Here is a 288,358-nt window from a genome sequence, read left to right on the forward strand (position 1 = left end):
GTTTTGCAAATGTGGAATATATCTTCCTCTTTAATTCTCCAAGTCTGCCAAGAATTTCATAGATACTAGCTTTGGTGTGTTATCCCCAGGGTATCTACCAACAGTGGAAGAGGCAGAGAACAGCTGTGAGTGTGAAGGTGAGGGCAGGGGCTGTGCTTTTGGGTCTGTTCAGAGCTGATGTTTGGCACATAGCAGAGTGTCGCTTGGGTGGCTGGGAGAATGGGTGGAGTCACCAGGCCGGAGGATATCTAAGGGAGAGATCTCAGAGCAGGTTTGGCAGAGTATGAGGGGAAGCGAGATGCTGGCGTTCCTCTTTATGTGGACAAGAAATGCCTTCGCCCAGTGGCTTCCCCTGAATTGACAAGCTGCTCACCACAGTTCCACTGTTAACCCCTAGAGCCCATCCTTCACACAGAGCTAAAGTGATCTCTTTATTGAAAACATAAACCAGACCATGAGACTCCCGAGCCAACTCTCCAATGCATATACAATATGCCATGTACATCCTGTGCTGTAGCCTGCAGGATCCCGTGTGAAGTGGCCTTACCACCCCTCCCCTCCTACTATTCTGCACCTCAGTTTCTGTGCTGAACTGCTCTCCCCCTAATCCCCCCATCCACACCCCCGCCCAGAGTGAGTAAGCAGACCTGAGCTGCTGACTGGATCATGTCTGCCCCCTCGATCTGTTCTTTTTTTCTGGCTTTATTGGAATATTATTAACATATAACATATGTAAGTTTAAGGTGTGCAACATGATGACTAGATACACGTATATATCGTGGAATGATTGCCACAGTAAGGCTAGTTAACACCTCTATCCCTTTACATAATGGATCTTGTGTGTATATATATTTAAAATCTACTCTCTTGTGGCACCTGGGTGGTTCAGTCAGTTGAGCGTCTGACTCCTGATTTTGGCTCTGGTTGTGATCTTGTGGTCATGGGATCAAGCCCCGTGTCAGGTGCTCCCTCGCTCTCTCTCTCTCTCTCTCTCTCTCTGCCCTTCTCCTGCTCATGCATGTGCTCTCTCTCTCTCCATAAAACAACAACAATTAAAAAAAATAAAATGAAATCTCTAACTTTTTTTTAAGTTTATTTATTTTGAGAGAGGGGGGCAGAGAAAGAGGGAGAGAGAGAGAGAATCCCAAGCAGGCTCTGTACTGTCAGCACAGACTGATGTGGAACTCAAACCCATGAACCATGAGATCGTGACTTGAGCCAAAGTTGGATGCTTAACCAACTGAGCCACCCAGGTGCCCCACAACTTTTCAGTATATAATACAGTATTGTTAATTATAGTCACCACACTGCACATTAGATTCCCAGAATTTATTTATCTTATAGCTAGGAGTTTGTACCCTTTGAATCAACATCTCCCTATTTCCCCCACCTCCAGCTTCTGGCACCTACTATTCTGGTCTCTATTTCTAATGAGCTCAACTTTTTTAGATTCTGCATATAAATGAGATCATACAGTATTTGTCTTTCTCTGATTCCTTTCATTAGCATAATGGCCTCAAGTCTCATCCATGTTGAAAATGGCAGGATTTCCTTCTTTTTTATGGCTGAATCATATTCCATTGTACAGATACCACATGTGGTTTATCCATTTATCCATCGGTAGACACTTGGCATGCTACCATCTCTGGACTATTGGGAATAATACTGCAGCGCAGAGTGGAAACTATCCATCTCCATGGGAGTGCGGATATCTATTTGAGATAGTGTTTTTATTTCCTTTGGATACACATCTGGAAGAGAGAATGCAAATTCAAATGGTAATTCTATTTTAAGTGTTTTGAAGGTCCCCTCAGACTGTGTTACATAGTGGCTGCACCAGCTGACATTCGCAGGGAGGCTTCCCTGGCTTCCACATCCTCACCAATGCTTGTTATCTCTTGTCGTCTTGGTGACCAGCCATTCTGACAGGTGTGAGGTGGACTCTCATTTGTGGTTTTGATTTGCATTTCCCTAATGATGAGTGATGTTGAGCCTCTTTTCATTTCCTGTGGGCCTTCTGTATGCCTTCTGTGGGAAAATGTCTATTCAGGTCCTCTGCCCATTTCTAGATTGGTGGGGGTTTTATTTTGTTTTGCTGCTTGAGTTGCAGGAGTTCCTTGTATATTTTGGATACTAACCCCCTGTCAGAGAGATTGTTTATAACAATTTCTCCCATTTGGGGGAGGTTGCCTTTTTATTTTGCTGATTTTCTTTTGCAGAAGCCCCTCGATCTTTTCCAACCCCCTCCTTCTGAGCAAAGGGACCTGACTTTGGGGATGTCCAGTTCTCCACTATTCTCTGACTAGGTTTGACCAAACTCCCACTCAATTCCTCCTAGCATCTAGAAGTTCTTAAAGGGGCTCACCCAGCTCAACCTCTGTCATGATGCAGTGAGTATTTGAGCCCTAGAGGGGGAAAGTGAATCGGCCAAGGTTAGGGAGAGGCAAGGCTGCACCTCTCTCTGGCTGCCACCTGGAGGGCAGTGCCCCCTGCTGCCCCCTGGGCTTTGGGGCCTGAGCTGCAGGATCTTGGAGAATGGCTCCTCATCATTCCTCTGGCCCCCTGACAGGCTTTGACCCTGCAAGGGTTGCAGTCTAGCCTCTGCATGCCCTGGTCACTACCCAACTCCCTCCTGGCTGAACCTGAGCCCCTGCTGACACCTGGGGCCTCTGGAAGCATCTCAAGTCAGCCCCAAGGAAGATGGTCTTATTGTTCTAGGAGCAAGAGGGGAGCAGGAAGGAAGCTGAGGAGGATGATAGAGAGGGGAGGGCATCTAAGCTCACTGTGAGGAGGGAGAGAAAGATGGTTCCAGAGGGAGCATTTCAAGAGAAGAGAGGGTGCCGGGGTAGAGGGTGAAGACAGGGGATGTGGCAACAGAATGGAAGCTTGCAGGTAGCATCACTGTTTGTAGCCAACTAGTCCAGAAAGCAGGGGCTGAAAGCATAGGCCCGGAGCCAAATCTGCCAACCCTTCCAACCTCGGCTAGTAACTCAGGAACCTTGGCCAAGTCACTTAACCCCTCTGAACTGAGTTTCCACACCTGTAAAGTAAGCACAACAATGGTTCCTATCTGCAGTAGACCATTATTTGGTGGACCATGCTCCTACCCTGGTGAAACCCCCTTCCACACTGACTCTTGGGGTGATTCTGTGAGGAGCTTTGTCCAAAGGGTCTTCCATAAGGGTGATGCAAATGGAGGTTTGCTGAGCTCTCACACACTGGAACTTCTCCTCTTGGAACATTTCTCCTTAGAGGCCACCCACCATGCTGTGAGAGAGCACAGGCAGGCTTACAGACAGGCCCACATGGAAGAGAGTCAAGACCCTGGCCAACAACCCCACTGAGCTCCCAGCCAGTAGCCAGCACTATCTGCCAGTCATGTGACTGAGGCCATTGTAGACCTTCCAGTGGTTCCAGAGCCCCAGTGAACACCAGGCAAGATGGAAGAAATGCACACACCATCTCATGCAGTTATGGCAAGGACAGCAAGTGTGAGGCAAGCACTCCATCAATGCAGCTGTTATTTGTACTGTGGCCTCTGATAATCATAACAAGCCACGAAATGTTAACCCTTGCTGCTCTCCACACACACGTACTTATAAGTAACAGGCATAATAGTTTGCAGTTTGCAAAGCACTTCCTCAGATTTGATCCACATTATGACAGCATGAGCCCCAATGGGATTAAGGGCCATGCCCAAGGTGACTCGGCTCCTAAATGGCTGAGCGGGGGCAGAAACTCAGTCTCCATATTCCAAATCCAGTGCCATTTGACACAAGAACTTCCTCACAGGCAGCAACAACAGGTCTTGGAAAGAAATGCAACAGTGTAGAGACTTAGCGGTTCCCTAGAAAAAGTGGACTCAGGGACCACATCCTAACCATGTGGTCTTAAGCAAAATACTTAAAGCAAGCTTGGGGGCCACATCTGGGAGATGGAGGTAATGCCCATGGCCTGGCTTCCTTCCATTAAGGAATGCCATGAGATTCAAATAGAAGAATGCGTGAGAAGGGGTAATGGGTTTTCAGCAGTTTCTGTAAAATTCTTGGACAAGTTCTGGCCTCTTCTCATCCCCATGGTGGTCATGCATCTCTCGCAGGACAGTTTGGGGTGCCCAGAAGGCCTATATGCCCTGCCCTCTGAGCGCTTGGAGTCTGGGAACATCTGACCGCTGCCAGGGGCTGGGCAAGAGTGCTGTTGGCCTGAGTCACTGAGCAGGGCTGGCTCTGGCCCTGGGCCCTGAGCAGGAAGGTAGAAGCTACCCTAGTGGGTAGAAGCTGTCCTTTGTTCTACCTAACAATACCCCATTTGGACATCTGCAGGCCCCACTCAAGGCTACCACCCCTTGACCTTCTTTTCATCCAGCCAAGAAAGATGACACACTAGCCCAGCCTCTCCCACCCTTGATATTTTCCTTCCCGGTCTCAATAGGAAGATTGTGGGGATGTTTCCTGCAAAGTGAATGGGGAGCACATGGCTCAGTTGAATGACATTCTCCCACCGCGGAAAGCTGATGACATCTGAGACCTCAGCATGTTTGAGTAAAGACCAGAAGGGAATGAAAAAACAAGCCATGTGGCTATCTGGGAAAAGAGCTAGCCTGGCGAAGGAAACCACACGGGCATGGAATCTTGAGGCAGGAGTGTATGTACTTCCTCTGGCTCCCCCAAATCTTACCATCTCACATAACCAGAGCACAGTCATCAAACCCAGTAAATGGACATGGGTGGAATGATATTAACTGAGTCATGGAGCATATTCACATTTTGTCAGGATCTCATCCATGACCTCCCTTCGCGTTCAGTTGTCTTGTCTCCTTAGTCTCTCCACTTCCCCAATCTGCTATACCTTCAGTCTTTGTCTTCCCTCACCTCAATGCTGCCCAGTTAGCTTGCAAAATGTCTCTCAACTGTCTGAGGTCTGCTCATGATTAGATTAAGGTTGTGCATTTGGGGCAAAAATGATGCTGTGCCCTTCGCAGGAGCTGTGTGATGTCAGTATGTCTTAGGCCTTGTGATGGTGATCTGGATCACCTGGTTAAGGTGCATTTTCTGGACTTCTCTGCTACAAAGTCACTATTTTTCCCTGTGTCATTAGTGTCTTGTGGGGAGATCCGTGAGGCTCTCTAGATTTCCTGTTTCTCATCACGTACTTTTTGCTCACTAAATGTAGCATTCATCCATCATTCTTGGCTGCACCGATTATTACAGAGGTGTTTGCCAAGTGGTGATTTGCCCTTCCCATCATTTCTTCCACATTTACTAATTGGAATGCTACTGTAAGGGAGCAATGCCTTCTCTCCCATTTGTGTATGTATTCAATTACTTATTTGTATCAGGATGAACTTGTGACTCTAACTCTACTCAGTGGGTTATCACCCATTTCTATGTGTTTCTTTGTTGCTCGAACTGCTCCAGCTTTGACGTTTGGGTGTTCTGTAGCCTTGGTTCCTGCGTGTTTGTATCTGCCACGTGGAAGCTTCTATATCTGGACCCCCAAGGTAGCCATCCTGGTGTAATTGATGTGGAGTGGGGCCTGGCTTTCTGACTTTCTAGCTGCTCCCCAGGCCGTTCTGTGCAGCCTGGGTTGAGATCCACTGATGGAGTGCAAGGCCTCATTCACAGATGAGGAAGCCAAGGCTCAGAGAGGGGAAAGCATTTGCTCAGAGTTGAGCCGTTGAGTCGGGGGGCACCTGGGACCAGGGCCTTCTCTCCGGATTTCCAGGCCCGTGTCTTCCCACTCCTCCCTGGCTGCCAAATCACATGCCAGAGCAAACAGACATTCTGGACAGTGGTGTGTAAGATTTTCTTATGTTTTTTATTTTTGAGACAGAGCTACAGCATGAGTGGGGGAGGGGCGGAGAGAGGGGGAGACACAGAATCCGAAACAGGCTCCAGGCTCTGAGCTGTCAGCACAGAGCCGCACGGTGGGGCTCAAACCCATGAACCACGAGATCATGACCTGAGCTGAAGTTAGACACTTAACCGACTGAGCCACACAGGCACCCCAATAAGTAAATGTTTAAATACAACAGTGTTTCTTCCAATGGAATGGTAGATAGCCATTTAAAAGTTCACATTTCTAAATTAGGTAGAGACATAAAAAAGCTTTTTTTTTTACATTTTTAAAATGTTTATTTATTTTTGATATCAAGAGACAGAGCATGAGCAGGGAGGAGCAGAGAGAGAGGGAGACACAGAATCCGAAGCAGGCTCCAGGCTCTGAGCTGTCAGCACAGAGCCGGACGGTGAGGCTCAAACCCATGAACCGTGAGATCATGACCCGAGCTGAAGTCGGATGCTTAACCGACTAAGCCACCCAGGAGCCTGGACAGGGGTGTTTATATCTGGGGACCCCTGCAAGTCATTTTAGAGAGTCCATCAGGTCAAAGCCTGTGTGCCCTGCCCTCTGATCGGGTGCCACCTTGGAATAACGCTGAGATAATATTTGCCTTTTTCACTCCCACTCTTGTTCACACACGCAAGTGTACAATGTAGTTTTCCAGAGACTATATGACAGGTGATATTCAACAGATTGACTCCAGAAGCAGATCTGGAAATTCAGTCTTCTGTTAAGCCAGACGTTAAAGAGATTGGAAAAATAAAACGACACCGTGTTTCTCACTAATTTCTTTTTTGGAAAATACAGTTATCTGTCATAAGAAATGCATTATTCAGGTTTATTATTTTAATGAATTAATGAACATCTTAAGTATTTGTCCCAGTAAGTGTTGATAGAACCCATACCAAGTGCTTGGGACTTCTCAATAAGTTTTAAGAGTGCAAAGAGGTCTCAGTACCAAAATGGTGTTCTAGAATATTCTGGAAACCTGTTTTTCTAGAATATTCCTGCCAAATGAGGTATAACAATTTAAAAAAGAAACCTACACTCTACCACCTTCGAATTCTCTAAGCACTGGTGGAATCTGAGAAGGGTTTTCTCGTTTGCTGCCTCGCCACAGTGCCAGGGACATAGGCTCCTTCTCTGCCTTCCACAGAAATAAACATAGAACTTCCCAGAACACACATGAACAAAGGGCAGTGTGGCTCACACATCGTGAAAATAATTTCCAAAATAAATGACAATATGATAAGTTTATGAAAAATACCAGGATAATTAAAACATCTGCCAAGCAGATATTTTCTAGTTTCGAAGGGGCCGCGATACAGATGGAATTCTTGAGTTGTAGGTGGGCACCAGGGACAGTGGGGAAATCCCGCAGAGGCCTGAGTCCCTCTGTCACCCTGTCCTCGGGCGGGTCGAAGCAGCTTGTCCTGGGGTGTCTGTGGTGTTTCAGCCCCAAGGTCTCAAGAGGCAATGAAACTGGTGTAGATCGCACGTGGGGTTTTAGTGTAAAGGATTTGGATGGGTGGGGGGGGAATGTTTTTTGAGCACTGGCTGTGTGTTGGTTCCAGGATTAATGAGATCCATCCAGTCTCTGCCCCAGGGAATGGGAGCCCGGGAGCTTCTGCGCAGCCTGGCTGCACGTGAAAACTGCCCTGGGGGGTGGGGGGGGGTTGACACAACACTGATGCCCGTGCCATCCCCATTCTGGGGAGGGCTGGCTGCCTGCAGTTTTAAAGAGCATCTGGTGATTTCCATGAGCAGCAGGGCTGAGGGCGATGATTCTAAATTAGACTTTCCTGGGTCTGCTACGGCCTCCAGCAAGGACTGGCCATGCAATTCGTGGGGCCTTGTGCAAGGGGAAAATGTGAGGCCCCTTGTTCAGAAAACTATTAAGAGCTTCCGGACAGTGAGAGCAGAGCGTTGAACCAAGTGTGGGGCCCTTCTGAGCCCAGGGATTCGGTGCGGCTGCCCAGGATGCCCACTAAGCCAGACCTGCCCCTGCCTACTATTTCCCCAGCCACATCCTCACAAGGACCCATAGCCAACTTTGCATCCTCAGTGGCTCTCCCAGGTAGAGTCATGGGCTGGTTCTTCAAGGTGGCCGGCCCTCTGGTCCCATGTACCTGAGGACAAATGAAGTCATCTCCAAAGCAGGAGGCAGGCGAGGGAGAGCTGGGCCCTTTGTTTGCCCAACTCTCCTTCTCCAAACGACCTCATTCTTCCTCAAGGTCCCCTGCGCACTGGCTTCTGGCTGCAGGCCCAGCCCTGCATCTCTCACTGTGCCCTCACGCCCTCTGAGCAGTCAGGCCCCTTCCCTGGCCCACTCCCTGGACCCAGAGGGACCGACCAGGGGACGAGGCTGCTACTAGACTCCCTGGCAAGTGCCGGTCACTAATGGCCATTTCCTGTTGGAGCGGAGCCCTTATGGAGTGAAGAGGTTAAGAGATGACAGACCCTCTCCAGCCAGCCCAGGGGATGGGAAGTTCCCACTGTGGGTTGTGGTTACTTGTCGTCTTACCAAAGTTTCTGGAAATCGTGCTGCTGGCTGCTGTGCAGATCGCCTGCTTAGCCCTATAGGGCGGACAAAGCGGTCACCGGGCTGGTGCCTTTTGTTTGCCAGGTGCATTCAGGGAGTCTCCGGTCCTGTCTGTGGCCAGACTTTGGCACCAGGTACAGGGCTATGCCGCGGCCAGGATGCCTTCTCTTATTTACCCTCTTCCTTTCTGTCTGGTTGGCTTCACACCTGGAAGGTGGAGCTTCATAAACAGTGGTTTTGGGGGAAAGAAAAAAAGCAAGCGTGTATGTGGGCAGGAAGGGCAAAGCATAAAGCTTATTTGTCTTGGCTCCCTTCCCAGTCCTAAGCCTGGGCCTTACTTACATCCAGTAAGTAGTTAATAAATATTTACTGAATTAAATCACCTCACAAATCATCCCAGATTTCCAGAACATCTCAGACCAAAGGCTCATTTTATGGGCAGGGGCATGGGGACCTAAAGAGTGGACCCCCTCACTCTGAGCTCTAAGAAGGTGGACACCTTATTAGAGTCACCTGGGGAGCCTCAACGGCTCCTAATGCCCAGGCCGCACACCTGAGCAATTAAATCAGCATCTCAGGGAGTGGGACGTGGGTGCAGTTATCATAGCAGGTGGCCCACCTGAGCTGGTTGGAGAGTCCTGACCTCAGAGGGAGGCAGAGGCAGAGCTTACGCCTGGGGACCAGGCCAGAGGGAGCACTGTCCGGGTGCCTGCTTGCTCGCACGAGCCGCGGTGCCCATGAGGTCCCTGCAAGGGGACCCCCAGGGAGAGATTGCAGGCGGGCATCTCTTAGGAAGAAGAGCTGGGTGGATTCGTGCAAGCTCGTGTCTACCTGGCCGGATGGCCCAGGACAGGATGAGGGGCAGCAGCTTGCCCTGGGACAGGCCCCCAGCCCTGGCTCAGGGAGAATAAGGGATTCGGTCAGAGCCCCACTGCTGTGAAGAAACTCGTACTAGATGCGGCCCCTGCAGCCCCCACACACCCTGCTCTCTTCTTTAGACTCGCCCTGCCTTCTTCTAATCAGCCAGGGGAGCTGAGACACGCATGGAGCTCTTGAGGTCGATTATTTAGCAACAGTTTCTTTGAACAGCTTATTATCCAAAGTGGACACGGTTTAGAGAGACCAGAATGATGCAGGCTCGCACACCCACCATGAGCTGCACGACCACCCCCCAGGGCTCTGCTTATCCATTCGTCGTCGATTCGTTCTGATCATTTTCAGTTCAAATTTAGAATTATGGGGATTTGGGTTAACTTAAAAAAATTTTTATATAAAATGTTTTTCCTTTAACAATGGAACTCTTGGTTCCTAGCAATGACATCATAATCCCTCACAGGATTTATCTGAAAATAAACGCAATAATTTCAGAAAATAGCTATCATTACTAAGAGTATGATGACAAAAACAATTTGAGATTTTTTTTTTTTTTTGGTAATTCTTTTTGTCCTTAGGATATATACCATTAAGGATCTACATTATAATTCCCTGAAGTAATTCCTCTCTGCCTCATTAATCCACACACCTGATATGTTACGTTCCTTTGCTTCATTTTTCTTTTGATTTCTAGAAGTTGCTTTTTCATTTTTTCATTGAATTTTATAATTACATAAAACATCCACTTGGTTCCCAAGTCAAGTGTATCATGTAAAAATAAAACGTAGTCAAAGAAGCCTAGCTTCTACTGTGGTCCCACCTGTCACGTTCCCTTCCTCCTTCTTCACGTTGCCATTTTACTTTCATGATTCATATTTTGAAATGACTAATGAACTAGTTTTAACATAAGCCTGTGTGCACGCATCTGTATGGCTTCACCTCCTTTGATACAAGGCAGTCTGAGTATACACATTGTTCTCCACCTTTCGTTTTTCACTTAACATAATATTCTAGAGAAAAGTCCCCATCACAGTGTCTACACAGATGTTCATCATGCCACTGGACAGCTGTACATAACCCAGTCACGGGATCACATCATAGTTTACTCAGTTACTCCCTCCCATGAGCTTCTCAGTTGTTTCCAGGATTTTATTCCTACAAACGAAGCTAGCAGGAAGAGTTTTGTGTACGCATCTTATATTCCTTTCGGCCAGTGTTTTTGGCATAGATTTCTCAAGGTGGGATTGTGGGACAAAGGTAAACACGTAATCATTATGTTAGAACTTGGGAAATTTTCCGCCATAGGCATAGTTGGAGGAAAGTGAGATTAGTTGGACATCTTCTTGAGGATGTACATTTTAAGCCAAGTGTCTATACTTTTTCTGACTTTTTTTTTAAAAAAACTTATTTATTTATTTTGAGAGAGACAGAGAGAGCATGAAAGGGGTGTGCAGAGAGAGAGGAAGGTAGAGAATTCCAAGCAGACTCCATGCTATCAGCACAGAGCCTGATGCAAGGCTCGAACCCACAAACATTGAGATCATGACCTGAGCCAAAACCAAGAGTTGGGTGCTTAACCAACTGAACCACCCAGGCTCCCCCCGCCGCGCCCCCCCCCCCCCGCCCAAGTTTCCACTTTTAATAGTTGACATGCTAATATATTTTGGTAAATCATATCATCAGTCAAAATGATTTGATTCTTGTAAAAAACAAAAAACAATGAATCATCCCCCAGATGTAGACGGCTTTGCATTTTGATTTTTTTGTTATTTTAAATTTGTAAATTTTTGCACCCAGCTTTAGTTTAGAGCTAAACTAAGTCCTTTCTGAATGACTCCCATGGAATCACCAGTAAGAATTTATTGTGCAAAAAAGAATGGAAAAGAGAAATGTGAGGCATCCTTATCTTGGCTTTCCAGAAGCTTATATTTCAGCTGGGGTGATAAGACTGAAAAATAACTATAACGCAAGATAGTATGTAATGCAGTCAAGCATGAGCTGCAGAGAAATGACTTTGTGGCAGGAGGACATTTTAAGCTAAATTGATCATGAAAACGTGAGAGAAAAAGTGGGATTTGACTGGTCGTGGGTTGGTGACAGAAATGCCTTTCACGTGTGAGGGCTCTGTGTGAAGGTGGGAAGGGGCAAGAAGCAGTCAGGTACATTCATGTGAACCAGTTCACACCTGGGGACAGTCCTGAGGACTGGTTGGCTGGGTTGGGAGTAGGCTGTCTGGCAGTCAGCAGGAAGCCACTGGGGACTGCGAGAAGGGGGTTCCACGATCAAACCGGGTCAGGTGTTCTGAGGTCGGTACGTGGAGACCGTGGAGCAGGGAGAGCTGGTAATAGGTCCCCAGACTTGTCGGATCTAATGCACCAGGAAGGAAGGACACACGCGGAGGCAGGTGAAGGAAGACTGAGTGACACTGCAGGTGCGTGTGCAGTGCTGGGACATGGAGGGGCGTCAGAGCTGCAGTGTCATTACTTTAACAAATCCCCATGGAGAGAAAAATGTTGTCAATGTTGTCTTGCTTGAGTCTGGGTGTTGTGTGTGGAAGCAGTAACAGAAGAATTCAGAGGGACCAGTCATTGATGAGATGGTCTGTGCACAACCATGGACGCCTGGGTTCCCAAATACCCCCTACTGTTGATGGAGAAGGCTCCCACTGTGCAGGACCAGCAACCCCGGCTGGACACCTTGTTGACCTGCTTGGGCCACATTAGGAGACATGGGAGCTCTCACAGTTGAGATGGCCGTGTGGCCATCCACCGTCACCCCATCCTATTCTCAATAACAGTCCTCTTAAAATCCATCCCTCTCTGACACGCATCCCGGGGACGAGGGACCAAACTCCACCCCTACTCCGGGAGGTGGCAAGCAACCCAGGAACTCAACCCACACAGGGTTTCTGGGCAAGTGAGCAGTTCAGGAATAATCACTGAAACCCAGTTTAGGGTTTTTGTTGGGCCACTGGGGAAGCGGTTCCCTGGGCTCTTTCCCACTAGGTTTGCTCCTGGGAGGATATAGGGACACAGCAACCACAGGCTCAGGTCATCACGTGGATCCTGCGACAAGTCAAGCATGGCCAGCAGAGCACACATTTCCTCTTAGCAATTTACTTCTGTTAAAATGTTTTGACACGAAGATTAGCACGAAGTTGATGGCACAAAAATGCAATATGCATTGCACACACATAGATGAGCTTCTGTACACACCCTAGGGCACACTGGCTGGCATTTGAACTGCCTCATCAGAAAGCCATACTCCACTGGGAGTTGCTTAAGCCCTGTACACAATTTATCAGTAAAGTGAGTAATGTGGAGGACAAGTGGGCATCTAGCAAGACTATGCTCTCCTCTCTCTCCCTTGCATCAACAGTGTGTGGAAATCCCACCAGGCTATGGGCCAGTCCTTGAAACCAGCTCTCAAGATCTGGGCTCCTCGGTCCCTGTGTGTCCCTCTGCTAGAGAATGACACCGTGGGCTCCCCTCAGAGTGAATCCTTCAAGCAAAATACTTGTAGAACCTGAAGACAGAGCAGCAGGCATGGTAGAGCTCATAGGACAGGTTCTGCAGGAGAGGAAAAATAATTTTCCCTCTACCCTTCTGAGTTCTTGTCTTGGTGATAACAGATTAACACGAGGAAGACGATCAGAAATTTATTAACATGTATCTCTCAGGTATACATAGAGATACCCAAGGAAAAAGGAGTGACTCCCAGAGGTGGCTTAGAATTCGGGATTAGGGATGCCTGGATGTCTCATGGTTGGTGAGATGGAGCCCTGCAGTGGGCTCCGTGCTGACATCGTGGAGCCTGCTTGGGATGCTCTCTGCCCCTCCCCTGCTGTCTCAGTCTCTCTCAGAATAAATAAACTTAAAAAAACCAATAACAACAAAGAACTCAGGATTAAATGACACCTTCATCAGGAAGGGGAAGAGGCGAGTAAGGGAGGCCTCTTAGGGGAGAGTCAATGACTTTTAGGAAAGATGTACTGGCCCTTAGAAGACCAGATGGGACATATGATGTTTTGTGGCACCATTTATCTGGGTGTGGTGTTGACTTCATCTTCTCTCCTGTGACAGGAGTCCACCCTCGCTGGTTGATGAAACTCCCAGGGAGGGGGTTTATGGCTGTTGAGTCCTTTTGGGGAATGAGAATGGGTCTTCAGGCAGATGAGGGCCATTCATAGAAAGTCTTTCCCTCTGTTTGCTGCTTTTCAAGTGCTTATAGCTCAAAACCAGCAATGCACCCAAGTGGCATAGTTTGGGTGGCCTGTGTTTAGCTGTATTTTGGGGTGGCATATTCTGCCACCCTTAGGTTCCATGATTTGTGTGCGTGTGTTTGTGTGTGTGCAAGCATACTTGCCAGGCACATTTTCATGCTTTGATTCAAGGCTTTGCTCCAAGATTTGCTTTCCCAGTTACATACTCCCTGACAGTGATGGTGGGTGCAGAGTCCCATTTCCCTCTTGCAGCTGGTGGTGTGGAGATCTGCCATTACAGCCCCGCAAGTGTGAAATAACCAAATCGCCCTCAGGGCTGAACTGAGAAAAATGGAGGAAAACCAAGTTCTGATGACATTTACTGAGACCTAAATTCGACTGTGGCCCCTAGACTTTTTCCAGTTATCAAAGAGGTATATTCCCTTTGTGTGTGGGCATTTTTTTTTTAAACATCTGTGAAAGAAAGAGCCCTGATGAGGATCTTCTTATACTACATACTGTATGGCTTTACCAACGTGGGAAAAGAAAGTAGCACCCGGTCGCCTGGCAAGAACAGAAACAGGACACATGGGCAAACTGTATCTAATTCATTCCACTTTATTCTGGGATGTAAATTACAGATAACACAACTCACAAACATACCAGTGGACATTGAAAACTAAGGCCATTCTGTGAGTTATTTTTAAAACTTGGTGTTTTGTACATAATCTTTTAAAAAATAAATTACCAAAACCAAGATTCTCTTCTGAAATAAAAACTTAAGGTCGGTACAAGGTGGCTTTTGGGTCATCTCCAATCTGAAGCTCATGGTGTGACGGGAACGCTTTTGTTTCCTACGGCATACATAACAACTCTAAGGCAAAAGCCACCTCAGCATCTAGCTCTCCTCTCTGGATGTCATCACAAAGTTTACGACAGTGATCAGTGTTTACAAACCATTTTCTTCCCAGTGAGTAGCAAAGAGAGACTCTTACCTAAGAAACACATTGCAGAATTCCTGGAACAAGAAAAAGAAAGGGACCTGTAACTAAGGCACTGAAAGCACATTATTTATATAAAGAAATGTAAACAGTTGGCTACCAACAGGCTCCCTCCAGCAGAGTGTCGATTAGGGAAGTGCACGGGGGCATCATGGTCGCGGCCCGGGTGAAACGAGAAGGGCCCCCTTTCTGCAGAATTCGGGCTTGGCCACCAACGTCCGACTCCTGATGTGGTGAGGAGGAAGGAATGAATTTCAAAGTGACGTGAAGGGAAGCTGGTATTTCTCCCTAAGCTGTGGGTTAGTGTTATAACAAACAAGGAAGGGTTTTAGTAGGACTTTCAAATTACGGCCGCTGACCGTGTTTTCTTCCTGCCTCTCACCACTTGCTTCTGCTGATTTGCACGATGGCTTCGGCCTGCTTCATCAGCGGGGTCTGCTAGAACGTGTGACCTGGCCGGTGCCCTTCCCTGCAGGTGCCTACTTCAAGTACAATGGTTCACGGCCCACACAAACCACACTTCAGTTAAAATGCTTCTAAACAGTGAAGATCGAGCAAATTGGACAGACAGTACTGTAAATGTTTCACGGTCCAATGGGTTTACCTTCAAGGGCCTGAGAGGGCGCGAGGTGGGGTATGGTGTGTAGACGCAGCCTGACAAGTAGCTGTGGAGTCCAGGGTGAGGGGTGGGAAGGGGGGGTGCATTCCTGAGGCCGATCACGACACCAAAGTTCAATTACTTCCTGCTTGACGTTTTGTTACCAATTTTACAAAGCTCTGAGTTCCAAATCATCAAGTGAATAGTTCTTGAACACTTTTTAAAAGAAAAAGACCAATATATAGGAACACAAATAATTATGATTTTAAAAGATGCCTTGTTGCAAAAACACAAAGACCCCCTCCCCCCAAAACCAAAAAACCAACAAGAAGCAGCTTTTTTCTTTTTGAAGTTATCATTCCTGATTCAGCAGGTACAAGGTCTATTATTCCCCAGTTTTAGTGTGTACGAATTTTGGGTAGATAAAACAAAGTTTGAATCTTCTATGTGTATTTTTTTATGATCAAAAGGAAAACATTTTCTACAAAAGAAAAAAAAAAGATTTCCTCTTTTACGGATCTCACGCCTCGTATGGAGGTTACACTTAAACCAGGAGCCGTGAGAAGCTGGAGGAGGGCGGCGGGCGGCAGTATAAAGTGTGGGGCGGGAAACACAGCTTTTCTTTATCGCCCAGGACAATGTGAATGCGATGCTGTGAAACTCCTTCTATGTTTCCAAATATAACCAAAAGGAAGTCTGAGAGAAACCTAAATTAGAAAACTCTTTCATTAAGGAAAAAAAAAAAAAAGCTAAAAAAGAAAACACCTGAAAAAGCCAGGAGATTCAACAGCTGGGTTTAGAGCAGATGTTCATAATAACGAATTAGTAGCTCCAGGCAGCATTAAGAACAGCCTTGGGGGAGCAGATAAATACAGGCTGGTGCGTGCCTGCGCGGCACTGGTCAGGTCCCTCCCAGGAGAGGTGATGTGTCAACAGCGTCATACGCGCAACCTGTACTCTGAAAGAATGTCCTCCGTAAGTTGGGCTCACGATGTGCTCACCTTTCACGGCAATGCACACTTCAATTGTCGGGCTAAAAGTCGCTGTGGAGCAAAAAGAGGCCGTAATTAAGGAGAAGGCATTCATGCCAAAAGAGTAATAAAGCAATGGCTTTTGAGGCTGGTTCAAGGCAGGGGTGAAGTAGACGGGTTTGCTAACAGCTAAAGGCCTTTCACTGCCTCTGACCAGCACCCCTGTCCTATGACGAAAAGCACAGTGCCTGGCCTCAGCAGGGTGGGGAACATGACCCCGCACTTCTGCCTCAGAGATTGGTGCTGTTGGTTTGCTGGATTTCCCATGGGCTCCAAATCGAGGACTACTGAGGCAAACAACTGGTCAAAAGTGGGTCTGAATTTTAGTACTGAAAAAAAGCCTGGGCCTAAAAAGAGTGAGTGAGCCCTGGTTATCCTTAAAAAGGGGTTCATTTTCGTGCTACCATTTTGGTTCCAAGAGTAAAATTTGTCAAGGCTACGAGGGTTGAATAATTTAGGATAAACCATTACTGCCCCGTCTGCAAGTGCTGTTGTTTTCGTGGCAGATGTTACAGATGCACGTACAAGAAATACAATAACTTTCTCTCTGGGGGCAGGTTTGAAAGAAATATTTCAAAAGACACAACTTCGAGAATTTCTGACTCCAAGAACAGAACCTTCTCTATGCTGTTCCTTTAGAAAGGTAAGTGACGTGATGTGTATCATTTTTACGCAGAAAGAGCTACACCTGCCAATAAGCGGCAGAGACCCCGGCACTGAGCATGCTAGAGTACGTAGAAATGAAGAACTGTATTAATTCCTATCTTTAAAAACTCAAACCAAGGTTTCTAAGTGGAGAGCCTGTGGTTGCTCCCTGAGACACGTCCAGGTCTTCGTGTGAAAAGAGGGCACAGGTGGTCTTCTGATGTCTAGGTCAGTGCAAGGCTAAATGCCAAGGTTTTATGAGTAATGAAGGGCTTCTTATCAAAATGGTTGGTTTAAGGGCAAGGGATTTCTGGTCTCTGGCCTTAAGGAAGGCTGCAGTGGTCTGACTGGTGTAGAAATGAGTGTGGGGACAGTGCCGAGGGAGGGAGCTGGGAAGAAGGGCCCTCACCTCAACAGTCAAGTGCCAGCACTTGATCTGAGCCAGTGCTCCCAAGCCCCAGATCTGCTTCTTGTCTGGGGAGTTGGCTGGGGAATTGGTTAGGGAAGAGGACTGGGCCTTTAGGAAAATCGTGTATGTGTACCTTAACAGCCTGGCGATTGCTTAATAAAACTCTGGCCCGAGTTATTTCACAGCGATCGCTCCCTGCTTCGTGTATTGAAATTACATTCAGAGATTTAAAAAAAAATCGTGTGTAGCAATATTTTCCCACAAAACTAAGTGCAAAATATCTTTAACAAATAATGATGGTAGTAGAAATATCTGACATAGTCATGCAAAAATGCACCTCCATTTAAAAAGGCTCAACACATCTCCAAAAGACCCTTGGGTTGTTACCCTACGAGCTCACTCATTTTTTTTTTACATTTAAATGTGGCTGCTTGTGTAAAAAACGATAACATGCAAGTTCAATGATCTCAAGTCCACCAAATATTCTCTCTTGTAGCACAAAGACAACAACGGTGATGATAAAATACCACCGAACAGGACTGTACAAATATATGAGGAGGCACATTGCAGGGCTGAACAGGGTCCAATAAAGTATAGAGAGCAGTTTGACCGCAAAGACCCTCAGCTCAGACTTGCAAGGTGGAATTATGGTGTGGCCAGTGAAGTGAAAGCTCTTCTCCCCTTGGTAGAAGGAGCGCAGCCTCTGTTCCTTCTCCTCCCACCGCCTGTGGCACCAGAGCTGGAGGCCCTCCCTGGAGGCGGGGAGAGTGTCCACTGGGTAGCGGTGCACGTGGAAATGGATTTCCTTGGGAAAGTCGCCGTAGAGAAGGTGCTTCTCTGTCTGAGGAATGTTGTGAGGGTACGCCACTGTGATGTCGTGGACGGCATCAAGGTTCTTCCCTAGGTTTTGGAAAAGATGAAAACACAGACTGAGTGATGATCAATGGGGGTAGTAACGCTGATGCAAACCACAAGGCAGAACCAAAAACGGGGGTGGGGGGGGGGTGGAATCGGGACAGAGAAAGCCACGGTGAACAAAAAGGGCTATTTAAATACTGGTGTTTCTAGGCATTTGGGTCAATAAATTTACCCGTCATTTTTAGTCTTTTATCTGTTTGCTAATCACCACCAAAACCGTTAGAAAGAAATTATCTTCACAGAAAGAGTAACCTGTCATTCTAGAACTAAATGGATGAGCACATTAAGTCAGGTTTGAGGTAGAAATAAAAGGATTAGCCCTTTTATACCAGGGGGAGTCACTGCTTTGATACCTCTTATTGATACACCTTCTCTCCAAATAAAAACACAGAATTTCTTACCTTTAACTCATTATTGCTATGAAAGTACTGGAAAAAAACACTCAGAATTAGATTTAGTGAAGTGGTCAGAAACGTATGAAAACTTCCATATGATTTTTAATTTTTTTAATTTTTAACATTTTTATGTGATTTTTCTATTTTTTAAAACCATATCAGCTTGAAGTCCAAGTAAGACCCTGCCAGGACACCATCATCCTTAGCAGTCTCCTGATTAATTACTTTGGGGTTAAGTGTTTTTAACAAAGTCACATGCCAGATGCTGGAGAGAGAGAGAGAGAGAGAGAGAGAGAGAGAAAACATAATCTCTAATCTCACTCAAGAGTTCATAAGAGAATCAGTGAGACAGCTGCATAAACAGTGCCCTAATAGGGGAGAAGAAGGAGGGGAGGGAGCTGGCCAGGCAGGTGCAGTGGGCCCAGAGAGCATAGTGGGGCTAAGGGGCTCACAAGTACACTGGAGGCATCTGGTAAAGGCCTTCAACTGTCAAACTTGAGAATGTGAACTCCATTCTGTAAGCGACAGAGAAGCACCTTAGATGGTGGAGAAGCACTTAATGATTATCAACAGAGAAGGGATGAGAATGTGTTTCATTTTGGCAATGGTTACCTTGGGGGCAGTGACAAGAATGGTCTGGAGACGACCACCGACAAGAGAGGTAGTAAGAGTAATTTGATGGTCATGACAAGGCAAGAAATGACAGTGAGGTAGGGGCCAAAGGAAGTGACATGTCTAAAAAAATTACAAGAGAGCTGACACGATAAGAGCGGTCAACTGGATGTGGGAGGATAAGGTGGAATGAGCTCCTGTGTTCTGGCTCAGGGTACTGAGTGGATGGTGGTGTCTCTGAGATTAGAAATGTAAGCAGGAGTAGTAAATCCTTAAAGAAACGTGAGGATCGCCTACTTGAATCCTGTATACAAGGGCCAGAGAGGTTAAGCTTTTTGCCCAATGCACACAGCATGTTGGTGCACAATCTCTGAATGTTGCTTTCTTCCATACCATGCCCTCTTCAGTGAGAGCCCTTGGATCTGGGCTTTGATTCATTACAGAAATGTATGATGCAGGCAAAATTAATCTGTGGGAATAGAAATCCAAACAGTGGCTGCCACAGGGGTGAGAACTGATCGGCAAGGAGCACAAGGAAGTGTTCTAGGTGGCCGAAACACTCTGGATCTTGATTAGGGTGTGGAATATACCCAACTGTGTGCATTTAAGACCCATGCACTTCACAGCACTTAAGTTTTACCCCAATATGAACAAGACACAAAGCAACTTCCCACCTTAACTCACCATGTTTACCCTTCCCATTGACCTTACTATTAGAGGTTGTTCTCCTTGCTTTTTTAATGATTAGGTCTTCTGTAAATGTCTACTGTCTCCTTTACTCTGTGATTTACTTGAGGATAAGGACTGGCTTGCAGTCTGGTTTCCTAAGTGTCTGATAGATATAATCAGCCCTTAATTAGGACTGTGGTCTAGAAAATGAAAATACCTATGTCAACAAGGCTTAGATTCAAAATTGGAGGACAGTGTTTTAGGGATGCTGAGCATTGTTGATAGGAGAGCGGAGGGGGACGGAAGGCCCGCTCAGGACGGGTCTGGTGGAGTTGGATCAGAATGCCTACAAAAAAAGGCGAGGCTGGACCTTTTTGACTCCAGCAGGGGGTCCACTTCATCTCACGACGGGAAAATAACAGGACACGTTTGGTCACTCGTCATGCTGCTTAGCCTCTTATTCAGAAACGGGTGCGCATTTCACTTACTTTCAAAACTCCCCTGCAATCAGTCAACATTTCTGCTTCACCTGCCCACACCCTGCCCTGAAAAGGTTGCCAGTCTCCTCAGCCTCACTCATCCACGGCCTCCCCCAACAGCTGCCACCATCCTCAGTCACCCCAAACCACTTCACAGGGCTCCTCCTGAGCAGGGGGCTCCTACAAGCTCGCCTTCCTTCCACAGGTGGCCCTTCATGCTCACAAACTGGTATCAAAAGGACAGGCCATACTAGTAAGAAACTAAAGTGCCCTTGCTTTCTATTTCTTCTGGGCAACCCGTAGAGAAGGGCATGTATGCAAACACCTGTCTGTTCACTGAACAAACGGCAAGTTTTAAAACTGTGTTGGTAGCACTTACAGAAATGTTCCTAAGTGAAAAATTCTAGAAACCCTGCTGTGTAGAGCACGGAGAGCTGTGGAAGGAGACCCTTTGGGTTCAAATCCTAGCTCTGCCTCTTACTGACTGACTAAATTACTTGTCTCTGTAGCTTAGTTCCTGTATCTACAAACTACTTCACAGGGTTGTTGAGAGCATTAAATGAGCTACTACATATAAAAACACAAAAATAGGGTCAAAAGTATATATAGTAAATACTCAATAAATGTTAGCTGCTAACATTGAGTGAGCAGGAGAACTGGGGAAGGGAGAAGAGCCGGCTTATACCTTGCTTCTCATTTCCCTTGAGCTGCACTGGATCCTTAAGAATCACAGAGACTCAGGGGCGCCTGGGTGGCTCAGTCGGTTAAGCGTCCGACTTCAGCTCAGGTCACAATCTCGCGGTCCGTGAGTTCAAGCCCCGCATCGGGCTCTGGGCTGATGGCTCAGAGCCTGGAGCCTGCTTCCGATTCTGTGTCTCCCTCTCTGTCCCTCCCCCGTTCGTGCTCTGTCTCTCTCTGTCTCAAAAATAAAAATAAACGTTAAAAAAAATTTTTTAAAAAGAATCACAGAGACTCAGAAACGCATTAAAGCCAGAGCAAGAGAGGAGATGGAGAAAGGCTTTTACACCCTGAGGTATCTTGATACTTCGTAAACTTTATAGTAAGTTTCTTGTCTCCAGATAACTCAGAGCCACACGCAACCCTTTATCGCTAATAGAGGAGCTTACTTTTCACTGACATCCTATCAAGACCTCCTGGCCTCTAAGCCTAGAGGAGGCATTACTACTGGACCTGTTAGTTTCCTCCCAGAAGGTAACAGGTGAGGGTTAGCAGACTCGAGGGGCATGCTTCGTTCCAAAGTGACAGTAACAAAATGCATATTCAAAAGTTGAAATGTGCCTTCATTACATGTATCAGCTTGTAATAGGGCTAAAATAATGCAATAATAGATTAAGTTCCTTCAAGTGCAAAGGATTTATACGGCCTTTAAAGCTTTTGGTATGAAAACAACATACTTTAAAATATGCAAATTATGATGGCTGCCATCAGTAATATCCATTTTTAAAAGCTCTCATTTTTAGATAGCATCTAGAGTTGTAATCTCAACTATCTAGCCACTTGTCATCTGTCTGTATGGTGCTTAGAAAATAATCTGTTCTGTTGCTGATACTGTGTCTTCTGGAAAGTTTCAAACTTTATTATTATTATTATTATTATTATTATTATTATTATTATTATTATGTAAAGCTACCACTCTGTTACAACAACCACACTCATGTGGGTCCATAAATGTTTCTTTTCCTCTCCTGGAAGAACAGGACACTTAGTACTTCAAATCTTAATTTTTAGTCTAAGGCTGAGACTGAGGGAATATTTAATACATCAGTCAGGTTTAAGTAACCAACAGAGGTTTAAAAGATATGACTGGAATTTATAAATGTAATATGCAGCAGGGAGTGTCTCCAAGCATGTCAAGTTGAGCCCATGATGATTACAAGAGTCCTATTCAATATGAAAAGCTCACTGGGAGTGAGACAAGTTTATGTTTCAAATGAGAGTTGGGTGAAGAAATCCTGGTCTGCCCATAGCTGCTGAAGAACACATCTATCTATACAGTTCAGTGGCAGAACAATAGAAATACAAACTTTTTTTTTTTTAACCCAAGATGGTCTGAAATTTCAGTTATCAACTTTATTCTTTCCCCATTCTACTTTAAAATACATGGAGAATATACAAAAGTACAATCTATTTTGGATTTCACCTTAATACTTTTTTAAAAATTAAAAACACATGTAAGCTGGAACACCAGGGTGGCTCAGTCAGTTAAGCATCTGACTTCATCTTGGGTCACGATCTTGCAATCTGTGAATTCGAGCCTCACGTCGGGCTCTGTGCTGACACCTCAGAGGCTGGAGCCTGCTTCACATTCTGTGTTTCTCTCTTTCTGCCCTTCCTCCACTCAGGCCCTGTCTCTCTCTCTCTCAAAAATGAATAAACTGAAAAAAAATGAAAAAAAATACATATAAGCCTATATTCTATTACTCAGATCTAAATCCATAAATCTATATATATTGGAGACTTATTTTTTTTTATTTTTTTATTAAAAAAAAATTTTTTTTAACGTTTATTTATTTTTGAGACAGAGACAGAGCATGAATGGGGGAAGGTCAGAGAGAGGAAGACACAGAATCTGAAACGGGCTCCAGGCTCTGAGCTGTAAGCACAGAGCCCGACGCGGGGCTCGAACTCACAGACCGCGAGATCATGACCTGAGCTGAAGTCGGCCGCTTAACCGACTGAGCCACCCAGGTGCCCCTATATTGGAGACTTTTAAATAAAGTAGCTTGTCATCTAAGATGCATTTGTGTTAAAATGCTGAGGCTGCTGGTTTTGTGCACTGTTTTTCAGATTAAAAAAAAAATTACTCCAAGATGATAAAAGTTGGATTTAGTAACTCGACAATCATTCACTGTGGCACTTTAACACTGACATATAATAGTACATGGCTAATAATGAGCGTGACAAATTGGCACTAGTCAGAACACTTTGAAGAATGGCTTTGAACAGACAGATTTAGATAGACTTAGACTAAAAACACTAATAAGACAACTTTCAGCTTCAAAATAAAAGGGCATGCACAAACCCACTGAAAATTAAGTGGCATTGGGACTCAGTACCATTTTCTTACAGAAAATACTACTTCCCACTGAGAACATTATTCATTTTGCTTTTGTATAAGTTGAGTAGTTACTTAAGGAATGAAAAGTAGAGAGAGGCAGGCAGCTTCTGATCCTACGTCTCACCAGCTCTCCGGCCTTAGCTTGTTAACCATAAGCCTCCTCTGTGTGTGCAGATAATAACAGTGCCTACCCTCCTAGGGTTTTGTGAGGATCCACTACGTAAGACCTGTAAAGTGCTCAGAGAAGTTCCTGGCCTGTGGGATCTGCTCAGATTCCTGTCACTATTCCTCCAGGTGGAGTGACCACTTAGAGCACCTGAAGGGAGTTTAGGTTTAGGCTGCTACCCTCGACCTTCCTTCCTTCCTCTAGACTTCCTCTTCCTCTGGGAGAGGTTCCAAGTGGGCTCTAGCACACCTTGTGGTTTATCCTCTGATTGCAGTCACGCCTCTCCCATAGCACAGAAGCAAAACCGTTGAGGAGACTGACCTTGGCTCTAGAGGGAGGCCCTATTCCCCTTTGGATACACATTTCTCTCCATCTCTACCAACTCATCCTTAGACATTCTCAGGGAAGTGTAGATACTAATCCTCTGCTGGCATTCAGAACTAGAAGGTGATGGTCAGTGCTCTAGCATTGTTGACCTGCCCCATCTTGCTTTTACTTTCTTAGAAATCAAAATTAGTACCTCCTCTTTTTCTAAGAAAGAACCATCCTATACTTAAAAATCAACTTTTAGGGGCACCTGGGTGGCTCCGTCTGCTAAGTGTCTGATTCCTGATTTCAGCTTGGGTCATGATCTCACAGTTTGTGAGTTCCAGCCCCATGACGGGCTCTGTGCTGAGTTGGCTTTGAATTCTCTCTCCGGTCCACCCCCATTCAACACACACACACTTTCTCTCTCTCAAAATAAATATTTTTAAAAAATCAACTTTCACCTGGAAAGGTGAAATTAAAAATTGTGTATTTGTGAACAATTTTGCTTATCTAAACTGAATTTGGTTCCTACAGATAATTTCAGGGACCTATATTTTCACATTCCTATCCAGAATCTGTTCAGCTTTGGTGTTTTGTATAAATGTTTGAAATCTTTTCAGTTTTGACAATCTGTTGTCCAATAGACACTGCTTCTCTGAGTCTTTAAAACAAGTTTCATTTTCTAGATAGAATGAAAACATGTTGACATTTTCCACAATTTACAACATTGGTGTATTAATAGATCATTTAAGGCAAGATCAGAATAGTGTATACTTGGTGAGGACAGACTCACATACATATAGACATATACATACATAAGTATATAAAATGTATGTCCTGAAAAAAGAGATCTGTAAACATTTAACAAATAGGACCATACTATACATACTGTTTCATAACTTGTTTTTTCATTCATTTTTCCATTCATGCCATTAAAGATTTTCTAAGATGTCATTTTATGGGTGCATAATATTTGCTTGTGTAGAAATCTTAAAAATTCCTTTGTTTTTCATATATTTAAGGTGTTCCCACATAAACTACATTTAAATTGATCATTATATAACTAATGATGATGATTTTCTAGAATAAATTCCAGTAAATTGCTGGATCAAAGAATATGAACACCTTAACACTTTTTGCTAAATATGGGTAACTGACCTCTACAATGTTCAGCTAAAACCTGAGAAACGTAGGATAGTGCTTTTCACACTTTTACTTATAATGCTTGGTATTATAATTTTTATTAAGTTGCAAACTGTATCATTTTTGTTTTAATTTGTATGTCTTTGATTAGGTTAAAAAGTCCATTGGATGTATATACTGGTCATATCCTTGACTTGTTTTGAAAATTCAGTTGTTTATCTTCTGGTTTGTAAGAACTCTACCCTCTATCCTAAGCGGTGAATCTTTCACACTGGTTTCATCAGCTGGTCACTAGTGTTTCCCTGGCCACAATGAATCGATTTTGTTGGATTTGCTGCTCTGTGAAAGCAGTGTTTCTTTTAGCCAGTTCCTCTGTTGTTTGTCTCTTTTTCAGTCAAATTTGCAAACCTCCTTCTTCATCATGGATTAATCCTCTGCATTTTTTTGTTGCAAATATTCTTACACAATCCATGATCTATGCCATTTATAGCAACTTTTCCAATAATTGTGTGTGTGTGTGTGTCTATATAAGTTCATTTTTCTATTATAGCTTTTGGATTCCTATTTATCTCCCCTGTTCCTAGACTGTATGTATATTCTATATTTTTCTGCAAGATGAAAAACATTTTTTCCATTTAATTTTATAATTTAATTTTCTTTCAGTAGACATCAGTTTTTCTATTATCTTTTATTAAATGACTCCTCTTTCTCCAGTCACATGTTAAACTCTCAAATATATAAACATGTAGTCTCCCTCCTCTCTTCTGCGCTGTGTTTATTCTGGTTCCAAGACCACATTGATTGCCCTAGTGACGTATCTTCGGTAAAGCAAATCTGACTGTTTTCTTTTTCACACTGTACTTGATTCCTGCTGGTAACTGTTTTGCAATGTAAACTTGAGAGCATTTAATTCCATTCTAAAATAACAACCCTCCCCGCCCCCCCACCGAACTTCTTCAGAAATTTCATTTGCATTATATTTACATTGTAACTTTGAAAGATCTGACCCTTTAATATTGTTTTTTTCTCTAAGAAAAAAGTGTGCTTTTCCATTTGTTCAAAACTTATTTTATGTCTTTCCATAAGATTTTAGTTTTCTTCACACAGCTTCTGTGGCTTTTAAAATTTATTCCTAAGTAATTGAAGAATTTTTGCTGGGATTATGAATGGAATATGTGGTCCTACTTCTGCTTTTAGGCAGTTACTGCTAGAGAGAAATCGTTTGCTGTACATTTATATGCAGCCGTCTTAACAAATTTTCTTATTAAATTGTTTCCTTTTTTTCTACATTCTTTTTGACTTTCTAGATTTTCTATCAGCTGCAAAAACTGTTTCATGTTCAACTTTCTCATCTTTAAGGTAGTCTTTAATTTTTTAAGTTTATTTATTTGAGAGAGCACAAGCGGGGGAGGAACAGAGAGGAAGAAAGAGAGAATCCCAAGCAGGCTTTGCACTGTCAGCACAGAGCCTGCCTCAACTCACAACCTTAAGGTCATGAGCCGAAAATCAATAGTCAAGAGGCTTAACCGACTGAGCCCCCCAGGCATCCCAAGGTAGTCTTTTCTTAGTGCCTTCATTAGCATTTACTTACTAATAAAAAGGATAGTTCTGACTTTACGATGTGGATTTTAGTGCATTAGATCACTGCTGTTGAGTTTTGGTAAAACACTAGTGTATGTTATTCTATTTTGTTCTAGTTTTTATTAGGAATGGCTTAAGGTTTATCAAGTATCTTTTTAAGCATCTATGGTTAAGATTAAACTTTTTCTTTGTTAAAGAAAATAATAGCCAAACATCTGTATGAACCAAAGTAGGTGTTAAATATTAAAAGGAAAATATGAGAAATGCAAAGGGAATTTAAAATTATAGTGTAGGCTTCAGTGTCCTCCATAATAGGTCACTCCAGTAATAACCAATCACATGAAAGAACTGAATAACTATTGATAAATTTGGTTTAATAAGATTATATAGGTCTATAGGTCTTTCAAAAATATTTTAGAGGGGTGTATCCATGGAACACCAATAAATAGGATTACTTGCGGGGCGCCTGGGTGGCGCAGTCGGTTAAGCGTCCGACTTCAGCCAGGTCACGATCTCGCGGTCCGTGAATTTGAGCCCCGCGTCAGGCTCTGGGCTGATGGCTCGGAGCCTGGGGCCTGTTTCTGATTCTGTGTCTCCCTCTCTCTCTGCCCCTCCCCCGTTCATGCTCTGTCTCTCTCTGTCCCAAAAATAAATAAAAAACGTTGAAAAAAAAAATAGGATTACTTGCTTGGCAATAAGAAGATTTAAACCCATTTTGTAAAAGTTAAGATATTAAAAGCCACATCCTTACATCAAAATCCCATAAAAAAAATAAAATATGATGTCCTCCTTTAACAGAGCACTTTTAGATAACCCTTGGATCAAAGACGAAATCAAAAGGAAAATTATGAACTCCTTAAAAAAGAATGAAAAATGGAATCAATGGGATATAGTGAAGGCTGTAGTCAACAATAAATGCTTCATTATTAAAGAGGAAAAAGGAAAAAGAGAAAGAAATTACTAAGCTTGGAAACTGGGTGGTGGCAGTGGGGTAGTGGGGGTGGGGGGAGAATACAAAGGGAAATATAGTGGAAAAAATTACAGATAAGCAATAATTAATGAAAGAAAACTAGGAAATAGTGAAAGAATAAAGAAGTACAAAAGCTGGTTATTTAACAAGATTCATAAACTACTAAACTCTATGAATGTGATTAAGGGGAAAAAAGAGAGAGGCATATTTAAGATTACAGATAGCAGAGGAAACCATCATAAATATGGAAGAGATGAAAAGAATTATGGGAATGTACACATGATAAAATCGCTCTTACACATATACAAACTAGAGCAGAGTGTGCTTGTGCAAATGCACTGCAATACTAGAGACGTGCCTGATAAAATTCTGTGGTCAATTCAAAAGCCATCCAATATCATTATTGAGTCTATTTTCACCAGAAATGCAAACTATTCTGGCACTACTGTGTGATCAGGCCAAAGGGCACAGGTGCTAATTTTCTAGGCAGGCCAACCCAGCAGCTATACTCTGGTGCCACGTCTTCTCAATCACAGGGATTTTAGTGTAGAAATTACAAAGCAAAAATGGACAGCCAGGGACAGAACAGCAAAATGAGCTAGGAAGTAAAGGGACAAGAATCCGAGTTCCAAATTCATCCCAGGACCTATTAAGCACAACAGCCACTTACACTTGTTTATCTGTAGTGGGTGGTGTTGATGACATGAACGTATTTTGCCTAGTCTTTGAAAAACTTAAAACTTTGCTCATTACTCTTCAAAAGAAATATATGTGCTAAAACGCTGTTGAGAGAAGACCATCAAAATTCAGTGCAAAAAACCAGAGCATTGACGACACATAATTTGTCGTTACAAAGTTGTTTAGATGTTCCCAAACTGCTAGACATGCATCAGTAACAGATGAAAAGATCAGTAGTGTCAGCACATGCATCCTCTCTACTCATTTGCTGGTCTTCAAATTCAATGAGATCAGAGACCACACATTATTTAGTCCCCTCGCTCTGGTGTTAGGGTTGAAGGTGACTAATAATGCATTTGGGACATTACTATTTATTTCTAAAAAAAATTTTAAATGTTTTCATTTTTGAGAGAGAGAGAGAGAGAGAGAGAGAGAGAGAGAGAGAGAGAGAGCATGCATGAGCAAGGGAGGGGCAGAGAAAGAGGGAGACACAAAATCCGAAGCAGGCTCCAGGCTCTGGGCTGTCAAGTACAGAGCCTGCTGCGGGGCTTGAATCCACGAACCAGGAGATCATGACCTGGGACAAAGTTGGCCACTTAACCGACTGAGCCATCCAGGAGCCCTGGGATATTACTATTTATTGAATGACTACTAAGTGCCAGGATTTTGAATTCAACAAGCTCTCTTTTGAGCACATCTTCACTGTGCCAGACACAGCTGTAGGCTTAGGGGTCACACTGGTGGACAAAAGGAAGATCTCTGCCCTCGTGGAGCTTAACAGGATACAGTCACTTTAAAATAGCATCTTTTTTAAAAACAAATTTTTAATGTTTGTTTATTTTGAGAGAGAGATACAGAGCACGAGCAGGGGAGGGGCAGAGACAAAGGAAGACACAGAACTTGAAGCAGGCTCCAAGCTCTGAGCTGTTAGCACAGAGCCCAACGCGGGGCTTGAACCCACAAACCGTGTGATCGTGACCTGAGCAGAAGTCGGTTGCTTAACTGACTGAGCCACCCAGGAGCCCCTAAAATACGATCTTTAACAATCTTTGTGACATCATCCCTCTTTTATAGTTGTAGAAACTGAGGCACAGAGAAGTTAAGTCACTTGCTGAAGATAAGTCAGCAATTAGTTTGACTAACTGCCTGTTTGACTCAAAGCCTTTCCGCCACCCTATTCTACCTCCTAAGAACTGCGTATTAAAAACAGGAGCTACAGAGTCAAACTGACCTGGTTTTATACCTAGGCACAGTGATTTATTAACCATGTGGCCTTGAGCAAGTTACTTAACCTTCCTGAGCCTCATGCCCCTCATCTGCAATCAATAATGCTTCTCTTGGAGGGCTACCAAAACCCAGAAAAGGAGGACCTGTCAGCCAGTTTATAAAGGTGGTCTAGTAATGTAAAGAAACCAATTCTATGCAAATGAAAGGTCTTGATGTTTCTATTCAAGTTTCTTTTAACCTTGCACTATTATTATTTCCATCTTTGAAGCACAATCACACACATGTTCTGAGTAAGAGCTTTGTTATGGTTTGATATAAAATCTAAATGATGACCTCTTCTATAAAATTCTGTTACGCATTCCTGGAATGTTTCATTGATGGACCCACCCAGTCTCAAGCTAGGCCCTACCACCCATTTTTGGTAGCTATGTAAAATACAGTGGAGTATCTAAGTTGCAATCTTGTAAATCTTAAAAAAAAATTTTGCTAGTAACAGTATAGCTCAACTTAAAAAAAAAAAAAAAAGTTCCCAAAGCAAAGCCTAATGTGACTACAGAGTCTTTTCTGCAATTTCATCTTTTTCTCCTCTAAGAGGGAAAGGAAGTTTGGCTGAGGATATGGGGTATTATTAATGGGGTGTAGGGTAAGTTGCTGTTTTCAAGAGCAAGGCAACAAAGTAGAAAGAAGGTGAAGGCCTCTGGTTGCAGATGAGTTTGATCCTTGCCCTGGGCTCCGCATGGGGAGCCACACGGGTCCTCAAAGGTCTCATCAAACTGCCTTAGGCTTGTGCCACATCCCCTGTGACACACTTTCTCCTTGGATGATCTAAGAATTTAATTTCGTTGTTTTCAATCATTTAAGAGTCCGAATTCCCATTCAGTAAGCTTGACTGCAGTCTAAGATTCGGAGATCTCAGTAAAACAAGGTTTTCTCCATCAACCAGGACTGATCCAACCACAGTTGTATGCATTCATTCTACAGTAGGGGCTTATTAATCCACAAGACCCTCTGGGCGATGGAAGGCATGTGGGGAGATCTTTCTGAGTGAAGGGCTATGCCTCTTTTGAAGACTGTTTCCCACTTCTTCATCCCACCGCCACCTGCTCATACGATGTTCTCTCAAACAACCAAATTAAATATGCCACCAGGGAAAATACTTTATAGCCTTGAGTTCTTTATTCAAACTAGTCATAATTTGTTCTTTCTTGTGTTTGTATTTTGTTTTAATGAGTCCTGTAAGGCAGAGTACAAAGTGAGGTGGTGGTGGTGAAGAAAATGGATCAATCCGGGGGACCACTCCAAACTTCAAATGACGAACTCTCAAATGCAGGTCGTCTTATGTCCAGTTCTTCATTTGTGCAAAGGGTGCCACCATGGGATGAAGGGATAATCTGACAGGGCTGTAACTTCTTTTTTACTGAGAGGATAAAGAATCAGGCTGTGTGTAGCTCAACCAAAGGACAAAAGTCTCAGGTGCTTCCAAGATGGCAAAAGAACAGCAGGCTCTTTTCTTATATAGTATATGGAGCATCTTTTGAAGTTTAAAACAATAAGAAAAACCAAATCAAGTTTATGTAGGTCAGAGGATGTGTCTCAAAGAACAGAGCAGACCTACTAATAACAACATCGTATACCATTTTGATACTTCCGGCCAAAAGAGGTTACATTTTTCTTTTTGCATGTTGTTTTCCTTTTTGTACTTCTTTATTTTTTTTAAAAATTATATGTGGATGAATCTCAAAGACAAATGGTTAACATAACACAGAATCAGACATGAACCCAAATAGTCCTAAGCCTTTTGATCAGAATACCATCCAGGTGGCAGTCTACACCTATAGACTCATAATTCTTAGTTTTGAATAACTGCCCTGCTACGTGCTCTGCCAGGCAGAAAACTCATTTGTTTGCATCCCGTAGACTCTAGACTCAACTGTTGACATGAGGGAGGGAATATTCCATATAACAATGTTCCTTCTTTGTATCTTATGCCTTAGAGTAGACAGGATCAAAGATTCTTCTAAATATTCCCCAAACTTCAACAAGAACTTCCTTAGTGTTGACCTATTTCTCAAAGGAATACTCTCCAAAGAATCAATGGAGACTGGGGATGGGGAGGAGAATTAAGAGTGAGTTTATTTTCTAGTAAACTTTGTCCAGTTTCATCAGAAAGCAGAGGTCAGGGCTGATAATCTAGCCCACTTGTTTAGTAAGTGACTATATTCCATTTGAGCCGCAGAGGAGTGGAATCAGGACTGGGGGCCACTAAAGTACCGTTTATTAAGGAGCAGTTTCTTTCTTTGAAAACAGTCATCAGGACACAGGATGTAGACAGAGAAAAGGGCTCCCCGCTAAGGATCAACTCCTATGAATTGGCATAAAATCAGTCATTGGAATAATAACTTTAAACTTTCTGTTTAAAGTTCGTTATAAACACATTCCTCATGAGGGAAATGTCAAAACTGCAATGAGCTATCACCTCACACACCTGTCAGAATGGTTAAAATAAAAAAACACAAGAAACAACCAGTGTTGGTGAGGATGTGGAGAAAAAGGAACACTCATGCTCTGCTGGTGAGAATGTAAATTGGTACAGCCGCTGTGGAAAACAGTATGAAGGTTCTTCAAAAACTTGAAAGTAATAATAACATGATTCAGTAATTCCACTACTGGGTATTTACCCAAAGAAAGTGAAAATGCTAGTTTTTAAAAGATATGCACACTCCTATGTTTACTGTATTATCACTTACAAGAGCCAAGATATGGAAGTAACTTAAATGTTCATCAATAGACGAATGGATAAAGATATAGTGTGTGTGTGTGCGCGCGCATGCGTGAGAGAGAGAGATTACTCAGCTATAAAAAAAAAAAAAAAAAGGATCTTGCCATTCATGACAAGGATGGACCTGGAGTGTATTATGCTAAGTGAAATAAGTCAAAGAAAGACATAATTTCACTTATATGTGCAATCTAAAAAACAAAACAAATAAACAAAAAAGCAACAGACCTAAAAATATAGAACTCATGATTATCGGGGAGGGGGATCAAGGATGGGCAAAATGGGGGAAGGGGATTGGCTGATACAGGCTTTCAGGTGTGAAATGAACTAAGTCATGGGAATATAAGGTACAGCACAGGGAATATACTGGTACTGGATACTGAATATACTGGAATATCAATGGTACTGTCATAGCACTATACGGTGACAGCTGGTAGCTACACCTGTGGTGAGCACAGCGTAATGTATGGAACTGTCAAATCACTATTGTACACCTGAAACTAACATAACATTATGTGGCAACTATACTTCAATAAAAATAAAAATAAATAAAATTTAGTTATAGGAGCGCCTGGGTGGCTCAGTAGGCTGGGCATCCGATTTTGGCTCAGATCATGATCTTGTGGTTTGTAGGATTGAGCCCTGCATCAGTCTCAGCACTGACAGCATGGAGCCTGCTTGGGATTCTCTTCCTCTCTCTCTCTCTCTCTGCCCCTCTCCTGCTCATTCTCTCTCAAAATAAATACACTTAAAAACATTTAGTTACAGACATATGGAAAGTCAACATCTGGATATGTAACTACCAATCCTGAAATTTAAACTGGGAGAATAACAATGTATGAGGGAAGCAGATAAGTATATGTAGTGGGATGAGTAGTGTCTTCCTGAAAGCTCACTTCTACTGGAACTTCAAATGTGACCTGATTTCGAAATAGGGTCTTGGCATCTTGGTAGATGTCATTAAGGACTGAGATGAGGCTGTTAGGTGCTCGGCTAGACTGGAGACAGCAGCCGGCCTGCCTTCTAACTCAGCCTACTTCCTCAGTTAATCCCATTACCTTCATACACCAGGATGAGGGCGGGAATGTTTTTGAAGGGTACATGGGTAAAGTCTTATTAGTGCTAGAATACAAAGTGTCCTATTTGTAGAAATCTGCATCAGTGGGACAATGGGGATGGGGCTGCTGACCATGAGCAAGGGAAATGGCAGACACATACTAGAGGCTTCCTGATTGATGGCAGGGGGCGCTGAAATCTGGTGGTCTGCACCCTAAGGTTAAGGAGAAAGCTATGGCCTGAGTCTTAGAGCCATGTGGTACAGTAACCTATTACCACTTCCCCACACCAGTATTCACTCAGCTGAGGCTACACTTCATAGTGGGTTTGGGTTTTTTACATTCCAGTGTTTATAAGCAGTATGTAAAGACCTAAAGTTTTAATGTATGATAAAAACCAGTGGTTCTCACCTTTTTTCCCAGACCTAGCTAGAAGCTCACCAGCACAGAGATGCTCAACAAGGGGTAGGGAGAGCTGTTTGAAAAATTAACCCAAGTTATTAGGTAGAATATTCCTGGTCTCTCATTCCACATATCTGAAATAACACCAAAGCATATACCCGTCCTACATTAATATGATAGCACTTAATGACACACATGGTATGCAATGCCTAATCATTGCAATAGGCAGAAAAAGGCACAGAGATTGAAAAGGAAAAAGTAAAACTGTCTTTATTCAAAGCAATATAAAAGACTGTACAGTATCTTTAGGAATCTACAAAAAAGGTTGCTGGAATAAGTGGAGTTAGCAAAGTTCCAGGATACAAGTTCAACATAAAAAGTTACTTGTACATACTAGCAATTAACAACTGGAAATTCAAATTCTAAAGAATACCATTTAAATATATGGAAAATATGAAACACCTGGAAATAAGCTTAACAAAATATGTGCAAGACTGCAAACTGTAAAACATTGCTAACAGAAGTGAAAAAGGCCTAAGCAATTGGAGAGATACTAGAAGATGGACTATTAAGATATTTCTCCTCCACACTGACCTATAGATTCAAAGCAATCTCCATTAAAACTCCTAGTATGCTTTGTGTAAATTAACTGATTCTAAACGTTATAAAGATCTGCAAAAGAACTAGAATAACAAAACAATTTTGAAAAACAAGAACAAAGCTGGAAGCCTTCCACTAACCTATGTCTGGACTCACTATAACGGTTCAGTGAGGGACTGGAAGAAGGCTAGATGTATACATCAGTGCAAAAGCAGACTCCAGGAACAGAGCCACATACAGACAACTTCATTTTCAACAAAGTTGCCTGGGTGACTCAATGGAGAAAAGATGGTCTTCTCAACAAATGGTGCTGGAACAAGTGGATGTCTACATGCAAAGGCAAACAAATCGGATGCTTACCTCACACCATATGCAAAAATCAACTCAAAATGCATGACCGGCCTAAGTGGAAAGGCTAAAACTATAACATTTCTGTAAGAAAAAACAGAAAATCTTTGTGACTTGAGGTAAGCAACAATTTCTTAGGACAAGAATAACAACCTAAAATTAAGAAATGGAGAAACCCTCCTTCATCAAATTAAACACTTGGGCTCTTCAGAAGACAACCTTAAGGAAATGAAAAGGCAAAGCCACAGACTGGAAGAAAATATCTGCGAACTGTATATATGAGAAAAGACTTCTATGCAAAATATATAAAGAAGTCTTACAATATAGTAAGACAATGTGATTTTTAGGAATGGGTAAAAAGACTGGATTCGACACATCTCCAAAGAAGATATAGGAAAGGCATATAAGTCCAAGAAACACGACTTAAACATCTTTAGTTATTAGGGAAATACAAACTAAAACCACAATAAGATAAGCACTGCAAGGTAAGATACATTGTACATTTATTAGAAAGGTCAGAATTTAAAAGGCTTTCATGGGGTTTTGGTGAGGGCACCAAACAACTGGAATTTTCCAACACTGCTGATGGGGATGTGAGAGCACAACCACTTTGAAGGGAGTTTGGCAGTGGCCCAGCAACCATACTCGTAGGTATCTGCCAAGGAAACAGAAGCCCACACAAATGCTTATACACAAATGCTCATCTCAATTTTTTATAGTATATTCTAAAACTGGAAGCCAACCCAAATGTCTGTCAACCTATGAGTGGGTAAACAAACTGTGGTATATTCCATACAGCAGAATACTACTCAGCCATAAAAAGGAATAAACTGATAAATGCTGAAAGAGGCCAACACAGGAGACTACATACTACTTAATTCCACTTCTATAAAAATCTAGAAAAGCCAAAACCATAGTGACAGTAAATAAGTAGTTGCTAGCAACTGTAATTCAGGGGAGATGTCTGAATGCAAAGGCGGCTGGGGGGGGGGGGCATATGAAAGAAATTTTGGGGGTGATGGAATGTTCTAAATTTGTACTATAAGGTAGTTATGTGACTGTGCATTTATCTAATACATCTAATTTGTACACTTAAAACATACTTGCGTTTTACAGCAAGTAAATTGTACCTCTAAAAGCTGTTATTTTTTTAAAGCTTTTCAAATATGTGCCCTAAAAAATACTTTAAGTGATAATATATCCCAAATTTGTAATATCTGCTAAAGTCTAAACGGAGCTTTAATATATAGGCTGGTTGGATTCTAACCAAAAGGTTAGAAAACAAAGTATTTAAAGCTTGAAACAAATCCAAAATTTATTTTCATGTACTAATATTTAATGACTTTTTTGGTATTAGCATTTTGTGGAATGCAGAACATTTTCCTATTCATTCAAATGAGCATTAACATATCCATATGCTCTGCATTATTGTTTTGCAACATTTCCTGGCTAATGCAAGATATAATTTACTAATTAAAAGATTACTCTAAATACAACCCGATGTTTTAAAATTTCTACTATCGTAATTTCTTTCAGGTCAACAAATAATACCTAACATGTTTTCTTGCTGCTATCTAGAAAGGAAAAAGATCAAATTAATGTGCTCCTGAAAAAGTCAGATAATTCAATTAGGATTGACAAAGAAAATAATAAAGATAACAAGATAAACAGAAGACAATGTGTCTTGAGATCAGTATTTTTTAGGAGCAGATATTTCTAATTCATTAGATTACCACAGTGGCAGGTTTATCAAATGAAGCAAACACACACACACACACACACACACACACACACACACACACACACACACACCCACCCCCTCCATCCTTGGGCCCTTCAATATTAGAGTAACAGTACAGCATCTAATCTCTTCAGATTTGGGAGTATGTACTTCTGCTTTTAATGCTATGACACAGAAACTTACAAAACATTTGGGAACTAGTTCTACATACCCCCTCTAACCTTCCCCCTCCCCTGGCAGATCCTCCCTCCCCCACCACTCAAAAGGACAATCCTTTCACACCCCACAGCAACTCAACGGCAGCATTCTCTCTCAGCTGTGCACACAGCAGGACACTTGTGTCAAAATGACCTTGCATAGCTTTGCTGACTCTTGCCTGGTGGCTGTAGATGAGGCCAGGCCTGGGCAGACTGTGGAGGGCACACCTGCTCTGTAACCCAGTGCCCCCTCCACCTCTGGTACACAGGGAAAGGTCTCCCTTCAGTCCTTTATACAGGTGATCAATGACTGCTTAATATTTTGTTATGAGTGGATTTCAAGAAGTCTTAACCATTCAATCAGTCTTGAGATTTTACCATAAAGTAATCTGATTTTGTCCTCCTGACATAGAAGTTCTCATTCTTTTCCTGGTAAAAATTCTCCACTGTACCTCCACAAAGCAAATCAACGCAAGTGAACTGGAAGGCCCAGTTCTGAAGGTTTATCTCCTTTCACTTCACCCATTTATGGTACCACTCTCGCTGCTAAAGGTTTCTGAGTTTGCTGACTCTCCTTTGCCCAGAAATTCATTTTGAGCTTATTAGATGGGTACATGTTTTGGTGGGCGTTATTTTATTTGATTTTTTGGCTGGGAACGGAGACGAGTGGGAGTCCTTGGTAGATTCCGGATTGTTACGCAGAAGTGGGCCCTCAGTGCTGTTTGGCAAGCCTATGTATCTCTGTAGTCCATTCTGTTTTCCATCTGCCCAGATGTGAGTGCTTCATGCCTTTGCTTTTCTCTTAAAGCTTCACTACTTCCTCACCATCTCTCATTCTCATTCTGTTTCTCCCAGGAAATAAATAAGAAACTTCCACAGGCTCTTACCACTCCATCTCCCCACCTAAGTGGGCACGTAAGTCCACGTACTTACTTTGCCTTCTCTGCTTTGTATGGATGATCTGTACACACTTGTGTTGACAGCCAATGCCTTCCTTTATGTGCTCCATCTTCTCCCCTCTTGTCTACTTGATGATTCTGCTCCAGCAATCTCCCCTCTCTCCTACGTCAATTCCACCTTTAATCAGTCAGTCCCCTCCCCCTTCTTGCTCATCATTAGCTCATTAACATGCTCATAAGTTCTCCCATCATTCTCCCATCATTCACTTGATGCCCATCTCCTTCCAGCTACCACTCATTTCTCTGCTTGCCTACACAGCTAAACTTGTTTGTACTGTCTTCAATCCTCCTCTCTCATTTCTCTCTTGAATCCTGCTGTCATCACTCTACCAAAACCATTCCCATCAAGGTCACTGGTGACCTTCATAGAACGAGATCCAGTAAGTCCCTCCCTCCTTGAAAGACCTTTTTACTTGGCTTCCCGCCCACATTACTCTTGGTGCTTTTCTGGCCTCACCAGTCACTCTTAAGTCTCCTTTGCAGGCTGATCTCTAAATACTGGAGCTCCTCCAGACTTGGGTTTTACTCTTCTTTCTCTGCATTCCTTCCCTAGGTGACCTCATCCAGTCTTGGAGCTTTAAATTCCAAATGTGTGCTAATGCCTCTCAAATCTGTATCATCAGCCTGTCTCCTGCCCTTGCAGACTCACATATTTGACTCTTAACTTCACATCTCCTTTTATATGTCTAATTAGTACCTCAAGTCTAACATCGTCTAAACTAACTTCTTCCTGGTCTTTTCCCCCAAAGCTGTGCTTCCCACATTTTTTTGCCTCAAAGGCCAAACTGTCCTTCCTCCAGTTCAGGCCAATAACCTCGCAGCCAACGATGTTTCATCTGTTCGTAAGCTCCACACCCAATGGGTCAGAATGTCCTGCCTGTTCTACCTTAAAAGATACCCAGGATCCAGCCAGTTCTTATCACCTCACTGATTTTACCTTAAGCCCCCCTCTCTCACCTGGATTATTGCAAATACCCTTCTAATTGATTTCCCTGTTTGCCCACCTTCCCCCCTATAGACTTTTTCACCCTAACAGGAGAAAATGGAGTAATCCTTTTAATGTTAGTCACTGCACTGTAACACCCTCATTTGTCCCCTCACCCCAACAGGCAGACCACCCACCAAGACAGAAGACCAGAGTCTTTCCCACACTTGACGCTCCATAAAGCTGTGTGTTATCTGGAAGCCTATTACCTTTCTGTCCTCATTTACGAGGATCATGCCCCTGGCTCACTCTGCTTGAGCCACACAGAGTTTTGGGTCCTTCTTTGAGTACACCAGGCACACTCCCATCTCGGGACCTGTGCTGTTTCTGTACCTGAGATGTTCTTCTGTCAAATTTACCTTTTCGGGGAGGCCCAAGTACCCTATTTAAAATGGCAGGCTTCCCTCATTCTGGATTTACTTTGCTCTACAGCCTTTATCATCCTCTGACGTACCACGTATTTTACTTGTTAACTGTCTTTTTCTCCTGCTAAAAGTGCCACAGGGTAGTAATTTTTGTCTATTCACTGACCTTCCCTGGTGATTCCTCAATGTGCTCGGTAAATACTGCTCGCCGAATAAGCTGAATAAGCTGAAAAAGAGAAACTGAGCTGAGCTTCCCTCTCTGGTGTATTTATGCATGGAGGAGCCCCTGAGAATACAGCCCTGACTCACAGCCTGCTGGAGAGAGAGGCGCTGTGAGACCGCCACCAGAGAGTCCTTGTGCTCAATGGTCCTCCAAACCACAGGAGAGAAGGAAGACGAGAATGTATGCTTCTGTTCATCTGTGAACATCAGACACTCTGCTCCTGCTATCCTCTATGCCTATTTGTGTGATCACTGCTCTCTTACTGTCACAAGCACTGGTGTTCCTGAGTTCTCTATGAGTTAGTGGGCAACCTGGGATAATTTCAGTGATCTATTGGGAAGTCAAGGTCAGGTGTGTGGTAACACTAGCTCAAGGGAGCCAACTGCAGGATTTCTACAGGGAGCCACAAGGATAGGCGCTAGCGATCTAACCTATCCAGTGTGGACAGATGCCTGTTGCACGTTTGAAGAGCTAAGTGAGTTTGATATCCGCCCTCTCTCACTACTTTCAAACTCCCAGATGGATATTTTCTAGTTGATGGCATATTTGATAATGTTAAATATATGCTTTTTTTTTAAGCTGAAATTGTTTCCTGAGATTCAGAATGCAGTGCTGAGTGCTTTCTGCATCATTTCTCTCTGATAACAGAAGATGTTTCGTTAAGCATGCTGGAATGCAGCCTCTTCCTTAATTGAGCTATTACTGTGGAAGTATTTGTTTCCTAATCAATTCTCAAAAATACGTCTTGAAATAGAAGCACCAACCTCCCCAAAGAAAGCCTTGTAATTCTCTACTGTGCTGGGTTTTAATTTCTGTCCATGAGCCACATGGGTTCCTACCAGCTTGAAAAACTCTCAGAGCTGGCAATTCTATCAGCCCAGACGTTCCTCTGAAACTAGTACTTGGTGCTGTACTTGCATGGCACCCCCGTTTCTACTTTGATCGCTTATGGGGGGGGTTCTTTGTCAATGACCACAGTATTTCATCACTTACAGTTTAGCATCCTGTGGGTTCATGTGGTCTGTCTGCTACACGGTTCATCAACCACCTCCCTCTGCTCACTCAGACAAGCACCTTTCGCCGCTGCTGAGCTGCTTAGAGCATTTCAAACCATGCCGACCTGTGAAGAATCTTACTGGACTCAGTCTAAGACCCCTCAGTTTCCAGTCCTGACTCCAAGCACCCCAGCCCGACTGGTTGGGTTCTCTGTGCCACTGTGTTCAAATGGAGAATAGCTCACTGGGGCAGAGGGGAGTTGGAAGGGAAGGATGAGCCACTCTCAGGAAGCTGAGGCCTGAAGGGACAGGCTGCGAATGGGACCTCAGAAAGTTCAGGATACAGAATGCCTTTCTTTTCCTCTCATGGCACTCCCTCTCACCTCCACTGAGAATGTGGACACGCGCGCGCGCACACACACACACACACACACACACACACTCCCCTTTCCCTAGGATTTCCAAAAACTGGAGTGAAATTATGATTGGAACAAATTTAGTTTGCTTCATAATGGACTTTCTTGATATCACAAAAGAGTATTTTCAGGATCTTTTTTTGGTAACAGATTAGATATGTTTTGGCTTCATCTGATTAGTTCACGTAGCTGTAGTCCTATTCACATGCAGACAAAAATGCAGGCTTGCTTCTGGTCACACAATAGGAAAGGAGCAAGGACTGAAAAACCAAAAATAAGCTGAACACAGGAGTCAGAAGAAAAAGGCTAAAAGTATAAGACTGAGTGGTCAGGTTAGACTTCAATGAAGTATGGGGGAATGTGGGAGGAAAATAGTTAAGAAGGAAGTAGACAGATCCCATAATAAAGTATGGGGGAATGTTGAAGAGAAATGGTTAAGAAAGAAGTAAACTGACCCCAAACAAAATTAAATTCAATATTTAATATCTATTAAATGTTCATCATTGAAAAACAAAGGAAAAGCAGAAGAAAGGTAAAAGGTAAGGAAGCAAGAAGGAGTCCCAAGTAGTTAAAAAAAAAAAAAAAAAGCATTCATGTTCATGGAGGCCCTTAATTAAGGATATTTATAGATGGTCTGCTTGTTTCTAGTAAACAGTGAAGTTCTGGTAAAACAGAAAAGGCACATTTGATATGTTGAACCAGCTAACTGGAATGAAAACTGATTTCCAAACCTGAGGAATACAACAGTGTCCTAACTCTAAGCCCAGTATTTTGATATGAAATAGAATCAGTGTACTATTTTCAGTGGTGGCCCATTCCAGCACTTGTGATCCACTAGAATTTAGCAGGGGCATCAGACCTGGTGGACAGAACAATTCAACTAGCAAGGCCTTAAATACTTGAGAGATCTGTGAATATCAAGATGATTTTAATATTCCTAATCTTCTGGTGTTAAAAACAATTTCTACCAGACCTTGATACACAAGTGGATAAATCACATTAAATTAAATCAGTCTGTACTTGGGGAGCTATCTTAATCAGAAAGAGATTTAATGAAAAGCCTTAGCTTAGATGAATACTCTAATTATTACAAGCTAGTATTTGTCCACAAAGAAGAATTTGTTTCAGGATTAGTCAGAGACCAGGAGAAGCCAGAGACACCAATTCAATAATGGAATGCCTAATTAAATGATAATGGAATCCTAATTATAATATATTGCTCTCCCTTGCACATGATTTATTTACCACCACTCGGTTCATTAAAGAAAACTAAATAAAATGTAATTACTAAAAATAAAGGGGGGAAGAAAAAAGAATTGGTAAATTAAAACTTTTTTTAATATGGAGAGATTGAGATGTAACAAAGTCTAATGGTGAAAAAAATCCTGCCACACAAGAGATGGCTATGTTGAATTAGTGCATGTAGACACTGTATATTTGTATTATGTCCTTCATAAGTCAGTTGTTGCTCTTCTATGCTTAGAGTTCTTTTAGGGAGACACACATCCGTCAAATCAAAAGTACTGATGAAAGGTCCAGTAAGTGCTAAGTCCCAGTTATGATGGTGATCATAGATCCTATGTTAGCTACAGCTACAATAGGTTCAAAGACAGAGAAGAAATCCGTGCTTTTTTATGTTTATAATCTAATTAAAATATAAAATATACACATGTGAAAGGTTAAGTAATAACACAGGAAATAAAAGTTAATGCAAAATTTTAACAGAAGTGAAGTGAGTGTAACAGAAAAAGAGTATCATGGGTTGAGAGAAGGACAAGATCACTGAGCTGAAATGTGTAAACCATGTATTCTAGTTTAATATGTGCATAAACTAGTTGCTTGAAATTGAGAAGAAACAGGGTCTTTAATATGGGAAATACATTCTAAAAGAATTGAGTTAGGGAAAAACACACACCAGATATCTCTTTTAAAAAGACAAACTAATGCAACAGAATAGAGTTCAAAGCCATTCTGATGGATGAACGGGAACTTCTACAGCACAGGTGACCCCACAAAGCAATGGCGGAATGACTGATGGCTTAATACATGGTGTTGGAGAAAAATAAAACTGGGACCTCACCAACAACAAAGGAGGATTCCAGATGGATAAAAACTAAATGTAAAAGGTAGTTCTATAATTAACAGACAACAGAGGCTGTTTTTCTAATAAGAAGCAAGGAAGGTTTTCTTAAATTTCAAGAGCATAAATTTTAAGGTAAAAAATAATGATTTTGATTACATTAAGAATTTCTGTTTAATGCATATGTCATTGAAGAACATATTTGAAATGTCTAAAACTGAACATGGGATTAAATATCTAGCACATAAGAATTAGTACAAATCAGTAAGTCACTATGGTAATCTCAATACAAAAACAAATTATAAACATAAAAGAGAAAACCTAGAGACCTACCAGGCACATGAAAATCCTTTCTGATCTGATAAAAGCAAATCAAAACAACAGGGTACCCACTTTATATATATATTCAACTGGTAAAAAGTAGAAAGCTGGATAATACCAAATGTTGGTAGGAGTGAGAGGAGATAGGCACCCTCGTGGCTTGCCAGTGGAAGTTCAGGGGAGAGTAACCAATTAGGTTAGTCAATTTGGAGCTAGTCAAATTAAGGTCACCCAGGCCTAGGACTCAGCAATTCCACTCCTGGGCATCTATCCCTAAAGAAATTCCCACATGGGCATCTAAGAGAGCCTTTAGAAGATATTCCCTACAATGCTCCTGTGATGGTGAGAATCGGGGGCTACCTGGGAATCCATCTTTGGGATTCTCATAAATGAGTTGTGCAAAGGACATACCATGGAGAAGAAGGCCAAGTCAGAAGCCAAGGATTAGATAAGCACATATGTATTTTAAAAGCAAAATGCTAAATTAAAGAGCAAGAAACCAGAATGAGATATAGAACCGTCCTATTTATATAAGCTTAAAAAATATAGGTATGTAAAACAAGTTTTACAGGAACACTGTAAAGCAAAAGATACAAATTAAATATATCAGAATGGTCGCCCATGGAATGAGGAAGAAATGGGAGTAGGGTACAGGGATAAAGTGGAATAAATAACAATAAGACAAAAGAGAAGCTTTTCCCAAAAGCAATGATAATATCCTCATAAACTGAGAAGTATGACTAACTCAGTCATCTCAACCCAAGGTCTTTATCAAGTAATAAAAGTATTCTTAAATAGTTAACAGACACTAAAAAATACAAATCAATCAGGCCCTTTAAAATAACACAGCCCACAAGTCTTTCAACTAGCTACCCTACCCATTCAAATAATAGCATATTTAGAAAAGAAGTGCTAACAGGGGCGCCTGGGTAGCTCAGTCGGTTAAGCGTCTGACTTCAGCTCAGGTCATGATCTCCTGGCTTGTGGGTTTGAGCCCTGCCTTGGGCACTGTGCTGACAGCTCAGAGCCTAGAGCCTGCTTTGGATTCTGTCTGTCTGTCTCCCTCCCTTCCTTCCTCCCTCCCTCCTTCTCCCCATCCCCCTGCTTGCACTCTCTCTCTCTCATGCTCTCAAAAATAAACATTTAAAAAAATTAAAAGAAAAAAAAGAAAGGAAGAGCTAACAAATTTTTGAAGCAGAATTTAAAGGTCAATCCTGCCATAGAATGCTCTAATTTTAAAACACATCATGGGATAGGGGAGGAGAGGATGGTTTGTCTTGGCCGGTAAAACCTGTTGTAAACTGGAATACAACAGATTCTGAGAACAAGATTATTTAGATCTCTTTGATTTTTATATGCATCGTTTTAGTTTTTGGTTGTGGGTCAAATGAAACCTGTCAAAAGCTTTTTAAGATTTAGGAACTAGCTTTGCTGGGTTTGCTCAGCTTCCCTTAATTCTCCCGTATAAATCTAAAACAGATCTCTCCTTGAGCTATGTGAATCTGCAAAGGATTTATACTATATGAGGATCCATTTTCTTGCTTTTCTTGGTTTTAATTTGAGATAATTTCAAGTTTATAAAAAATACTGTGAAGAACCAGGAAGAGTATTTCAAGTAAACTTGACCTTATACAGCCTATACATGTTAACATCTTTTACAATCATAGTACAATTAAGCAAAACAAGATTCACACTGATACTTTACTATTCGCTAACCTAGAGATCCAGTTTTATGCAAATTTTTCCAATTTGTCCCACTGTTGTCCTTTTTCTGAGGATCCAATCCAAGAACTGATGCTGGTAGTTATTTTGTGGAGTATCTCTGTCTAGTTTGCCTGATGTTTCCTTATGACTAAATCCAAGGTATGCATTTTGGCATGAATGCTTCAGAAGTGATGATGTGCCCTTTTCAGCAAATCCTATCAGGATCCATTATCTTTTCAATATAAGCTGATGCCACTCGTGATGGGCCACGTTCACCTCTTAACGCATACATCAGTGTGGTCTGTGGTGATAGTTACAACATTCAAAGGTTTTATCCCCACCCCCAGTCCTCTAACCTCTGGGGTTTTGTGAGGACATCCGCGTGGCCTTCCTTCTCTAAATCCCACAGTTCTTTACGTGGCCTTCTCCCACGCACCTACCATTTTTCTAGTTTATACTAAGCATTTATTCAAAACCATTTATCTTAGATGAGATGATCTACTCCTTAAAGGCAGGATGCATGTCTTTCTCATCTTTGTTGTCTCCACATTGCTCTGAACATACTCTTTGTACCAACAGCTGGGAGAAAAATGGTTCTCCTGTATCATGAAGACTAAGACAAAAAAAAAAGAAACCCACTGAATAAGTGCCAAACAGTATGCTGGGTACTTTCTCTTGTTACTTTATTCAACACTCATAATGATCCCATGAAGTGGGTCTTGAGACTCAGGTTGAGTAATCTGCCCAAGGTTACAAAGCCAGTAAGGGACAAGGTGATGGTTCTAACGTAGGGTCGATAGGATTCTAAGGCCCTGGGGTTGGGGTTAAGAATTTAATATTGGGAGACAGTTGAGAATTTCTCCTTGTCACTTTGGTAAACAGAAGATCAGACAGATTAAGTAAATTTTCAAAAAGGCTTAGAGTTGGCTGAATAAAAAGACTACATTTAGAAGCTAAGTTTCCTGCCTCCCGGCTGTAGTTAGCACTTTCCACTGCGTAAAAGGACTGGAGTGAAGGCCCCCATATTGTACTCTGGTATTCTCAATAAGCACAGTTCTTAAAATCTGGAAGAATACAATTGGTTTCTACATTATCTTTTAAAAAGTCTCTTAAAATGTTAAGTTTGGCAACAAAAGCCCTTTAGACACACTTAAATATCTTAATTTTATTACACTGCAAATATAACTGAAATTCTTTCCATTTCTGAAACGTATTACAAACAAAACATCAATTAATCAACATTTACCCACAGCAGAAAAAACACACTGTTCTAATTGAGAATATGTCCAATGGAAAAGGAGGGGGCTATGGTATGTTTTCTTGCATGTGGTACTGAAATGGAAAAGTTTTCCATTACTCTTCTAGGTATGATTATGAATGCCTAATTTTACTTGAAAGAATAATGGGCTCACATGTAAATTTTTAAATGCTTCCTTCATTGACCTATAATAAAGTAAGAAATGGTATGGTCGATCACATTCCTAGGGTGAACTGGGTTAGCTTTTACTCCAGTGAATTTACATTGCTTGAAATAAATTTGTTACTCTTACTTTACTAAAAGGAGGTTTGTTCATATTATCTTCTATATCCACTCTGACCGAGAAAACTAAAAGTTTGTAAGTGAGGAGGGTGATCATATAAATGAATATTTTCTACTGGTTCATTTACCTCTATAGTTTTATCTTTATGGTGCTGCTACTGTCCATTATTCTCGTGAAAATCAGTGACTCTTGGGGCAACATAGCAATACTCTCTTGTAGTTCCATTATATCTGGCTCAGCTGTAGTCACAGAATGACTTCAAGTCTCTCTGATTTGACACACTCCGAGACCCTCTCCAGATGTAACATCCACCTTTCTTAACCAAAGGCTAAGTACAAAACTAACTGAGAAAGTCAGGCAAAGCAACTTGAGAGCAAAAGTACATTCAAGAAGACTCCCTCAGAAATATTAGCTTGCACATTTAAAATGAAGGCTAAACTTACACTCTGGTGTATCTGTCAGTCTAGAAAAACAGCTCATTCTAAGGCTATTTGTCTTACATACTGCTGCAGATACAGTTTATAGAGGCTCCGTGTGTGTGTGTGTGTGTGTGTGTGTGTGTGTGTGTGTGTTTATCGGGGGATCCTGCTCCAAGTTGCAAGGTCAAAGTCCATTTCAAAGTCAAACTAGGCTGTCCCTGCTCTACAATGGGGAGGGATTGAGAACACCTCATTCTTGATCCTATCAGTGTTTACAATGGCTTAAAAGTAGCCACACAATCAGCTCTGGACCCTTGTAAATATACCTAAAATGAGAATTAACACTTGAGACTTCCAAAAATTGTCACAGACCATAGGAATTCATCACTGAATCATATGGAAGCAGGAAGCTTTTAATCTGATAGGTTTTTTTTTTTTTTTAAACTCACCAACTCAATCAAGAATTTTACTAAATTGCGTAGGTTCCTCAAGAGTAATGAGTACAATGATGCCTTTATAGGTCATACATCACTTAGTTCAATGCTATCTCATTATAGACATTCAATAAGTATCTGTTGAGTGAATGGATAACTACCATAATTGGCTTAATAAAACCGTCTCAGCCTTCATTTTCATTGACGTATCAAAAAGATATTAAGTTATATCTTAATGACTTTAAACTTATGTGGCTTTAAATTCATGACTTACATGTCCCAGTCACCTGGGACAATCAGTGATAATGATATCAGATTTGCCAGAAAATGGGGTATACTCACATTTCTTACTGCATTTGAATTATAAGCCCAGCTGTACTTGATCCTCAGTCATGTACCTGAGAAAAGAGCTGCATGAGCCACTCATCCAAGAAACAGAATGGAATGCCACTTGCTAAACTATTTTAAAAAGCAACCATGGGAGATCCATTTATAGCCAATAAATAGCCAATAGCTCTGGGCTGATGACCTGGACCACCCTTCCCCTTATGATGCTTGAGAACAGAGTAATTTCAGGACCCTCAGGGAATTTTGTTCATTTTAATTAAAACTTCAAATGATTTGGAAACTCTTGATCCAATTAAATCCCTATCCTCCCTGCCTAATGAGAAGCCCCATAAATCTCTGCATGGTGGCCGTGGTGGAAGTTGAGGGTACCTGACTAAGGGCTAACTATAATTTCACTGGGTCATTATTAATGGAATAGATGCTATGGGTATGCTTGGGCTGAGAAGAACTTAATTCTATTCAACTGGCCTAAAAATAAGACAGGTTTTTGGCATTCATCGAAAGAAACAAATGAACTATTCTTTAGATTTTCTATATTAAAGCTTTGTGGGCTACCTCCTAGAACATTTCTAGCTTGAGAGGATGTAAGAATGGTGGCATTGCTGAATAGAAGCCAAGAAGAAAGGAAGGAGTTTAGCATTAGGTACATTATATTTGAAGCAATAGCAATATATCTAAATAAAATTATCCAATCCACTTATTGGAGACACAAGTAACTCAGACCCAGGAGACAGGTTAGCCAGAAGCATAAATTTGGAAATCATTAGCAAACAGATGACAGTGCATGGAGGTATATTCTACAGGAGACACTATAATGAAAGAAGAGCCAAAGCGCAGGACATAACTTTGCTGGATGGTTTTTCCACTGGAGACCATAAAATGAAAGGAAGCCAGCAAAAGAAGTCCAAAAGGATAAAACTGTTCTGAGGAAAATCAGCAAGATAGGAAGGTACTGGCAAATAGGTGAAAGATAAGGTCCAAGATACCCACAGGGTCTAGGTACACTGAAACTTTTCTATCTGAACTTTTTTAATGTTTGAGAGAGAGAGGGTGAGCGAGCATGTGCGCACAAGTGGGGGAGGGGCAGAGAGAGGAGAGAGAGAACCCCAAACCAGGCTCAGTGCTGTCAGCATGGAGCCTGATGCAGGGCTACAACTCACAACTGCCAGAGACAGCCAAGTGCCCCTTATCTGAGCTTTTTGCACTCATTCTGATAACTGGTTTTTTGGCACGGCTGGGAGATCCTTTTTGTGTCAGGGTAGCAGCAAACTCTAGGTTATCTCCCTTGTTTTTGTTTATTTATGTATTTTGAGAGGGAGAGAGAGAAAGCTGGGGAGCTGCAGGAAGAGGGAGAGGGAGAATTCTAAGCAGGCTCCATGCTGTCAGCACAGAGGCCGACGCAGGGCTTGAACTCACAACCTGTGAGATCATGATCTGAGCCGAAGTCAAGAGTCAGATGCTTAACTAACTGAGCCACCAGATACCCTAGGTTATTTGTTTTGATTAACTATCTCTTGTGTAAAATTAGTTAGAATTCAGGATTTTGGGGGAGTAAAAAATGTGAACTTGGTATTTAAATTGGCACTTTCAGAATATAAAAGATAATTTAGAGGACTTCACTTGACACATGAGATTTTGCTCATCAGTTTCTAGAACAATCTAGATTCATTGCAATCGTTCACTAAAACTGCTACTGAAGTGTTCTTTAAAGGTGGAGCTTTAGAACTACAGGGGAAAAAAGAGATGCGTATTTCACTCATAGGAGGGGGAATTATGTCACTGATAAAGAAAATAGCTTTCAGAATTATTTTAAAATTAATTTTGCTAGACTGAAATTGCCTTAAGTATCTAAAAATTGTACATATTTGAACGCTTTTTGAAAGCCAAAGCAATTTCTAAGAATAGCAATACAGAGAAATCTGGAGAAATAAATATACTAAAATGTGACATGCAAATTGGTCTACTTTAGAATAAATCTGCATATAGAGTCCTGCAGTGGTACATTTTACAAAGGGAATTAAAGCCATGAAATTAACATTTTAATGAAGCAGACAGACTATTGACGTCAAGACTACTCACTGATTGCAGCTTCCAGGTGGCCTAATGAGATGAAAATGAAGTTTATACCTTCCGCTAGTCTAGGCTAGGGCTGTTTGGAGATTATGATTGAATTTAAATTAGAAAATACTGCTGTGTGCAAACATGTTTAGGCTAGCAAGCAGGCTCTGCAAACCTTGGCACCATAAATGCTTAATTTAAAATACTTCACACACACACACACACACACACACACACACACACACACACACACACCTTCTTCTAAGAACTGTCCTAAAACCCATGGGAAGTGACTATACTCTGGAAAACATGGAAATAGCTTTATCAGAAGGATTTTCCTCTGAATTGTGTTATAGGGCCAGGAAACACAAGAATTAAAAGGGAGCTCAGTGGTTGGTCATCTAGGGCAACCTCCCACCTCTGTGTGAATATTTCAAGTACAGAGACACCCTGAGGCAGCCTTTTTCATTGCAAGGCAGCTCTAAATTTGTAGAAATGGTCTCATTATGCAAGGAAATTTGAGGCTGAAACTGATGCCCCTGGGACTCCCACTCTTGAATTTCAGGTTGTCTTCTAAGAACAACAATAGGGATACTGTTAGATTTTGTGCATAATAATCCTTTGAATATTTAAAGCAAGTCAGCGAATTCCACCTGTGTTTGTGTAGCCTGTGGGCTAGTTAAGAATGGCTTTCCCCATTTCTGAGTGGCTGAAAAAATCAAAACATTAAATTTTACAGCACATGAAAGTTATATAAAATTCAGATTTCAGGATCCATAAGTAAAGTTTTACTGAAACACAGACCCACCTCTTCATTTGTACTGCAACAGTGGAATTAAGTAGCTATGAAAGTAACTGTAAGTAAGGCCTGCATGGCCTACAATATTTACCATCTGTCACTCTACAAAAAAGTTTGCCAAATCTTCTCTTAGTCTTCTAAGAGGTCACAGTTCTAAAGAACATAGGAAAGTTTTCCAGACTACTGGACATATTCCAGTCTGTCCCTGTCCCTTCCAGGTTGCTGAGGCATGGGAAGGACGAGCTGAAGGACCAGGCTGCCATAGTGCTCCGTCTAGGCCAGAGCTGGTCATACGGTCCTAACCAGCTGGGAGGGTGTTTGGACACACATGTGCTTCCATTTGTCCGAAACGAGAGAAGAACTGCACTGATGAGCATTAGTAATGTTTGCCATGGCTTATAATCAATACAAAAAGCAATCACCTGCCCGACACCTCTGATCTGTAATGTCACTCTCCAAAGATAAGCATTTCCAACATTTTAAGCTGTTTATTCTCAGGTTTACCTCCATATAGCTAACTAAAATGCCTACAATGATCTTTCTTAACTTTTTTTCAGTTTCCCTGTTATCAACTTTCCTGTTATATAAGAGGATTTTCCTCTTACAGCCTTTTCTCCCCGTATTTCCCTTCCTCCAAGGTCCCAATATAATAATAATAATTCTCAGTAAGGTTAATATCTAGTCTTCTCTAACAAGACAGATATTCACAGAGTGGTGGTGTAATGGCTATTATATATCTTTTTTGTGCTACTAACCATTTTCCCTGGAGTTAATGTTCCACGCTTTTCTCTTTGCTTACTTTTCTAGAGACCTGCATCTAGTTCATCCCCCAAACTTGGCTAGAAGGACAAATCTCTTTCTAGTAGATTCATACACATCAGACAATCTATCAGTCTCATCTTCTTGAAGACATTCCTTGGAGACCTCTGTGTCCCTGCTTTGATCAGGAATATAGTCCACAAGGCCTGTTGCACAGCCATCATCCTGGAAACTCCCTTCCTGGGTTGTTTCCCTTGTTTCCTGAGTCCACTCTCTTCATCTTTTTCAGTTTACTTCTTTATTTTGTTAGAACACCTCCTTCAGGGGCACCTGAGTGGCTCAGTCTGTTAAGCATCTGACTTAAGCTCAAGTCATGACCTTGTGGTTTGTGAGTTCGAGCCCCACATAGAGCTCTGCACTGGTGGTGAGGAGCCTGCTTGGGATATTCTCTCTCTCTCTCTCTCTCTCTCTCTCTCAAAATAAATAAACCTAAAAAAGAAAAGAAAATCTCCTTCAGTAGCCACCTAAAAAAGGTGCATGAGAGGTAAATTTTGAGACCCTGAATGTGTAAAAAATGCCTATTCTGTCTTCACACTTGAGAATTTGGATATATCAGGATTGTTAAATGGAAACCATTTTCCTTCAAAAAAAAATTGAAGGACTTCATCCACTTTTTCTACACACACACACACACACACACACACACACACACACCTTCGTTGTGTTGCGTTGGATAACAAAATACTCTAATTTTTGATCTTTTCAATGTTATTGCTCCTCTTTGGAAACTTTTAGGATCTTTGTTTTGTTGTCAGTTTTCTGAAATTTAATACTTTATGTTTTATGGTAGGTCTTTTTTCTTTTCCTTATATTGTGTACCCTCTTGGCTTTCTCCATCTTAAACAGTCATGTTTTTAAAAAAATTCTGGCCTGATGACTTCTTGAAGAATTTCTTTGATAACTAACTCCCTGGGGCAAAGACTGCAGCATTCAGGAAACGACTGTGTGAGTGATTACTCTGTGCACGTACTGTTTCTTACATACTTTGTCTTATAGATTGTGCATTATAGATTAATGTAAAGCTTCTTACATTTATTTTACTGAAGCAGCACAATAAATGTTAGGTAAAGCCTTATTATCCTTATTTACCAATGTTAACTCACCAGGGTCACACAGCTAGGAAGACATAAATCACGATTCTAGCAAAATTCTATGCTTTCCTAATGACAATGTTCTAAATTATTAGGTTTGTTTCTGAAAGAAAGATGGAAAGTCTCTATTTCTAGAGATCTCATCTTCCTCTAAATTCATGTGGGAGCAATCTAAAGACAAAAGAAGGGAAACCAGGGATGGCCTTCTACTAAGTGTGACTGGAAAAGCCCTACCTAAGGACCAACAAGCTAAGACTCCTGAGTAGATGGCCATGATGCTTAAACTTTCCACCATTAGAATCACTCCTTTATTTCAGAGCATTAAAACAAAAAAGCTCTCTGTTATACATAGAAAGGAAGAAAAAGAAAGGCTTTCAGAAGAAATAGTTGGTTAGATTCACTGGTCTGTGAAAAACTTAAGGAAAACAGACACGGAACTGATGCTTTTGAACAGGTCCGGAGGATAGAAGAATCCACAGTGCATGTGTGTCCAGGCAGAAGCCTCAGGTGGCCAAAGAACGGCAGGATCTCAGTAAAGGATGGGGAGTCCAGAAAGGATAGGCAATGACCTCTGAAACCAATCTCAGCTTCTTAACCATTTTACCAAAGGCTGGCTTCATGAAAGCACTTCTCAGGACTCTCTTGAACTCTTGGAGTTGAAATACTTTGGACTTGGTTGCCTGCAGGAGGAATGAACTACACATTCTTCTGAGGAGGAATTTTCTAAGGTGCTGGTAAGGCCCAGTAAGAATGATAATACTAGAAAGGGTGTGTGGTTTCAAGCTCAGTCTGCTCTGCTGTACTGTTACCACAGCTGCAAGGATAATCTCACTCAAGCACACTCACCAGCCCATTACTTCCTGGTCAAAGCCCTAAGGTCATCCACTTGTCTGTCTGATGAAATCTAACTATTGTAGCCTAGCACTGGAAATCCTTTTGAGAAAAACGCTGGATGAAAGACAAGCAACCAGTCCCCTTGACCTAACAAGAGAGGTCTGCCAGGTGCCTCCTGTCCCCATCACTTCTATTCACCCTGACAGCCCACTGTTGGAGTTGGCCCAAATCTGTCTTGTTCTCAACTTTGTTATTCCATTCTTCTGCATTTAAAAAATTTATATGGCTAACAATTGTTTTATATTTATATGATATAGCAATTGAATTGTACTATTTACAAAGCACTTATATACAACACTGATATCACTGATATCACTTTGTTGGTATGTCTCTGGCATTGCATTAAAAAAAAGGCAAATACTTTCATTAAAATGTATTATTTTTCTGTATCTGCTACCTTTGGGATATGAAGCTTGTACCACTGACGATGATAAATGGGTATGTGCTAAACTAGTCTTATTTATGTGAATACTGAAAAGTATGTGTTGAAGTTAACTGGCCCACGTGGGATTAAACCCACAATCTTGGTCTTATTGGTCTTTAACCCAAAGAAATAACACACTGAAGCAAAGTTAGTGTTCTGCTTTGGTTGTTTTACCACTTCAACAATTATCTTCACTGACAGAGCAACTTAAGTGTTGAAAAGTCGTCCAGAAATATTACAACAGTTCTTGGCACATGGTAAAAATATTTGAAAAGTGATAGCATACCATATTCAAATTCAGAATCCCAAAATTCAGACTCTTGATAACTATGCAGACCTATTATTTGAAACCTTTGTTATAAATATCACCTTGATATAAACAAAGAAGCCTTTCTAACATACTATTTTTAAATGTACCTCTTAAGGTCAACAAAAGCTCAAAGTAGCTGGGTCCGGATGGATGCTGGTTAAGAATGACATGGGGTGGATGGAATTAGAATGGCATTGCAAACAAGGGCAAATGTTCCAGGTGGAAAAGGCTACAATGTGTTCAGAAGGTACTGAGAATCCAAACTCAGCAGAATGGGAAGATAGGGTGGAGGCATCTTTTTGGCTCAAGTTCGGCCTGGCACACTCAATATATTGGTGATGTGAAGGAATAACTAAAGCTTGAGAGAAGAAAACTACTGGGTCTACTATAAAAATCAGAAAGTAGGCAGGTCTGGGAGAAAGACAAGGAATGGGAAAGCAGACAAGAAGGTGAAAGGTCAGAGGGGCTGACCAGAAGGGTACACCAGTGATAATGTAGTACACAGAGCAGTACCTTAAAAAAAAAAAAAAAAAAAAAAAAAAAAAATAGGTAAAGGATGGCGGAAATTAGGAATATAAATGGGTGTATCCCATACAACAAAAATGAAAACAGATTCTCTTTAAGTTTCAGGGAATAAAAGAAATATAATAAACCTCTTATTTTCAAAACTGGCTATGATTAAAACTGATCTTTAAATAACACAGGAAAATGATCAAAGGCAAACCAGTAAAATCTATAGGCAATCACTTCTGAAAACTAGCATAATCAAGGTGATAGCCTTTAGGTTCATGATTTATGGAGAAAATATATATGTATACAACGATTATTTTGTGCTTGATTAAAATATTTGAGGATTACATGGCAAGATTCCTATATGGCATAAACTCCGTAGACAACTTTATCCACTAAAATTTGCCTCATTGCTTTTTTTCCTAGCAAAGCATTAATTATGTACTGTTTCATTTCAATTAAAATTCCTGAGACAAGAGTAGAAAGGAAAAGGGAGATCACAATTTTATACACGGTGCTGAGAAATAAGACCTTCCCACATGATGGTTAATCCAGTAGAAATAATTGGTCACTTTGGTGGGAACTCTGGTTCTGAAAATGTATGCAATAACCCACACATACACACACATGATCAAGGGAATCTTAGTAAATAGGGCTAAATGAAACTGCAATATAGCTTGATGCATATCAAGAAAAAAGGTAAGCCAAAAAAAAAAAAAAAAAAAGAATTCATAAAACAGCACTAATTAGGGATTACGCCCAACTAACCAAGTATCTAACATTATCTAACAGATACATGATCAAGTAAAGTAAGGTGTTTGGTGTAGAATCTTGATGGTGTTGTTTGGATGTTCACTGTAAACTTTCCTGAACTTTGTACATTTGAAATTTTCATAATGTTTGACAAAAACTAATAACTAAGTGAATCTGCAGAGAATATAGAGGGGGAAAAAACATATATTCTGGCAAGAACAAGTTTATAAAACTTCTGATTATTTTCCCTTAATTTTTATTAGAATAACATACACATCAATTAAAATATCAAATAGCACAATAAGGCTTATAATGAAAACCAGCAGGCCCTCAAGCATCTGGGTGGCTCAGTCGGTAAAGTGTCTGACTGGCTTAGGTCATGATCTCATGGTTCATGAGTTCAAGCCCCACCTGGGGCTCTGTGCTGACAGCTCAGAGCCTGGAGTCTGCTTCAGATTCTGTATCTCCCTCTCTCTGCCCCTCCCCCAATCGCACTCTGTCTCTCTCAAAAAAGTAAACAAACATTAAAAGAAAAAATCAGCAGGCCCTTACCATATCTCTGAGTTCCAGATCCTAAAGACACTAGTGTGAAACTAGAAAAACTTTATCAAAATATAAAACCTGTATTACACCTCTTGCGTAAGTTGAAAATGAGCGTGTGGGGTGAATAAATGAAGAGTCACGGAATGCCAAAAATTTTACAATTAAAATTTTACACCTTGTGATGAAACTCGCAGGAAGTTGTCTTCTAAAATGTCACAGAAAATGTCTTCTGCATGTAACTGGAGGGAGTGAATAAATCACAGCGAAACGCAGGGAGCCTAGTGGAGCAGGGGTTTCTTAGTGGTGCTTATTTCTTAGGCAAGAGAAAGGAAAATGCTCAGCTGATTAGGAAGCCACACAACAACTTAAATATTGAGACTTGAGCATTTACATCATTGCCCAACCCACTGATTAAAAGCCCAACCTGAGTCAAGTACTACGTGAAAGGAATGGATTGGTATATTGCCTTGAAATTAGTTTCTGGCAAAATTACCTATTCTCTAACTAGATAGGTGCTAGGATCGATCCCAGGGAAAATCTAAAATTGATCTGCCATTTTGCCAGTTAAAAAAAATTTTTCATATGGAGTTTTGCAGAAATACCAAGATTTTAGTATGTCCAAATTCTTGATTAGCTAGTCAGGATCACTCTTTTTAAACAGTGATGTTAAATTCTAATTAATTCATTCTGCCAATAATTAAAATGAACAATTTACCAAGCACAGGAAAAGTATTTTCTTGAATGTGACTTTCTGACAATTCACTGAAGTTTCAATATAATATTCTCTTCATAGTTTTTAAGCTTAAGACTTACTGAATTTTGCCTTAAGTAATTTAAAACAACTGGAAATAGCAATGGATTTCTTGGCTCTTAACTTCTAAGAGCTGAAAGAGTTCAAGAAGAATATGTAGTTAACACAAAGGGAAGCCCAAGAGACCCAAAACAGATTCTAGCTCTATCGATTTTTTTAGTGTAGTCCAACTCTGTCATCTAAGACACACATCATTTTAGTATAAATGTCAAATAACCTTAGTTTTCAAATAACAAATACAGTCAACCAGGAAAAACTTCCTAGAGATTTAGAACATTACTCTAAAATATTTTTGTGATGTAGAATCATAGAAAGGACAACACTAAAACAAAAATCAGCATAAGTAACAAATGGAATTCTTTTTACTTAAAGAAGTTCTTAGGTTTAGCTCATCATTTAGTTGCATCTCACAAAAAGTAGATTTTCAAGTGCTGAGAGTGATTTCTGAATAATAAGTTTTATATACATCTGTAAAATCCTTGTAGATAAAGCATTCTTTCTAAATACTGAATATCGGTTTTAAAGGGATATGTAGAATCCATGATCCATATGCCAGAAGATACTGATATACTGGATTTGATCTTAAATTATAAAAGTCCTTCATCTAAGCGTTTGTTCTATAGCTACTCAACGCTAAGAGTAGGGAATTCAAAAGCTATTTAATTTGGATTAAGTGGGAAGATGAGGAACTATTTTCCAGTTCAGATTTCTTCAAAAATGGCATTTTTGTTGCCTCAAGTGTATTCTGTTAAAGGAAACTGCTAACTTGGCAAATAATATCTCCTACTGGATATACTTTTACAAACAGACCACTCTTTTATTATCATTTGTAATCAATATCATACGTAGCTGAATATAATCAAACGAGTGCCATTAAAATGTACGAAATGGTTAAACAATCATCCAGCAGCTTTATTCACACTATTCTCTGCTTGGCAACCTCCTTCTTCATACATAAAATAGTGATTTATTTCAGTCCTGTTCTATAAGCAATGTAATTCATTCTGAACTGAGAAAGTCACATTAATAGGCCTTTGTTATACATGAATATAACTATTAAGCTTGGAATGAAAAATGTTTTCCTATCAATCGACTTCATAATTTATTATTCCTTTCTACTAATGAGTTTCACTTCAGGTGTTTGATGTTCCACCACTTGTTTTCAAGGTGCATGATGGAATATGGGAAAGGGGCTGGAGAAGGAAGAATAGAAAGTATCCAGTCATTCACATTGAGGGAGTCCTTGGGAGGTGCTTAGTGCTGTGCTGGGAGCTGGGATCAAAAAGGTGAATGATCACTCTCATGATGTTAACAGTCCAGTAAGAGAGATAGGCACGGAAATAAACTACGAGAGTACTGATATAAGAACGTATGAGATACAGAGACATTCAAAGAAAGGAATGAGTAACTATGGTGGAGGGGTTGAGGCAAGGAAATTTCTAAGAAGAGCAACAGCCAAACCCCATATTCAAGGTGTCTAGCTATTCACCTCTAGACTACGGGAGTATTTATAAGGCAAAGAGAAAGATAAAGAAAGGTAGAATGGTATACAGTGTTACTGTTCACGTTTGTTTCCCCTGAAAGTCTATGGGCTTAAGGATATTATGCAAGACAGGCCTACATTTTATTAACTACTGTAGTTTCAGGGCCTGGTTATATATAGTAGGTGCTTAATAAACAAAACAAAACAAACAACTTTTGCAGGATTGTTTCCTCTGTCAGTGGCCATAACATTCCACCTATAACACATGAACCATAAAACACTTGTTTTCAACATTTGTAGACAATAATGACCTAAATTTAAAAATTAAAGCAACATGTCATTTTACTTAATGCAATAAGAAGGACTTCCATTTGTTGACCTTAGAGGATGCAACAAATATTCTACTTCCTAAGTTCATTGCTAAACTCAGGACACGGCAGTTGAAATCTGTACTTGAACAGATAGTAATACTCCTGATGACGTATTTATAGAATGCCAAACACGGTCCGGGTACTGAGCGAAGCTCTTTATACAGGTTATGTCACCTGTTCCTGATAATAATCCCAAGAGGCAGGTATCTTCATTTTACAGATGTGACGGGGATAATAGTTTAGCCCACTGATCATCACACTCTAGTTTGGGAAGTAAAGTGTTTTTCTCCTATGGTTGTAATCAATACATTTCAGTGATACAAACTGTTTTTACAATGTCCTAAACTGTGGAAATGGCACTATTTTATCTGCTGATTGACAAATGTCAAGCAAACTGCCTATCAGCTATCCAATTTTACCTCTAAGTTGAAGGACTGAGAAGAGGGGAACATTTTAGAACGTGAAGCCTGTAACTGACAGCATGTTTTGATGTTACAAATCACACAGTGTATTCCATTAGTGATATCTAGGCAAGTAATGGATGGCATATTAATTAGCCTTGGCTAGGCATAGCCTTGCTGGTTTATTAGCACTATTTTTTCTTGTTTTAATACGGTATTGGGCACCTTCAAATCTTGTTTTATTTGTGCAAAAATAAACTGACCTGGCCCTTTGGTATGCCTGAGTATCTGAGTTTTCTATGTATATTTATTTCCATGCCACTACCTGCTGCTACACAATTAGTTCCTGAAACTCTTACTGAATTTCAAACAGTGAAACCTAAGATGATCTGTTTTAATGTCAAGTTTCCATTGCAAAGAAAATTTGTAATTTTCCTATTAATTACCCTCCTCTGTGTAGGAGTCATGCCTTATCACTCCCAGAATATAGATGAGGCCCACCTTCACATAAAAGTAGGTAATAAATAGGTTTATTGCCTCTTGGTAGGGCCATCAAATCTCTTTCTTTCTAATGCATTCTTCTTTTTGGAAGCCAAGTGATTTCCTTGCCTCCTATAAAGTTGCTTCATCTAAGGAATAACTAAGCAACTATCTTTTTTCCTATTTAAAAAGTAATCTCTCAAAAACCCTCATTATAGTATTATAAAGTCAATGATGGAAGCTGAAAGTAAAGAGTTGGCAAAAGTTATTTTGAAGTTTTAAGTCACATCTTCACCTCCAAATGTTCGAGAATCTCTAGGGGTTTATTTGGATGAAGGCCCTTCCTATGCAGAAGGATCCAGAATTCTTACAGACACAGCAGGTTCCAAAAATCTTCTCTAGATAAAGTTGAAGAGTAGAACAATTACATAAGGAAAATCAAATGCACCAGAAGGGCAGCACTGAAGGCAGATGTCTTTGAACTCTCGCTCATGAGGAAACATAATTATCACCTCTGTTTCAAAACAGTTCAATAAAATAAAATTGAAAATGCCATACAGAAGGCAGAAAACTTAGTTTGAATTGCCTCTTGGATGCTGAATTTTATTACAAGGGTCCCTTTTCAAATGCTGAATAAACAGCAAGAAAGAATCCTGGCCCTAATTTACCAAAGAAAACAAAAGGGATAAGAAAGCTTGTAGGAGAGGCAGCAGGCCCCAAAAGAACTACAACATTACTGGGTGAAAGTTCGTCCCTCATCATTGGATACTTTAAATTAAAAGCTTGCAATAAAAAATATATCTAAAATAGCTTTTTATGTATAGTTGTGTCTATGTGTGCATATACACATTTGTGTTTTGTTTTATTGCTTTGGGGTTTTTTTTGCAATGTTAATATATAAATTCAATTCACTCTAATACTAGCTTAAAGAACAGACATTAATAGTTCTATAATTTAGGAACTAGGTGAACAGGAGAAAAATATATTCTCACTCAGTTGTATGTGAAATTTAAATCTTTAATACATGGTAATATATTGTCCCCTTTCTCTACTTTTTCTCCTTCACACGGTACCCCTCAGTTATGCTCCAAGCCTAGGATAAACGTATTCCAGCTATCACCCTTTCCTCACTTTGTCCAACTAAAAAGAAATGAAAATAAGGTCAGCATCCAGCCGTGCTACAGGGTACTCTAACGCTGTATCCTGGAAGAACTACGGTAATTGTGTTGCAAACACCGATTATAAACCCCAGAGAGATGACAACATTTTGTTCTCAATAAACCCAAATGTGGAACAACATTTCAATTGAATACCTCATATATATTTAAAAAGCATTCTGAAGCCCACTGTCCTGAAAGAGCTATGGCAGTAGGAAGTCCCAACTGAAGCTGAGATTTAATATCTGATGTACTGGAAAGCAGCCCCATTTGCTAAAGGACCCATATACCAAATAACCAATTTGCAGAGTTTACAAAATGTACCGTTTACCAAAATCTTATTTACCTATCAAGTTTGTAGCAATTTGTATTGGAAAGGAAAGATATTTTTAACAACTTTTGTGTAGCTTTATTTGACTAGATTTCTTTGAGTGTTTCACTAATTTGTTACAGCTGGACAAAATGGGGGTTGGGGGACTAAGAGGCAAGGGGAGAGTCTGAAGCCTCAGAACCCTGGAGTTGTCTGGCTCCCAAGAGCTCTAGCAAAGTCTCCAACGGGACTTTTCCTCCACTCTCCTGCCCTCCTCACCTCCCTTTATGAGCACGGCAGTGCCATGAGGCCTCTGCGGAGGATGTTTGGGGTCCAGCCACAGGAGCAGAAACTGCTACAAAGAAGGCAGAAAAGAGAGAAAGGAGTTTTCCCCCAAGGATGAGGTCTGAGTACTAGGCGGTGAGCAGATGCTCACTAAAAGCCTAGGGAACTCTTTCCAGGAGGGCCTTTGGTCATATCCAAGGGAGTACAGGGCCACATGGCCCTTGGGAGAGGGCAGGCTGGGGAGCCTTAGGCAGTGAAGCCATATCCATGGCCCTTGCTACCCATGATATGACGTGAGCTTCCTTGAGCAGACTGCAGGACAGACTTCTACCAGGAGCTCACGCCCAGGAGAAATATTCGGAATTACTGGTGAGAAACACCTAGAGAGAGATGCCAAGGTTCAGTACCTGGGCTGGAGGGCCTCCAGGACAGGACTTTGCCGGTATGAACAGTGTCTCATCTGCATCTGTAGGCTACCAAGAATCTGGGACATTTAGAATGAGTGCAACAGTATCGAGACTGGCCAATTATATTGTTATTTTTTTAATGTTTATTTATTTTGAGAGAGAGGGAGACCACGAACAGGGGAGGGAGGGAGCGAGGGGCAGGAGGGGGAGAGGGAGAAGGAGAGAGAGAATCCCAAGCAGGCTCTGCACAATCAGTGCAGGGCCCGACATGGGGCTCAAACCCATGAACTGTGAGATCATGACCTGAGCCAAAATCAAGAGTCAGATAGTTAACCGACTGAGCCACCTATGAGCCCCTGGCCGATTATCTTTTAAATACTTCTCTTGGATAAAAACCAAATTGTTTAATAGAATAAAATGGTTTGTCTAAAGGGAGACGTGTTTAAAATTTTTTTACCATAAACAATGGAGTTCTTCATAGTCGAGATGAGATATTTTTAGGAAAAGGAGGAAATTCTAAACTATTCATGTTTTGCTGAATTCTTTTATCAGTTTCTTTCCATTTTCTCTTATTACTTTGTCATCTTATCCTCTTTGAAAAATTAAATTAGATAATAAACCTATTTTTATAGATATAAAGCCTTAGGATATTACAAGAGGACCTTTCAGACTTCAGAACTTCAAAAGATAACTTAATACATCAAAGTCTGTATCTTCAGATCTTAGAATTTTTAAACTCAGTACAGCTAGTTTCTATTTAAAGTTTCCCTAGTGTGTTTTCTATTTCTAAGAAATTTTACAACAACAAATACAGTTACTAAAAATAATCTCTTTGAAATTACAGTAACTGCATGAGAGAGATGTTGCGTTCTGTAGTCTCAACTTTTTTAAAAAAGCACTACCAATGTTTAACCACAAATTGACTAAAAGTTTTTTTTTAATATGAAACTTATTGTCAAATTGGTTTCCATACAACACCCGGTGCTCATCCCAACAGGTGCCCTCCTCAATGCCCATCACCCACCCTCCCCTCCCTCCCATCCCCCATCAACCCTCAGTTTATTCTCAGTTTTTTTTTTTTTTAACGTTTATTTATTTTTGAGACAGGGAGAGACAGAGCATGAACAGGGGAGGAGCAGAGAGAGAGGGAGACACAGAATCTGAAACAGGCTCCAGGCTCTGAGCTGTTAGCACAGACCCCGACGCAGGGCTCGAACTCACAGACCGTGAGATCATGACCTGAGCCGAAGTCAGATGCTTAACCGACCAAGCCACCCAGGAGCCCCTATTCTCAGTTTTTAAGAGTCTCTTATGGTTTGCCTCCCTCCCTCTCTTTTTTTCCTTCCCCTCCCCCATGGTCTTCTGTTAACATACAGTATCTGTCTTTCTCTGTATGACTTATTTCACTTAGCTTAACACTCTCCAGTTCCATCCACATTGCTACAAAAGGCCATATTTCATTCTTTCTCATTGCCAAGTAGTATTCCATTGTGTATATAAACCACAATTTCTTTATCCATTCATCAGTTGATGGACATTCAGGCTCTTTCCATAATTTGGCTATTGTTGAAAGTGCTGCTATAAACATTGGGGTACAAGTGCCCCTATGCATCAGCACTCCTGTATCCCTTGGGTAAATTCCTGGCAGTGCTATTGCTGGGTCATAGGGTAGGTCTATTTTCAATTTTTTGAGGAACCTCCACACTGTTTTCCAGTGTGCACCAGTTTGCATTCCCACCAACAGTGCAAGAGGGTTCCCGTTTCTCCACATCCTCTCCAGCATCTATAGTTTCCTGATTTGTTCATTTTAGCCACTGAGACTAAAAGTTTTTATAAACACAGAGAACTGAAGATTCCTGAAATCTCAAAAATCATCAAATCTCAGAATTGGAAGAAATCTCAGAAATCTTGTAGTTGTATCTGAGAGTGGGGAAAAGAATAAAGGCATTAAGCAAAGGGAGGTATTAATGAGAACAGCTACGGGGGGCAATAATTTAAAGTTATAAGAAATGATGGCCAGAAAATGAGGTGTTTAAATTTAATGTTTCACAGTTGGAGCAGCTCCAAAAGACGAAATCTGAAGTATGAACTAGTGTGGATAATGGGGAGATCAGGACACTAAGCTAAACGTGTCCATGTGTCGATAGTGTGGTGACCTGAGAGGAGGGCTAGACCAGAGGCAAGAAGGCAGGCCGAGGGGAGCCAGGTGCCAAATCTCCTCCCTCCGGTGAAGTGAGGGCTGAGAAAGAATGGCTAATATCCAAGAGGAGTAAAAGTCGTTGCATTTATATGCAAAAGCCTCAAAGAAATCAGTTATTTTGTGATTTTTTTTGGTTGCTGTTATAGCTCCAAGGTGCATAGGTCAGAAGTGAAGAAAACTTCCTAAGGTAGAAAGACGGGACAAGGAACAGATTTCACTTGGGAGGGCAAGAGGATAGAAGCATGAGATCAGGAGACAGCTATGTTTTAATAAAGGCAGTAAGGTAGACTGTGAATGTTATGGGTAAGGCTTCTAGTGGCTATCAGTAGTTAAGTTTTGGGGAAGTCAAAGTTATATGTGGATTTTTGACTGTGCAGGACAGTGTGTGTGGTGCCTGTAACCCCTGTGTTATTCAAGGGTCAGCTATACTGAGCTTTAACGACAAGCCACAGTAACGACCTTGTAATTAATACCCAATAAATAGTTCTATCTGTTGGCTAATTTAGCTGTATCTTAAATTTGTGTAGGCCAACACTTTAGATAAAAACACCAAAGAGCATAAAATAAAATGAACTGGTTTATAGGGCAGGAAGTATGGTCAGAATACAAAGATCTGAATTATTAAAATTTCTGAAGTGATATAAAAAAAGGATGACCTTTACGTGAGAATAACAATGTGCTTCAATTTATGCAAATGTTATGAGCGCCTACCCAATGGGAATCAAGGCTTCATAAAAGCTAAGAACTCTCAGGCATGCTTCATCATATTTTGCTGTGTCTAACTCTGCCATTTTCTGTAATTGTTGTTTTCAGGGTAAGTGTCCCTCCCCTAGCCAAACCTTGTAAAATGTTCAAGTTGGTACACAAAGTTCCTTCAGCATAGCACAGTGAAATCACTGAGCAAGAAACTAAAAGGGAATTTAAAAAGGAAGCCTAATCTTTGGACGGATGGTATATTAAGGTATGAGTGTCCTTACCAATAGAAAAGGCAAGGTAAAAAGCTCCATTAAGAAACAAAGGTGGGCACATTAGAGCTTGGGGAAAACAGAGAAAATACAGGAGAATACAAATAATCTAAACACTAAATCACCTGAGCCACCAAGTTAGAGTAATCTTACCTACAAATACAACATACTTCACTGTTAGTGTTGAGAGGGAAGTTAAATACCTAGAGAAAACAGCATTCTCCAAGTTAATGCCTCTGGGGTATTAGCCTGGTAAAGAATTCTGACACACTTTACCCTCCTATAGAGGGCCACCATTCTCTTCTACAATGTGGCTGCAGTGGATGTGTGGTCTCAATTTAGTCATTCAGTAGCTACGGAACAGCAGAGCAGCACTGAGAGAGACAGAGAGAGAGAGAGAGAGAGAGAGAGAGAGAAAAGAGGGGGTGGTGCACACAGCAGGCTGACACACCCATGAGTCTTGCTCCAAAGAAACCTCAATCTAGGGAAGAAGATAAAATAAGTTTGCAAGTTATTTGACTCTTAAATGTGGTTCAACTGTTGCAGAAGGCTGCAGGATTGGTCTTGCAGCTGAAGAGATGGAGACATGAGCTGGACATAGAACAGGTGGGTCTGTTCAAAAGGAAAAGAGACGGAAGTGTTGCAGGCCATGGGGGGAGGGAGGAGTGAGGCTGGTGCAGGCAGTGTGAGTCACCACTTTGGATGGGGCTTAGAGCTGCAGTGGGGAGTCTGGGAAGCCAGACGGGGCCTGTAGCCCAAGGTCAGAGAGCTCAGCAATGCTTTCACTTGTTTTTATCAGCTTCCTTTTATTTTCCACGGCAAATACTCCAAAATCTCATTAATCACCTCTGTGTCCCAGGCACCCAACCATCATCATCACATTACCCGACCTCCGATGTGACCGAACAGTCTTCCATCAAAGCATGGCTCACTGTCTCACCACCTACTCCCTAAACCAAAATATATATTCAAGCTCAGCCTTGCTTCCTGCCTTAGCAAGTGAGGAATCCTCTGTTCTTTCCTTCTGTTCCTGTCCCCTCATGATTTCTGAGAAAATTTGCTCTGTCATGAATCCACTCTGCTTTCAGCTTTTCCTCCATTGAGTTTTCTCCACCTTTAAAAATACGTCCCTAGTCCTCCTTGATGCAGCTGTCTCTTCTAGTGACCACCCCAGCTCTGCCCTCTCCTTTATCAGCAAGTTCCTTGGAGGAGCCACCTAAACTTGCTGTCTCCACTCACATCCATCTTTGCACCACTTAAATCTGGCTTCAGAAACCCCCAGTACCGAGAAATTCCTCTCGCCGAGATCGACAAATACCACCTAGTCACTGCACCCAAGGGACTCTACAAGTAAAGATTCCGTTGGCACCTAGAACTTCAGAGAAGTTGCACGTGTTTCAGAGAACGAATCCATTAAAGTCCATGAGCATCTGACCTTGCTAACAGGCCAACTACTGCTGAAAAAGACTTACTTAGATGAAATCAATATTTGCAAATACAAAATTGTAGCCATTTATAGCCATATACAGAAAAGCTAAGATGTTTTTTAAAGTCTCAAAACCATTTGTACAAACACAAATAAGACATTTGTCCCATGATTCTTTCTTAGGAAATAGCTTTGTAATTAGGATGAATCATACTTTTTTCCTACTATATGCCACCATTCAGTCTGTAAATACCTCACTCATGAATCAAAAGAGATGTAAAAAAAAAAAAAAAAAGATGAAATTACTTTTACGGAGTTCTTCCTTTAAACTGCACATAATTCAGGAATCTCAAAATAGGACTCTTTGGCAACGACTATGATGATGACAAAGCCAAGAGATCTTACTTTATCTGAGAACAAGTAGTAAATTGCTTTCAAAGTTTCTCTAGTATTCTCTTAGAATGCTGAGAAGAGAATCACTTACTCCCCAGCCGCAGACTATATAAAGTCATAAATACTACTTGTGAAATGCCCACTATTTCTGATTCCCTTTAATCTCTACTTTGTTAGAAGTGAGGCTTCATGACAACTAAGACGATCTCTCTAACTTCAGATCTTACCACGTAAAAAGATGACCTCTGGCCCCTAGTCAGGCCAGTCTCCACTGCTGGACCTTGAGCCCTCACTGTTCTCTCAATTCCTTTACCAAATCAAATCCTCCTATTCCTCAAGATCTAATTCAAGGTCTGGGGCACCTGGGTGGCTCAGTCAGTTAAGGTCCGACTCTTGATTTTGGCTCAGGTCATGATCTCACTGTTCATGAGCCAGAGCCTGACGTTGGGTTCTGCACGGACAGCAAGTAGCCTGCTTGGGATTCTCTCCCTCCCTCCCTTCTTTCTCTCGGCCCCTCCTCTGCTTGTGCTCTCTCTCAAAAGAAAGAAACTTAAAAAGCTCTAACTCAAGGTCTAACTCAATCTAACTCTCCCCCTTACTCTGCCAGCTCACTACGCTTCTCTACGCTCGTATATTGTTTCTGTGGTACTTGATCATACACTTTCTAAATGTGAGCACACGGATGTGCTCACCAGTGTTTATTCTGATGCTGCCAAGAGCATGCCTTGATCACACAGTATTAAATATAAAACACGGGTCTTATCTAAGATTCTTATCTAAGGTTACATACATTTAACAAAAAGACACTTTCTTTAGAATATTTAAATACAGGGGTGCCTGGGTGGCTCCGTTGGTTAAGCATCCCACTTTGGCTCAGGTTATGACCTCCTAGTTCATGAATTTGAGCCCCACATCGCGCTCTCTGCTGTCACTGCAGAGCCCATTTTGGACCCTCTGTCTCCCTCTCTCTCTCTCTCTCACAAATATTTAAAAAAAGAATACTTAAATATAAACACCTTATATTTACAATACTTAGTCACAATTTTAATGATAATACATTACAGGGCAAATTTTTTATAATGTTTGTCTTTGCCTAAACTCTATCAAGTCTATCCTAATTTCAGCTCTTACCAATGTCCATCTCTAACCTATTAAAATATAAGCCTTCATTATGACTGATTTAGTAAGGTAAGTAGTGGGTACAGTCTACCTGAATTACTAAGGAAACTAATATTGGAACCAACATACTGTTTTTACTGATGAGAAAGGTTATTAATTTCTTTAACAAAAATTAATTGGTGGGGTGCCTGGGTGGTTCAGTCAGTTAAGCATCCGACTCTTGGTTTTGGCTCAGGTCGTGCACGATCTCACGGTTCGTGAGTTCGAGCCCTGCATCAGGCTGTGTATGGACAGTGCAGAGCCTGTTTGGGATTCTCTCTCCCTCTCTCTCTGTTCCTCCTCCACTCATGTGTGCATACTCTCTCCCCACCCCCTTCAAAATAAACATAAAAAAATTAATTGGTAAACTACTTGGAAACTTCATCTGGATTTACTATTATGAACCTATTGTGCTTGTTAAAATTCTGTTCTAGAGGAAAGCAAGTAAGCCTTAGGACATAGAAAAGAATATGCAAAGTCATTTCCATGTATTCCCACCAACAGTACGAAGTTGCTCTCCAGAGCGGAAGCATAGACTGGCCAAGTGATAGATTGTCTATCAAAATGACATCTAAGGGCAGTCTGCAAAAACACGATACAGGTGGCTGTCCAGCTATGAGGACTGCTGATTAACTGGTTGAGGAGCTCGTCAGATCTGCTACCCCAGAGCAGTGATAACTGTGGCAGAGCAGATACTGACTAACACCACTTCTGCTCCAAGTTAGTTCATTACCATCATAAGTCACCAAGAACTTCATACCCAGTGAATAAAATGCAGGAAGGCCCCTTGTGTCTTGACTTCTAAGAAGGTCACTGCCAAGGTTCATGTTTGACTAGGGCAGTTTTTCTTAGTTTGGGTAATAATATGCCTTCCCTTCAAGGCCTATGCACACATACGCTCTAATACCGGACTTTGGCACTGCGGGCCATGTTTTCCTTACGTGACCTTCTGCTAGAGGCCATTTCAAACCTATGAGGAAATGGGAAATACAAATCATAAACGATGAATACCGGATTTTAAAACTTTTGTACAACAGACTCAAGAGTTCTGCCACAAGTTCCCACATGGAGCCCCAAGGTACTTTCAGACTATATGTATGCAGTGCAAAATTACTCCAACCAATGGACATTGTTTGGCGATACAATCTATCACTTCAAAGAAAGTAGCTCTTAACCTATCAATGAGACACACAACCCTCAACACAAATATCTCACATTATCATCTAGGAAACTGTATAGCACCTTCACAGCTTCAAACGCTAGTTGTTTAAAAGTCTATAATATGTTCTGTAAACTCTTTTAAAACGTGTTCTGTATGATAAGGAGTCACAGACAGATGTTTACTTCACAGTACTGAAGTCTCTGTTGGAGAAGTATCTTAGTCCCCATAAACAGGCCTGTAACACGAGCAGGAGAACAACAAAGACCAAGAAGAAGGGCACAAACAGAACACCTGCTGTCCCAAGATTTAAGACAGTATTGTTCTCATGTAATCTTAGAATGGAAAGAATCTAGCACATAGTAGGTTACTGTGTGTTTATTATATTCAAATGAACTATAACTGGAAAAGGGACTTGATAAAACAAAACTTGAGAAATCAGAAGTCAGTGGTTACTTTCGTTTCTCTTTCAATTATCATTTCCTACGAAAAAGACAACTAAGTCATAATGAAAAGTATTTGCATGACGTTATTATGACAGGATAAGCACACTCACACGGGCATGCTGAGTGTCTGTGTCTGCTCTGATGGATTCTCTAAGTTGGTTATCTTATCAAGTAGGAGAATACTTGGAATGTGCTTTAATGTGTTCAAATGTAATACTTCTGTACAGAGGGAATGAAAGCCATTGAGGACAGACATGCTTCCCTCTCCCACACAACTCTGTTAGGAGAAAGCAACTTAATTTTAGAAAGTTCCTAATATACTTTCATCTGGCCCTTCCTCAGTGCAATGCAGAGGGACCAGCTTGTGACAACCGTGCCAGGACTCGCTTTGCTCCGCCCAGATTCTATGACAAAGTGAGACTGCGTTTAGCAATCCGATGATAAATGTAGGGTGCCTATGTTACAAAATCTGTATAATGACATTATATAGAAGTGAGATTTACATCACATATAAAAATATTCTCTGCAGGGGCATCTGGGTGGCTCAGTTGGTTAAGCATCTGACTTCTGCTCAGGTCATGATCTCACGGTTCATGAGTTCGAGCCCCACATCGGGCTCTGTGCTGACAGCTCAGAGCCTGGAGCCTGCTTCAGATTCTGTGTCTCCCTCTGTCTTTGCACCTCCCCTGCTTGCGCTCTCTTTCTCTCTCCAAAATAAATAGACATTAAAAAAATTTTTTTTTTCTGCAGAAAAAAGAAAAAAAATGCCTCATTCAGAAAGCTGTCCAGATATTGTTCAACATGAATAAGTAAACAATTTCAGTATGTAGTTTTATGTTCTTGTGAGACTGATTGTTCACCATCTATTTGTAAAAAGCGAAGGCACATGAACTTGGTCTGCATGTGCGTGTGCAGAGACACACACACCAGCGAGGTCAGTGTTGTTTTAACAATACCTTTGCAATACTCAAAACAAACATCAATTTATTTAAAAACAAAATAAGAAACGGTCCTACACCAAGTGGAAAACTACACAGAGAAAGTATTTTTAATACGGAAGAAAAAAATCTGTAAAGCTAAAAGAGAAAAGGTACAACCTTTTATAAATAATGCAATGGACACATGCCCAGAATAAAGGAGAAACCAAGTAAAGCTTTTTTGGACAAACCCAAAAAAGAAATCTATCCACAAAGAAATTATATACTATATAAAACCAAAAGGCAGTCACAAGTTCCTGTTAAGATGAATTTCTGGATTCACGGGTCCAGAGGATTTAGATTCAGGCCAACAATTCAACTTGCATGAGAATATATTTTGATTTTCACATTAACAGGAAACTAAAGCATATTGCTACATGCATTTTGCATTTGCACTAAATTCTTAAAATTTGCTTCAATACAACAGTATAAGGACAGAAAAACTGAACATGTAGCTGCCACACGGGTCTCGAACCGCGTGAGAGAATGGTACTGGCGTCCTCTACTGTCGTTCTGTAGCTCCCACTTCTACCTTCAGAGGGAAAGCTGGCAGAACATTTTAATGTATGTAACAATATTCTTTGTAATCAATGTACAGTTTGCAGAAAGTTCTCAAAGGCAATTCCACAAATTTTACTTACGCAGCTTCTTCCGCGACGCTGATTTCTAAAATAAACATATTTTTGAGTGTCACAGTTATCAGCATTTTTCAGCATGTTACTCTTAAGAAAATAATATAAACATGGTAATGGCATCAATACTTAGGCAAAGACAAGCCTTTTGCATGAGTAAAATGTACCAAGTATATAATTTTCACTCCCCTATGAAAATGATAATCTAACCAAAACCAGTATATAGATTAATGGCGCCACAAGACCTGCATCCATAGTCGTCCTGGCCTACCTTCCACACTAATAGGTATTTATTATAGCTGGCTGGTATTAGAAAAACAGTAGATAGCCCTAGGGCAAGAGTTTCCTCCTAATGAAGTCAAATAGTACAAGAGAGGCCCTAGGTTGCAATGATGGTCTCCTCAGCACTATCTCAGAATCTGAACCTCACTGAGTAGAGAAATACTAATAAACTAGGGAAACCCTACCTAAGAACCCCAATTCCATACTGATTTTTACATGACCAAATGCCAAGACCTTGTTCATTTAAGTTAAAATTAATATGCTTTTGTTAATGTCCCTTATAAAAGCATAGGTAATCTAAAAAACAGAACAACAAAAATCAGCCCTACTTTTGTCCTTTGGTAATTAAAAAAAAAAAAAAGACTATCTTAAGATAACATTTATTATCAAATGTGCACCTGCCTTATGTGGCCCTCTAGCACTGCCACAAATCTCTCCTCTGTTGCAATAAGAGAGTCCATGTGAATTAATATCTGATCGCTAGACTGAGGGTGGTAGGGGCATTACCAATCAGACGTCCATAAACAAGCATATCAAGTGCATATGTATAAGATGCTGAAAATGGATCATCTACAAAAAACTGTACAAACCATAAATACACTGAGTACCTGTAATATTCATGACGGTGTCCTAGGGGCTCAAATACAAAAACAAGACACATTATCTATCCTAAAGGATCTCAGAGTCCAAGGGAGAGAGAAAGAAAAAAAAAAAAAAAACTATAAAAGAGGATGAAAGAAGTGATGAAGACAAATGTATAAATGAGAGTAAGAAGAAGGAAGCCCAATAACCTGGAGAAGCCAGGAGATGGTATGAAGCAGAAAAGTCATTTGAACTGTCTTGAAGGATCAACAGGAACTACCCAAATGGTTGGAACAGTTTAGGAAAAGGAATAGCATGAGAAAAGTATATTCCACGTAGGTGGACTGAAGAGAGGGCAAGAGGTCACAGGAAGAAATCAGTCCAGAAAGGTCAGACAGGGACTGAGCTTTGGGCAATGGTCCACTGACTATGTGACTATTTGGTTAAGCATTGCAGAGGACATAATCCCAAGTGTCTTATAAGAAACACACTGGCCAACCTCAGTTCAGAGGTAGGTTGCCTTCACTTCACACAGGATGCTTCACTCAGTAGGCTCTTCAACGACCCTAAGAGAATACTATTAGTAAAAGCCCCTGGCCCCACACTTAAACTCGTGACACAAGATATCTGTAGAACAGATCCTTTAGGAAGAATAATCAAACTCTGCGTGAACTAATTCCTACCTGAATCTTAGTGAGTGAAATCCTATTCATGGAGACGGGTTGAAGACATGCAGTGTCTCCAAACCTCTGGAGTTGAGACACTCTCAATCACATATAGCCGGCTGTGCTGGCCTCTTAGGAGACTGTCTTTACTGAACTGCTCTTTCTCATTCTGCTGTCAGCCAGTGAGGATGAACGCTCTGAGGCTATGTGTGACATTAAACTTAAAGATAGAGTAAAGACGCTGGTCACAACAGTGTACAATGTCTTCCGTGAGGAGCCATGCGTGGGAGGTCTTTCTCTCAAGTCCTTCAGAAATGGTCATATTTTTTCTGAGCATAGGATATGCTTTAATCTTATGGATTTGTCAATGATACTATCCAGTTTCCCCCTAGAGAAGATGCCAGAAAGCTCAAGCCAATTTATGGACCCATATTTTATAAGAATATAAAACCTATGTATTTTGTGTATTAACCATATAACATGTTTTATATACCAACCTTACACCCTTATTTTCCCTTTAATTTATTCCCTAATATTGTGGTGCTGCTGTCATTGTAGCATACATATTTATGTCCACCACTTTAGCTCTTTATGGGAACACAGCAGGGTATGAAAATACATCAACCAGTTAGCTGATGGGTTCAAAAAACTTAGAGTATTATATGCGAGGCCTATGCTGAAGGCTGGGGATAAAAATGGTCAGGGAGACAGACTTGATTCTAATGGACATGAAATTGAAAGTTCATAGATGAAATAGACAAATGATAATACAGTCAGTAAAACATCTATGCAGGGCGGGCAGAGGAGGGAACGCACTCATATGGGGAACAAAGAAGTCTAAGAGCCGTGAAGGTTTCCTGAATGAGGCTAGGAGGGGCTATGCCCTGGTAGGCAAGGCTCAGAGTATTGTGCACTCTGGGAATGGGAAGCAGTTCAGGAAGGCAAGGAGTAAAGGGACAACAAAGGAGAACGGGGAGAGGTGAGAAAGCTAAGCAAAGACCAGGTCATGGAGGGCCTGGAAAATCATGTTAAAAAAAAAAAAAAGGAGATTTTTAAAAAAATGTTTATTTCTTTAAGAGAAAACACAAGTGGGGGAGGGGCAGAGAGAGAAAGAGAAGACCCCAAGCAGGTTCCGTGCTATCAGCACAGAGCGCGACACGGAGCTCGATCTTGCAACCATGAGATCATGACCTGAGCCGAAATCAAGAGTCGGACACTTAACCAACTGAACCACCCCGGTACACCTAAAGAAAGTAGATTTAACCTTGGAGCATTGTGAAACCCAGGACGGGTTCTGGCCAGGAGCTGACACAATCAGATTTGCACTGTAACATTTATCGAGTGCTTGCTCTTTTCCAGGCACTGTGCTAAGTGCTTTATGTACTGCACTGAGTCCTTATAAGAGCCCTACAAAGTAAGCACAGTTACTCCATTTTATAGATGATGGAAGTAAGGCTTGCTGAGGGACACTGCTAATTCCGGTGATGCCAGGGTTCTCTCCCAGGTCTTCTGACTCCGGAGCCTGAGCCTCTAACTTAGTGTGCTGCCACCCTCATTTAGAAGAAGGCTTGATGTTCCAGTACAACATGGAGAAAGGACTGGTTAAGGCAGGCCCAGAACTAGGAAGACCAGCTGAGCCGCTATCTGGTAATTCAGGGGAGATATGATGGCAGAGAGAATGAAAAGAGAAGAATGAATTTGAGAGTAAAGAGAATCCCAAGGCACTTACTGGTTGGGGTTTCACGGCATGTGAGAGAAGCAGAGGGGACGGATCCAAGAATGACGCCCAGGTTGTAACTTGAGTAACTGAGTTGATGATAAACAGCGGTTAAGGCAAAGACTCCACAGCTAGATTCCTAGCTCTGCCATTTCAAAGGTGGAAATCTTGGATGACAACTTAACTTCTCTGTAGCTCGGTTTCCTCATGCGTAAAAGGAAGATGATAATGAAACCTCCTCTAAGAATGGGATGATTTAGTTCATGTGAAGCACTTAGGATAATCCTGACCAATAAGTACACAATCTCACCAATATTACCATTATTGTCATTATAGTGCCAGCAATTGGTGTGGGGATATGGGAGGAACAGCAGTGTAGGGGGAAATGACAAGTTCAATTTTCAACAGCACCTACAGCACCTCCAAATGGCAAAGGTCACATGTATGGCTCTGCACTAAGAAAGGGATTTACGAACAAAAGATTTGGACTCAAGCCAAGAGCATATGGAATGATCATTCAAGCCACCAACCTGAGTGACATGGAGTGGGAGAACAAAGGAACCCAGGAAGCCTTATAAGGAACACAGACACTGAAGGGATACCCAGGTAGGAAGACTCTACAAATGAGTCTTGAGAAGTGGCCAGAGATGTAGGAGAAAAAAGGAGAAGCCCCAGGGAGAAAGTATTTCAAGAAGAATCTACAGTGCCAGTTGTTGCTAGGAGAGGAAGTAAGATATGGATGGAAAGATATTCAATGGATTTAGTAATAAAATCTTTGCCCTAATGGTCTAGGTGACATGGCCACTGCTGTCCGTTTTGGAAGCTAAGAAGTAAAACGTATTAGAGCAGCTATTAATAACAGGTCCACTATGCTAACTAAGTCCTATTAGAGTGGAAAAAGATAGTTCAGATGACTGCCAGCAGCGGAAATAGGGATGGACCCTTAGAAGATCACTAAAGGACAGTATCTGGGGATTAAAGCAAGGAACAAAGCACTACAGGTTTTAGCCTGAACAGACTTAACTAGACGCATGATGCACAAAGCATAAGGCACAGTCCAGAATAGTCAATTATTTCAAATAGGTTGGCTCATGTGGTATGAAGAGGGGCTTCTGAGTGGTAAAATTTAAAAAGTAGATTAGAACCATATTATAGAAAGGCCTGACCATGAAATATGGAAGTGATGCAAACGTTTAAATGCCTTTCCTCCCTGGAAAATGCCTAATTATTCTTTAATTCTCAGCTCATATGCCACCTCTTCAGTGTCACTTTAGGTAAAGATCAACTAACCTTCATGTCCTCAAAATACTTTCTATTCACATCTTACGGCACTGCGTTACAATTATGTTTTCTAAACCGAATGATACTCACAGGAATGGACTATGTCTTGGTACCTGCGTCTTGCAGGCCAAACAACACCTGTGCCCAAGAAACATTTTCTGAATAAATATATACACAATTACATTAGAGTGGAACCTTATGAAGACTGACTGAGAGCTAAGTAATATGGATTGGCAGAGAAGAAACCAGAGGTAGACCAGTCAGAAAGCCAGGAAGTAAAAAGGAGAAGTAATGGGGTCCCATCCATTCAGGCCACTGTGGAAACAGAAGAAGGTGGGATGTCTCTCTAAAAGGCAGTATCAGTAGAATTTGGTGGCCGATTGAAATAGGACAGAGAACAGGAGTAAATTTTTTTTAAAAACCTTAAGAAAATGGGGGCCCCTGCGTGGCTCAATCGGTTAGGCGTCCGACTTTGGCTCACGTCATGATCTCATAGTTTGTGAGTTTAGGCCCTGCGTTGGACCCTGTGCTGACGGCTCAGAGCCTGAAGCCTGCTTGGGATTCTGTGTCTCCCTCTCTTTCAGCCCCTCCCCCACTCACGCTCTGTCTCTCCCTCAAAACTAAATAAACATAAAAAAAAAAAAAAAAAGTCATTTAAAAACCTTAAAAAAACGTATACCCTTTGACTCAGTAATTAGCCTTGGAAATATATCCCAAGGGAATAATTAGAGATTTATGCATACTTTGGTATTATTTATAAGGGTGGTAAACTGGAAACAATTTTAAGTTTGAACAATGGAGGACTAGTTAAATAGTGGTCCTTCTATCTAATACGTGCATACATTAACATATACTTACACCAATTATGCAAGGATAATGATAAAACATGCACATTATAATAAGTCTTAAAAATATTTCTAAAACAAAATATATGATCTGACTTTAATTTTGTTTGCTATGTATGAATACAGGTGGAAAAACACAGGAAGAGTTTCTGTCAAAAGGTATACAAGGCACATACCAGGTATTTCTGAGATGTGACTGAGCAGACCATAGGTACCTTTTCCTTCTTTATAATGAACTTTCCAGTATTTTTATAATAAATATATTGTTTTTATAATTTAAAAAATTCCGTTTTTACAGGAAGTGAGTTAGTATTGAGAAAAATCAAGTCACCAGTTTATTGTTTTGAGGCTCAGCGGCAAAAGAAAATTACGGGACCACAATTTGAAAGAACAGTAGGAGTGTCACGTTTCTTTGTTTTGCCTTACAGATTAGAGATATGAAGGAGGAGCAGATAAATAACAGGAACCAGAATAATGACATGCTTTACAAAAAGGAAACCCTTGATGTATTTTTCCATTTAAACAAAATGCAGAGTATAGCTAAGGATACCAGGCAGAAGGTCTTGGAAAGAGAGAAGAAAAAGAAAAAAATCCTACAAAGGTTACATCTTTGTAGCACTTGGCACAGAAAAATTGTTAACTTACTACATAGTGGGAAGAACATGGGCTTTGGCATCAAATGGAGCAGAAGTGAACTCATGTACCACCCAGCAGCCATGTGACCCTGGGCAAGTCGCTAGAGTGAGTCTGTCTCCTCAGGGGTGGCATGGGGCAAAGCACTGCCTAGCGCAGCCATGGGAATGAAATGATCTGTATGACAGTGACTAGTCGGGTAGACATGAGCTCAGGACCCCACCACTGGAATTTGATTCATTTAGCAGGTCTGAGCCCACACCTGATCATCTGTGTTTTAAAGAGCTCCCTGGGCATTAGTACTGCTTGGGCAGGGTAGAGAAACATGTGAACTGCTCAGTGCCTGGCACATGGTAGGTACTTGTTAGATGGCTGTTTTCATGTAGAGAATGAGGGCTCTGTCACTTTTCATTAACACAATGCCAAGACCTGTCCTAAATGAGCAGCTCAGATTTTCTGCTATGAAAGAGAACTAAAATGAACAAAGATAACAGAAATGTCATTAAAGACCTAAAGGCATGCCATGGCATTCAAAGATTCAACCTGACAGACTCCAAAGGTCTTTGACATGTAATCACATATAATTTTGCTGAGGAGAATTTAAATCATTTCTGCTTCATGACATGTGGGACCAAGTCCTTTAGTTGATCCATGTGCTTTCTTACTGATCAGAACCCAGGTTCATTTAGGTTTGCTGTATTCTATTCATCACCATAAACAGATGAAAGCATTGTTCTTTGTAAAAGGGTCTCAAAAGAGAGTCAAATGCTATGCTACAGAGAAATTTGCAAATTTGGGGAAATGGAAAAGGTTTCAGAAAATATTCTAGCAAATGTCAAAGATCTGTATAATTACATTTTTTAAACATAAGGGAAAGGTCTTATCCTTTTTCATAGTTTCCAGCAATAAAAAGTCACATGAAAAGGTCAGAGTGCATGGCATTTAATGCACCCAATATTTCAACAGTTTTTCTGTCTTTCTTCCTAGTATCCTAGATTATGCTAGCTGTTAGGAAGAGTCACCGAAATGCAATCCCGAGGGAGGCTCATCACTCATCAACTAGGATAAACATAATGTGAGCCACAGACAGCGATGGCTCCTACTGGCCATCTTTGGTCCCCCACCATCTACATCCACTATAGGCAAGAAACAGAATGGATTATTAGCTGTGCATGAAGCAAAAAGTCCAAGAAATTAAAACACTCTGAAAACACTGAAGATTGAGCTATCTATGATTAGTCTACTGCCTAAGTGCCAACTTTCGTGGAGCAAATGAGAACTATCATAGACCAAAATGAGAGAGCCAAACACAGGACTACCAGATACTACATATGTAATCTGGGGGTTCGAGTAAGCAATTCTCTGTCCCTGAATACAGACCGAAGAGTTTTTTAATCAGATGTGCTGATCTAAATTACCTGGTGGGAATTTTATTTTTTCCTTAGTGACTAGCCCTATATCCCCTAGATTAGTAGAAATACACCATCTTTCATATTTAGAATATAAACATATGAGCTAAACATGGATTATCTTGGAACTTAAAAACTCAAAACTTGGGGTGCCTGGGTGGCTCAGTCGGTTAAGCGCCTGACTTCAGCTCAGGTCATAATCTCATGGTGAGTTTGGGCCCCGCATCAGGTTCCATGCTGACAGCTCAGTGCCTGGAGCCTGCTTCAGATTCTGTGTGTGTGTGTGTGTGTGTGTGTGTGTGTGTGTGTGTCTGCCCCTCCCCTGCTCACACTCTGCCTCTCTCTCAAAAATAAGTAAACATTAAAAAAATTATTTTTAAAAAACCCAAAACTTAAATATATCTATATGATGTTTTATAGTCTTAACACCTGAGCGGATTTGCTTGAATGACTTCAGCTAGAAATCGACATCTAAAAACATGACTATTTGGGGGCAGGAGTTTAAGTTTTTCAACAATGGCTCCAAACAACCTTCTTAACTACTGTCTATTATTCTACAGTACAAGTCTTCAGCTCGATCACATTCATTATGCCTAGTTTACTGCACAGCCTCATACTGGCCCAAACTCTATGCCCTTTCTTGTACTCTTCCTATCTTGCCCTCAGCCATCCTTGAAAGTCCAAGGAGAAATTAAGCTTCTTAAAGAAGTGAAGTGTTTCAGGGCACCTGGGTGGCTCAGTTGGTGAAGCGTCCGACTTCGGCTCAGGTCATGATCTCGCGGTCTGTGGGTTCGAGCCCCGCATCGGGCTCTGTGCTGACAGCTCAGAGCCTGGAGCCTGTTTCAGATTCTGTGTCTGCCTCTTTCTCTGACCCTCCCCTGTTCATGCTCTCTCTCTCTGTCTCAAAATAAATAAATGTTACAAGTGAAGTGTTTCAAACTATATGCTCTCTCTTTACTGAACACTCCTATAATTACTCAAAATGTTTATATACTATATACCATAAAATTTAACATGTAATGTGATATTTTTTAAGAATTTTCTAGGTGTATTCTTATCTACCCAAGAAGACTGTAAACTTCTAGGCAAGGTCATATTTTATTTTTAATGTTCACCAGTTTATTAAAGGATATGATAAAGCATACATATGAACAGTCAGATGAAGAGATACATAGGGTCTGGGAGGGTCCCAAGCAGAGCAGCTCTGTCCCTGTGGAGTTAGGTCAGTTATCTTCCTGGTATGTAGATGTGTTCACTAAGCAAGGTCGTATTTTAAACAAGACACACCCTCAAACAAATATGAAGTGTTTTATCCTCACCCCCAACCACTTTAACCTAACTTCAAGTGTTTCAAATGTACACATTTGTGCCGCCTAATGGTGAAAAGTAATTATTGCAGGGTTATAACTTAGTAATTGGCTTCTAAAACATTTAACAAAATCAATAATGGTGGGACCAAATCTTTATTTAAAATCAAAGAAGAGTAAAGCTATTGTTAAAAATGATGAAGCACCAGGGGCACCTGGGTGGCTTAGTCGGTCGGTCATCTGACTTCAGCTCAGGTCATGATCTTGCAGTTTGTGGATTCCAGCCCCATGTCGGGCTCTGTGCTGACAGCGCAGAGCCTGGAGGCTTGCTTCAGATTCTGTGTCTCTCTCTCTCTCTGCCTCTCCCTTGCTCATGCACATGCTCGCTCGCTCTCTCTCAAAAATAATAAATAAACATTAAAGAAAAATTTTTTAAAAATGATACAGCACCAGAGATGATGATAATATAACTAACTTTTGGTATGAATGAGTTACAAGTTTAAAATTGTCTGATAAATTTATTAGCACTGTCAATTAAAACAAAAAAAACTTTCTCATATAAAAAGCCTTTTTTCCCTAAGTTAGAAAGTTCCTTTTGGGTTTGGGTTAATATAGTACTGGAAAAACATATAATCACATACTGAAAGGTTGTGAAATCATCCAAGACAGATAATCTATCAGTGTAATACATACTTAGAAGAACATCCAGGACACTAGGCTTGTCTTCTTTTTCAGATAAAAGGAAAAACCATTTAACTCGACCATGTGCAGAACATTCCATACCCTCAAGAAGGTTATGATCTAGTAAGAGTATAGAGCAAGCACATTAATGGTGAAATTTAAGGTACTCAGGGTAAACCTTTTGCAGTTACTACCACAGGAATAACACATCTGTGTAACATTATATAATGGGTGCTATATTTCAGGGTAAATGTGTGTCTTCTAAATGTTCCTAATCTCTGTGACATGTATTCAGAACAGAAGTGCAGAAGCTACTTTCCTTGTTTTGCATTTTCATTTATTCAGTCCTTCTTGGTAGGACTTCATCCTTAGTTTCTTGATATCCTAAACTTCTCACGTGCCCATTGCCAAACAGACATCAGCAATGCTGAATTTAGTTATTATGGTGAGCAGTATTCCACTGCAATAATTTATTTATATAGTCATTTGTTTTAACAGAGAGCTTCTTTTTCCACCTAACTGCTTATCAAAAGCAGATCTCAGGAAGCTAAAGATCAGAAAGTTGGGCTTGGCCCTTTTGGGGGCTTTAATTTGTTTCTAAGATCTTCACTTCTGATCCTTGATGAAACTTTTGATGCTCACTAGATACCACCCCTCGTCCCCCAAAAGTAGAGCTGCCCTTGACTCTCCACCTGATGCCCCCTCCCCTGTCATCTTAGGCAGAACCATAACCTCCTCCTTCGGGACTACCATCCCTCCATGATCTGGCCATTTAGCTACCGTTTTTTCTTTTTCAACATCTTTTTTGAGGGAAACCACTCAGTTCACTATTACAAAAGTGCTTTATGGAGACTCTGTTAACTAAAATCATACTACAAATACAAGAGGCATGGGGCATGCCTGGGTGGCTCAGTTGGTTAAGCGTCTGGCTTCAGGTCAGGTCATGATCTCACAACTCGTGAGTTCGAGTCCCATGTCAGCTCTGTGCTGACAGCTCAGAGCCTGAAGCCTGTTTCAGATTCTGCGTCTCCCTCTCTCTCTGCCCCTCCCCTGCATGTGCTCCATCTCTCTTTCTCTCAAAAATAAAACATTAAAGACAAAATTTTTTTAAAGAGCATAGGATATTCAGTCAGAGGAACCAGATTCTAATAACTCTGACAAGCTTCTTCATCTCAATTTCTGCTTCAGTTTTGTCCTACAAGTTAAATATTAATAATGATAACTACCATGTATGGTAATTGTCAGGATTAATTGACCTTAGGCATATGAAATACTTGGCTCAATGCCTGGTACTTAGTAAGTGCTCAATAAATGTTAGCTGCTGTTACTATAATCACAATCCTATTTCTTTATTATTATTATTATTATTATTATTATTATTATTATAAGGTACAGATTCTATTCCACTTTTCTAACTGAAGTAAATAGAACCATCTAACTGTGTTTCTCTTTTTTCTGATATGGCGGGTGGGGGGAATCAGTTGCCAGTTCTAGCAGGAAAAATTACACAGTGGTTGTCGACTAGTTCTCTGAGTGATGACTAAGTAACACACGTTCCCCAAAGTTATAAATCAGCTTGCTTCTGAAATATTTTCCAGATCTCAGAACAGAGAGCTCTACAGATATATCCTTATCCACTATAAAATAATCTATTATCCTGCCTACATTTAGGAAGATCTTTTTTAGCAAAAGATGCGTTCCAACAGCATGCTTGTATTTACAGAGGAATCCAGTCGATGAATGTGTTCTATGATGTCAGAAATACCTTCAAAGAAATCATTAAATACTATAAGCTATCAGATTAGTAAGGACATAAAAAACACATTATTGAATAAGAAGGGTGAGCCTAAGCTGGATGCCACAGTTAAGTGGTACCACATATTAAAACAAAAACACACAAAAAACCATCGCCACTTTAATGTCTTGGTGCCTCCCTGTCCCATTCCATAGGCAGGAAAAACTGTGTTCTCCAGGAGCTTCACTGGGTAGAGGGACACTTGCTATTCATATACAATATGGCCATCAAGCCCACAAGTCCATTTCACATTAGCTATGACCATAGAATTTCAAGAGCAAGCCAAACTAATAGGAACAACATTTTTGGTTTACTATCACAATGTAGTTTTGGATTGACTATACGTTTTTTTTAATCATGAGTATTTACTTGGAAAGATGCTTCAGCCTGGCAGAGTTCATTAAGATTATACTTTGTACCTTAAAGCACATTAAACCCTAAAGGAACAACAATGATGCCATTAGGGAAAGATAAAATAACTTTATACCTTTGCTTGTATGATGGTTCAACATCTTTCATGTTAATCCACAAGCAGTTTTATGACAATGTAGCAATTATCAGATGAAGGTGATAATTTGTCACAGATGCCATCATCGTACAATATGGCTTGGTAGAAATCAGAGTGGAGAGCAGAAACACGTAAACAAGATTTTTCTTCTAGGTGACTCTGGGCTTCAAATCATTCTTGTAAAATCAGTAACACGTCAGCACGTTTCTGGATAGTTCCATTTCCATATACTTTCATAAATGTTATGTGTCTCTACACATGTATGTATCCATATACAAACGTATAAACATGCAGCAATAAGATGTACAATTGGCTTTTATATAACAAATATAAAAATGTAAGCATTTAAATAGATGTGATATCATCAATGGAATCACCTTGTCCTGATATGCCCTTCAACAGACACAACTCTTGAGGAAGTGTGAGGTAGAATTATGAGCTACAAAGTAGGAAGCAGAAGAATGAGGTTCTATCCCTGACTATAGAAATTTCCTAACCACCTGGAGGTCAGGTCAACTTAACTATAAAATGGAGGATGCAGTCAGTACTTGCCTTCCTACCAACCAGAATCATTTGTTGGAATGAGCGGAATAATGAATGCAAAAATACTTTATAAGGTATAAAGAACAATAGTGTAAGTGTTAAGATACTTTCAAGGTAGTTTTGCTACTTTGAGAAAAATTTAAAAAGAGAATGATAGTCTACTTGTATTATTTTCTGTTATTCCAAGAGAAGGAAACATTTTTTATAAGGCTATCTTTGATATTTGATAAAGAATACATACTAAGACATTTTAGTGCATGGGGTCAATTTAGTATAAATGTGACAGTATCTTATACCTTGAGAAGAAAATATGAAAAAGTGCTTTGTAAATTCTAAAGGGCTACATACAAAGTTCAACAACCATTGCCACTTACATAAAAACACAGCCTTTTGATGTGCTTACCTTCTCTTAGGCGGTCTACGACAAAAGTGAAGCCTGTAGTTCTTGGGTGTAAGACATATTCATATTTCTGAAGCCCATTCTTTTCAGCAAAATCATTACTTCGAGCTTTGCTGTTTTCTAAACAAAACAACAAACTGTTAGAAGCCATAAAATAAAGGAAGAGAAGTGAGATAAGGAACCCCTGAAGGATCTCTTTGATGAAATGGCAGTTATTCCATCTGTAAATACTGAATATGGCATATTGAGTCAAATGAGAAGATACAAACACTGCAGTCCCTAACAAAGATCCTAGAGTTTGGGGAATTTTGAAATTTTTATAATAAGGTATTAAATAGGACTTGTTAGAATGTTTCCTGAAATTCATATCAAAATCTTTAAAATTCTTAAAGGGATTTCATAAAATAGTCAACATACAATGAAAGCTGAGGTACAAATAAAATACTAACAAACCAAAATTTTCATAAAATAGTCCTTACATAACAAAAACTGAAATACCAAAAGAGGTTAATAAAACTAAAATACTTTAAATAAACATAAGGACCTCTACACTCAGAAAAAAAACAAGTAGTCAATATGCCAAATATATCAAATCAACATTTTTTTAGCCCAGTAATTTAGGGCTTCAATGCAAAGTGAAATCTCTGCCCTGCTCAGGCATAGAGCATGCTAATATTACTAACCAAAACCTCTCCCCAACAGAATGGGCACATGATTAGCACATCGTGTACAAACATCTGAACATGGTTTGGCTGAATATAGTTACAGAGTCAAGTATATGTTCCAGTTGTTGGCAAAAGTTGCTTTTTCCATTCCATGAGGTAACTTTATAAGTTCCAAGAAGAACCAAACCCATTATTCAGCAAATATATTTGGAAAAAGTAGTGTTCAGAAATTTGGCCTCAACTGCTGGGAGAGATCATGAAATACCTTCTGATGACAGCAGATGTTAGAATCCGCAACTCTCAGCTGCATCCTAAAATTTATAGACTATTCCAAGTCACAAGAAAAAAAACTTTATATAAACCCAACCCTCCTCGGAATAAATTTAAGATCACGGAGTCCTCAAACCTCAAAAAACCATAGATGAATTCTTCAACATGACAATATTCAAAGAATACCCCTTTAAAGATGTTAACACTATTTTATAGTTGAAGAATCGAGTCAAAGAACTAATACCCACAGTCCCTAGCAAGACAAAAGTACAGGCTGGAAACATGAAAAGGAGTAAGCTCTTCTCACGTTCATTTGAGAATATCCTGGGTATGGGACTCCAAAATAGTTTTTGATAGACAGCCAGGGGGCCCTTCCATGGAATGAAGAATCCCAGGGACACTACAAAGATGAGTAGTTAACTACTCTTCAGTTTCCTCTTCCGGTGCAACACAGACTCTGGGGATCGGAACTCTGTCGTAGAATGGGAACACAAGTAGTTCTAAAAATGTAAAGTCACAACGTGGGGCAGTAGAGATAATCAGAGACACAAAGAGATTAGAGATGCAGATTTTTCCTTCCATCCCACTTCATCTACCCAACCCCAGACTCTGATTATTAGTAAGCATACCAGCCTCCCTCTTTCTGACCACAGCCTCCTGTCTCGTCAGCTCACTGCTGGTAACACTCCAGCCAGCCCTTCTTACTCCTTACACTTGGAGTTGACTACTGGCCACTCTGCATTCTCAAACCAGCCAGGCATGTTTCTACTTCAGGGTCTGTTCAGGTATTCCTTTCCCTGCCTGGAATGCCTTCCAGATACCTGCAAGGTTTTCTGCTTCATTCAATTAGTCTCTACTTTAAGAGAAATTTAACGGGCTTCTTTTGACAAACTTCTATAAAAGAGTACTCTATACCCTATCTATTCCTCTCCCTGTCCTTATCTTGCTTTATTTCTCTGCACAGCATTTATGAAGACTTGACATGTTTTTATTAACTGATTGGTTTTTTATTCTATCTTTCCTCATAGAATGTAAGCCTCATGAAAGTAGGGACTTTGTTTTGTGTATAAAACTTCATGTACAGGGGCGCCTGGGTGGCTCAGTCGGTTAAGCGGCCGACTTCGGCTCAGGTCATGATCTCGCGGTCCGTGAGTTCGAGCCCCGCGTCGGGCTCTGTGCTGACTGCTCAGAGCCTGGAGCCTGTTTCAGATTCTGTGTCTCCCTCTCGCTGACCCTCCCCTGTTCATGCTCTGTCTCTCTCTGTCTCAAAAATAAATAAAACGTTAAAAAAAAATTTTTAAAAAAAAATAAAACTTCATGTACTCACATTTCTTAAATGAAGAAATTCTATGTACAAAGTGTTTAATTACATGAAGTATTATAATTGTTAAAACCCAGAAAAGCTTTTTTTTTTCCCAAATCACAGACACAGAACTCAAAATTACAGTATACCAGCTGTTATGGTTAATTTTATTTATCAAAGTGGCATAGCCAGGTTACCCGGACAGTTGGTCAAATATTATTCTAGATGTTTCTGTGAAGGTATTTTTCACTGAGATTAATATTTAAATCAGAAGACTTTGCATAAACAGATTACTCTCCATAATATGGGTGAGCCATATCCAATCACTTACAGGCCTAAATAGAAAATGACTAACCTCCTCAAGCAAAAAAGAGGTCTCTCAGCAGACTGCCTCTGGACTTGAACTGCAGCTCCTCTCTGGGTCTCCAGACTAACTTACCCTGTAGATTTTTGACTCGATAAACCTCCACTACCATGTAAGTCAGTTCCTTAAAATAAAGTCCCAATTCCCATCAAAACTTCTCTCCATCTCACTCTCTCGCTCTACACACACACACACACACACACACACACACACACACCCTGTTGGTTCTGTTTTTCTGGACCCCAACTAATAAACCAATATAAAACTCCCCAACCTTTAAAACACATGTTTTGAAAGAATAAATAATGAAAGGAGAGATAATACCACATTAAGTGCAAAGAAAAGTGTAATTCCAGTTATACCATTATTCAAAATTATATGTGTGTACATATGCACATATATATGTGTATGTGTGTGTGACCAAATGACCAAAGCAATGGACCAAAATTACAGTGGTATTTGTTTGTGGGCAGTGGGATTATAATGATTTTTGTGCTCTCTTCTATGTTTCTAAATTTCCCCAAATTCACATCTATCACTTCCATACGCAAGAAAAAAGTTATAACCAATAACATATAAAGATAAAATATATGTAAAGTTACATTTAAAAACACTAATTTGAAAATGTTGCAAGCCAGTTGGACTCTGAACTTAAGGTTATAAAACATTCCCTTCAGGCTTAAAAAAAAAAAAAACAAGTTTCAAGTTAACTGTGGTAACTAAAAACACCCTTGAATTAACAGACACTTTTTCAAAGACAATCATTATCTTAACTCAAAACTACATGTATAACCCTGTTAAAAAAAACTTGTGAAAGCTTCAGGACCTGTTTTCTCTAGCTTTTGTAAGCTGGCCTTAAAAAATGTAAATATCATTTTAACTTAAAAAATATACAACCACAACATGTAATGGTGAGCAGAACCCTGAAAATAAGCAACTAGATGTTAAGTTCATCACATAAAAGAGACAGCTGAGAACAAATACAGACTGAAAAAAGTTTTAAATATATACTTCATAGGCTCTGAAGATCTAACATATAAGCATTTTAACACTAATATACCATAAAGTCACACCAATCCAGAAGCTTTTTTTCCTTTAGCTTTTAATGACTAAGTAACTTCTAAAGCTGCCATTCTTTAATGTACATTTTGGCATTTGCAAATATAAACCAATCTATCACTTCAGTAAATTACCTTTTATAATATGGCTGATATTTCAACACCCAAATATATTCTACATTCTTTTTTTTAAAGTTTATTTATTTTGAAAGAGAGAGAGAGGAGAGGAGAATCCCAAGCAGGTTCCACGCTGGCAGTGCAAAGCCCGATGTGGGGCTCTATCTCACAAACCGTGAGATCATGACCTGAGCCGAGAGAGTTGGATGCTTAACTGACTGAGCCACCCAGGCACCCCAAAGTATTACATTCTTAACTATTATAAGATTTAAATATGGCTATGTGTCCATGGTAATTTCCTAATGATAGTTCAGTTCTGGGAATCAATTAATCTACAAGCTACAATACATTTTCAAGCTTCAATGATATGTATCCAATATTATCCTCAGTATTATTCTCTGTGATCCAACTACTTTTAGAATTTTAACTATAAAAATCAAACCTATATAGTAAGCATATATTAGTACATTAGTACATAATACTACTGAATAAAAATTGCCATGGTTCACTTAGCTCCATCCAAACAGGTAAGTCCAAGATCTCTTCCGTGATATCAACGGTGAATGTTTCCCAAAATATCTGAATTTTCCTCATTAACATATTATGGCTTAGTCACCCATTCACTTAAATAGTTGTATAAAATATATTTTTCATCTTGAACTCTCTTTGTAGGTACCAGGTTCCACAAATTATTATGTCCACATAATGAATTAGTATGTTCATTTACATCTTCTCCCCTCTTAAGCTCTAAAAGTTGCCCTGAGTTCTCAGTAGCTCTTAAGTTGCCTCGATCTGGTCTTGAAGATTTGGAAGACAAGTTCATGTTCTGTCTCTCCATACTATTTGTGACTTTTAGACTTTAGTTTGTCTTCTCTCGTACAGCAGACCTTCATCGACTGGATCCTTCCCAAATTCTACTGTATCTTTCTTGAAGTAGCCAGGTTATTAACAGCTTTAAAATTTTGCTCTTTTGAGTTGGATTCTATAGAACTGCTTCCTGTCCAAGCTTACCCACCCTGCCAATATTCAACCACAACAGTTCTTCTGTCTTAAATGCTAGACTGCAGTAGGTGGCTTCATCTGCAAAAATGATCTGTGCCTTAAAAAGTGTGAGAACCACTGATCTGGAAGAATAAAAAACTATTTTGTTTTTAATCTTGTAAAGAATTCCTTGAGATCCACTGGTATTCTTGGCCCATGCATATAGTTTAATAACTGGGAAGGCACAAAAGTCCTAAATATATCCTCCTGTGTCCCCTCCACAAATCTGTGGTAGCTGAATTTTCTTGAGGACAGGACAAAGCCTTTCCTGCTTATAGTAGGGATAAAGCTTTAAAATACCCAGAGAAAGGGGCACCTGGGTGGCTCAGTCAGTTAGGTGTCCAACTTCGGCTCAGGTCATGATCTCACAGTTTGTGAGTTCAAGCCCCGTGTCAGACTCTGTGCTGACAGCTCAGAACCTGGAGCCTGCTTCGGATTCTGTGTCTCCTTCTCTCTCTGCCCCGCCCATGCTCACGCTCTGTCTCTCTCTCTCTCTCTCTCTCTCTCTCTCTCTCTCTCACACTCTCTCTCCCCCCCGCCCCAAAAATAAACATTATAAAAAATTTTTAAGAAATACCTAGAAAAAGGCAACATAATGACTTAAATCAACAATAAATGAATGGGTTACATCATATGTTTTTCTTAGGAAAAAAAGTTGAGAAAGAAGGGCTTGATGGATAAATATATGTATCTTGAAAGAGGACAGAGAATATATAGAACAGGAAGGGGATTTTAAAATTAGCCTTTATTCTTAACATTTCATTGGCTATTTGGGTTTGTGTGTGTGTGTGTGTGTGTGTGTGTGTGTGTACAGTGGTTCCATACAAACCATATACAATTATATAAAAAGCTGATACATGATATATATAGTGAGACTTAAAACATAAAGCTTGGGGCACCTGGGTTGCTTAAGTGTCTGACTCTTGATTTCAGCTCAGGTCATCCCAGAGTCTTGAGATCGAGCCCCACACTGGGCTCCACACTAAGTGTAGAGACTGCTTAAAATGCTCTCTCTCTCTTTGCCTCTGACCCTCTCCCCTACTCACGCTCTAAAATAAATACTGTAATTAAAAATAAAATAAAAATATAAAGCTCTAGGATGGCAAGTAGGAACAGTAATGGCCTCTTGAAGTTGCCCATCATAGATTCTATGGTCTGGAAACCAGGAATTCTAGGTTCTGATGTGCTACTGATGAACTGAGTGAGTGATCTTAGTGGCGGGCCATTAATCTTAGTTCAGTTGCTTCATGTGAGGAATAAGTTTAGACTAAATGATTTCTAAGTTCCTTCATGTTTTAAAATTCTGTGATCTAATCCTAGGTTACCTACCTGTGAGATCAGTCCCTTCTGGGAATATGAGGAGTTGAAGTGGTTCATGGATGTCACAAAAATAATCAATCATGTCTTCAAAATGGCTCTTGTCATCCTTCCATTTCCTATGAATGAAGATATAGGCAGCAGCCTGCATGGCCCAACCTAGAATCAATTTAACAAGTATTTACATATAATTTTATTACCAATATCCACATAGTATTGAGTATTTCAATTTTTTTTTTTTTTTTTACTATGGATTAGTTACTATCCTAATCACCTCACGATATACCTTGGGTTAAATAACACCTATACCAGAGAATAGTCTTAAAGGGTTTGCAAAATTCTCAAAAACTTTTTTTCAAGCCAAGCCTAGCTATTAAAATAGCAAGGAAAAAAACTTTCCTAATATTTACCAGTAAACCATCCAAAGTTTTAACAATCCTAACCAGACATTTTAACCAAGGTACCTACAAGAGATATACAACAATATGTTATTAGGCTTATAAAACAGTAAGCAAAGGATTGTTCTCAAGTCATGTATACAAGCATTCTCTTTCATATTTCCCATTCTGTACCAGTCAGTCTCTAAATTCAACTATTTCCAATGCTGGCCACTTCTTTAGATTTTATTGAAAAGACAAAATGTGTAATGGGTACTAAACACACTAACCAGAATATACACTGTGATCACAATCCCTTTACACTTAGGGCGAATCAACCTTGCTACCAAAGAGGCAGTCAGCCTTGGACGAGCCATGTTTTACCTAACCAGCCATCCCTTCCTGGCCAGAAATGACTAAAAGTAGTGTGGTAAATAGCTGACTTAAGGCAGCCAGTCTATAGCCTGTTCAATAGTCTATGAAGCACGAAACACTTGGCCCAAACACAGTAACTCTCGTGGCTAATCAAATGTTCTCTCAGAATTTTACCTGAGACCATGGAGAAAAAGCACTGGCAATATAAAGGTAAATGGATGGATAAAAAAGCAGATACTATGACAGTAGCAGCTGAGGGAAAATAAACATTGCACACTGTAGTACAGATCTAAAAATCTTGCTGAAGTGCCTAAAGTTGATTGTAATCCAGAGCAGAAGACAGTTTTAGTCTCCACAAGCTGGCCAGTCTATGGATCCGCCTCTCGGGTGTCCGTAAGAGTCCATCTCCCTTACAGCCATGTGTATCTTTGCAGTAAGTGGTAGTTCCTTGCAAACAAAGAACACGACTAAAACGATAGTTTTAAAACGTCATTTGGTAAAGACAGTGGCACCCTGGGAATATATAAAAGGATCATTAAGTCATTTGTTAATGATTTTAAAAACCATAAGACTCTTTGGTTTGAATAAGTCCGAGCTAGAATACTAGAGTCTACAAATGCAAATGAACACACACCCAACAACCCACTTCAGCGTAGGTCTTGCTGCTGTACTCCCAATTATTAGTCACGCACTGTACTGTCAGTCATATCCATCAGTACTGGACTTGATCCCATCATCTCTCCTCCTTCACCCGAGGACACCGAGGCCCACAGTGTAGCACCTTTCGGCAGTGTAGCTCTGGAGTAAGATTGCCTGGGTTAGAACCATAGCTCTACCACAAAAGAGCTGTTCAGTCTTTGTCCCTCACCGACCCCAAATGTCAAAATGAGCATAATGCCGTGATAGTATGTACCGAATAGGGATTGTTGTAAGAACTAAGACTTATCACAAACTGCCAATAAATAATAGCTATTATCATTATTGTGATTAAGAAGTTATAATAATACTAAGAATATTATATCAAGGAACATAAAAATGTAACAAGTTCCTATTCACAATATCAAAACAAAAATGCTTTAACGGTCAGTTATATGAATATGCCACAACTTACACTCTTGAGGGAGAGATTTCTTAGCTATTAGGAATAAAGTTAATATGGATATTCTTGTATCTTTTGTCAAATGCAAGCACTAAGTTCTATAGAGTTGAGTACTCAGGAGTGAAGCAGCTTCATCACAGGATTTACGTATGCCCAGCGTCAGTAGACAGCATGTTTTTGAAGTGATTGTACCAACTGACACTCCTACGGCAATGTATGAGCGCTCTACCTGCTCTATTAATGGCCTCGGCAACTCTAGGTCTTATAGGTCCTTTTAATTTTAGCCCTTCTAATCCAGGTACAGTGGTTTGAGCTTGAATTTCTCTTATGATTAATGACAGTAACAGCCTTTTCATATGCAAGTCTTCGATGTCTTTGTGAAGCGCTTCTCCAAACTTTTTGCACACACATACACAGTAAATCTATACAACTCTAGGTTTCAAAGATACAATATGCCAAATATCATCCCTCAATCTGTAGCTTGCATTTTCTCTCCCTTAACGGTGTCTTGTTATGCACTAACATCTAACACTAATGAAGCCCAATTTACAAATCTTTTCCTTGTGGCTGGTGCTTGTAGTGCATCATTTAAGAAATTTTTGCCTGCTCCAAAGTTAAGAAGACATTATTCCATGTATTCTTCTAGAAGCTCTACTGTTTTAACTTTCACATTTTGGTTTATAATCCATCTCAAATGAATTTTTATATATCATGTGAAGTAGCAGCATAGGTCCTATTTTCCATATGGATATTCAAATGACAAGTATTGAAAGGACCATGAGATCATTAAATAATAAAATATTTAAAAAGCATTACACAATAAATGAAAACCTATTACTATAAAAAAAGTATCAAACAAGATAAAAGTATATAGATTCAAACAAGAAATATGTCTTTATTACCACATCTTTCAACCCTGGTCCACCTGTCATAATTTGTTTTATAATCACAGCTAATAGTTTGATGTGACTTATTCTACATTTAAAAAATTCATTACATGTATGATTGGGGTTTTAAAAAAACACTTAAGAGTCATACCTTGTATACTGTTCTGTGATTTCCTTTTTTTCATTTAACGTGTCTATACATATGGATCTACTTCATTTTTTAATACCTGCACTGTATTCTTTACTAGTGTTTCTCAAACCAGTTTTAATTTTAATTCCTTAACCATTATTGACGAACAGTTTCGTAAAATACAATAAAATGAATTACTAGGGCAATGATCACACACTTGGAAGTTATAACAATGTCACGACACTCTAAAAATTCCCACCTACTATTCTTCCCTGTTTATGTCCTTATCTCATAGTGGACCAGCCAGAGTTTGCTAACAGTCACTGTTACAAGAGTAACACTGTTCTGTGCAGATATACCATGATCTGCTAACCTATTAGCATTTAGGATATACCCAATCTGAGAATCTGTCTTTACTAGAAAAGTTTACTCCATTCACATTTATTAGGGGAACTGCTGTTTGTTTTCCTGACATTTATGTTTCATGTGTGTTGGACTTCGATTTCTCACCCACCTCTCTCCCCTTTTCTGTCTTTAGCTGAAATTACTAAGTTTTCTCAGCCTCCTTCCTTTGTTCTCTGATGCAGAGGTCAGCAAATTATGGACCAAATCCAGCCCACTGTCTTTGAATGGCACACAATCCAAGAATATTTTAGAAGATACGAAAAATACATCAAATTCAAATTTCACATTAATGAACAAAGTTTGATTGGAGCTCAGCCATACCCATTTATTTATATAGATTATCCATGGCTGCTTCTGTGCTGCAGGGGCTGAGTCAAACAGGTGCAGCAGCGACAGTACTGCCCACAACGCCTGAAATATTTTACTATCTAGCCCTTTATGAAACAGTTTGCTAACTCCTACTCCAGTGATTTGGAAACTGTATACTCTATTTTCTTCTTTTAATGGTCATCAAAGTTTTTTCAACTTTCTATTTTTGACAAACATTTAAACTTCTATAATTATATCAACATTGAGTCAGACAATAATGCTCTCCAAACAAAAAAGTATGTTTTCCTCTTGTCCCTTTTCCAAAATTTGTATAAATCATCTACTAGTTCTCCAAAGTTGCTATTACTAACACATTCCTTATGCTTCACAGAAACAATTTTTTTTTCATGGAAACAATTTTAATTACTTAGACCTGATTCAAGTTCACTGGCTTCCCTGCTTATCACTGGTTCTTTTATCTTATGTCCTTGTTAGTCCTCCTGAAGGAATTTCTTTCAATAAATGTTTGACTCTTTGCATTCCTAAAATGTATTTATTTGTCCTCAACTTTTTGGAGGGTAGTTTCGCTAAACACAAAACTTGAAATTCCAAATCATTTTCCCCTGAGAATTTTAAAGCTTTTTTCCCCACACTCTTCCATCATCTAATATGGCTTGTGAGAAACTGGACATCAATCTGATTTGTGGAGATAACCAAATTTTCCCCTCTGGAAGCTTTCATGATTTCCTCTTTATTCTTAGCTTTATGAAATGTGACCTGTATGAGTCTAGGTGAGGCATATTTTCATTAGTGTCTGCCCAGCAGTCGTTACATTCCTCCAATATGAGTCTTTAACACTGGGACTGTTCTTTTAGGTATTTAAGAAAATACACTTTCTCCTCTTCATTCTCTCAAACTTTCTCTCTGGAACTTCTGTTAGCTAGATGTTAACTTCTGGACTCATCTTCTCCTACTTTTCATCTCCTTTCAATTGACATTGTGCTCAAGGAAAATCCAATCCATTGGTTTCATCATCTACCTTACTAGTCTGATTTTATCTGGCCTACTTACTGAGTTTATTTCAGCAATTGCCTCTTTAATTTTTAAGACTTACAGTTGGTTCTTTCTATAGCAGCCAATTATTATGGACAAACAGCAAAATATAGAAGCTATGACAAATAAGAGTAATAATTTTAATAAAACTGCTCAGTGAATGATTGCCATGTGCCCAATATTATTCTAAGCTGAATTGTTAATTCTCAAGACAACCCTATGAATTAGGTAAAATTATTATCCTATTTTATGGATAAGGAAACTGAGGCATACTGAAACTCAAAGAGCTAATCAGTGGTTAAAACCAAGTTTCAGACAGAGACAATCTGGCTCCATAGCTGATGTTTTCAACCAGTGTGCTAAACAGTCTCTCTGCAATATATACTTAAATCTCTTTAAAGGTATTAGGTAAATAAACAAAGTTTAAGTTCTTCTAGGAGAATTATATATTCCTCAGAGGTTAGACTTCCCATTTTTTTTTTTAGTACTAGACTCTCTTTAACACTGTGCATTTTCCTCAAATTTCAATTCTAAACTGTCTTCAAATTTATAAAGGATGTTCTAGACTGAATGATACTGACAGGTAAAATGTATTTCTCCAAACCAAGTGAGAATATCTGTTGCTCCCTTGGGGAAAGGGAGCTGTAGCAAGACTTCTGGGGCTGTGCCATGAAACTTGTCTGATGGCCTGTATATGTCTCAGAAATCCCAGAAAGGGAAGTAAAATGGATGCATCAGTCAGGTTCTTGTACCTTTCTCCTCTAAAGATGGGATTATTCTTCTCCTTTGCGCCTTCGCCTTCTCAAATCCATTTGTACATCACTAATGCTTCTGAATTTTTTCTACTCCCTTAAGCTTGAACGTTTTTCTCCCTTTCATAAGAATCACAGGAACAATCTTGTGAATTTTTTTCCCCCATGTCATTGCCATCAATGTATACTTTGTGTTTAAAGCAATATCCACAGTTTTAACATTCTGGAGATCCTCAAACATACATTTTTATGACATTTACTTCACACGTCTATGGCTGGATAAATAACAGTACAATTGATCGTGTCATCTGAAATTAGTCTGTATTACTTGTTTTTTTCATACTTTTCCACTGGAGGGCATTCCATCCATCACCTGAATTTCTCAGACAAGGATTGGGAGTCTGGCAGGTTTATAAAGACAGATTTTGTGCATGCTGGCATGGCTCCTCTGTCTTCCTTCTAAAACCCCATTTATGTTATCAGCATTGCCTTCTCTTTCTCAAAGCAGACAAGAGTAATCCCCAAGCATACTCTATTGTCAAAACCACTGTATAATTTTAGAAACTGGTTTTCCTTGGCTTAAATTTTCTTTTATCAAATTTCAGAGTTGTATTAAAAAAAAAAAACGAATTGAGTGGATTTTTAACATCATGCACTCTTTCTGATTAAAAAAAAGCTCTTTACACATTTTTTTTTTCCTTTTTTCCACTTCAATGCGGATACATTTAAGGGAATCATAAAAACATCTGCACTACTCACCTAGTCCTATGAAAACTGAACTTCAAAGATAAATTAATCTGATGTATCACTGTTGTCCATGTATTCATTAATTCATTATGGTATCTACTATGAGACTATAAATGTGACACCAAAAACAACATGGAAGAGACAAATTGTTCTCTTCATTACATCTTCAATCCTAGGGGAATGTTATCCACAGGCATCTAATAAATGAGAATGAGTGATATAAACAGATGCAAATTTTTGTATAAACTTATATCACAACAGTCATGAGCAAATACTGTATTTACTGAGGGTGCAGTTATGCACAATGATAATTTACATATAAATCCAGAACAAGTAATTATTTCTCAGAATTTCAACTTTGGTCAGGGTGTTAAATGCTACACAAAGTTAGGGAAGCCCTATCTTCTTTGAACTCAACATTTTATATTAGGTAATGCTGTCTACATCCCTCTCATAAGCTGCTTAACTTGCAAGATAAAAACCAGCCTTACTGCAAATTTCACAGACTCCACAAAGAGATTAACCTATCTACCTGCAGAGAGTAGGATGTCGTGCTTGACACTAAGGAAACACCTACTGATGGCTTTTGGTTGGCGAGATAAGGCTCCTTGCTTATAATTTGTGGGTTCACACTAGTGTGGGACTAAAATCTGTCTTTCATACTGGGCAAGATTTCCCATTTAATCAATTTCCTAGATGAACTGACATCTAAGAAGCTCACTGCTGTGCAAAATGAATTCCTAAGTGAAGCATATTACTAGTTCTGTACACTGAGAAGAACAACTAGCATGTGATAGGCAGAATAATGTCCCCACAAAATAGGTCTATCCTCATTCCCAGACCTGTGAGTATGTGACATGGCAAAAAAGAATCAGCTGAACTTAAGACAGGAAGATTATCCTGGATTAGCCTACTGGACCCAATGCAATCAGAGGGGTCCTTAAAAGTGGGAGAGGGAAGCAGGAAAAGACTCATGTAAGCGAGAGGGATGCGACCAGTCTTTATTGGCTTTAAAGGTGGAGAAAGGGGGCCAAGTGCAAGGGACTGAGTGTCCAATTAAAGCTGGAAAAGTCAAGGAAACCGATTCTATACAAAAGCCTACAGAAAGAAACCAGTCCTGCCAATGCCTTGATTTTAGCCCAAACAGAGTCACCTCAGACTGGTAACCTCCATAACTGTGAGATGATAAATGTGTGTTGTTTAAGCCACTCTACTCACAGTACAAGCACTAATAGGAAACTAATACAGAGCACAATCAGGGCCAAGATCTCAGTTTCTAATAGCATTCATTAAGAAATGGAACTAGGATTCCTTAGAGAAATGTGGAGTCCAGGGCTGGGGAGGGAAAATACAAAAATCTTATACCACTAGAAAGTGAAAAGTTAAAAAAAAGGTTTAAAAAAAAAAAAAAAAAAGATGGAGGCCCAAAAAGACACAAACGCCAACCTCCAAGATATTCCACTGGACAAAGCCATACAATGTCAACACTGTAATAAATAATATGAAATTATAACCCAAAGGAAAAAATATCAACAAGTTCATATTGGTATAATTAAATGACTGAATAAATAAATAAATAAATGAGAAGGGACAAATCTTCCTTACAGAATTACAAATAAAATATGTAGACACTCCTCACTGCAGGAGGTAAAGTTCAATACCCACCCCCTCCCAGCCCTTGTACGTGGGCTGCTGTTAGTGAATAAACATATATAAAAAGGGGGAGAAAACAGAAACTTTATGGTGGAGAAACCTGGCAGGCACCACCTTAAGACAAATGATTACAATTAACAGCACCAGTGATAAGCCATGTGGATATCATGGACCTCCCTGCTAAAATGAGAAGAGCACTTTATCTCCATGGTGCTTTTCCCTCTAACCCATAGCCCCCATCTAATCATGAGAAGATATACAGACTCAAATTGAAGAACATTCTACAAAGTATCCAACCAGTACTTGTCAAAAGCACCAAAACAAAGAGAGACTGCCACTGAATGGAGACTAAGGAAACATGGTGACCAGAAGAAAGGACAGGATCCTCAACTGGCTCCTGGCACAGAAAAAGGACATCTGAAATCCGAATGAGATCTGTAGTTAATGGGATTGTACCCTCTTCTTTTGATACATGTCCTAAAGAAGCTAGGTGAAGAGAAACATTTTTTGTACTATCTTTGCAAGTTTTCTATAAATCTAAAATTATTCCATATAAAAAGGTGTTTAAGAATCAGCTATTAGTTGATCCAAATTTTTGCTTGATTAAAAAAATATATATAAATAACCACTGCTTTGCATTCTAAACTCAGAGACCTTAATATTCTTACTTGGGATTCGTTTACCATTTACTTGACTATAATAGTTAAAAGATTATCAGTAACAACATTTCTAAGATATAGTTTTGGCATTATTTGTACCGTGGAGGAACATTTCTAATTCTTGGCTACATCTTATGTCCCTGCCTGGTGTTCATTACACAATGGTGTAACACTCAGAAATATCTGACTGCAAGCACAAGGAAAATGTTTTCTGTAAGATTTATGATAAGGAATAAGAAAAAAAACCCAGTTTTTTTTGAAACTCCTCTAATAATGACATATATAATAAATCTAACAGCCAATTCATTTTTTCCTCAGTATTGCAATGCTGCCTTTCTCATAATAAAAAATAAAATAAATAAAATTTCAATTTAGAGAGCCCTCTCTTAGCCACAAGTGAAAGGACAGCTGAAGGCAGTGCAGTCCAGTTCTCTATTGACATTAAGATCAGGGTCCATGGGGTCCACTGGGGCCATCTCTCCTATCTTTTTACTATTATTATAAAGTACTCTTTTCAAAGTTGGCTCAAACTGATCACTGAAAGATTTATTTTGTTTGTGCTTCTCCACTAAATGCAAAACAGACACAAGACCCTAAAGCTCCCCCCTAATTCTTTCACTGCTCTCTCCTAAAAATCACCCTGTCATAAAAGCATTGTTTTTAGGTAATTTTTAGAATCTACTTATTAATTTAAGCAAAGGAATCCTTTCATTTTCAGTAGGCATAGGGGTACTGAAAAGCCTAGAATCGAAACACGCTTCATAAGCTCATATTTATTTGGGAGGCCAAGCAGCCTGAAGCAATGCAAATCTGACTGGGGTATCAGAGATGGTTCACATCTCTAATTGGGATATCCAACTGAGGTAACCAATTGTATTAACTTCAGTAAGTGATTGCTTGGATGGCCTTAAAGCCCAGAGCAGTTTCTCCCACCCCAAAGAAACTGTAAACTTCCATACAGCTCAGGCTTTAAGTTTTGTTAAGGAGTAAACTAACAAATTCAAAAGCTTCATTTAAATTACTTAGATCTCAAGACAATCCTAAAAAGTTACTTAGTTTTCAGTATAATCCTAGAAAGAAGTATAATCCTGGTATATAGCCTGGCACATGACTTAACTGAACTGAACCTTTGTTCCCAATGGGTTTCCCTCCCTCCCTGACCACCCCCCGCCCCCGCCAAAAAAAGGCATCAAAACTCATCTCAGCCAAGTAACTCTGGCAACTGAAACTATAAAATCAACAATTACAAGAACTTATTTTGCAACTAGAATTGCTAAGATGAAACTGATCTTTGCTTTGTATCTGAAAAGACACAGATCTGAATGTGATATCTAGCCACAGAACTAAAAGGTTTAATATACTGTACTATATTTCATTTGATGGTTTTCATAAAGATTTTGATTCATGATAAGCACTGAATAAAATGTACTGAATGAGTAAATCAATCATTGGATATTTTTCTTTCGAGCGTGGTGAAATGGGGAAAGCAAATTTTTGGCCATGAATGACAGAATACTAATCTGGAAGTCATATAAACAATCTGGATTTATGTTTCTTACATAAAATAAAGCTGGCCCCAAGGCTGGTTCGGAGGCCAGGCTCTCATATTCTACTCCGCCATCCTCTTGGACACAAGACAGCTGCGGCAGCTCCAAGTATGATGTGCTCTAACAATAATGTCCCAAGTAGGAAAGAGGCAGCTCCATCCTCCCTTCATCAACTCTTGCCCTTTGATGAAGGAGGAAATCTGCCCTAGAGCCTCCTGACACACTCCCTCCCTTTTGTCTTGACACTGGCTATTAGGAGGCAGAGAAAGTATCAGGTATTTTCATCCTGTCATGAGATGTATACATTAATAATAATTAAAAAAAAAAAAAAAACGGTTCACTGTCAAAAATGGTGAAACATCATCTTTGTCTGGCCTTTAGGTGTTTAGTAATAAATGCAACAACACAGGGAACAAGGCTGCTGCGAAATCTTCTATGATTTAGATACAAGAAGCCAGACATTGATCAGTTTCTTGTGGTTTAGCCATACAAAAGTTTGCTGTGAGAGTAACAGCTACAGTATAGGTATTAAGTAGCCAGGATTTGTGTAGTTAGTAACCAGGAACCCTTGACGAGAAGTCCTCTTTGAAGAAAGGGTCACAGAGGGAGCTTCAAATATGTTTGTGGAAGAGATTCCTTCCCGGAAGGCCAAACCAGTTGTTAGCCTGGATGATGAACACACTTATCTAAGGTAGGCGACAAAACTCATGTCTTGGTTGTACCAAAGAAACTAGTGGGGCTGGGATGTTAGTGACACCAAGTCTTGTGAGAGATTTCTCCAATTAGAAATCTATTCCTCTTCGAGTTGTGAAGTAGCACTAATTTTTTTCTAAATATAGTTGACACACAGTGTTACATTAGTTTCACGGTGATTTGACAACTCTATATGTATGTCATGCTCAGCACAAGTACAGCTACCATCTGTCACCATACAATACTATTACAATACCACCGACTACTTTTACCTATCCTGTACTTTCCACCCCTGTGATTAGTCCATAACTGGAAACCCATACTTCCCAGTCCCTCCTTCACCCATTTTTACCCGATATCTACCATCCACATCTTGTCAACCACCAGTTCTATTTATGTGTCTGTTTCTACTTTTTTGTTTATCCATTTGTTTCATTTCTTAGATTCCATATATACGTGAAATTACGTGGTATGTCTTTCTCTGACCTATTTCACTTAGCATTATACCCTCTAAATCCATCCATATTGTCACGAATGGCAAGATTTCATTCTTTTTTATGGCTAATGTTCCATTGTATACATACAACATCTTCATTCATCTATTGATGGGCAGTTGGGTTGCTTTCCTATCTTGGCTATTGTAAATAATGCTTCAAGAAACATAGGATTGTATATATCTTTTCAAATTAGTGCTTTTGGTTTCTTTGGGTAAATACCTAGTACTGGAATTACTGGATTATATTTCTATTTTTAATTTTGGGGGGAAGCCCCATATTGTTTTCCACAGCAGCTATACCAATTTGCATTTCCACCAACAGTGCCTTAGGGTTCCTTTTTATGGACACCCTTGACAACACTTGTTACTTCTGACCTCTTGGATACTAGCTATTATAATGGAAGGTGATACCTCACTGTGGTTTTGATTTGCATTTCCCTGATGATCAGTGATGTTGAGCATCTTCTCATGTGTCTGTTGGCCATCTATAGGTCTTTTTTTTTTCTTTAAGTTTATTTTGAGAGAGAACACACGTTGAGTGGGAAAGGGACAGAGAGAGAAGGAGAAAGAGAATCCAAGCAGGCTCTGCACTGTCAGCTTGGACCCTGATGCGGTGCTTGATCCCATGTTCAGTTTCACATCTAAACTGAAATCAAGAGTCAGACACCTAACCAGCTGAACGACCCAAGCACCCCAGCCATCTGTATATTCTTGGAGAAATGTCTATTCATGTCTTCTGTCCATTTTTTAACTGGATTGTGTGTGTGTGTGTGTGTGTGTGTGTTATTTAAGTTCTGTATATATTTTGGATATGAACCCCTTATTGGACATATCATTTATAAATGTCTTCTCCCATTCATTAGGCTGCCTTTTCATGTTGTTGATAGTTTCCTTCACTGTGCAAAAGATTTAATTTTGGTGTAGTCTCAATAGTTTGTTTTTGCTTTTATTTCCCTTGGCTCAGGAGACATATGTAGGAAAATGTTGCAAAGGCCAAAGTCAGAGAGATTCCTGTCTGTTTTCTTCTAGTTTTATGGTTTCGGGCCTCACATTTAGGTCTTCAATCTATTTTGAGTTTACGTTTTGTGTACGGTGTAAGAAAGTGCTCCTGTTTTCTCAACACCACTTACTGAAGAGACTGCTTTTCCCTATTGTACACCCTTGCCTCCTTTGTCACAGATTAGTTGTCTATATACACATGGGTTTATGTCTGGGCTCTCTATTCCGTCCCATTGATCTATGTGCCTGCTTTTGTACCAGTACAGTACTGTTTTGATTACTACAGCTTTGTAGTACCTCTTGATATCTGGGGTTGTTTGTGACACCTCTGAGTTTCCCTTTTCTTTCTCAAGGTTCTTTTTGGCTATTTGGGGTCTTTTGTGATTCCATACAAATTTTAGGGTTTTTTATTCTAGATCTGTGAAAAATGCTATTGGTATTTTGATAGGGATTGTATTGAATCCGTGATTTGCTTTGGGTAGCATGGATATTTTAATAATATAAACTCTTCCATTCCATGAGCACAAAATATCTTTCCATTGGTCTGAATCATCATCAGCGTCTTCATCAGTGTTTTATACTTTTCAGAGTACAGTCTTTTACCTCCTTGGTTAATTTTATTCCTGGGTATTTGATTCTTTTCAGTGCCATTGTAAATGGAACTGTTTTGTTCCCCTCTCTTTCTGCTACTTTATTAGTGTACAGAAATGCAACAGATTTCTATATGTCAATTTTGTATCCTGCAACTTTATTGAATTAATTTATTATAATAGTTTTTTTGGTAGAGTCTTTAGGGTTCTCTATGTGTAGTATCGTGTCATCTGCAAATAGTGACAGTTTTACTTTTTCGTTACCAATCTGGATGTCTTTTAATTCTTTGACTGCTATGGCTAGGATTTTGAGTACTATGTTGAATAAAAGTGGCAAGACATCTTTGTCTTATTCCTGGTATCAGAGGAAAAGCTCTCAGTTTTTCACCATTCAGCATGATGTTAGCTCTGGGTGTTTCATATATATAGCCTTTATTATGTTGACCTCTAAGCTCACACTGTTTGCAGTTTTTATCATCAATAGGTATTTAATTTTGACAAATGCTTTTCTGCATCTATTGAGAGGATCATATGATGTTTACCCTTCATTTTGTTAATGTAGTGTATCACACTGATTGATCGGTAGATACTGAACCATCCTTGCATCTCTGGAATAAATCTCACTTGATCATGGCAAATGACGCTTTTAATATACAGTGTGAAATTGGTAAAGTAAAAATCAGGGTCCACCAAACTGGATGAAGTCAAAGACTTCCAGGGCTTAAAGATATTAGTTTTAGAGAATGTCAATTTAAAGTAGGAGAAAGCAAATAGTAATAATAATAATAATAATGATAATAATAATAATAATAATAAAGAAAATAAAGTAGGAGGAAGCTATGTAGGAGAGGAAGAATTTTCCTTCTCATAGGAGATAAAGTTTGGTATTATAAATTGCAAATATCTCAAATAGGAAAACATCCATTCTTTGTGCTTAATACACAGTTGTTAATAAAAGCTAAGGTCACATCAATTTAGTAACTCTTAACACTGTAGGAGCAACGACATCTTTATTTCAACAATGTATACTTTACTAATCCTTATAAATACATCAATGAAACACAGTTAAGATGGAAAGTTGGACCACCTAAATGATTATCTTTGCATCAACACCTCCCTGTGTTACAGCACTTCCATGTGTACTAGCTGGGTGCACTATAATCGTTGTTGTTACTGGGGAGTTGTAGAGTAGACTTTGACTGTTTTATTCAGGATTGATAAAAAGAAAAATGCTTAGAAAACACCAAAGGTATTTGAAATAAAATTGCTGTTATTTCTGTAAATCAAATTCACAAAAAATATTTAATGTGACCAAAAATATTTAATGTTTTGGCAGACAGGTCAGTACTCTGGGAGGCCAAACTTGGGAGCTACCCCCCACCGAGTTTCAATTATCCTGGGAAAGCAGCCCAGCCCAGGTGAGCTTCTGGCATACACTCAGTCTGCGTGTCTTTAACAACAGAACCGATAGAAGCATTCATCAGAGGCCATGCTGTAACTCCCCGTTCTCCCTGATCTCATTCTGAACAATCGCATTTCACAATTTCACATATTTCATAACAATTCTATCTCACAATTTGTGATTTTCCTACTTTTCACCATTCTGTTATGTTGCGGTTTTAGAATTGCAGAACTGCATGACAATTTACTTTGAAACTATGATGTCAGGTCAGGGAGATTTTAAATTTAACACACAACATGGCCACTTTTTAAATCACTATCTCTTTAATATTTACTCCTCTTTATACTTTGGAAAGTCCTCAAACTCTTCTGCCACTAAGTGTCTGGAAAAATCAAGAAGCCATGAGTTGTGTAGGCACACATGAACAAAAAGCCCATTTGCCTGGTGATTCTGTACCAGGCAAATGGGCTTTTTATGACATCTTTGGGTTAATATTTCATTTCATTAATTGCAACTAAGTGGTTACAAAGTTGGCTAAAAATAAAAATCTATGTGTATACTACCATTAGATACAGCTGAATTCTAACTATAGGACATTTTTGGTTAAAATTTAATTTCCTGTATCTTAGCAAACTCCACCAAACTATTAACAAAATTCTTTATAACCTGACCTGGAATCTAAATACCCTTACTGATTTCTTTCCTAACCCATTATATTAGTCTGTTATTTCACCTTAGTGAAAGAATTCTTAAATTCCAAACTCTCATCCATTCTCCAACTTGGCACTACAAATATAAAATACCATTTTTCTTTAGTCATTTGTAAATGAACTAAATAGATTAGAAAACCCTATTCTAAACATCCGGTAAACAAATATTTATCAGAAATAATTACAAATAGCAATATTAAATATTCCCTAAAGTTATGTCAAACTGTCAACAGGCTAAGTCTAGTATAATCTGAAGCAGGACTGAGATGTTTCCATTCTTTTCCCTTTCATTTCCCCCTGCAAATTCCAGCTTTAATACTCTCATTTGCAAACATGCTCCATTTGAAGTTTGGTTTGATTTTCGTGTTTTGTTTTCTTTCTGCCTACATTTTTGCCTTAATTTTCTTTGCACTTATTCACCACTGGTTCTAAAATCATTTTCTCTAATCCATAATCAGTTCTCATTAGATTTTGCATTTTCAAGAAATCCTACCAAGTCTACAAATATTCAAGAACCTACAATGTGAAGGATACTCTATAAGGAGCTTATAACTCATGTGGGGGTAAGATGTACAAATGGAAAAGCTAAGAATGAAATACTTAGATAGGAATTCATGACAAAAGAGGAGAAAGATTTGTGACAATAAAAATGACAATACCAGTGAAGAGCAGGAAGAAATAAAGCTTAGGTGGTGGGATAAAGAGAAAGAGTATGGGTCTCTGAGACACTGGAAAAATGAGGGCCTAATACGGACCTCTGTGAGGCAAAAGGCAGAGGAGGGATGTTCCAAACGGAACTACAGAAGCGACAAGAAGCAGCAAAAGCACTCCACTGGAACTTAATCCTCACAACTACCCAATAAAGCAGTGCTACTTTTTTAACTGAAATGAAACTGATATATAACATTAATTTTAGGTGTAAAACAAACTGATTCCATATGAATATATACTGGGAAATGATCACTATAGTATGTCTAGTTACCATCATTACCAATAGATACAATAGATAATTTTTCTCATAAGAACTTTAAGCATCTACTCTCAGCAACTTCTAAATGTTCTATCTAGTATTATTAATTATACTTACCATGCTGTATATTTTATCCCCATAACTTATTATTTTATGACTAGAAGTTTGTGCCTTTTGATCACCTTCACAAATTTTGCTAAATCCCCAACCCCCAGGCTCTGGCAACTACCAATGTGTTCTCTGCATCTGAATTCAGGTTTTGCTGTTTTCTTTGTCATTATATTTTGTTTTTAGATTTCACATATATGTGAGATCATATGATACTTGTCTTCCTCTGACTTACTTCACTTGGCATAATACCTTCAAGGTCCATCCATGTTGTCTCAAAGGCAGAGTTTACTCTTTATCTATGGCTAACTAATATTCCTCTGTGTGTATAACTCAAATCTTTTGTTTTTTAATTTTAATTCCAGTGGAGTTAATGTACAATGTTATATTAGATTTAGGTGTACGATACACTGATTCAACACTTCCATTTTTACTCAGTGTTCATCACGGTAAATGGATTCTTAATCTCCACCTATTTTACCCATCGCCTCGCCCACCTCTCCCCTGGTAACCATCTGTTTGTTCTCTATAGTTAGGAGTCGGTTTCTTGGTTTGTCTCTTTTTTTTCCCTTTGTTCATTTGGTTTTTTTCCATAAATTCAACATTTGACTAAAATAATATGGTATTTGTCTTTCTCTGAATGACTTACTTCACTTAGCTTTACACTCTCTGGAATCCAACCATGTTGTTGCATATGTCAAGATTACATTCTTTTTTATGGCTGAGTAATATTCCATTGAATACATATACCACCTCTTCTACCCATTCATCTGTCGACAGACATTGGGACATTTGGGTACCTTCCATGATTTGGCTATTATAAATAATGCTGCAATAAACATAGGAGTGCATGTATCCTTTTGAATTAGTGTTTTCCTATTCTTTGAATAAATACCCAGTATTTATTATAGGGTAGTTGTATTTTTAACTTTTCTAAATTTATTTTTATTTTTTAAATTTATATCCAAGTTAGTTAGCAGATAGTGGAACAATGATTTCAGGAGTAGATTCCTTGATGCCCCTTACCCATTTAGCCCATCCCCCCTCCCACAACTCCTCCAGTAACCCTGCTTGTTCTCTATATTTAAGAGTCTCTTATGTTTTGTCCCCATCTGTTTTTATATTATTTTTGTTTCCCTTCCCTTATGTTCATCTGTTTTGTATCTTAAAGTCCTCATATGAGTGAAGTGATATATTTGTCTTTCTCTGACTGACTCATTTCACTTAGCATAATACCCTCTAGTTCCATCCATGTAGTTGCAAATGGCAAGATTTCATTCTTTCTTTTTTTTGACTGCCGAGTAATGCTCCATTGTGTGTGTGTGTGTGTGTGTGTGTGTGTGTGTGTGTGTGTGTGTAATAGTGCAATTGCTGGGTCCTAGGGTAGTTCTATTTTTAATTTTTTGAGGAACCTCCATACTGTTTTCCAGAGTGGCTGCACCAGTTTACATTCCCACCAGCAGTGCAAAAGACATCCTCTTTCTCCACATCCTTGCCAACATCTGTTGTTGCCTGGGTTGTTAATATTAGCTATTCTGACAGGTGTGAGGTGGTATCTCATTGTGGTTTTGATTTGTATTTCTCTGATAATGAGTGATGTTGAGCATTTTTTCATGTGTCAGTTGGCCATACAAATGTCTTCTTTGGAGAAGTGTCTATTCCTGTCCTTTGCCGATTTCTTCACTGGATTATTTGTTTTTTGGGTGTTGGGTTTGATAAGTTCTTTATAGATTTTGGATACTAACCCTTTATCTGATATGTCATTTGTAAATATCTTCTCCCATTCTGTCAGTTGCCTTTTAGTTTTGCTGATTGTTTCCTTCATTGTGCAGAAGCTTTTATTTTGATGAGGTCCCAGTAGTTCATTTTTGCTTTTGTTTCCCTTGCCTCTGGAGACGTGTTGAGTAAGAAGTTGCTGCAGCCAAGATCAAAGAGGTTTTTGCCTGCTTTCTCCTCAAGGATTTTGATGGTTTCCTGTCTTCCATTTAGGTCTTTCATCCAGTTTATTTTTGACTATGGTGTAAGAAAGTGGTCCAGGTTCATTTTTCTGCATGTTCCTGTCCAGTTTCCCCAGCACCACTTGCTGAAGAGACTGTCTTTATTCCATTGGATATTGTTTCCTGCTTTGTCAAAGATTACTTGGCCATACGTCTGTGAGTCCATTTCTGGGTTCTCTGTTCTGTTCCATTGACCTGAGTGTCTGTTTTTGGACCAGTACCATACTGTCTTGATGATTATAGCTTTCTAATACAGCTTGAAGTCCGGGATTGTGATGCCTCCTGCTTTGGTTTTCTTTTTCAAGATTGTTTTGGCTATTCGGGGTCTTTTCTGGTTCCATACCCATTTTCAGATTGTTTGTTCTAGCTCTGTGAATAATGCAGGTGTTATTTTTTTTTCAAAGTTTAAATTATTTTTTTAACGTTTATTTATTTTTGAGACAGAGAGAGAGCACGAATGGGGGAGGGTCAGAGAGAGAGGGAGACACAGACTCTGAAGCAGACTCCAGGCTCTGAGCCGTCAGCACAGAGCCCGACGCGGGGCTCAAACTCACCGACCACGAGATCATGACCTGAGCCGGAGTCGGACGCTTAACCGACTGAGCCACCCAGGCACCCCTGCAAGTGTTATTTTGATAGGTACTGCATTGAATATGTAGACTGCTTTGGGTAGTATTGACATTGTAACACTATTTGTTCTTTCTATCCAGGAGCATGGAATATTTTTCCATTTTTTGTGTGTGCCTTCAATTTCTTTCATAAGCTTTCTATAGTTTTCAGTCTATAGATTTTTCACCTCTTTGGTTAGATTTACTCCTAGGTATTTTATGGGTTTTGGTGCAATTGTAAATGGGATCGATTTCTTGATTTCTCTTTCTGTTGCTTCATTGGTGAATAGGAATGCAACTGATTTCTGTGCATTGTTGATTCCTGCAACTTTGCTGAGTTCATGAATCAGTTCTAGCAGTTTTTTGGTGCATTTTTGGGTTTTCCATATAGAGTATCATGTCATCTGCAAAGAGTGAAAGTTTGACCTCCTCCTGGCCGATTTGGATGTCTTTTATTTCTTTGTGTTGTCTGATTGCAGAGGCTAAGACTTCCAACACTATGTTGAATAACAGTGGTGAGAGTGGACATCCCTGTCTTGTTCCTGACCTTAGGGAGAAAGCTCCCAGTTTTTCCCCATGGAGGATGATATTAGCGTTGGGTCTTTCATATATGGCTTTTATGATCTTGAGGTATGATCCTTCTATCCCTCTTTCTTGATGATTTTTATCAAGAAAGGATGCTGTATTTTGTCAAAAGCTTTCTCTGCATCTATTGAGAGGATCATATGGTTGTCCTTTCTTTTATTGATGTGATGAAACACATTAATTGTTTTCTAGATACTGAACCAGCCCTGCATCCCAGGTATAAGTCCCACTTGGTTGTGGTGAATAATTCTTTTAAAGTATTGTTGGATCCGGTTGGCTAATACCTTGTTGAGAATTTTTGCATCCATGTTCATCAGGGAAATTGGTCTATAATTCTTTTCAGTGGGGTCTTTGTCTGGTTTTGGAATCAAGGTAATGCTGGCTTCATAGAAGGAGTTTGGAAGTTTTCCTTCCATTTCTACTTTTTGGAGCAGCTTCAAGAGGATAGGTGTTAACTCTTCCTTAAGTATTTGGTAGAATTCCCCTGGAAAGCCATCTGGCCCTGGACTCTTGTTTTGGGGGAGATTTTTGATTACTAATTCGATTTCCTTACTGGTGATAGGTCTGTTCAAATTTTCTATTTCCTCCTGTTTTAGTTTTGGTAATGTATAGGTTTCTAGGAATTTGTCCATTTCTTCCATATTGCCCATTTTATTGGCATATAATTGCTCATAATATTCTCTTATTATTGTTTTTATTTCTGCTGTGTTGGTTGTGATCTCTCCTCTTTCATTCTTGATTTTATTTATTTCGGCCCTTTCCTTTTTCTTTCTGATCAAACTGACTAGTGGTTTATCAACTTTGTTAATTCTTTCAAAGAACCAGCTTCTGGCATTGATCTATTTTTAACTTTTTAAGGAACCTCCATACTGTCTTCCACAGTGACTACACCAGTTTGCATTCCCACCCACAGTGCTTCAGGGTTCCTTTTTCTCCACATCCTTGCCAACACTTGTTATTTCCTGACTTTTTTATTTTAGGTATTCTGTCAGGTGTGAGGACATATCTCATTTTGGTTTTGGTTTGCATTTCCTAACAATCAGTGATGTTGAGCATCTTTTCATGTGTCTGTTGGCAATCTGTACGTGTTTGGAGAAATGTCTGTTCATGTCTTCTGCCAATTTTTAATTTGATTATTTAATTGATGTCAAGCTGTATAAGATCTTTATATTTTTTTGGTATTAACCTTTTATCAGATATGTCATTTGCAAAAATCTTCCCCCATTCCATAGGTTATCTTTTAGTTTTCTTGGTTGTTTCCTTTACTGTACAGAAGCTTTTTTTGGTGTAGTCTCAATAGTTTATTTTTGCTTTTATTGCCCTTGTCACAGAAGAGAGATAAATCCAGAAAATTGTTGTTATGGATGATGTCAGAGAAATTACTGCCTGTGATCTACTCTAGGATTTTTATGATTTCAGGTCTCACATTTATATCCTTAATCCATTTTTAAAGTTTATTTATTTATTTTGAAAGAAAGAGAGTGTGTATCAGTGAGAGAGGGAGGGGCAGAGAGAGAGGAACACAGAGAATCCTAAGAAGGCTCCACGCTCAGTGCAGACTCCAACACTGGGCTCAATCCCACAAACCGCAAAATCATGACCTGAGCCTAAATCAAGAGCCAGACGCTCAACCACCTGAGCCACCCAGGTGCCCCAGGTCTTTAATCCTTTTAATTTGTGTATGGTATAAGAAATTGTCTAGTTTCATCCTTTGCATGTTGCTGTCCAGTTTTCTCTTGTCCAGTTGGCCACCATTTGTTGAAGAGACTGCCTTTTCCCCTTCTTGCCTCCTTTGTTAAAGATTAATGGACCCTATAATCATGGGTTTATTTCTGGGCTTTCTGTCTGTTCTATTGGTCTATGAGTGTATTTTTGTGCAAATACCATACTATTCTGATTATTACAACTTTGTAATATATCTTGGAAGTCTGGAATTGTTATACCTCCAGCTTTGCTTTTCTTTTTCAACAGTGCTTTGGCTATCTAGGGTCTTTTTTGGTTCCATATAAATTTTAGGATTATTTATTCTAGTTCTGTGAAAAATGTTGCTGGTATTTCGACAGGGACTGCATTAAATCTATAGATTGCTTTATGCAGTATAGACATTTTAACAATATTTGTTCTCCCAATCTATGAGCATGGAATGTCCATTTCTTTGTGTCATCTTCAACATCTTTCATCAATGTTTTAGGGTTTTCAGAGTACAGGTCTTTCACCTTTTTTGTTAGGTTTATTCCTAGTTATCTTATTTTTGGTGCAATTCTAAATGGGCTTATTTTCTCAATTTCTCTTTCTGCAGTTTCACTATTAGTGTATAGAAATGCAATTTCTGTATAATGCAATTAGTGTATAGATTTCTGCATATTGATTTTGTATCCTGTGACTTTACTGAATTCATTTATCAGTTCTAATAGTTTTTTGGTAGAGTCTTTAGGGTTTTCTATATATAGTATCATGTCAGCTGCAAATAGCCAAAGTTTTACTTCTTCCTTACCAAAATTCTCAACAAAATACTAGCAAACAGAATCCAATAATACATTTAAAAAAATCATTCACCATGATCTAGTGGTTTTTTAGTGGTTTAATACTCACAAATCAATGTGATACACCACATCAATAAGAGAAAGGATAAAAACCATTTGATCATTTCAATAGACGTAGAAAAACCATTTAACAAAGTACAACATCCCTTCATGATAAAAGCCCTCAATAAAGTAGGTTTAGAGCGAACATACCACAACATAATAAAGGCCACATATGAAAAACCCAGAGCAAACATCATACTCAATGGGGAAAAACTGGTAGCTTTCCTTGTAAGGTAAAGAACAGGACAAAAGATGTCCACTCTCACCACTCTTAGTCAACATAGTACTAGAAGTCCTGGCCACAGCAGTTAGACAAAAAAAGAGAAATGAATGGCATCCAAATTAGTAAAAAAAGAGGTATTAAACTCTTCTTTAAATATTTAGTAGAATTTACCTGTGTAGCTGTCTGGTCCTGAAATTTTGTCTGTTGGGCATTTTTTGATCACTAATTCAATTTTATTGCTAATACTCTATTCAAATTTCCTATTTTTTTCTGGTTCAGTTTTGCTACGTTTTCCGTTTCTAGGAATTTATCCATCTGTTCTAGGTTGTCCAATTAGTCGGCACATAATTTTTCTCAGTTTCTTACAATCTTTTGTATTTTTATCATATTGGTTGTTATTTCTCCTTTGTCATATCTAATTTTATTTGAATCCTCTCTCTTTTTTTTTTTTTGTAAATCTGGTTGAAGGTTTATCAATATTGTTGATCTTTACAAAGAACAAGTTCCTGGCATCATTGATTTGTTCTATTATCTTTTTTGGTTTCTATATCACTTATTTGTGCTCTAACCTGTATTATTTCCTTCCTGCTACTGGTTTTGGGTTTGGGTGATTGTTCTTTTTCTAGCTCTTTTAGGTGTAAGAGATTAAGCTATTTCAGATTTTTCTTGCTTCTTGAGATAGACCTGTATTGCTAAAATTTCCCTCTGAAAACCACTCTGGCTGCATCCCAGAGATTTTGGACTATTGTGTTTTCATTTGCATTTGTCTCCATGTATTTTTTTATTTCCTCTTTGAGTTTTTGGTTGACCCATTAATTGTTTAGTATCATGTTATTTACCCTACATGTATTTATGTTCTTTCCAGATTTATTTTCTTATGGTTGATTTCTGGTTTCATAGTGTTGTGGTCAGAAAAGATGTATGGTATGACTTCAGTCTTTTTGAATTTCTTGAGACTTGTTCTGTGGCCTAATATGTGATCTGTTCTGGAGAGAGTTCCATGTGCACTCGAAAAGGTATCTTCTTCTGCTGTTTTAGGAATGGAATGTTCTGAATATATCTGTTAAATCATCCGGTCCAAGGTGTCCTTCAAAACCACTGTTTCCTTTTTGATTTTCTGTCTGGATGATCTGTCCGCTGATGTAAATGGGGTTTTAAAGTCCCCTACTAATTTTGTATTATTATCGATTAGTTCCTTTTTGTTATTAACTGTTTTATGTATTTGGGTGCTCCCATATTGGACACAAAAATATTTACAGCTATTATATCTTCTTGTTGGGTTGTCTCCATTATGATTATATAGTGTCTTTGTCTCTGTTACAGTCTTTGTTTTAAAGTCTATTTTATCCAAGATCACTATTACTACCCCTGCTTTCTTTTCATATGCATTTGCATGACAAACATTTCTCCATCCTCTTGCTTTCCATCTGTATGTGTCTTTAGGTCTGAAATAAGTTTCTTATAGGCAACATACAGATGGGTCTTTTTTTTTTTAACCAATCTGTCACCCTATGTCTTTTCCTTTTTCTTTTCTTTTCCCTTTCCTTTTTCCTTCCCTTCCCTTTCCTTCTTTCTCTTTCGAGAGAAGGAAAGAAGGCACAAGTGGGGCAGGGGCAAGGAGAGAGGGAGAGAGAATTCCAAGCAGGCTCCACACTGTCAGCACAGAGCCTGACACGGAGCTAGAACCCACAAACCGTGAGGCCACAACCTGAGCCAAAATCGAGATGGACACTTAACTGACTGAACCATCTAGAGCCCCTGCCCTGTGTCTTCTGACTGGAGCACAGGGCCATTTCCATTCAAAGTAATTATTAATAGGTATGTATTATCATTGTGTTACTTGTTTATGGTTTTTAAAAATTTTTTTTAACATTTATTTATTTTTGAGAGAGGGAGTGTGAGCGAGGGAGGGCCAAAGAAAGAGAGAGGGAAACACAGAATCTGAAGCAGGTTCCAGGCTCTGCACTGTCAGCACAGAGCCTGACATGGGGCTCAAACTCATGAACTGTGAGATAATGATCTAAGCCAAAGTTGGACACTGAACAAACTCAGCCACCCAGTCGCCCGTATACAGGTTTTTTTTAATAGTTCTTCTCTGGTCCTTTCTTCTGTTGCTCTCTTCTCTCATAAGTTGGCTTTCTTTGATGATGTACTTGGGATTCCTTTCTCTTTATTTTTTTTGCATGTTTATTACTGCTTTTGGATTTGTGATCACCACTAGGTTTGTAGATAACGTCTGCTGCATATAGCAGTCTAAATTAACAGTTACTTACGTTTGAACCTATTCTTTACTCTTCTTTACTATGTTTTGGATTTGTGATCACCACTAGGTTTATAGATAACGTCTGCTGCATATAGCAGTCTAAATTAACAGTTACTTACGTTTGAACCTATTCTTTACTCCCCCACTCCCACCAAGTTTGGGTATCTGGTGTCATACTTTCATTTCGTGAGTCACTTGACTGATTTTTCTTTTATTTTTTTAAATGTTTATTTTTGAGAGAGAGACAGAGTGCAAGTGGGAAGGCCAGCCCAGAGAGGGAAAGAGAGAGACAGAATCCGAAGCAGGCTCCAGGCTCTGAGCTGTCAGCACAGAGCTGACACAAGGCTTGAACTCATGAACCGCAAGATCACAACCTGAACCAAAGTCAGGTGCTTAACTGCCTGAGCCATCCAGTCACCCCTGATTTTTTATAGTTAAACTTTTTTTTACTGCTTTTGTGCTTTCTACTTATTCTTGATTATGGTCTTTCTTTTCCACTCAAATATTCCCCTTTAACATTTTTTTTTTTTTAACATTTATTCGTTATTGAGAGACAGAGAGACAGAGCATGAGCATGGGAGGGGCAGAGAGACGAGGAGACACAATCTGAAGCAGGCTCCAGGCTCTGAGCTGTCAGCACAGAGCCCGAGACAGGGCTTGAACTCACAAGCCATGCTTCATCGACTGAGCCACCCAGGCGCCACATCCCCTTTAACATTACGTACAGGGCTGGTTTAGTGGTGAGAATTCCTTTAACTTTTGTTAACTTTTTAACTTTCTCTCTCCTTGTATTCTGAATGATAGCCTGGACCGAGAGAGTATTCTCAGCTGCAAATTTTTTCCCCTGTCAGCACTTTGAATATATTATGCCACTCCCTTCTAGCCTGCAAAGTTTCTGCTGAAAAATCCACTACAGTCTTGAGGTTTCCCTTATATGTAATGGTATCCTTTTTCTTTGCTCTTTTAAAATTCTTTCTATTTTTGGCCATTTTAATTACCATATGTCTTGGTGTGGACCTCCTTGGGTTGATTCTGTTGGGGGAATCTCTGTGCCTCCTGGATCTGAATTTGTTTCTTTCCCCAGATTCAGTAAGTTTCCAGCTATTATTTCTTCAAATAAACACTCTGCTTTTTTCTCTTCTCCTTCTGGGATCCTTATAATGCAACTGTTACTACACTTGATGGAGTCGCTGAGTTGCTAAGTCTATTCTCATTTTACATATTTTTTTTTTTTTCTCTCACATGTTCAGCTTGATTACTTTCCATTACTTTGTCCTCCAGGTCACTGATTCATTCTTCTGTTTCCTTTAGGCTGACATTTATTCCATCTAGTGTATTTTTAATTTCATTTATTGTGTTCTTCATCTCTGATTGGTTCTTTTTCTATCTCTTTGTTAAGGGTCTCACTGATGTCCTCCACTATGAAGTTTAGTGAGTATCTTTCTATTATTTTGAATTCTCTATCAGGCATATTACTTATCTCCATTTCATTTAGGTCTCTTGCTGTGATTTTGTCTTATCCTTTCATATGGAACATACTCCTCTGTGTCATTTTGTATGCCTCTCTGTGTCTGTTTCTATGTGTTAGAAAAAGTCAGCTATGTATTCTGCTCTTGAAAGTAGTGGCCTTGGGGCACCTGGGTGGCTCAGTTGTTTAAGCATCTGACTTCAAGTTGTCATGATTTCATGGTTTGTGAGTTCTGCCCCTCCCCTGCTCGCACTCTTTCTCTCTTAAAAATAAACATTAAAAAAACTTTTTAAAAAGAAAGTAGTGGCCTTATGAAGAAGAGGCCCTGTAGTGTCCTACAGTGCAGTGTCCCCTGTTTACTGGAACCTGGCACCTCAGGGGTGGTTCCTATGTGTGCTGTGTGCACCCTGCTGTTTTAACTGAGCTGCTTTTTCCTTCAGTCGTCTGCAGTGGCTCGCTGCCTGCTTTGGGCAGTGTTTGGTCCCTGTGGTGTTGGGGGGCCAGTCTGAGGCCACCTTGGGCTTGAGTTGAGTCAGACTACATGTTTGTCAGAGATGCAGTGGCATCTGCAGGACGCTATCCCCATGTTGTCCCCCAAAAAGCTTCTGTTGGTGGGCAGGGACTGCAATCAGACCAGCTGTTGGCCCCCCAGCTCTTTGCTGGGGGCTGTAATCTGAATAGTGTCAGGCAGGGCAGGAGTCACTCTGGAGTGGTGGTGGCTCTTCTTGGGGCTGTTTGTATACTGCCAGGCTTCTACCTTTTTTTTTTTTTCCCCATGTTTATTTATTTTGAGAGAGAGACAGAGCATCGGGAGGGTCTGACAGAGAGGGAGAGAGAAATCCCAAGCAGACTCCACACTGTTAGTGCAGAGCCCGATGTGGGGGCTTGAACCCACAAACCGTGAGATCATGACCTGAGCTAAAATCAAGTCAGATGCTTAACTGACTGAGCCACCCAGGTGCCCCTGAAAAAAATTTTTGTTAATGTTTATTTTTCAGAGAGAGACAGAGCACTAGTGTGGGAGGGGCACAGAGAGAGAGGGAGACACAGAATCCAAAGCAGGCTCCAAGCTGTCAGCACAGAGCCCAATGCAGGGCTCAAACTCACAAACTGTGAGATCATGACCTGAGCCAAAGTTGGACACTTAACTGACTGAGCCACCCAGGCACCCCTGGACACGTGGCCCTGGTTTGAATAGGCTCCAGCCAAGAGAGTATTGGACAGAGCGGATCTGCAATATGCTGGGGGTGTGGCATGCAGTTTTAACAAGGTTTGTGAGCTGATCCTCCATGAGAGGGGACCCAGGCCCCACAAATCATGGGGTCAGGAGATAAGGTGTTGGCAAAGTTCGTGCTGGTCTTCTAGGAGAGGGCACCAGCAGCACTGGGAATGAGGCAAGCCTGGCTGGATGGGACGGATCCACAAGGTACAGTATAAGCAAGTTAGGTAGTGAATTTCTACACTACAGGTGGTCGTGTGTTTATGCTGGGGGGGGGGGGGGGGCATGAAAGGGAAGTGGCACCTGCTCATTCATTTGTACCTGGAGAAGTCTCCCAGTGAGCTCTGTCCCTCAGAGATCCGATCTGAGATTAGTAAATAATTCTCCCTCCTGTATACCCAACGCATTTTTTAAGCTGCTGCTGCTTTGCTGTTATCTCTTTGTGTTTGTTATGCTGTCTCTTTAAGGGCACAGACTCTGTCTTCTTTTGCCTTCTGCCCTCCCAGCTCTCAGAGAGCTAACCCACTGATTTTTAAAATTGCAGACTTTAAGCCCTACTGGTTAAAAGAACTCACAACAAATTTAAGCCCCTCTGGTTTTTTGAAGCCAAATGTTATGGGGATTCATCTTCCCTATGCTGGCTTCCCAGTGTGATAGTTTAGTTCTATTCCCCTCTCCATGCCCACAGGTCCCTCCTTTTCTTGGACAGTACTGTGGTTTCACTCCCCACTGCATCTCTGCCCTTCTTAACCCTCTTCAATGTGGCCTCTTCTCTACATTTAAGTTATGGAGTTTGTTCTTCAGTCTTTGGTTATTTTCTGGGTTATTTACCCTGTTGGGAGTGTTATCTAGTTGTATCAGTGGGACAACATGAAATTAGGGTCTTCCTGTTCCCACATCTTCCAGCAATCTCCTATCTCTCATCTTCTTCATCCATTGATATGGATGGATGGTTAGGTTGTTTCCGTATCTTGACTATTGTTAATGAACATGGGGGTGTATATATCTTTTCAAGTTAGTGTTTTCTTTTCCTTCAGATAAATATCCAAAAGTGGAGTTGCTGGCTCACACGGTAGTTCCGTTTTTAATTTTTTAAGAATTCTCCATATGGCTTTCCATAGTGGCTAAACCAAATTAAATTCCCACCAACCATGCACAGGGCTTCCCTTTCTTCCACATCCTCACCAACACTTTTCTCATCTTCTTGGCAGTAGCAATTCTAACAGGTGTGTAGTGATATGTCATTATGGTTTGGATTTACATTTCCCTAATGATTAGTGATGTTGAGCACCTTTTCATGTACCAGTCATCTGTATATCTTCTTTCAAAAAACGTCTACTCTGATTTCTCCCCATTTTTAAAATCAGGCTTACTGGGGGATTTCTGGTGTGATTTTTGTTTGCATTGTTTTTGCTATGCTGTTGAGTTTGAGGAGTTCTTTATGTATTTTGTATACTAACCCACTGTCAGATATATGATTTGCAAATATTTTCTGTAGACTGCCTTCTCATTTTTTTGATGGTTTCCTTTATACCGGAGATTTTTAGTTTGATGTAGTCCTTCTTTATTTGCTTTTGTTGCCTTTGCTTTTATTATCAAATCCATAAAGTCACCACCAAGACCAATATTAAGGAGCTTACCATCTATGTTTTCTTCTGGGAGTCTTAGGGTTTCAGGTCTCAAATTCAACTTCAATCCATTTTGAGTTAATCTTTGTGTATGTGGTAGGATAATGGTCCAGTTTCATTCTTTTGCATGTGGCTGTCCAGTTTTCCCAATATCATTTACTCTTCAATAATGTGTATTATATATTCTTGGCTCCTTTGTCATAAATTAATTGACCATATTTGCATAGATTTAGTTCTGATGCTCTCCATTCTCTTCCAGTTATCTGTGTGTTTTATGCCAATACTGCTCTGATTACTATGGACTTGTGATACACTTTGACATCTGGAAGTGTGATGCTTTCATATTTGTTCTTTCTCATGATTGCTTTGGCTGTTTGGGGGCCTTTTTTTTTTTTTTTTGGCTCCATACAAATTTTAGGATTGTTTATTTCTGTGAAAAATACCACTGACATTTTGATAGAGATTGCGCTGAATCTGTACACTGCTTTGAGTAGTATGGACATTTTAACAACATTAATTATTCTTATCCATGAGCACCAAATATCCTTCCATTCATTTGTGTCTTTTTCAGTTTCTTTCACCAATATCTTACAGTTTTTAGTGTACACGTTATTTTACCTCCTTGGTTTAATTTATTCTGAGGTGTTTTAGTCTCTTTAACACAGTTACAAATGGGATTATTTTCTTAATATCTTGATAGTTTATTATATATAAATGCAACAGATACTTGAACTTTTTTTAAGTTTATTTATTTTGAGACACAGAAAATGAGGGAAGGAGAGAGAATCCCAAGCAGGTTCCTCACTGTCAGAGCAAAGCCCCAAGGCAGGGCTCAAACTTACAAACTGTGAGATCATGACCTGAACTGAAACCAAGAGTTGGACACTTTTAACTGACTGAGCTATCCAGGGGCCCCAAACATTTTCTCTCTTTTGTGTATCTACTCCAAAGTTTTGCTTTGTAGTTAACCTGAGACTTACATAAGACTACTTGTATCTTTAACAGTCAATTTTAAGTTAATAACAACTTAAATTGGGACACATTCTAAAGCTCTACAATTTGTACTCCTCCCCCATTTACTGTAGCATGATCCACACATGTTCATCCTGCTCATTTATTGTTTGTATAGTTTTTTAAAATAAGCTCTTAGATAAATGTGGACCAGCTAAGGCTATTAAAACAGTTATACATGACATTAAAAGAGAAAATTTAATAGTTCCTAGATTCTGCCTAAACATGTTTGGCTCTAAAGTTAATTTCACAATAGGAGATAAATATTCTATATTTAGAATCAAGTCAAAGTAATACCTATCTGGAGAGTGCAAGCTTCAAATCTATTTTGTACTATATTAAATGGGAATAAAACTTCTGAAAGCTATAAGGTAATGCAATCACACGGACCTAAACTCATTGTTTCTTCATACGCAGATGTAAAATTTTTATTTTACCAGAGACTTCCAGCCTAATTTGCTTTCTTGGAAACCAGACAACTCAGTCATCATGTAATCAATATGCAGTGATTCGAGTGAAGATAGTGAGGGCTTGTAGAAGACAGCTGTGCAATGAGGAGGGAGGGAGGCAGGCCTGTTTTCTTGGCTGCACCAGTTTAGAGTGGAATTTCTGTTTGACTAAATTGGGAGGTGAAAGGAACGTGTGTTGTTTCAAATACCACAGATTCTCACTGTTCTCAACAAATCTTGGTGCACTTTCTCAAATAAGTGGCCATTTGCCGTATGTCCTTGGGACCACTTCTAGAGACTTTAAATGACTGTTGTTTTAGAATTTTCACCATTTCTCTGGGCAATCGGTCTATGGAGGCTCATGCTTCATCCTGGAAGTGCCTCTCATGTTATCTTTTATGCCCAAAATGTTTTCTTGGGTGTACTTTTGATTGTCTTCTTTAGGGACTCTAATTATATATACATGTCAGACCTCCTTTGGCTATCTTCCATTTCAACCACTTTCTGACAATTTTTTCCCTCATTTCCATTTTCTTTGTTTTCCTGTACATTCCTGATAGGATTTTTTGCCTTTATGTTCTATTTTTCTTTTCTTGAATTCATTTCTTGTTTACATTTTTTGCTTTCTTGACCATTACTGTTCTTTGTGTTGCTTATACGGGTTTTTTTTTTTTCATATCCCCAAATGCTTATTTGATGACATTCTCATTCTTAATTTCCTTGTTTTCCTCACTGCCACACCTCTATGAGGAGCTAACTCTCCTGTGTGTATGTGATTCTCCCTCAGAAGCAATGCTTCTCTGAGGCTGCCTCTTCATGCCCTGCTGTCTTAATAGTCATGTCCCTGTATCTTGTGCCACGAACCACTGTGTCTGACCTGTGTTCGGTATTTTGGTATTAGGCATTTTCTTAGTTGTTTGTGTCCCTCTACTCTTAAGCCTTACCTCCCCATCCTTAGCACCCACGGGCTTACAACAATAGGAAGTCAGAAGGAACACTTAGAATTTATGTCTCTATTAAGGCAATGAGAAGGTCATGGTATTCTTTGCCTCCTAGTCATACTGAAGAGATGAGTGAGCCATGTTTTTATTTCCTCTGATTGTTAATCTGAACACTTTTTAAGTCTGAGAAAAATGAGGCTGCTGCCACTATCCTTCAGAAAGCTTTGTGAGGCTTTTAAATTAGACACAAGACTGTTTAAATTGTTCTTCGTTGTTGACAAAGTTTGTCAGTTGCAATATTCTGTTACTATATTGTATGTGGAATCAGGAACAATAAACAAGACATTGTCATTGTTGCTACTGGTGACACATGTCTTCTCTTTTCTTTTTTGATCAGTCCTTTTAGGGATGTGGCAGCTTTGAAAATACTGATAAGATCTCTGACATTTCTCTCAAGAACCGAAGTCTGTGCTTTCCCCCTAGAATCTTGAGGACAGTGACTGCTTCCACCAGTAATATACTGTGGATATGTGAGACTATATGAATTCCGAGGCGAGGTCATAAAATGCCTTGTCGTTTCACGCTGGTTTTATGAGGATGTGAACTCTAAAGGAAGTTAGTTGCTATGTAAGAAATCAGTTTATCCTGAGAGTACAAATCTCCTGATTAGCCCATCCTGAGGACAACACCTGCCTTTTGCCCTCACAAAACTATTTCAGTACACTGACAGGGGCAGAGTTCAGAAGGCAAAGAATTCAAATAATAAATGTTACACAGGAAGCCACAGAAGTAGAGATGTAATAGATAAAGCAGTCAAGGGGCTTTCATATACCCATATGTGAATAACTGGTTTGAATACATATTCAGTCTGCTCCCCCACTCCTTTCACATTGTGTACGGGGCAGGAGGGGTTAAGTTTTATCCCTACTATACAACATGTTGCATTTCTAGGAATTTTTAAACATAGTATACAACAAGCAAAATGAAAACTTTAAAAAAAAAAAAAAAAACAAAAAAGCTATGGATTAGTGAAGTTCAGAAAATACCAGCAACTAGTATACTGCTAAGAACCAATGGGTTGTCAATTAACATTTATTGCATGAATGTGGATGAATCAGATTATTTCGAGTAGGTTTCTGGCCTAAATCACCATAAGCATGATATGAAATAAAAAGTTACTGAACTATTAATTCATATCCTTCAAAGTGCTGATCTCTCTGGAACCGTATCTACTTCCTTGAGAAAGTTTAGTCTCTCAATGTAAAGTATTTCAAAAAAGATTAAAATAATCTTTTGTAATCCATGAAGAAAAAAACAAACTGGTGACTGTTTTTAGGCTAGTGAGAAAAAAAATGGGAATGACTTTAATACTTATGTGGCGTTTAACAAATTATTCTGTAGTTTTATCACATATTAAATGAACAGCTTAAAATAATTTGTGAATAACCTACCAAATCCAGGAACACTTTTGAGACTGGCTTTGAGGCAAATTTTCTCCAATCTGAGGTAGCTGTATCTCATCAGACAATTCCACAGGAACATCCAGTCCATTCTTGTCCGATGATTCATGATAATGACACTTCTTTCTCCAGGAACGAATGCATCACCTGTTATAACAACTTTTACACCAAACATGGTCTCCAACAATGCCTAAGGAATAAACAATATAGGTATGTGACAATTTAAAGTTATAATTTCCCATAGGTAAATTGTATCATGTTCTGTAAATAAATCTGATTTCTAGTAAGTCAAAGGCATAGTGTTTCTCAAGATTATGGCTTCTATAATAAATCTCGAAAAAGAAGTTAATCTGGAAGAATGAGAACATAAAGGCAGTATTTCTATTTTTAGTTTTATTAATTTAGGTTTCTGACAGTTTCCTAATTAAATGTTAGCTTTCATTGAAATCCTCAAGATATATTAACTTGAAAAAAAGTGTAAAAGATACACAAGAAGATTCCACTGCATAATTTTTTAAGGCTATAGATATATAGGATGATTACTTTCTAGAAAGGATAATCAAGAAATTTAGCACTGAGTACAGGGCTGAAGGAACAGAAAGTCAAAATCTTCATTTTATACCTTTCTCTATTATGATCTCTTTAAACAAACACACGTATCTATTTAACAATATATAAATAATAAACCAGATGTTTATAAAGTCCTGCAACCCTAGCACCTACAACAGTGTCTGGCACCTGGAAGATGCCCAAATATTTGAATTTGTTTAAGTAACTTTTCTGCTAACCAGCCGTATAATATACGTGGAATATTCAGAGGAAAGTATATTACATGCTGGAATTCTTGTGGAGAAAAAAACAGGAAATAAGAAACCTTGATTTCAATCCCTTATTTAAATTTTCCAATAATTTATATATAACAAATTAATATAGGACTTCACTATGAATGGAGAGAAAACTGGTCCAAGACAGAGCAAAGGTAAGAAAATCAAAACTTCTCTCCGGCAACAACATCATGAAAACCTCTAGAGAAGCACAGCACGTACAGTGCAGTTGAAACAACGAAAGTAAATGAACTACAGGTGTCTATGACATGGATGGCACACAAACATAATACTGAGAGAAGCGAAACAAAAAGTGTCCTGTAGAAATTTTTTAAAACAGTAAGATATTTTAGGTGTATATAGCCAGTGAAATTGTAAAGAACAGCAAGGAAAGGGCTATCTTACAGTCAAGTTACTGGCTACTTCTACCAAACAGATGATTGTGATTTGAAAGCTAGATGGCTTGCTGGAAGGCGGCCAATATTCTAGTTCTTGACCTGGTTGACAGTTACACCTTAATATATAAAGTGCGCGTTTATGTTTTATTAACTTTCAATATGTTTGTTACATTTCACAAAAACTTTTTTTTAAAGAACATGACACAGGTGAACAACAGGACTTTAAAACAAAAATAGGACCAAGAAAAAAACAGTTCAAAGGGAATATCAGCTAAGGAAAAGTTAGAAATGTTTTATGCCCAAAGAATTATAGAGTCAGAGTGTTAACACCTTAACAGAGTAAAACAGGTATCTCACAGGACCCAGTGAGTTACTTTCCCACAGCAGAGATTCACTTTAGGGCATGGGTGTTTAACCTGACATCAAGTCCTAGAAGGACAGCCTTCAAGAAGTAAATAAACGTGCCAATACCATACTATCTTGATGATTACAGCTTTGTACTAGAGGCTAAAGTCTGGGACTATGATGCCTCTAGCTTTGGTTTTCTTTTTCAAGATTACTTTGGGTAGTATTGACATTTTAACAATATTTGTTCTTCTAATCCATGAGCATGGAATGTTTTGCCATTTCTTCGTGTCTTCTTCAATTTCTTTCATAAATTTTCTATAGTTTTCAGCATACAGATCTTTTACCTCTTTGGTTAGGTTTATTCCTAAGTATTTTATGGTTCTTGAAACAAATGTAAATGGTATCGATTTCTTGATTTCTTTTTCTGTTGCTTCATTATTAGAGCATAGAAATGCAACAAATTTCTGTACATTGATTTTGTATCCTGTGACTTTGCTGAACTCATGTATCAGTTCTAGCAGCTTTTTGGTGGTCTTTTGGATTTTCCACGTAGAGTATCAGGTCATCTGCAAAAAAGTGAAAGTTTGACTTCTTTGCCTATATGGATGCCTTTTATTTCATTTTGTTGTCTGATTGCTGATGCTAGGACTTCCAACACTATGTTAAACAATAGTGGTAAGAGTGGACATCCCTGTCGTGTTCCTGATCTCAGGGGGAAAGCTCTTAGTTTTTGCCCATTGAGGATGATAGTAGCTGTGGGCTTTTCATTTATGGCTTTTATGATGTTAAGGTATGTTCCTTCTTTTTCTTTTTTAATTTTGTTTTAATATTTATTTATTTTTGAGAGAAGGAGACACAGAATTAGAAGCAGGCTCTGAGCTGTTGGCACAGAGCCTGACATGGGGCTCAAACTCACAAGCAGTGAGATCATGATCTGAGCCCAACTAAGCCACCCACCCAGGCGCCCCAAGGTATGTTCCTTCTATCCCAACTTTCTTGAAGGTTTTTAAAGAAAGGATGTTGTATTTTGTCAAATGCTTCTCTGCATCTATGGACAGGATCATACGGTTCTTTTCTTCTCTTCTATTAATGTGATGGATCGCACTGATTGATTTGCAAATATTAAACCAGCCCAGGAATGAATCCCACTTGATAATTCTTTTAACATGCTGTTGAATTCGATTTGCCAGTATCTTGTTAAGAATTTTTACATCTCTGTCCATTAGGGATATTGGCCCGTAGTTCCCCTTTTTAGTGGGGTCTCTATCTGGTTTGGGAATCAAGGTTAACGCAAATCTATAAACATCAAGACATTATGGTACTGGAACAAAAACAGACACATAGACCAATGGAAGAGAACCCAGAAATGGACCCACAAACATATGGCCAACTAATCTTCGATAAAGCAGGAAAGAGCATCCAATGGGAAAAAGTCTTTTTAGCAAATGGTGCTGGGAGAACTGTAGAGCAACATGCAGAAGAATGAAACTGAACCACTTTCTTACACCATATTCAAAAATAAACTTAAAATGGATGAAAGACTTAACTGTGAGACAGGAAACCAATCAAAACCCTATAGGAGAAAACAGGCAACAACCTCTTTGACTTCAGCTGCAGCAACTCCTTACTCAACATGTCTCCAAAGGCAAGGGAAATAAAAGCAAAAATGAACTATTGGGACCTCATCAAGATAAAAAGCTTCTGCAATGCAAAGGAAACCAACAAAACTAAAACGCAACCAACGGAATGGGAGAAGATATTTGCAAATGACCTATCAGATAAAGGGTTAGTATCCAAAATCTATAAAGAACTTACCAAACTTAACACCTGAAAAACAAATAATCCAATGAGGAAATGGGCAGAAGACATGAACATTTTTCCAAAGAAGACATCCAGATGGCCAACAGACACATGAAAAGATGCTCAACATCACTCATCATCAGGGAATTACAAATCAAAACCACATTGAGATACCACCTCACACTGGTCAGAGTGGCTAAAGTTAACTCAGGAAACAAGAGATGTTGACAAGGACGTGGAGAAATGGGAACCCTCTTGCACTGTTGGTGGGAATACAAGTGTGCAGCCACTCTGGAAAACAGGTGGAGGTTCCTCAAAAAATTAAAAATAGAACTACCCTACAACCCAGCAATAGCACTACTAGGAATTTACCCAAGGGATACAGAAGTGCTAATTCACAGGGCCACATGTACCCCAATGTCTATGGCAGCACTTTTAACAAAAGTGGAAAATCATGGAAACAAAAATAGCCAAATTATGGAAAGAGCCTAAATGTCCATCAACTGATAAATGGATAAAAAAGATGTGGTTTATATATACAATGGAATACTACTTGGCAATGAGAAAGAATGAAATCTGGCCATTTGCAACAATGTGGATGGAACTGGAGGGTATTATGCTAAGCAAAATAAGTCCATCAGATAAAGACAGATACCCTATGTTTCCACTCATATGCGGAAGTTGATAACAGAAGACCATGGGAAATGGAAGGGGAAAAATAGTTTCAAAGAGAGAGGGAGGCAAACTGTAAGAGACTCTTAAATACAGAGAACAAACTGAGGGTTGGTGGGGGGAAGGTGAGGAGGGTACTTGTTGGGATGAACACTGGGTGTTGTATGTAAGTGATGAATCATGGGAATCTACTCCCGAACCCAAGTTAGCTAACTGGACAATAAATTATATTTAAAAAAAGAAGAAATAAACATGGACCCCTCTTGAAAAAGTATACACAGGGCACCTGTGTGGCTCAGTTGGTTAAGCATCCAACTCTTGATCTCAGCTCAGGTCTTAATCTCAGGGTCCTGAGTTCAAGCCTATGTTGTGCTCCACACACTGGGCATGGAGCCTAGTTTAAAAAAAGAAAGAAAGAAAAGTATGAACAGGTACTTTGCTAAATGCCTGTAGTTTTCATCAGATTTTCAAAAGGGTCCATAACCACTCAAATAATTATAAGCCCCACTCCATGATAGAGAGGATCATGGCAGAGTCCTCTAGGCTTGGACCCACAAGCACATACTTGTAAGTATAAAGGGCCATCAACTCCCAAAATGAGTCACTGAATTATATGTCTTGGCCCAGAGGACATGTGTGAAGTCATCATCCATGGCTTATTAACTTGGATCAGCTCCATTCTGCTTTCCAAATGATATACTTTACAGTTTTTAGAGAATTGAAATGCAGAATGCCCTTCCCTTAACTGGTAGAAAGATGAAGTTGATTACTAATTGTGTGTTGCACCACAGAAGAGTTGTTAAAAATCTTAAAGCCTTATAAATCCCAAGCCTCAACCCTCATCTTTTCAGTGCAATTTCTAATACATGTATCCTGTGGATCCCAAAACAATCTTTCGCTCTTCATTATGGAAAATGTCAAAATAAATCCAGACTGTCTGTCCAGGAGCATATCATATGGCATTCTCTCCCTTGCCATCCAGCACTCTATCAGAATGCACCTGAAAGTTATATATAACCTTTTGGACAGCCTAGATCTCAAACTCACATTCATCATTTGTAATACCAGATAAAACATAATCAAGTCAACGTTATTTACAGGTCTCACAAAGAATTACAAATATATACTACACAGAGGTAAAATTGAACGTCTGTAAAGAACTCCAGAATTCAAATTATCCAGATCAAAAACTGTTAAAAAGACACCATTCTTACATTTTTTTTCTATTTCTAGTCTAGAAACTAGTATAGAAGACAAACTAATCTTATGAAATTTCATAATGCTTTATGGAAGCGATTTCTGAGGATCTTTTATAGACCACTGATTACTACTTCCAAGTGTTCCACCGTGTCTAAAGGTTCCCTTCATGATCACAGAAAAATTGGTTTTACCATTATGCCCCAAGCTCTCATTTACCATTCCAATGACTCTTTATTTAGACTAAGCTAAAACCAACTCTGTGGCATTCCTCATCCCCCAGTCTGCCTGGGCCTTTCAGACTCCACTTAGCCTCGCTCCTGAAATCCTTTGCTTTATTTAAGGTCTTGCAATCCCAAGTCATTCATCAAACACAGCATCCCTTTTCTTAGCAGCAGGCTATTTGTTCTAGGACTGGGCTGGAATCAGCAGGCTGTGGAAGAGACCTGTATCCTATGTGGGGAGTTAGAAAATGATCTCTAAATCCCTAAGTCATGACTTATGGTGAAAGGACAGAACTCCAAACAGTTTTCAGAATCCCAGGTTATTAGCTAACAATTGGTCTGCTGGAAAGACTCCAAATTTTGAGAAGTAAACACTGCTCTTGGACACATGCAGAGTGTGACCTTGACAGTATTGATTATGCTGAATAGAACTGTCCCCAAATGGAATGACCAAAGACCACCCCTCACTGTAGAAATGTACCAAGAGAGAATGAATGGACACTCTGCAGACTGTTCTGGAAGGAATTCTTACACAAGTAGGTTAGTTTTCAAAATGAAGGGTCTCTGGTTTACAACAACTAAGTGAAGCTTATAGAAGACTTTTTAGAAATATCTACTTAGTACAGTTAATCTGTGAGTTGTTTATTTACTTTTCTGGAGAAATACTTTGTAAATAAGCATGCTCTAGTGGGTAAATTCCATGTACGTTTGAGGGCTGTAATGAAACAATGGACTTTGTATCTTTAAAGTAATTTAAAAATCTACCTCTAAAAATTCACAGCCTGAGAAGTCACCTTCTGTCCTCTAACAAAGGAAGTAGTAGTCTCTCATCAAATGAAAGACAGAAACAGGTCAAACTGTGTGTATCTACAGCTAGGAAAGATAGTTTAGGTAGAACACCATTACCTCCACAAGGCCAGAGGTCATATCCGTCCTGTTCGTCATTACAGTCCAGCAAAATGCTCAGCACATAGTGGACACTTAATAAATAGTTGCTGGACTAATGTTCTAGGATCCTGCTGACTAATTCTGCCATAGACAGCAGTTAACGAAACTTACCAAAAAATCCTTCCTGCTATTATGAAAGGAAAAAGAAACTTTGCATTAATGTATAAGGAGGATCCACACTGATACTGTAAGATCATAAATATTCAATGCAAAGTACTTCCTACTGGAAAAATAAGCGGTATCAGTCTTACCACTGAGATGAGTTGCAGGAAAATAAGGTTATAATGAATTATACAGGTGAAAACTCTCAGTTATGAAACCACTGAAGAACCCAACATAAATTCTAGAACTTGAAAGTACATTTTATAAATGTTTATTTATTTATTTGAGAGGGAGGGAGAGAATCTCAAGCAGGCTCCATGCTATCAGCACGGATCATCACGTGAGATGAAATCAAGAGTCAGATGCTCAGCTGACTGAACCACCCAAGCACCCTAAAAGTACAGTATTTTAAACAGAAATCCTCCGTGTGAACAAAACAGCAGTTAAAGGTGGCAGAAGAGAGGGTCAGTGAACTTGGTGACTTGTGTAACAATACAAGCAACCTAACCTACAACTCTAGTCCCAAAAGGGGATGAGAGTGAAAGGAGCAGAAAAAAATGTGAGGAAATAACAGCCCCAAATTTTCCAATTTGGAAAAAACAAAGCTACCGATCCAAGAAGCCCAATGAAACACAGCAAAATTAACATCGAGAAACCTAGGACCTAGGCATAACATGACCAAAACAAACTGCTAAAAAAGAAAAACAAATCTTAAAAGCAGCCAGAGGAAAAGGGCACATTATATAAATGGAAGCAACAACATATATGCTAATTAACTTTTCAACAAAACAAGGAGAGCATAAGACAGTAGAATGTGAAAGTTGGAAAAGAAGGAGGAAAATGTCATCCCAGAAATTTCACAGTCAGCAAACTATACTTCAAAAATGAAGGCAAAATAGGGGCGCCTGGGTGACTCAGTCGGTTGAGCATCTGACTTCAGCTCAGGTCATGATCTCACAGTCCATGGGTTCGAGCCCTGCGTCGGACACTGTGCTCACAGCTCAGAGCCTGGAGCCTGCTTCAGATTCTGGGTCTCCCTCTCTCTCTGCCCCTCCCCCGCTCACACTCCATCTCTGTCTCAAAAATAAAAAAAAAAATAAAAATAAACACACATTAAAAAAAATGAAGGCAAAATAAAAGAAAACCATCTACAGGAGCCCTCACTATAAGAAAACCTAAAGGAAGTTCTTCAGGCTGAAGGGAAAGGACACTAGACAGAAACTCTAATATACAGGAAGAACAAAGGATACTATGAATGGAAAATATTTAGATAAACATAAGAGATTATATTCTATGATTTCTTTGAAAGAAATAAGACCATGTAAAGCAAAGAATTATAACACTGCATTGTCGAGTTTATTTTGTGAGCAGACAGAGTAGGACAGCAGCAGCACAAAGGATGTGGGAATGAAAGTCCTACACTGTCACAAGCCTTACACTTTATGCAGTGTGCTAATAAATACCAACTCCAAGGACACTGTGACATACTAAGGATACATTATGTAATCCCTAGGTTGTGACTAAATTGTGTTCACACACAGACACACCATTTTCTTTCAAAACAGATGAGGAGGGAATATTGTACAACTCCTTTTATGAAGCCAGCCAGCGTAATTCTGACACCAAAGTTTGGGCTAGTCTGACCAGGGCACTTCTCACCCAACAAGTATTTATTAAGGGGTACCTCGTTCCAAGTATTTCGGCAACCTAGGTCTTTGGCTTCTCAAAGGCTTTGTAGGACTATTCCTTACCACCTTTCCTCTTCCACTGTGAGGAATCACCACACCACCGGGACTGATTGTTAGTAGTTACCAGATTTTTTTTCCCTTACGGAGTGAGGCATTCCCTGACTTGAAAGAACTCCAAACCTTCTTCTTTTAAAACAATCAAGAGGTACCCGTTAACTTCTTACCACTGTAAGTTAAAGTCACGTGACCCTGACCAATCCTGAAAGATTCTTCTTATCACCTAGATACGGCAACAAACTAGGTTGAATCTCAGCTCTGCTTAAATAATTTGCTTATGCGTATGGCCTTCAGCAAATTATTTAATTTCTCAAAGCTTCTACTTCTCATTCCTCTCCTTAATCCGGAACCAGTTATTTATCATCTACCAGTATGCTCTAAGTCCCTTTCTTTGCGCCTGTAGATTAAGTTCAAATAGAGAAAAGAAACGGGGAAGAGGAAAGGGAGGAGGGACAGAGAGAGATGGGGGACTACTTTTAGTTTAACGATACCACATTTCGTAAAATGTATCTGAATAATTTTTTTAACAAAATAACCTTTGACAAGGCACAAGTGCAATTCTTAAAATTATTCACCAGAAGAATCGTTTCTAAAATATGAAAAGGGTGCACTGTAAACAACTCCTCAGCCTCCACGGGAGGAGTCCGCAGCATTAGTCTACCTTCGTCTCTGCAAATGGAACCTCGGCCGTCCGCCTGAGGGCAACTAGGCAACAGCATTTCAAAGGACACAGGGTGAAGAAAGACCCTTCAACACTCGAAGGAAAAGGATTCCCTCCCTGTTTTCCTTGTCGGGTATGTCCCCATCACCTCTACCATGACTGGTCAGTAAACCCAGGAACATGAAGTTTCAGCTGTTGCTCAGGAAAAAGAAAGAACAGAACAGTCTCAGGAAATACAACCTATTCAAGGTAAAGGCAGCTACATGGGTGCCCCTCCATTTCTGGGGAAGGCACTGTGGGTTAGCAGCAACAGGGAAGGGCTAAAGCAGCTTTAATCCAGACAAGGGAGGAGTCTGGGCCAGCTCAGAATCACAGGGAAATGTGCTCAGAGCTGTATGCACTGACGTTGCAGAAAACACCTGTCTGTTCCAAGAATCTACTACACATTTTGTAGCACTTACATTTACAGATGTTCTCATTCTAGCCCACAGTCAGGAAATCACTTTATTCCTAAATTCTGTGGTTACTGGGAAGAATTAAATCAATCACATCAATGTCAAAAGTTCAAAACAACAGTTTCATCTCAATCTTAAATTGTCATTATTCGTAAAATAAAGGGAAATTGAAGAATTTTTACATCATTAACTGTCTATCTATATCTTTAGATTTGTGCATTTTGCAACATGTAAAGTATACATCAATGAAGGAAATAAACTTCATGAGGAATATAAAAGAAAACTCTTAATTTGGAATATGGCTCTTAGATATTACTTCAAGGACACGAATTATATTTCATGTTCTCTAGTTTCTGTATTTCCTCTAAATGCTAACGTACCTCTTATGAAACAGAAAGGATTCACATGCTTATCACGTTATCAAAGGGTAACATTCGAGTAACTCTGACTCTAGCTTACCACAGGTAGTGTGAGCCAAGTTGCCACGAGGCGGTTGTTGATCCAGCGATACCAAGATGGGTTTACAAACATCAAAGGTAAAAAGGGACCCAGCATGAATATGCTTCCAAAAAAGCTTCCCCAAAACAGAGTGAGTATGAAGTAAATCCCTTTCCATGACACCATGATTCTGAAAGATATGTAAAGAAAAAAAAAAAAGAACATATTTTGTTACTATACATATAAACTGCCCAAATTGAGAATGCATAAAATAATCTTAAATTACAAGGCCACAGAAAAGGCTCTGGTAAAGAATTTAAGAGCTTGAATACCATAAAGGTGACCCTCTTATGTCCTACAGGTCTAACAAATTTCCAGTACATTAGAAATGAATACTCTCAGCAGAGTAAGTGTCTGACTCCTCCCCCCACCCCAAAGCTATATTATTTAAGAAGAGCCTTTGGTTTTTTTAAATCTAGTTATTAGTATTAACATAAACATGTATGAGTTACCCAATACAAACTCTTAAAATATTCCAGAGGTTTTTTTATATCCTACTATAAAAAGTCGACTTAATGGGCCAAGAATTACAGAACAGTTTCCCAAGGGTAATCATGCCTAAAAGCGTTGACAATCTTATAGAGTGCACTAAATTTTTTTTTTAAACCTAGAAATGCTGGGGCTCCTGGGTGGTTCACTCAGTTTAGCGTGACTCTTGATTTTGGCTCAGGTCATGGCTCATGGAATAGAGCCCCATGTCAGGCTCTGTGCTGACAGCACAGAATCTGCTTGAGATTCTCTCTCTCCTTTGCTCTCTCTCTCTCTCAACATAAATAATTTTTTTTTAATGTTAATTCTTCACACTAGAACCTGAAAGTAATGTCTTTGGGCAACTGTTCTTAAACTGGCTTTTTCTTTATGAGCTGAAAGAATAAAGAGAAGTCAGATTCCTCACTTTATTTGCCAAAAGATTACTTTCAGGGTCCTCATAACCAGAAACACTTAATATTGACATTTTAAAAGAAACTGTTGGAAACACAGTTTAAAATGAATAATCAAACATTTGATTTTATAACCTAACCTATATTAGAGCAACAATATGTTTTGCCTCAGGATAATACAACTGTTGGAATCATTAAAATTCTGAAAATAATAATGGCCTTAAATTTTTCATTTTACAAAAGGTATTCCAGTGATCAAGACCTGTGATTCTTTTTAAATATTCAGAACAGGAAACAAAATTTCAAATGTCAAAGTGCTTTAATAAATGTCAGACAATAAAACAGGTCAAATCCTTTAACAACACAGATTCGACTTTATCTGGGTACAGAGTATGTTTTTAAAGTTGTTTTTTTTGTTTGTTTGTTTTTAGCGTTTATTTATTTTTGAGACAGAGACAAAGCATGAAGGCGGGGGGGGGGGGGGGGGGTCAGAGAAAGGTAGACACAGAATCCGAAACAGGCTCCAGGCTCTGAGCTGTCAGCACAGAGCCCGACGCGGGGCTCAAACTCACAGACCGCGAGATCATGACCTGGGCCGAAGTCAGCCGCTTAACCGACTGAGCCGCCCAGGCGCCCCTGGAGTATGTTTTTAAATCTCTACCAATACTTGACGGTGTGTGTACAAAATCCTTCCAAGTACAAAGAGAATGAGTAAGAACTGGTTTTTTCTGAACTCTAGATGAACTTCTAAGTAGAAGTCGGGTGAGGGACTGAGGGTACAGAGAAAAACCACTGAAATGCAGTGACCACTTTGCTCACCCAGGGCCCAGAAAGGTGTGTGTTTGTTCCTCCACACCCTCAGCTTTGCTTTGTGAGGCCTAGGTTCTCCTCTTCACACTGAAAGATGACACTCTTGGCAGCTTTTATCGAGTCTTTAGATTTAAGCTTTTTTTACACAGGAAAAAGAAAAAGACCATCTGCAGTGCTGCTCCTCTATCTGAAACCCTGTAACTCCCTTTTTTGCTGTTTCTGCCAATTAGCCATTAGCTGGCTCTGTTTAGACACTTAAGAACGGGACTCCACACTGTATCTGTACACATCCATCAAAGACTCAGACATACCTCTTCCTCACTTAGTAAACTATTTCTCATTTGATGTGATTAAACTCTTTTAACTCCGTATATTTCTTCCCTTAGATATCACCATTTTACAGTGATGAAGCGGAGGACCAGAAGAGTTCCGATGACTTTCCCATGTCCCCAGACCAGCTGGAAGCATCAAGTCTTCCTGCCTTCTACTTCTTTCATGATATTATACTACGTCCTTCTCGCCGAGTGGCCGGGAATGAGAGGCCCGAGTCAGCTTCTAAACACGTATGTAAACACAGACTCAAGTAGAAAAGGATGTGTCCCATGAACATACAGGGGTTATTCAGGCCAAGTCTCATCTAAAATTACTTTTCTGTCCTGCTCCTGTCTTTTCCCTAACTTCTCAATCATTTGTTCAATGACTCAATAAGCATACAAAGAGACCCTACTGTGTGCCAGGCTCTGTGCTAGTCACTTGGGGATACCACAGTGAGTATGGCAGTCATACCAAGCTCTCGTCAATCATGGCCTATCTCCTCCTCACGAACTTCTCCCTGGCTCTGCATTTAATCCAGCGCCATCCGGTCTTCTTCCAAGTCTCACAGGTTTCACAGACAAACACAGTTAACAGTTATGACAGCTACACGCTTATTTAGAATAGCTAAAATGGGGGGGGAGGGGACCTAGCAATACCAAGTACTGGTGAGGATGCAGAACATTAAGAACTCACACACACTGCTGGTGGCAATGCAAAATAGTATATATGCTTACCATGTAATCCAGCAATTCTACTACCAAATATACAGGACAAATGAAAACTTATGATGACACAAAAACCTGTACACAATTGTGTATAGCAGCTTCGTTCATACTTGCCAAAAACGGGAAGCAACCCAAATGGGGCGGGGGATAGGCAAACAAATCCATAGACCAGATACCTACAGCTTCTAGCTCAGGAAGGAAACCTCTTTTCCTTCATAAAATGTTCTTATGTAATCACCTAACAACTAAAATGTGCAGCAGCATTGTTCTCATATTCTAATAGGTATACTAAGAAATAAGTGCAATTCAATGGGATACATGCTACAATAGAAGGTATAACAGAGCATGCAACATGTGTTAAGGATAGTTCAAGGTAAGGCAGGATGAACTGTACTAAAAGGGATTAAAGAAGGCATTAGACTCTTGGAGGATGTGAGGCTGGGGGTGGGAGAGATTATTCCAGGCAGTAAAACAAAACATGCAGAGTCACAGAAATACAAAACAGCATGGCTTAAGCAGGGAACTGTAACTCATGAGATTTCAATTAGGTATAGTGTACCCATTGGGGAGCTGCAAGAAATCACAAGAGCACAGGTCCCAGGGACAAACTGCACACACCCAGGCCAGGACAGCCAAGAAATACCACCTGTAACATGTCACCATGGGTAAGAAAAAAACCTAGGGCCTATGACTCATGTTTTGGGATAAGTGGTAAGGGTGCATATATAAGTGTCGACTCAATGAGTAAATAGATTGGTTTTGTTAAAAGCCTTAAGAGCAAACAGCTTCTCTTCCCTTCAAAACTGACAGCACATGGAACTTGTCAGCAAAAATCCCAGCATAGACAGATGCTGGTATCAAGGTCTGGGACCATCTGCTCCAGCTCCACCACGCAAAAGCCTGATATCGTGACCACATCACTTCATCTGGATGCTTACAGATGAGGAAGTTGGGGAAACTCTCAAAGGCCTACCTTTTGAGCACCTAATATTTGCCAGGCACTTTACAGAAGGCTCCTGGTCGTTACATATTTAACACCTAAATATTGAACTATTCATAAGCAATGAAAAGATCCATAATAGGTAAATAATTCAAAATTTTGCTGAAACTCCCAAATTTGACTACTCCGAGGCTGGTGTCAAAAAACAAATCATTTAGGTAGTAATAATCTAGTCAAGTGTCCAGTATCCTAATCTCAATGGCCCTTTATTCTGTCTCAGTTACCTCCTAAGCACTTGGTAGGGCAAGTTAGATACACAGTGGATTTGTAAATTTGAGGTTTTAAAAGGACCTTACTATATACCTTGATGAGTCAAGCATGTCTTAAAATAGGCACTTTACAAACATTCTCATCTAATCAAAACAAGAGCCTCAAAAGTAAGGTATCAGTAATATCAGTGGTATTTGCAGGTACAGAACTAAGGGACTCGGTTCCCCAGCACTGTTAATACTGACAGAGGTGCGCTAAAGAGCCTATCTATACCCAGGGGCACTCCCAGAAAACACAGTGGAGAGTTTGGAACTGGTATAAGAAAGATTTAAAGACAAAAAGAATAAATAATGAGTAATAAAAGTAAGAAAGAGTTAAGCATATTGTTTAAGCCCATCTTCTCTAAAGAAGGTATAACTGGGCTTCTAGATTAGGGGACACACAGTGGGATTAAGTAACCCTACACATAGAGAATCCTAAAGCTGAGACCCAGACCATCTTTCCTCACTGGGCTTTCAGGTGGCAAGAGTTTAGTCCTAGTCCAGTGCTCTCCAATAAACCCTCATGCAGTGATGGAAATGTTCAGTAGCTGTGCTGTCCAGTATGATAGCCAATAGCTGTATCTAGCTAATTCAGCTGAGGAGTTATTCATTGGATGTGGCAAGTGGCTACTGTACTAAACAGCACTGCTCTAGGCAGACTACTGGGGCGCCCTTCTCTGGGGATCTGACCAGACATTGAGGAAAAACAATATAGAAGCACTGGGGGTACCCTAATAAACGGTCCACTTGGATCACCCTATAGTGAAGCCCAAAGTTCATGTAAGCCTCACCTACATACAAGTTCCTCAATGGCTTTTTAAGTCCCCTATTTTTCACTGTAAGCAGATAAAGAGACATCTGAGAAAAGTCTATAACATAACATTAGAGACTAAAACAGAAAAAAAAATAAACTTGAAGGAAACAAACTATCCAGGAAGAAGAAAACTATCTTAAACATATCAGAAAGATTAAAAAAAATACTGCATCTAGTAAACAAAAACGTGAGGAAACATTAAGAGAGTAAACGAGCTATTGGAAGTTGACCACATACAACGTTGAGCAAAAATTAAAAACTCAAAGAGTTGAAAAATAAAACAGAGGAACCCCCCCCAAAAGTCAAGAAGATAAAGGGCTGGAGAAAAAGAAAGAGCATTAGAGGACCAAACAGGAGGTCCCATATGCAAATCATACGAGTGCTAAAAAGAGAGTAGTGAGGAATTGAAGGGGAAGAAACCAACAACAAAAAAATTTTAAAATTTTTCCTCCAAACTTGGTAAACAGGACACTCCACATTAACAGGGCCTGCTGAAAGCTAGGATAATGGACGAAAACACGCTCACCAAGGCACAGCACTGTCACGTTCAGGACAGAGAAGACAAAAGGACATTCTACAAAACTTCTAGAGAAGGTAGAAGAGCAGGTCACAAAGGATTAAAAATGAGATTGGCTTTGGACTTCTCAGTAGAAACATCTCAAGAGCAATACCAGAAGCAAGATGAAACAGAACAATGCCTACAAAGTTCTCAAGAAAATTATTTATCCAGTCACTTTATCAAGGATAATAGAATAACATTATCATACATGCAAGATCTCAAAGGTACCTCCCATACAATCTTTTTTCAAGAAACTATTAGAAAATGGCCTTCCTAAAACAAAGACTAATGGAGATGAAACATGGGAAATGAGAGCTCCCATATAGGTGAGAGGTCCAGGGAATCTCCAAGAAGATCATGAGTGAAGATCTGAGGATGACAGTCATGCACAAGACAGAGAAGGTGTCCAGTCCAAATTGGGGATGGGTAACTCAGAAGAAAGACTCTTTGAAAGCTGTATCACCAAATTCCTTATTCCTAAACAAACTATCTTTTTGAGCCAAGAACAGAATGTCCAGGTGAACCTTGGCACAGATTCTAATCTGCACTTGGCTTCTTGAACATGTTCTGATAAAATTCCTGCAGGCCAGCTGATGACACTCATTTTATCTACCATAAGTACTCTGTTTTGATCTACTCCTGAGACGGGGTGGGAGGGGGGTGTTCAAGGTGAATTTAGGAGAAAACATATTCCCACCAGAAAGCCAGAATCTGCAGACTCCAGCCAGATGCCCTGACTATGGTGAGCGCTGGACTGTGGTTTTTTTAGGACTCATTTTATGTATGAACTTGCCCACTAACTTCCCCAGAAACAGATCTGGTCAATGCTCTGGGACACCGAGGTCAGACTACCACCCAGAGATTCTGCACCTCTAGGAGCCTTCATCTAATGATAGATTATGCTGCTTGCTTCTCAACTTTTCAAATACAAACATACATACATATGTATACATAAACGGCTTAGGGATACATACATAGGTGATAAAATTTTAAAGAGAAATAATGACTAATATAAAAGGGTAATAGTTGTCATGGGGGAGTCCACAGGAGACTGGCAATATTCTATTTCTTAAGGATGGTGGCTACTAATATGCTCACCAACAGTGCCATTTAAAGTAGTGTTCTTTATGCACTACTCTTAGAAGCTAGATGAATAAATACTTCACACCCAGACACAATCACACTGATTTAGTTCTTTCATAAACATAAGTGAAATATGTATGAGTTGATTAATTTCTTTTAAATCCAACAAAATTTTTAAGTCCCTGGATGCATGTTAATTTGCATGACCTGATTCTGATGAATATTTCTGCATTTTTCAGAATTTAGTAACATACACACATCTGTCTCGCCTGATGAAATGGTTTGCTGCTTTATTCCCCAGTGAGAACTGTATTTGTTTTCCTTTCAAGTCACAAAGACAGAGCCTCAGAGCTAAATTTAACATTTAATTTGAGAAGCAAAGATTAGGGTTATTATTATCTCTTTCTCCTCTTACAACCTTTTTATTCTTATTGGCATTATCATTATCATGTATGTCTTTTATTGTAAATCAGTTTAAATTCTTTTAGGAAGCAGATTGTTAATTAAAAATAAATTTAAAAGAATGTTAACATTAGTGACCTTATTCATCATATTTTACTTAAAAAAGTCTCTAATGTCAAGAAATCACTGGACTATTACACTAAAGAATTTAAGTTCAAGATATTCTGAAGACAAAAAGGTATACTCCTTTAACAAGCAAATCACCAAAAGAAACAAATGAACAAAAATAAGCCAAAGACACAGAAGGTAAAACACCTTTCTGTATCAACTTAGCAATCATAAGGCAGGCAGATGAAGCTGAAAGGATAATGTATAAGGTTTGCTCAGGCACCTTTACCTGTTTGGGAAAACGACACAGACAATAACAGGAAAGCCAGACAAACTACACAGTTTCATTCTTCCTGAAGCAGCACAAGAGAATATTTTCCCAGATACTAGAAGAAGCTGCAAGGTAAGCAGGCATTTAGTTACGATCATTTAGATGAAATAAAACCACAGTTTACCAATTCTGATAAACCCAACAGGCGGTTACAGAGCACAGAATGGGGTCAAACCTCAGTTAGACCTACCCAAAATGAAGCTGGATTTCAGTAAACAAGTCTGCTAACTCCCTCTGGCGGGGAGGGGTCCATTCTGAGAGTTTCTAGCACATCTAGGGTTATGTTAAAATGACTCTATCTTATTAAAGTTTAGTGAGAGAAGAAATTATCTGTGTAAATACTCAGAGTTATCTCTAAACCCTGATGCAATTCTTTCTTTTTCTTTTCTTTTCTTTTCTTTTTCCCTCTTTCTTTTCTTTCTTTTGAGAGACACAGCAAGCCGGGGAGGGGCAGAAAAAGGAGGGAGTGAGAATTCCAAGCCCCACTGATGTGGGGCTCAAATTCACGAATTGCGAGATCATGACCTGAGCTGAAATCAAGAGTTAGAAGCTTAACCGATTGAACCAGCCAGGTGTCCCAACCCTGATGCAATTCTTTTACTTAAAGTGTACTTAAAGTTGATACCTAGAGGGACACCTGGGTGGCTCAGTCGGTTGAGCATCCGACTTCGGCTTAGGTCATGATCTCGCGGTCTGTGAGTTCGAGCCCCGCATCAGGCTCTGTGCTGACAGCTCGGAGCCTGCTTCAGATTCTGTTTCTCCCTCTCTCTCTCTGCCCCTCCCTCACTCATGCTCTGTCTCTGTCTCAGAAATAAATAAACATTAAAAAAAAATTTTTTTAAATAATAAAAAAGTTGATACCTAGTAAGAAGCAGACAGTATATACTGTATGATTCTATTTGTTTAACGTTCAAAAGTAGAAAAAATAATTTATAATGTTAGAAGTAACATTAATGGTTATACTGGGAGGTATGGAGCATGGGTAGTGACTAGAAGGGGCACCAGGGGCTTCAAGGATTTTGGCAATATTCTGTTTCTTGATTTGCGTGCTGGTTACATGTGGTGTATTCACTTTACAAAAATTTGTTGAGCTATACATTTGCGATCTATTTACTTTCCTATACGTATCTTTTTTAAAAATTTTTATTTATTTATTTTGAGAGAGAGAATGAGAGAGAGAGAGAACATGAGCAGGGGAGTGGCAGAAAGAGAGGGAGAGAAAGAGAGAGATGATCCCAAGCAGGTTCCATGCCATCAGCGCAGAGCCAGCCATGGGGCCCCATCTCATGACCAGGAGGATCATGACCTGAGCCAAAATCAAGTGTCAGAGGCTTAACCAAATGAGCCACCCAGGTGCCCCTCTATATGTAAATTTCAACAATATTTACCCCAAAAAGTTATATATGTAATAATTTAAACTGGATACCTTGTAAGTAATCACTTCCACATATGAAGTTTATAAGAAGAAAATACAAAGGGCCCATAAACATGACGAAATGTTCAACCTGTTTTCAAGAAAGTGGAAATTAAGACAACAAAACACCGAGGCACCTGGGTGGCTCAGTCAGTTGAACATCTGACTCTTGATTTCGGCGTAGGTCATGGTCTCATGGTTCATAAGTTTGAGCCCCACATCGGGCTCTGCACTGACAGGATGCAACCTGCTTGGAATTCTCTCTCTCTGTCCTTCCCCTGCTTGCTCTGTCTCTCAAAATAAATAAATGAACATTAAAAACAAAAAGTTAAAAAAAATACCAATTGTTTTCTTACCAGATTGACAAAAATGTCTAATTTTTGCCTTTGGTATTCTAAACATCATTTGATGTCTTTGCCTTCACAGCTGAAAGAAGTATACATTTTAGAGGGCACACTGATGAGCTGTAATAATACATATAAGCTATAATAATTTTGAATATGCCTATCATCATGAATTCCTTCTAAGTATTTACCCCAGAGAAATACTCAACTGCGTGTACAAAGATCTTTGTACACACAGTTGAGCATTATCTGTAACCAAAAAATCAGAAACATAAATGTCCACTGATGGGAGAAGGGCTAAACTGTGGTACAACCAACGATCATGGAACACTATGCAGCAGGTGGAAAGAATGAGGTCAAACTGTATTTTCTAAAATGAACAGTTCTCTAAGATATATTGCTAAGTGAAAAAGAGTATGATACTATTTTCAAAAGAGGGGAACCACATCCCTGGAAAAAAAAACTTATGCTATATGGTTTATATAAATAAATGTAAATGCACATAAATCTGTCTATAAGGACACATAATGTTTCCATGGTCTGTAAAGATGGAAGAGGCTGTGACTAAGGGTGGTGGTCAAAGAGAAATAGATGCTTTCTTTAATGTTTTAAAAAGAGACATTTCCATTTGATACTTACATAGCAAAATGGGAAGAAGCAGAAAAGAGAGGTAAAAGAGGAAGAATGAAAAAAAAAAAAAAAAAGCACCGTCAATGTAGCCAAAACAAGCCAGCTTGTCAGATGCCAGCAATACCTGTTTCTCCACAATTCCATAATCAAAGTAAAAATGATTAAATGTTGAGGCAGAAATAAGTCCTATCTCTTAGACAAATTACTGTTTGTCATACTATCAACTCAAAGTTTTACAGACAAATTAAAAACTACAATTAAAAACAAACTGAGACAGGAATGGTAAAGTTCGTACCCTGGGTAAGCTAAAAGTACGCCAGCACCCACTCAAAACCACCGCTGAATTTATTTTGTAGCATTTATCCATGTTAACTTGAAGTTTAAGCTCACGTTCCATTTTTCACTTCATGAGACACAGAGCCAACCAGTAAAATGTGCAAAGAGCTAAGTGATGGAGGTATATAGACTGTCGGAAAGCAAGCAAGGAGTTTCCTGAAACTCTTCGTATACACAAAATAGGAGCCCATGAATACATGTGTATAAAAGTCTCATAAGGATAAAGTTCTAGCAGAAAGCAGTTATTTTAAAAGTTTCTAAAAACAGAATGTTCATTTCTGACTATCCCCATGGATACTTTAATCAAAAGCATACTCTTAAAAAGACAGAAAAGGAAAAAGTTAAAACAGCTGTCTAAATTTACCAAGTTATTTTGATCATTTAATTCTGATCATTTAAACAGAGAATAAGTACCAATTAGAGTCATTCCACAGTCATTAAAAACTCAAATAATAATATCTGCACTATTAAACACTAACCATCCTCAGACAAGGTACTGCAAAGAGTAACATAGAGTCTCTGCCCTCCTTGGCAGTATCATCTAGGTGCAGAAAGAAGAACACATCTGAAAAGGAGGGAGGAAGCAATACAAGGAAGTATATATTAAATGCCAAGTTCATGAAAAATCAGTAAGCTTGACAACCAGCTTGCAAAATCTTAGAAGTCTAGAGATAGAGTTAAGATCACTGAGCTTTAAACATCTTTCAATTTCATAGATGATTCTCTCATTATGCCAGTGAAGAAAGTGGGGAGCAGAAAGGTTGAGGGATCTGACCTGTGCTTACAGTGGCACAGCCGGTGGCAATGGAGCTAGGCTAAGACCTTCCACCAGCTCAGCGTTCCTTCCATTAGACAAGAATCATAGATGGCTAAGGCAACCAACTGAAACATGAAGAATTAAAATGCAAACAAGGTCTGGGCTTAGAGGAAGGATAGTAGTGAGTCAAGCTAGGACTAAAAGCAAGGGAAAGAGGCTACCTCTTAACATTCTTGATGGTGCATACTGTGCAGTGATTGGGTTAGTCATGAGAAAGATTTCCCAAAGTCTCGGGATTTCTGTTGGGTTTTGTTTCTTCCAAATTGTTTCAAACAAAATGAACTCTTAACAGCAAGCATTTTTTTCATGAAAATGCCACCACTTCTTTTTCTGCAAAAATGGCAAGCACACTCACTACATTTCAACAATTTCCTGTTGTTATAGAAGTTTCCTTGTAAGATGTAAAAGTTAAAACCACATACACCCACACTAAGTGGAACACTACTATATTAAATCATTTCAGAAAAACTGGTTAGTACAACTCTCTTATACCTCTTACCTATTATTCAAGAGACTACCCTCCTTGATCCAATGACTTACAGTCCTCAGAATGTTAGAGTACCACATAACCCAGCAATTCCACTCCTAGATATATACACCTAAGTGAAATGAAAATATATGTCCACATAAAAACATATAGATGAATGTTCATAGCAGCGCCATTCATAATAGTCAAAAAGTGGAAACAACCCAAATGTCCTTCATTTGATAAATGGACAAACAAAAGGGGTTTAGCCATCAGTGGCTATCATTCAACAACAACCAGAAATGGAGTGGAGTACTTGATACATGCTACGACACAGACAACTTTGAAAATATTAATGCTAAGTGAAAGAAGCCGATCACAAAAGTCCACATATTGTATGATTTCATGTATATGAAATGTCCAGAAGAGGCAAATCTGTAGAGACAGAAAGTAGATTAGTGGCTCCCTATGGCTGGATGCAGGTGGAATGGGAGTGACTGGAGGGTGAAAGAATGTTCTAAAATTAGACAGTGATGATGGCTGCACAACTCTGAACAGTCTAAAACCATTGCCTGTATGCTACTCTTTAAATGGGTGAACTGCATGGTATGTGAATTATATCTCAAAACAAAAAAAGTTCATTAGCTGGGAGATTACCAAGACACAAGTAACTCTAACCACTTTACCCTGAAGGCCGTGAATATTGAAGGAAAAGAGAAACTGTAAGGATGACGACCACTTCAGAAATTAGAAAAAAGCATATACAGGGGTACCTGGGTGGCTCAGTCAGTTGAGCGGCTGACTTCGGCTCAGGTCATGATCTCATGGTTCGTGAGTTCGAGCCCCACTTCGGGCTGCGCTGTTCTAACAGCGCAGAGCCTGGAGCCTGCTTTGGATTCTGTATCTCCCTCTCTCTCTGACCCTCCCCCGCTTGTGCTCTGTCTCCCCCTCAAAATAAATAAACATTAAAAAATTAAAAAAAAAAAAAAAAAGAAAAGAATCAGTCACGGGTGCCTGGGTAGCTCAGTCGGTTAAGCGTCCGGCTTCAACTCAGGTCATGATCTCACAGTTTGTGAGTTTGAGCCCCACGTTGGGCTCTGTGCTGACAGCGCAGAGCCTGGAGCCTGCTTTGGATTCTGTAACTGCCTCTCTCTGACCCTCCCCTGCTTGTGCTCTGTCTCTCCCTCAAATAAACATTAAAAAAAGTTTTAAGAAAAAAGCATATACAAGCAAAACAAGAGTACAAAAGGGGACCAAAATCGAGACAGAGTGCAATCACTGAACAGAAAATAACCTAGACAGACAGACATGCATCAAAATATTACCAACGACTCTCCTTGCATCGTGAGACTATGATTTTCCTTCCAAATTGTGCACAGGAAGTTTTACTTTTAAATTATTTAATAAAATCCCAATAACATTTATTTCAAAAGGAAAAACGAGGGACCAGGATTTCTTACACTAAGGAACTAGAGAGGTGCCATTAATAATATACCATTGAGTTTGATAAAGTTAGCCACTAATGAAAAGCACAAAATGGGAATTTCATAACATTAAAACACTGGCCCAATGTTCTTCATATGTAAAAGATGCTGACATTCTGATATCAGTAACTTTTCTAATATAAATTACTGGTATTCACTAAAAGGTATAAAATACCACTGTTTCAGGGTGGCACCTAACAAGTGTTTTGACTGGGCAAGGAATAAAATGTTTTTCTGTTTCATATTACAGTTCTTCAACACATCACAGACTGATCACATTATTTCTAACATTACATTAACATCGTTAATAAAAGACTTTTTACAAATCAATATAAACTGAATGAAAACACTACCATATTCTCAAAAAAGTCAACTATCATTCATAGCAATTTTTTCTTTTAATAGATACAAGCAAAATAAAAACAAATGTTTCCTTTCTACAATTTATTCTTCACACAGCAAAGGGAAGTTTACCCGTAGATGGCTCATGGAATGTATTCAAGGCTTCATAAACCCCTAAAATTGTAAGCTAATTTATGTGCGTTTTTCTTCAGAGAGGATCCCTAATTTGTATCACAGGGATCTGTAATTCAAAGAAAGTTAAGACACTACTGGTTTAGAGACAACTGAATAGCAGCCTGAAATGGTCTTCTGTTGCAAAGGAATTCTGGAGACATTCTTAAGTCTCAAGAAACTATACTGTGTAATTTTCATTTATGAAATACATTTATCAAGTATCTGAGCAATGAGGTGAAACCAAAGATAAATCATATAATGACATTATTCTAGAAAAAACTTAGTTGGGAAGTCAAAAAGCCCACAAAGTATTATAAGCAAAGGCAGAAATATTACATATCATAATACTATTTTATGTATATTTATTTATATTAGGCTTTGTTTTAAAAATATTTGAGATACCTTTATTACTTAATACCTTATAATATGAATGGAATCAAGTAATCTTGATTCAAGATATTTCAGACTGAATTTCATTAACACTGCTGTTACTCATACATTGTAGAATTCTGGGTGAATACTACAAATGTATAAAACATTTTTTTCTAACTTCTGAAAGACCATGACTGAGATTTGGGTCATGTATAAAAGTCTACTTTGTACAAATAACAACAGGGTTAATATCTGGAACATCTGTTTTGCTATTAAAGCATTACTCTGTGACCTTTTTTTCCCTAGATTTGCAAAAATCAAAATAAATAACAGATGGAGAATGACCCTGGAGCTCTCTCCATGTATTTTAACGTGTTTCATGTAGCATGTTCTTGCCACTAATAAAAACACAGGTGGAGAAATACGAATGCCAATACAAATATTTGATAACAGAAGCTCATGACGCCTTAAGAACAGCAATTAATATTTATAGAATTTTTAAATTTATTTATAGAACTTACAAAGCTAACTCCTGAACAAGGAGGTAGTTTTCAGGACAGTATAATGTATAAAATATTATGAAAGACATCTCTGAAAACTCAATTTAAAAACCACATTGCCTATAAAATCACCTATCATGGAAAGTCAAGAGTTGTGAGAGGCTGTAGAGATCATTCAGTCCACTGGTTTGCAAACTCTTTCAGCCATAGGACTGTTCATTCAAAAATCTCACCAGAAAGGCTCATATGTAAAACACAAGCAGAGCAGCTGTGATTCAGACCTGTTTCCACTCTCAGACCCGACTCCTCACCGTCACTGGACCTCTCTGCTCTAAAGGATGTTAAAGAATACCATTTGGAACCAGTGGCCCAAGCAAAAAAAAAAAAAAAACCCTTCTTACCATAGATTAGGCAACAGAGATCCAGATTCACTTTTCCTTAGTGCTAAGAGAACTCTCCATCTAGACTACCTTAGTGGTTTTGTTCCTCTTTGAAAGACCTTCACATTAAGTCAGTCACAAACTCCCAAAATCTTTTAGACCGAAGGGGTCTTCAAGCAAGCCAGGACTTCTCTCTCACTCTCCGTTGGGTCTCTCCTCTATTCCACGCTGCCTTTTTTTTTTTTTTTTTCAGAGATGTTCAAAGACACAAGAAAGAGATAAATACTCTATCAAGTGTTTTACAATATTTACAACATAATTTACAGTGAAATACTCCGACATCTCAAAACTCTGAAAAGTAGGTAAAAATACACCCATTTTACAATTGAAGAAAGTGAGCTCAGAAACATTCAAACATGTTCAAACTATTTAACTGGCAGGGAGCAGAGCTAGGATTTAAACCCATATCCATTTAACTCTACAGCCTGTGCTCTTTCCAATAAACCACTTTACATTTAAAAGCCGGACTATAAAAGAAGGGGGAAATCCATAGTCCAAGCAGAGAGAAACACCCATATAATCTCCAAAATCGAATCAAGGTAATAGGTATCTACTAACATGAGCACCCTAAGTTAGCAGCACTGAAATTGGGTTGTGAAGAATATGGCTGACAAGACTTTAAGAAAAAAGAGAAACAAAATAAGCATAAGACCAGCAAAGCAAAGCCAGATTTAAATTAATGAGGCATAGCTGCTGAATGCAAGGAAAGATTCATGAACACATATTGAGGAAATCAACAAGAAATGGAATTGTTGCACTTAAGCAAAAGCATGGAGTCCAAAAAAGAAAAAAAAAAATTACAGTCAGAAGGCTGCCAGAAAAGAGTAAGTTATCCTCTACTTAAAACAAAAATACTCACAGAAGAGTAATATGCCTTTCATATGCTTAACAAAACTCTACAAAACCATTAGTTCTTTTTTTTTAATTTTTTTAATGTTTTATTTATTTTTGAGACAGAGCATGAGCAGGGGAGGGGCAGAGAGAGAGGGAGACACAGCATCGGAAGAAAGCTCCAGGCTCTGAGCCATCAGCACAGAGCCCGACGCGGGGCTCAAACTCAGACTGTGAGATCATGACCTGAGCCAAAGTCGCACGCTCAACCAATTGAGCCACCCAGGCGCCCCAAACTATTAGTTCTTAATGCAAGAAGTCCAACACTAAAACAAAATCTGTTTTTCCTCTATAACATAATTACCCTTGATTACCTGGAATCTTGATGAAAAAAGAACTCAACGTAAGGGCTGAAGTCAAAAGTATCAAAGTTAAGTTGCTATAGAATTCCACATCAATGATAAACATCAGAAGCAACATTCTAGAAGTTTCAGGGGACACTGCTCCCTCAAGAGATTAAATGACACAAGTACAAAGGAACTTGAACTGGCTGGTGCTGGGATAGCTTCCTGTTGTGTTCTGCCACAGGCGCCTCTGGAAACACCAGATTATCAGAGAGGGCTGAGCCTGGAGGGTAAAGACAACACATCTTCTTGAGTGTTAATTTGACTCTATTTTGGAAATACCACTTTACCTGCAGCACAAGCACGTAGGGTAGACTACAAAATTCTCATGGAACCTACAATCCAGCACGGGGAATCAACAGTGAAATAAGTAAACGGTGATATTGCAATAAAGGTCAGGAAATCTTTGGTTTTGGCCTTTTGTTTGTGTGCTTACTAGGGGATGAGCAAGTGGAGACAGGAACTGGAGACAGCACATATATGACACTCCAGGTCTCTCGGGCAGGTGGGTTCAAGGAACTGAAATAAGATTCAGATTATTTATTATGATAATATACTAACTACGGAGTATTAAAAAAGGACCATATATTCTCTTTATAATATTGGAGGAGGAGGATGCGAGGCTTTCAGTTAGCATGAATCCACTGCATTTGCTATCCAGTTTACCACTTTCCTTCATGCTCTTTCATTTGGCCTTTGTGACAACCTGTGAGAAAGAAAAGGTAGGAATTTTACAGATGAAAAAATGGGTTTATGCCCAAAGTCATAAAGCCAGAAAACGGGAGCTCTGGCAGGATCTCTGAACCTACAGGACGTCCTCTGGTTATTACACATACATCCATATGTCTACTACCTCCACGATGTCCAGAAGAAAGACCCTAAGAGACTGTGCCAGGGGCAGGGCCGGAGGTCAAACGTTCACTGCGCTGTCACTCCACCACAGAACTCCCCTTAGCCAATAAATGAATTTAGAAAGAGTAACTTCAATGTACCTATGTAGCTCTACAGCAAGCAACAAGTCAAGAATAACATGCAGTTAACTCCCTCATTCAAAAATGAAAAATGTTTTCACATAAATTTTTAGAAAGACCATGAAGCTGTTTTTACTTCCTGTACCACTGTACTCATTCTCCTCCTAGAAGCAATGAATAAAACAAGAGCGGCAGAGCAACTCACAAGACCTGGGATTCCCGTGCAAGCTCTACCAGCAATCACACTAATGTCATCCTGCAGAGGTGACACCAAGCCCTGTCCAATGCTCTCCTCTGCCCTTTCACCCCACCCCTCGTCTGCTTTACCAAAGATAAGAGAAGACTGCGTCTGGATCATGGTTCAGGGGGCAGTACATGTGCTTAACAGTATCTTAGAAATTTGGGGGGCTGTTTTTTGTGGGGTTTTGTGGTTTTGTCTTATGGCATAATCATATTTCATATTTTAAATTATTTTCCTTTTATTTTTCCTTTATATTACAGTTAGGAAATTGTATTAATCTCTTTCAATGATGTGAGTAAAACAATTTTTTGTTAACTATTCATTTTATTTCAAGACACTAAAGAGAGTATTACAAAATACTTACTATGAAAAAGGGGCTTTGGGTTAGATAGAATCAAGAATTGACTAGAAGATCTCAAAGGCTCTTTCCAGTTCTATAATTTACTGATCCTACTAATATTTTGAACACTAATAATGAGACAAAGAACAGTGATAAAGACAGTGTACATGAGGATTTGTGAGCAAGAACAAAAACTTCTAAATCTGCTTCTGCACTTGATTAAACAATTAAATTTGTAGAAAAGCAATTATATCCTACTGCCTAGGATGTTGTATACCAGAATACTGTGTACTTCACTTTTAAGAAAAAGATTAAAATGTCCCCCCAAATCACTATTACATTAGGGCTTAGAAATACAAGTTCAGAAGGAAGCCCTGGGGTTAGCAAAGACTCAGGCCATACATCTCAATCATCAACTTAAAAAAATCACATTTTATGAAATGGGCATAATGTGAAATGAACCCTAAAATATTATGATAAAGTTAAACAGATATGGGTACTCCTCCCTCCAAGCCAAAACAGAGAAACTGATGACACATTTCTAAAAAACTTATCAGAGGATTCTTTGACAATCAACCTTCCCACTCCAAAAGCTCTAGATATCAAGAGAACATGATATTTCTTTACTAAGCTATTCTAAAAGTTACTGTAAACTATATTACTTACAAAATATATTCTTAAAAAAAACTGATAGGAAACCTACTATGGGCCAGGCCGCGTGCACGTGCGCGTGCACACACACGCACACGCGAGCACATGTGCGCACACGTGTATTTATATTTATGGATTTATGTTTATGTAATATCACATTTGATTATTGTAACAACTCTTCAAGGTAGATATTATTGTTCACTTTTTCTCTGAGGAACATGAGGTTAAAAGACATTAATTAATAGAAATTTCCAGTAATCAGGAAGATATGGAACAAAAGCCCTTCAAGACTATAAAGAAATAGCACAAGGGAGTTTTTTGGAGATGGAGGTTACACAAATCTATGCATACATTAACACCCATATAAGTACACCAAAAGAAAAAAAGTCTACTTAAAAAAAAAGCTTAACTGCATTTCCTTAACTGCATGATACAGAAAATGGCTGACATAGAATATTTCTCCTGAACTGCATTTCCTTTTTTTTTTTTAAGTTTTTATTCAATTCCAGTTAACATACAGTGTAATATTAGCTTCAGGTGTACAATATAGTGATTCAACATTTGCATACAACACCTAGTGCTCATCACAGCAAGTGCACTCCTTAATCCCCACCACCTATTTTACCCACCCCCCTACCCACCTCCCCCCTGGTAACCATCAGTTCGTTCTCTATAGTTACGACTCCATTTCTTGGTTTGCCTCTCTCTTTTTTCCTTTGTTCATTTGTTTTGTTTCTTAAATTACCATACAATTTCATTCATATGTGGAATTTAAGATGCATTTCCTTTGAATGCCACAGCCACAGTATGCTTTAGGTTCATAAAATAACATTGTAGAAACACCTTAGTCCTTTGATAGTTCAGGTTTTTTATGGAGATTCTAATTAAAGAACTTCTCTTGATATATCAACATTTTAAAAATTTAGGTTATTACAACAAATATTAAGTCAGATTTTACAAAAGTAAATGCCTTCCAAATTTCTTTGAGTTCTGCTGCATGAAAGTCTATGTTTAAGCTAAGTATATACATAATTAGAAGTTGCTAGTCACAACCATTTCAAAATCAGGAAGAAGGGAGAGAAAATTTACTGAGTATATATGTCCAATATGTCCAAACATTACCGCATTTTCTTTAAAGCGTCTTATCTCACTGAACAATTTCCTCACCCCTGGGAGACAGAGATCTTCCCAATTTTACAAAGAAAGAACATGGAGTTTAGCAGGTTAAACAATGCAGCCCATAGTTGCCAAGATAAGCCAGAACTTTAAGAGCAAATTTTAGTGCAACTATAAATAAGGGTACAAATTCATTGCATGTGGAAATTTATAAATGAAATTAACTGTCAGTGCAAAATACTGATTTGTCATCTATAGAAACAGACAACTATCAAGTATTTGCTAAGTGATACAAAATTCTTCCAACCAGGAAGTCTGAGATGATGCTAACAAGCCAATTTCATATGCTGGATTTGCCTAGTAACCAAGAAAGCAAGCTCTTCATTAGTTTTTTGTACCACAACTAAAAACATCTATCTTGTTAAATCAAGAACATAACTTATTAGAGTTGTCTATCACATAAGCAGTAACTCAAGGATAAAGTATCACAGAGCCAAAGCTTTTTGTTTCCCCTCAACTCTGAACTTCTTAAGAAATCCAAATTCTTGGGGCACCTGGGTGGCTCAGTTGGTTAAGGCATCCAACTCTTGATTTCAGCTCAGGTCATGATCTCAGGTTCATGGGATCAACCCCTGTTTTGGGCTGTGTGCTGATTGCAAGGAGCCTGCTTAGGATTCTCATTCTCTCTCTCTCTCTGTTACTTTAATGAACTGCATTTCTTTTTTTCATGTGTGTCTCATTTCTACAGGACAGACACGTGACATCTATTCTTGTATCATCCACAGCATCTCATACCTAGCTGGTAACCAGAAAATATATATTTTTTAAATTTTAGGTTACAAACTAATTTAGGATGATTCTTAAATATACTTATGTGATATACATGACATAAATATCTAATGTAGGTTTAACCTAGACAGAGTATTACAGTTTCCTCTTGAGAATAAAAACTTTTAAATGTGTTATCTTTCTTAAGGCTAACATCTAAATGATAGCTTCTAAGCAAGCAAAGAAACCCAAATTCCTGTACTGCCTTTTGATACAACACATTTAAATTATTAAAAGGTTTTTTTTTTTCATTTGGCCATATACACTTCCCCCTGAAAGTCCAAGCAGATCTTTTATAATATACAAAATTTATGGAGCACTACCACAAATGCAATTAACAGGCTAAAATTAAGGCATAAACAACCACCCCTGCAAGTGGGAAATGTAAACAAAAATTATTCGCTCTTAGGCAGTTAAAAATAAATCCACAAAATGTAAATGCAAGCCAACACTAAGGCCACCGCTAAGCTTAAAAAACAAAAATCCAGTGCACGCATTACCACACTGAATCATAAGATTCAAAAATATAGCAAATCATAAGGTCATACAGTTTAAAGAGGCAATACAGGTTTCTCTCCCGTATCTGCAAGTGGTACTTTCCTACGAAACCTTTCATAAGCCGAATGGCATAAAGCGAAGAAGCAATTACCATTACTTCATTATGAAAAAACCTGAGCATTCCCAGGGCCAAAACATAACCTCCCTTAGGCTTTCTGATACCTCAGGACACATCTTGCTAACAGATGCACAAAATAAACCGAGAAAAAGCACAGATGCTCACACAGTTCAAAGCTACGGCGGCTTGATACCAAGATGCTGTGTGTGTGGCTCCCAGGATAGGAGCTTGGTGGCGCCACTCTCGCTGCTTGGGCGTGCATGCTGCCTCTTTAAGGGCTTGCTGCCAGACAAATGCTGAATGCTAATTTTGCTTCTGACTTCTTTTGATGAGCAAAAACAGGAACTAATATAAGTCTTTCATAAAAGGGATACAACATGAACTTTCGAAAAGCAGGGGATACCTGTATACCACAGTCTCTGAAGTCAAACTGTACAGACTCACAGTAACTCATTATTCACTGTACTGCGTGGCCTTAAGCGAGTAGCTCACTGCGTCCGGATCAGTAACAACAGTCACTGTGCCTGGCAGTATCTACCTGCCTGGCAGCGTTAGTATCAGTACTGAGTTAACATAGACAAAGCGCTTAGAAGAGTACCTGGTATATTTAAGTGTTCAATAGATACACTACTTTGTTACCCATGGTACAAATACACCTATTCTTTCAGTTAGTTTACTTTATCAAACGTGTTCAAGTTATTATAACAAATATATATTATTCATCCATGGCTAAGTGGGAGACAATATACTGACCACTTCAGTTTACTAGATATGAACCAAATTAGTTTCCTATCCACAGTAACTACAACTTCTTTCTCTCACTGAAGACTCTCTACAATAATACTGTCCAACAGAAAAATAATGTGAGCCACGTATGTAGTTTGAAATCCTCTAGTAGACACACTTAAAAAGCAAAAAAAATTGGGGCACCTGGGTGGCTCAGTCAGTTAAGCATCCGACTCTGGATTTCAGCTCAGGTCATGATCTCATAGTCCTGGGATGCAGCCCCACATTGGGCTCCGCGATGGTCATGGAGCCTGCTTAAGATCCTCTCTCTCTCTCTCTCTCTCTCTCTCTCTCTCTCTCTCTCTCTCTCTCTCTCTCTCTCTCTCTCTCCCCCTCCCTCTCATGCTCTCTCTCAAAAAAGGCAAAATAGACAAAATTAATTTTAATAGATTTAACCCAATATACATAAATTATCATTTGTGTGATCTAAAATAAATTAATAAGATACTTTACATTCATTTTTTTCATACTAAGTTTTGAAATCTGCTATGTATATTAAACCCTCCAGCACATCTCAATTCACACTCCGACACGTTACAAGTGCTCAATGTCATGTGTTGAGTGCACAGTGCAGCTTGGCATACTTCAGCCCACAGGAATGTATGAAACACACTGATGACTACAAGGTAAGATCAAATCTATAATGAAATTTTCATGCTGTATTAAAATAAATCTGTTGAAAGGAATTAGGTATTATAACTTGTGAAGTCACAATCTTAAGACTTGTCCAACAGGAAGCACTTCAAAGACCTTGTTTCTTGAAACTCTTTATTTTACAGATGAAGAAACCCAGAGAAGTGAAGCAACTTGGTGTCATCAGTAGGGGCTCCCTGGAAAATCTCCTTTTTGAGCCCCAGGCCTCCGACAATGAAACTTTACACCTCTTCTCCATCAGGCTTGCCTCTTAATTAACCAAAGCATGTAGTCAGACAGGCTGTGGGTTTGAATCCCAGCTCTGCCACTTAATAATTGTGAAACTTCCAACCTGTTACTTCCGCAATTATAAAAATAGAGGTAACAGCAGTACCCACAGGTCAAAGGGATGTTGTTCAAAATCAGGTGAGCTACCACATGTAAAGCACTTGCAGCAGCGAGGTACACAGCACATACTTAGTAAATACTGGCTGTTACTGTTGTTATTAAAAGCTGATGGATGGTAGCCAGATTAAGATGCATCTGTATGAATTTAGTTAGATACAAATGCTTCATCTGAAAAGTAAGAGTGTGCCAGCTTTTTGCAATGTTTTAAAAGGAACAGTGGGCTTCCTGTACACAAGCAGCCAGAGCCTCAACTGGCTGTCTCCAGACCAGGCTGACACTACAGGGCACTCCTTGACCCCTGTCTTACAAAGCCCTGCAGGGCAGAATCGCCCTTTCTTCGTAGATCAGAGGACACAGAGCTGGCTCCTTCCCTGCTGCATGCCGCCTGTGTGGTAAGAAGCTGTGAAGGGCCGCTGCTTCTTGGGGCAGACACCCTTCCCTTCCCTCCTCACGGGGGCAGGGGAGTGAGAGACGCAACATTTCGTGTGTTTTCCGTCATTTTACTTACACTTGTGGGTCGTAATCTCTGCATAAAATCCATCCACCGGGGGAAGGGGGGCAGAAGGTCCTGCTCATCAAAGCTACCATTTACCAAAGCTACCTCTGAAATAATACTAAATTTGTCTATGGTCAGACTAAGCCACATGCCAAGGTCACAAAGTGAGTTAGTGGCAGCACCAGGTCTAGAACTGCAATGCAGGTCAAGTGCTCTCAACTTGACAAGGAAGGGATTTGAAAGCTTGTCAGTACAAGGGAAAACTGCTCCTAAGGCAGAGTACAGACTGAGAAAAATGATTGGAAATTTAATAAAATACAATTTTTGAGTCAATAATTTCAAACATAATCCATAACAGAATCTGAAGAATCTCCATAGGGTCAACAAGAAGCTGTTTTATGAGCATTATTTGTCAATTCCTCATAGAATAACAGTCACGGTACCCGAGAGAGACATCAAGGACAGAATTAAGGATTGGTAAGTATAGATACAAGCTTTGCACTGACTATAGTTCTAGAACTCTAAACTTTCTAGCTCTAAGATCCTAAGTATTTAGGAGGAGGGATCTGAGTCCATGCTGCCTAGGCGGGTGGGATCCAGGTGAAATTGTGATACAAAGAAACAATAAACTAAAGATTATTTCTAGAGGAAAAAATAAAATAAAAGATAGTCTCTACGAGCCAGGATCTGAAGAAGCCAAGATCCAGGGAGACAGCCTAAGACAGGCTGTTCTGAATATAAACCATTTAAAGCAAACAGAAAGCAGGCATGATTCTAAAGGCAAAGCTCTCAGGCAACTGCCCTGCAAAGTCAGCATGGTCTCAATCCCAAATCGGTCATTACTGAGCACGAAGCCAACACTACCTTTTCCTCAAGTTATAAACGGAAAATAATCAACTGTTACTTTAGCAGCAAACCATTAAGAGTTCATATACATGGCAGATTTTAGGGTTGGAGTTTTTAAAAATTATGGCCAAAGTACTCTGATACGAATTTACTAACATTCATTATGATTACTGTGCTTTGCATAGTATCTGGGTCTGACTAGAACATGATCCGTGTGATATACTGTAGTAACTACAACTCTACAACCAAACATTGCTAAAGAGAGCAGTGAGGAGAAGGGTTTTCTCCCAGGTTGATGCTGAAGACCTCGAAAGCTCTGATGTTTTCTTTCTGACCATTTTACTGAGATGTAGTTCACATACCCTAGAAGTCACGCACAGAAAGCGTGCGTCTCGGTGGGTTTCAGTGTGCTCACAGAGCATGCCATATCGCCATGGTCAGTGCTAGAACATTTTCATCACACTCACCCCGGGCTGAAGAGCACTTGTGGTCTCTTCTACTTACTCACTCTGTTTCCAGTTAGCCACATGTTTCTACTCACCTGGTTCAGGTCTTAGCCCAAAGGTCACTTTCCCAGAAAGGCCTTCCAGGACACCCACGTTAACACCCTAACACCAAGCCCACAGAGCAGCACACACTCAGAGCAAGCATCCTCTCACCTGCTGCCCCTACCCTCAACCCCCCCAACTTTATTTTTCTCCAGATACTGATCACATTTAGCATTCCAAACGTTTACTTGTTTATTGTCTGTAAACTCCAAGGAGGTGACAATTTTGTCTTACTGCTATACCCCCAGGGCCTAGAACATGACCCTGTTGTAAAAGTTTAGTGACTGTAGAGGGAAAGGGGGAGGGAGAGGAAAGCAAAGGAAGCAGCTTCACCACTACAAATTTCATGAGCTTGTAAGGTCTTTGTTCTAATTTATTCTTACAGGTTCTCTGTACATTTTTCTCCTTTAAAATTAAAGTCTAACCAGAGAAAGTGAAAATAAATGAAGTTAACTAAACTTAACACCACTGCAGATGTCAATATCTATGCTACATCTAAAGATTTGTTCCCTGAGGCACCTGGGTGGCTCAGTCAGTTAAGTGTCCAACCTCAGCTCAGGTCATCATCTCGCGGTTTGAGTTCAAACCCCACGTCGGGCTCTGTGCTGACAGCTCAGAGCCTGGAGCCCGCTTCAGATTCTGTGTCTCCCTCTCTCTCTGACTCTCCCTCCCTCTCTCAAAAATAAATAAACATTTAAAAAAGTAATAGTAAAGATTTGTTCCCAAGTTTTCATTCCTCAAGGTCTTTACTGAATGCCTAAACAGTGTACCACGGAGAACACAAAAGAAATATAAGATAGTCATGGTCTTCCAAAAGCCTATAGTCCGTGTGAGCTAGCCGTGCACAAATTAAATATATGCTGCCTTTGTTTTTCTGCTTTTGTTTTTCATTTTTTTAAAAAGTATGTGAACAGCAAATACATAATAAACACCACAGAATTTGGGGAGAAAAAACAATATCTGTATGAACTGAAATAGTCAGAAACTGCTTCCTAGAGAAAGTAGTGTTCTTAGAGTCAGGGAAACTGAGGTAACCATCGAACCAAACGTCCAATGGCTTCACACACTAGTTTAGTTCTTGCATGTGTAGTCGTAGCAAAGTGGGGAGGAAGGTTCTGGTTGGTGGACAACTCTCTCCCACACAGTCACTCAGCGATCCAGGTGGCTTCCGTGTGGCTCCGCATTCCCCTAGTTCCACATTATGGTACACATCCAGCCAGTAGAAGAGGAAACTGCACCGAGAACTGCCACACATCATTTCTACTCACGTTCTAGAGGCTACAACTCAGTCACACGGGAGACAAGAGCCAGCTCCAGGCTCAGGAAGAGAAGAACAAATTCTGGTGGAGAGCCAGGAGTCTCTGCCACAAGGAGGATTTGAAATGAACCAGGAAGGGTAAGTGGCATGAAACTGGAAACAAAGGAACCACATGAACAAAAACAAGCAAGTGAAAATAAGGCAACAGTAGACCAGAAGAGTAAGAGGACAAAGCTGGCTATATTCTGAAGAACAGTGACAGAGACGGCGTTGGTCAGATCAATGGTTCCCAAATGTAAACTGAAGACACATCCCAACACATGTCAAAGTTTCTACTGGTCTACAATGAAGTGAGATAAATAAGTACAAGTCGATAACCTATTAACAATGCTAAATTAATTACAACATGTTTATAATTCAGTTTTCTGTGACTTACATAAAATGTGGTATCAGAATTTTGTGGCTTAATTTTTATATTAAAAAATGTTTTAAACATGGCAGTGAAGGCTATCAACAGTTCTTTCTAAGACAATGTCCTTTCCTGACTAAAACAAATTCAGTCTCTGCCTTGTAGGCAATGGGGATTTACTTGCACTATCCAGTTTATTACACAATTATAAGGCTTAATATTTTCTAACAAACATGTATAGCTTTGCAAATTAGGAAACACTGATTACTCCTAAATAGTCCTAAGAATTTAAATGTAAAAAACAGGAGTTACCTGAGAGTGGGCAGAAAGCCTTACATATATAAATTGAACTCAAAAAACATGCCTCAAAGATTGAAAAGAAAAAATAGTTGACTCTATATAAACATATATATGACAAATATTAAACTCAAAAAAAGGGAGCTCAACAAAGCAGTAAATTGACAAACTGAAAAATAATCTCCTATGGAATTAACTCAAAATTTCCTTTTCTAAAATAACTATCTTTAATCTAAACATTATGTAATATACTATGATTCTAATTATTTATCTTAGCTTACAGGGGGAAATGTTAGTTACCATTAAAAACAGCAACGAAGAGGGGCTCCTGGGTTGCTCAGTCGGTTAAGCGTCTGACTTCGGCTCAGGTCATGATCTCATGGTTTGTGAGTTTGAGCCCTGCATCAGGCTCTGTGTTGACAGCTCAGAGCCTGGAGCCTGCTTTGGATTCTGTGTCCCTCCCATCTCTCTGCCCCTACCACACTCATGCTCTGTCTCTCTCTGTTTCTCAATTATAAATAAATGTTAAAAAAAAATTTTTTTTTAAAAACAGTAATAAAGAATGTCTTTGTTAGAGATATTCAAATGTCATCATTCAACTAGGAGATAAAAATAAGAATTTTACTTGGAACAAAGGAGTGTGAAACACTAAAGAAAGTGAACACTGAGAACTACTTATGACCAATGGAAATATGTGCTTATTCAAGACAGAAAGCCAATTCTGAGCCTCTATTAAACCAAACTTCTACAAAAATCACTCTTTCTACTTTAGTATACCACTAATGCAAGGTTTGAAAAGGATAACACTGCACAGCATGCCTCCTTAAAGATAGGAAAACCTGGCAGAGGAAAGATAAGAGGTGCAAATTCCATTTACTGGAAACCCAGTGCGTGCCTCAGGAAGTTCCCAAGGGTTGTGCAAATGTTAGCCATGCATCTTTCTAGTCAGTTTAGATCAGCTAAGGGGTGACCAAACTAGATGAAATCAATCATGCAAAGAAAACATCTGCTGATAATTTCTAAAGTGAGTGCTTTCCAATAGTCATATGTATCTCTTATCACAATGCTTTCCATGGAAAATATTCAAGTATTCACTGGAGAAAGATCAGCCTAAGTAGAATTATTATCAAAAAATACTTCTGGGGCGCCTGGTTGGCTCAGTTGGTTGAGCATCCGACTTCGGCTCAGGTCATGATCTCAGTTTGTGGGTTCGAGCCCGGTATCAGGCTCTGTGCTGACAGCTTGCTCAGAGCCTGCAGCCTGCTTCAGATTCTGTGTCTCCTTCTCTCTCTCTGCCCCTCCCCTGCTCATGCTCTGTCTCTCAAAGATAAATAAATGTTAAAAAAAAAAATTTTTTTTTTTTTTTTTTTTAAATACTTCTACCAGGCCGCCTAGGTGGCTCAGTCAGTTAAGCATCTGACTCTTGATTTCAGCTCAAGGTCATGATCTCAGTTTGTGAGTTCCAGCCCTGCATTGGAACCCAGGCAGGTGTGTGGAGGCTAATATGGATTCTCTCTTCCACTCCTCTACCCCACCTCTCTCTCTCTCAAAATATAAATAAATTAATTAATTAAATAAACAAACAAACTTCTACCACACGGCAGTCTGTTAGTTTGGATAATTTAATTAGTCAGGTTCTAAAATACTTCCTGCTTAACTGAGAGATTACTTTTTAAAAATTTAACACATACACACGATTTCTATGGCAAAATATCTGAAAAATTATGTCTGTAAATAAATTTAAGTTTGCTAAAATTTAATTTACCACACATTTATTTTTAATTTTTTTAAAATATTTATTTATTATTGAGAGACAGAGACAGAGCGCAAGCATGGGAGGGGCAGAGAGAGAAGGAGACACAGAATCCGAAGCAGGCTCCAGGCTCTGAGCCGTCAGCACGGAGCCCGATGCGGGGCTCGAACCCACAGACAGCAAGATCATGACCTGAGCAGAAGTCGGACACTTAACCCACTGAGCCACCCAGGTGCCCCTAATTTACCACACATTTAGCAAAATGAAATACTATTTGATAAATAGTTCAATTTAATTATTTAAAAATGTAATCACTTTTTAAAAATATCTGGCAGGGGTGCCTAGGTGGCTCAGTGTTTTGAGCACCTGACTCCTGATTTTGGCTCAGGTCATGATCTCATGGTTTGTGGTATCAAGCACCTTGTTGGGCTGCCAGCCAGAAGCATGGAGCCTGCGTGGGATTCTCTCGTTCTCTCTCTGCCCCTCCCCTGCTCGCGCTTGCTCTCTCTCAAAATAAATATATTTTTTTAAGCGTCTGGCAAATATGTTACTAAATCATACACACTTGAGCAAACATTCACATACTGGAACATGCTGGTCATACCAGTTTTAGTCATATTAAAATTTGATGGCTAAGATTTAGTAAATTTATGGATAAGCTTCAGCATTCCCCTAAGCTTGTGGACAAAGAAACAGAAACTACATCTGCACTAGGGATTCTATACTGCACAACACAGCTCTTGCCCATAATACTCTTCTAGTGCTACTATCTTAAAATTACAATTTAAAAAATACTGGTTAATAGTAAAGCTAAGAGGGGCACCTAGGTGACTCAGTGAGTTAAGAGACTGACTTCGGCTCAGGTCATGATCTTTGTGGTTCATGAATTCAAGCCCCGTGTCAGGCTCTGTACTGACAGCTCAGAGCCTGGAGCCTGCTTTGGATTCTGTGTCTCCCTCTCCCCCTGCCCCTCCCCCACTCTCTCACACACTCTCTCTCTCAGAAAATTAATAAACATTAATTTTTTTTTTAAATAGTAAAGCTAAGAGGTATAAGACACTGAGAAAACACTAAAAATTTAAACTAGGAGTCTCAAATCTAGGGCCACAGAGTACAATGAAAGCCCATAAAGTAAATCAACTTAAAAAAAAAAAAAAGACATGAAAAATCATTATTTCCAAATGAGACCTATATGATTCAAAAAAACAGACTTGGGGGTGCCTGGGTAGCTCAGTCGGTTAAGCATCCAACTTTGGCTCAGGTCATGATCTCATGGCTTGTGAGTTCGAGCCCTGTGCCGGGCTCTGAGTCTGGAACCTGCTTCAGATTCTGTCTCTGTCTCTCTGCCCCTCCCCCGCTCATGCGCGCGCGCACGCGCACGCGTGCTCTCTCCCTCTCTCTCTCTCAAATATAAAATAAAACATAAAAAAAAAATTTACAAAAAGACAGACTTGGGAAGTTACAATACTCACTCCAACAACACTACGCTTAAAATATTTTTCAAACTCCTTTTTGAGAAATTCCTATAAAACCTTTAGCACATTCTAGTGATCATCCTCAATGAATGGCAACAAATCTTCAAACTTGGAAAGCCGTTTTGAGGTTTTCGAGCAATTTAGGAGTCACATCCTGCTATAGAGAATATGATGAATCATCAAGAAACATAATACATGGTTGATTGAAAATGAGATGTAAACATAAGGCAATGACAATTTTCTTGTGAGACAACCCTGGAAGGATAAATCCTCCCAAAATGCTCTGAGTAATTTCTCACCTAGATGTCAATGGAAGTCAATTTCACAGTTAAACATCATTTAGTCCAACTCTCTCATTTTACCACTAAAAAAACAAAGTGTCTAAAGGTGAAAGAAACTGCCCCAAACCTCACTATTTAGAGCCAAACTAGGGACTTAAAGTGAGGTCTAATTCCTAGTTCAATATTCTTTCCCATACACCACACTGCCTGTTGTCTTCAAGGTTTGCGAAAAGAAAAGCAGAATTGCCTTTAAAATCCATTAAGGGTTTAATTAAAGAGCACCTGGGTGGCTCAGTTGGTTAAGCATCCAACTCGGTTTCGGCTCAGGTTATGATCTCAGTTTGTGGGTTGAAGCCCCATGTCAGACTCTGTGTTGCTGGTGTGGAGACTTCTTGGGATTCTCTCTGCCCCTCCCGCATGTGCACATGTGCGCACTGTCTCTTGCTGATGTAACAGTTTTTCAAACTTTCCTTATTTTCGATTACCTAGAAAGTAAAAAACTAAGATCCCAGACGGGTCTTATTCCAGAAGATGCTTCTTAACAACTCTCCTGAACAATCTCCTATAATCCAAACTGCCTGTCCTTAGAATTTAAGGAAGCCTGTGTGTTGGTCAGTGCAGTGGGCCTGAATTGGCAGACCAATCACATTTGGAAAGTAAGATCCTACAATAATTTTTTTCTAGATAACTGCATTAATGCAGGGTATAATCAAAAGAATTTATGAATGAGCTGTCATGGTATGTAAGACCAAGTGACTGCAAAATATAAGTAATATTCCCAGTGACAGGACCAAACAGGCAACATGATTGCTTCTTTTTAAGTGGCCATACTAGCTTTCCACACTACTATGGAAAAACAGAGGATTTTTTAAATATTCAAAAAATTTCTACTTGCTTTCATTTAATGGAAGGAGTGCTTATAAAATATTATTAAATTTCTTACATACATTTTAGGATTAAGTTGTAGCCAGTGCTAATCATAACATGTCTGGAAAAAAATTTAACCTACATGGATTAAAATTCTATTTATAAAGGAAAAGTCCAAACCGCAGAAACAGTGCTTAGTTTAGAACAAGAACATGTACATAACTGGCAAACGCAATCCCTGTTTAGATGTCTCTCCTACTGAAACACTGTAATTACAAAAAACCAAAATGAATTTCTAAGTGTTTCAAGATGAAATAGTCCTTGCATAATTTCCAAGGCTTATAATTACTTTCCTGAAAAGGTAAATACTCCAAGTTTTAATTTAATAGAATACTAACTCTAGAAGTTAACACAGATTAAACATTTAACTCTACAGTGGAAGCCACCTATGAAATTCAGAAGCTCTTAAAATTATTTTATTTCATTTCATTTCATTTTTCAGAGAGAGCACACGAGTTGGGGAGAGGGGCAGAAGGAGAGAGAGAATCTCATTCCACTCAGCGTGGAACCAACGCAGGGCTAGATCCCACGACCCTAGGATCAGGGCCTGAGCTGAAATCAAAAGTCGGAGGCTCAAATGACTGAGCCACCCAGGTGCCCCTGAAATTCAGAAGCTTTTAAATGAACAATCGAATGGTAACCAAAGGAAAAGTACTGGGAGGCTAAAGGCCAATGCTAACCTCCTACAGCCACTTAAGGGAGTGGGGTAGGGTGAGGGTGGGGGAAGCACCCCCACCCCCAAGTTTGCTGAATGGATTTTTAAGATTCCTCATACACGTCAAGGAAAATGCATCACAGTGCATGGTCCCTCACTTCCCATTTCCTCTTCAGTCAACTAGAGTCCAGCTTTCAGCCTCTACCTTTCCACTTAAACTACTTCAGGAAAAAAGTCCGCTTTCTTAATTTTTTTTTAATGTTTATTTACTTTTGAAAGAGAAACAGAGTGTGAGCAGGGGAAGGGCAGAGAGAGAGGGAGACACAGAATCCGAAGCAGACTCCAGGCTCCGAGCTGTCAGCACAGAGCCTGACGCAGGGCTTGAACTCACAGACCACGAGATCATGACCTGAGCCCAAGTCGGACGCCCAACTGACTGAGCCCCCCAGGCGCCCCACAAAAGCCCACTTGTCACGCTGCCAAGTCCAATGGCCACTTCTCTGTCCTCGCTCTACTCCACCTCTCAGCATTCCACATGAATGGCCACCTCCTCCTTGAAATGCTAGCCTCTGCTGGCTGTTGTGACACCATTCTCCTGGTCTGCCTCTGACCTCGCTGGCCCCTCTCTCCTGGTCCCCTTGGTTGGCTCCTCCTCTCCTCTATGGGACCTCTAAATGCTGGGGCTTCCTACCACTGGGACACTGGTCATCTTCTCTCCATCCTCTTTCCCCTCCCTCCTTCCTCTCCATTATCCCCGTGCTAACCTTTCTGAAAGGTATTTCCAACCCAACCTTCTCCTCTTGAGCTCCAGGCTCTCAGATTCAGCTGGTTACCTGACACCTGGGTGTTTAAAAGTTCTGTCAAACTGAACACATCCAGAATAAATATCATTATTATTCCTGTCCCTTCCTCTCTGTCCACTCAGCAATCATTTTTCTCCATCTCTGTAAATGGCATCAGCATCTACCCCAATTCTCTACCAAGAAACCCAGGACTTACCTTTCATTCTTTCCTTTCCCTCACACTCCCAAAATCCAATAAAATCAGCAAGTGTTCTGTCAACTTTATCTCCAAATGTACATCCTAAATCTAACATTTTGCATCAATTGCCATTGCCACCACCTTAACCCAGGCCATCATCATCTTTTGATTGAACTATTACTGACTTCCTCTCTTTCAGTCTTGGCCAAACCATATCCCCACCTACAGCCAGTCCTTTCTCTGTACTGTGGCAAAATAAAACAAAACAAAAACAAACAAAAATGGGAACCTGATTATCATTTCCCTGTTTAAGACCCTTTAATGGTTTTCCACTGAGCCTAGAATAAAAATTAAATTTTTACCCAAAATCTACAAGTCTTACCTAGGTTGGCTCCCACCCTCACCTTTCCAAGTATATCACCTCTCATTCCCTTTTGCCCACATTCCAAGGGCTCTCTCCCAGCTGGTTCTCTCACAGGCTACTTCCTGCTTTGGGGCTTTGTGCAAACTGACCACAATGCCTAAAATGGTCTTTTCAGACTTTGGCTTAACTACCTTCCTTTCTTCTTTTTAGGTGTCAACTTAGCGTTGTCCCCTTAAAGAAGCTGTCACTAAGGCTGACCTAGTTAGTAGTAGTTAGTAGTTAGCAGTTAGTAGTAGTGAGAGCACTACTTTTTCTCCTGCCTCAATCCTGATCGCATCTTTTATGACTCTCATTACAACTTGCGGTTACTTTGTTCATTCATCTGTTTTCCTGTTTTAGGCCTGAAACTCCCTCCAGAATTTTAGTTTTACAGTTTTATGGTTGTGAGAACTGTACTGATACTGCTCACGATTATAGCCTCAGCATAAAACCCAGCACACTCGGAAAGAGCTCAATTACTACTTGCTGAATGGCTTAGTATAAAAAATGGGGAAGATCAGATGAACTGCGACTGCCATTTTATGTTTTTTCAGGAATCCAAAAGCGGGTATAAATAAATATGGTTGAGCTGATCACAATGTCTTTCAATTCTTGCTCCTTTTATTGTTTTTGAATTTATACGGAGTCCTTTCTATTTAAAAGTTATAACCATACAAGAAATACAAGTAATACAAAAAAATAACAGAAAAAATGTCATCTTACATTCAGAGAGTATTTCCTAGTCTCCAACATGTTTTCCAATGTTTACTTCAACTGAAATACAGAAAGCAGGTATTATTTCCACCTTATAGAATCATTAAGACTCAGGGAAGTCAATGAATTGCCCAAAATAATTTTTTTAGTGTCACAGCTGAGGTTTTGAACCTTGTTCAAACCTTGTTTCTTTTACTTTTTTTTTTTTTTTGTATTCTGTTTTAGTGCACAGTCTCAGCCTTTTTTAAACTGAAGCACACAGTAAAGCACAGTGAAGGGCACAACTCCTACGAGTATACAGTTTGATGACTTTTTACAAAGCATACCCAGATCAAGACACAAATTACTGCAACCCAGAAGCCTCCTTCATGCATGCTCCCTCCCAATCATTAACTACCCCCAATCTGACTGTAACCACTATTTGACTCCTAGGACTATAGTTAGTGCTGTTTTTTAACTTTACTGAAATGAAATCAACAAGTATATACTCTTCTGTATCTGGTTACCTCAAAGTTATATGTGCAAGATTTATCCATATTAATACCTGTGGGAATGGCCCATTCTTTTCCATTGCTGTATAGTATTTAACTGTAAATATATACCAAAATTTATCTATTCTGTTAGATGTTAGAATGTTTTCCAGGTTTTAGCTATTATGAATAATGCTGCTAATGAACGCTCTTATTTTGTAGATGAAGAAGCTGAGGCCCAGAAGAGGAAAATGACTTAGTCAAAGAAACACAGCAATTGGGCAATCCAACTGGATCTCAGAAGGCCTGATTTCCCCTTTACTATGTGACATGATCAGCACTCAGAAGTCCATTTAAATCTTAAAAGGTATTTTTTAATGCTTACATAATACAAAACCAAGTTTTAAGTTACAAACACTATGCCAAATATTACTGTAGTATCTGGTTACCAAAGCTACTTCAATAAAAACTTTTTAAATAAATGTAATCTTCTCTAACTTGTGGCATTCGATGAGATTATGAGGTTTGGGGTAGAAGTCATTTATTTTTATACATATCACTATTCCAGAGAGATTTATTTAATTTACGGTCAAATAAAATTTTGGTTCCCAGATTAGAAATGTCTCAAATTAGTAATTCTGACAAAATATGGACAGAGACAACAGTCCCAAATTATGAACAGGTAGCATTCCAAAACTTTGCTTTTAAATCAGTGGTTTGGAATTCAGAATGCACTTTCTCATAGAAATTATATAATACACAGTAACCACATTTTCAGATCAGCCTGCAAAAGCCAACTTTACTTAAACATACCTAAAAATAGCGCTAGTAACAACACAGTCTTTAACTACTATGAACAAACACCTAACTTCAAATAATAATTTACAAAACTCTATCTTAATACCCCCCATCTCACGTTAACTCCTATCTCCCTGTCTTTTCTTCAAAATGCCTCTGTGACCAGCTTATGCCTATTTTTTAATCCCTCACCAATACTCTTCACTTTATGTTCCCAGATCCTGGGCCACAGAATTCAGACCACAACTTATCCCATAATTTCTACCCCTTAAGCAAGCCCTTGAGATTTTCAATGCTATAAAAAACTCTGGGAGGAGAAAGACAAAGAGAAATGAGGTAGGGGCGGGGGATCACAAAATCTCAAGAAACCCTAAAAAGTAGGTCTGTTTTCACCAGAAAGCACAATCACATGGAATTTTTCTAAGTTCCTACATTCACTGAAATGTTCTTCACTGCAGCCCCATTCAGTCCTTCTGGACTTTTTAAAATCCTGGGGTGGGCAATTCCGAGCAACTCCCCTTCCGTTAGGAAAGCTACCTATTCCATTCCTTCTCACATTCTCTCTCATTTCTCACTCTAAATGGAAAGATAAAGGGGCATGTTGATAACATCAAGTCCTTAGGTCACACGGAACTAAAGGAGAGATGGTGCTTCGGGAGTATTCAGGCCATTAAGGTCACACTAATCTACAACATATTATATACAAGTTAGGAACCGCATACAAAAGTTTTGGAGCAAAGAAATAGTTTCAAAATGGATAACAAAGTTTCCAGAAATGAGAAAAATCTACCTTTATATCACAACATAACATTCCGTTTCTTGTGGCTCACCTTTTCTTTCCAATAATTATAGTGAAGATGTATCCTACATTGTCTCCGTACAACTAACACTGAACCTAGTATACCACAAATAGGTAGAATTCAGGGTAACAAAAAAACCAGATCCCAACTTGATGAAATTAATTTACCAACAAATGGAGAAGTCAATTTCTACTAAGTCTGGGTGAGGAAAACCAAAGGACAAGAGCTATATTAGCCTTGAAATCCAATGAAGATGATGATAAGTGGCCAAAAGAAACGTTAAAAGTCAAAAATGTCCTCAAAGAATTGTTAAGCACAAGAATGAGCACTGGAGTCTCTAAGCTTTAAATAATGGATGTTTTACAGGAGGTAAACTAGGAAGGAAAGACTGTATCATTCTCTCAAATAAGTCTTTAAAGTAAGTATGTAATGGGCCAATAACCTTAAATGGACTAAAAAAGTTAGGTGCAAACTATAAAACTACCATTTCTGTGACTGAAGGGAACAAGAAAGCACACATATTAAGTGTGGCAACGTAAAGATAATGTATCCAAAAGTAATCCGAGCTAGCTTGTTACAGACAACTAAATACCTCATCAGAGAACTGCCAACCTATAAACAATAACAGTGTATGTTTACCTACCCACTATTTAATATAAGCTGGTCCTTCCTGCTTTCACCACTTACTGTATGACTTTAGGCAAATTATTTAACCTCGCTGGGTCTCAATTTCTACATTGGTAAAATAGCACTAAAAATGCTACCTACCTCATCATTCATTACTGTGAAGCTTAAATGACATAGGGTAGATTCTGAGTAGCTCCAGGGACAGAGTAAATATTCAGCAAAGGTTAGCGACTATTGTTTTCTTCAAACTGGTATATTAAAAAGTTACTTGAAGTCACTTCACTAACACTACTTTTGAAAACTTCACAACCCTCAGGACAGTGCTAACACTATGTGGATGTTCAGTATTTATTGACTGAAGACTAATAACTCATATGGAATCTAGAACCTTGAAGTTGAAGTAGATTTTAGAAGTATCTGGAACAATTTCACTTACTTCAACAATAAGAGTCATGGGAAATTATCAAATATTTGCTTAAATATTTCCAGAGACAGAAACTTGCTATCTACAACAAGGCATACAGAACAATTCTAATTACCAGAATGTTCCTTTTGAAGTTCTCACTGTCCTAATTACTCTCATAAACTTCCTATCTGAACAGATGAATTCACTAGAGGGCAATATTAGGCAATATTAGGAGAAATCATCTATCAGAAAAAAATCATTCAACATTTATTCTGGCTGAGAGAAATACTGCACCCAGTTGTATAATACAAGTATGTTAATGTTTAAATTATTCATTTAAATATACACTAACATACATGTTCAGAAAGATTCAAAGAAAGGTTATAAAATCATTAATACTTAAATGTCCCTGGGAATAAGGTAAGTAATTCAGATTATCATAAAGCATGGGCTTTTTCCAATCCCACAACAAGGCCTCCCAACAATTTTAAGCAATTTTAATAATTACATGTTTATAAAAGAAAAGCATACAAAACCAGATTACATTTATTACTGCTCCTTGCAGCCATACTCTGAGTAACCACAGCTTTCCATGAAAGGACCCAGTGCCCAAAAGAAAATTATCAACTTCTTTAAGAAAATCCAAATCTGGACCTGTGTATAACCAATTATTTAAATGATCTAAAACCAAATTATTTTGAAATGCCCACATTCATTAACAAAGTGATGGTACAACTCTAAAGGTTCAGTTAGCTCCAAGACGGTCCCAAGAGGAAGAACTGCCCTCGAATACCCTCTGACTCCCACTCATCGTAATTCACAACATATGTTCACAGTGATACATGGAAAGAAAAAACAAGGAAAAAGAGGAATTGTTTATAGCACACCCTTCCACCTCATCGCATTCCCACCGTATGTGAAATTTCACAGCTCACATGCAGATTCCATCCCATCAGGTAGAGGGCTCCACAGAATCCTCTCACCCACAAGCCACTTGTGTCTCCACTTGCAATCCATTTCAGCATTCCTTTACTTCAGATCAATTTGCAGGGCTTTTGACTTTTTTCCCTCTGAACCAGTTATACCATTTGCCTGATTCTCTTATTATGAGTTAAATAAAATCTTTAACATAAGTTTATTTTTCTATCTGTGTAAATCACCATATCATCATTTAATGCACTAGTCAACGTTTTTACTATTGGTAAGACATTGTTCAATACGTAGATGTTGTTCAGTACTTAGATTATCAACACAAAAAATACTCCAAACAGTGAGTATAACTGGACTTTCTGGAAAGGCCCATCTCCCCATGTAAATTAATAAACAGGCTTTTGAGGAATCAATACCTTATGAATTTCATTGGCATGAATGAGGTCATGAGCTCTGGATGAAGCAAGGAAATCAGGTTTCAGAACCTGCAAAGCTCATGTTCAGAGTGTAGATGATGGTCAATCGAGTGAACAACCACCACAGTGAGGTGCTGTCCACTCACCTCCACTGGCCATTTAATGTTTCCCTTTAAAAAGTTAAAACAACCAAGAATTCATGTCAGAAGACAAATAAGTTGATAGTCTCTGCTCAATAAAAGGTTCTCAAAATGTGCCATCCCTTTGAATGTGTCCACATTCATCTACCCACCCATAAATGTAGATAAATGTTTATATCACTTCAGTAAAAATAGCAACACAAGAGTCTTTGTTTGGTTTCATAAATTATCAAGAATATAATCATGGGGTACCTGGATGGCTCAGTCTGTTAAGCGTCTGACTTCGGCTCAGGTCAATGATCTCACGGTTCACAGGTTCGAGTCTCGTGTCAGACTCTGTGCTGACAGCTCAGAGCCTGGAGCCTGAACCTGGAGCCTGCTTCATGAATTCTATGTCTCCCTCTCTCTCTGCCCCTCCCCCACTCATTCTTTCTCTTTCTCTCTCTCTTAAAAATGAATAAAACATAAATATAAATACAAATATATATACATATATGCATATTATATATATATTATATATTATGTATATATATACATATTTTGTATATTTGTGTGTGTGTGTGTGTGTGTGTATATATATATATATATATATATGTATATATATATATATATATATATATATATATATATAAAATGATGGACGGGTGCCTGGGTGGCTCAGTCAGTTGAGCATCCGACTTCAATTCAGGTCAGGAACTCACAGTTTGTGAGTTGGAGCTCCACATCAGGCTTTGCGCCAATAGGGCAGAGCCTGGATTCGCTGTCTCCCTCTCTCTGTACCCATCCCACTGCCTCCCTCCCTCCCTCCCTCCCTCCCTGTCTCTCTCTCAAAAATAAACATTAAAAAATAATATAATTATAGAGAATTATAAAGGGAAGTAAAGAAATAAGAAGCATACTGATAACAGGGTCAAAGCAGATGTTCCAAATTCAAGTGATCTAAGTCAAGAGAATGGGTGGTTTCTAAACTCACCGGATTCTTCTCCATCTACATGCTCTCTTTACCCCAAAGACACTAAAATTAAAAAAGCATCATAATAGATATCAACCTCTTCTACTAATTACAATGTGATGGCTAATTTTATGGGCCAATGTGGCCAGGGACAACGCTGTTTCAGGATGTGTCTGTGAGGGTGCTTCCAGATGAGATTAGAATGTGAACTGGTGGACTCAGTGAAACAGATTGCCCTCTCCAATGTGGGTGGGCATCGCCCAATATGTTGAGGGCCTGAATAAAACAAAAAGCAGAGGAAGAGGAACTCACCCCTTTTTTGCCTACCTCACTGAGCTAGGTAGGGCATCTCATCTTCTGTGGCCCTAGGACTGGGATTTACACCCTCAGCTCCCCTGGGTTCTCAGGCCTTCAGACTCAGACTGAATGACACAACTGGCTTTCCTGAGTCTCAGTCTTGCAGAGAACAGATCATGAGATTTCTCAAACTCCATAACCAGGTAAGCTAATTTTTCATAAATCTTTCTTCCTACTTCCTCTCTCTCTCTACACACACACACACACACACACACACACACACACACACACACACGTATGTGCATATATATGTAATAATAAATAACATTACATTACATTGTATTACATTATAAAACAACATATAAATAATAAAAAACAAATATACATAAATACATTTTTAAAATGGAGATATATATAAATATCTATCTTCTACTGGTTCTGCTTCTCTGGAGAACCCTGACTAAAACATACACACACACACACACACACACACACATCCTGCTCTTGTTCAGAACAGTCTCATTTATTTTATATTTATATACATTTTTATTATATATATTTATATATGTGTATGTTTATAAATATATATAGGCAAACTATCTTCCAAGAGGAAACACCTGCCCTCCATTGACTGCTGAGGCCATGGATATACTACTATAGGTCAAAAATCAACTATATTCAGACACAACAAATCATTACACTATGTTTTATACTCCAGAGAGGTTGGAGAGAAGGATATAATTTGTTTAACGCAAAAAAAAAAATAGTTTCAGGCAACACAATGATTCACAGATAATCTTTCCTCTTCCTTATCTTTGATTTAAAAGTCTCACTTAATGCATTAGCTAAACATGGCACAAAAGATTCGGGACAGGGAGGGAGGGGGAGTTGCTGGCAAGACTTAAAGAAGCAAAATTATCTAATAGGACTCTTGGGTTCTTTCCCAAAACTATTTAAGAAAACTGAAAATATCTGAAATGAGTAAAAAAGGTAATATCTCCTGCCTCTCTACAAAACAATACTTCCAAGACCTGGTCTATCAAAAATATTTTGCACAGGGGCGCCTGGGTGGTTCAGTCAGTTAAGCATCTGACTCTTGATCTGGGCTCAGATCGCGACCTCACAGTTTGGTTTGCGAGTTGGAGCCCCATATGGGGAAGTGCCCCCCCAGGACGGAGGCTGCCTAGGATTCTCTCTCTCTGCCCCTCCCTAACTCTCTCAAAATAAATAAATAATTTCTTTTTAATTTGCCCAAAACCTATCTGAATGCCATTAAAATATCTATAGAAAATTCAAGTAATAAGGCAGTTTACCAAATGCAAGAACAGTATGTATTATAACTCTAAGGGCACTTCCATTTTGATAAGAAGAAGAAAAAAAAGTTTCCATTTTTCTGAGCAATTTCTGATGTAGCCATTGGTCCATGATCCTTATCCTCTTGTGTAAGCCTCAGGGAACACAAAACAAAACAAACAAAACTAATATTTATGAACATGTATTTCAAATCAAGAAAAAAAATTAACACATGAAAAACTTTAAATTTAGAAGTCTCAATATGTACTTTTTCACATGCCAATAATAAAAGTGAAGCCTTAGAAGTAGATTTAACTGTCAACTGCAACAGTTCAGGGTGTAAAACCCTATACTCAATGAGGAGGTCTGAAGGCCCTGTCTCCTTTTTTCCCCTTTACCATAAATGTTTTCTGTATATTCCTGACCATGTAACCACTAAATACAAAAATTACTAACATGTAAAAACTACTTCTGTTCTCAACTTTGAGACTACTTCCCATAAACTGGCAAAATTTTTAAATTGGCTTCAAGTTTTGCAATTAATTCCAATTAGAAAAATTTGTTTAACTTAAAAGAAAAACAAAGGCATTTATGAAAAGCCCACGGCTAACATCATACTTAAGAGTGAAGGACTGAAAGCTTCCCCCTAAAATAAATCTACAGATTCAATGTAATCTCTATCAAAATTCCAAAGGCCTTTTTTTTGCAGAAATAAAAAAGCTGAACCTCAAATTCACATAGAATTACAAAGCATTGCAAGTAGCCAAACAGTACTGAAAAAGGAGAACAAAGCTGAAGGATCACACTTCTCGACTTCAAATCTTACTACAAAGCTTACAATGATCAAAACAGTGTGCTATACAGGCATAAGAAGAGACATGCAGACCAACGGAACAGAACTGTGAGAATACAGAAATAGACCCATACATCTATGGTCAACTGATTTTTGACAAGGATGCCAAGACCATTCAATGAGGAAAGAACAGTCTGCAATAAATGGTGGTAAGTGGACATCCACATGCAAAAGAAGGAAGTTGACCTCTCTATCATACCCGTGGACAAAAATTAACTCAAAAGGATCAACAACTTAAATGCAAGAGCTAAAACTAAAAAACTGTTAGAAGAAAACACACAGATCAATCTTCATGACTTCAGATTTGACAATGGATTCTTAAATATGACTAAAAGCCCTAGCAACAAAGGAAAAAAAACAGATAAATTGGACTTAATCAAAATTTAAAACTTTTGTACATCCAAAGGATACTATCAACAAAATAAAGACAACCCACAGAATAAAAGAAAATGTTTGCAAATCAAGGGTTTAGTATCCAGAAAGTAAGCAACTCTCATAACTCAACCACAAAAAGACAAATAACTTTTTAAAAAGGACAAAGGATGTGAATAGACCTTTCTCCAAAGAGGACATACAAATGGTCAACAAGCACATGAAAAGATGCTCACATAGTCTTTGCCATTGGAGAAATGCAAATCAAAACCACAATGAAATAGTACTACTTACTCCACAAGGATGGCTATAATTTTTTAAATGGGAAATAACAAGTAATGGTGAAAAACATGGAAAATTTGGAACCCTTAAACATCGCTGATGACAGTATAAAATGGTGCATGTGCTGTGGAAAACAGGTTGACAGTTCCTCATATATAGAATGACTATATCACCCAGCAATTTCACTCCTAGGTATTTACCAAGGACTAGAAACAGGTTCTCAAACAAATACTTGTCCACAAATGTTTATAAAAGCAACATTATTCACCATAGCCAAAAGGTAGAGACAACTTAAATGCCCATCAATGGAGGAATGGCTAAACAAATTGTGGTATATACACAGGAAATACTACTCAGCCTTAAGGATGAATCAAGTACTAATATATGCTACAATACGGATGAACCTCAAAAACATTACATTAAGTAAAAAAAGTGAGACTCAATAAGTACATACTATATGATTCTATTTATATGAAATATCCAGAACAGGCAAATTCATAGAGACAGAAAGCAGATTTGGGTTGCCAGGGGCTGGGGAAAAAAAGAGAAGTATATGCTTCAAGGTACAGGGTTTGCTTCTGAGATAATGAAGTGCTTTGGAACGAGAGAGAGGTGGTGGTGGCACAACACTGAATGTACTAAATGCCACTGATTTGCTCACTTTAAAATATGTCAATTTCACCTCAATTAAAAAAAAATCAACAGACTAATACCAAATGTCATACATAGCCTTTTTTCCAAGTGTCCACAGTACAGGTCATTTATAAAAACTGATAGTCTGGGGCACCTGGGTGGCTCAGTTGGTTAAGCATCCAACACTTAAAATCTCATTGTCCAGAGCCTGCTTGGGATTCCCGCGCCCCCCCCCCCCAAAAAAATAAATAAGAAAACTTAAAAAAAAATGATTATCTTTTAAGCCATAATTTTACAGGGCACATTTTCCAATTTTATTTATTTATCTTGAGAGAGAGAGAGAGGGCACAAAGGAGGGGCAGAGAGAGAGAATGCCAAGCAGGCTCCGCAATGCCAACACAACACAGAGAATGATGCAGGCCTCAATCTCACAAACCCTAAGATCAAGACCTGAGCCAAAATCAAGAGTCAGATGCTTGACTGAGCTACCCAGGTACCCCACGTTCTTCCTTTTTAAATGGGAGGCCACATGACCAATAAAGTGTTACTGGTCAGAAACCAACGGATCCAATTCAAACTCTACAGAATACAGGAGACTGAAACGGTGTAGTGAGTCACATACAAAGAAGACTTTTAAAAACATACTCAGGGCGCCTGGGTGCCTCAGTTGGTTGGGCATCCGACTCTTGACTTTGGCTTGGGTGGTGATCTCAGGGTTCCTAAGATCGAGCCCCATGTAGGGCTCTATGCTGACAATGAGGAGCCTGCTTGGGATTCTCTATCTCTCTCTCTCTCTCTCTCTCTCTGCCCCTCCCCACTCGCGCTCTCTTTCTCTCTGGCACTCTCTCAAAATAAATAAATAAATAAAAATGTAAGAGAAAAAACAAAAAATATATTCATCCAAATTTACCCAACATAAAGAATGCTATCTCCTTCAGACTAGTTACTTTGAATATACTTATTCTGCTGTTGCACTACTAAAAATACTTTCAAACTTGTATAGTTTGAAATATCCTTTGGTCAGCTCAGGTGACAAACAAAAAGGTAATTCTGAATTGTATTTACACCTTATTTTTAAATAAAACTGGTATTAACCAACATGATCACCTGACCTGATCACCTAGGTTGGCCCTAAGTTAATTACAAACAACTCTAACTTCATAGAATAAAGTTTTAGCACAAATTCAGTTACTTAACTCAATACACTAAAACTTTTGAAGACATGTCGTGTCTTCAGATCTGCATTTGTCAAAGTAGATCCAGGCTTCGGAAAGGGTCCCCCTCCAGATAAACTGAAGCATTCACTGCCATCAACACCACCTTTCAGTACATGTCCATCACCCTTCTCCTTTCCTTTCTACTCACAGGCTTCCTACCTAGAAGGGTCCTCTCCCCAGCCAATTACCAAAATCCTACCATCTCTTCAAGACCATACTCAAGTAACATCTGCTCCATGAATTGCTCTTTTGAATTCCAGAAATATTTCATGATCTGTACTGCTCACTTGGTCATCACATGCTATTTTTATACTGACATCTTTTAATATATTCTGGCTTTTCAATTATAGTTTTTAAGGAACTGGAAAATGTATCTTCTATCTCCAATGCAATTCACTGGAGATACACACTGAGTGGCCCACCCAAGAAACACAAGAGGTGTTTGTTTTCATCTGTTCTATATAAAGACTAGGACAGTATTATTAGCCTGGACCTGATGAAATGTAGTGAGTCTTGAGTAGCTGCCTAAGGAGTGTGGGTTCCATCCTACCATAATGGAGAATTGCAAGTTCCTGAGCTCCACAGTGATGTAGAAAAAGCAGTCCTCAGTCCACAGCTGCCAGAGGGGGAGCTGGTAAAGTTCCAACCCTTCAATCAAGAAGGAGCTCAGCAAAAAGGGTTAAGTAGGGACTCTACAATCAGAAGGCACTGAGTGTGCCGCTGCCAGCTCAAGGACTCTGGGCAAGCTATAGGACTTTTTAGAAGCTTCACTTTCAGGGTGCCTGGGTGGCTCAGTCAGCTAAGCGTCCACCTTTGGCTCAGGTCATGATCTCGTGGTTCATGGGTTCAAGCCCCGCATCGGACTCTGTGCTGACAGCTCAGAGCCTGGAGCCTGCTTCAGATTCTGTGTGGCCCTCTCTCTCTGCCCCTCGCCTGCTTCTGCATGTGCTCACTCTCTCTCTCTCTCAAAAATAAACATTAAAGATAAATATGTAAGTAAATAAACATTTAAAAAATAAAATAAAAAAATAAAAGCTTCACTTCCTTTATAAAACAAGGATGATAAAACAAAAACCTACCTAGCTGTAATATTACATAAAATAACACACACCACAATGCCTACCAAAGAATAAACACTGCAGCCTGCCACCAATTCTCTGATATCAACTGGGTATCCTACAATTGCTACCTGGCGTTACTATCAAATCCCACAAGCTAAAGGGCAAGACACCCAACAAGACTGCTTTTGCAGCACACATCCCCCAAGCTATCAGAACTTCTAACTTGGCTACAAATTCAAGGGCTCCCATAACCCTCATTCAAGTGCACTAATTTGCTATAATGATTCACAGAACTTGTTGAAAACACTATACTTAACCAATTACAGCTTTATTATAAAGGATACATACAACTCAGCAACAGCCAAGTGGAAGACACGCATAAAGCCAGGTCTAGGGAAAGAGAATGGAGGGATTCAGAACTTCCACGCCCCCCCTCTCTCGGGGAAATTCAGGTGTCCCCCTTCTAGCACATCCATGTGTTCACCAGCCTGGAAACTCCAGTGCCCAGAGTTTATATAAAGGGGTTCGTTACACAGGCATGGTTGATTGAATCATAATTTATGTATGACTGAACTCAATCTCCAGTCCCTCTCCTCACCCCAGAGATCAAGGGGTGGTAAAGTTCTGACCCTCTAATTGAGAGCTGAGTCTTTCCCAGACCCTCCCTTGAAACTATCTAAGGGCCCATCCCCGAGTCATGTGATCACCATAAACTCAGGTAAGGTTAAAGGAGGCTCATTATGAATAACAAAAGATACTCCTACCCCTACTCAGAAAATTCCAAGGGTTATTGAAGTTCTACATCTGGATCCAGGGACAAGAACCAGACATTTCTTTATTACATCACATGCACAATAAATGGAAGCTATTATTTTAGAAACCTAGTAGTAGGCTATCAAAATAACACAAGCATAAAGATGAGGAAGAAAAAAAAAACTTCAAAAACTTTACAAAAGAATAGAAAAAAGGGGGTGGGGGGGTCAAACTGAATATAACAATTCAAGTATGTATGACTAAATAGAAACAGACACATCCAGCAGGGAACTGAGGAAGGGACTGAGAATGAATTTAGTGTTAACCAAGTTGAGATTGAATCACAACCAGTGATTTCAAAAGGACCCAGGCAGATGAAGAATGTGCACCTAGAGACGGAGAAGGACACGGCAGACTCAGTTTTCAGACTTATCCACATAGAAAAGATTCCCTACCCGCCCCCCAAAGGAAGCCCTCACTACTCAAGAGAGGATACCTGCTAGTGGTGTCACATAACCATCTACTAGAGTCAAACAAGAGCAAGTTAGTTACTGCATTAAGCCTAAAAGGCAAGGGCTGACCTCTAGAACATACTCCATTTAATATTTTAGACTCTAAACAAAATGGTAATTCATTTTTAACATAAAGATTCAAAAAGAACCACATGACCTGGGAATGCAAGCTGGTGCAGCCACTCTGGAAAACAGTATGGAGGTTCCTCAAAAAACTAAAAATAGAACTACCCTACAACCCAGCATTTGCACTCCTAGGCATTTATCCACAGGATACAGGGGTGGTGTTTCGAAGGGACACATGCACCCCCATGTTTATAGCAGCACTATCAACAATAGCTAAAGTATGGAAAGAGTCCAAATGTCCATCGATGGATGAATAAAGAAGGTGTAGCATGTGTGTGTGTGTGTGTGTGTGTGTGTATATATATATATGTACACACACACACACACACACACAGACACACACACACACACACAATGGAGTATTACTCGGCAGTCAAAAAGAAGGAAATCTTGCCATCTGCAACTATGTGGATGGAATTGGATAGTATCATGCTAAGTGAAATTAGTCAGAGAAAGACAAAAATCATATGACTTCACTCCTATGAGGACTTTAAGAGACAAAATAGATGAACATAAGGGAAGGGAAACAAAAATAATATACAAATAAGGAGGGGAACAAAACATAAGAGACTCATAAATATGGAGAACAAACTGAGGGTTACTGGAGGGATTGTGGGAGGGGGGATGGGCTAAATGGGTAAGGGGCACTAAGGAATCTACTCCTGAAACCATTGTTGCACTATATGCTAATTCAGATGTAAATTAAAAATAAAATTATAAAAAGAAAGAAAGAAAGAAAGAAAGAAAGAAAGAAAGAAAGAACGAACCACATGACCAAATACCAAACAGAAATGCTAGGTCTTGTTCTTTGACAGAAAAGGACCATTTTATTACCTATCAACAGGAAACTTATAATGCATCTAACAGAAGTGTTTATTTTTTCAAGGAAAAGTTATGGAACAACCACAGAACATTTCAACAACACAATATAAACAGAACAACCATAATCAATTCAGAAAATCTTCCTGTTCAGATACATGAAGCAGGATAAACACTTCAAGCACAGACACCATTACACAGATTTTACTCAAAGCTTTTACAGTCCAGCTTTTAGAAAGTACATTCAATAACTAGGAACTACCATTTTAATGGCCCACACTTCAGAAGCATCACAACTTATTTTACCCCACAATGTACATATTATAGAGGTGGCTTTTAGACAACAGGCTTGAGCACTGGAAACTTGATCAAGGCGAAAGGGCCCACAGAGACCCCCCTGGCTGAATACATACATGCCCATCAAGCCACCCACTTCCAAATACTCATAGGCCATAACTATCCAAAGGGCTGCTTACAACCAGACACAGTTACCAAAAAAGGGAAAATTCCCCATGTTCCCATACCTCCTCACCTTCCCCCTTTAAAAACAGCCCTCACCTCCTGCCTCATGGCAGACAGCCTCTCCTCTGTTGTCCTGCCTGCTGCTCCCTTGAGGTATATTCAATACATTTCTATCCCTTTGTTCTGTCTTGGGCAAATCCTTTCACAGCCCGTGCCACTATCCCCCACCCAAACATCGCCCCACATCTAGGGGCCCCCATGTGACTGGCATAGACACCACACATATCATCACCTCCTCTTGTTGCTGGCATCCCAGAACAAAGTCTCAACTCTGTCTTTCAGCCAGTGAGGGTGAGAAATGGAGGAAGAAAGGGAAAGCAGGGAGTGGGAACAGCATACTGGGCTAGTCAGATGGTTCCTGGTATCTAGTACTGACTGCGTTAATGAACAGGCTTATTGACTCAGGAATCTGAGAGACTGTGCTGGCTGCAGTGCTAAGTAAGGACGGGAATGCCAGAACAGTGTGGTAAGAGCCCAGCGTGTCCCATGTTTCCAAACTCCAGACTGAAAGGGAGGCAGCACTGTTAAACCGGCCACGTCCTTGGAGTTTGGGTTTTTCCCAGATAGCAACACCTCTAGACAGAATATAGAGAGTGAGGGCAAAATCCAAGCCTAGATCCCAACCTCCATAGGGAATGGGGTAAGGGACAGCTCCCTGCCCCACACTCCACAACATCTGATGTATTCAAGTTCCAAAGACTGCTAGAGGAACTCGAAGATGTTCCGAAAGAAAGCAGGTATGACACACTATCCCCACTTCCTGGACTCTGGGTCTAAGGCCAAATTAAAAGGACGATTCTACTCTGCACACAGAAAATGTCTGCATCAGGGAGACAGTTGTTTTTGTTTATAGTAGTACTTAATTCCATTAGAATATGTAAACCAATTATAACTATAGTTATCTACCTACATATAAACTCCTTGTTCACGTGGGGGGCATCCTGCATCGTGGTTTATTTTCATTATCCTAAGCTAACAGTAGTGAGGATGCCCTTGGCTCAAACCACCCCCTAACTTGCTCCAAATATATAACCCACAGAAAGCCAAGCTAATCCCCCAACCCACTGCTAATTTCTGACAGGCTTAAATTCTCTCAGCCTCTGAAGATCCCCTCTCAATCAATTCACCAATGCTACCTTACTCCCAACACCTGAACCCCCAAAGCCCCCAAAATTCCTGAAGTAAAACATTTGTAAATACTGAGGGTCGGAGGGAATAGTCAATGTAAGTAACAGATATCCTTGAGCCATCTCTCCAGTTCCTCCCTCTTCTCTCACCTCAAGTCCTACTCCCCCCAAAAATCACCTTGGAAACCCCAAATGGTTACCCCTAGATTAAGCAAAATTCAGCCCTTTCCGGTTCTACTTACTTGTGAGCATTCCCAGTCCATCAAGGTGCTGAGCTCTAAATTTAGCCTTCCTTCTATCAAGATCTACCCTCCAAATTTTTTTAAGGCAAAAAGATAATATTTTTGTTACTTTGTTAAGCCACATTTCCAGCCCTAATGCTTCTTCCTAGTACAAAGGAAGGCAAAACAGGATCTCCATGACCAATGTTTACTGAATTAAATTACCAGGCCACTGTTGTAAGGAACTGCTCATCAGATCAGACTGTCCACTTCCCTTTCTCAGAGCAGCAAGGTCACGTGCATGTTTAAAATGTCCTCACTTCCAAAAGCAACTGTTATCAGTTGCTTTGCTTCATTCTTTCCAATTGTCACCAGTGAAATCTAGGACCTAACAATCAGGAAAAAATCCCTTCATTTTTTGTTACAAATTAAGAATTTACGTCTCAGGAAAATAAAATCAGTTGTTCACAGTCTTCTAAATTTTTTTTAATGTTTATTTATTTTTGAGGGGGGGAAGAGGGAGAGAGGGAGAGAGAGAGAGAGAGAGGGAAAATGAACATGAGCGGCGGAGGGGCAGAGAGAGAGGGAGACACAGAATCCAAAGCAGGCTCCAGGCTCTGAGCTGTCAGCACAGAGCCCGACTTGGGGCTCACAAGCCGTGAGATCATGACCTGAGCTGAATCGAACACTCAACAGACTGAGCCTCCCAGGTGCCCCAATTGTCCACAGTCTTCTAATAACAAAACAGTTCTTCAGATGTAGGAGGTACTGTGAGAAGGGTGTGACATATCTCTTAAGCCTCACAACCACCACAGCAGAAAAAGCACCGAGGCTACTCCCAGTGGTTAAACAGGTTAAAAAACAAAATCCCCTGCTCCGAATCACAAGGACAGGAAATGCTACCAAGGGATTCAAGCCCATCAGGCTAAATTCACAGTTCAAGCTGTTAATGGATTATTTAAACAAATAAAAAGATAACTTGGTGTCTTCCATGCAAATATAAAATGAATAGCTGTCTATGATTTTACTTTACTCACTAATTATGGCCCAAATAAGATGTTCCATCTGGCTCAAAAGGCCATCTGGCGTTTGGCCAAAAAGCACAAACATATAGGCAATCAGAAATGGTGAAACGAGGGACACCTGGGTGGCGACTGCAGTTCAGGTCATGATCTCGAAGTGTGTGGGTTCGAGATCCACAGCGGGCTCTGTGCTGACAGCTGAGAATCTGGGGCCTTCTTCGGATTCTGTGTCTCCCTCTCTCTCTGCCCCTCTCCTGCTTGCGCTCTGTCTCTCTCTCTCTCAAAAAGAAATAAACATTTAAAAAAAAAATGGTGAAACAAATTTGCTTAATAGATCCAAAACTTGGCCCCTTACAGAAGAGAGGAAAAGAGACAAATTGTATCTCCGAACAAAAAATTCATATGCATGTCTTAAGGACAAGAATAATTTGCGGCACCTGGATGGCTCAGTCAGTTGAGTGACTGACTCTTGGTTTCGGCTCAGGTCGTGATCTCACAGTTCATGGGTTCGAGCCCCGAGTTGGGCTTCGTGCTGGCAGTTTGGACACTGCTTGGGATTCTCTCTCTTTCCCTCTCTCTCTGCCTCTCCCTTGATCGCTCACCCTCGCTCTCCTTCTCAAAATATATAAACAAACTTTAAAAAAAAAAAAAAAGAATTTGCATTGCTGTCAGTTACTGACAACTTACGAAGTTGTAAAATAAATGAAAAAACAAAAGCTGCAGACCCCAAAGGCTAAACCTACTGGAAAAGTGCTCTAGATATCACACGGTTTCCAACAAAGACCCCAGTAATCCTCTGTGTTACTGAAAGACTTTCACAGAATTTCCTTACATAGCTCTTAATCACTATGCACAATGCCTATTTCTCCTTTTAGAAAAGAATCCACAGCTTCAAGGTTTCCAACAACCTCTAGAAAAACGGAGTCCTCTCCAGAAAACTAATCTTCCACTAAGATAACATTTTCTCTGTCACATACTAAGCCAGAAATTTAGATTCACTATGAGTTTATAAATGTATATATATGTATGTACATATGCACATGCACACACACACATACAAATACAGAAATAATCCACTAGATTGTCAAATTCCTTAAGAGATCTAGAACGAATGAAGGCATGGTTTTACTGAACAAAGACACATGGAATTACTCTCTGGAGAAATAAAGACAGAGTTAAACTATCACTTCCAAGTAAATGACCCAAAATTACCTTCTTCAGTGTCTTACTGGCCTATTTATGTATCTTAATTTCTATCCTATGTTTTCTTCCATAAAACAAAAAAAACAAAAAAAAAAAAAAAAACAATCCCAGTCCAACTTCCACCTATGGTAAAGTTGATTAGATCTGCTGCCCCTACTGTTCGAGCTAACAGCAATTAAAAAACCCTGCACAAACAAAAGAAGACTCTGACAGTGGAGAGAGAAAGGCACACCAGCTTGGAACTCGGGACCCATGGAACAACACAGTGGTGAATCTCCTGGGCTTTCCTTTTGGCTCATATACCATACGGACATGGAGTTGAAGAAGCCAGTTATCCAGAAACGCCAAAGGGGGTAGGCAAAAGAAGTCTCTTCTCTTTCAAAGGACCAAGAAAAGAATAGCACAACAAACTTTTAGATAACAACCACTGCACTCCAGCCAAAAACCACAGACAAAACTGTGGCCCACGCCATCCACTACAGCATTGGCCAAGTAGGGAGCTAACCTTTCACTCTCACCAGGCTGTAACATTACACCTCAACGTGACTCCTTCCCTTAGCCAATCCTTTACCCCTGCAGGGGTGATATCAAAGGCCAGACTTCCCTGCCAGGTAGGTTTAAGACTCCCTTCCCCAGCCACACAGTGTCTATGGAAACTATCTGTAGAGCCTGGACTTTACTCCCGTGACAGTTACAAGGCACTCCTTCCCATCCCCATGTGGGCAGTACGCGGCAAGGCCTAGTAGAGAGGCAAGAATTTCACCACCTCCATAGTGTGGGGTAGGAAAGCCACCCCTCCCAGCAAGGTCAGCGGAGGCCCATGGCAGGAAACAGACAAGGATGCAGAGTAGTATTCAGCGGAGGCCTAGAGGGGAACTGAAATACCCACCCCTGCCAGGCAGCAATGAGGAGCCCCACTCTGTGTGCAGGACAGACTACAACTCACCCAAAATGAAACAGGTAATTTGAAAAGCCCTGTAACCATTAGGAAAATTGAACTCATAATTAAAAACCACTGGAAAAAGAAATCTCCTGGCCCAGATTGTTTCATCAGAGAATTACACCAAATTTTTAAAAAGGAGTTAACACAATCACTTCCAGAAAATACAATAGGGAGCACTTTCCAATTCCATTTACGAAGCTAGTATATTACTCCGATGCAAAAACCAGAGAAAAAATAGTACAAGAAAAATAAAACTACAGACCGATACATGAATAGAGGCACAAAAATATGTAACAATGCATTAGCAAATAAAATTCAGCAGGACATAAAAAGTTGAATTTAATCAGAGATGCGTGGTTAGTTCAATATTCAAGAATCAATCAGTGTAATCCACAATATTAACAAACTGAAAAAAAAAATCCACATGACCACACTAATCTATACAGAAAAATTATCTGATAAAATTCAATGCCTGTTCATGAGATAAACTCTCGGAAAAAAACTGGAATAAAGGAGAATGTCCTCAACCGGGTAATGAGCATCTACAAAAACCCTCAGTAAACATTATTATACTTAATGATAGAAGACAAAATGCACAATCCCCATTACTGGGAATGAGGCAAGGATGTCCCCTCTCACCATTCTAGTTCACATAGTACTGGAAATACTAGTCAATGCAAGGAGACAGGAAAAGGAAATAAAAGCTACACAGAAAAGAAGTAAAACTGTCTTTATTTGCAGAGGACATGATGGTTTACACAGAAAATCCCAAGAAATCTACTCCAAAAACCTCCCAGAACTAATAAGTGAGTTCAACAAAGTTGTAGATACAAGACATTTTTGTCTATTTTTTAACGTTTATTCCTTTATTTTGAGAGAGAGAGAGTGTGTGTGTGTGAGAGAGAGAACGCAGCTGCAAGTTGGTGAGGGACAGAGGGAGAAGGAGGGAGAGAACCCCAAGCAGGTTGCACACTGTCAACGCAGAGCCCGATGTGGGGCTCAAACACATGAACTGTGAAATCATGACCTGAGCCGAAGTCAAGAGTAGGACACTTAACCGACTGAGCCACCCAGGCATCCCCAAGATAAACATTTTAAAAAGCAACTGCATTTCAAGTGAAAAGGCAACCTACATGAGAAAATTTTTGTAACTTATCATATATGATAAGGGGTTTTGTATCTAGAATACATAAAGAACTAGTACCACTCAGTAATAAGGAAGCAAATAACCCAATTTCTTAAATGGGCAAGGGGTACCTGGATGGCTCTGTTGGTTGAGCCTCTGACTTCATTCAGCTCAGGTCATGATCTCACTGTGTATAAGTTAAAGCCCCACATGGGTCTCGCTGCTGACAGCACATAGCCTGCTTTGCATCCTCTGTTCCCCCTCTCTGCCCATCCCCCACTCATGCTTTCTCTCTCAAAGATAAACATTAAAAAAAAAATGTTTTAATGGGCAAAGGATCAGAATAGACATTTTTCCAAAGAAAACATACAAACGACTAATAAGCACATGCAAAGATGTTGGACATCATCTGCCATCAGAGAAATGCAAATCAAAACACCTCACACCTCCTGGGATGTTATAATGTAACTTCTCTATAATGTCCCTATAATCAAAAAGACAGGTAATAATAAGTGTGGGTGTGGATGTAGAGAAATGGGAACACCCACACACTGCTGAGGGATTGTAAAATGGTACAGCCTGGAGAACAGTCTGGCAGTTCCTCCAAAATTTAAATATATGTTTACCAGATTGCCCAGAAATTCAAGTTCTAGGTGAACACCAAAGAACAACTGAAACATACATGTACCCAAAAACTTGTACTTGAGTGTTCAAGGCATCATTATTCATAATAGCCAAGAAGTGTTCATCAACTGATCAACGGATAAATAAAATGTGTCCTATCCATGCCTTGGAACAGCTCATTATTCAGCCATAAGGAATGATGCACCGACACATGCTACAGCATGGACAAACCTTGAAAACATGTTGGGTGAAAGAAGCCAATCACAAAAGACCACATATTCTATGACTCCACTTACGTGAAATGTCCAGAATAGACAAATACACCAAGACAGAAAGCAGATTAGAACATGCTTCTAAGGGGAAAGGTTGGGGGTTAGGGAAGCATCACTGCTCATAAACAGAGGGCTTCTTTTTGAGGTGATGAAAATGTATTAAAATTAATTGTGGTAATGGTCGTACAACTCAGTGAATATATTAAAAATCACTACCAAATCCACAGCTGAGTTCTTTGCAGAAACTGACAAGCTGATTCTAAATCATATGGATTTGTTGGGGAACCAGAATAGACAACACAAACTTGAAAAAGAAGAACAAAGTGAGAACTCATACTTCCTGATTTCAAAACTTACCACAAAGCAACCGTAATTAAGACAGTGTGGCACTAGCATAAGGACAGACATAGACAATGGGATGGAGAGTTCAGAGACAAACCCATTTGTCTATAAAACCACAATATGACCCTGCGACTGCATTCCTGGGCATTTATCCCAGTGAAATGAAAACTTAAGTCCACACAAAAACCTGTATGTGAACGTTGATAACAGCTTTATTTATAACAGCCAAAAACTAGAACCCAAAATACCCTTCAATGGATACATCCACACCAAATGCTAATGATCTTAAGGAATACGAAGCAAGAAAAAAGAACAAACCATTGATACAGGCAACAACATAGATGAACCTCCACGGAATTATGTTACGTAGAAAAAGACAATCCCCAAATGTTACACACTGTATAATTCCACTTATATAACATTCTTGCAATAGCAGAAATTACAGAAAGGAAGAACATATTAGTGGTTGCCAGAGAAGAGGGTGTGTGGCTATCCAAGTACCACATAAGGAATCCATATGGTGAAACTATTCTGTGTCTTGGCTGTATCAATGTCAATATTCTGGTTGCAATATTGTGCTACAATTTTGCAAGATGTTACCTTGGGGAAAATGTACATGGGTTCCTTTTGTATTACTTCTTGCAACTGAAAGTAACTCTATAATTACCCCAAAATAAAAACTTAAAAGAAAGGCAGAGGAAGATCTGACCACATACAGAAGAAGAAAAGGCAATGTGACCACAGATGCAGGGAATGGAGTGATGTGGCCACAAACCAAGAAATGAAGGCAGTCACCAGAAACTAGAAGAGGCAAGGAACATATTTTCCCCTAGAGCCTCTGGAGGTGGCACAATCCTCCCACACTTTGACATCAGCCAGTGAGTCTGATCTTGGACTTCTGGCCTCCAGAACTGTGAAAAAAAATTTTTTTGATGTACTAAGCCACCAAGTTTGTGGTATTTATTACAGCAACCACAAGAAACTAATATAAATACCCATCTCCTAGAAACATTATAAACAACGAACAAATATGTATGGAAAATGCCCTGACGAAGTCAGAAGCACAACTGCAAAAGAGAAAAACGTATACAATGTTAGAGGGCTTAATTCAAAATAAGAATATTCATGCCCCTAATTTTTGAGAGTTAAATAAATCTGAGATAAAAAGAGAAATAAAAATAGCTTTGGGAATAATTATGTCCCATGTAGCCTGAGTTCCCTGAAGATTAGCCCACTCAATACACAAGAACTATTTATAACAGTGGCTCTAGCAATGATTCAGTCTTGATTAACTCTGACTTGTAAGGTATTTCTTCTCAGAAGGCAAGAGAAGGTAAATTGGGCTGGTTTCACTCCAACCCTAAATAAACTCAGCAAAATAAGGTTACTCTAGCACCCCCTAGACTACTCTACATTACTTCAATCCTGCTTCTACACTTCTCTCCCATTGTTACAGAGGACAAAGCAAATATAGTTCTTCTTTTAATTTAATCAATTGGTCTTAATTAACAGCCATGCAGAAAGTACAACTTAAGTTTCTATTTGTAGTTATTCACATTAACAAGTATGTCAGTCCAGTAATTCACAAATTCTCCAGTTTGAATACTACATCATAAATACCATTATGTACACACAGAAATAAAAACCCAGTAGTGTATGTTTACTGAATTTCACAATGATATAAAGGCACATACATGCAAGAGTATTAAGAGTGCCAGGACACCCAGGTGGCTCAGTCAGTTAAGAATCTGACTCTTTATTTCAGTTCACGTCATGGTCTCACGTTCATGGATTTGAGCCCCACATTGGGCTCTGGCAGTGTGGAGCCTGCTTGGGAGTCCCTCTCTCCCCCTCTCTCTGCCCCTCCTGCATGCTTCCTCTCGCTCACTCACGCGCGCTCTCTCTCTCTCCCCCTAAAATAAAAAACTTTAAAATATATTTTTTATATATTATATATATGTTAATGTGTAAGTTTATAAATTTTTATATATATGATATATATATATAAAGAGTGCCAAAATAATCACAACACGCGAAAGGGGAAAAGGGCAAAAGGATGTCTCATTTAAAAATCCACATTATAGGGGCACCTGGGTGACTAGGTTGGTTAACCGTCCAACTTTGGCTCAGGTCATGATCTCACGGTTCGTGGGTTTGAGCCCTGCATCGGGCTCTCCGCTGACAGCTGGGAGCCTGGAGCCTGCTTCCAATTCAGTGTCTCCCTCTCTCTCTGCCCCTCCCCCATTTGTGCTCTGTGTGTCTCTCTCTCAAAAATAAACATTTAAAAAAATATATTAAAACTCCCACATTACAGAGAGAATCACCCTATGCAGCTAGTCAATTGTGTTCGCAAGGATATACAGGAACTTTGAGCATAACTTGTAATACAAAGCATACTCTTATTCAAATCATAATCTCTTACACTTAAAGCCACATAAGTATATTTACATAAAGTATATTTTAAATTTAAACTAGATTAAAACAGGCAAAACAGCAGACTCTGGAACTAGACTGCCTAGGTTCAAACCCATGTCATTTAACCTTTCTGGGCCTCAGTTGCCTCAACGGTAAAACGAAGACTATAATAGTATTTACAGGGGACACTGTGAGAATTAGAGGAATTACAAACTTAACAGCATTTTAGGACTGAACCCAATATGTAGTAAGCACTCAACAAATATTAGTTTTTACGATTAATAGCTACTAAAAGAGAGTGTCACCAAGACTGCCTATGGACCTCATGTTTTACAGCTGCCATGCTTACCTTTCATCACAGAAAACCCACAGGTGACAAGAAGTGACAAAAATCTCAGTGATCTCTGTACAGAAGGCACTGATTTATCCCCGCCCTCTAGACAGTAAATGCAAGGACAGGAATTGTGTCTTATTCAACTGTGTCCCATCACCAAGTTCATGGTTAAGTGTCCAAAAATATTCCAGTTAAGTAAATAAACATTACCGTGTTCAAGCCACTCCATTTACCATCATTTTCCCCTGTAAGCCCACAGAGGCAAATTTTTATTTAAAGGCTATGCAATAAAAACACAATTCTAAGAAAGCACTTGTATTACAACAACAGGACAGCAGAAATAATGAGAGCCAAGACAAAGCTGCCTTCCCCAAGTTACCAGAACATTCCTGTGGGGAAAGAGTTAATATCTGAGCTAAAAACAATCCCCTTCTCTCCACACGAAGAAGGCTGTGAATGGCTGCAGTGCTCACTTCTCCTCCTCCTGGTTCTCTTATTCCTAACTTCTGTCATTTGCTTTGTGACACCTGTCCTTACCAGGTCACCAGCTCCACGAGTTCTCCCAAGGGGATTAACTATACACTTATTTTAAAGCATAAAATGGAGGTGAGCTCTTATGTGACATGGAAAACTAGGGGTAGCTTAAGTCTTCCCTTTATTGTCCCCAGAGCAGCAACCTACTTCCAGTGAGGAAGTTAACGATTTCAGTTTTCAGAAACCTCAACTGTGAAAGTCTGCTGATAAAAGTGGCTGATCACCCCTGGTCAGCTTTCATTGATGGTGCCCCTCAGACATGCCTTCCATCTGCCTCTGGGGTTATCACAGTAGGATCCCCGTGTCCCCACTGCCAGACAGAGAGGACCAGGTAAAGACGTGATGGCTGAAAGTTCACAAAGGCCTTTTTCGAACTTTCCCTCACTGCTACTGGGAACTCACCACAGGCTTTTCTCAGCTCCATTACTTTATCCAAAACCTTGCAGCCAAAGGGATCACAGGAGTCCTCGTTATCCAAGAGCAATTAGCATAGAATGGAAAAAGCCACACAGTGATTTCTCTTAAACAGCGACATTTCACAATGATGACAAAGAGAGACTGGATTAGAATTTTCACCTTCAAAAATGAAACGAAATACAAATCAACTTATTTGCATAATGTATCTTATATTAACCAAAATTTAGGTTACACTCACAACTATGCACTAATTCTTAGGACAAGGAATTAATAAGGGATTGGGACATAATCTTGTGGCTAAACTGTAAAACGGCATGATATGACAATCTTGATTTCACATCTGCCTTTTGCAAGACAATTATCACAAAAGAAAAATCCTAGATTTCATCATTTATTCCCCTGAAGCCTCTCATGCTCCTTTTAAATTCTTACAAAGCATCTCTCTTGTCATCATTCCTGCTGGTTTTCCTCATCAAGTTAATTAGCCTAACATGGCCAATTCTCACTAGCACCTCTTTAAAGGATAACAGAAAGTGCACAAATCTTAGGTGTGCAACTTGAGTTTTTACATATACATACACCCATGTAACTACTGCCCAACTCAACATACACAACATTTCCAATACCCCAAAAGGTTGCCGGAGGAACCACCGCTTCGACTTCTAGGACCAGGAAATAGCTGAACCTGTTTTGGGACTTCACTTAAAGGAATCATATGGTATACAATCTTTTGTCTGGCTCCTTATGTCTACGAAACCCATTCATGTGGACGCGTGTATCAGCAGTTCATTCTTTAACTGCTTTCATAATGTTTCCTTTTATAAATGTACCACAGTTGACTTGTCCATTCTACTGCTAATGTACGTTGGGTTTTACCTAATTTTTAGCAGCCACAAATAAAGGTTCTACAAACATCCTTTTACTTTTGTTTTGTTTTGTTTTTGTAGACATATAAATCTGTTCCTCTTGGATTCCAGCCATTCTAGAAGGTGTGTAGTAGCTCACTGCTTTAATTTCCATTTCTCTATTGACTAATAATGTTGAGCACCTCTTTTTTTTAATGTTTTATTTATTTTTTGACAGCAAGAGAGTGTGAATGGGTTAGGGGAAGAGAGAGAGGCAGACAGAGGATCCAAAACGGGCTCAGTGCGGACAGGCTGACAGCAGCCCAATGCAGGGCTTGAACTCACCAACGGTGAGATCATGACCTAAGGCGAAGTCAGATGCTCAACCTACTGAGCTACCCAGGCGCCCCTTGAGCTCCTCTGAAGGTCTGTATACAGACCTTCAGAGATCCTCTAGTAGAAAGAGCCTGTTCAAAATTTCTGTATATTTTTTAATTGACTTTTTCTTATTAATTGTATACACACACACACACACATTTTGGGTAGGAGTCCTTGGTCAGATATATGAATTGCAAATTTCTTCTTCCAGTCTGTACTTTGCCCCTAATTTTTTTTTTTTTTAATGTTTATTTATGTTTGAGGGAGAAGGAGGGAGAGAGAGCAGGGGAGGGGCAGGGGCAGGAGGACAGAGGATCTGAATTGGGCTCTGCACTGACAGCAGGGAGACGGATGTGGGGCTCCGTCTCATGAACCATGAGATCATGACCTGGGCTGAAGTCAGACACTCAACGGGCTGAGCCACCCCGGCACCCCTGCCCTTCATTCTCTTAGTGGTGTAGAAGGAGAGCAGTTCTCATTTTAACTTTAGCACTGTCCGATGCTAGACAACTCTAGGGTTATGAATGTTTGCATGGAGATCACTTTTACGACTAGAGAATTCATTTGTGATTACTTCCATATTATAATGGCCTTCTACACAAATATATTAAAAACCTAATGTGGGGCGCCTGGATGGCTCAGTCAGTTAAGCGTCCGACTCGGCTCGGGTCATGATCTCACGGTTTGTGAGTTCGAGCCCCACGTCGGGCTCTGTGCTGACAGCTCAGGGCCTGGAGCCTGCTTCGGGTTCTGTGTCTCCTTCTCTCTCTGCCCCTCCCCCGCTCGCAATCTCTCTCTCTCTCTCTCTCTCTCTCTCTCTCTCAAAAACAAATAAAATGTTAAAAAAATTTTTTTACATCTAATGTAAAAATAAATGAAAAAATGTTATTCTAACAGTTTACCCCCAACACACTTACGAGGATTCTTCCCACTCCTTTTTCATGGCTTTACTCCAGTGGATCTACCTTCACACTAGACCCTGCAGACTTTTATGATATGTAAGTTTTCTGTAGTCTATGAAACCAGAAGCATAGAGGAAGTTATATGCCTGGTTCTGTTAAACTTTATTGACCCAACGACATCAAAGGGTTTACAATTCTCCCAAAACCCAGTAACAAAGAGCTTTCTGCTCTACCCTTCACTAAATTAACAACGTCTCCAATCTGCAACCATATTGTTACCAAAACAACCAACAGCTGTTTACTTGGTTATCAAGGGTTCCCTTCTCCCACCCCATTATTCTTCACACCCAGTCAATCTTCCATTCCGCCTTCAAAATGTGGTGGCAGACTCTGTCTGACCTCTGGTCTGCCAGTAAATGCCCTGCTTCTCTCCCTCACCACCTCTTGCTTGGAGTATGGAAACTGTCCTTAACTGGTCTCCTTACATTCTGAGTATCGCCCTGTCACCAAAATCATCTCTCCAGAACATAAACTTGATAATATTACTTACTTGACTAAGATTGTTTTACAGGCCCCACTGGGCACAGGATAAACTTACTCTCTCAGATGAGAATTCACAATCATTGCTGGGTTCTCTCTCAGCAACTTCTGCAAAACTCTGGTCTAACCCCTGGACACCAATGCACTCTCACTTGTCCTGACTCTCCACTGCTAACTCCTTTGGCTAGAAAACCTATCTCCTTTATCCTGCAGTCACTTCTCTTCCTATCTTAGCCACGGCCACCCCCAACAAAAGCAACTTGTATGTGTTTCCACAGCTCTCTGTACCCACCACAACTATACGAGTCCCTCTCCCACTGCATTAGTTATTTATCTTATTCACTGGTCTACAAACTTTTGGACCTGAAACTTCTCCCTGTACTCCATTATGATAAGGTCAGGAATTAATCTTTACATGCCAAAGACTTGGCAGGGCAATTCCATAAAGGCTCAAAGAAACAATGAATGTCCAAGCTACTTTTATTCCATATCCTTTTTTTCCTAGAGAGACTAGAACACTTAATGCAAATACATCAAAGCAATGAACCAACCTAACGTAAGCTTTCGTTCAAAAGTCACCCAGCAAATTATTCTTTTGGAGTTTAATAAAAACCAAATCTTCCTTAATTATTGATTTTTGCTTCCTGTTAGAAATTAGTCAACTCTTTGTTTTAAAATAATTTTTAAAATAAAGGGCACCAAAAGTAAGATGACTATACCACTTAACCAAAGTAACTGTAGTCATCACCATATAAATCACTGTTGGATGCTAATGGAATGAAACACAATTTTTATAAAATATAACCAAAACAATCACAAAAGAAATTACTTCATTGAAAAACTTGTTCCTATATATCTCCTTAACGCGTAACAAATCTGTATGATACCGGAAAACCATATGGCAGTTAAGAACAGAGTTTTTCCATTCGGTGCCTCAGTTTCCTCATTGGTATAACAAGATGAGAAAGTACTTCACAAAATTGCTAGGTGACTGAGTCAGCACAAATAAGGTTCTTGGCAGAGAAACCGCATAGTAATAAATGTCAACTGCTATCATTGAATATTTTTAACTTTCTTAACCCCTTTCATATATACATTGCCTTGTTTTGTTTTGTTTTCTTCACAATACAATGAGCTTGTTTGGACAAGAAATGCTTTGCCCGGTCCAGAGAGGAGACACTGACAAAGAGGTTATATGATTTCCCTAATGTATTTTAATTGGCAGAGTAGGAACTAGAAACCACACCTACCCCAGCCCCAGGCCAAACTGACCAAATCTCCAGGTAGCACTTTGGAAGAAAAAGTCTTTTAGGTTTTCCCCACTGTTTCCTCTTGGCGGTCAGCAACAGGCAGATGGGGGCAGATGAACTAACCCATTAGCTCAAATTAAAACGTAGGAGAAGCCTCACTTTCATAGTACCTGACACACAGTGGGCACTAAAAGACAAGAACTACTGGGGCTGAAACACAAAGTGCTACCGTGTTTCTCAATGACAGAACAAGGCAAAATCAAGCCTGCTATCAAAAAGAAAAGTCACTTGATAATTACGCTCATCTATCACATCAAAGTAAAATGTGGCAAGAGAAACTTTTCTTAAAAAAAGAAAAAACGTTTAAAAGTTGGACAATTTCCTTTTATTCTCAAAAATCAACAGTTTTGCAAAAAGGACTTTCATTAAGACACTTTTTGAAAACTCAACTAATTATATTCCATGACATGTCTTTGCCCAAGTAAGCGACTGACGTGTATAGACAGTATTTCATCTCTGAAAGCCCTTCACCATACTTGTTACTTCCCTGGGCTTAAACTGAATCCCAATACTCAGCCACGTCTACAGCCACGTGCATATGGAATACAGTTAATGTGCTTCAAAGGCAGATGCAATATTCCAAGGAACCCACCTGAAGCAGGTAAGTACAAAGGAACCAAAAGGTCCCTGAGGCATCTCGAGTGCCCTACCATTATTTCTTCTCTTTAAGGAGCAGGTAGAAGTTAAAAACACCTCAAGGATCAGGCTTGACAGCAGCTCCTGGCTGGGGCCTACCTTTCCTTTCGTGGCACCGCCACTCGGGCACCTATGGGCAGGCATCTGGCGCCTGAAGGATATACACAGATCAGGGCTGGCACGTGGTGGCCACTTGGGACGTTTTGCACAGTGGCCGAAACAGGAGTATGTCCGGGGCGAGGCAGCTCCCAGACCCGCTCACATCTGGAACAGGAAGGTCTGGACGCTAATCTGGGCCGTCCAACGGGACACCTGGCCCTCCTCGCCCCGCAGCCGCCTCGCCTTTGCCTAGCCGGCCCGCGCGGTCCCAAAGCCCCCCGACGTGTCCCCAGGCTCCTGGAATCGCTTCCTCGCGCCTCCTCTCACCTGAGCCCGCGACGCCGCCACCTGCGTCAGGACCCCAGTTCCTGGCCAAGTGACCGTTACCTGGGCCGCAGCCCGGGGAGAACCTCGGCTCCAGGGGAAGAGCCCGTGAGACTGCTCCCCCTCCGCCAACTCGGGAATCCCCCGGCCGCCGCCATTTTACCGGCGCGCAACCCCCACCTGATAGTTCAGGCTTCCCACCTGTGACCAGCAGAGGACGTCGAGCGTCGCCTTGGGGGACGCGTGGGCGACCTGGAGAATCCGTGGGGGTCACAACCTCCGAACAGAACCCGCCGCTAATTCATCCCGGAGCGGGGAGGCGTCCGGCCCGTCGCCCTAGTAATGCGTCCCGGAAGGCTCCATCCTGATTGGCTGCGAGCTCCATGACGAGGCGGCGTCCCCGGCTGCGTGGGAAGCCCGGGTTCCCAGCGCCCCGCCCCTGCTCCCCTGCGGGGGCCACCCCGGGCGTCCGTAGTCGAGGGCTCCCTTAAAGGGGCCGCGCTCTCTTCCTCTTCTGGCCCTCCCGAAGAAGGGGGCGGTGTAAGGGCGAGGAACAATAGCAATAGGAAACCACGGAGGGCATTGTCCCAGGGAACCTCATCGTCCAGCCAACCCCTAGTTTCAGACTGGAAAACAGAAATCTGGGGAATTGAATTTACAAGCCTACTTTACTAGCTCGAGGTCCCGGGGCAAATCAGTGGTAGAACCAGTTCTAGAACTCCGGTTCCTGATGCGCAGAGCCAAGTTCTCCCTGGCAGGCGCAGCATTTCCCCCCTCCTAGAGAAACTTCTCCTCCGAGCGCCCACAGCCGTTACTAACCCTCGTAAAAGGTGCTCGTCGCTTTGCACTGTGGTGTATCCGCCCCCTGACCTACAGGATTCTAAAGTTCCATAATGGTGGGACTGTGGTTAAACCCCTTCATTTCCCACGCTACGCTTTCCTCCTGCTGGCCTTCAACAAAGACTCACTGAGTAAAAAATCTTAAAAAATAACAAACATAGCCACGCATCACACACAGCCACTCAGAAGTCATTCACGTATGTTTATGTATTTGTTTATTCAACACGTCACGGGATGGGGGGGATAAATTGTCTAAGTACAAGGTTCATGTCCTCACAAAATTTACAGCGTAATAATAACGGACATATAGGTTTGGGATGCAGAGCTTCAATACAGCAAAATTGTCCCCCAATTTCTTTGTGAATCAAAAGTTCCTGAGCTCCTTTCCTAAATCGGCTTCACAACCTCTCCAATTTTGTTCAGAAATACGGAAGTATTTAAGATGTGCTAAAATTGTAATAGAAAACGACCAGAAACAGCAGAGGTAAACACCAATACAAAAGCTGACTCTGCCAATTATCTCTATAACCTCAGGCCTCATTTTTAGCTTTAAAATAAGATTGCTAGATAAAAGATCTCCATTTTTCGTGCAACTCTTACAAGTTTTTAAGTTTCTTGATGTCAGAGACCAGGGGAAAAACCCTGAAGGCACTCCTGGGTTTTGAAAGCAGGGACTATGCAAATATTTTATCTTTGCATCTCTGTAACTGCTAGAGCTGAGGAAGAGAACTCTGTGTATTTGAATACAACAGATGTTAAATAAAGATTAACTGACTTGAGTGAATCACCCTGGTGTCTTCTCTATTTCACCTTCTAGCCTTTGGCCTTTCTTGAGGGTGAAGGTGGGACCTAAAGGAAAGGACTGAAACTGGAATCTTGAGGGTATTTGCTCTTTTTTTACCCAAAATACTCCCAACACCCACCACATATGTGAGTTTCCTACACCACACCACTCTCCAATTCTCTCTGGACACAACTGGGTATCCTCCACTGTAACTCAATTCACTACTAACTACTCAGAGTTAGCGCAGACCCCACAGGTTAAGGGGTCAGTCGTACAAGGCTGCCCCCCACTTCAGACACCAATCAAAAGTTGGGGCCTCTGGTACCTCTGACCATCCAGCTATAAACTAGGAATTCCCACAACCCCGGTGCTCTAGTTCTAATTTGCTAGAACAGCTCACAGTACTTGCATTTACTGTTTATTGTCAAGGATACAAACTCAGGAACAGCCAAATGGAAGACATAGATGCACAGGACAAGGTATGGGTGGGTTGGAGGGGACACGAAGCTTCCATGCTCCTCTAAGCATGCCAGCCTCCCAGCACCTCAGTGTGGGTACCGACCCAGAAACTTTCAGAACCCCATTAGTTAGGGTTTCTTAGTGGAGATTTCATTACATAGATGTGTTTGATTAAGTCATTGGTCATTGCTGATTAGCTCAACCTTCAGCCCCTCTCCCCCTCCCTGAAGGTAGGTCAATTAGCTTGAAAGTTCCATGATTGGTTCTCCTGGCAACCAGCCCCCATCCTCCAGGGGTCAATCATTAGCATAAACTCCTCTGGAAAGGAGCTTGTTATGAATGACAAAAGACCATCCTATCCCCAATCACTCAACAAAATACTATGGTATTAGAAACTCTGTGCTAGGAATGGGCACAAAGACCAACTATATATTTATTACAGCACGGTATTACAGAAGGTACAAGGAAAAAGACTTGAAGGAGAAATACAAGAAGTATGGCATTCAAGCACCCTGGCTCAGTCCCACTATGGACACTACAAGACTTGAGCCCAAACCATCTCTTTGTAATCTCAGAAAATTTGTGCTACTGTCATCCAGGAAATTAGGGCCCCGCCCCCTCCAATAAGTGAACTCCAACAGTGTACAAGTGACCTTCTGGACATTTCCTGTGGTGTTTATCTGCTGGAACTTTCCACACTGACCACTCTTGTACTGTGTGCTCAGCTCACTGCTTAAACTTCATGAACTTATAATATAGTTGGGCATCTCTGATCATAAACTTTACAAGTCAGGTAAATACCAAGGAAGAAAAGAGTTCAAATTGTATAGAAGACACTTTTGTCCTACTTCAGGCTATCACCCCAGTAATAACTTATTGACTCTTGGTAAAGAAGGTCCTTTGCACTAGGAATGAGGTCCACTAGGCTAAAACCGTTCTTGAACCCCAGGCCCTGATGGAATTACAGCTTTCTTAGATTCTCCCCATAGAATTTTCCAAAATGAATCCCATCACCATCTTGCCCTAGTAAAAGAAGATGTAAATAGTACAAAGAAAGCTCAAATGCCAGCTTCTTCCACTTACTAGTTATGTGGCCTTAGGTCACGCAATCTCTCTGACACTCAAGTGCCTTTATCTGTAAAATAGGGAGAATAATCTTTCCTTTTTGAGTTGTTGTAAAGGAAAGAGAGAACTCATCTGATAGCAAGCTCTTGTCTTGTACCTCACTTCTAAGTGCAGTTCCGCCAGTGCAGTGTTAAAGCCATCCATGGGGTTGGAAGCCAAACAAATCTTATAAATCCCATTTCTGACACTTGGTACACTGATAATTTGGTTAAGTCACTTAATTTCCTTGGGCCTGTTTCTTATCTGATAAACCTGGTTATTAGTGCCTATGTCATAGGATTGTTGAGCATATTCAAAGGAATAGCAACAACTACCTGCCATTTATTGAGTACTCTCAGTGTGCCAAGTGTGCCAGTGTGCCAAGTAGCATGTCAGCCCTTTTGATGAATGGGGTAGGATGAAACTCAGGATGGTTAAGCACCTTGCCCAGGGGCTCACAGTGGGTTGGGGGCAGAGTAAAGGATTTGAGTGTGCGTCTCTCTGACATTGATGCCCTTACTCCTAACCCTTCTGCCCAGCTATACTGAATTTCTTTGGGGATAATTAGCATATGATCCAAACGTCCTCACAATTCATGCTGACCCCCTTAGGTCTTCACCCCAGTCTTTCAAGCTTGCTCCTTCTAGGCCACTTACCAGCCAGCTAAGCCATTTGCCACTGCCTTTGTCCATGTATATCCTCTTGAGCTAATTCTCTCCCACACAAAATAAATGACTACACACACTGGCCTCAACTGTGCCCATTGGGAAGACTACTCTCACCCAGAGTAGGTCTGCAGTGAAGTAGCAGTCCATTTTCCTCTTGCATCCACAGATCAAACCTGTCAACTTCATCACACTCAGGTTTTTCCTTCTCTACCATCTGGTTTAGGGAACTTCCATGGATTAACGGAGAGGCATTGGTGCAACCGTAGTAGGAGAAATGGAGATCCAGGCCATCTCTTCATGCAGCTACTGTGTGTCTGCTGGGCCTGCTCAAATTCAATTTTGGATGTACCACTTCCATTTTAAAAGATTGCTGCTAGACCCACACTCAAGAGCTGGTAGATCTGATAGATCTCTTATTGCCCAGTTCATGATGGACAGTTTGAGTTGCATAATCACTTGCCCTATGGTCAAATGCTCAGATTCCATCAGGGCTCAGCAGCATTCCAGGAGATGCTTTCTAAATGTACATGGCTCTCTCCTGCAGGTGGCATGGCCATGCCCCAGAACCCTAGGGGGCTGCACCATGATTCTTGTTTGGGGACTTGCCAGGGGCCCTGCATGGTCTTACCTCCACAACAGATACCTCTGGTTTCATGAGATGTGTCAGGTGGTATGGCACAAGTGACAGGGCTGCTTGTACCATGCATGGGCTAGACATCCTGCTGAGTCCTTTCTTGATCTGAGCCATACCTTCCACAATCTGAAGAGTTCCACCAAGTGTCATGCTTCTTTCTCAGTGGGAAAAAATACAAGGTGCAGTAAGTTGTCCTTGATTTTGGAAGAGGTCCTGACATGCCCTAGACCATTGGATCACTTTACCACCCAAATAAGGTCTACGCTTTAGATAATTGTATCATGCCAAAGTTATTTTCTTTGTTTCTATATATGTTCTACACTGATATAAGATATTAACTTAAGGACAATCTGGGTTGAAGGCATACAGAAATTTTAGTTCTCCCTTCGCATCTCTACCATAGGTCTAAAGTTATATCAAAAATTTTTTGGGGCGCCTGGGTGACTCAATTGGTTAAGCATCCAACTTTGGCTCAGGTCATGATCTCACGGTTCATGGGTTCGAGCCCCACATCGGACTCTGTGCTGACAGCTCAGAGCCTGGAGCCTGTTTCAGATTCTGTGTCTCCCTCTCTCTCTGCCCCTCCCCCACTTGCACTCTGTCTCTCTCTGCCTCAAAAATAAATAAACATTTTAAAAATTTTTTATTTTTATAATAATAACTGTTATATAAATTTGTAATCAATGTAGCAAGCTTCTGAATTTTTCTGGGGTTTATCCACTTTTTGGAATTTATGTGTCTCATTAAGGCATACAAAATACTTGCATTTCTGCTCATCAGATCTGACTAGCATGAAATTTCAATATGATAGACCAAATGTAGTAGTGTGTAGAATGGCCAGATGGTCCAGGTCTCTTTGGAATATATTGGGACAGAAAACAGGAAATGAACATAGCACTAGAGCAAGACTCTAAAAGTGTAATATTGTCTGTCCCCCATGAATGTTATTTTCCCCTGAATCTTTTGTTTATCATCTTCGTTGAGAGAGAGGGAGCAGTTCCAGGGGCTTTGTTTGGCTTTTCTTGCTACACTAGCTCCTACTCTATGGGTTAACGCCCAATAAATATGAGGGCTCTGTCAACTCCTGAGTATGTCCATTCCAAGTATACATTCAGAAATCAGGGAAATAATCACCAAGTTGGTAAGTGGACCTGGTGGACCCACTGTGAGACAGACCTGAGAGAACATTTATTATCTGACTCCAATATGCCCCTACTTTAACAGGGGGCCCATGATGGTGCTTTGGACTCCTGGGTATCCCCACCAACTTAGACCCTGGGTTCAATATCTCTCAAAAGTTCAGGCTATTTGGGGCGCCTGGGTGGCGCAGTCGGTTAAGCGTCCGACTTCAGCCAGGTCACGATCTCGCGGTCCGTGAGTTCGAGCCCCGCGTCAGGCTCTGGGCTGATGGCTCGGAGCCTGGAGCCTGTTTCCGATTCTGTGTCTCCCTCTCTCTCTGCCCCTCCCCCGTTCATGCTCTGTCTCTCTCTGTCCCAAAAATAAATAAAAAACGTTGAAAAAAAAATTAAAAAAAAAAAGTTCAGGCTATTCCTCTTTCCCCAGTGAATGGTTATCTGGGGAATAAACCTAAATCACCTTGGAGAAGGACTGAAGAAATGTGAATATACTTGCCATGCTGTTCCAGGTCCTTCCTCATGGACACCCAATCTCTCCTTCAGTCCATGTGTTGTAGGTCTGGGAATATGCTCAGTTCTTGAAATCAGACAAGAGATCATCGCTAGCCATTGAAGAGAGTTTGACCCCAGCCTTCCACTCATCCTTTATTAATCTCTGCTGATTACATATTAAGCAATACCCTTCCTTGCTGCTCATCTACTTCTTGTCCCTAGAAATACTGTGGTCTCTTATTGAGCTCCATAGTTCAGGTCAGTCTCCCTGGTTGCCACAGTGGTCTCTGCTATTCTAGGATCCTGTTATCTCCATTGTACTAGGGGATCCTATTCTATAACATCACTTTCCATCATCAGCCCTGGTCTACAGAATTCAAACACCGCTGAGCTTCTCAGTGATGCTGGTGTCCCTATGGAGCATTTGCTATTTGACTTCAACCATAAGCATTTGTCCTTAATAGTCATCCAGGCCCTCCTGAAGAACAGAGTCAGATGAAAGGGTTTCTGGTATTATTTGGTCAAGGTATTTTAGCACACTTACTTCTAAAGCTTTTTGATTCCTATGTCCACATTCTGTCATGATAGTTCTGGCATGTCTACTTTATTTAATGTGGTCATTACTTTCCCCAGTTTCTAAGAATCACCCCAGCACTATATTAGAACTGGTTCCAAGAGTCTTTACCACAGTGTTAAATACTGTCATGGGAATGTGACTTTTATTAGCAAATTTCCCTAAACCAGCATTTTTTTCTACCCCCTTAGTCCAATGCACTCATGATCCACACATGGTGAACTAGATCCTACAGCCACTGTGGCATATAATCTTTTCTCTCCTTTATAGCCCAAGCACCTCTCCTATCAGATCAGGGTGAGATTTGACCCATTTTGAGGAAGGGTGGCTCCTGTGTTCCAAACACACAGAGAGGCCCACTTCTGCAGGTATAGATGGTTCAGGGAATCTGAGGGAATCAAGTTGCATCTACTCAGATATCCCAACTCTAAGTCTCAAGGCTCCTTTTCCCCCCAGTTTTATTGAGATATAATCAACATATAATGTCTAAATTTAGGGTGTACAACATGATGATCTGATATACACATACATTGTGAAATGATTACCACAATAAGTTTAGCCAACACATCTATCACCTCAAATAATTACCCTTGTGTGTGTGTGTGTGTGTGTGTGTGTGTGTGGTACTCTGGAACACGAATTATACCACAAGGTTTTTCGACCTCGAGACAAGGGGACCAGCCATTTATATTCCCATATCAGTCAGTTATTGACTGCTGGCTGCCCCAGGGTGGGGGTGCATAACCAGCTGGGCAAGGCAGCTCCTATCAGGCTGACGGGAGTCCTTGCAGAAAAGGGGAAGCTGTGAGCCACTAGGAACCATTGCTCACAACAGCAGGGGGATGGGTGACCCATCTGGAATGGGCACCAACAGCATTCACTACAGACAAAACACAAAAGCTAAGTAAATGTTAGCTTTTTTTTTTTTTTTTGGAGTTTGCAGACCATTTACATTTAATGTAATCATCATTACTTTGTGCTTGAGTTTATCCATTTATTTTTTAATATGAAATTTATTGTCAAATAGGTTTCCTTACAACACCCAGTGCTCATCCCAACAAGTAAATGTTAGCTTTTTAAAAGAATACATATATGGGCACCTGCGTGGCTCAGTCTGTTAAGTGTCTGACTTCAGCTTCAGCTCAGGTCATAATCTCATGGTTTGTGAGTTCAAGCCCTCATCGGTCTCTCTGCTGTCAGCACAGAGCCCGCTTTGGATACTCTGTCTCCTTCTCCCTCTTCCCCTCCCCTGCTTGTGCACACTCTCAAAAATAAACAAACATTAAAAAGGGGGGGGGGAGGTAGGAAGTTGCCTTTAAAAAAAAAAGAGGGGCACATGGGTGGCTCAGTCGGTTAAGTGTCCAACTTCGGCTCAGGTCATGATCTCGCTGTCCGTGAGTTTGAGCCCAGCATCAGGATCTGTGCTGACAGCTCAGAGCCTGGAGACTGCTTCTGATTCTGTGTCTCCCACTCTCTGCCCCTCCCCTGCTCATGCTCTGTCTCTCTCTGTCTCAAAAATAAATAAAGACATTTAAAAAAAAAAAAAAAGAATACATATATGATCTTACCTGTCTCGAATATCGGAGAATGCTGTATAGGAACCCATCGCAGTAGCTGCCTTTGGGAAGAAGAATTGAATACCATTGAACTGACACATCAATGTATTGCCTTTTGTACTGTCTGAATTTTAAGCAGGTGCACATATTACCATTTTAATTTTGAGGAGAAAAACATTAAAATCCCCTTTAATGTGCCTATAACATTAGGACATGATGTTAAGCCACTCTACTGCTCTGAAGGTCAGTTTTCCACGAGTTTCAGAATCCTTCCCAAAGCCTACACTAGAGTATCACAGCTGATGAATTACTCAACCCCATGAGCCATTGATTTAATAGTCATATTTAATAGGGCACCCCACAATGTTCAGGGAAATGCTATGACAAGCAGGAAATCCCAAGTCCTCATTCTTATTGTACTTTTGTTATTTTAGGGGATAATCTCTACGCCCATGTAATTGCTTCCTCCTCTTCAAAATGGGATAGTAATTAGGTAAAATATGTTCTCAGTAACAGAGCTCAGAAAGAGGCAAAGAAGTTACTGCTTCTCCCTCCTGAGGAACCACTCTCCTCAGTGCTGATGACTAGAAGGAACACGCAGCCCAATGCCAGCAGAGGCCACAGGTACCTGACAGGAGGCCAAGAGATAACCATTGCTTTTAACTCGGTTTCCCCATCTGAGAAAGTCCCTGTGACTGAGACTTAGCATACTCTTAGTTACCCAGCCGTGTTCTGGAACTCAAAAGGTATTTGGAAGTAAGGGTTTTGATTTCCCGAGAAGGCAACGTGACTTGGGTAGTTCAGGAGTCTCGGTGCTGGAATGAGTGGCTTAGAAGATGCAAAAAATTGGTATCAACACAAACCAGGGGTACAATCTAATTCTGACGATTCTCTGTTTGCTCCTCTAGCTCTAAAAGGTGTGTGTACGACCCTCCCCCCACACACAGATGCTTTTTGCTGACGTGTCCAGCTTGCATCTCCCAGCTCCCTGGCTATCTGTCTGTGGCAGAGTTCAGCCAATGGGAGGCACTGGCAGGAGTCTGCAGGGTGGGCTGAGAGAGAGATCAAGGCATTTGTTCCCCAGGCTGCTTCCCTGTGGTCTGTGGGGTGACAGTAGCTTTATACTCCACCAAAGGCCATGGCTCTTCTCCTACAGCTCAGCACTCACTGAGTTCTGGGACCCATTCCCTCCCCTGCCTCTTCAGGATGTATGGTTTTCCTGATTTATCATATCTAGACCTGGGGTACTTCACCATCCTCTATTAGTCTCCCTTGATTCAGACTCCACCTTTATGATAATCCCTTTCACTCTCTCCAAACATCCCTTCTGAACATTCCAATTGTTTCTTGCCGATATACTACCTGATACACCAATGGACCAAAATTTCACTTAGACTAGTAAGATTAAAATGCCAGAAAGTAAATTTAGGACCCTGGTGATGAACCACTCCTCCAACATGACATAAGCATTTGTCCTACTGTTATCTGACATAAACCCTCTGTATCAGTAAGGAATGCTTGCGGCTGTAAGTAACAGCAAACTCAATTTACAATGGCTTAAACCACATGGGTATTTTGTACTAATTAACTCAAAGTATAGATGTAGGCAGTCTCAGAACTGGTTTTCTAACTCAAGGATGACAGCAAGGACCCTAGTCCTTACCATTCTTCTGCTCTGCCTTCCTGAACATGTTGGTTTTAAATTTTCTTACATGTTGCCTATAACATTAGGCACATAGCCACAAAATGGTTGCCACAACCCCAGGAATCACAAAGGCAGGAAACTTTAAATAGAGGAAAAGGTGTTCTCCTTGGGAGGCTTTTTCTTATTATTCAGGAAGAAAAATCCTCCCCAGAAACTTCCCAACACATGTCCCCGATTGTCCCATCTGTCAGAACTTAGTCGCACGGCCACCTCTATCTGTAAGGAATGTGGGAAAGCAAGCATCTGACTTTCTAGAATCTGTAGGGGGAGGTGACAAAAGAAAAGTGGGTTGGGAACCGAACTGAGTAACCAGCCAACACTGTTGATCACATCCTATGCTGCCAGGGACCCTCTCAGCCCAACTGTTCCTCTCTGAGAAGTTATTTGTCTTCCAATAAGAAATGTCTGTTACCTCTTCCCTACTATTTCACTAAATGGTGGTGAACTTTAAAGCCCAATCCCAATTCCTTCAGCATCTAGTTATGACCTCCATTGAATCACCCCTGACATCTACATAATCCATCTGGGATGGCCATCCAGAAAATTGTACTAACTATATTTTCTTAATTTCTGTGTTCTTGCTGCTTTAGTGTCTGAGGCCTGACTCCCACATATGGCAAACAACTTGCCTGGGAGTCTGCCTTTCATAAGCAAGCTAACCAGTCCAGAGCTTGCCCCACTCCCACCCCACCCCCATCACCCTCTACATCTCTCCTCTCTGGGTCTCATGCTCCAGGCTTAATTTCCCTGCCCTGACTACCCCAAGGTCAGGAACCAGACAACTTGGGACATCCCCTGTACCCCAGAGCCTGTTGAAATTACTCAAACTAACCCATCCTGAACCTGCTTACTCTGCTTTGCCTGTCCCTTCCTATGGAAACCGCAATAAAGGCTCTGCTCACATTGCCTTCCCACTACTTCATCTCCTAACTGAACCTGGTGCTTCCCCACGTGGCCACTGCAGTATGCAGGGTCTCCTCCTCCTGGCAACCATGGCTAACCAACAGTGTTTTCAATGGCAGTCTTATGTGTTGATCTCACCTTACCTGGATAATATTAAAACGTACATTAAAATTTTTTTAATGTTTATTTATTTTTGAGAGAGAGAGACAGAGACAGAGAGATAGAGGAGGGGCAGGGCCAAAGAGACAGGGAGACATAGAATCCAAAGCACGCTCCGAGCCGTCAGCACAGAGCCGCACACAGGGCCCGAACCCACCAGCCGTGGGATCGTGACCCGAGCGGAAGTTGGATGCTCAACCGACGGAGCCACCAGGTGCCCCAAAATGTACATTTTATTTTATTTTTTAATAGGTTTATTTATTTTTGAGAGAGAGACAGACAAAGCATGAACGGGGGAGGGGCAGAGAGAGGGAGACACAGAATCTGAAACAGGCTCCAGGCTCTGAGCTGTCAGCACAGAGCCCGACGTGGGGCTCAAACTCACAAACCACGAGATCATGACCTGAGCCGAAGTTGGACACTCAACCGACTGAGCCACCCAGACGCTCCCCAAAACGTACATTTTAAAACAAAACCCTTCTCCATAATCCACTCCCCTTGGTGGTGTCCTATCTATCGCCCTCTCTATCCAGGGATCAACTCTGTGGGGTTATTGATCCTGGACTACAATCAGTCATGTCTTACCATCGTTCCCCAGAATAGGCTCATATTCCCCATGGTCATCCCACCAGAGTTCCTATGAGACAAACACATCTTTTCCTGCTAATATTGCCACTGCTGGGAAGTATAATTTAAGGCATGCCAAAGACCACCTGCTTTCAGCATTGAGGAGAAAGACACAACTGGCATTTTAGGAAAAGAATGCCATCTGCTACAAACTAAATTCTTTAATATTACTATACCCCCAGAAATGATATATCATTCTCATTTTACATCTGCAAAAATGTGTATTAGTTTTCTACTGCTGCTGTAACAAATTGCCACAAACATGGCCACTTAGAACAACACAGATTTATTCTCTTACAGATGTAGAGATCAGAAATCCAAAATTAGTTTCACTTTGGGCTAACATCAAGATGTTGGCAGGGCCGGTCCCTCCTGCAGGCTCTGAGGGGAGAATCCACTCCCTTGCCCTTTTTTGGCTTCAAGTGACCCATCAGCATTATTTGGTTGTGTGGCCCTGTCCTTCAAACACATCACTGATCTCACTGCTCCCCACAGCTTATCACCTTCTCCTCTTCCACAGTAAAATGTCCCTCTGCCTCCCTTTTTCTTTCCTTTTTTTTTAAATTGAAGTGTAGTTGACACACAATGTTACATTAGCCAGATGTACAACATTGGACAAGTCTGTACATTATACTGTGCTCACCACAACCTGTCACCATGCAACACTATTACAGTATCATTGACTGTGTTCCCTATGCCGTAGCTTTCATCCCTGTGACTTATTCACTCCATAACGGGAAATCTGTATCTCCCATTTCCCCTCACCCTTGCCTCCCTCTTATAAGAACACTTGTGATTACATTTAAGGCTCACCCAAATAATCCCGGATAATCTTCCCATGTCAAGATTTGTAATTTCCTTATAACTGTGAAATCTCTTTTGTCATATGAGGGAACATTCATAGGTGACAGAAATCAGGACTGCATAGTTTTGAGGGCAATTAGCCCATCACATGGGATCTCACTGAGCTGAAATCATACTGCACATGACATTGTTGCAGGATGCAAGGCCTGTGTCCTTCTGGAAGGTCTAGGGGAAAATCCATCTCCTTGCCTTTTCCAGCAACTAAACTTGCACTCCTTGGCTTGCGGCTGCTTCCTACCTCTTCAAATTTTTTTTTTAATGTTTATTTATTTTTGAGACAGAGAGAGACAGAGCATGAACGGGGGAGGGTCAGAGAGAGAGGGAGGCACAGAATCTGAAGCAGGCTCCAGGCTCTGAACTGTCAGCACAGAGCCCGACGCGGAGCTCGAACTCATGGACCGTGAGATCATGACCTGAGCCGAAGTCGGACACTTAACCTACTGAGCCACCCAAGCGCCCCACTTCCTACCTCTTCAAAGCCAGCAGTGGAGTCTTTAAACCTCTCACTGATTCCAATGCTGCTTCTGTCATCACTTCCCCTTCTTTGACCCTGACCCTCCTGCTTCCCTCCCTCTTTCCCTTATAAGGACCCTTGTGATTACACTGGGCCTGGGAAGACCTCACCTGCAAAGTCTGTTCGCCATATAAGGTAACATATTCAAAGCTTTGCGGTGTGTGTGTGGGGCGGGGGGAGTGTTAGGACTTGGGCATCTTTGTCTCTGGTGGGGCCATTATTCCTGTCTACCTGACTCAGGCAGAGAGCAGCTCAGTGGTTGTTGGGGACCGGGGTGGAGACGAGCAGAAGGGAGGGCCTACAAAGGAGCAGGAGAAAACTTTTGGGGGTGATGGTTGTGATCAGCGTGATTGGGGGATGGTTTTATGGGTATACATATATGTCAAAACTTATCAAATTGTACCCTTTTAAAAAACATGTGCAGTGCGCTCTACATCAATTATACCTCAATAAAGCTATTAAAATATTAAATGTGGGAGAAAAGTAAATCTTGAGGTTCAGAGGTTTTGGCCCAAGTGTAGGAACTAGTCAGTCATGTAGGGCGAGAGGTACGCTCAGTCTATCTGATGCTGAGCCCCGAGACTGTGACAGTGTCGCTTCCTTTGTCCTATCTTCTGCGTATTTGAGACGATAATGTTAGCCCCCTGGGGCTACGACTACATGGTACTTGCTTGATAAATGGTCACTTCCTTCCCTTTCTTCTTACTGACTAGCTTACTGACTTGGCCAGAACTTCTGAGTATCCTGGAGCATGTTCTGTGTCACAGAACCCGAAAGTCACCACTTTCTTCATGAGGGACAGAAAGGTGTCTGAGAAAAAATGCCAAATGGTGCCAAAAAGATAGTAAATCAGCCTCATCTTCAGAGATTCTCAGCCACAAACGCCCCCAGACTCTAAGATGCAGACCAACAGCCGGGATCAGACGTAGTGTGATCTCTCAGAAATGGAGGCTCATTCTTTCTGTTGCCTGGTGATGAGAGATAATTCCCATGGACAAATAAGAGGCGGCAAGCATCTAGAAGCTGCCCTGCATTACAGACAAACAATGGCATGCTCAATGCTTGCTGTAACAAGGTCACAAAGCCCTTCTGCCTGAGGTGCCATGCTTGGACCATGGTGGTGAATCACAGCAGTCAGGACACCAAGCCTGTTTCCAGGATTTCCTCAAGAGAGGAAAATATACCCATCTTTCCATCAGTTATATATTTATGTGTTTAGAAGACAAAAAAAAAAAAAAAAAGGCAGTGTCCTCTATTCCTAGATAAATTAAAACCGTCTTGAAAAAAGGGCCCAGATATCCATTTTCCCTCGGGATTCTTCAGAGAACACTGTGTACGAGAGTTGCCCACCCTTGCTGGCACTTGTAGGCTTGCAGGTTGCAGACCTTCACCTTGGATCCATTTCCTATGTCTTAATCTCTGTGTCTACTATTTCTACCCATGGCCATACATCTTCGATGATCATATTCAGCTTACGTTGGTCATGTCGATCAACCTAGGAAAACAGGAGCCAATAAACGTAAAGAATGATGAGAAAGAGAAGAGGCGAGAGGAGATGTTGAAATCTTCAGTTTACCACCGGGAAGCACTGTCCAGTTCATAGACCTGCAGGCAAGCTACTAACATACAATACATTTAAGATGTATTACAGTCATGGTTTCACAAATGGTAAGTAGGGGCGCCCTGGGTGGCTCAGTTGTTTAAGCGTCTGACTCTTGCTCTTGGCTCTGGTCATGATCTCACAAGTTATGAGTCAAGCTCTGCATCGGGCTGTGTGCTGACATGGTGGAGCCCGCTTGGGATTCTGTCTCTCTCTCTCTCTGCCCTTCCCTGCTTGTGCTCTCTTTCTATCTCTCTCTCTCTGTCCCTCTCAAAATTAAATAAACATTTTTTAAAAAAGAGTAAATACAGTAGAGAGAGCTGGACGTGATTGAGTTCTGCCATCACTTGTCAACCCTCAAATCATATTTGAGGCAAATGAGTTTAACTTCTTTGAGCCTCAGTTTCCCCATCTGTTACATGAGAGTAAAAAGTAGGCTCTGGCTGTGGAGACGTTGCGAGGCGCTAGCACACGAAGGAGATAGTGGTTAAAGGTTGCTTTCTCTTCCCTTCTTTTTTTTCTGTCTGCCTTTATCTAATTTGGCTTATGAATCTGTTCCAGCTAAATGCTTCTAGGGAGACGAAAATGTGAACGTCAATCAACCCAGAAAGAAAGTGCTAGTACACCGCGACCCACGACCCACGGTGAACCATTACTCCTCAAAAGCACCGAGAGTAGGCAGTTCTGGCCCGCAGCCATGGTTTGGCACTGAATCGTGTCCTGTTTTGCATTGTGCTCTAATTGTTTCAAGTCATTTCCCCTCTCTGGGAGTCAATTTCCTAGCCAGTTGAAGCCTGGGCATGAATAAGATCCTCGGTAAGCCCTGTCTAGTTCTTCTCAGTTCCCTCTTCTACCCAAATACCTCTACTTGAGACGGAAAAACCCGGAATGTGGTAATGGTGACCGGGAGCTAAGGCAAGCCCTTTACTTAGAGCAGGTTCTCTCCAGTGAAAGGTAGAGGTGGTGCTTGAGGCCTCTGACTGCTGCCCAGAACACCACCTATCTCGGAAGGCCCTCGTACAGAGCCATCACCAGCCACCCTCAACTCAATGTCCACCCCACCCCCTCCTGCCCAGAGCATCTGATGACAAAAGAGGACTCTCTGAGTTCAGGTAGTTCGAGACCAGCGTTCCGAACAGTCCTGTTAGAATTAGGTGGTTCATTGGGGGTGACTGAGTGGCTCAGTCAGTTAAGCGTCCAACTCAGTTTCGGCTGGGGGGCATGATCTCACGGTTTCGTGGGTTCAGGCCCCGCGTCGGGCTCCACGCTGGCAGTGCGGAGCGTGTTAGGATTCTCTGCCTCTCCCTCCCTCTTTGTCCATCCCCCACTGCGCTGTCTGTGTGTCTCTCAAAATAAATAAATGCACCTTAAAAATAAGTAAATAGGGGCACCTGGGTGGCTCAGTCAGTTGAGCCTCCAACTTTGGCTCAGGTCATGATCTCACAGTCTGTGAGTTCAAGCCCTGCGTTGGGTTCTGTGCTGACAGCTCAGAGCCTGGAGCCTGTTTCAGATTCTGTGTCTCCCTCTCTCTCTGCCCCTCCCCCACTCATGCTCTGTCTCTCTCTCTCTGTCAAAAATAAATAAACATTAAAAAAAATAAGTAAGTAAAGTTTAAATATTAAGAAAAAAAAAGAATGAAGCTGTTCTCAGGCATTGGTACCTTCTGTTGTTTCCCACAAGGTAGCTGACATGGTCAGGCTTTGTGCTCACCCTCAGGAACACTGGTTCTAAACTTGGGCTACACATTAGAATCACCTGGGGAGCTTTTAAAAGCACAGAGATGATAATTGTGTTGGTTCAGGATGGGGTCTGGGCACTGGTATTTTTTAAAAGCTCCCCAGGCAATTCTAAATGCATTCAAGATTCAGAATCATTGATCTAGGTCAGAGACTGGAGTGTAATTATTGGGGCCTGTACCTGATTTTCTGAATACATCTGCAATAGCATAGTGACAAGCCCCAAAAGGGAGAGTTGAAGGAGTGAATGACTCTGGGTCTGAATTCCCAATACTTAGCATGGTGCCTCCCTCATAGTAGGTGCTCAGTAAATGTTTGTTGGACAAATAAATGGGTAAAAAAAACGAAAAAGTTTTGAGATTGTATAATGGAAAGAGTATTGGACTACAGGCCAGGAAACCATGTTCCCTGCTGTGATATTGTGATTTGTAATAAGAAGTATATGTTCTTGGGGTGCCCAGGTGGCTCCGTTGTTTAAGCATCTGACTCTTGATTTCAGTTCAGGTCATGATCTCATGGTTCCGGAGTTCGAGCCCGGTGCTGGCAGTGCGGAGCCTGCTTGGGAATTCTCTCTCTCTCCCTCCTTCTCTGCTCCTCCCCCTGTTCACTCTCTCCCTCTCAAAATAAATAAATAAACTTAAAAAAATAAAAAAGAAATATATATTCAGTCTTCCTCCCTGTTCCTGGTACAGAGTTCCTAAAACCCTTGGAATTTCCTAAGTGAGGATAGCAATCTTTTGTCATGTTAGTGAGGTGAGTTTTAGAAAGCTCCTAGGTCACCTTTGACTGGGGGCTGGTTGCCAAGGCAACAAACCACCTGATCTGAGGGTTGGAATTTTCAGTCCTAGCCTTCCCTCCAGCCCTATCTCTGGGGAGGAGAGAGGAGCTGGAGACTGAGTTCCATCACCACTGGCCAATGACTTCATCAAGTATTTCTGTGTAATGAAGCCTCCATAAAACCCCAAAAGGATGAGGTTTGGAGAGCTTCCAGATTGGCAAACACATGGAGATATGGGGATACTTTGAGATCCCGGAAGCTCAGGGGCCCCCTCCCACACACCTTGCCCCATGCTTCTCTTCTATGTTACTGTTCCAGAGTTCCAGCTTGCAGCAGAGTTTTCTTCTTGCCCCCAGTCTGATCCTGGCGTCACTAGTCTTCTGGGGATCTTCAAGCCATGCTGGCCGACCCACATCCCAGCCCCGACAGCAAGCCTTGGACAGTAGGTTCTGCCTGGGCCCTCCCGGGAAGCCCTTTACTCCCAACTCCCTGATTCTCAGCACAGTATTGGCCCAAAGCGGGTGCTCAACGGGTAAGTGAACGAACGTGCCTGCATTTCTGGCTCTGAGCGCAGCTTTAACATATGCCTCTGTCTCTTGTTCCCATCGGATGGCTATGGACTTGGTTTCTTGAAACGGGTATGAGTGTGCTGGCTTGAACGTCCCCTGCTGCCACCTGGGAGAAGCATCCGCTGTACCACCCACAGCTCTCTGCCCGCCTCCCCCGCCCCCCACTAGCCAAGCCAGGCCTTGGCCCTTCATGTAGGGGTATTTGGAATTCAGACAGAACACATGGTGTTTGCCCAGGATCTTGCTGTTTTTATTTATGTTTTTAAGTAACTTGTTTTTCTTATTATTACAAAATAACACATGTTCTTTTGAAAAATATCGGAAAAACCGGGCAAGCAAAAATTAAGAAAGGACAGATCTTTCATTAATCTCTCAGTCTCAGAGAATCACTGCTCAGTGCTCCTCCCAGTTATACATGCACACACACACACATGTGCACACACATGCACACATATTTAGGAAATGGGGTCATCCTGTACTTAGTGATTTGTAACCTGCTTTTTTTTCACTTAACAAAGTCTCACTGCTTTAAATTGTCATCTTGCACTATTATTTACCCTCACCCCCAAGGGTCTGCTTCTGTTGTCATTAGTTGCTCACAGTTTTTCTGTTTGTTTGTTTGTTTGTTTACAAAATGAGCCACATAAGTCAGAAAAACCCAAATCAATGGGCAACATGGAGGACTTTTCCAGCTGATCGATGCAGTGGTAATCTGTGCTTTGACCAGAGGTGTCTGCTCAGAGAGAAACCTTGCATCCTATAAAATGTTTGTTTCATCAAGAGCTCCAGGGCTCAGGCTTTAGTAGAAACAAAGAATTTACTGAGCAGCTGTAACCTTAAAATTGCTACAGTTTCTATGAAACTGGAAAATTCCATCACCACAGCCAATGTCAACAGCACAGGCAAGAAAGGAATGTAGGAATTCAAAGGAAGGGAAGAATTTGATTAAGAGCGACTATGGGTAACTGGCAAAAACTCTCTGAAAATGACCAGAAGGCGCCGGCTTCCAGCACAGGCGTCCAGAAATTAGATTATAGGCACTGGCCCTCCCTGAAGTGGGCAAGGTGGCCGGCATATCACACTCGTTTGTGCAAAAAAATGAAGCTAGCCTAGATTTCAGGTTCTGGCAGGTGAGCAACAAGCTAATAGCATCCCAGGAAGACCTGCCCCCCCAACCCCTGCCTTGGGGTCACGTCCCTGCCAATCTTACAGTTCTTCTGCCACATGCCCACATGTGCACACTTCGGGTTCATCCCGTGACTCCCACAAATGCTGTGCCTCCTGACCGAGAGCATAATGGCTGGCAGGGGGGGAGGGCGCAAGCTTGCAGGGAAAACACGAGGATTCAGACTGAAGGAGAAGTGAGGAGGTACAGCTTGCATCACACATCAAACAAGAAGAGCTTAAACTGCATTATCTTCTTGGTTCATCCTTCTCACTGAGAGAATTGCCAAAGCCTCCAAACCCAGCTCCCTTCTTTTCTGATGCCCTCGAACATGGCTCACTCACCAACGTGCCGCCCGGCGTCATTTTCATAGTCTAACTCTGCAATCTCTTGTTTTCGATGTTCTCTTTATTCCTTACAGTTATAAAACATTTTTTTTTAAATGATGAGGACTCTTGAGCTTTACTCTATTCCCTTTCAAATATGCAATTTGGTATTATTAACCATGCCGTACATGACAAGCTCTCTACTAATATTTATGAAAAGCAAGTAATACTTGCACACTGTTTAGAAATCCAACAGAACCAAAAGGCCCATAATGGAAAACATTAGTCACTTGCTCTAACTCCCTACCAACTCCCTACCGCCCTGCCCCAGTTGTGGCTATTCTGCTGGAATTGTGTTTCTCTTCTTTATTTTTCTAATATTTTTGTGATGTAGTCATACTGATAGGGAGCATTTTCTAATTCACTGTGTGCCAAGAACTGTGGATTATTTAATTTAATATAAATTAAATTAATTCAATTTAATATGAAATCTTACCAAGTTAGTACTATTATTATTCCCATTTCACAGATGAGGAAACAGAATCAGAGAAGTTCAGTGACTTGCTTCAAATTGCACAGCCAGCATATGGTGGACCTAGCATCACTTTATATTGCTTTTATAATTTTAAGACCGGACTCTACACATGCTCCCCTCATATAATCAACACTAAGTCAAGCATTTGTAGGGCAGAAAGGATCTCACTAAATACACTCATCCCACCAGCCAGCTCCAGTTCCGGTTCTTAGATGAGATAAAATTCAAGAAACTTAGGAAAGATTAGCTTAAAAAACAAAACAAAACAAAACAAAACTGTAGATCAGTCCCTAGGCCTGCACTTGAGGGGGCTCCCTTGACTTGAGGCCTGCAGTGTGGAAATGTGGTTTCTTTCTCTCTCTCTCTCTCCTTCTTCTTCTTCCTCCTCTTCTTCTTCGTCCTCCCCCTCCTCCCCTCCTCCCCCTTCTCCCCCCCCTCCTCCTCCCCCTCTTCTTCTTCTTCTTCTTCTTCTTCTTCTTCTTCTCTTTCTCCTCCTCCTTTTTGTTGGGCAACTTTCCTTCCTTCCTTCCTTCCTTTTCTTTCTTTCTTTCTTTCTTTCTTTCTTTCTTTCTTTCTTTTCTTTCTCCAGAGACAGCAGAATTATTAACACTATCTTTGATTTGGGGGAACCAAAGAGAAGCTGCAAAGCAAACCTCTTCCCTTTCTGATGAAGTCCATGTGGACCTTTGTGGTTGCCACTATCTCTGAGGTTTTTAGAACACCTAACCCTGGAGATCACTTCCTGGACTCATTTTAATTCCACGAATCATCTCTGCACTCCAGGGTCACTCCTGCAGACAAGACAAGGAGACTGAAACAGAGTAAAATGACCTCCAGGGAGTCCCAGAAACAGAAACTCCTTGTATGGAGGATGAGTTCTTAATGGAGTAAGAAGAATACGCAAGCACAATGTTGCTCCTCGGAGTTACTGGTACACAGGAAGCATAGCCTGCGCCCCAGCACACAGAGATTCAGGAAGGAGAGAGCACATTTGGGGGCTGCTGAAATTTACGATGACTTCAATTGGATTTAGAGAAGTGGAAAGTTCCAGTCTGTGTCAGAACACCCTCACGGGGACAGGAAGATAGAACTGGAACTTTGCGTTCTGACGTGATACAATTACTTCACAGATACTGTCTGGTACTCAGTTCTTGACACCTAAGAGCTGGCTTTGGGCTGAAAGGAGGACATAGCAAAAGGCAGGTTGAAACCCTTGGAGATTTCAGGTGTACAAAACAAAAGCGTCGGGCGCTGCTTCTGAAAATCAAATCAGAGAGGAGGCTGAGTGAAAGCCAGCTATGGAATTTCTCCACCATTTCTCATCATCTCCATTGATGAGGTAAATAACCAAACAGTTCCTGGTTCATCAGACTTTGAAGGGTACAAAAACCCAGACCCAAATATCCTATCAGAGAGAATCTGAACACGAACAGGGCACTGAACATAAAAGCAAGGAGTGCTCATCTCATCAGACAGACAGCTCTGGATCTAGATAATGAAAACAGGGCAGTTACTGCCCAGCTCAGCCACGGAGATAAAGGCTAGTGGGGACACGGGGAAATTGCAAGCAAGGTATTACAGCTCAATGAGGATCTCTGCTGGAAAGCAGGCAGGAGCTAAGTAAAGTAATAACCTTGTGACTCACGTATCAGGGCCTGAGACGACAATGGCCTGTTTGGTTGGGTCTTCGGGACAAGAGAAAAACTGGCACCAGCAGAGCAGGGATTGGCCCAATGGCAGGAAACACAGGAGAGTAATAAAACCAAATGTTTCAAGGTAGGAAGAGATCACTGGTGATGAACGGCGGAAAGAGATTTCTGAGAGCAACATTTTATTACTTTGGGACGCTGACAGCCAATGTATCATATCCACGTTTTTCCTGATGGTAGAGTAACAACAAAGGCAAGGCAGTAATAAAGGACAAGGCAATCAAATAAAAAAAAAAAAAGATTTATTTTATATAGTTCCTAGCACTGACAAAGGCAGATGTAGCACAATGCAGATGAGTGGTGGAGACAAATGAGACTGGAGAAAAGGGAAAAGTAGGTGAACCAGGTTGGAAACCCAGTTACCTGGAGCAGAATGACAAAAGACAAGGGGTTGGGATGGGTAATTTGGGAAAGGGACAAGAACATTTTTTGAGACGTTGGAAAATTGGAAGCATTTAGAGGTCTTGGTCCTTTTCCAGAAAAGAACCCTATTGTTCTTTCTTGTTATGTCTGTGAAGACCTGTAGCCAGGGATGATGACCTAGGAGATCCAGTGACAGCCCTGCCTAATGCCACAGAGGACGTCCTGAGGACGTCTGAGGGCATTTCTGAGGTCCCAAGCCTTTACGTTTCCTGTGCAAGGACACCAAGGAATCGCTTGATCAGCCTCAGTGGGGTGAAATTAAAGTTGGCCTTTTTAAATCCTTGGAATGGAAAATGAACATATGAGATTTCACACAGACCCGAACTCTGTATATATCTGACTTTGTGTTTTTTAGATTCTGGCGCTCACCCCCTCTTCATCTAAGTCATTGTTGGGCCCCTGAGTAGATACTGGATATGGCTTTCCCACAGGGGCCCTGGACCCCATGCTTCCAATCCTGCCTTCAGATTTACTCTCAGTGGACTCGTGAGTGTCTTACCCAGGGTCAACACTTCAGTATCTCTATCACCAGTGACTACAAGGTATAAGACCTTGCTGCTTATACTCTGAGCTAGAAGAAAAAATGACTTAAGGTTAGGAAAAGGATATATTTGCAAACAGATACTTCTCCCCATGTTCCACAGAAAATCTAGGACTTACTCCTCTTACCATCATCATTATCATCAGCAGTAACAGCCAGATATTGAGTACGTGTGGCTCACCTGGGCTAAGAGCTTTATATTTAACTCATTATGTGATCTTTATCTCAAGTCTATGAAGAAACCGCTGCTACCAGCCCCATTGTTCAGACGTGGAAACTGAGGTTTCGTTTGCCCAAATAAGCATCTGGGGGCTGGCAGACCTGGTGAACCTATCAAGAGCCTGCACCATATCCATTAGCTACGCTCCTGCTCATAATCTTCTACTCCTCTGTAAACTCTTATTTTTCCTGGTGAGAAACTGTCATGAATTACCCTACAGGTTTATGCTAGGTATATGGCAGGTACTCAATGTCTAATTTAATTAAAACCAATGAGCCTCCAGCTCACTGGTGTTCACGATTGCCTTATGAACCCACTGGCCCCACAGGCCTTGCTTTTGAGGGTTTTATCTTGATTACTTTACCCATTAGCTCATGCTTCTCAGTCGGCCGGCCAACCTGGTTTTGTGTGAAGTAAACGCTTTTCAAGCCTTAAGCTCTGGCCCACTGAAACCCAGTGAGGGGAGAAGCACAGGGTAAATTCTCATTACCGACAGTTCAGTATCTTATCCAAAGCGGGAGGGGAATGGTGAGGCGTAGATGCTGGGAGGGGGCCAGCTTGACTCGGTGTCTTGGCACCCTTAGCGATCGATGGTTGTGGAAAAGCTGAATCCGGAATGAACATCTGCCCAGGCTAGTCAGAAAGGAAACAGCTTTTGGTTAGCTAATTAATAGCTTCATCTGCAGCAGATGATTCCATTTTCGTGCAGTAGCTTGAACACAAGGGCCTGGGAGCCTGGATTCACTCTTCCTACATTCCCTAGGTAGTGCTAGTAGGTCATGGTGCCTCCCAGCCCACGTCCCGTCCTATCTGGCTGGGTCCTTTATAAGAGGACCTCATATCTGTCTGGGCTGACTCTGGCTGACTTACTGTTCCCTAAGGGCATAGGCCTCAGAATTGGAGGCCTTTCTAGGCTACAGTTTTTGGGAGTGGGGCCCACGTGCCTCTCACTATGGCTGGATGGTTTCACTCGTGAAATACCAGGCACACGTCACATGATACACAGATATAATGCGGGTGCTCACTGCTCTTTAGGGGCTTACCACCTGGTTGGGTGTTTGTGCACGCATATCTGTGTGGATGTGTATATGTGTGTGGTTGGGGGTAGGACCTGGTGGAAAGATTAATATACATGAAACCATGTATGATCAAGGACTAAATTGCTTTACTGTCATTCAGAAATAGGATAATTCGGTTTGGACTGACAAGTCCTTGAAAGATGGAAGAAATTCAGAGAAGCCAAGAGGACCTTCTGGAGGGACAGCATGTACAAAGGGATAGAGGCAGCAGTGAGAATCAGGAATGTGAGGAAGGTTGAAGTCTACGGTGTAGTGTGAACAGGAAGAAGACCAGGTGTAATGCAGCCCTAGGTTACTGTCCGGGATCCTGGTTTCCTCCCTCCCAGCATCTTTCCAGAGCCCCCGAGGGATTACTGAGCAGCACTTCCCTTGGAGCCCACACATAGTTCTCTCGAGGTACTTCTGACACTTCATGGCTTTTACCTCTTTATACCTGTTCCTCATTTCTAGACAGTAATCTCCTTAAAGCTAAAGACTAAGGCTTCTCTGTCTTTGCCTGGCACATAAAACATGCTCAATAAATTTGTGTTGAATAAAAGGATGAATGAGGATATCGGTGGAGTAAGTGGGCTGGTTCTAGAATGAAATATGCTGTAGTTGCCCAATGCTCTAATTCTGCTTCCAGATGACGAGATGTGGCAGCTTGGGCTTACATTAATTTATTCCCTCATTTATTTATTCAATAAATATTTACTGAAAGCCTTCTATGTTCCAGGTACTGTATAGAAGCTCAGGATACAACAGTGATCAAAACGTCAAAATCCAGCCCAGGTAGAGCTTATGTTCTAGTCAGGGAGGCAGACAATCAGGCTTGGCTACCTAGTTTGTGGGGTCCGGTGGAAATGTGGGGCCCCTCTCTCAACAGTAGGGGAAAAAGTGCCATTAGAGGGACTAAACTATGAATTTTTTCTTTGATTTCTGCATTCTCCCTCTCAACTTGTCATGACATTTTTAATTCGCCATTTAATGTCATTCCAAGAAAAATGATCACTTAAAAATGATCAGCATGAATTTCCCCATTCATGTTTACCTTGTGCAATGCCAATCTTCCTATAAATTATTTTTATGTTTATTTTTATTTTTGAGAGAGAGAGACAGAGTGCAAGCGGGGGAGGGGCAGAGAGAGAGAGGAGACACAGGATTCAAGCAGGCTCCAGGCTCTGAGCTGTCAGCACAGGGCCCGCTGTGGGGCTCGATCCCATGAACTACAAGATCATGAGCTGAGCCGAGCTGAAGTCGGCACTTAACTGACTGAGCCACCCAGGCGCCCCTGTGCGACGCCAATCTTAAATCCAAGAGCATTTAACTCGTACATATAATCATGAAATTACATAATGTGTATTTCACAGCTCACTCTTGCATATCTACTTGGTTCTTCCAGAACAGGGGATATGCTGCATAAAACGAATTCAGTTGTTTTTGTTTCATTTCTTGACACATGGCATTTTGCCAACACGCTCTACCTTTAGTTTACCAGTGAGCAAGGAAGGACTATAAGGAGAAAGAACTATGGGTTGCCCTATGAGGTCCCTTTGTCAATATGGAAGTGTGGTGGGAGGAGGGCTGACAGTCCCCAGAGGCCACACCACAACTCGCTTTGCATACAGAAATAGGCAATGGTGTTCTAACAAACACAAAAGACCAAGGAACCTTATCATATCCATTCTACTCATGTTACTTCCCTGTACTTTATTAGGATTGGGTTGGAATGTGCCTTTCTAGAAGAACCACAAAACCTTTGACCTTTTCCCTACTTTGTCTTTCTCATTACACTTTCTCGACACACTTGCAGATGTTCATCAGAAAAGCTCACAGCCAGAATCTATGCTCACTCCCATGGCTCAGTGGTAAGGAACTGCAGGATTCTTGATTAAACATGATGTTTGTTTGCCTTTGTGGTGACAACTTTGGGGTGATGCTGCAGGACATGTGGTGATGTGTGTGGGTGGTGAGCGGGTGTTGTGTCTGGGAGGTTTAGATGGCGTAGGGTGGTCGATATGTGTTTGTGTATGTGTGTGTGGTATTTGCGGCACATGTTTTGTGTGACTGCCTGATTTGCATTTAGGGCGTGCATGTTTGTGTATGTGTGCAACGCGAAATGAATATTAGCTTAAGTTTTCTCAGCAAACTTTTCCTCTGGGTTGTAGAGCACCTATCTTCTGCTTTCCCCTGAAACGCCAGTCTGTTCTCATGTTCTTCTAAGTAAAATAACATGCAGCTTTTTGACATTCACAAACAAAACCCAGCGGTTTTTATCTGAGTCAAGTGCTCCCCGGGGCTTTGTTTTTTTTCCCCTCCTCCTTCCTGTAAATCCATTTTATGCGTTGGAGTCAGAAGATGACATCTTGTTACATCATGTTAGACAGCACCATAATTTTTTCCAGCAGACCATTTCCAATCTGGCGAAGCAGACAGAACTGAACAAAGACAGACAACCCAGCATAAATAAAGGATCAGTTCATGGCCCTGTGGGATGGACCCAGAGGAGCCTTGTCCCCAGATCCCAGGCCGAACTTGCCATTTCAAGTTGTAACTCTTTAGACTGGAACGGACAAATGATTCAGGCTCGCTGCTCTCCCAGTGACACTGTGCAGTCTCCTGCAGGAATGCGGATGCCTGTGGGGGAGCCGTGCTCTCTGCAGGGGGGGAGGGAGCAAGCGAGGGAGATTGATGCTTTGCCTGAGGTCCTTCCTATACTATGCACAGGTCAGGCCTCTCTTTTGCTTTCCGGCTGCAACTGCTATTTATAGTCTCCTCTCTGTCATTCTGCCTGTGACCTGTGGTCAGCTCAAGGTCTGTATTTAAAACGAGCTGTTCTCTGCTCAAGTTCAAGTCCACCATTGTGGCTTTCCTTTAGCAGTCTGCCATCTGAAACTCATTGAGGAGGGCTCCCCAGGTGCCCTCCCCACCCCTGGTATGTCACGTATCAGACTGGGTGTCTGGGTTCCCTCAACTTGGCCATGCATCAATATCCACAGCTTGTGCTGTGGTCAGAACTAGCTCTGGGTGGGGAATTGTGCTCTCTCAGATCTTAATGGGGGTGATCTGCCAGAATGCTCTCTCTAAGCATCAAATCATTGTCAGCCTTTGGCTAGAAACTACTGACTGGCTCACAACTGTATATCCTGCCTAGGTAACTAAGGCACAAAACCTTAGGATCTATGAAATCAGGAGGTTTTAAGAATGCTGTACTTAGCACAGGATAGTCCAGGTTTGAGTCACAATTCCAAACTGTGTGACCCTGGGCGAATGGGTGAAACTCTCTGAACTTCCCCTGTCTCCATGCAGAGAGAATGTTTGCCTCCTGGGGATACTGTGAGGATTAAAATGTGATCGTGCATGTGAAGGTAGTCGGGAAATTTGCCTCCTCTCATATTCTATTATTTCAACTTCTCACACTTCTCAAAAGAATGTGGCAAGAAATGAAGGTGAAGGAACTGAGACGCTCTGGACATAATAGAGAAAAGGATTTCTAGATGTCACTCAAGTTAGCCATCAAAGAGAGGTAAAAATGGATTTTTCTTTAAAAAATAAAACAACAAAAAGCTCTGGATTGAAACTTAGTATGGTGTTAGTAAATACTGTCAATTTAATGTAAGTCAATAAAGATTAATTGAACATATTCTATATGCCAGTCAATATAGTTGGCACCAGAGTTATGGAGAAAACAAATAATTAAAACAGCAATTTTTATCATCAAATAGGGAAAGTAGATAATACAGAAGGAAAGATAAACCAGCATTCAATCTCACTAGATAAATGTGGTATGTGATACATAAGAGAGTGAGAGGAGTTCTCTATTAACTACTGTGGGCATCACTGATCATAATTTTGGAAAATGTTTTATTTAGATCAATACTTTATATCACATCATAAAGGAAACTCTGGTTGGGCTAAGAATTATATTTAAATAGAGCATTTATAGGGCAAAACTACACAAAAGAATCAGCATAGAGGCTTTGCCGAATCAATGGAGAAATAGCTTTCTCAATTTTGAAGCAATCAAAGAAATCAAGACAAGTGTAAATATTTAAAAAGTTTTAAAATAACGAAAAATGGTAACTCTAACATAAAATGCCATGAGGAGGCTGGAGAAATATTTTCAGCAATCCTGGCAAAGAGTGTATACTTTATAAGCACGTGATACTTTATATGTAACTCATTAAAAATTTAAAACAAAACATTAAGATTTCAACAGGCGAAGGAGAAAACAAGATGAACAATGACTTAATGAAAGAGAAATTATAGATTGCCTATAAACTGAAGGAAAAGAAGTTTATATTAAAATAAATGTAGATTAAGGCAACATTGGATCACTAATTCACATTGTTAAATCAGGAGAAGTTAAGATAAAATGTGGTGTCCACAGCCCATCAAGCTGTGAGCTATGCTGGTGCTGGCGATGTCCACATTCCCGGAGGCAGTGTGAACTGTTACAACCCATTCGGAAAGTGATTTGATAACGCATATCAAAACCTATAAAGATATTCATACCCTTGAAGCTAGATATTGCTCTTCTGGCAGTTTATCCTAAAGAAATCAATGGCAAAAAAGCTACACAATTGATGTTTCAGTGTTGTGTAACAATCAAAATTGATAACAAATTAAATGCTCAAGTAAAAAGGCACAGAAAAGAACAATACGATGATCCTAAAACCTTAAGGACACTACGCAGGTGTTAAAATAATGATAATAAGAGATCGATGTACAGAAATGTTTGTGATAAAATGACAAAAATGAGAATATGACATTTAATATTTTATCAAGGTAATGATTTAATTCATACAGAATAAATTATGTTTTAGCAAAAGAGGAAGAAAATATGCAGACGCTTGAAAATATTTGTTTCAAGGGATTCAGATTGCGACTGTTTTTTATTAATTTGAAAAGTGTTTTAAGTTTTGCTGTATCAATTTTTGATTTGGAAAAAAACTATGAAAAAGAAGGGAAAGCCCTCCCCATTTTGATTTGAACTTTGGGTCTATTCCTATCGTAGCTCTGGCTCCTTCTGCTTCGACCTCTTGCTGGCGGGAGTGCGGGGGTCCCCCACGGCCCACCCCCAGCTCTGCTGCAGGGCAAACCTCCCCACCGCCCACCCCCAGCTCTACTGCAGGGCAAACTCCAAATACCTGGCTGCCTATTGGCTTTCTGCCTATTTGCTTTTGTGGTGGCTTTTTGTGTTGCCACTTCTCTGGCAGGAAACGAGGAAGGAAATGTTTTCTTTCAATCCCAGGGCTGCAAGGTTCCTGGACTGCCCCCTTCTATTCTAGAGCAGCATCCCTCTTGGCCTGCCTGACAGCATCCGCTGACTCCCATGCATCTACCCCTTGTAATGTGCTCAGCTGTCTCTCTGTAGTGAGAGTAAAGCTCAGGCTAGCTGATTACAAGTACAGGTTTTGCATAGGCAGCTTGGAACAGTTGGAAGACAATACCAGAGGGAATTAAGTGCTCTCCTTCATTCCTCTCCCCAGCTATTGTCTAATTCCCTTCTTAGGGCCAACCCCTCAGCCACTATTCTTTTCTGTAGACTGCAGTTCTGTTCACCTGCAATTTAATTCGGCAGTCTTTTGGTGCCATATACTGTTCCCAGCCCATGGCTTACAAAGATGAGTGAGACACGGCCCCTGGTTTCAAGAAGCTTGCTATCTAGTGTGAAAACACACACTAAATCAAACATTTTCCCTATATTGATGTGTTAAGTCCCAATTCTGACATCTGGCAGCACATGCTAGGAAACACAAAGAGGGTGCTAGGCTGATCTAGAAATTCAGAGATGGCACCGGTGGGTTAGGTAGACAAGGAAGGATGAGGTGGGATCCAGTAGGGGGTGGTGGGATGAGGTACAGGATGTTTGAGACAGAGGAAGGAGCATTAGCCAAGACTAGCTTGAACAGCAGCAAGCACCGCGGGCTGAAGAACTACCTTTCAGCTTCCTGGTGTTTTTTAAAAAGCAAACTATTCCAGTGTCCAGCACCTGCTTCTTTTAATAATCAAGATGCCAGAGAAGCCATTCTTTCAAACATCACACTTGGGAACCACTCAGTTCTTGGTCCACTTTTTCACTCCTGTTTCCTTCTCACGACTCTCGTCATTGCTCCCCTCTCTTCTCCCAAGGGGTGCTTGCCTTTGCTTCAGCTTCATCTCTAACCCCACGTTACCATGTCCCACGGCCACCCCACCAGTCATGTGCTCTCTGCCTATCCCTGGATTGAAGCATGAGACGTATCTTCTAACTATCTTTGGTTTATACTACCAGTCTAAGAGCCCACGTGATTTCCACTTGTGAAACTATGCAACCTTGGATGTTGTTAACTTTTCCTGGAATGGATTCTGAGTTGTGTAGGGGGAAATCAGGTTGATGCAATTGCTATATTTAAAAAGAAATCTTGACATTTATCAAGTGTTTCACATCCTAGGAATGAACCAATGACCTCATTTCAAGTGATGATTTCAAGAAAGTAACAGTATAAAACATGAATGAGAAATTGATTCCAACAAGAGTGTAAAAACCACTCAACCGGGAAAGAACAGCCTTTTCAACAAATGGTGCTAGGACTAGATACCCACATGAGACAGAATAAATTTGGACCTGTACTTTACACCATACACAAAAATAAAATAAAGAATAAATCAAAGACCTAAATATAAGGGCTAAAATTATAAAACTCTTAGGAGGAAGTATAGGTACAAACTTTAGGACCTTGGATTAAGCAATGGTTTCTTAGATATGGTGACAAAAGAAAAAATAGATAAATTTGACTTTATCAAAATTAAAAACTTTGAATCAAAGGCTACCATCAAGAAGGTGCAAAGAAAACCCACAGAATAAGAGAAAATACTTGTAAGACATATACCTAATAAGAATCTAACGTCCAGAGTATATAAAGAACACTTACAATTAAATAACAAAAAAATAGGGGCACCTGGGTGGCTCAGTCGGTTTAGCGTCTGACTCTTGGTTTTGGCTTAGGTCATGATCTCACAGTTCATAAGTTTGAGCCCTGCATCGGGCTCAGCGCTGACAACGCAGAGGCTGCTTGGTGTTCTCTCTCTCTCCTCTCTCTGCTCCTTCTCTGCTTGCGCTCATGTGCTCTCTCTCAAAATAAATAAATAAACTTAAAAGAAAAATAACAAAAAGACAAATAGCCCAGTTTAAAGATAAGCACAGGACTTGAATAGACATTTTGCCAAGGAAGATCTACAAATGACCAATAAGCACATGAAAAGATGCTCAACATTGTTAGGTAGTAGAGAAAACGCAATTCAAAATCACCCTGAGTTACTACTTCATACTCATGAGGATGGCTATAATAAAAACAAAACAAAACAAAACAACAAAAGAAAATAGCAAGTATTGGCAAGGATGTGAAGAAATCGGGGCCCTCATGGATTGCCAGTGAAAATGCAAAATGATGCAGTTTCCTTGGAAAAGCTTGGCATTGCCCCAAAATGTAAAATACAGGGTTGGCATGTGACCTACCGATTCTGCTTGTAAATGTATATACCCCAGAGAACTAAAAACATATGTCCACACAAAAACATGTAGACAAATACTCATGGCAGCATTATTCAGAATAGCCAAAAACAACCCAAATGTCCCCCAGCTGACGAATGGATCAACTAACTGTGGTGGATCCATATAATGAAATAGTACCAACACTCGCCACAATGCGGATGAACCTTGAAAACATTACGTTACGAAAGAAGCCGGGTACAAAAGGCCACATATTATATGATCCTACTTATATGAAATGTCCACACTAGGCAGATACCTAGTAGATTAGTGGTTCTCTAGGGCCCTGGGAAGGGACAATGGGGAATGACTTTTTAGTGAGTATGGGGTTTCCTCTTGGAATGATAAAGTGTTTGCCATTAGTGGTGATGGTCACATGACAGTGTGAATGTACTAAAAACCATTGACCTCAAGACTTTTAAATGATTCAACTGATGAATTTTATCTCAAAAAAAAAAAAAAGTGAAAAGAATGAGGAGGGTCCCTTACACATCACTGTCCTGGATTTAAGCTAGCCTTGGGGACTCCACTGTGACTAACAATGATATGATTTGATTTGACAAGCACTTCTTATGCTAGGTGCTAGGAATAGGTGGGAACAGATATGAATGATGAATGGGCTCTGTCCTCAAGGTGCTCACCTTCTGTTAGAGGATACAGACACGTACCTCGCTACCTGGAACACAAGCCGGGAGGTAATACGCAGCACCACACGGCGAGATGGGTCTGCTGGAGTAGAAGGGGAAGCGGTGGTTTATTCTGATTGAAAGGACACTGGAAAGCTTTACAAAAGAGGAAACATTTGGACAGGATTTTAAAGGATGAGTAGGACTTTGACAAGTGGAGGAGGTGGTGCATTCTAGGCAGAGGACCAGCTTGAGCAAAGGTCTGCAATTGTATAAAGCATTCGCAGATATGCCAGATGGTATCATTCGAGCTATGGTTTTTCCTTGTAGGCTTCTGCCACCACTTTATTTGTTTTATTTTTTAATTAAACATCACAACCATTTCCTCTGTGATCCTTGGTTCTTGCCTCACAGAATATGAGCCGTCAATTTAAGAGCAGAGAAACAGAAGCATGGATCTTGAGCCGGTAGGTAGGGTTTACTAGGATCCCCAAGTTCCCCTGCTCTGCCTGCGTCCTACCTCTGGCTGTCTGGGTGCCTGGAATGTATTTGGCATATGGCTCTGGTCCCGCCCTCTGTTTCTCCAATCTGGGGACCCCTTTTTTGCTGCAACAACAAGCTCCATCCATCTGCCAGGTGGACGGGCCCTCATTCCCTTTTCTAAAGCTTCTTGCATAATGGTGGTGTCTTCACCCCAGCCCTGCCCTCCCTCCCGCACATCTGGAGGAGGAAACCAGGGAGGAGGAAACGAGAGGCCCACCACATTCCCCTGGGAAGTGCCATCCTGTCTGGCTCCTTTGGCAGCTGACGCTGCTTGGCTTCTATTTGGGTTGTGGACCCACTGCCTAGACAGGAGGTGGCAAAAACCAGTGCTCAAAACAAGCACCCCTCTAGGAGGAGTTTGGTGCCTAATGAATTATTTGGTGAGGAGCGCGAGCACAAAGCATTCTGGAAGAAAAGATGTTTTCTCTCTGAAGCCCTGACACTCCCAGTGCCTCCCAGATGAAAAGCTCACAGAGCAGTCCTCTCGAGTGTGTTTGACTGATATTTACTCCCCGATGCACTAAGCATAAGCCTGGTTTATTATGTTTACACTTTTGTATCTTCAGAGCATAACTGATTCATTGCAAACATGAGTGTGCTGGACAGTGGAGGCATCGCTGAACAGGCTTTTCCCTAAAGCCAGGAATAATCGCCTGCACAAGAGATCCAGTTTGATGAACTATTCAGTGTTCCCAAACCTCTATGCTTGGGGGAGATCAGGACTGGGTGACACCTGGTCTTTTTAAGGCAGCTCTGCTCAGGATAGAACATTGTCCTCCCCAGGAGTGGATCGTGTTAGCACATGAGGCCAGTGTGGCTGCCTGAGACTGGCCCTCCTGCCCTGTGACCCCCCCCCCCTCCCCAGTTATGGAGCTGAGGACCAGACAGCATTGTAAATATGCTCCCTAAAAATCCAAATAAAAAGAAACATGGATTTAACACTGACTTCTCCTTGAACAAGTTGCTAATTTTTTTTTTTTTTTTTTAACCAACTTGTATTCCATTGTCTCTCGTTCTCTGAGGCAGGACAGTACAGACAAGTACCAGCTGTGCAGTGGGAGGCTCAGCCTGCGCTGTTGGGGTGAGGAGAGAGGAGGGAAGCAGGCCTGAATGTCCTTACTTGGAGGGGTCGGGGGGTCAGCGACAGTGGCAAGGAACAGATTTTTCCAGCCGCTTTCAGGCTGAGATTTGCACTGCATAATCTGAATGCTTTTATCTGTTTCTGAAAATAGACAGGAATTTTTTCCACAGGCTGCTCCAATCTGGCCGTGGAGACGTGAGGGAGGATCATAGGGAGACAGTTGTATGTAGTCCAGTAAGTACGTTTGTGACCCTTGCCCCCCTAGCTAGCCCTTCTCCATATTGGCCCTGTTGAGCCACATTATTTCAACGCCCCTTGAAGTAGGGAGTCAAAAAAGCTGGAAATACTTTCCATTCTGAATTTTGTGTAGCTTTTGATATACTGAACTGTCATTTCTTACTTTTCCTTAAATGCACGTGACCAAAGACCCCCATGGTTAATATAAAAGGCCTCTGTGAGTCATGAGTACTTGTACAGAGGGAATGGTTAATTGAGTCTATACAGGATGACATACATGGGAGCGGTGAACAGGACAGAAGGAAGAAAATGGTTTGATCAGATATTACAGTTTATGGTTGTTACTAATTCCACAAATCACATTCTCCACCTTTGTCCTGGATTTAGACTACAAAGAACCACCACAAATTATCTACAAAGAGCTTCTGGAAGGTTAACTCTGGATTAAGTCAGACTCTATCTCTCAGCAGCTGGTCCCTCTCATCTCAGATCAAAAGGATCTTGAACCTTCTAAGTGAACTGCTTTCAAGCAAACAGCAGGGGAATCTCTAATAGTATTTACATAACATTTTCTCTTTTCCAATTATGTATTGGTTTCTTCTTGGTACGAGCCTATCTCATAAATATGGAAGCCATGACACAGAAAAAGAGAACACTGTTTAGTTTAGGGTCACGGAAAGAGCCAGAGGTGGAACTGGGAAGAAGACGAGAGCCTTTTAACTTCCAATCAGTGTATCTAGATACCACCTCTCCTTATTTCAACAATCCTTTCACCCACCTACCAAGAACAAAGAGTTATTTGTGTTGAGCATGCAGTAAAGCATGCCGATTTCACTGGTTTTTCAACTCGGAGAGTTTCTTGGGGCCAGAGGTAGCTGGTACGTCTGAGGGTGGTGAGTTTGGGGAGTTTATTTGTAAGGTTCTTCTAAAGGAAATCTTGTTGTGAATGGAAGCCAGAGAAGAGTGCCAGTTTATTCTGGAATGGTGCCAATGTCTTGTGTCTCTGGGACTCCTTTGTTTTCCTCACCACCAAAGAACCCTACGGTTAACTCCGGTCATCGGTGAGGAGGAAAGAGAAAGAACAGAAATGTGAACTCCCATTGTCACCTAATGCAGGCTGAGGTCTCCTCTTGGACGCCTCTCCTGCTGACGGCTGTGCCTGGGAATTGCAGTGGGTGAGTCCATTTCTTAATGAAGCAGTTCTTCATTGAGTGTGAAGCGGAACATTTCCTTTGTCGGCCCCCAGGAACCTCACACTTGGTACTGCAGTATCACGGAGACTGCCACAGTCGTGGGAAGGCAATTGCTGTGTGTACAGCCCTGTGTGTCTCCCCAGTGGTTAGCTCCTGGTCATCAAGGAGAACAAAGAATGGGAAGAAAAAGGAGGAGAAGGTCAAAGAGATGTGGGAGAGTGACTGGAAAACAGAAAGGCCGAGAAGAACATAATGGGGAGGCAGGTAATAGACTTTGAAAGTAACAGGGCACGCCAAAGAGAAAAGGAGAAAAGGTGTGTCAGCAGAGAGAATGCACCATGGAGCTCGTGATCGACCTGGACAAGCAGCCTAACTCTCTCAAGGACTTTCAAGCACCACCACACACAGGACTTCACAGGAAAGAAAAGCAGGAAGTTGGTTAGTTTCAAGTCCTTGGAAAAGAGGTGGGCTGGCGGCTGACTCATCCTCCTGTGCTCCAGGCACCCAGCATACACGGAAGCTGTCCGATGTGGCCACTGGACTACCGGTTGTAAAACAGTCTGATGGCATACAGGGCCTGGTGCTTTATCAACATGGTTCTTAATTTGCCCCAGCACAGCTCAAAGTGGGCAGCACGGCTGTTCTTTCATAGTAATTTTGTGGAGTACAGTGAAGGAACAGACCTTTAAAAAAATTTTTTTTTAATGTTTATTTTTGAGACAGAGACAGAGCATGAGCAGGGAAGGGTCAGAGAGAGAGGGAGACACAGAATGTGAAGCAGGCTCCAGGCTCTGAGCTGTCAGCACAGAGCCCGACGCGGGGCTCAAACTCACAGACTGTGAGATCATGTCCTGAGCCGAAGTCGGATGCTTAACCGACTGAGCCACCCAGGCGCCCCAGGAACAGACGTTTTAAAAAAAGATGCTCACAATGGAAAAAGGAACAAAGGAACAGGAATTATTCTCCTGCACGGTGTGACAAAGCACATGGGGCTTTTCCATTAGAAGGATGTAGGCTTGAGTCCTGCCTTTTCCAGTCTGTGACCTTGAGAGATCGGTTTCACATTTTTGATCTTCAGTTTTATCATCTACACACTGAGAGAAATAACACCTATCCTGCAGGATTCTTGTCAGGTTTAGTGGTAAGATGTGCACAGTGCCTGGGGTTTGGCGGATCGATAACTGTTAGCCATTGCTGTCTGTTAGCTTCCACCAACAGAGTGAGGACTGACTTCTCCAAGGAGCATTTTCCTAGAAGCCCTGCCTCCCCAGTTTTATATATATATATATGTATATATATATACACGTATATATATATATACGTATATATATATATACGTATATATATATATACGTGTATATATATATATATATATATACATATTTGTGGGCACTTTGGGAAGGAACTACGATCATTTGGCACAAGCCATTCCTTTCTTTGTCCAGAGAGGTGAATGGTTGATTCGGGGTCACAATGGATGTAAGCTGGTGGCAGAGCTGGGACTTGGGCACCTGGCTTCCCAGGCCATACTGCTCCTCATCTGCCTGCCATGATCCCGGTAGTCCCTGAACACAGCCAAGTGCATTTTTTTTTTCCTGCTAAGTTACTGACTGGACAGTACTTCTTTATGATAACTTTATAATAATAAGTACTTCTTCAGAGGAGAAGAGGACACAGGTGAAAATAAATGAACCTGTCCCCTCTTCCCACCCTGCCCAATTCTCCCCCCATCCTCTTACCACCCAGGCCATGGTGCAAAGCAGATAAAGTCTCCTGCATCTCTTGGGTGCTATCGTCGGGCAGGAAGGGAGACTCCTGCTTACAATGTGCTGGCAGCTCCCTCAAGACTTCACAGGAGCTGTCCTTGCTCTCCTGGGATAAGTAGCAGTAGGGACTTAGCTCAGTAGGATGCCTTGTCTGGTAGCGTTGGCTTGTGGAAAGCCATCCAATGGCTGTGCAGGAAGTCCTCTAAATCCTCTCTGCCAGGAAGAAGGTTCAAAACCGGCCAGAACCTCAGCGACAGCTGAGGTATTAATGGAAAGTGAATCAACCCTGAGGCCCACGTAGTATACACCGCATTTCTGTAGACCTTGCAACACAGCTAGAGAGCTTAGAGGAAAGAAGGAAGGGAGGAGGCCTCATCCTAGGCTGTTGATGTTAGTTCTCACCATGATGGGTAGATCGTGCATCGTTTTCGGGGCTGAGAGACCCGCAGAGTTGGAGTTGGGAGAGCAGGGTAGTTGAGATAGGTGGAGAGAGGACTTGGGGCTGAGGAGGACCGCCTGGAGCTGTACCCCGGACCAATCTTGCCTCGGGGCTGAATTCAAGGCAGCCCTCCCTTTCCCTTCGGTAGGAGGAAGACAGCCAGAGATGGGTGAAAACGAAGGGAAATCTCTTCTCTGTCCCCTGCAAAAGGGGCGCACGCGCGAGGGATTAGGCGGGTGTCTAGCCAGGTAAGATTTCGTCCTTTAGGGAAACTGTTGCTTAGGTGCTGGCTGGTGCAGATTCTGTCTCGCACACGCCAGCGCAGTATCCAGACGCCCTGTCCTCTTCACCTGGGCTCGGAGGCCTTCCTGTGGCCAGATGTTCCCAAGGCTGTGACAGCAAAGCCAAGGCACCCCCGGCGCGCCAACATCCCACAGAGTCCAGGGCACCGGCGGCTTTGCCCTCAGCCTGGGAGACGTTCCCGTGTGTCCGTGAAGGGGCTGGTCAGGCCACCAAGGGGATGGGATAGGTGCTCGGTGAGTCAAGGCCCCACCCGAGTCCCAGGCCCTTCCATCTCCCTCACCCATCCCCCCACGACTGCCTCCACTCCGCTCCCTTCTGCACACACAGGCCGCCCAGCTCAGGCCTGCGGCTCAGCCCCCTCCTCTGGCCCCTACAGGCCCACGCACGCACGCCACGCCCACTCAGCCGCGTACAACACTCACGCCCCCCCCCCCATAACATTCACGTGCACACCATGCACGCCCACGAATACACCACCATGCACACGCCACGCACGCCACGCACACCACGCGCTGACACGCCCGACCTCAGTTGTTTCCACGGCCGGGCCCTCGGAGGGCGCCGAGCTGCCGTGCGCTCTAAAAATAGCTGTGTCCGAAGTGATGAATGGAGAGGCATTTGCTCTCCTTTTCCTGCCTCAGCTTCGGGGCCTGAATCATGTTGGGAAATGACATTCTGTTAACACAAGCACTTTTGTTTCCTCCCTTGCTCTCTCATCATCCGGTGGGGCCCTGGCCAGGCCCGGTTTTCAATGTTTAAATCCTCTCCGGGGGTCCATCAACACCCCCACACACTGACATCAGGGAAAGCCTTCCGTAGGTACAAACGGAGGGGAGCCTCCTGGGCCAGGGGAAGGAGGGGCTGAGGCACATCCGTCCCCACCCTAACTCCACCCAGGGGCCCTGAGCACCAGACACACCCTGCAAGGCCTCTGAGGTCGGGAGCAGCCTGCGCTCGCCACCTGACTCAGGTGACCGCTCGGTGGCCACGGAGAGCGAAGTGGAAGGGGACCCAGACAGATGTCTTGGCAGCTACCTGCCTCCATCAGAGAATGGCTCCGTGTCATCTGCAGCCAGACTTATTGGGGAGCGGACTTCTCAGCAATGCGGGGAGGAAGAATTTTGGGAAACTTTTGAAAACTTCCCAAATTAAAGGCTGTTAGAGTTTCCTTGATCCTAAGTTCTAAGTTCTGTGCGGACACGGCTCCTGCTCAGCTTAGAACTCCAACCAGGGTGTCTGGCTCAGAACAGGTGTTCGATAAGTTCTTTTTGGTTGGAAAGAAACAGCCTCTGGAGGGCCTTCGTGGGAGAACTATGGTCATATACCTTTAAACAATAAAAACTGGGGCCTCTAATATCTGAAGACGCTGGCAAAACCCACACACCAGGACTCGAGAAAAATAATTTCCTACAGCCTATCCTGCAGCCTCGTTTCCGTCCCAGCTCAGGGCTCCTCTGGAGCCAGTGATTCTCCAGAGCAAAGCCTCTGACAGCTCTTCCCCCTCAGACAGAAACCAGCTCCTCCTGTGGAGTCTCTCTTCTGGTCCCTACATCTCATTTCTAGTTTTCTGCTTGGATGTATACAGGGTCTCGGTCTAATGGAACCTGTCTTAGAGGACTTTTTTTGGACACATCCTCTTAACCTTTAACCAGTTCTCAAGCAAAATGACAGAAGCTTTGGGCTTAAACAGTAAACCTATAATCAGAAGTCTAGGATATCCACCTTTCTCAGTGCTAAGAGTTTCATTGTTCACTGTTGGACTTGGGCAGAATGTAGTCAGCATTCAGACATGTTACTGCCAGGCCCCTTTGTGATCATCTCGCCCATCTGTATTTGGACATATGCAGGGACACTGGGCACAGGTTTCAGGGGACACGCTTCCCTGCTCCTTGTGCTTCTACCCACCATCCCCACCTCCAAATCACACACATACTTGTCCCGAATGGAGATGAGAAACTTGTGGACCCAAAGCCAAGGCAGGAGAGGCTCCAGGGCCGGCAGTTAAAAACAGCCACAGGCTGGCCCACAATGACAAACAGAGGCTTGTTGCACCCTTGTGAACTCAGGGGACACAGATTTGCTACATATGGCACGAGGTTCATGTGAGCAAGAGGGCCGAGATGGGAAGATCTCTAGAACATTCTAGAGAGACAGGCAGATACTTTGAGAGACTCTCAGGTTCCGAAAATGGTGTCGCAGAGGTGCACACTTTGTGGGTGCCAGAGATTGATGGAAGAGTGGAGGTTGATTTGGGCCTGGGAAGGAGGGGCTCCAGGCAGGGCTCTACCGCCAGCTCTCGGGGTGACCTGGGGCATCTTTATTGGTAAAACGAGGCAGGATTTATCTCTAGTTCTGTGACGCTGACACACTCTTGTATTCACAGATGTGGGAGGAATCCATCAACAGAAGGAAGAGAACAGCCCCTGTGGCTCACCACGTTGGTGGTAGGATGTTCCAGGGGGTTCCTAAATAGAAGGCTTCCCTTTGCCTTTTCAGTTTCTTAACTCTTTCTCCATAACCCTTTGCAATAGGTCAAACGTGCTGTCTCCTAGGGGACCTGACCACCATTTTGGTGGTTAGAGCCTCATTCAATTCCACCCAACACCTCCTTCACAGGTCCCCCTCATTCCTTCCCCTTCTTTCTCAGCTGCCCTTAGATTGGCTTTTTCCTCTGACTTCCCTGGCTGCTGAGAAAATGGGGAGCCTTTTCTCCTGGTTCTCTGGGCCTTCAGTAGAGGTCATGTTGGACCTTGTACCCTGACGCCTGAACCGTGTTCTACCCTCATCTCCCACTCAATGGCATTTCTTCAGAAGCGTGTTCCTAGTTTGGTGCATTCCTCACCAAGTCAGCTTTCTCTGGGGGCCTCTGTGCACTTGCTTGCTCGCCAAACTGCTTGAAACCTTTCTTGGAGCAACTCATTCTCACACTGTCCTCTGTGTTTCTTGTTTGGACACATAACTCTTCGCATCTCTTTTTGATCCTGGGCCTTTCCCAAGACTTTCATTTTCTGTACTTCACTCTAGCTCTTATGCTAATCACCAGAGATCATGTAAAAGGCATCAACAAGAGGAAAGAGACCACACAGACCTGAGTCCGCCTCTCCCCCAGTTGTCTCTGTTGAGAAAGGATTACTGTGCAATCTCCAAGAGTCTGAGAAACCTTACTTCTTACAGGTTAACATGGTTAATTGTTCCCAGGGATGTTTCCATAGTGGAGCCAAAGCTCACCTTCAGGATATTTACAGAGGTGATCAGAAATCTCCAGCACTGAAGAATGCAATGCATTTCCACATAGCGCATGTTCACTTTTGCTAAATCGTCTCTATTTGTAGGTGTCATTCCCTTGCTGAGGGTTAACTGCTCAGGAGGCTTTTGATCTGTATGTGAAAAAGCAACCAGAGTCGATCCAGCAGGCAGGCCAGTCTGCCAGCTCTCTCCTTCTTTTCTGTTTGTAGATGACATCCAAATAGCCCTGTTCTGGCAGGTGCCAGAGAAGTCACTATTCTAAAATTAAAAGGGAAGGAAGTCTTTTTAAAAAAAAAATTTTTTTTTGTAAAGTTAGGCCCTGTAACTTAACCTTTCCCTCAGTGAGACAGTCTTCTAGGATAGCTGGTTTCATGCTGTAAAGATAAATGAAAGGCCAAGTGGGTATGAGAGCCCCTCCTGGGGCTATGGCTGGTGACTGGACAAGTCATTTATTCCAGGGCACAGCCTGGCTTCTTGCCAGGCCCTCCAGTGTATGCCGAGCCAAGGAGAAACCTGAGTGGGGTGGATGACCCCCCATGTGGGTCCTCTGCTTCCCAGCTAAGGCCTTCCAGCATGTGGTGGATATGCACAATTAGTAATGCTTTTGAGGATAATGATTTGGTCTCATGGAAAAAGGAGAATTGGTCCAAGATAATGTCTGGTAAACTTTGACACTCCACCCTGAAGTGATCTTGCTCTCATGTAGAATCACTAACCAGCTGTGCGATTGTATTCCAGGATCTTCCTCAAGGGCCAACTTGCCGTTGACTCCATCCCCAAATTCCAGATTTTCTCAAACAAAGGGAGCCCTGATGTGGAAGGAACTGCAATCAGCCAGATGGAGGAGAGGTGCAGATTGCCAAGATTGGAAGCACCCTTTGAGATGTTTTGACCCGACCCCCCTCATTTTGTACATGAAAAAACTGAGATTCAAAGAAGAGAAGAGAATTTTTTAAGGTCACCCAGTGGAAGAAGTGGGACAAGAGAATAGATGTTCGAACCACAGAACCCCCAGGCCAAGGTACCCACTCACCTCTTAAAGTTGCACACCCCTCCTTGACTCCTTTGCTTAAATTATGTCTGAGGGTGAGGGAGAGGATCCCAAGCAGGCTCCGTCCACACTGTCAGCACAGAGCCCAACGCAGGGCTCAAACTCACGGAACCACGAGATCATGACCTGAGCCGAAATCAAGAGTCAGACGTTTAACTGACTGAGCCACCCAGGCGCCCCAACATGAAGTTGTATTTATAGAATTTGCCAAAAGGAGAAATCTTGCTGTTCTCTAGAGGCAAGGAGAAGGAGGTGATAGCACAGTCCCGTTTTTATTAAGCCATAAATGCAAAGTTAAACAAGATGAAGCAAGTTGTCTAGGTCTGTGATCCCCCTAAGAACCCGCATCGGTGAGGTCTTTTCAGAGGATCAAACAGAAAAGAGCCTGTAATGTTTGTTATTCAATGGCAAGTCTTACGCACCTACTTTGTATAGAACGTTGTGCTAGGTGCTATGAGGGATAAGGAGGATAAAATGTGGCAGAGAGTTGCAGTGTTAACAGCCAGGGGGGTGCCTGTCAATGACAGTATTTTTACAGGTACACATAAACACATATACGCACGTGTGCATGTACACATGTTGAGGAATGGTATTTCATAATATTCAGTTTATTCTCTTTATTCTGAGATCATGTCCTCTTTTGTGACGGGGGGCTGTTGTAGTTTAACTTTCTCAATTTTTAATGATATCCTCTCAGCAAAATGTTGGCAACCCAATCAGGGTTCTCTTGAGTATTTTTGGAACATACTGGTTGATGAAATCCCAAAGTTTTGACAAATGCAGATGTGGTTGAAAGGACATGGGCTCTAGGGGCAGACAGACACAGGTTCAAATCAGGGTTCAACTATTTATTAACTATGTGACCTTGGTAAAGTTTCTTAACACTCAGAATTTATTTTTCTGCCTGCAATACAGAAAGTCCCCAGAACAGTGCGGGGAGTACACACCCGTGGAAGGACTCACAAACGTTATTGCCCATCTCAGAAATATTTCGTGTGCATGCATACATATTCACGTACATTGTACCAGGTGCTGTATGGATAACGAGACCTTTCATTGTCTTGGCTGTCAAGGAGTTAAAAATGTTGCTGGTAGGACAGTCTACCTCACCAGAAATCATTGCAGAGATGTAAAGTCCAGCATCTCTTTCTCCTTTCCCTGAATAGTTTCTTTGGTTTGGTAACAGTGACAGAATTTTTAGCTATTGCTTTCCACAGTTCACATTATATTGTTTTTCCATGGCTGGTTTCAGTTTATACTAAGGCTCCCTCAAAACTCATAAAGTTCCCTTTAAAACCTTATAAAATTTCACCTGTGGATGTTTATTGCCCACAGGATGTGAGCTATGTCCGTTTGGTTTTGATAGATTTACCATTATTAAACTTGGGCCCCCATTTTCCACCAGTCTTAGGAAGATGGCTGCCTCCTAATTTAGCACAAAGGACTCTTCCCTTTGTCCTCCAGTGAGTAAATATTTCAGCTTCCTGGGATTGAGCTTAGCTCATGTGCGATGATTCATACTCCTAGACTCCTGAGGTCCAGGAGTTTGCTCCGGCTCTGGGAAGTGGGTATTCTTCATGAAGTTGCCCTCCAAGCTCACACCAGCCTCCCCAGGCTCCCCCCAAATGTCATTGCTAGAAATCCATCCACAAGCGTTTGCTGACCTGCATGGGGATTGGCATTTCAGGGATGACAAGGATGTTAAAAATGTTCTTGCTAAAGTCAGGGGCAATTCTCAAGTGTATAAAAACAATCCAAAATAATTTCTTCTATTTACTCATATTTATCTCCTTGGGACATTCACCCATTGGCTATAGTCCTATATGATAGTCCTATGAATATTTGCAGAAAAACATCATGTCTCTCCTTTAAACTTCTTTTTTTCCAGGCCAAATGTGACCACTTGATTGCATCTGACTTTAAGGACCTGGTTTCCAGACTCTTTGCTATCCTGGGTGGTCCCTTTTGGGCTTCCCATTTGGGTGTATGTCAGAATCATGCTTGAGTCAAGAAGTGTCTTTAGGGGTAGATCAAGACCCTTCTTCCTAGGGTGAAGAATAGACCTGAATGTCAGGAAGTGCTTTGGGAGTAGTCAGAGAGTGCTCAAAGTTCACGGTAGGTTCAGGCCCTGGTCAGGTAAAGGCCAATTCTGGGAGTTCCAAATAGGCAGGCAGAGTCCCAGACCGAGAATCCAGAGCCCTCTGGGGGTCTAGGTTGTAGAGTCAAAATTAAGGAAGAAGTACAGAGATACCAACTGGGATAATATGAAGGGAGGAAGGGACACCTACAATGGAAGTAACTCAAGTTCTTAAGCCTCATGCCTATGGGATTCTGGATCCTGGGTATGATTACCATGTGAAAAGATCGGAGAAGAAGGTGTAGGAACAGTCTGAATTAAGAATTGTTATTTAAATCTAAGCTTTAGCAGAAGGTTGGATGAAAGCTATGGACCTCTCTTGTATTATCAGGATTCCTTTGCTTGGAAGGACAGATACTGCACTCATCCTGTTTTAAGCACAAAGGAAACTTACTGGTTCATATAACTCCAAGGTATTGGTCTGAGGGTGATTCCTGGTTCAGGAACTATTGGACCCAGGTGACTCTATCTCTCAGCTCTAAGTTGATATTCCTCTTAGGCAGATGTTTCCAAGTGGTAGCTTCTAGCAGCTCTCATTCATTTCCTCCTAGTTTCACATTCAGCTAAAAATGAACTTATGTTTCCTAAGAATTCTAATAACAAGTCCCAAAATTGGGTCATATGCACATTTCTGGAGCTCAGAGGTGGGCAGCTGACCATGTGAGGCAGAGAATGACAGAGGGGTGGTTTCCCAGAGGAAATGTGGGTGGATCTGAGGAAGCACATATGTCCAACACTCTGCCCCACTCCAGATTAGCTCTGGGGATCTGGGGACACCAGGTTTGAGGTAGGGCAGTGATAAGAGCTGGCAGTGGTAGTTGAGTTGACAGTGTCTGTCATTTGGAAGACCTCTTCTTTGTTAAAACTCAGCCCAGCACTTCAGATATAGTCCAACCAGTGAGAGGTACAAAGGGGCCTTCTCCATATTCCAGGCCCTGTTCTTTAACAAAGCCCAGGCCCAGATTGCACTGAAGCCTCAACACTCCTACTGGATTCTCTGCACGTGAATTGTCATTAAGGCACTCCATGCCCATCCTTTCTCAGCTATGGTGGTGTATATTCAAGATTTTGCCTTTAACATTGTCCCTTTCCAAATCAGGGGACATTTTCCAGGGTGAAGAAAGAACATTTTAAGCAATCTTGCTTCTCTTCATCGTTCTCTTCCTCTGGAAATAATCACAACAAAACCTCATCATAATTTTAAAGTTCAAGGTTTTGCTGGGCTTGGTGAGCCAGGGTCTGACTTGGACATCAATGCCAGCACCAAACTCAGCTCATCCTGGATCTCAGCTGAGTTGTTTATCTTTCCCTGATCTTAATCTCAACACTCTTGTGAAGGCATTTTTGGGAGAGGGGCACTCCTTAGAGGGGGGGCTCCTTGGAGACGCAGAGTGACTTCATCCCTCACCCCTTCCCTTTGTTCTTTTTTTGGACAACAAGAATCTTGTCCTTTCCTGTCCTCCCTTTCAATCCTTCCACTCTTTGAGCTGGAAACTTTCCTGACAAAGTAATGTTGGAGGTGACAAATCATATATGGGTCACATTCCCCTGTCTGCTCCTCCTCTTGGCTACCTCTAAGCTGGAAAGTCTGGAAAACGTCAAATGATTCAGAAAGTGAGCTGAATGGGTTCTTCATGCTTTTCATTTGGTGCCAGGGAGCAGAGCAGTGGCTGATGCAAGAACTGGACAGAGTAGAAGTTGAGCTTAAAAAATAAAGGATAAAAAGAACCCAACGATAGCTAAGGACTCCCACACAAAGTACTTAGGAAAAGCACTCAGTGGGGGACCATGTAAGGCTGTGGGACTTCTGTTGAGGCTGGAAGACAGGGCTCTCTCTGCCTGCAGGATGTCCTCACTCAGTGCTTACAGAATCTGCACCTGGGGCCACTGAAAAGGAAGTGACAACCTCAGGCAATCAGAGCAATTGCGAAGGGTCTTAGCAAAATCTTAGTGTATGGACGAATGTAACACGTATCACATCCACAGGTGGTGAGCAGGCAGCAATGGAGAGAAGGCCCTCATGGGACAGTGACTTGTGCCCCTACTGTTCTTCACATTCAACAGGCTGGGCACACCCCACTGGTATGATCTTTAAGAGCAGGTAGCCCCCTGTCAATGGTGAAGACTCAGCCGGTTACTGCTGACTCCACTTTTCTCCATGAATCCCCCACAACCACCTTGCCACCCTTACCTCATACCACCCCAGTCCACTGGTTTCCAGGATCCTGCTCCATCCTGCTCCCACTGGAGGGACCTTCTCTGGTTTCCTGGGGGGTGGGGCAGGGGCTAAAGTGAAGCAGTTTGGTCTTCCTCCATGCTTTAACACTCAATGTTGAGCATAAACTATCTTGTTTCTGTCAGGGCCGCCTGCTTTGACGGCATGAGCCTTTTCTTTCAACAACATCCTCCTTGTATAAATCAAAAATCCTGTTTTCAAAATTTTTAAATTTGGAAGTGAAAAAAAATAAACACTGGCTTTTCCCCCTTTGCACTCCTGCTTGAATAATCCTAATTTTCTCCAAAATGACATAGATGTCTTAAAGAGAATTAAGACTGAGAAAGCATAGAAAAGCACAAAGATTGCCATTTCTATATGTAATTGCATTTCATTCTCATTGGGTTCTGTGTAGCCACAAAATTAGGTAGCAGAAAACTGACCTCCAGAGAGAATCCTTTTTTTTTTTTTTTTCAAATAACAATTGTATTGAGAAGTCTTTCACATCCCATACAATTCACTCACTTAAAGCATAGGATTCAGTGCTGCTGTTATTTTTTTTTTTAATCATCTTCACTGAGTTGTCACAAATAATCTGTCAATAGAAGTAGTGCATTGAGAGAGTAGATACTGGAATGGTGGTTTTTTTTTTTTTCTAATTCTGCAGAAAGTCCAACTCAAGCATACTAATCTGCCTCATGTTCAGTGTGCCTGTGGGCACCAGACCCACACCTGCTCCACACTGGATTAGGGGAAAAGGGAGCTTACATTCGCTAAGGAGCCCAGCCCTTCACATAGATTTTATCATGTAACCTTCACACAAAGATTCTCCCTCTTAGAGAGAATATTATCCCCATTTCTCAGATGAGATAACTGAGATTCACATCACCACATTAGTGAGTGGCAGAGTTGTAGACTTTAATGAAAGTCTACATGAATCCAAAGCCATTCTCCTGCCTTAGATTGCCACTGAGGGTAAAAGATAGCATAAGAGCTGATCTTGAAAAGTACCTGAGCTTAGATTCTGAACTTCTCTACTGTTCGGGAAACTCTTCATAGAAAGCTATGCCACAGACTGGTGTTCTCAAAATGTGGTTTTGAAATCACTGGTTTGTCTGTACTTGCCTTAGATTGAAGCTCAAGAGGTTTGAGGTAGACTTTGCCACGGGCCTCCCTCAAAAGGAATAGATGACATGGCCTAGTGCTGTGGGCTTGCATCATGAGACCCTGAGCAATGAATGCTTCCAGAACTATCCTGGTTCTGCTCTTAATCCTGAAGACCAAGTACTCTTAGGGTAGAGACAGGTCTACCTGCACATGGGACATTAACCCTCTGCTCTGAACCTCCCCCTCCTTCCTTGGACTTCTGAACCCTTGGGTGTATTTTCTTATGCTTCCCTGCCTCCCTCTTTGGACTTTCTCTTGTTCCCTTCTGTTCTAATAAAGCCTTCATGGGAAAGATCTAAATGGTTGGTAGTGCCTCGTGTTGGTAGGTAGATGGGAAAAGTCTCATTTACCATTGCTGGAAATTTAAAGTGAGGTGCCCCATTTGATGGTGATTGACAGTATATGTGAAACACCCAAATAGGCAAATTCAGTGGCAGCACAGTTCATGAAACAAATGCTACAGAAATATTTGCACAATTGTGCAAAGATACATGTGCAAAGTTATTTGTTAGAGTTCTGTTTGTAGTTGGGAATACTTAGAAATAACCCAAACAGACATTGATAGGGGACTGCTTATGTAAACTGCCATAGCCATGTCAAAATAGTATGCAGCCATGAAAAAGGTAGTGCTCTACATATTTTCATGAAGATATGCAAAGTGATGTATATTTAAGTCATGGAGAGCAACATGCATGTTATAATGGTTAATATATATTAGCAACTTACTATGTGTTGGACACCTGTGCCTTCGTTTGTTGACTTATTTAATTCTCCAAACAGCCATAAGAATATTATTTTTTTCCTATTTTCAGATAAGGATTTACAAAAAAAAATTTTTAAATCATCCCCCAATGCCACACAGCTAGTAAGTAGCCAACCAGAGATGGAAACCCAGATCGCTCTGTCTCCTGAGTTTCCCGGTGCAATCACATTTTTGTAGAAAATGTGAGGAAAACCTATGCATGCATTGATGTTAGCTTGAGTGTTGAGTAGAGAAAAGTTTGCTTGGTGGACTTTATCTTTCTGGACTCCCCACGTGTTCTCTCCTTCCATCCCCGACAGAGTTGATTACCCCTTCTGGGGGGTTTCCAGAGCTGCTTATGCATACCTTGAATCTCCGTTGCCAACTTCCACTTTAAACATTGGTTTCTATGTTTGTCATGACTATTATTATGCTCTCTCCTTGGAGGATGAATCTGGCTTATTCACTTTGTTTTGTTTTGTCCTGAGAGAGAGAGAGAGAGAGAGAGAGAGAGAACAAACGTGAACAGGGGGTGGAGGGCCAGACAGAATCCTAAGCAGGCTCCACACTTAGCATGGAGCCTGACACGGTGCTTGATCCCATGACTCCAGGATCTGAGCTGAATTCAAGAGTCTGACACTTAACCCACTCAGCCACCCAGGCTCCTCCTAGTTTATTCAGTTCTTTATCCCCAATTCCTGGCATAAAGTAGATAGATGGCCCCAGAACAAAGGTTGAAACCATACAGAGGTTTCATACACACTGAACTAAGGTCAGGGGATCAGGTTTGGGTCAAGGTGTCAAGACAGATGATCACTGCTGCTATTTTGGGGAAAGAGCCTGCTGAGCAGACCAGGAGCTACATCTCAGTTGTGCTAGGGTCACCTGTGCAGAATGATGAGCCCCACAAGAAAGCCTTTCACAGGCCAGAGCAGATTTGTTGGGAAGCTAGTGAACCCTAAAGCTGCAGGACTCCTCGAGATCTAATACCTAATTTTGTAATCTTTACCTTAGAGAGGGCCAGCCCTTCAAAGGGCATAAAATTCAAACTCCATCAAATCAAGATCCACCTCTTCCAGAATTTCTCCTTCCTTCTTTCTCTCAAGTATACATTTCCCTCCCCTTTTCTTGAGGTGATCCATTTTTTCCTAAGTATACCTTTTAAAGCCAGATTTCTTGGTTCTGAGTGTCCCCCTCATCAGTCACCTTAATTGTCATCTTCTGCACCTCAAAGCAATGTTCCCCAGGAAGGCAGATTGTATGTCCTGGGTCTCCAATGGTGTTCAAACATTTTGAGAAGCCCAGGGGAAGAAGCATATTTATCTGTCATCAAAGCTCAAAGGTCAACTGAAATGTCAAATGACGTTGCACCAAGTTGCAATCGTACTCCCTCATGTGGGGACACCAAGTGCTCATGCTTATTGGAAACTTGACTGGCAAACACATTCATCTATGATTAATTAGAACATGGAGAAACAGTCATCTTAATGGGTCATTTTAAAAAAAGTCATTTAATTGGTTGGAGACCAAATCTTTCCAAAGCAAATGTTTAGGGAGAGGCACTTGGAAGCAAAAATACTGGGAATCACTCCTGTAAACCTTTGTCTCCAGCATGATTAGACTTCTCAAAAACAAAGCAGATCCCAGAGCTGGGAGCAGGCAATGCTGAGTGTACCAGGTTAGAATAAGCAGAAAGCATGTGTCCTCACCATCACAGATCTGTCACTGCCAGCGTGGGCCTGCCAGAAAGCTCTTTCAGGGGGAGACTTTTTATTTTAAGGAAATGATCATTGAATGATTCCTGCAAAAGTCCCTTCACAGCCCTGGACTCTGTTCACACGGCCTGCCCATCAGGGTTGGGGGTAGAAGAAGCTGCTTTGCATGGCATCTGGTTTAAGAGTGGTTCATCTTTTGAAAAATCTCCCCTTAGCCCATCTCAGCCCAAGTGTCACTGGAAAAATAACAAAAGTGTCACCTCTCTGTGCCAGAGAGGTGGCTACCCAAGCAAATCACATATTTTAGAAACTCTCAGGAAAGGAAACAGCTGCCTTCACTACAAATGGGAGATTCCCCTCCTCTCGGGTATCTTTGCCCATCCTGCAGCCCCAGTGCAACATTCCCTCATTTCCAGAACCGACTGCTCCAACTTAGGACTGGGACTCCATCTACCCAATTCAGGGGCTCCTATGAGGTGACTCTGCTCTTTCAGGATCCTGATGGGATTTTGCAAACCCCAAGCAACACAAAGTGGAGCCATTGCTCAACGGATTCCTTAAATACCACCACCTGGGGTGAACGTGGCCAGCTGTTCAACAGCTGTACCACTTTGGCACTCAGCTCCAGAGGTATAGTAGAGCTGTAATAAAACAAGATGAAGAGGGAACTCTCGGGTAAGAAACTCACAAGGAGAGCTGCAGCAGAGCCCAGCTGAGTGTCAGCTCAGCCCCTTGGCCTGGCTCTCCTTGTCTTTCCAGTTTTATTATAAATACACTCATATAAAACTAAGTACCACTCTACTTTTGTACAACACTGTATAATTTAAGCATTTCCCATGCATTGTCTCTCTGGATCTCTTAGCACTTAAAACTGTTTAAAAATTAGCTAAATTTTAAATGCATTTATAATTTCCACCACCCAAACCATATATATATTTTTGCAAACATTGTCTCTCACTTTCCAATGAATGCAGCACGCGCGTGCGCGCTCACGCACACACACACACACACACACACACACACACACATCCCTTTCACCTTTTTTCTCTGTCTTTTCTTTTTCTTTTTTTTTAACGTTTTTATTTATTTTTGAGACAGAGAGAGACAGAGTGTGAACAGGGGAGGGGCAGAGAGAGAGGGAGACACAGAATCCGAAACAGGCTCCAGGCTCTGAGCAGTCAGCTCAGAGCCCGACACGGGGCTCGAACTCACGGACCGTGAGATCATGACCTGAGCCGAAGTCGGACGCTTAACCGACCAAGCCACCCAGGCGCCCCTTCTCTGTCTTTTCTAAAGCAGTCATTCCTCCTCTGGCCAGTTCTCTTGACACCATAATTACAGGTTTTTGCAATTTTGCTTTCCCGTCTAAATCTCTAAGATTGTAATCCTTTGTTCCTTTTTCCTGCTCACCTTCAGAAAAAGTTTCATTCTTTGTACCTGTGGCTTGCTTCTCTACCTCCAGCTCTCACACTAGCTTAGCCACCTGTATGCAAATTCTTTCATGACCAGAGGACAATTAGAGGAACAAAGATTGATGCTGCTGAATCAACTCCTCCCTAAATCACTCTCTGATGGCTGACCTTCTGCCCCTAAATCCTATATTGTCTTGAATCCAGCTCTTTCATGACTAGTCAGGCAAATTTGGAAAAGTTACTTAGGCTCTCTGAGCCTCAGTTCCCTCAGTGTAAAATCAAGATACTAGTAGAACTGACCTCGTAGGCTTGCAGTTAAGACGTAATGAGCCAATGATGCCTGTATACCACAGAGCCCCATGTCTGGCATGGTGTGGATACCCACACCTTGCCAACTAAGCTCTCCATCTGTTCTATCGTGAACTGGGAGTGCAGTGTTGGGAGCAGAACACCTGGCTAGGGAATCACAAGACCTATATTCAGTTCCAGCCTTTGCCTCCTTGGACAGTCATTCTAGTCCCATTTTGCACATGATAAAATGGGGATAATAACAATCTTCTGGGCTCATCAATCAGCACGTTTGTAAGGATCAAATGGAAGGTGTATAAAAGTGCCTTTAAGCTAAAGGTGACATACCAATACAATTATTAAGAAGACATGCCGAGATCTCCTCCTTCTGGGAATCATTGCTCCATTAATGGGACCCTGATGATCTCCTATAAGAGGAAATCTTGGCCAGAAAATGTTGGTTCAGACACCTTATTTTCTAAGATCAATTCTAGGTGGTCCTTTCCATTATTTTTAGTTTTTTACTTCTTTTGGCCTTTTCTTCAATGTGAACGCCAAGAATTCTCCCTGGGCCCTTAGAGCAGAACTCCCATTCTGTTAGAGGAAATTTGATGGTAAAGAGCAGGGACTCTGCAGTCTAATGATCTGATTTTGGATCCTGGATCTGTATGACCATGGCCAAAATTACTTTCTGTGACTCAATTTTTTTATCTTTATAATGGGTATAATAATACCAGCAGCCATTAGTATGGGAGAGATTTTATCAGGATATAGCAACTGAGAGTAATGGGCAAAGGATTTCCTCCCAGAAAGCAGATCCAGAGTCTGCTAGATGGGTCAACTAGGAATTTACTTTCCTGCCAGGGCTAGCAGGATTCGATATAGTCTATGGTCCAATGTGTATTTCCTACTTTTCCTTTCTTTGAGTAGAGCTGCAGTTTTTTTTGTTGTGTTTATTATCCTTTTTCTTTCTTACCTTTCTATAGCAGGTGTATTGGGACAGATAAGCTGTCATTTCAACTTACAGGCTGTGATCATCAAAAGCACACATGGACCTGACAGGGAACTGTGTGCAGTAACCAGAGATCCTGAATTTGAACTTGATGAGACTTTGTGTTTTCATCCTTGGTGATGCGGGGCAGGGGTGAGAATATGTAAAGGAATAAGGTGTCCATAGTGCTGAGGAGCCAAAGGAGTAACTGTGGCATTTATGATCCAATAGCTTATCAGTATTCACTAAAAATTTCTCTTGTGCCTTTCCCAGTGTAGCAGTAAAAATACAGTTCTCCATTTCCAAGCTTCCTTGCTGCTAGGCATGACCATGTAATGCAGTCTGGTGAATGAAATGTAGGTAAAAGTCCACTGGGGAGGTCTTAGCTTCTGGAGTAAAAATACAAAGCCTTGTAAGGAGAAAGCCCTTCACCCTTTCTCCATCCTCCTGCTTTGAAATGTGGATGCAAGGCTACAAGGAAAGTAGCTATCTTGCAACTGTAAGGCAACAAGCAAGGAGGTGAAATCCAGGAGGTCAACCACAGAGAAAAAGTCCTTAGTGGAATGACTGAGCAACTGGTCTCCTCAACCTGCCTCTGACCCCATGTTTAAACTGTGACTCTCCTATTTGTTTGAACTACAGTTTCTTTTGCAATTGATTGTAATCCTAGCTAGTATAAGAGCAGGGATGTTGCAATTAAAAAAACAAAAACAAACTATCCCCTGAGAATGGGTCCTGTGAAGCACTAGGAGATATGGGGGCAGTTGGCTGGGTGAGCAGTGAAAAAACTAGGTGATTCTGGAATGGACACAGTGAACACTGTTCACTCAGGGGCTCTGAGCTGGAGAAGAGGATGAGAAGTCTATTTCTCGTGCAAGAGTTAATTTGAGGATATCATGCTTCTTGTAAGATGCCCAGTGTGACCCTTTGTGAAGCTATGCCCAAGACAAGTGTAGAACAGAAGACCAGCCAGCCCATGCTGGGACTGACCGACTCTTGAACGTACCTGAGAACAGCTGGACAAGATGGAGTTGTGTTGAGCTGTGGACTGTTCTAGGATATGGCATGTTCACTAAACTAAGCTTTAGTTATCTATTTTCATAATTACTGCATTTTGAGTATTTGGGGGGAATGGGGTCTGGGTTTATTTTTCTCAAATATTCTTGGTCTTCTGTATAGGTTTCATCTGAAAAGTGTCAATTGTTTCTTTCTGCTCTGAAGATGGGCACAGTGCTGCTAATGACTCTCCCTTGTAAAGACGTAGAGAGAAGCCAGCCAAGCTGGAGCAGAGGTGTGGAAACTCCAAGAATAGGAAGGTTGCAGAGACTCTGTACTGTATCAAGTTTTGACAAGCTTTCTCTCCTTCAACTATCAATTTCCTTCCCAACACCCCTAGATTGTTTTAAATTGACACCATTCTGAGGCATTGTTGGTCACTTTACCATTTTCCCCTACTTTGCTAGATTTGTAGGAAATTGTGTGGTCCCTAGCAATGAAGTTATTAGCCTCGGGAACAGGCCCCTGTCATCAGCCTGATGGGTGCTGCTTTTTTGATCTGTTGTGATCATTTGCAGGGCTGTCCTGTGAATGGCTCTCAGGAGGTAAACCTCATTCTGGCCCTCTCCCCACCATGTGCCAATTCATCTATCTTTTTTCTGAGATATCTATAGATCCTTCCTTTTTCTTCATTAATCTTCTCTATCTTCACTCATCTCCATGACCCTGTCAATGGAGACTTCCCTCATCTATTCTTTGATTTTTGCTATTTCCGCTTCACTTCCTTCGCCTTTATAGGAGAAAAAAATGCTCTGCATTGATCACTCCTGAGTGAGGGGAAAGCTATTCTGTTAAAGTCTTTGGGTTGGTGCCTTCCTTTGAGCATTTTTAATGTATTTTTAGCATGTCCTACTTCTTCATAGTCTCTTGAAAAGGGAGTTAAGTCTCCTCTCCCCTTAATAATCTTTTTTATAGTTTCAATTTCTTCCTGTTCCAATGGGAATTTGCATACTCTCTATTTTATCTTGCCAAGTTTCCAAGACTTTGAGAATTCCATTTTGATCAGGAGAGAGGATCTTGGTCATCACCCCACTTTTATGAGCCTTGTGACTTTGGGTCAGTCACTTAACTGTGCACTTCTGGTTTTCCATTTTACATACAAGGATAAATACACTTTACTGAAAGGCAAGTGATAGATAAGATAATTACTCGAGCTTCCTTACTGCTTTAACACCTGGACTTCTGTGATCAGAAAAGAGATGGTTTTCATTTTGTAATAACCTTTTTCATATATATCCTGTCCTTTTCATTAGTAAGTCCTTTTCTTTTAGTAAGTTTATAATATCCATAGCCCTTACAGTGTTCAGAAACCTTTCTTTTTTAAATGTTTATTTATTTATTTATTTTGAGAGAGAGACAGAGAGAGTGACAGAGAGAGCAGGGGAGGGGCAGAGAAGAGAGAGAAAAAGAGAATCCCAAGCAGGCTGCACAGTCAGCCCTGCCTGACATAGGGCTTGATCTCATGAACTGTGAGATCATGACCTGACCTGAAACCAAAAGTTGGATGCTTAACCGACTGAGCCACCCTGGCACCACTCAGATACCTTTTATATGCATTATCTAGCTTTGTCCTATGGCTAGCACATGTAACTAATGACACTTGAATTCTGTATCCTTAAACATTGTCACACAGAGTGTGATCATGCTTCTTTCTGTCATTCCACTTTCCCCAAAAACATTATATCAGGAACTCAATGCAAAGTTAACATATGTAGCTTTACCTTATTTTTTAATTGGTTGTCTAATATTCAACTGTATGGGTTACTATAATATGTCTAATCATTCTCTTATTGAGATAATTAGATTGTTTTCAATTTTGCTATCATGAATACTACTGCCATGAATGTGCTTATACATATATATTCATGCAATTATTTCTGTAAGATATTTCCCTAGAAGTGATATTGCTGCTTTTAGGATATGCTCATTCTTAGTTTAATACCAAAGAGTCCTAAATAATTGTATCCATACACAACTTTTAAACATCTGGCTTGGCTTTGTCCCTTTTCCTCATGACAATTCTTTTGTCTACACTTAAAATATGGCATTGTCCTAAAAAATATGGATGTCCTTCCTTTGGTGCAAAAAATACTAGAAATTTATCTTATAGAAATAATTAAGGATGAGTACAGAGATTAGCTATGAAGATTTTTAAAAATTATTATCATTATTACTAAGTACCTATTATGCACAAAGCATTGTATAAGGTATTTTAAATATATCATTTCACTTATAACAATACTTTTTAGTAGGTACTATTTTTAAACTCATTAAGCAAATGAAGAAACTAAACCTTAATGAGACTAAGTAATTTCCCAAAGATATGCAGTTGATATGCAGGGAATCTGGGAGCTGACTTCAGAAAAGTTTGTCACTGGAACCCACAGGATTAATCCACTGCACAAACTCCTTATAGCACAGTATGCAATAAAGAAATGTTGGAAATAACCAAACTAACCAACAATAAGGAAATGGTTACATAAGTAAAATATATTTATATAGCATATATTATACGTAGCCATTAAAATAGTGTTGCCCACATATTTATTATTATTGATATGACAAGATGTGACTTTCGGTTTTTTAAAAAGAGATATTGCAGGGTGACTTGGTGATTCAGTTGGTAAAGCATCTGACTTTGGCTCAAGTCATGATCTCATGGTTTGTGGGTTCGAGCCCCACATCAGGCTGTGCTGACAGCTCAGAGCCTGGAGCTTGCTTCAGATTCTGTCTCCCTCTCTCTCCGCCCTTGCCATACTCGTGCCTATCTCTCTCTCTCTCGAAAATAAATAAACATTAAAAAACTCTAAAAAACAAAAAGAGATATTGCAAAGTGGTATGATGATGGTCCCATATTTTTTTTTAAATGTGAGTGACCTAGATCCTTCTATATGCAAGGAAGAGCTAGAAAATCGTCTTTGGGGTCATAGGATTGAGAGTGTTTTTTAATATTATCTTTTGTCTTTTATTTTTCTGACTTTTTCTATAATAATTATATATTACTTCTGTAATAAGATTAGATTAAAACTAAGTCTTAAAAGTAACAAAAAAGGGAATCCAGTTTTGTCAAAGAGGTTTTTTGTTTTTGTTTTACGTATTACAGAAAGAAGTTTGATATTATTGAAGTGGCTTTGAACTTCCAAGAAATTTACTTCACCTATTTGACATTCTAGTTTGTTTCAGATATCATCCATAAATTTACATAAAATAATCAACGTTTCCCTTGTGGCTTTTTTTTTGGGGGGGTGGGGGGGAGTCATATATATTTTCAAGCCTGTTTTTTTACTCTACATTTTATTCTTTTACTTTCTCTTTCACATTTGTTCATCTTTCCAACCTGCTCCCATAGCTTCTGAAAACCCACCTTCCTTTCAGAGCCTTCCTTCTGCTTTTGGAGATTTTGGGCTCTGACACAGCTTTGTCCTGCCACCTCTCTCTCCTTACTCTGCAGAGTATCTGTGGAACCTTTTAATATATTTTGTAAGAAGTTAACTCCAACAACTGCACATATTTTACTAGGGTGTTACAGTTTATTTATTTTTTAAATGTTTATTTGAGAGAGAGACAGAGACAGAGACACAGAGAGAGGCAGAGAGAGAGGGAGAGAGAGAATCCCAAGCAGGCTCCACACCCAGTGCGGAGGCTGATATGGGGCACAATCTCATGACTGCAAGATCATGACTTGAGGTAGTATCTAGAGTCAGACATTCAACTGACTGAGCTACTCAGGTGCCCCAAGTTTTATAGTTTAAAGTGCTTTTGCATGAATACTCTTATTTGATTTTTCCCAGTAGGTCTTTATAGGAAACAGGGAAAGTCTCATAAATCCCATTTTACAGAAGAGAAAACTGAGCTTCAGCAAGTTTGACCTCACTAAACCTCCACATCTAGCAAATCACAATGCAGGGAGCCAAGCCTAACCTCCTGATTCTAAGCCCAGTGCTTTTTCTTTCTACCACCCCATACCACTGCTGAAGAGAGTTATCAAAGACCACCAGATGGATAACTATTCCCCAGATCTAAAGACTTATACCTTGATTGGGCAAACAGATCCTTTAATATCCAAAATGGGACCCAGACAGTGCTTCCAGTCAAGGTAACTTTGGGCTAAAGGCCACCATTGTCCCAGACACAGCAGACACAGAGCTATCCATGGTCCTGAGATCACTTGCCTTGAGCCCTCACTGACCCTCCCCGCTCTTGCCCATCTGACTTGTTCACTATTTGGTCATTACACACTACTTATTCTTTCGAATTTCACTGACTATTCTGTCTCATGTGGTCTCTATTTCTCTTCTTTGTTATTCATATCAGCAGGTCTCAGAATCAGTAGTGCCTACTAGTCCAGAGTTCCATATATGCTCCATGAAAACTTTTCCCTACATGGTTGTTATCCTTCAACCAGGATAAAACCAGCTTTTTGATAAATAGTGAATCCAGGAGTAAACCTAGATCTTTGATACATAGATAATTTCTCTACTCATCTTTAGCGTTGAAAAATGAATATCAATCTACATCCAATTTTTCTTTTTAGCCTTCTGCATATTTATGCCATTTGTTTCATGTGTATCTGCCTCCAGTCTTCCTTTACCTATACTTGTGTTAACATGTTAACATATTTTCTTATATTTGTTTTTCTCTTAAATTTGCCTTTTTAGTCTCTTCCTTGCTTCCCAGGCTTTATGCAATGATTTGTTTCTATTGCCACTTTCCTGCTTCTGGGTTTTTGGTCCAGCAATAGTTAACCAATATGCTTCTTAGTTTTAATTTGTCTTATCTCACTTAGTGTCTCTCAAAGAATGGTCCAGAGTCTATGTGAGTCAAAATACTCTGTGGCTATCACTGACATTTAGATTTCTGGGCTCCATCTCTGACTGATTCTTCCACTTTGGTCTGGGGCCCTTCTCCTTCTGGTTGTCCTTATTATGAACTGGGATATCCCTGTTCCCAGCAAAGCCCTGGCCAGCACATGTGTAAGTCGATCTGAGCTCTGCCTTTTCAAGACCCCATGCTGTCATTCCTTCCAGTGGATATTTCTGCTCTGCTGCCCTTTGTCCCCACTGGACTGTGTATAGTTTGTGACTACACTGTGCTCTCATATCTATTCTCTACAGCCCCTCCTCCCTCCTTCTCATCCTCTATCTTAACCCTACTTTAATTTGTTCTCCTTCATGGGTAGCCTGCTAGAATTTCTCTGGACCTCCTGGAGCTCTAGTATTTCTATAGTACTTCCTCACTCTGCTCTGTTTTATCATTTCTGAGGGGTGTGTGTTTTCATCTCAGAAGCTGTCACCTATAAAGTCAAATTTGTTTGATTCTAATGATAAAGTTGTAAGTGAAGTTGAAATATGTATTATTCCTCCTTTCCAGATGAGGAAAAGGAGATCTAGAAAACTTTAGGTTCAAGGTGAGTGACAAGAGGTGAAATTAGAAATGTTGTCTGAAGAATTTTATATAGCAATTCAATTCCACAAATTCTTCCTGAGTTTCTACTATGGCCAAAGCCCAGAATCAGGCATTAGATATACATGAATGGAGAAAAACTTCCCTCTCTGGTTTCAGGAAGCTTCCAGTGGCCATGAAGAAGTTAAGAAATGCCCAAATATCATAGCACCAGCAGCTGTGTGCAGTGCTCCAATCTTCAATACATTTAATCGTGAAATAGGACCTAGAGAAATAAGGGAATGCTTGAATACTTTTAACTAGGAGGTAAGGAGTGATGGCACAGGAATTCTTGGGTGTGTGGAGTTTGATATGGGCATTGAAAACCATGTAAAATTTCTAGTGGAGTATATTACATGTTTGGAGAGAATGCCCGGGGGACTTCAGGTTTGGGGTTTGAGAAGTTTGAGAAGTAGGTAACTTTAGGATGGTAACTCGAGGCCACATCAATGTCCTTGATTTCAATGTCAAAGTAAATTGGAGGTGGGGGAAGTCTATAACTTCATTAAACCAGGCTTCCTTCACACATGAGTAGGAAAAACACAGAATCCTAAATATTATTTAACAAATGATAGCACAGATTTGGGCACATAAAATGGAGAACTTAGCAAAAACAGAAGATGAGACAAGCACAGAGACCCTGAGCAAGACAGTGACAGCATTTCTGAACATCAAATTGGGGATCAACACTCAACGAGTTTCCCGGAGAGGGCAGCCCTCCATCTCAAAGAGGGAGCTGGCACATGCCGCCCAGAGCTTGTGTTGACTTCCTAATGACTGTCCCGAGTCTGAAATACAGCCTGATCATTGGGGTCTTTGTAGTGTCTTCCACATTGTAGTCATGGTAAATAAAACTCCTATAAATGTGTCAAGCCACTTGAGCAGAGAAATGGGGAGTGTGGGAAAAGGTGATGTTTAAGTACAAGGCAAAAAGCTGACTTTTCTAAAGTATGTATTAGCAGCATGTAGCTAAAAATAGCCACCTGTTCCAGGTTGGATTGCAGATTGGAAAAGCTCTTCACATACCATATTCAAAAAGCATCTGTCACCCAGTAGCCATGGCAACAGGCATCCCTGAATAGATGTAGAGAGATGTTTTTGGAATGGAGCTGGAAAAGGAAGTGGACATAACAGCCTCTGGGTAAGGGGTGATATTTTCTGGTCCTCCCTTGAGTTGAAGCCTCAATTTTTCTTTCCTACTTCCTAGCCCTTCTTATTTTGCACAGCCATTGGTTCTTGTTTTTTGTTTGTTTGTTTTTGTTTTTGTTTTTTTTTAAAGCAGCATCTAGAGTTAGTGCCCTTCCAATTGACTAGACAGGAGAGAAGATGGGGAGAAGGGTGGGACATGTAATGACAATGAAGAGGTGGGATGGGAGGCCAAACTGCTTGGGTGAGCTTTGGGAACTCCTAGAGAAGGGAGTAGCACAGAATCTAATGTGCATTATGTTCTTTTGCTATTCACATATTTCCTTTGTCAATGGTTGTCTTAAATGTATTTATCCCTTTATATTGACAATATTAAATGCCATGGATCTTTTTCTTTTTATTGCTCTTTATGCTTTGTAAATGCCTTGAGGGTAGGGAGTCCTCTTTTTAGCTCCCCACCTAGCACTAGAACACTCCTTCAAACTGTCAGTGTTGCTTGCATGATACAGCAGCATGACGTTCTCTTAAGGCTCAGAATGCCTACACAAAAGTTGTATTTTGCCCTCCACTTGTCAACTCCCAGAAACCCCAGTTATGACAAATGTTTGAATGTGTTGAGCAGGACTCTGCTGTACAGATCCTCCTTGAAGATAGTCATAAATTATGAATGAGACCACTCCAAATAATTGTGCACAATAAACACTCTTAAGTACATGAATAAACATAAGTGACTAAAGATGCTTAGGGTGACTTTGGTGATAAGGGCAGAAAGGTAAGGATGGAAAAAAGCCAGAATCTCTTGAGTGTGTTCTCTAGGTGACTGACAGCCTGAATAAGGCAGACATTTGACCTGTGGAGAGACAGGATCAAAATCAGATTACTAGACAGGTGAAGAGTCAGCATATATTTTCTGAAGACACAGTTAAGAGTCCTTGTGGCTTTCATGAGATTTGCACTGGACAAGATCTGAAAACTATCTATATTCCTCTAGGAAGAGCTCTTTGCAAGCACATAGTTCTAAATCCTGGCTAAAAAGGTTGCTGAGAGACACTTTTCTCTGGTATTCTCAATGCCCTTTTGCTTACCTAATGAGGAAAATAATATATTTATCGAGCACCTATGCCTATGGGTTCTTCATTCAGCAGGCATAGGACCATTCATTCATTAATTCATTCAACAAATCTTTCCTGAGTGCTATTGTGTATGGCGTGCTGCATGGTCCCTGTCCTCGCGAACCTTATATTTGGACAAGAATGGGATATTGTTGCTGTTGTTATGATGGTCCCTGATGGTGACGGTAATCCTCTCAGCTATGATAGTCATCCCACTGCACAAAGCAGCCCAGTTTACCACACAGTGCATTAGCTACAGTTGACCTTTGAACAACACAAATTTGAACTGCATGGGTCCACTTATACATGGATTTTTTTTCAATGAATTCAGTATAGTACTGTAAATGTATCTTCCCTTCTTTATGATTTTCTTAACATTTTCTCTTCTCCAGCTTACTTTATTGTAAGAGTACAGTATAACATACAAAATATGTGTTAATTCACTGTTTATGTTCTTGCTAAGGCTTTGGGTTAACAGTAGGCTATTAGTAGTTAAGTTTTTGGAGAGTCAAAAGTTGTATGTGGATTTTGACTACAAGGTGGGTTGGTACCCCTACCAAAGTACCCTATCTTGTTCAAGGATCAACTCTGTATTTTGTTTTCTCTATTCTTGGTGCACCAGCAGAGGGGGTCTTGCTAATCCTGGAGAGACTACCCCTTCCAGGGCTAGCTAATTCTTAGAGATAGCACATGACTCCCCTGTGAATCTGTGTTTCATATACAAACCAACCAACCCAGAGCCTATACTTGCCAACTACCTCCTTTATGGAGCTCTCACAGGTTGAACCACTATCCATTAGCCACAATCACCCCAGGGACAGGTACCAGGTAACTAGGGGAAGTCCCTATATCCCAGGGAGCCTGCTGAAATTATTCAAGCTAGCCAATCCTAAACCTGTATTACCTGCTTACCCTGACTCACCCATTCTGTCCTAGGAAAACCACTGTAAAGACTTTTGCCCATGTTTTCCCTTCACTTCTCTGCCTCCTTACCAACCCTGGTCTTTCCCTGTGTGGCTCTGTGTGTGGAGTGCCCCCTTCTCTTGAGAACTGTAACAAAGTGTATTTTCAACGGCAATCATCTCCTGATCTGTTGGCCTCATTCTACCTGAATAATAGTAAAACCTACATTTTAAAAAAGTTTTATTTATTTAAATAATCTCTATACCCCACATGGGGCTCAAACTTGGAATCTTGAGATCAAGAATCGTATGCTTCTCTGAGCCAGCCAGGTGCTCCAATAAAACCTACATTTTACAATAGTAAGAGCTTAAGCATTGGTGTCAGATCGCCTGGATTCAAACTCATCTCCACCGTTTACTGGCTGTGAGACATAGCCTCCATTTCTTATATCTAAAATAGAAACAACATCTAACGCTTTTGGCACTTAGAAGAATTAAATGAGATAATCCTTATGAAGCACTTAACCCATAGTAACTGCCATATGTGAAAGCTAAATAAACATGAGAGCTAGATATATGTTTGAGAGGAAATAGAATGCCGGGCTTATGCCTTTTTAAAGTCTAGAATTTCCAAAGAGTCTTCTAGAATTTCCAAAGAGTCTTTCTTTGGAAAGACTTTCTAGAATTTCCAAAGAGTCTTTCTTTGGAAAGACTTTCTAGAATTTCCAAAGAGTCTTCCTATTCATGATCTTATTTCATCCTGACAGCTCTGTGAAGGCAGATGGGTAGATGGAGCACCCAGGTTTTACAGACAAGGAAACTGAGACTAAAAGAGAACTAGCTAGTTAATGGAAAAGATTGGAATAGGATCCAGCTGTCCTGACAACTAGTTCCTTCCACCAAGCCTTTCTACTGAGAGGACAGATGTGGTGTGGATGAGGACTTGGCAGTCAGACTGACCAGGCTTAAAAGCCCAGCGTCACCACTTCTTAACTTGCACATGCTGAGCAAGGTTAGAAGCCTCTGATCTACCATTTTCTCAGCTGTTGAAAAGGAGAAAATAAATTTTTCAATCATTACTTATTGGAGACTTTTAAAAAGGAATGTAATCAAAGCTAGCTGGGGTATGGAATAATAAGTACTCTCATATGTAAAGCACTCCTATTTTCTTATAAAGAAAATCTCAAATATAGAAAAAGCTAGCTGCACAGCATTGCTCACCACAATACTATCTAAATACAATTTGAAAGCAAGCGGCCTATTTAATAATAAGGAGATAGAGTATATTCATATGATTGGATAGTATACAGCCATTAAAAATGGTGTTTACAAAGTTCATAACAAAAACTGCATTTACTGTTAGGTCAATAAATCATGCCTTCTCTCCCATTTTGGTATCACCTAGGTGCTGCATTGGGGACCCTGAGGCCAGTAAGAGTGTCCCAGAGTGAAAATGTTGAGAAAAAGCAGATCCAGGCAGTGGTATATGAGCCCAGAGATTAAACACTTGCTACCCAGTGTTTCAGAGAGTGCCGTAATGAGACCCTGGGAAGGTTACCATTGATCCCTTGTTTTCTTCACGTGGGGGGCCACTGTCCCTACAATTTATACCCTTATGCTTCAAACTATAAGGCAGCTCTTTCTGCATCAACTTTACCTCCTGTTCAAACCTACTTTCCTCTGCACCTCTGAGGTTTGCCCTGCTGAATCTTAGCCTTCCCTCACATGTGTCACCTGAAACTTCCCATCCTCCCAGAAGCCTTTCCTGGCCTGTAACGAGATTGGATGCACCTTTGCTTTGCTTTCACATTGGCGGAATCTTCTGGTCCTCAAACTCATCAGTCTCTACTGTCATTGCTGGGCAGATACCCTTCTTCCCCACATGGCAGAAAGCTCTTGTCAGGACAGGGCTGGGCTCATCTTTCTCCCCATCATTTCCCTCATAGCCTGCAGGCTCAACATACTTTGGTAAATGAATGAATGAGCGAATGACTTATGTATGTATGTAGGTGTATGTGTGTGTGTTTGGTGGGGGGGGGGGGTACTTAGAGCATGAGTTTCTGGAATCCTGAGGAATAGGCTACTGAACTCTGCCAGCTACCAGTTTCCCCCTGTCCCTGCTTTTGCTTTTCTCCCCAGTTCAGGAAATGGCAATGTCAGCAACACCCCCCAGGGCAGCACAGACAGCCCTGTGAGAGAAAGAGGGTTGTCACTCTCCTGTTCCTTTTTCTAGCCCAGCAGATGTTCTAGGACAGCCCTCCAGGGGCTGGTGCTGCATAGCCCATACTGAGCACTGAGACCAAAGAGGCTCTGACAGGGAGGTTTTGGGGGTCATGCTCTCTCCATGAAAACTGAGTGGGGCCTCTGCTCAACACTAGTGCTGTTGTGTATCTTCCTGCTTCCTCCCAAACAGCTCATCCCAGCTGGATCGTAAATAAGAGAACAATATAGCCACATATTTATAGTCTCTGTGAATCACTGGTGACTAATTTTTCCCATTTTGTAACCCTAAATAGTTTTCTCTTTAGGCTCCTAGTGAGGGCAAAAACCAGCCAATCATTTAGATGACAATGCACATTTTTATTAAAAATAAAAAATCCCTTTCTTAACATGGGACAGAAGGTTGGCAAATACAGATATTTAACCAATGACTGCTTCTCTTTCTGGAAAAGTGACGTTTTTATCTGTACCCAGCTCAGGAGAATCAAGGAACTTTTTCAAGTGAATATTTAGACAACCAGGGCTTTCCAAGGCTCTATGATCTTCCTCTAGCACCCAAAGAAGATTTAGAAGTTAAAAAAAAAACCCAGAGTGAAAGGTATCACTCCTATTTTTCCGTTGTGTTTGTTGGCTGGGTCTCCTTAGCAAAGAAATGGTCTTCCAGTATTTTGGTTACATATCATTATGTTCCATTTAGTAAACCCAACTTACAAAGGAGGCAGGGACAGCCAGTTTCCAATGCCCCAGCGCCTCTGACATGTTCTTATTTAATACTAATTGCTCCCTGTAAAATTTGGCCTCTTGAATTTTGTTTTTCCATGATCAGCATTCTTCAATGTCTCCTACCAAAAGGCTCTATCAGTCATGCATAGCTTAGATAATTTATTGCATTGCCTGTGAGGATTTATTTCTATGGTGTGTTTCTAGAAAACTCATTCAACTCCTAAATCAAACAATGGAAGGAAATGAGTGTTGGGGGAGAAGGATCTAGAGAGGCGATCTGGGGTAAGAGGAGAAAATATCTGAAGATGTTATTTAACCAGAAAACAAGATTGTCTGTATTCAGCATTTCTAAATTGCTGGGAAATCGATTGACAAAGGTGCTTGGCTTGGAGGTGGCCCATGTGTGCATAGAGGTGACAGAAAATGTACTGAGAAGGCACAGCCAGCTAAGTGGTAGGGCCCAGACAGAAGAGGTTGGCTAGAAGGAAGAAGAGTTGGGTGGTCCCTGGGATTCTGAAGGACAAACAGGGTGGGTTCTGGGGAGTCTTGCTGTCCTCCAGCCTGGCTGAGGTCCAATCATAGTGCAAGTCTAATGTCCTACCACCTGCCCCTAGTGACTCTGGCTGGGGCTGGCTGCCTCTTCTGAAGTCCCATTGCAAAGAATGTGCTTGTGAAATAATTTAAGCTGGCTGTCTGTAATAATTTGAGGCACACAATGTCATTTTGCCCTAGAGAGCTCAAACCTGCTCCTTTGGGTTTGAGTCCGTTTCTTGCTCCCAGAACCAAATGACTTTTCACCTCTGGATCTCTACCCAAGGCATGTTTTGACCGTGGAACCAGGCAGGCCTCAAGGAGCCAGGCTTTCCTGCCTGCCAACTGAGATTTGCCAGTGCTGATTTTACACATTCCTATTAGTTTTTAACGAGTATTTTGTTTTAGCTATAAAATCACAACTGCAGGGCCATAAATTTACAGATCATGTGATTGGAAGAGCATTCTTTCTTTTTCCAAGGGTGTCTATGTAGAGCTAAGTTCCTAATCTTTCATTTACCCCATCCTTGGTAATACTCCACAGGTATTAATTGAGCACTTACTGTGAGCAGAGCCCCATCCTAGATACTATAGATGGCATAAAAAAAAAAGTTGCAGTCTCCCCTCAGGATCTGAGGCTGGAAAGGAGTGAAGAAATGAGTACTAAGTGATCAGCTCCATGAAGACACTCTCACCCACCCATTTCTGGTGCCCTCCTACCTCTGAGGGCCCCTCATTTTCCCCTCCCACATTGCCCTCTGTGCTCCAATCATCAACTTCTCTCAGTGCGCAGAAGGTCATCTCCTCTCACTGGCCAGTGGTCATTCACACCTGTTTCCTTGACTTAAAACACCAGTCTCCCCATAACTGTCACCTTGCCCAGGAAACCTTCCTGACTAACCGTAGCCCTCACCACCCCTCTCCCCTGTCAAGTACTCTCCAGGTCACAGCATCTATCATACTCTATCATTGTTCCTTGTTTCATCATCTGTAACTCCTGCAAGCTCGGTGAGGGCAGGGCCTGTGTTTGTCTCATGTATCTGTACCTCTAGTGCCCAGCACAGTACCTGGCCCTTGTAGAAGGGACCCAGTAAGGATGTACTAGAAGAAGGAAGAAAGGCCTTCCCTCTCAATGTAGATGGAAGCCTTGTAGAAGCTCACTTCACATCGTATCCTTTTTTTTTTTTTTTTTTTTTTAAGTAGGCTCCATGCCTAGGGTGGAGCCCAATGCAGGGCTTGAACTCATGACCTGACATCAAGACCTGAGCTGAGATCAAGAGTCAGATGTTTAACCAATTGAGCCATGTAGGCACCCCGGAACATTCCATTCTTATCTTACTGACTTTGAATTCAGGATGGTGACAACACACTTCCCCCTTCATACCCCATGACTTTGGGAGCCCAAGACAGGTCTTCCCTAAGCCTGAATGGGTTAAGGCAATGGGGATCTGACACCCCAGCCATTGGCTCAGGTACCTAGTGACCAACTCTCTATCAGAGTTTTCACAGAGATATTCATGAAAATACAGGCAAGCCCCTCATCCTTGTTCAGCAGTATCTTATTTTAGGCCTGTTAGGGCAGATATACAAGTCTTGTCTTCCTTTCTCCCAGCAAGTAGACAATGGCTGTTTAGCTGGCAGGAAATGGTGACTATAACCCAGGAGAAGTTGGCTCTGGTTGACTCTCATTTTTCTGCTATAGTCATTTGGGACATTTCAGCAATCTTTGGAATTTATATTCATACATACACACACACACACACACACACACACACACACACACACATTCTTTATAGTATTGGTTACAAAGGCCTGCACAGTAGGGGCATGTGACACTAGGGCAGGGAGTGGAGTCAAGGCTAAGAGTGGGGACAGCTAAGAGCCAAATTTTGAGCCAAGCTGGAGAGCACAAATAACGCCCACTTGGAAGGCCAGAGGTAGCACTTGATATTAGAATCGTAGATCCGAGAGTGGGAGTCTGGTGGAATGGGATCAATGTACAAGCAGGTTGAGAGTGAGGGGGTGGCTCTGGACAGCTGCCTGGAACACTGAGTGGTGGTTGGCGAGCTCGCAGGGTTGTGGTTCAGGGGTGGGTCGGGCTGGCTGCAATGGTTATGGGCAAGGTGTATAAAACAGGATAATGTTCATGCCATCAACAAGCTTAATACATCATAAATAGAAGAGGTGTCGTGGGCATAAATATTTCTCAGATAAGAGGGGCCAAGGGAGCCTCATCCTGGTTCCGAGGGTGCTTCCTGGGGGTGGTAGCATTTTAGAGGAGCCTTGGCGGTGGAGGTTAGATAAAGTTTATCTCATGTGGGTGAGGAGACAGAGGGGCACTTTAGTAGAGCTAAGCTGTGAATACAAGGCTATATTCCAGTTGGCTGGAAATTTGGTTGGAAGAGACTAAGGCTCTATTAAACCCTCTATATGCCAGACTCTGTACTAGAATTTATTTCTAGTTAAGTTTTTTTTTAATTTTTTTTTTACGTTTATTTATTTTTGAGACAGAGAGAGACAGAGCATGAACGGGGGAGGGTCAGAGAGAGAAGGAGACACAGAATCTGAAACAGGCTCCAGGCTCTGAGCTGTCAGCACAGAGCCCGATGTGGGGCTTGAACTCACAGACTGCGAGATAATGACCTGAGCCGAAGTCGGATGCCCAACCGACTGAGCCACCCAGGCGCCCCTTTTTAAAAATTTTTTAATGTTTATTTATTCTTGAGAGAGAGACAGTATGAGTGGGGGGGGGGGGGGGGGTGGTGAGAGAGAGGGAGACACTGAATATGAAGCAGGCTCTAGACTCTGAGCTGTCAGCACAGAGCCCGACATGGGGCTCAAACTCACAAACTATGAGATCATGACCTGAACCAAAGTCAGACACTTAACCTACTGAGCCACCCAGGAGCCCCTCTAGTTAAGTTATTATTAAAATTGATTAGCTTATAGCTTAGAATTCTCAGCATAGCACAGGGAGATAGGAATGATTAACCCTATTTTAGAGATAAAGCAATTGAGGCTTAGAGAGGAGAGAAATTTGCCCCAAGGCCTGTGAGGTTACAGTCGGGAGAGGGTGAGGAGAAGAAGGGGGTGGGTCTCGAACAGCAAGACCTGAAAGTCCAGGGGAAGGCTTTTGATGATTTGACTTTTTTTTTGGGGGGGGGGGACATCAGCAATTCCGTATGGTTGTCAAAGGCACTTTGGAGCCTAGGACCATCTCTGACCTGCTGCCCAGCCTTTTCCAGAGGCTTTGATATGTGAAGTGTTAATGCTGTGTAATTCTTTCCCACTTAGACAGTAAGAGGGTAATTGTCTTACAGGAACTAGATGGCAAAGATACCAAGTGCTTGGAAGCCCAAGGTCTCAGTCCAAGTATGAGGAAAGGTGAAAAGAAGATGTGATATAAAACATGTACCCCCTTGTTTTTGATGTTCCTCTCTACCTTCTACCCCCCCCCCCACCCTCCCTCCCCAATCGACCCAGAAAAGAAGAGATTTTAAAGAGCTAGATGTGACCCCAAGGCTTTTTACAAGACAGGAGGCCTTGTCTTTGCCTGGGGCCTGGGGTGGCAGAAATGGCCGACCTCTGCTTTAAGTTCAGGCATCGCGAATACCTGTGTCTCACTTGCCTGGGAAGTCCAGGGAAGATGCTGAGCCTTGGGGGGTCCTCTTGGCCACCATGGTGTGCTCCAAAGACACAGAGTAGAAGAGGCAGAGTAGCAGGTCTAGGCAGGCAACACCCCTAACCCCATCCACCCCCCCACACACACACACACTTCCCACCCCCTGCACACACTCATTTCCCGTGGCCCTTGCAGGGGGAGTGAGAATGAGCTTAGAGAGCATGACCACAGGGGAACCACAGTCCTGAAAGGGGCCTGTGGCAGGCAAGCATGGTGCAGAGAGGATGTAGCAGCTTGGAGCAGCTGGCCAGGGGCCAGATAAAGCGAGTATACAGGCTTAGAGCGGGGGGTATCTTTGGTGACCAGACAGAGACACATTACATCTCAATTGAACTTGGGACAGACTGAGCAGGAGACGTTGCCTCCCCCTCTGCACAAATGTGGCAGATCCCGAACTTAGCATCAACTTCAGGGAGGAATGAGAACAAAAGTCCCAAATTTAATAGTGCCGGGTCCTGAAATGAGTGACTTCAGTGACCGATTAACCTAGAAGCAACGATGCTGGTTTCTCTGCATCAGCCAGAATGGGGTTTGAGATAGAAAATAAATCCAATTACAGAAAAATAAAGAAAATGACATTGTATAGACCAGTCTTCTGACCGGGAGAACCAAAGCCTCTGTGTTTACTTCTTGCCTTCTTTACCCCTTCCCTTCTTTACCCCTTCCCCATCCTGCACCCCATCCCGTCCACTTCAACATGCTGAACTGGGCCTCCTGTTTTACAGCACAGTGAGCCTGGTAAACAAACAAACAAACAAACAAACAAACAACAACAACAAAACCCCAGGAATTTATAGCCTGAAAATAATGAAGCTAGAGGGGACCTTTGAAATGGTGTTGCCCATGGGTGCCTGGGTGGCTGAGTTGGTTAAGCATCCAATTCTTGGTTTTGGCTCAGATCTTGATTTTGTGGCTTCATGCCCCACATTGGGCTCCTTGCTGACAGCGTGGAGCCTGCTTAGGATTCTCTCTCTCCCTCTCTCTGCCCCTCCCCTACTTGTGCAGTCTCTGTCTCTCTCAAAATAAATAAATACACTTAAAAAAAAAAAAAAAGAAAGAAATGGTGTTGTCCAACCCCTTCAGTTCACCAGGAAAAGACATGCTTTGCATAGGGTCTGAACACAGCTGAGAAAACTTGGTCCCTGAACTTTTCCCACCACTTTTTCCCATCCAGCTCCTGTTGCTACTGGTCACCCAGGTGAGGAAACCACACCCTGGCCCCTCCACGCCAAGCCCAGCCTTACCCCACAGCCATAGCTCCTTAGGTGCAAGCTGCCTATCCCCCAGCTGGATGGGCTTCCTAGCTGGATCCCCCTAGCTGGGTGGTGGGATCCCCCTAGCTGGATCCCCCTAGTTGACAGGGGAGGGGGTGTGAGGGATGAGGGGAACTGTCTACCATGTAGCCTTATGGGTCACCCTCCTACAGACTGACCTCTTGGCCCCGGAACAAAGCAGTTCTCCAACACACCATGGATCATGCCTTCTGGGGGACAACATGACACATGCCAGAGATTCTTTCCAAGCCACAATTGCTCTGGAGCTGTGGCAGCAAGTCTGCCTGCTGGGGCCTGCGAGCTCCCTCCAGGCTGTGGGGAGGGTGGGGAAGTCTTAGACTTCACTGAGTTAGGAGTGCTGGCTGCCAGGAGACCACCCCAAACACCGAGAACCCAGGCAGACAAGCATTTGGGCCTCCCTGTCCTGAGGGTCGACTCTAAATCAATGCCAACCTTCTACAGAGGGAAAGCCCCAGTGTGGACCTGGCTCTGACCACCCTGGGCTAGGACCTCTTGCTCACTATGCTCATTTAATCCTCACAGACCAGGAGACAGGCATTATTATCTCCTTTTCAGAGATGAGAAAAATGAAATTTGTAAAGGTTAAGTGGCTTGGTTGAGGTCACAAAGTTTTTAAGGAGAGGCTGTAGGATTAGAAGCCTAGTGTGTCCACTCATTGGATACTGTGGCCTTTTAAGATAGATCCTTGTGTGTGTGTGTGTGGGGGGGTGCTGGGTGGCTCAGTCAGTTAAACAAACTCTTGATTTCAGCTCGGGTCATGATATCAAAGTTGTGAATTTGAGCCCCACATTGGCCTCTGTGCTGGGCATGGAAACTGCTTGGGATTCTCTCTCTCTTTCTCTCTCTCTCAAAAAAAACTAGATCCTTGTGTAGAGAGGGAGAACAGCCCAGCCTTGCAGATTAGGGTTTGGGAGTCAGGGCCCTCACTCACATGGCTTCACCTCTCACCAGCCACAGTCCCTGACCATGCACTTCTCTCCCGGGGAAGTGCAGTGATCAGCACTGCTTCTCAGGATCTCCCACACTCCCTTAGGGATATTGTAAGTTGTGGGCACAGCAGCTCTGTGTCAGGAGTGACACTCCAAGAAGGTTGATCACCCATGAGCAGGGCTTACTGGAATCAAACACACCTGCAACAAAGTCAGACTTCCCTAGGATAAAACACCAGGCACAATCATTATTGAAACTAGGGCCCAGGGCCCCTTCTCACCAAGGCTCAACCTTAGAAATTATGGAAATTCGTCTCAAAATGTTGAACAGTTCCTGATATTGACTGTAGTGCTCTTTTACACACCTCAGCCAAATGTTTACTTTTTCTATCACCACTCGGTTGGCTCTTTAGTTATAATCTGCCATCAGGCATGACAATTTTCCTTGGTGTCAGGACTAGCTTAACCCTCACTTTCCTTGTGCCACATGCACTCCGATCTCCACACATGTTGAAAGTAGAGGCTGGTGCCTCTGCTGACAGCAGGGCCCTTGCCAACCCCTCCCATGATCAAGATACAGGGTTTCTGGTGTTCCCTCATAAGTTTCCAGATGATTCTAGTTTCTTCTGGACCCACATCTTCGCCCAGCGGCACGTGCCCTTGCATGCACACGTACACACTCATGCACACTAACACGTGTCTAAGCATACCCAGAAGGAGGAATCCTTGAAACACTGTCTGTTCCCCAACTCAAGCTTTGGGTGCTGGGTGGGCTCCAGGTGCAGGAACTTGGGCCCTGAGTCTGTGGAAGGTTGGAAAGTTCTCCTGAACTCTCCAGGCCTTCAGCTGCATCTGTGCCTATTCCCTGAAGGGTTAAGGTGTCCCTCAGTGACTAAGTGGGGCCAGAGCCTGGCTCACACCAAGCACTGGGGGCCTGACTCAGAGAGCAGTGGTGGTCCTCTGCTACGTCCTGTTGTGTAGGATGCTGTTCCCTGTCTCCAAGGATAGGCTCTCATACCCAGGCAGGCAGAGGAAGCAAGGAAGGGAGACGCCCATGGGATTTATAGAAAAGCCTGGCTCCTGGCCTTTTCCTTGTGTGGTGGCTCCAAGGCCCCAGGAACCCCATGAGCTTGGAGAAGCCCTCCTGGTCGATGCCAGAGATCAGAAGAAAGGTAATTTTGGCAAGTGCTAAAAATAGGCCTTGTGGTTATTTTAGACCTGTTTTGCTTCCATCGGAGGAGCAAATTTTGGATTCTGCTCAAACTTCCTGTCAATCCCACCAGTTTCTTCCTCCTCCATGCTCACTCCCCAGGCTGGTGGCATTCCAAGGGTTTGGACTATGACCCATGGTCATTTTACCCCAAGCTCTGTACACACATGGAAGCACACACAGAGAATTGAAAAGTACGTGAAGCATTATCTCCCTTTACTAGATATGATGTCCTCTATTTTCTAGCCTATCCTATTTCATTTTTAAAAACTCCTGGTTATGACCTGCAGATTAGTTTCATGACCAGTGAGGAGCATCCACAGTTTGAAAAACATTTAAACAAGCTATCCTTCCTTTTTTCTTTTCTCTGATGCTATCGCTAGTCAGTTATGTGGCTTTGGGAAGATCACCTGAACTTTACAGAACCTTGGTGTTTTTTTCATCCAGGAAGAGAGGGTGAGTCAATCCTATGGATTCCCTGAAGCTGTGTGGATTTGGTGCATTCTTTCTTGAAAGGGAATCACCTGTGGCATTTCCTGGTCAGCCCAGTTTGGGATTAACAGTGTCAAGTTCAAAGCAAAGGGAGTTTGGCATCTTTCCTCCACTGGTTCAGCTGTGGCTTTGTGGTGAAGAGTCAAGCTTTGTAGGTGGACAGATCAAACCCCAGCTCCTCATGGGTCAGCAGTATGGCTGCCTTAACTTCTCTGTGCCTCAATTTCTTCATCTGCAGACAAGGATGTTACTGTCTCATAGGGCTGTTTGGGGTTAAATATGACAACAACAGAAATTTATTTCTCTTCCTCCCCTCCCCTTCCTTTCCATTTCCTCCCCTTCCCTTCCCTTCCCTTTCTGCTCACATTTACTAAACTTCCTTATGGAGATACTTCATCCGCACCACTTCCTTTAGTTAGAGCTCTGCAGGTTGTAGAGCTCTGTCCCCCACTGTCCCCTTGGTCCTCTCAGGCATGCCATGGAGTAGGTAGTAGGTTGGCTGGGTAGGTATGTCGCCCATTTTATTGATTGGAAGAAGGCTACTAAAATGATTTGCTCGAGGTCACTCAGAGATTAGAGGCTGTAGGCTCAGGGCTTCTCATGCCTGATCAGTGGTTTGTCCTGCAAACCTGTTAATTTAATATAGCCTTGGGGAGAGCCCTTGGCCTAGAAAGGGCCAGAGTAGTGATTATACAGGTAACCAGATAGGATCACAGGTGTCTGACTTCACACATGGGTGTTAGTTATTTTTATGGACAGTTACCCAAAATCGTTTATGATAAGGATAGAAAAAGTTTTGACTCGTGTTGACCTTTACTATAATTTCCAATCATCATATTTGTTCATTTAATTATTTTCACCTGTTTCCCTTTCCAAAATATACAATCCACCTGCATAAGGACCGTGTTTGCTTAGTCATTATGGTATCCCCAATACCTAGCACGGTGTCTGGCAAAATAAATATTTATTGCCTGAAAAGTATTTGTTGAGTAAATGACTAAACAGGCCACCTGTGGAGAGACTGAGCAGGGAATCTCTATATTTACATGGCTTATTTGATATCTGTGCTCTTTGACCTGGGCGATATTAATGTTATGTCTTATACACACCAAGGGAGTGGGGAAATTAAAGTAATTGTGTGGGTAATTCAGAGAACAATGAACCACCCACTTTAACCTTGATTACCTGGTTATTTTAGACAGAAGTAGTTTAAAACCCAAAGAACTGAAATAGTTGCCTAATTTCTCCATTTCAATAGATTCTTGCAGTCCTAGCTGCAGACAGATGTGGAAAGGCTTCCTCATTAAGAGTGTGGCCCTAAACATGAGACTCTTTTTTTAAAATGTTTATTTATTTTTGAGAGAGAGAGAGACAGAGTGTGAGTGGGCAATGGGTTAGAGAGAGAGACACACACACACAGAATCCCAAGCAGGCTCCAGGCTTGGAGCTGTCAGCACAGAGCCCAATGTGGGGCTCGAACTCATGGTTCATGAGTTCATGACCTGAGCTGAAGCTGGACGCTTAACTGACTGAGCCACCCAGGCACCCCCCAAGAGACTCTTAAATACAGAGAACACACTGAGGGTTGCTGGAGGGGCTGTGGGTAGGGGGATGGGCTAAATGGGTAAGGGGCATTAAGGAAGACACTTGTTGGGATGAGCACTGGGTGTTATACATACAGGATAGATTACTAGAATCTACTTCTGAAATCATTTTTGCACTATATGCTAACTTGGATGTAAATTGAAAGAAAGAAAGATAAAGAAAAAGAAAAGGAAGGAAGGAAAGAAAGAAAGAAAAAGAAAGAAAAAGGAAAGAAAGAAAGAAAGAAAGAAAAAGAAAGAAAGAAAGGAAAGCAAGCACTACAGCGGACACACAGCACACAGGCAGCACTCACACATGGGGACGTGAAGGGGAACAGGAGTTTGAGAGAGAGACAGAGAGACAGGAAAGGATATTTAAGAGGCTCGCTTTCCAGCAGGAGAAACTCTCTGTGCCTGGCCTTCTGCAGAGTTCTGTTTCCTCCCTCACCTGTGCCCTGCTGGAGCTCAGGTAACCACTCCTTGACCTTGACAAACCAGACCAGCTCCAAGTTGGACCCTTACGGGCAGAAAGGACCGGGCTTAGAGACAGAGTTCTAAGGAGATACATTTTTCAACTCTGGATTTAAAAAAAGAACAGAAAAAATTCAAGCCTAAGCCAAGAAGTTTGGCTTTGTCATGTCAATAGTATTTAAAGATGTTATTTGGCTGGAGCTGGAAATTCTGCGAATGAAAAACAACTTGGCCCCACTCTTGTCTCCCTCTCCTCCCTCTCCCTGTTGGTTTCCAGCTGTCCTTAGCTCCCCCACTGAAGCCCCACCAGTGTTTTTTTTTTTAATTATTTTTTTGATTTTGAGAGAGCGTGCTCATGAGTGAGGGAGGGGTAGAGAGAGGGAGAGAGAGAATCCCAACTGGGCTCTGAGCTCTCAGTGCAGAGCCCAACATGGGGCTCCATCTCATGAACCATGAGATCATGATGTGAGCTGAAACCAAGAGCCAGATGCTTAACCAGTTGAAAGCCACCCAGGTGCTCCCCCAAAATCACCAGTGCTTTTGATATTGTCCTGGCCTGGAGCCCATTTTCCTCTCTGCACTGCCTGCTTCTGTGGAACTGGGAGATCTCAGTTATCTACCAGTCTCCTGAGAAGAATGGCACCACAGGGGGAGAGCAGAGTAGCTTCTTGGCATTTGAGGGAAGGTGAGGTGGAGGCCAGAGGAAGGAAGGAAGGAAGGAAGGAAGGAAGGAAGGAAGGAAGGAAGGAAGGAAAAGGCGGAGACATAGTTCTCACTGCCTGCTGTGTGCAAAGTCATCACTGGTATGTTGCTTTACAGGATAATGTATTTGAAGCTCAGACAACCCTGTGAGATGGGTATTGTAGGTAGGACCATCCCCACTTTACAGTCGAGAACACTGAAGCTCAGAGGGGTTAAGTGATTTACCTAAGGTCACAACGTTTAGTATGTGGCCACATCTTTCGGATTTCGAAACCCACGTTCCTTCCACCATGTACAAGGAAGTGATTGGCACACAGTCAGGGAGCCATCTGAATATCCATCAAAACGTATTCAGCCTTCACTTGTTCTCGCCTGTCAGCTTTTGCCAACAATGTTCCCTCAGCCTTCCATCAGCCCTCCAGCCATCTCTCAGACTGAGTTCATCTCTTCCCTCCCTCTCAAAGCTTCCCTCACTTTCCCAAGCTAGAGTTAATCACCTTCTCTGTTGTGGTGGGTCTGTTGAGTAAGTCCCATGCTGGAGCATCTCTCTGTGTCTGCCTGATGGTATGGCTGCTGGGGCATGAGGGTGATGCTTAATGAGGCCAGGGCATTCTGATCCAGCCTGGCATCAGCTTGAGAAGACACAGGGAGGAGACAAAGTGTGGGGCACATTAGGCAAAGGAGAATTTTCCCCACTCCAAGGCAACAGACCCTGCCCTCCACTGGAGTTTGCTGTACTGGGGGTGGTGGTGGTGGTACTCACATCACATTCAGATTTCAGAAGGCCTTCTCCATCTTGCCGAGAAAGGGGGAATGCAAGAAACATTCAGGGGAGAATTGAGCTATAAGTTCTGAGCTCCTTCCCAAAGCAGAATATAGATCTGTTTCAGAAATGGTTGTTAGATGAATGAATGAATCACTTAATGATTCAATGTTGCTACTCTCAGGAGCCACACAGCTTGGTCCTGGGTCAAGGGGGCTGGGGGAAGATGACTGTAAATACCACTCCTGAGTCCCCCTGGTTTTACCCCAACCACGCAGGTGTACTGGCTGGGCACTGGCTGGTCTTCTGGGTTCTTCCCAGGCCTGAGCCTGGCATTTTTCTATCTCTTGGGTGCCTCTGGGGATGTGATAAAGCCAAGGCCCCACACCCCTGTCTCCCATCCTCCACTTCTTTGCTGCATCGCTTTTGGTCCCACTCTCCACCTTGCCACTGGGATCATGCAGAGACCAGACCAGAGAGTGGCCCTGGGCCTCAGTCCTCTCAACCTAATGGCAGCAGCAGAGAGGCTCCCAAGCCTGGAACACAAACCCATGGCTTCCCACAAACACCAGTTTATTCTAACTTGAACCCCGGAACAAAATGTGCATGAGCAATGGTGCACAAATGTGAGTGGGCACACGTGTGCGTGTCCAGGGTGGTTTCTCAGCCTCGGGATATCTAGTAGATACCAGGTTGTTCTTGGAGTTTGAAATTCAGTCCATCCAATCCCTTCACTGTATAGTTTATTTAGGTTAATAGGAGTCTTTATCTGAAAAGTGGGACATCAGAAATATGTGGGCAGACTTCATGACCACACAGGAGGAGAAATATCTGCTCATCATGACCTCCTCCCCTCCACCACCACCCTGTGTTCTAGAACCTTCTCCCTATAGACAGCTCCTCTCCTTTCCTCACATGCTTTATTAGAAACAAAACAAGCATAAGATGCTCAATGTCATTCATCATCAGGGAAATACAAATCAAAACCACACTCAGATACCACCTCATGCCAGTCAGAGTGGCTAAAATGAACAAATCAGGAGGCTATAGATGCTGGAAGGATGTGGAGAAATGGGAACCCTCTTGCACTGGTGGTGGGAATGCAAACTGGTACAGCCGCTCTGGAAAACAGTGGGGAGGTTCCTCAAAAAATTAAAAATAGACCTACCCTATGACCCAGCAATAGCACTGCTAGGAATTTACCCAAGGGATACAGGAGTGCTGATGCATAGGGGCAATTGTACCCCCATGTTTATAGCAGCACTTTCAACAATAGCCAAATTATGGAAAGAGCCTAAATGTCCATTAACTGACAAATGGATAAAGAAGATGTGGTTTTTATATACAATGGAATACTACTTGGCAATGAGAAAGAATGAAATCTGGCCATTTGCAGCAACGTGGATGGAACTGGAGGGTATTATGCTGAGTGAAATAAGTCAGTCAGAGAAAGACAGATACTCTATGTTTTCACTCATGTGGATCTTGAGAAACTTGACAGAAGACCATGGGGGAGGGGAAAGAAAAAAAAAGTTAGGGAGGGAGGCAAACCATAAGAGACTCTTGGACACTGAGAACAAACTGAGGGTTGATGGGAGGTGGGGGAGAGGAGAAAGTGGGTGATGGGCATTGAGGAGGGCACCTGTTGGGATGAGCACTGGGTGTTGTATGGAGACCAATTTGACAATATATTCTAAAAAAAATCTAGGAGACTATTTTGAAAGATAAAATTATATGCATTATAGCAAATTATTTATAATATGAAGGACTGCCCCACCACCGCCACCAAAAAAAAAAAAAAAAAAAGAAACAAAATAAGCAGAAGACATTGTTGATGACACAGAGATTTTTTTCATTGTCTGGGACCCGCCCCCCCCCCCCCCACCTGTCCTTCCCTGCCCTGCCAGCGTGTGGCTCAGACTACCACAGCAGGCCACACTCTCTGACACAACTTTGTACCTTTTGCCTCTTATTTCTTGTAGCCTTGCAACAACCTTCTGATCATGGTATTATTATCCTACTTTGTGGGTGAGAAGACTAAGGCTCAGAGAAGTCCAGCGGGTTGTCTGCAGCACTCAGCCAGCACCCAGTAGGAGTGGGATGAGAACCTCTGTCTTCTGACCCACCAAAGTGTGTGCTCTCAACCAGCATTCTCTCTCAACCAGCAGACAACTCTGGGGCAAATGCAATGTCTACATTTCCTCTGGGCCACAGAGCTGCCTGGGAGGAAGCCTGCTTCTCCCACTCTGTCCACTCTCCACACTCCAGAAGCATTCATCCTGAACTGCTGAGTGTGGCAGGTGCTTATGAAATGGCTCTGACACCCCAGGAGCCCTCAGAGGGGCTAGCCTGTGGGTGTCTAGGGAATCCAGAGCCTCCACATGACCCCCCACCTCCGGAAGGGCTCCTTCTGCCCCAGGACCACTGGCTCTCCCTCAGTGAATGGCCCCAGAACCTTGACTCACAGCTGTCAGCACCAGCAATCCTCACTTAGGAGCTAAGCCCTGGCACTTCCCAGGACTGCACGGGGCCAAGATTCCCTTCCAGAGAAATACTTCATCTGTCTTCCAGCCTGGGGCCTGTCCCCTGTCCAGTGTCTTCATAATTCAGATTCCTGTAACTACAAAGGGGCTGGCACCCATGAGCAGGACTCTTTCCAGCTGAGTTCTATGAGACAGGTGATGCCTTTTCCATGAATACCAGGCTCTCTACTCCCTTTGGGCCTTACAGGATTAGAAGGATCCCCCCCACACACCAAATTCTGGTGGCCTCTGATCCAACCCAGATACTCCAGGAGTCATCTGTGATGGAGCACTTGGCTTTCCATCCCTGGGGTAGGGTCAAAGACTTGGGGACAAGAGTCTGGAGCTGGGCAGAAAGAGAACAAAGGAACATTGGCACAAATGAAAGAGCTGGGGATCCTACACTTATGGGGGCGTCTCATTTTAGACAGGGTTACTCTCTCAAATCAGTGCACAAGGGAAGACTGTGCACAGTCACGATCCCCTTGATGCCTCCTTCTGAAGCTACCACCACGTTGGAGATCTGTCAGACTCTCATTAGTGTTGCCAGCAGATGGGACTTTGGCTAAGCGTGCACCCAGGTGACTGCCCCTAAACCAACATGATGTGATTCCACGGTGCTCTGCTAAGCATTTCCACGCCTGGCTGTGTCTCGTTGGGCAGAGCAGTAGGGCCCAGGGTGAACAACACTGAGAAGCTGGGAGCCCACTCCAGAGGCTTGACCCCTGTGCACCTAGGCTACCTTCACGTCGCTTTTCAGGAAGTTGCTCATTTTGAGGTGTTCCCTGTTGCTGTCTCCTCCCGACATCACCTCTGGAGACAGCCAGGCTTGGGGCCACTTTCTGGTACAGAACAATCAGGATTCTCCAGCACAGCCATAGTTTTAGGGCCTCTTCCCTCCCCACCCCTCCTGCACTGAGAGGTGTCACTTGGTAAGGGGGTAATAAATCCTATACACTAGAGGCTGGTGTCTTTTTGCTGTTGAGGTGCGAGGAGTGAAAGGTGTGAGTCTCCAGTGTGACTGTAGCTGACAGAGCTACAGGCACACACCTGGGTGTGAGGTGGAGAGAAAGGCGGTGGGGGAAGGGGGTGCTTTCGATGGTGGGACAAAGTAGGGCCAGAAGCTGATGAGGCCAGAAAGGCTTCCTCTGAAAGAGCCAAGGGCACCCGGGGCTAAGGAAGCTGTCCTTTAAAACAGCGAGGATCAGAGAGAGGGCACCAAATCATGCCCAGGTTGCAATAATTAAAAAAGTCTTTCTTCAAATGACTGATGTTCCCTGAAAGTCCACAGGACGACGCAGGTAACTGATGTTTTGCAAATACCGATCCAGGTTTCCCCCCCGCTCTCTGAAAGTAGGGCCTTCCCACAAAACCTTTCTAAGTCTGGCGGAAAGCAAAGAAGAGATGACAGGTTCGTAAAAGCAAAAACCCTCTTCGAATTTCTTCAGGTTAGGAAAAATTTTTACAGGCTTTTCATAAAAGTGAGGTGGCACAACGTGAACTTTTGAAAAGCAGGGATCCTTATACCAGCATTTACAAATTCATTATTTACTGGGAAGCCTGGGTGGCTCAGTCAGTCAAGCACCCAACTTAGGCTCTGGCCTGATCTCAGGGTTTATGAGTTCGAGCCCCACATTGGGCCCTCTGCTGTCAGCACAGAGCCTGCTTTGGATCCTCTATTCCCCTCTCTCTGTCCCTCACCTGCTCACTCTCTATCTCTCAAAATAAATAAAGAAAAACTTTTAAAAAATTCATTATTTATTATAACAAAGGCAGTGCAGTGATTGTTATGAGAAAGCCAACAGCCCAAGAAACAGATGACCAAGAAAGTGAAAGTCCCCCATAAGCCCACTGTGCTGGAAATAAACACTGTTAACAGTTAGGGTATTTGTACCAGGTTTTAGTCAACCAATTACTTGTATAGCAAAGGCATGCGCAGGAGGGGAAGCACGTGTTTTAAGCTGCCTCTCAGCTGTCCCTACCTGGAGAGCACCTTGCCAGGGTTCTGAAAGGCAAAGCACCTCTGTCCACCTGGTGGCACCACCTGCATTTCCTGGGAGGAGGGACCCAACTCCGGGCTGCCTTCTAGTTCAGTAGGAGCCATCTCAGCCCCGCCTCCTCCCCCAGGCACCTCTCCCTGCTGACTGGTACCGCATCTGGGTCCTTTCCCAGGACTCCTTGGGGGCAGGCAACCCCTCCACGGCACCCCAAGTCCTGCCCTGTCCTCAAGGCTCAAGGATGGTCAGATTCTCAACCCCACTCTTGCTCATAAGTGTCTCTGTCTGCTGTTCTCTAGTAGAAAGTGGGCTGGATTGGAGGTGAGGGCTGGGTCGGGAGAACACTGGAGTTCCTTGAACCCTCATGCCATCTAGAGCACTTAAATGCGTATAAGTCTTTCGTCATGAAGGTAAATGACTCACGGTTACGTGGCTCATTGGCTGGAGAGGTGGCGCTGAAAGCCAGTCCTAGCTGTTGGAGAATCAGGAGACTTCGCGTGGGGTCCTCCCTGGTGTTATGGGGTGCACAGCCATGGGGAAGCTGCTTCACCTCCCTGGACCAAGTGTCCCCATCTGTAAAGCAAGGAGGCCAGTACTCAGCTGTGACCGTTCTTCGGAAGCACCTCAGAGGCTTTAACAGTCTGATGTGTGGGCTCCGCCTGGGGATTCCGACTGAATCCGTGTGGGCTGGGGTCTGAGTGTGTTGCCTTCTGTGGCTCCCCTGCAGCACCATGGATCCTCGGGGCTAGACTGCCCTTCACGGGTGTATGGGTGTTGCTGACCCACATTTTATTCTCTCTCCCTGGCTCCCCAGACTCAAAGTACTCCTAAAAGGGTGTTAGACTCCAAAGGCTATGGGCTCACATCTCAGTTCTCTCACTTGGTGACCTCAGGCAGACTAGTTAACCTCTCTGTGCCTTGCCTTCTAGCCTGCAAAATGAGGAAGAAAATAGTGTGTGCCTCACAGGACCGTAGGGAGGATGAGATAATGTGTGCAAAGTGCCTCTCGGCAGGCCTGGCACTGTGGCTCAGTGGAATGACTTACTTCCATTCTCTCCATAACTCTTAAGGTCTGAGGTCAAATGATCACCCTAAGTCTTGAGTGTCCAAATAGACGGAAAGCAGGAAAAGGTCCCTAGGGAAAGCAGGAACACCTGGGGGAGATGAACCCATTCTTTAGCTGCTCAGGGAATTGCTTCTGTGACCTTACTTGTCCCTGAGATTCCCAGACACAGGGCCCGCTGTGTAACCAGGATATGGACTACCCAGCCACCCAACCTTTGGCAGAAGCTGGAAGAGTTACATCTTCAAGATCCAAAGAAGTCCCTTAGCATCTGAGCTCCTCATCGTGGCAGTGGGCACCTCCTTGATGTCTGCCCCCCAGCAAAGCTCTCCTGGCCATCCCCTTCCCCCACCCTTTTTTTCTCCCAAGGGTTGAGATGTGACTCACTGTTTGTTGTGACTCTGCAGTTGAGCTTTCCAAGGTTTGTCTGGGGGGAGGCCTGGTTCTTTCTTCAGGACTCACCCTGTAAAATATCTCTGGACTCAGCTCTGCCTGTTGCAGAAGGATCTCTGCCTCGAGAGAGGGAGGGAGCCCCGGGCACTGGAACCAGACACACCTGCTCTCCCTCCTTTTGCTTTACTACTTGTCAGCTCTGTGATCTCAGGCTTGTGGTTTTGCCTCTCAAGAGGAGTTTGAACACGGGTTAGCCTGTTTGACTCCGTTCTCCTCCTGTTGTGTTTGATCATGGTGCACGGTGACTTTCTCATGACTGGGAGAAAGAGCTGAGGAGGCAAAGGGGTCAGGACTGGAGTTTAATTTCTGGGCCTCCCAGCCCAGGACCTTGGAAATAGCAGGGCACACAGAGTCTGCAAGCCTGACTGCAGGCCCGGCCCAGTCACCAGCTGACTGCCACCTTGGGCAAATCAACAGCTTCTCTCCACTTCATTTACACAGCTGTGCTATAACGCAGTTAGTCTAAATCAGTCATTCCCAAAGTGAGCTAGTTGGTATACCAATTTTGCAAGCTGTTTCTCAAAAAAAAAAAAAAAAAAGTCTCAAAGGTCAAATAAGTTTGAGGTATACTGTAAACTCCACTCCCCAATTAGCACATCGTAATATATATACATCAATCTGTTAAAGGTGCCGAGAGAACCAGTAACACAGAGGCCAGTTTGGTTTTATTCAACTCACTTTTTCCTAAACTCTTTTGACCATAAAATTTTTCAATCCTATTAACATCCTAGAGCACTGGTGATTGGAGAAAACCACATGAGAAATGATGGTTTAATCCAGGGCTGGGCTTCTCAAACTTGAAAGTTCATTCAAAACACCTTGTTGATATGCTGATTCTAACTCAGCAGTTCTGGTGGGGCTAGAAGCCAGCAAGCTCCCAGGTGATACATACCACCGAGTGAGTCCCAGAGGGCAGATTCCCAAGGATTTTCAGCTTCAATATTGGAAACAGTGCAGAAGTGGAGACTCAGGGACCCAAGACTCATAGAGACCTAGGTTAGGGTCCTGGCCCCACCACTTCGTGGCAAGGTGACCTTGAACAAATCTCTCTACCAAACAGAGCATTCGTTTTCTCATCTGTGAAGTTTCAAATAGTATCAGCCTCATAGGATTGTTTGATGATTAAATAAGTCTTCTCAAATAAAACATGTAGTGCCAGACCTAACCCATGATAGGAGATCACTATACACTGGCCGTCGTTCATTAAATAGAGTCTATGCGTCTGTCCTGCTCCCATTCGGAGGCTGCTACCACGTTCACTTGCAAGGCTGCTTGCTGCCCCCGGACCTCTTTCCTCCCAGCATGATGGAACTGCCATCTCTTTTTATGGAGCTTTACATGACCGTTCTTCTCTAGCACATTCTAGTAACTTCTCCTGCTTCCACGGCATCAGAGGAGCTGAGAGACAATGGTTCTCCTCTGGTGATCCTAGACAGATTGTGCCAGCAGCCCTAGGGTTGGCACAACCCACATTTTTCCTGACCCTGTTGCAAGGGGTCCTCATTGATGCGTGAAGCGTGATCTCACCACATTATCCATGGGCCCTGGTGACTGTCTGGAGTTTGTATGTCACACGCGGAGACTGCGAGAGTATAACCCTATCATACTCACCACAGTGTCCCTTATAAGTGCTTTTACAACTGAATCGTATTCAAACCTTCCTATAAAATGTTCACGTGTGTCAGCAAGGCCTGTGTTTGGGCTCTATTAAGCTCTCTTCTTGTGTGTAGACAGTGGATTAAGACTACATCACCCTGGCTGCCCAGATCTTGCCCCATCTTGGAAGCTAAGGAAGGAAGAGGCAAGGAGGATCACCATTTTTGATCGCCTTTCAGTGTTCGGCTCTTGATGTATATCCTCATTTAAGCTTTGCAGCAACTCTGAATGGTTCTGTTTTTATCAGGCTCAGAGAGGCTAAGTAATTTGCCCAGAGACACACAGCTAGTAAGTAGGGGAGCCTAGTAAGTAGGGGAGCTGAGATTAGAGTTCAGGATCATTTGATTTTATTTCCGCTATGCTTTTTCTGCTCCCAGTCTTGATGGCAGAGGATGATAGCCTATAGCTTCCAAGTTTTACCTGTTATTGGAACACCTGGAAAGAAAAATCCTCTCTCAAGTTAAGTTATATATCTGGACCAATGTAACCATAGTGACAGTGCTGTACTATACAACCATGGAAGCTGCTGTTCTGAGCATGTGGGCAGAAGTAGGGACAGAGGAGAGAAGGTGAGTCCATGCCTAGGACAGGGTGACAGGCAAGATCCACTCTAGCGGGCCAGCTTATGAAATACCCTGTGTTAGGGACAGTAACTGGAAAGGATGGCATTTTAAAGGCAGATGAGAAGGGAAACTTCAACTTGAGCAGATCCAGACACCGTGTGGGTCATCTTCCGAACCTGGCACGGATCAGGACAGCCAGCTACTCTGCCTGCAGTGGCCTTGGTCTTCTCTGGCAGTCTCATCTCCTTGGAGGGTCCCAGGAGTGGGATAAATCACATCTTCATTCTCTACCTCTGGTTTAGACCTATGTCATCCCTCCGTCTGGTCACAGAGACTGGTGCGTGCAGAGGTGTGTTGAGTTGCCCACACACAGTTGCACACATCTGGGAGCTTCTGGACTTCCGGATCCCTGCACTGCGTCACATACTTTATTTCTATGCCCTTTCATTTTTCCAGTGATGGAAGGGTGAGTGAGCATATGACCTGTGTCACAGGCCCAGGTGAAAAACCGTTGAAACCAAGACTTTCTGGAATGTCCCTGGAGTTTCAGGGTAAACTAGATAAAGTGCAAGTTGTTTGTCAACCCTTCCTCCAGACTCCTGAAAATTGACTTGGAGAGCCTCTCTGACCTCCGCTGCCAATAGGTCCTCGAGAGGCACAAACACTATTCAAAGCTGACAGCTCCCAACTTGACAATTGTCCTCTACACCGTGCAAATGTGGTATGCCTAATTAATAACCTGGGATGCCCTGTCTGCTCCACACTCAAGGAGCTCAGAGCCTTTTTCTCGGTAACCACTGCCAGCTGATTTTTAATTATCTTTCGGACTGTCGCCTTTTGGAGCTCTGGAAAGGAAGTGCTCACCCCAGCTGGGCTGGGGCCAGGCCTGTTGGAGAACAATGTCCTCCTCCGAGTCCATTCTGTTTATCTCTCGGCTGGCATGCCAGCCCTCAGACGGGACAGGACTGTGCTCCTGCAAACCAAGAAGGAGAGAGAGTCTGGTGCCTTGTCGGCACTTCTGTAGGCTGCAGAGCTGGCATGATTCAAGAAACCGACCTCTTTTTAAACTCTTAAAATTTTGCATCTGGGTAGGACTGCCTCACTGAACGAGGCAGCTGAAATCTTCTATTGTTTTCTTAAAAATCAACACCTTTTTGTTTTTTCTTTAATGCATTGCCTCAGTCAAGCCTTGCAACCGTGCGAGGCAGCTACATTTGCTACCCCCATTTTACAGGAGAGGGGACTGAGGCTCAGAGAGGGTAAGCCCCGCTCTCCTGCCTGAGATTGCATAGTGGCAAGAAGAGAGTGCTGAGATTCAAACCCAGGCCGCCAGGCTCCTGAGCCTACCCTTTTGCTATGACCTCTTCCTCCATCCTTGGAATTGGGCATATGCTCAGTTCTGTGGACCTGGAAACGGGTATGAGGAAAACACCTCAAACACCAAGCATCTGGTTTATAACTTTGACCTACTCTATCCCAGCAGCCTGTATGCACCTGCTGAATGCTGCTGAATAATGGAAGGGCTGTGTGGGGTCAAAGTGCCATATTCTCCCCACCGCAGTGAGGGTGAGGTCCAGGGACTCAGTAGACAGAGACAGATGTCTGTTTCCGGGAGGGGGTGGCTAAACTCCTGGGATTACAGGTTCCTGCATGTTCTGTAGCCAGTTCCACTGGATGTTTTAGGAAAGAGATGGCTCATTCTGTCTTCATCTGAAGTTAAGAATCTGGGATGCTACAGAGAGGGAAGGGGTGAGACACGGGGCAGGATGGGAACAAGGAACTCTAGACAGAAGACCTTCCTGCCTTCTGCTGTTTATTGTTTTTCCACTGCCCTGATCCCAGGGTCTGCAACCCTTCCCCCTTACTTTTTCTTTGACCTTCCTCTCTGGCATGTTTGAAGCCACAAAGCTGACAAGCCAGAGTTTTAAAGTAGCCCTGGGCCAAGTGTGGTAGGTTGAATTGAGTTCCCCCCCCCACCCCCCCGCAAAAGATGTGTGCACATCCTAAGTCCTGGTACCTACGAATACAACCTTATTTGGAAATAGGGTCTTTGCAGGATTAATTAAGTTCCAGATTTCAGGAGTGGGCCCTAAATCCAATGATGGTGTCCTTATGAAAGTGAGGAGAGGAAGATTTGAGACACAGAGACACACAGAGAGGAAGAGAGAGAGTGTGTCAACACCTATGAAGGTAGAGAGAGAGAAATTGGAGATGCGCCACCACATGCCAAGAGATGCCGGGAGTCAGCAGGAGCCAGAAGAGGCGAGGACGGATTCTCCTCTAGAGCCTTTGGAGGATACGTGGCCTGGCGATGACACCTTGATTTTGAACGTCTAGCCTCTAGAGCTGTGAGAGAATACACTTTTGTTGTTTTTAAGCCAGGCTGTTCGTGGCAATTTGTTATGGCCGCCCTAGGAAACTAACACACCAGGGCCAGACTTTCTGTCATCATCTGGGTCCCTGTGGGGGGCACCTGTAGAGCAGTGCCCACCCTCCGGGACAGAGATGTGCCAGCCGAGACTTTGAGTCTGACATGGTGCCAGGCTCAGCCCACAGTCAGTTGTCTGGTTGCTGCAACTTCGAGGACAGGTACTGGGGTTAATGGCTGGAAAGTGGTGCCTGAAAAAGCTGACCACAGTCAGAGCTGCCCTGGGAAACATTGGGTTGTTCGGAAGGCAGATGTCTTTCCCAATTTCCCTCACCTCCCCCCACCCCCAAACTAGGCACAGTCTCTACCCTGGCTGGGTGGGAGAGGATTGGGAAAAAGGTGGGTTAAATGGCTCCCTATAATACAGTAACAGATATGTGTGAAGGATCCTTGGAAGCTCTAAAAGAAAGAGGTTTGGGCCTTTCCTCTGAAGAGCTGACAGAGTCTGGAAGAGGAGAGAAGAAAAGAGAAGGAGGAGGAGATAGTTCTTTGACAAAACAGCAGCAGTGGGTGGAGCCGTGAGGACCAGAATGGCTGGCTGATGAGAGGTCCCTGGAGCAGGATTGGCCAAGGGAACAGCACAGTGGTGGCTTCTCCTCCATTTTCAGCTTTTCCTTCTCTTCTGCTCTGCCATCACCCCGTCCCTGATTTCTGCCAAACTGTAAAAGTCAGTTACGCCAGCTGTCTTGTGTCCTTGCTTCTTTGTGGAATGCAGGGAGAGAGATGCACCATGTGTGGGGTGAAGCCACATGGAGAGCAGATGGCAGCTACAGGGGACAGACGTATGAGGCTGTTGATCAAACATTCACTGGAAACAAGCTGGATTGAGAGAGACGTAACTGCAGAATTCCCAGGGATTGGGCAAGGGGGATGAAGGAGGGCCTAGAATTCTGACCACCAGTGGGATGGGAGAGATTGGCAGGTGCTCTGGACTTTGGAGGGAAAGGTGAGTTGGAGGACTCGGGGCTAGCCAGGAGGCAGCTCTTGGGTACCCAGGTTCCACTCAGTTCCTCTCTCCCCACAGAGCTAGCAAGGCGTGTAGCACACAATCAATTCTCAATAAATCCCCAGTGACTATGTCCATATAGTATTTGGTCCATTGAGAACCAAAATACTATATAATATGCACAGGGAGCTCCCAGGCTACAAAGCAAAGTCAGACTATGCATTGGGGATCTTACAGGGATGTGGCCTTCTGTTCAGTCCCACCTGGCTCTGTGGAATTTCTTTCTCTTTCTCTTCCCCTAAACAAATTCTCAGTAGTTATTCAGTTTGTAAACTTTGGTCCCCCCCGCCCCACTGAGATGATCATTCCCTACAATCTAGTTATTCAGTTTGTAAACTTTTTTTCCCCCCAGATGATCGTTCCCTACAATCTAGTTATTCAGTTTGTAAACTTTGGTTTTTCCCCCAGATGATCATTCCCTACAATCTAGAATTCTCATCAAACAAGTCACGTTTTATTTCTTCTGCTCCTTTAAGGCAACTTCTATTACTTTCCACATCCTGGACTTGAGATTTCTTGCTTACCCTCTTCCTCTCTCAACAGCTTTATTGAGATATGATTTACCTACCACAAAATTCAGCTTTTTAAAGTGTACATTTCAGTGGTTTTCAGGCTATTTAGAATTGTGCAACCATCACCACTATATAAATCCAAAACATTTTCATTGGCCTAAAAGGAAAGCCCATACCCATTAACGGTCACTCCCCATCTCCCATTCCCTAAGCCCCCAGAAACCACTAACCCATTTTCTGTCGCTATGGATTTGCTTATTTGGGACATTTGACATAAGTTAATTCATCCACATTGTAATATGTACTGGTGCTTCCTTTTTTTGTTGAATGAATAATAATCCATTGTGTGGATATACCACTTTTGTTTATCCATTCATTAGCTGATGGACATTTGGGTTGTTCTCACTCATTAACTACTAGGAATAATGCTGCTATGGACATGCATGGAAAAGTTTAAAAAAAATTTTTTAATGTTGATTTTATTTTTGAGAGAGAGAGAGAGAGTCAGAGCATGAGTGGGATAGAGGCAGAGAGAGAGGGAGACACAGAATCCAAAGCAGGCTCCAGGCTCTAAGCTGTCAGCACAGAGCCCCACACGGGGCTTGAACCCATGAACCAGAAGATCATAACCTGAGCTGAAGTCGGATGCTTAACCGACTGAGCCACCCAGGTATCCCCATGCACAGAAAAGTTCTTATGTGGTCGTACTTCTTTTTTTTCTTGCGGATAGATGCCTAGGAGTGGAATTGCTGGGTCACATGGTAACTCGATGTTGCACATTTCAAGAAACTGCCACACTGTTTTCCAAAGTGGCTGCACCATTTTACATTCCTAAGAGCAGTGTAGGACAGTTCTGATTATCTGCACATCTTTATCAATACTTGTTATTGTCTGGCTTTTCCATCTGAGCTCCTAATCTCCTTTAAAAGTTGCTTTCCTCTTGTTTACTCCTCCTTTTTTTGGCCTTTTGACCAAAGGATTGTACACAAGCCAGTAGTTGAAAATTTTTCACCTGAAATCAATGTCAACATATCTAAACTTTCATTTATATGACTGTGATTCCTGTTTGCTCCAGCCATGCACAGACTCAGACTACTTCAGAACGGAGTTTCCCCCAACCCTGGTGGAAAAGAGAATGATACAGAACATGCTTCTTTTCTGGGATCCTAGAGAAGCTACATGTAGAAGATGGGTGTGTTCTCTGTTCCTTTAAGAAATTTTAAGGACAATCACTGGTTATACAGTACTAACTAGTCCTCTCAGAGATTGCGCAAAAATAGTATTACACAACATATTATGGTTCTGTCATTTCATTTGCCTTCTTACAGAAACCCAGGGGCAACCATTATGAGTCTGTCCATCTTCTGGATGAGGCTACTTGCCTAAGGAATGGTGGAGCAGAACCTCCAACTCAAGCTAGGTCCTGCTCTTCTCTTAACCTGCAGGCTGTTCCCAGGATCTCTCCATCTTGTCACTGACTTGTCGGGAACTTCAAAGGGACCCTTCCCTATACCACACATTTCCTGCTGGTAAGTTGGACACCTGGTGTCTCAGCTCTTTGCGTGACTGGCTTGTGATTCCAGGGCTGCGTGGGGCTGTTTTGGCAACAACTGGGCTTCTGGATTTTGCTTTTGCTGTTTTCTTTTCCACTTCATTGTTTTCATAGGATGTCTGCCTTCCCAAAATAGCACCGGGGCATTCCAGGTAAACTCAACATCCGACCAAAATCCCCATTCAGCAGCAAGTCAGAGGGGATCTGGCTTGCCACTGTTTTCTTCCCTTCCTTTGATCACTGTGGCTCTGGAGGAGTAAGTCTGGGGCTCACTGTGGAGCCTGGACAGAGAAGGAAGTGGGGGGAGGGGAGGATGTGGTTGAGTTCTCTTGGAAGATGGCCAGCTGCCGCTCCAGCCTTCTGCCCCAACGCTAGAGGGAGGCCATGCTCCGGCCTCAGAAAATGTGAGGAGGAATGGAGGAAAGAATTGGGCAAGGTTGTGTGGTCTACATCGTTTTACACAGAGAAAGGAAACAACCAATGTGGACCCAGATTTTTCTCTGATTCCTGGAGGCAGCATGGTCCAATGGAAGAACACTGGGTTTGGATTAAGACAGAGCTGAATCCTGGTTCTAGGGTTTACCAGTAGCTGTTAGGCATAGAGCAGCTGTAAGTTGCCTTAGCAACTCCTTTACCACCCTGAGTCTCTAATTATCCCCATAATCGTGCCCACCATGAGCAGTAAAGACTGATAGGTGCAAAGCCTCAATAGGTCCAGGCCTTTGGTAGGTAATTCAGTCAATATAGATTAGTTCTTACCTACTTCCTAGAGCTCAGGAACATTTAAGGTCTCTTTTAGCAAATTTCAAGTATACAATACCATATTACTAACGACAGTCACCATGCTGCACATTAGATCCCCCCAATTTAGCCATAACTAAAACATTTACCAACCACTCCCATTTCATCCCTTCCCCCACCCCCCACCCCCAGCCCCAGTCTTCATTGCCTTTTGATATAATTATTACCCAAGTATTGAGAAGGTCCTAGAGACCAGTTTTGAGAAGTGAAAAACAACACAGAATTTCATCAGACAGGCAGGGGCAGTGGCCTGCAACTTTGCTCACTCATTTATGCAGCCCTAATATAATTTCCTATGGGTATCCACTCCCTGCCTCCAGCACATCCTAAAAATGAAATCTAAAAATTGTTTATCTAAGTTTAAATAGTTGCAAAGTGTGTGATTTCTGGCATATTGTAAATATTGACATTTAAAACTAACTGTTACATCACACTTTTAAATTTATCTGACGAAATATGACATCCAGTGACTATAGCATCTGTGACTTCATACCCACCACAATCCATTTTAAAATGTATGAAAAATCTAATTTAACATGCAAAATATCTACATACTTTTACCTCCTTGAACGTGTGTTACTATTCCTACTTCCTCTACAGACTTCTGTCCTGATTTATTTATTTTTTATATTTATCTATTTTTGAGAGACAGAGTGAGACAGAGCATGAGCAGAGGAGGGGCAGAGAGAGAAGGAGACACAGAATCTGAAGCAGCTCCAAGCTCTGAGCTGTCAGCACAGAGCCCGATACGGGGCTCGAACCCATGAACCATGAGATCATGACCTGAGCTGAAGTCAGACACTTAACTGACTGAGCCACCCAGGCGCCCCTGATTTATTTTTAATGCTTCAAAGTATTTTATTGACTACATTGAAAGTGGAGAAAGCCATTTTAGTGGTCAATTTTTCTCGTTGCTCCTATATGACTCTCCCTTAAGAGTATACATTCTTTGATGAAAGCAGGGGGAAAAAAGAACAAAATTGTTAAAGGAAGATTGTTATCACTCCCACCACCTGTGCAGGAGTGCAACAGACCCTGTGGGTGTGGACCCCTCCAGGGAATTGTTCCTCATGTTGGGTCCCCCTTCTTTTGTAAAGTTGGGACAGTCTCAGTGTGTGAGTTCTCTTATTCCCAGACAGCTCCATTTTAGGGAAGAGGGCCTATGGAAGTCAAGGGTCTGCAAAGTGGTATCCTGATTACTATTTTTGCCTGATGACCCTCTGGAATGTCCTGTGTATCCCAGTTAGGGGACAGCTAAGTTCGAATTTGAAACTCAGCTTTGCCACTTATGGGGGTCAGGGAACCCTATGCTAGTTATCAAGCCTGTGCTTCCCCAAAGGATTGTTAGACTAAAATGAGGCTAAAAGAAATGAGGCTACAAAGTAGGGTCTCAATAAATAACATCAGTTCTCAGGGGCCACTTTTTTTTTCTTTTCTTTTTTACATTTAGAATAGATGAAATTAGGATGTATATTATAATCAGGGTGTACATTTGACGGGGTGGGGTAGGGTTGCCCCCAAAATCTGTTATTAAATTAATGGTATGTCTTGCAATTAGTTATCACTTGGAATTAAAGATATGGGGCACCTTACATCTTTCCATCTTGTTCTCAGCCTGCCTTCTTTTAGGTTGTTTTACCTGGTAACATTCCAAGGGGCCTTATGGGCCCTAAGAGCCAATTCTACAGCAACAGTGTGTGATCCTTCCTGGAGACTTTGCCTAGGTTGTCACTATGACCCAGAGATCAACAGTCTGTAGGTTTTGTGGATGTATTTTCTCTAGAACCACCAGTCCTAACCGTGGGACACTAAACTTCATATGATGTTTGTTTTTCCCTCCACAGCTCTGTGAATATTTCGTGCAATTTTCCTTGATCAGTTTGACAGATCATTGTCCAGAGGAGCTGTTGGCCTCATCAGATTTGGAAACATCACTGTGCATTCCTTATCATTTAAAAGAAACAAAGGTAGGGCCCCTCGGTGGCTCAGTCAGTGAAGCATGTGACTCTTGATCTCTGGGTTGTAAGTTTGAGCACCATGTTGGGTATAGAGATGACTTAAAAATAAAAAAATCCTTGGGGCACTTGGGTGTTTCAGTCGGTTAAGCATCGGACTCTTGATTTCGGCTCAGGTCATGATCTCACGGTTCACGGGCTCTGCACTGATGACTCGGAACCAGCTTAGGATTCTCTTTCCCTCTCACTCTGTCCCTCCCCAGCTCAGGCTCTCAC

At 41.4% G+C, this 288,358-nt stretch overlaps 1 protein-coding gene and 1 long non-coding RNA gene across 8 annotated transcripts in view; one reads left to right on the plus strand and one right to left on the minus strand.

Moving 5' to 3' along the window:
• Window positions 1–14,055: 14,055 nt before the first annotated feature.
• Window positions 14,056–195,257, minus strand: LCLAT1 (lysocardiolipin acyltransferase 1). 7 transcript variants are annotated; one of them, XM_042982227.1, is made up of 7 exons: window positions 195,152–195,257; window positions 165,067–165,117; window positions 131,553–131,721; window positions 121,711–121,909; window positions 89,334–89,480; window positions 83,190–83,306; window positions 14,056–18,041 (listed from the first exon to the last, which is right to left on the minus strand). In XM_042982227.1, the coding sequence occupies exons 3-7, from the start codon at window positions 131,715–131,717 to the stop codon at window positions 17,542–17,544; spliced, it is 1,128 nt and encodes a 375-aa protein (XP_042838161.1). In that variant the 5' UTR covers window positions 131,718–131,721; window positions 165,067–165,117; window positions 195,152–195,257; the 3' UTR covers window positions 14,056–17,541. The 7 variants fall into 7 exon arrangements, with proteins under 7 accessions (XP_042838161.1, XP_042838160.1, XP_007088906.1 ...); XM_042982226.1 differs by lacking the exon at window positions 165,067–165,117 and adding an exon at window positions 189,902–190,075; XM_007088844.3 differs by lacking the exon at window positions 165,067–165,117.
• Window positions 195,258–285,105: 89,848 nt separating this feature from the next.
• Window positions 285,106–288,358, plus strand: part of LOC107180240 — a 5,105-nt gene continuing 1,852 nt past the window's right edge. Inside the window, exons 1-2 of the long non-coding RNA XR_001511003.2 lie at window positions 285,106–285,303; window positions 287,972–288,094. This is a non-coding gene — a long non-coding RNA (uncharacterized LOC107180240). The remainder of the gene's footprint in view (window positions 285,304–287,971; window positions 288,095–288,358) is intronic.

The sequence above is a fragment of the Panthera tigris genome, chromosome A3, assembly GCF_018350195.1.
Source record: "Panthera tigris isolate Pti1 chromosome A3, P.tigris_Pti1_mat1.1, whole genome shotgun sequence".
In the NCBI taxonomy this organism is placed as follows: domain Eukaryota; kingdom Metazoa; phylum Chordata; class Mammalia; order Carnivora; family Felidae; genus Panthera; species Panthera tigris.

Coding starts and splice junctions, on each gene's coding strand:
- LCLAT1 (XM_042982225.1), bottom strand. CDS start 138,887: ATGAAACTGTGTAGTTTGTCTGGCTTTCCTGTTATTGTCTGTGTCGTT. Junction 121,910..131,552: donor CTTGGCTCACACTACCTGTG/GTAAGCTAGAGT, acceptor TTTATTCCTTAG/GCATTGTTGGAGACCATGTT. Junction 83,307..89,333: donor AGAAGGGACTGATCTCACAG/GTAGGTAACCTA, acceptor TGTTTTGTTTAG/AAAACAGCAAAGCTCGAAGT.